This window comes from Pan paniscus, chromosome 11 (assembly GCF_029289425.2).
Source record: "Pan paniscus chromosome 11, NHGRI_mPanPan1-v2.0_pri, whole genome shotgun sequence".
In the NCBI taxonomy this organism is placed as follows: domain Eukaryota; kingdom Metazoa; phylum Chordata; class Mammalia; order Primates; family Hominidae; genus Pan; species Pan paniscus.
The window spans coordinates 8399245-8682884 of record NC_073260.2 but is presented as its reverse complement, the minus strand read 5'-3'; the positions used below and the strand labels follow the sequence as shown (position 1 = coordinate 8682884).

Genomic DNA, 283640 nt, shown 5'->3' with positions numbered 1-283640 from the left:
ATCCCAGCACTTTGGGAGGCTGAGGTGGGCGGATCACAAGGTCAGGAGATCGAGACCATCCTGGCTAACATGGTGAAACCCCATCTGTACTAAAAATACAAAAAATTAGCCGGGCGTGGTGGCGGGCGCCTGTAGTCCCAGCTACTCGGGAAGCTGAGGCAGGAGAATGGCGTGAACCCGGAAGGCGGAGCTTGCAGTGAGCCAAGATGGCGCCACTGCACTCCAGCCTGGGCGACAGAGAGACTGCGTCTCAAAAATAAATAAATAAATAATAATAAAAATAAAAATATAAAAATTAGTGGGGCGTGGTGGCAGACGCCTGTAATCTCAGCTACTCAGGAGGCTGAGGCATGAGAATTGCTTGAACCAGGGAGGCAGAGGTTGCAGTGAGCCGAGATAGTGTCACTGCACTCCAGCCTGGGTGACACAGTGAGACTCCATCTCAAAAAAAAAAAGGCTCGGCACAGTGGCTCAAGCCTGTAATCCCAGCATTTTGGGAGGCCGAGGTGGGCAGATCACGAGGCCAGGAGATCGAGACCATCCTGGCTAACATGGTGAAACCCCGTCTCTACTAAAAAATACAAAAAATTAGCCGGGTGTGGTTGCGGGTGCCTGTAGTCCCAGCTACTCGGGAGGCTGAGGCAGGAGAATGGCGTGAACCCGGGAGGCGGAGCTTGCAGTGAGCCGAGATGGCACCACTGTACTCCAGCCTGGGTGACAGAGTGAGACTCCATCTCAAAAAAAAAAAAAAAAAAAAGGTAACCGGTAAATATCACTTCCTGTGGTGTGGCAGGGGTGAGGCTGAGCCAGGAAGGTTCAGAGGAGGGTGGGAAGAGGAGGGCTTCCTGGTAGGGCAGTGCCTGGTGGCAGAAAAGATCCAGGTATCTGGCCAGTGGCTGAGGGTGCAAACCAAGCAGAGACGTGGTCGCCAGGGCAGGCCCACACTGGGACCCTCCCTGGACAGTGTCCTTTGGTGGGAAATCTGGCCCAGGAGTAGAGGGAAGCTACCCACAGGCTGCTGGGGGTAGGCTGGTAGCAAGTGCTGTGCAGAGGCAGTCAGGTGCTTCCCACCCCACTTCTCTGCTCCCCTTGGGGTGGGGCTAGGGCTTGGTGGAGATTTTTGGGTGTTCTGGAGGAGCAGAGAGTGACCGACCTTTAGTCCATGCTCCATTTTCTCCCCAGGACTCAGACCTTGAAGCTCTTTATTTCTAAGACCCCTGGGGGTGCCAGGGCCTAGTAGCTTCTCGGATGGGTTCCTTTGGTTGTCCCTGAATAACAACACCCCAGAGACTCTCCCAGAGGTGACAGCAGGGGGCCTAGCCTGGGTCCCAGCTGAGGGGGGTGGTGCTTGGAGGAGCAGGAGGTGGAGGATAAGAAAAAGCTGAGCGGTTCCTGAATTGGGTTTGAAGTGAGGTAAGACGGCCGTGGGGCAGGGTGCAGAGAGGACTGAAGGTAGCCCAGGCCCAGGACAGAGGTGGCTCCTTGACCATCTGGCTGGGCCACCACATCCTAAAATTGGCTTCCAGTGTAGCTGAACCCCACATATAACAGAATGCACCCTCCCAGATCCTCACCCCACCACCCTCTGTCACACACATCTTCACCTTCATACCCTCTTTCCCAGCCATCCTGATACAGATGTGATGGAGGGCTCCAACCCATCCCCTCACCAACCCCACACGCACACACATACCCACACATGTGAACACGAGAGACAGACCAGAAACGCCTACATCATTTTGGCAAGAGGGCTCCAGGCTGAGGCAGATGTGGGGGCCTGAGTCTCATCTCGCTGTGCAGGTCACACTGGCTAGAAGCCAAACAAAGTCAGGAAACATGAATAGACACTTAGAAATTCAGTCCGAAGGCAAGGAGGCTGAAGAATATCTTCAGGGAAGCATTAGAGTTTATAGGATTAGGAAAAATGGTCATCAACATTTGATCATGAATTTAAGTTGAAAAAAGAGGATCAGGCAGGGCATGGTGGCTCACGCCTGTAATCCCAGCATTTTCAGAGGATGAAGTGGATGAATCACCTGAGGTCAGGAGTTCAAGACCAGCCTGGCCAACATGGTGAAACCCCGTCTCTACTAAAAATACAAAAATTAGCCAGTCATGGTGGCGGGTGTCTGTAATCCCAGCTACTCCAGAGGCTGAGGCAGGAGAATTGCTTGAACCCAGGAGGCGGAGGTTGTAGTGAACTATCAGCAGCATTGCACTCCAGCCTGGGTGACAAAGTGAGACTCCGTCTCAACAACAACAACAACAACAACAACAAAAAGAGGATCAGGACACACACACACACACTATATCACATATGTGATATAGACAGATCCACCAATTTGGCTATCAGTGCTTTTACAGTTAGCAAGCCTTCTAAGAAGGGGCTGTCTGCGTGAATGACAAGGAAATAAAATGCCACCCATTTTACTTTTAAAGTGGATACATTTTTTGTGGTGGCAGATTTCTCAAACCATTTTGTCACAATGTCAGATTCCACTTACCAGATAAATTGTGTGTCTGGGTGTATGTGGCCATCCTCAAGATGAGGCCGAGGCCCAGAGCTCACGCAGCCCTTCTGGGCTAGACCGGAAGATACTGCTGTTCCCCAGGCCAATCCCTGGAAGACTTGGGAATCAATCGGCTGTTTATTCTCTGCGTGTGGGTGAGTTAGCCAAGGAGAAGGACCTCTGCTGTGATGTTTTCTTAAACTTTCTGCCACTCAGAACTGCCACTCATAGTTCATAACGGTAACCCATTACTTGCCAAAAATAGGAAGGAACATCTTTATTCAATAAGCAGAATATGCTATTGCTGCTCTAAAACTTTCCATAAATACAGAATAGCAGCCTTCTCAACAGAGACGAAGGCAATGGGGCTTTAGAGCCCAGGCGGTCAGTGGATGTTCCGCAGCAGAGCGTGCATCTGTCTGGATCCACTGATGTGGCCCCTGGGGAACCTCCTGGCTTACTCCAGTCACAGAATTTACTATAACTTCAGGTGCCTAAAATGACAGTTCTAGAAAGTGCCTAGCACATAGTAAGTGGCCACTAAATGTTGAAGGAATAAAAGGGTCTTAGCAACTTTTTTATTATTTTTTTTTTTGAGATGGAGTCTTACTCTGTCATCTAGGCTGGAGTGCAATGGTGCAATCTTGGCTCACTGCAACCCCTGCCTCCCAGATTCAAGCAATTCTCCTGCCTCCCAAGCAGCTGAGATTACAGGTGTGTGCCACCACGCCTGGCTAATTTTTGTATTTTTAGTAGATTTCCCCATGTTGGCCAGGCTGGTCTCAGACTCCTGACCTCAAGCGATCTGCCCGCCTCGGCCTCCCAGAGTGCTGGGATTACAGGCGTGAGCCACTGCACCTGGCCAGCAACTATTAAAAAATAGAATCTGCTCAGCCCTCGGGGTGCTGCTCTCTGTTACTATCCTCATTTTTATGACGGCGAAACTGAAATGTTACGGAGATTACAGGAAGTTGCTGAGCTGCGATGGGAACCTAGGCCCGTCTGAGCCCTGAGCTGGAGTGCTGAGTCACCATGCCATGTGGCCTCCCTGGCCAATATCTATTTGCTGGAACTCTATTAATTGGTGTGTCGGGACATCTGTGGTACAATGGAAATTGATGTTTGTCCAGATGACATTGAGATCCTTTTACACTGGGGTTTCAGACCCTGTGGAGAAGGGGAGGGTATTTGCAGTCTCCTGGGAGCATGTTCAGTGGCAGGATGTGAATTTACAGCAGGAGAACAAACCAAAAATTCTGTCATTTCCAATTTATAATAAAAATTCAGAAAGTGGGGCAGGACAGATCTTCTGGGCTGATAGGGCCCAGAGAAGCACGTTGATAGGGCATGTCCATTTGTCAAAAGAGACTCGGGCGCTGGTATTCCAGAGTTTTGCTGATGTGGATTTTGTGGTACAGGACTCAGTTCCTTTGGGAATTGCTTTGTTTGTTTTGTGTCCTGAGCCTATCCCTGCTCCCCAGAAAAGTGAATGACCAGCTGATCCTGCTTCTCCGAGCCCCAGCAGAGAGTCCCAGCCAGCCAGGCCAGGCCTGAGTCTCAGCAGTAAAGAGTGCTGCCGAGGGGGCCTAGAGGGCACGGTGGCTGTTCTTTGCATCCAGGCGGTCAGCTGGCGGGACCCCGGGAGCCTCTGCACAGTGATCCCAGGGTTCCAGGGAAGAAGCTGCAGGTTCCTGGGTTTCCCGGGCTTGATAGTAGAAGTTTGTTGATGGCGGGTGCCTGGGAGCAGGCAGACACCAGAAGCCTGGGCACGGGGCACAGAAGGGCTGAGAGAGACTCCCAGTTCCCAGCTTCTGGGCAGTTGGGGCTGCTGGCTTACAGCTGTCTGGAAATATGTGTCATTCTCAATTCCAGCAGCTTCTTTTTTTTTTCTTTTGGAGACAATCTTGCTCTGTCTCTGAGGCTGGAGTGCTCAGCTCACTGCAACCTCCACCTCCTGGGTTCAGGTGATTAAACAATTCTCGTGCCTCAGCTACCTGAATAGATGGGAGTACAGGCACGTGCCACCACTCACGGCTAATTTTTTTTTTTTTTTTTTTTTTTTGAGACAGAGTTTCGTTCTTGTTGCCCAGGCTGGAGTGCAATGATGCCATCTTGGCTCACTGCAACCTCTGCCTCCTGGATTCAAGCGATTCTCCTGCCTCAGCCTCCTGAGTAGCTGGGATTACAGGCATGCGCCAGCACTCCCGGCTAATTTTGTATTTTAAGTAGACACAGGGTTTCTCCATGTTGGCCAGGCTGGTCTCGAACTCCCAACCTCAGGTGATTCGCCCGCCTTGGCCTCCCAAAGTGCTGGGATTACAGGCCTGAGCCACCGAGCCTGGCTATTATTTTTTCTTTTTGTTTTTCTTTTCTTTCTTTCTTTCTTTCTTTTTTTTTTTTTTTTTTTTTGAGACAGAGTCTTGCTCTGTCTCCCAGGCTGGAGTGCAATGGCGCCATCTCAGCCTACTGCAACCTCTGCCTCCCAGGTTCAAGAGATTCTCCTGCCTCAGCCTCCCAAATAGCTGGGACTACAGGTACATGCCACCATACCCAGCTAATTTTTGTATTTTTAGTAGAGACAGGGTTTCACTATGTTAGCCAGGCTGATCTCAAACTCCTGACCTCGTTATCCGCCCACCTTGGCCCCCCAAAGTGCTGGGATTACAGGCGTGAGCCACTGCGCCCGGCCCAATTTTTGTATTTTTAGTAGAAACAGGGTTTCACCATGTTGGCCAGGCTGGTCTTGAACCCCTGGCCTCAAGTGATCTACCCACCTCGGCCTCTCAAAATGCTGGGATTACAAGTGAGAGCCACCACACCCAAACTGTAGGCTCTTCTTAACTGATTTTCTTGCTTTTAAAAGATAATGTGTGTGTGTGTGTGTGTGTGTGTGTGTGTGTGTGTGTATAGAAGTAATATGTGCTTAATATTTTTTAAAAAGTCAGAGGCATGATGTAGATGGCATCATGCTACTCTCCATGAACTGTAAGTCAGCATTTTAAAATAGTCTCGAAATGGCAAACGCTTCTGGGGAAAGACAAGCAGCAAACCAGCGACAGTGGCTGGCATCCAGAGTGGCAGAGAGTGACTGCTCATTTCATACCATGTTATATGTTTATACAATGCGGTCCATATGTCTGCATCGCTGTTTTAATTTTTAAATTCATTAGTAAAATTCATTTTAGTACATTAAAAGCGTTCTTAGTAAATAAATGACTCACCCTTATACTGCAATAGTCGCCATCAGAGTTCTTATTTTATTTATTTTTTGAGATGGAGTTTCACTTTGTTGGTCGGACAGGAGGGCAGTGGCATGATCTCAGCTCACTGCAACCTCCACCTCCCAAGTTCAGGCGATTCTCCTGCCTCAGCCTCCTGAGCAGGTGGGATTACAGGTGCCCACCACCACGCCTGGCTAATTTTTGTATTTTTGGTAGAGACGGGGTTTCACCATGTTGGCCAGGCTGGTCTCAAACTCCTAACCTCAAGTGATCTGCCCGCCTCGGCCTCCCAAAGTGCTGGGATTACAGGCATGAGCCACTGCACCCAGCCTACTGTTACTGTATTTATATTTAATAATAGTTGTTTTCAATTAAAATTAAAAGGCCGGTGTTGGCTTAGTATTTGATGACCCCCAGGCCTGGAGCCTGGAGGTGGAGTTCAGCTGGGGGCTTGGTGAGCCTCCCATCTCATCCCACATCTGTGCTGGAGGAGTTGGTTTCCCTTCTGGGGGAGATGGGGCTGGGAATTAGGGGTACCTGCATGGGGCTAGTGTCCTCGGAGCATTCGGGCCCAGCCTGTGCTCTTGCTGGACACTGAAGGCAGAACCTCAGTCACCCTGGGCTTCCACCGAACCAGCGGCCTCTGCAGCTCTGCTGGCTCAGTGAGCACTCCTGCAGGGACCTGGATGCGCCAGAAACCGCTGCCAGCTTCTCTGAGAGGTTGGCGAGCTCCAGGAAAAACAATCACTGGCGCTTCCATGTCTCGATTATGCAAAGAGCTTTATGCATATGCTCCACTGCACCCCAAACACCACTCAGTGAGGCCATGGCAATGTGAGGAAACAGGCCCCACGACGTGAGGCGACTTGCCCAAGGTCACTTGCTGAGCAGATGGGGAGCCCTAGTGGACCCCAACATGTCTGACTCCAGACTGAGCAGGAACCCCCTGTGGGGTGTGTTCAGTGGTCTGGGGGAGGGTGCTGATTGCTTTGGAAGAACCATGACATCAACGTGTCCGGTTTCATCCAAGACTGGAAACCAAGGGTCAGGACAATGTTGGAGGTGACTTACAACCAGAGTCTTAGAGTAGGGAGGAATCTCAGGGACCGTGTTCCCTCCCTGACCCCCTCATTTGAGGAACACAGAAAGGCAGAGTGACTTGCCTAAGGTCACACATGGACCTGGTGACAGAGGGCTCATCTGCACCATCTCATAGACAGACTTCCTTCACAATTAATTTATGTTAAATATTTCAATTCCATTATCTGCTTTTCTGGGAGGTTCACAAAACCTCTTCCTTCCACCCCAGTGAGGTCTGGAAAAAAAGTAGAATTTTTAAAAATGTAAAAAACAAAAAAAAAAAGCTGGGCGCGGTGGCTCACACCTGTAATCCCAGCAATTTGGGAGACCGAGGCGGGCGGATCACGAGATCGGGAGATCGAGACCATCCTGGCTAACATGGTGAAACCCCGTCTCTACTAAAAATACAAAAAATTAGCCGGGCGTGGGTGTGGTGGCAGGCGCCTGTAGTCCCAGCTACTCAGGAGGCTGAGGCAGGAGAATGGCGTGAACCCAGGAGGTGGAGCTTGCAGTGAGCCGAGATCGCGCCACTGCACTCCAGCCTGGGCGACAGCGCGAGACTCCGTCTCAAAACAAACAAACAAACAAACAAAAAAACCACGCAAATCAGAACCTCTTTCTTCTCTGCCCCTTTCCAGCAGGGGCCTCCAGCTCTGACCTGCTGGCCTCCTGGACAGTGGCCATTACTGTGAATGAGCAGAGAGGTCACCAGGGATCTTGCTGTGGTGCCAGATTCTAATCTGTCCACTTTCTTGGAGGCACCGTCTAACTTTCTGTGGCTTCTGGGACTGCACTTCATGTTTCCACATTGGCTTCTCGTCATTTACTGACCCTAAGGCTCGCCATGATGCCCCGTGAACCATGGGGGCATGTGGAAATGGACGTGGTGACTCTAGGCTGAGTCTCAGGAGGATGGCTGTCACCTAAGCCCCCTCACACCCTCCTGTTCCCACCCCTTCTCTTTCAACCTCCCCTTCTTCTTCTTTTTTTTTTTCCTTGAGACAGGGTCTTGCTCTGTCACCCAGACTGGAGTGGTCACCCAGGCTGGAGTATAGTGGTGCAATCTCAGCTTACTGCATCCTCTGCCTCCTGGGTTCAAGCAGTTCTGCCTCAGCCTCCCAAGTAGCTGGGACTACAGGCATGCGCCACCGCGCCTGGCTAATTTTTCTATTTTTTTGTAGAGACAGGGTTTTGCTATGTTGCCCAGGCTAGTCTCAAACTCCTGGCCTCAAGTAATCCACCCGCCTCGGCCTCCCAAAGTGCTAGGATTACAGGCATGAGCCACCACGCCCGACCTCCACTTTCCCTTCTTTTCAGGGGCGAGCAGAGCTTGCTGCAATGGTCTGAGGGTCTTCCAGGCTCTGACCAGAGGAAGGAAGACGTAGTGAATGCCAGAGTTCTGAGTGTGGGCTCTGCAGGCTGAACCAAGCAGACACAGAGGGGGCCCTGTCTCTGACCACAGAAGCCAACGCGGGGTCCTGGCCTGGTTTCAGACACCTCTAGATGGAATCCCATGTGATCTTTTGTGCTTCAACTAAAAAAGGACCTGCCAGGAAAACAAACCAGCTGTTGCCTGGGGGTGTCTGGGTTTCTCTGGGCACATCAGATAGTGGCCCCCAGGGGCAGGTGCCAAGGCCAGCACTTCTGGGGTCCAGGCCTTGGGAGAGTGATAGGATGTCCCTTCTCTCATACGCCCTGCCTGGCTAGGGCCTGGAGCTTTCCCACTTGGGAGGGGTAACTGGCTTCCATGAGAGGCCTGGCAGGCAGGCCCCTTGGGATGTCCCAGAGTGTGTGGCATTTATGATCAGTGCCACCCCAGAAGCAGGCCCCTTACGCCTCCCTGGATCATCACTGCAAAACCCTCTGACCAACATCCTTTGCCACAAGCCTGGGGCAGGTCCTCCCCGAGAGCATCAGAGCCCCAACATCATTTGCGGGGTTCTCTGTCATTGACCTAGGACGCGGTGAACTGGACTCTGTGTAAGGCAGTGTACCCCAATGTTTCCTGGGGTGGAGGTGTTCATCCATCCGAATGCTTCTTTTTTAGCATCTGCCGTGTGCACAGAGACACTCAGAGCCCTGTGCTTGGTTGGGAAGTACCTGTGATGTGGGATGCCTATGGGAGCTTTGGATAAGAGATGTTTCCAGAACATTATCGCCTCAGGGTATAGCCAAGTACCCTAGGGTGCCCCACAGCCCACCCTTCTTGGAAACATCTGGCTCAGCCCTGCAGCCCTGGGGGCTGGCTGACTCTAGTTCCCTGGGGTAAGAATGGAAAAGGTTTCTAGTTTTCCATCTCCCATTACTTCTGCTTGCTGTGAGGCGTCCACTCTGGTGCTGTCAGCTTGGAAGCACTCCTGTGGCTGGAGCTTGGACAGAGATGGCCTTGGCAGGGAGAGGGGGGCAGAGGGGCTCGACACCCCAGGGCCTTCCGTGTTTGTGCAGCTTCCCAGGACAGCTCAGCGGAAATGGGCCTGTGTGGCTTTCTCAGGGCTGAGACTGGGTCCAGGTCTCCTGGCTGTGGAGGGGTGCTCAGAGACCCCCAACTCTCACCTCCCAGCTGCGGCCTCCCTGACCTCCTCTTGCCTTCTTCCCTGCAGATGATCCCACCTGACCAGGAACTGCTGGTGTGGTACGGAAACTCACACAACACCTTCCTGGGGATCCCAGGTGTGCCTGGGCTAGAGGAGGACCAGAAAAAGAACAAGCATGGTAGGTGTTCCCCATGGGGCCACTGAGACACAGACCCATGGGAGGGGAGCCCAGGGAGGGGAGAGAGAGAATGAGAGAGGCAGAGAGGCTCTTGGCCTCCAGGGACCTTGGTTCAATGTCTGGCAGCATTGAGCAGATCAGACATACAGGTCCAAGGAGGCTGATGCCCCTGGAGCTGCCGCATGGGCCGGGCATGGGTGGGAGATGGTCCTCCTGCTTCCTGGCCAGAATAGACTGTCTAGGGGGTATGTGGGGGAGACCAGAGAGGCAATGAGGTGTAACAGGAGAAGAAAGGAGCTGGGCAGCAGGAGCCTGGATTGAGTTCTAGTTCTGCTGTACAGTCTTGGAAATGTCCTGTGCCTCAGTTTCCTCACCTGTAAAGGGAAGGTCCTAGGCAAGATAATCTCTAAGTTCCCTTCTGGTTCTGACAACCTGTATATTTCCTTGCCCTGTCGATGATGTCTGGTGCAGGGCCTGGCACAGAGTAGATGCTCCGTATAGGCCTGTTGAAGGAAGGCAGGACAGACTGTGCCTGTGTGTGTGTCAGGGGGACACTGCCCATCACAGCAGAGACCATTTGCTCGACAACTATTTCTTGCCAAGAATTGGGCTAAACCTTTGGCAGATATCATCCCACTGGGTCTTCATAAAACCTCTGTGTATTTTTTTTCTTTTTTCTTTTTCTTTCTTCCTTTTTTTTTTTTTTTTTTTTTTTTGAGACTGAGTTTCACTCTGTCACCCAGGCTGGAATGCAGTGGCGTGATCTTGGCTCATTGCAACCTCTGCCTCCCAGGTTCAAGCAATTCTTCTGCCTCAGCCTCCCAAATAGTTGGGATTACAGGCGTGTGCTACCATGCCCAGCTAATCTTTGCATTTGTAGTAGAGATGGGGTTTTGTTATGTTGGCCAAGCTAGTCTCAAACTCCTGACCTCAAGCGATCTGCCCACTTTGGCCTCCCAAAGTGCTGAGATTACAGGCGTAAGCCACGGCACCTGGCCTGTGAAATTTGATTATCCATATTTTTATTTTATTTAATTTATTTTTGAGACAGAGTCTCTCTCTGTCACCCAGGCTGGAGTGCAGTGGCACTATCTTGGTTCACTACAGCCTCAACCACCTGGGCTCAAACTATCCTCCCATCTCAGCCTCCCAGGTAGCTGGGACCACAGTCGTGCACCACCACACCTGGCTAATTGTTTAAATTTATTGTAGAGATGGGGTCTCGCCATGTTGCCCAGCTGGTCTGGAACTCCTGGGCTCAAATGATCCTCCTGCCTCTGCCTCCCAAAGTGCTGGGATTACAGGCATGAGGCAACGTGGTCAGTGGTCCTTATTTTTGGAGGATGAACTTGAGCTGGTGAGCTACTGTTTATTAAGTCCTTGCTCTGCAGCTGATGTTTTACAAACATTAATTTATCTAGGCCGGGCATGGTGGCTTATGCCTGTAATCCCAGTACTTTGGGAAGCAGAGACAGGAGGATCACTTGAGCCCAGGAGTTCCAGACCAGCCTGGTCAACATAGCAAGACCCCATCTCTACAAAAAATTTAAAAGTTAGCCAGGTGTGCTGGCACGAGCCTGTGGTCCTAGCTGCCTGGGAGGCTGAGGTGGGAGGATCGCTTGGACCCAGGAGGTCGAGGCTACAGTGAGCTGAGATGGCACCACTGCACTCCAGCCTGTGCGACAGAGCCAGACCCTGTTTCAAAAAAATAAAATACAATAAAATCTTTTTGGCCGGGCGCTGTGGCTGTAATCCCAGCACTTTGGGAGGCCGAGGTGGGCGGATCTCGAGGTCAAGAGATCGAGACCATCCTGGCCAACATGGTGAAACCCCGTCTCTACTAAAAATAGAAAAATTAGCTGGGCGTGGTGGTGCACACCTGCATTCCCAGCTACTAGGGAAGCTGAGGCAGGAGAACCACTTGAACCCAGGAGGCGAAGGCTGCAGTGAGCCGAGATCGCGCCACTGCACTCCAGCCTGGAGACAGAGGGAGACTCCGTCTAAAAAAAAAAAAAATATATATATATATATATATATGTTTTGTTTTTTGTTTTTTGTTTTTTTTACTGATCCTTACCATGCTAGTATTATCTCCATTTCAGGAAGGAGAAAACCGAGGCGCAGTTCCATGGTACAGAATAGGCATTCAGTAAATGTTTGTGGGATGAGTTAATGAAAGGTTTGGGGGTGGGGGTCATCACAGTTGCTCCCCTTTACAGAAGGCCTGCTCCAATCCAGGCACCTCTCAGGCACTGGCTAAGGCAGGTCGGGTGCTTAGCGCAGAGACCTTTCATAGACGTCTTTTCTCATCCTCTCGGGCAATCGTACGCCCGAAAAGGCAGTGCTAGGTTTCCGTTTTACAGATGAGAAAGCTGAGGTTTAGCTAGGCTGAGTCGCTAAGTCCCCGAGGTCTCGCATCGCGATCGGGAGTCCAACTCCTATTGGACCCCCCAGCCGGGGGGTACCCTTCGCTGTCCCTCCAGTCCGTCTGCCACCGTCCAAGCAGCACCCACCCTCAAGGACGGACGGGCCCCGGGCTGCGGGGCGCCGGTTCTAACGGGGCTGCTCTCTCCCCTTCTCCGTCTCCCTTCCCCCGCCCCGCCCCGCCCCGCGGCCAGAGGACTTCCACCCGGCGGACTCGGCGGCTGGCCCCGCGGGCCGCATGCGATGCGTCATCTGCCACCGCGGCTTCAACTCGCGCAGCAACCTGCGCTCGCACATGCGCATCCACACGCTGGACAAGCCCTTCGTGTGCCGCTTCTGCAACCGCCGCTTCAGCCAGTCGTCCACGCTGCGCAACCACGTGCGCCTGCACACGGGCGAGCGCCCCTACAAGTGCCAGGTGTGCCAGAGCGCCTACTCGCAGCTGGCCGGCCTGCGCGCCCACCAGAAGAGCGCGCGGCACCGGCCGCCCAGCACCGCGCTGCAGGCACACTCGCCCGCGCTGCCGGCCCCGCACGCGCACGCGCCCGCCCTCGCCGCCGCCGCCGCCGCTGCCGCCGCCGCCGCCGCGCACCACCTGCCGGCCATGGTGCTGTGAGCGCGCCCGCGCCCCCGCCGGGCCCCGCGCGCTCCTGGGTCCCCGGCACCCCGGCCCCGCAGCGCTACTCGCCCTCCAGCCCCAACCCCCGGCCCGGCGCCGCCACGGAGCCCCGCGCGCTGGGGTTGCGCCCCGGAGGCGGATCTCAGGCACCCCCGCCTTGGCCCGTATCGCAGATGAGGACAATGAGGGCGGCGTCCCTCACCCAGGCCACGCAGCTGGTGCGGCTGTTCGGCCGCCTCCTCTGGAAGGGGGTCCCCCTGCCTGGCCTCGCCCCCGAGTCTCCCTGCTGCTGTAGAGCCGGGCGCCCAGGCCGGCATCCCCCTCGTGGGTGGCAGGAGAGCGGACTTAGAGCCCCCGAGAGCCCCTCAGCAGAGGAAGGGGAGTCCCCTCTTCCGCCACCGAGAGTCCTGTGCTTCGGAATGAAGGGAGGGCGACCTCCTTGTCCGGGTGTGGTCGGGCGCGGGGGTTGTGGGGGCGCCATCTCCTCTTCCGGCCCCTGGGACTGGTGTCCTGAAGTGTCGGGAGTCCTTACGCAACCTTGACAGGTGCGGGCTACTGGGGTCCATCGGCAGCGGGAAGAGACCCGGAGAGACATGCATCTTCTGGGCCCTTCTCTCCTTTAGGCCAGCTTACCCCCAAACCTGGCTCCTGGGGACGGATGAGGAAGGAGCTCTTTGCAGTGCACCAGGCACGTTGAGAGTGGAGGCACAATGGAAATCCTCTGTGGGACCCCGAGCAAGACCCTGCACCTCTTTGGGCCTCAGTTTCCCCATCTGTAAAATGAAGGAGTTGGACCAATGCCCCCTCCCCTTCAGCTGTGACATCGTGCCTGGGAAGGCGAAATTTCCCCCCAGCCCCTTCCAACAGACACACTCCAGCGAGAGGAGGGCAAGACTGGAAGCGCTGCCCGAGAGGTTAAGGTGGCTTCTGTGGCCACGAAGCGCTTCCGAGCTGTGCCCAGTCCCGGGAATTCCGCCCAGTCTGCCCACACTTCCCTCGGTCCCTGCCCGTTTCCTCAAATTCGGGCCGTGCGCGCCCTCTGGTGTCGCCTCTCACACTTTGCAGTCATTTAGCAGGATTCCCGTAGGGCGTTTTGTAAAATAAACTATAATATTAATGAAAAGTATAAAATGTATAGAGTTTTCAAGAAACTGTGTTCTACTTCCAGAAGATGGTCACTTTAACCTTGTAAATATTTATCTAAAATGATATTTACAAAACTGTGATATATTATTATTTGATTGTATATGTACAACTGTAAATACATTTGTACCTCTCTTGTATTCTAAAATAAAAATTACTTGGAACATTTATCATTTAGCATCTGAATGGGTGGACACTTTTATCTGTACGAAGGAAATATAGAAAGTGTCTAGAAGCTGGAAAGGGGCGGGTAAGCGTTGTTCCACTTACTGGTGTGTACAGGAAAATTCTCTCTGTCACAACTGGGATGTCAGAGCTCAGTGAGATGGGCCACAGTGCAAAGCAACCGGAAATCTTGAAAGGGGCCGGGCAGATTTCTCCCGGTTTCCAGCTGGCTCAAACATCAGTGCCTTATTTTGTAACTTCTCCCAAATATTTACTTTTTTTTTTTTTTTCATTTTAATGGCCAACTCAAAGGAGTTCAAGCAGCCAGTGGGAATGGGCCAAAATGGCCACCAAGTGCCCTCCCAATGCCTAGACTCTCCAAATGTTCTGGGCACCCATTTCATTTCCAGACCCTCTTGAAGAAGACCAGGGAGCAGGAAGACCTCGAGTTAAAGCCAGAGGGCTTCATGGTTCCTATAGGGCCAGTCTCGCCTCTCCTCTCCAGGAAGGAGGTGCGTGCAGGGGAGTGTGAGTTCACACCTGTGCTCCAGCATACACCAGCCATGAGGGTGTCATCGTCCAACCCACTGGGTGTGTGGTTTCCTGGCATCCTGCAGATACAACTCTGCATCTTCATCCAGCACACGTGTGCACACATGTGCACCTGCAGACACTTGGGAATTTACACTTGGACACACAGCCCAGCCCCACTTGGAACTTCAGGGGTGTACCCCTAAAGACCCCCATACTTTGGGGGATTTGTTCTGGACCCTGGAAATGGAGGCACAGGCAGGGTTGGACACCTGATGAGTTCACTTGCAGGCCCCATCTGGGGTTCACTCCCTCAGGCCAGTGGGGGAAGTCACCTTTGGTTCTCCTCCCACTGGAACCTCGCTTCTCCTTTGACACCCCACCATTAGGCTCCCAATGCCTCCGTGGCCCCTGCATTCCCCCCTCCCATGCAGCCCCCATCCAGGCCTCTTGTTCCCTTGACCAAAGCCTATCTGTCCTGAGTCCCCCTCCCTTGGATGCCAAGGGGTGAAATGCAGGTGCTTTTCCTGCCCACGTGTTGAGACTACCAGGAAATAATTCTGGATTCCTGAAGTAGGGCCTCCCAGAGTCAGACCTCAGAGAGGTCAGTGAGGCCCTTGAACAAAAATCGAAATTGTTCTCTGTGGGTCATTCTGTCCTGTGAAGTCTCAGCTAACAGATCCAAGGATCCCCATCCCAGGCTCCAGAACCCACCTGGTGGTAGCTGACTGTAACTGCAGACCAAGGTGCCGCTGGTTTGCCCACAGATCTGTTTCCACAGAAGTGTGCTGCCCCGGGTGCCAGGGCCTGGGATACCAGGGTGAAAGGATGTGACTTGTGATTTGCACGCTGGAGGGAGTCATGATGCTGAAAAGCCTAACCTCTTACTTTGCTTGCATTTCCAGCAGAGGCCTAAGGCCCCTTTCCTGAGATTGCAGCCCCCTTAATCAAAGACATGCAAACACAGCCATGGCGGTTTCTGTGGGCCAGCCCTGGGCTTGGGGCTTTATTTTTATTTTTATTTTTATTTTTGAGATGGAGCTTCACTTTTGTTGCACAGGCTGAAGTGCAATGGCTCACTGCAATCTCTGCCTCCGGGTTCAAGCGATTCTCCTGCCTCAGCCTCCCAAGTAGCTGGGATTACAAGCACCCACCAGCAAGCCCAGCTAATTTTTTGTATTTTTAGTAGAGATGGGGTTTCACCATGTTGGCCAGGCTTGTCTTGAACTCATAACCTCAGGTGATCCACCCACCTTGGCCTCCCAAAGTGCTGGGATTACAGGCATGAGTCCAGCCGGGCTTAGGGCTTTAAACATATGTATTCCAGAAATCCTCCTCACAAACCCACAAGTGGATACTACCCCCCAATCTTTTCCCCCAATGCTCTTTTAATCAATGTCCACGTGAAGTACAAGAAAACAGAGGCATAGAGAGAGTAAATAATTTGCCACATCACTCATTCAGTGAGTGGCAGAGTGGGGTTCCCTTCAAGTGTCTGACCCCAGAAGCCATGCCTGTGACTATTAGGCCACATCACCTCCTGGTCAGCCCGCAGATTCAGTCCAAAAGGCTTTCTGCATCTCCCATGGGGATGCAGTGTAGCCCAGCACTGTATATTGACCTTGTATTTTTCAACCTAGCAAAACTCACTTATTCATTCCTGTACTTTTTTGTACGTTCCTTAGGACTTTCTAAGCACATGATCATGTTACCAGTGAATAAAAACACTTTTACCTGTTCCATCCTAATTGGGATGTCTTTTATTTCTTTTTCTTGCCTTATTGCATGGTCCAAGACCTCCAGTAATAGAAGATTCTAGATAGAGGCCAATGATCTGGGTCTGCAACTCCACTCTGCCATTCACTAGCTGTGTGATCTTGGGCAAGTCAATTAATATCTCTGTGCCTCAGGTTCCTCACATGTAAAGTGGAGTGATATTTAGCTCCTAAGGTTGACATGAGGATCAAATGGGATAATGTCTATACGTGAATACATACATGACTCAGTGCTTGGCACATAGTATGTGCTCAATAAATTGGAATCTTTGTTAATACAAGCATGCCTTTGGCAGGTGAGAAGGGTGGCAGATGCTCCTACCACTCACCCCACTGGGCAGCCCCCAGAGGACATCTGAGGCAGCTGTTTGCACTCCCTTCCTTCAGCCCTTTCTGATGCCCATTCTTTTTTTTTTTTTTTTTTTTTTTGACGGAGTCTTGCTCTGTCTCCTAGGCTGGAGTGCAGTGGCACGATCTCAGCTCACTGCAACCTCCGCCTGCTCAGTTCAAGCAATTCTCCTATTCTCCTGCCTCAGCCTCTCGAGTAGCTGTGACTACAGGCATGCACCACTATGCCCGGCTAATTTTTTATATTTTTAGTAGAGATAGGGTTTCACCACATTGGCCAGGCTGGTCTCGAACTCCTGACCTCCCAAAGTGCTGGGATTACAGATGTGAGCCACCGCGCTCGGCCGATGCCCACTATTCTTGAATCCCTTGAACTAGAGGAACAGACACTCTGAGTTTCCAGCTTCCCTCCTGCCTTGCAGGTGGCCTGCTGGGATGTATGTCTGTGGATGAGCAGGGGAAGTTATGGACAGTGGCAGGTTAGTCGCCAGGCATGGCTGTTTCTTCACAATATGATTGCCTTAGGATAGTCAGACTTCTTATGTGTCAGCTCAGGGCTTCAAAGGCAAGTGTTTCAAGAGAACCAGGAGGGCCGGGCGCAGTGGCTCACGCCTGTAATCTCAGCACTTTGGGAGGCCAAGGCGGGCGGATCATGAGGTCAGGAGATTGAGACCATTCTGGCTAACATGGTGAAACCCCGTCTCTACTAAAAACACAAAAAATTAGCCGGGCATGGTGGCGGGTGCCTGTAGTCCCAGCTACTCAGGAGGCTGAGGCAGGAGAATGGCATGAATCTGGGAGGTGGAGCTTGCAGTGAGCTGAGATCAGGCCACTGCAGTCCAGCCTGGGCTACAGAGTGAGACTCCGTCTCAAAAAAAAAAAAAAAAAAAAAGGAGAACCAGGAGGAAGTGGCACGGTCTATTCTGACCTAGCTTTTGAAGTCACATAGAGGCATTTCTGACATATGCTGTCCATCAAAGCAGTCAGAATCCTGTCCTGTGGCAGGAGAGGATGCACAGAACCCACTTCTTTTTTTTTTTTTTTTTTTTTTAATACGGAGTTTTGCTCTTCTTGCCCAGGCTGTGGTGCAGTGGCACAATCTCGGCTCACTGCAACCTCTGCCTCCTGGGTTCGAGCAATTCTCCTGCCTCAGCCTCCCGAGTAGCTGGGATTACAGGCGCCTGCCACCACACCCAGCTAATTTTGTGTTTTTAGTAGAGACGGGGTTTTACCATGTTGGTGAGGCTGGTCTCGAGCTCCCGACCTCAAGTGATCCACCGGCCTCAGCCTCCCAAAGTGCTGGGATTACAGGCCTGAGCCACCACTCCTGGCCAGACCCCACTTCTTGATTGAAGAAGTATGAAAATATTCAGGGACATGCTTAATATGACCACAGACATTGACACTGTTTCTAATACTTTCAGAACAAGTGATGCTTTAATGAGCATCCTTAGGCTGAAATCTGTGTGCTAGTCTCTGCTTAGAAAGTTTATGCAGTTGGCCAGGCGCAGTGGTTCACGCCTATAGTCCCAGCACTTTGGGAGGCACAGGTGGGCGGATCACTTGAGGCTGGGAGTTCAACACCAGCCTGGCCAACATGGGGAAACCCCAGCTCTACTGAAAATATAAAAATTAGCTGGGCGTGGTGGCAGGCGCCTATAATCCCACCTACTTGGGAGGCTGAGGCACAAGAATCACTTGAGCCTGGGAAGTGGAAGTTGCAGTGAGCCAAGATCGCACCATTGTACTCCAGCGAGACTCTGTCTCAAAAAAAAAAAAAAAGGTTTATGCAGTTATTTTTACCATTTTACTATTTCAATGGAACACGAGGTGAACCCAGTAGGTAGATGAGGATTGAGCCAAGAGTTTTGGGCTAGAGAGTCCCTGCTGCCTCTGTTTTCATGTTTTTCAGAATTTCCTTGCCAGTTACTTTCACCTGGAGTTCACCTGTTCCCCACCCCAACTCCTCAGGGTCCATGGTTCCCTCATTTCAAGGCTCATTCAAATGCTTCCTCTGTCAGGCAAGCTTTTCTGTCTGTCCTCCCTCTCCCTTCCCCATCTTTGAACATCTTAGCACTTTGATGACTGGGGCTTCAAATCATCCAGCTCTGTGGTCCCATAGCACATAGCTGGTGCCCAGCAAATGCCTGCTGAAAAAGTTTATTCATCAATTCAACAGAGATTTACTGAGAGATTTGTTGTTGTTGTTGTTGTTGTTTGTTTGTTTGTTTTAATGGAGTCTCACTCTGTCAACCAGGCTTGAGTGGAATGGCACAATCTCGGCTCACTGCAACCTCCACCTCCCAGGTTCAAGCAATTCTCCTGTCTCAGCCCCTTGAGTAGCTGAGATTACAGGCACCTGCCACCATGCCCGGCTAATTTTTGTATTTTTAGTAGAGATAGTGTTTCACCATGTTGGCCAGGCTGGTCTTGAACTCCTGACCTCAAGTGATCCACCCACCCAGCCTCCTACAGAGCTGGGATTACAGACGTGAGCCACTGCGCCCGGCAGAGAGCTGTTTCAAGGGTCCTGAAATCTGACATGGTATGCCAACATGGAAATCTTTGTTCTAGAAACAAGAGGCAGGGTGCGCCATGCAGAGCCGCACAGGAAAGCACCGGGTTGGTCAGGAGGCAGAGGGAAGGAGGAGTAAACATGAGCAAGAGCCTTTATTGTGGTTTCCATGGGAAGGAATGGGTGAGGCAAGGTAAGCAGGCTTAGGATTGGTTGGTTTGAATAACTGCAGTAGGTGCTGGGGTTTATATAAGGGCTTTCCCTAGCTGTCTGGTGTCTGGCCTTGGGATGATCAGGGCAGTTGGGTACTGGCCCTGAGTAAGAGAGCCTAATAAAGGAGGTGTTTGTGGGTGTGGGCTCTGGATTGGGTGGCATGCATTTGCAAGGGACCTCCTGGGTGAGTTCTTCACTATCTCCAGGAACCAGTTAACCCTGGTTGGGGCAGTCCCTCTGGGAAGAGCAAGTCCCCAAGATCTCAAAGCATCTGAGTACAGAAAAGCAAAGGCTCTGGGCGCGGTGGCTCATGCCTGTAATCCCAGCACTTTGGGAGGCCGAGGCGGGCGGATCACCAGGTCAGGAGTTCGAGAACAGCCTGGCCAACATGGTGAAACCCCGTCTCTACTAAAAATACAGAAATTAGCCAGGCGTGGTGGCAGGTGCCTATAATCCCAGCTACTCAGGAGGCTGCAGTAGGTTCAAGAGGAGAATCGCTTGAGCCCAGGAGGCAGAGGTTGCAGTGAGCAGAGACCACACTATTGCACTCCAGCCTGGGCGACAGAGCCGGATTCCATCTCAAAAAAAAAAAAGAGCAAATGCATGCTTAATACACGGCCTACTATATATCAAGCATATATACGAAATGGGCAGTGAACCAAATGGACAGTCCGGGTATTGGTGGGGCTCATATCCTGTGGGAAGACAGGCGATGAGCAGACAAGCAAATCTGTATTTTGTAAATATATTGTATTTTTTTCAACAAATATTTTATGGCTGCCCTGTGTGCCAGGCCTGGATCTAAGCATTGATATATGATGAACAGAATAGATAAAGTCCCTGTTTTCAGCACATGCATGTTCTAGTGGGGGGAGACTGCAATCAATGAACAAAAAAAAAAGAAAGAAAGAAAGAAAATTGAAGCCCAGGCATGGTGGCTCACACCTGTAATCCCAGCACTGTGGGAGGCCAAGGTGGGCAGATCACTTCAGGTCAGGAGATTGAAACAAGCCTGGCCAACATGGTGAAACCCCGTATTTCCTAAAAATACAAAAATTAGCTGGGTGTGGTGATGGGTTCCTGTAATCCCAGCTACTCCGGAGGCTGAGGCAGGAGAATCTCTTTAACCCAGGAGGCAGAGGTTGCAGTGAGCTGAGATCGCGCCATCGCACTCCAGCCTGGGCGACAAGAGCAAGTCTCTGTCTCAAAAAAAAAAGAAAAGAAAAGAAAAAGAAAAATCAGTGACAAGAAGTAAAACAGGATCAAGGGATTAAAAAAAAGGACTGGAAAGTTATTCCAGATAAGGTGATCAGGGAAGTCTTCTCTGAGGAGGTGATGTTTGAGCAAGCCATGAGTGAGGAGAAGGAGCCAGCCACACAAAAGCCTGGGAGAAGAGAATTCATGCAGAAAGAGACCAGAGTGAAGGGCCCTGGAGTGATGAGAAGCTTGGTGCTGTGGAACCGAGGGGAAGCCAGCTAGTCTTGAGGCAGGAGAATAGGGTCTGGAGGCAGGGAACGTAAGGCTGATTCACACTGACTTTCTAGAACTAAATCAAAAGGAAAACCCCAACTTTCCACGTCCAAGTAACCAAAGGACCAGAGGCTACTCCCTTTGCAATCCCGGCTTTTCTGTGTGGCAGATGAAAAACTGAAAGTACCTCTGATTGGTCCCTTCCCACCACCAGTCAGGCTGGTAGGGTGCCAAGTCTTCATTTGCATGGGAGTATAACTTTGTAACTTCACTTCAGCCTCTGATTGATAACTTTCCACAGCCAATCAGACATTTGCATAGGGTGTAACTTTTAACTTCAGCCTCTGATTGGCCACTTTCCACAACCAATCAGACTGATCACGGGCCACTCCTTCATTTACACAGGGCGTACACCAAATAACCAATGGGAAAACTTTAGAGGGTATTTAAACCCCAGAAACTTCTGTAAAGAGCCTGTTGAGTTTCTTTGCTTGAGCTGTTCTCGCCCTGTAGAGTGTACTTTCGTTTTCAATAAATCTCTGCTTTTGTTGCTTTATTCTTTCCTTGCTTTGTCTGTGTGTTTTGTCCAAGACGCCGAGAAGCTGGACACCCTCCACAGTTAACAGTCTGGCTGTAGCATAGTGAGTAACGCAGTGGGTTAGGACGAGCGTGAGGTCAGAGACAGGCAGGAGTCAAGAAGTGCTGGAAGCAGAGAAGTGATTTAATCTGTTTTTAAAGTTCTCTCTGGCTGCTGTGCGGAGATTGGATGATAGGAAGGACAAAAGTAGAATTAGGAAGACAAGCTAGGAGGTTATCTCCCTGGTAAGAGATGCCGTTGATCAGCCTGGGGCAGTGGCTGCGGAGATGCACAGATGTGTGGCATCAGTGAATCGTAGACCTTTTCCGCCATTGAAATTACATGGGGAGTTAAAACACGCACAGACTTCTGGACCTTACCTTTGCAGAGCCTCGTGAAAGGCAAATAAATCTTGGGGCCCCAAAATCACTAAGCTAAAGGGAAAAGTAAGTCAAGCTGGGAAATGCTTAGGGCAAACCTGCCTCCCGTTCTATTCAAAGTCACCCCTCTGCTCACTGAGATAAATGCATACCTGATTGCCTCCTTTGGAGACGCTAATCAGAAACTAAAAAAACAAAAAATGCAACGGTTTGTTTCTTTTTTCTTTCTTTTTTTTTTTTTTTTTTTTTTTTTTGAGACGGAGTCTCACTCTGTCGCCCAGGCTGGAGTACAGCGGCGCGATCTCGGCTCACTGCAAACTCCGCGCTCCAGGTTGAAGCCATTCTCCTGCCTCAGCCTCCCGAGTAACTGGGACTACAGGCGCCAGCCACCATACCCGGCTAATTTTTTTTTTTTTTTTTTTTTTTTTTTTTTGTATTTTTAGTAGAGACGGGGTTTCACCGTGTTAGCCAGGGTAGTCTCGATCTCCTGACCTCGTGATCCGTCCACCTCAGCCTCCCAAAGTGCTGGGATTACAGGCGTGAGCCACCGCGCCTGGCCTCAACCATTTGTTTCTTATCTACCTATCACCAGGAAGCCCCTTCCCAGCTTCGAGTTGTCCGGCCTTTCCAGACCGAACCAATATTCTTCTCACATATGTTGATTGATGCCTCATGTCTCCCCAAAATGTATAAAACCAAACTGCGCTCCGACCACCTTGGGCACAGGTTGTCAGGACCTCCTGAGCTTGTGCCACAGGCACATCCTCAATCTTGGTGAAATAAACTTTCTAAATTAACTGAGACCTGTCTCAGATATTCGGGGTTTACAGCCTCAATGCCTAAGGAATCTATACTTTTTACAAGCCCCCTGGGATGTGCTGCTCCGTCTCCGGGTACCCACTTGTCTACTGGTGGTAAAGGGGTAAGTGTAGCCGGGCTCGGTGGCTCATGCCTGTAATCCCAGCACTTTGGGAGGCCAAGGTGGGCGGATCACTTGAGTTTAGGAGTTCGAGATCAGGTTGGGCAACACGGTGAAACCCTGTCTTCACAAAACAAATACAAAAAATTAGCCGAGCCTGGTGGCATGTGCCTGTAGTCCAAGCTATTCAAGAGGCTGAGGTGGTAGGATTACCTGAGCCCAGGAGGGCGAGGCTGCAGTAAGCCATAATCGTGTCATTGTACTCCAGCCTAGGTGACAAAGACTCTGTCTCGAAAAAAATAAAAATAAAAAAGGGTGCGTGTGATGATGCAGAAAGAGGAGCACTGGGGATGGGAGAGGGGGAGTCTCTGTCGTTTTGGATTCTAGTCCCAGTTACGGGTCTGTTTGGAGGGCTCGGTTGCCCCAAGTGATCATCAGGGATAGCAATGCCTATCTCGAAGATAGGCTGAAAGTGAGGAATACATAACATAGTATTTGTAAAGCGCTCAGCAAAGGACCAGCCGAAGCACTCGGGTTATGTCTGGTAAAGGGTGCAGGCTCTGGGGTAAATCGCGTGCAGTTGGAACACACATCGGCTTTGCTGCCATCTGCTAATGTGAATTCCATTCCTTTTGGGGCCTCGATTTCCTCCTCCATAAACTGGTATCCACAATGCCAACCTTGTGAACGCTGTGAGAATGCGCGGGGTAAAGGCGACGTCTCTCCCTCCCGGGAAGAACTTGGATGGTGTCAGGCCTACACTCTCGCTCCGCCTAGGGCCGCTCGCTGGGCCTGGCTCCCCCGGCTGCCGGGCTACGCGAGCTCAAAGGACACCATCGCCCTCTTATGGCCGCGGCAGGACTGGACCGAGGGGCTGGGCTCTAGTGCCTTCCTCCAGGCACGGCAGAGGGGGAGGGTCTGGCAGCCCACTTACCCAGGGCCTCGGGGCACTAGCATTCATGTCATCGACTGCCTGGCAGGGCTGGCTTTCTTAAGTGTGGTCGTGAGACTTGCTTAAGTGGAGGAAATGCTGTCGCTTTGGAGATTTATAAAACAATTGGCTCGATGGATCTTTCTTCAGGAGGCGGACTTGGTTTACCGGTTTTACTGACCACGGCTGATGCCAATGATTTCATTTAATCGTCTTTAGAGTCCCTGTGCATGGGGGGTTACCATCCCCAATTAGTTTCTTGTGAATGCAGGGCAAGGAGAGGGAGAGGGTAGTGGGGGACGGGGAGAAGGGGCGAGGGGTACGCTCCTATTAAAACGGAGCCGCAGAAAAACCCACAGAGACATCCGTCTGTTCCCCGCTGAATCCTTAGAACAGCGCCTGGCACACAGAGAGCGCTCAACTCGCTGTGTAACTAAATGCAAGCCAAGATCTTCGCATTGTGTGTGCTCTTCCCTTCTCTACCAAATATACCTGGCTTGCAATGTATATTTGCAAGACCTGTTTTCTTAGACGATTTTTAACTTGTTTCCAAAAGAAATATTGGAGTAAATTAGCTTGTTCAAAGGAGTCCTTATGAAAGGACAGAACCAAGTGAGAAGTATCTGGAGCCCGGTTTGGGGGTATAGATGATGATGTTGAGCCAGCACCCACGGGGCGGCCGCAATGTAGAATCCTGGGGCTACTGGGAACCGTGTGGAAAGGGATCTTCTTTCTGTTCAAATAGTGTTTTCTGTAGATCCCATCTCTCCATCCTCCTGAGCTCTCTCTTAGAAAATATCGGATTTCAGCAGCTTAGAATTGGACAGAAACTCAGAGGTCCGTTTCTCAATTATCTCTAACCCTGGTAAACAATAAATGGGATGATGAGTACAAGACAGTTTTGGTAAAAAGTCACACGCCACACAACGTGAGATTTTATTATTCCACGGGTGCTCCCTTGCCAATAGTAGACATGGCAGCTCGGCTCCCTTCCCTTCGGGTTCGCCTTATTGTTGCCAATTGTAAACATGGCCTCTAGGCCGTGAGTTCTCATTGGCAGCTGCTCTGAGTCCCCGCCCTTCCCCGCCCCTCCGAACGCAGCCGGGAGTTGTGGAGTCGGATAGCGCAGCTCCCGACTGAGCTGCGCCTGCGCAACTCATTGGCGCCAAGATGGCGATGGAGATGAGGCTTCCAGTGGCTCGCAAGCCTCTTAGCGAGAGACTGGGCCGCGACACTAAGAAACATCTAGTGGTGCCGGGGGATACAATCACTACGGACACAGGATTCATGCGGTACGTGGGGACTTGGGGGAGTCGAGGCTTCAGAGAGCGGCTTCAGGGCTCTCTGCACGTGGTCCAGGCCTCGTATCCCTGTGTGTGTAACTCCCCGCGGGACTCAGGGCACTTCGTCTGAGCATCCTACACGCCTCGCTTCCGAGCCTCGTGCTTCTTGCTCCCTGCATCTTGTGTGTCCCCGTCTGCATTTGTCTCAGCTCCCTGAAACCCTCCACTCCTGACCTCCGGTGGCTGTGACTTTTGGGTCTTCTGCCTGAAGTCCAAATCTTTGATCCTTCCTTGTGGGAGACCTGGAAAGCTGGGGAGGGTTAGGCGCAGGCTCTTTTCCAGTTTTCAGCTCTCTGAGGGGACGGTGGGCGTTCTTGGCTGCCTCCTCTTCAGTTTAGAATCCGTAATTGTTCGAGCTTAGGGCAAACAGTTACATTGTGCTGCATGCACCCATTTATACACATTTTGAATCTAAGGGGTGTAGTGCAGTGTATTGTGGTTAAGAGGGAAGGCTCTTGAGTCAGACAGTTGGGGTTCCAGTCCTGCTACCATCACATCTTATTAGCGGCATTGCCTCTCCACGGTCAGTTTCCTCATCTGTAAGATAGTGATAATAACAGTATGATACGGTAATGAGGATTAAATGAGACAATTATGTAAGAAAAGAAGTAAAACCAGCCATTATATCATCATAGATAACACTAGTGTTTCAACCTTTATTATTTTATTTTTTTTACTTGTATATGTACAAGGGGCACAGCATTCATAGCATTGCCCTTTAACCTGTTAGTTTAAGGTTAGTGGATACTAGGAAATTTTTTTTTCTTTTTTGAGACGGAGTCTGTCTTAGATCAGTCGTGCGATCTTGGCTCACTGCAACCTCTGCCTCCTGGGTTCAAGTGATTCTCCTGCCTCAGCCTCCTGAGTAGCTGGGATTACAGGTGCACGCCACCATGCCCAGCTAATTTTTGGTTTTTTTCTTTTAGTAGAGACAGGGTTTCACCATGTTGGCCAGGCTGGTCTCGATCCCCTGACCTCAAGTGTGATCTGCCCGCCTCGGCCTCCCAAAGTGCTGGGATTACAGGCATGAGCCACCATGCCTGGCCCCTAGGAAATCTCAAGATTCATTCTTTCATTAATGCTTTCAACATATATTTTGTGCAGTTGGGTTATTATGGCAGAGTGAAAAATCTCTGTCCTGGTGGAGTCCTAACAGGGAGAGATAGATAATAAGCGCAATGAATAAGTTATTCAGAATGTTAGGCAATAATGCAATAGGGAAAAAAGTGGAGCAGGGTCAATGGTATGTGGGGGGAATGGTGGCAACAGGGTGGGCTGTGTTTTCAATGGCACAGTCAAGGTAGGCCTGCTGCAGAAAGTGACACCTGAGCAGACCTGAGTGAGAGGAGTGATGTCCAAGTAGCTGTCTGGAGAAGGAGCACTGAAGGCAGAGGGAGCAGCCAGCACAGAAGCCACGCTTTGCAGGGGGAGCCTGTTAGCTTTGAGGAACACATTGTTCTTGAAGGGAGAGAGGTCACTTCGAGTTACCCTCGTATCCTTTCTTTGTATCTTCGCCTTGCATCAGGGGCCATGGAACGTATATGGGAGAAGAGAAGCTCATTGCATCTGTTGCTGGCTCTGTGGAGAGAGTAAACAAGTTGATCTGTGTGAAAGCTTTGAAAACCAGGTGAGAACAAAAGGTGTGTATTCCCTTTCTTGCAGCATCAGGTTGTACAACCAGGCTTTTCCTGCCCCCTCCTTATCCCCCACCCCACCCCTGCCTGCCCTGTCATGCTGTAAGTCTGAGGTTTTGACCATGACTGTAGGTGGGGTGGTGCAGATCAGTGCAGGCTTCAGAGGTTTCCCCATGTTATGTCACCACTCCAAGCCTTGGTTACCTCCTCTGCAAACTGAGTATAATAGCATGGCCTACTTCATAGGATTTTCTCTTTTTTTTTTTTTTTCGAGATGGAGTCTTACTCTGTTGCCGAGGCTGGAGTGCAGTGGCGTGATCTCGGCTCACTACAACCTTCGCCTCCCGGGTTCAAACAATTCTCCTTCTTCAGCCTCCCGAGTAGCTGGGATTACAGGCGCCCTCCACCACGCCTGGCTAATTTTTTTTGATTTTTAGTAGAGACAGGGTTTCACCATGTTGGCCAGGCTGGTCTCGAACTGCTGACCTCTGATGATTTCCCCCCACTTGGCCTCCCAAAGTGCTGGGATTACAGGCGTGAGCCACTGTGCCTGGCCTAGGATTTTCTTTAGAATTCAGTGAGATGGTGCCTGTAAAGTATTTAGCACAGAGCCTGATACCTAGAAGCATTCAATGAAGGTTAGCCCCAGAAAGCAAGCCAGTGGGGTTGGAACAGAGTGAGTGAGGGGGAGAGAAGGGGCAGATGTAAGCAGAGAGCTGAGGTGGGCGGGCGTGGGCCTGCCTTGTAGCCAGAGTAAGCATTTTCGCTTCTACTTTGTGTAATCTGGGAAGCACTGGAAGGGGTGGAGCAGAGGAGGGACTTGATCTGGACTTAAGCTCACTCTGGCTGCTGATGGGAGATTGAAGGGGGATAGGGCAAGCTTAGGGAGGTGGATTAGGGACCATACTCATGATCTGAAGTGATGGTGGCTTCAACTAAGGTGGGAGCAGTGGAAGGTGGAGGAGTGATTGGAATCTACACAGATTTTATTTTCCGAGTGTTTTTTTAAAATCATGAAAAGGTGTTGGGTTTTGTATTCTTTGGGCTTTACTGTGCATAGGACCCCGTCAACTGTGAATAGAAATAAGTTTACTTCTTCCTTTCCAATTTGGATGCCTTTTATTTCCTGCATATGTTTTAAGGGTAGAGCCAACAGGTTTTGCTACTGGACTTGTCCTGGAGCGTGAGAGAGAGAGAGGAATCAAGGAACTCTCCGAGGTTTTTGGCCTGAGCAACTGAGGGGATGGAGTCACCGTTGACTGAGATGGGGACAACTCATCCCCTATCTCGGTTTGCTATGGAGGACTGGAGGGGGCTGCGGGAAAGCTTAGTTTTGGGCTTGATACATTTGAAAATGCCTGTTAGTCATCTAGATGGCAGAGTTGGGTAGCTAGCAGTTGAGTAGGATTTGGAATTCAGGAGAGTGGCACAGTCACAGCACAGAGTGGTGTTTTAAAGGTATTAGATTGAGTGGCCGAAAAGTGAAGAGGTCTAAGGACTTAGCCTCAGCACTGAGTACGTCTCTTTAGAATCGCGGGTAAGGAACTAGCAGAGGGGCTTGAGAGGAGCAGACAGTGAGTGAGTGGAGGAGACGTGAGCAGACTTGTGTGGTTGGCGTCCTGGCTCAGATTTCCTTTCTCTTCCTTTGGCTGGTGCAGAACTCATCCATGTGCCACAGGAAAATAGTCCATGTTTTTCATTGTCGTGTAATTGAACAAAATAGGGTTTTTTGGCTAAATGAACTACTTGGAATAGTGATATGTCTAAGGATAGTTAATGGAGACTTTATACGTGGAGGAATGTTTGAAGTTAGCAGTTTCTGAAAGTAAGTCCAGACAATATAGTTACATGAATTTGCTGAATGTGGCGCCTGTTCCAGGCTTTCACCCTGTTGAACCGACATCTCAAATGGTGTGTGGTCTTGTCAGAAAGTCTGCTCACAGATGGATGAACCCCTTGTGTTTTGTCTTTCAGATACATTGGTGAAGTAGGAGACATCGTAGTGGGACGAATCACAGAGGTAACGTCGATATCAGATTGGTGTTTACAAAGTCGAGGCAGGCTGGCGATTTCATTCATGGGACAGTCATTCCACTTGTAGTTAACATGAAAAAGGCATTCATTGCATTTGGCCATTGTGTGGCTTCTGATGTAAATATGTGGCTTGTTCGATTTCAGATTACTGGTTAATTTTTTTTTTTTTGAGATGGAGTCTCGCTCTGTCCCCCAGGCTGGAGTGCAGCGGCACGATCTTGGCTCACTGCAACCTCCACCTCCCGGGTTCAAGCGATTCTCCTGCCTCAGCCTACCAAGTAGCTGGGATTACAGGCACCCGCCACCACGCCCGGCTAATTTTTGTATTTTTAGTAGAGACGGGGTTTCATTATATTGGTCAGGCTGGTCTCAAACTCCTGACCTCAAGTGATCCACCAGCTTCGGCCTCCCAAAGTGCTGGGATTACAGGCGTGAGCCACCATGTCTGGCCTTACTGGTTATTTATGATATGACACATCAACATGGAGCATGTGTCCAGGTGTGGAACTTGGCTTATAGGTTCAACAGAAGAGGTGGAAGGTGGAGACCAACTCCAGGCTGGATTCGGTCTTGCTGCTCTCGTCCATGAACCTTCCTGGAGGAGAGCTGGTAAGGGCTACAGCTGGGGCCATGGACTAGGGCCCAGTGGGCTGGGGGGGAGCCGTGGGACCCTTTGTTCCACCAGAGGACTTTGATTTACACTGAGGTTGCCCCTTTGACTCCTGTTTGTCTGCTGTGAAGTTTGCTGCCTAGATGTGTATGTAGACTTTTCACCCTGTCCAGGTCTCCCGAAAGAGGGAGCAGTTGGCATATGGTAGGATCAGAAACATCCATGGGGTGGGATCCCAACAGAGAGTTGGGGAGAGAAGCCCTTAGACGCTGGTTGTTAACAGTTTTCCTTTCTGGACATAACAGCCTTGCATAGTGAAGATGTTCCTTGAAAAGCTGTCTTTACATTAGGTTTTTGTGAATTGAAAGGCATTTCATTCAACCACATGTGGAATGTGGTTGTTGGCATTCCAGACAACCACAGTAACTAAGCCACAGCCTTTTGTAAAATGCCATGGTTCACCTTGATCTTCAGTCCAGCGTGTATTTACAGAGAGGCTTACTGTGCCAAGCTCTGTGCCGAATGCCAAGCACGATTGAGTTCCCCAGCAGGGGATATAAGATAACTGACCTAGTCCCTGGCAGTAGAAGAATAAATAAGCTGTGGTTATACAAAAGGAGATTTCAGTGAGAGAAGCTTGTAGGAAAGACAGGCATTGGAGTTGATCCTGGAAGGATGGAGAGACTTTAAATGACTAGTTCAGGGAATCTGAGATAAAGGGAAATGTATGAGCAGAGATATATCCAAGCAGGAGTTAGTCTGGTCCTGCTGGACCACAGAGGGCTGTCCTGGAAGATGACTATGGAAATGTTGGCTAGGTGAGATTGGGAGGGGTCTGAATGTTCCTCAGAGAAGGGAGGGAAAGAGGAAGAGAAGAGGAGCTGTGGAAAAGTCTTTTGAGATGGAAAGTCGTGATTATCACTGATTCCCCTCAAGTGGCTTGGGTTACCTACTGTTGCTATAGTTCTCAGTGCTTGAATATTGTGGTTGGCCTCAAAAATCTCAAAAGGAAGTGAAAGAGAAAGAAGTGATGGAGACCTTTCTGAGGATCTGGCTTAAGTAATGTCATTTCTTTGTGTATTTCAGAGGAGAAGATCTGCAGAAGATGAGCTTGCAATGAGAGGTTTCTTACAGGAAGGGGACCTTATCAGTGTATCCTGCGCTTTGCACTCCAGCCTCTTGATGCTTTTCTGTGGGACTGGGAAATGGGCCTTCCATTGTATGTCTCTGACAGAAGAACCGTGTCATCCTTGCAGGGATCCGAGTCTTAGACCAAATGTCGGGCTCTGCTGCATCCTTTCTCAGTCTCGTTAATTCAGGCTGACTCCCCAGCTCTTGTTGGGACCTGCTGCGAAGTCATTTCTTTGGGTCTTGTAACTTACGGTGGCCTGTGCTTTAGACTAGGCTTTTGTTAATGGTGTTAACTTTTAGCGCAGGGAGTGGAGAAGGTGTTGTTCACGTCGAGATATTAATGACAGGCCGAGTGTGGTGGCTCATGCCTGTAATCCCAGCGCTTTGGAAGGCCAAGGAGGGAGGACTGCTTGAGCCTAAGAGTTCAAGACCAGCCTGGGCAACATAGCAAGACCCCCCTCTCTACAAAAAAATTAAAAAAGAATTAGCCGGGCGTGGTGGCACATGCCTGTAGTCCTAGTTACTCAGGAGGCTGGGGCCAGAGGGTTGCTTGAGCCCAGGAGCTCAAGGCTATGATCACACCACTGCATTCCAGCTTGGGTGACAGAGCAAGACTCTGTCTCTATTTTATGTTATTTTTTTAATTTTTCTTTTCTTTTTTTTTTTTTAATGACGGAGTCTTGCTCTGTTGCCCAGACTGGAGTGCAGTGGCGCGATCTCGGCTCACTGCAACGTCCGCCTCTTGGATTCAAGCAATTCTGCCTTAGCCTCCCAAATAGCTAGGATTACCGGCGTGCGTCATGCCTGGCTAATTTTTGTATTTTTAGTAGAGACAGGTTTCACCATATTGGCCAGGCTGGTCTCAAACTCCTGACCTCAGGTGATCTGCCCACCTCGGCCTCCCAAAGTGCTGGGATTACGGGCATGAGCCACCATGCCTGGCCTCTGTATTTTATTTATTTATTTTTTTATTTTTTTGAGACGGAGTTTTACTCTTGTTGCCCAGGCTGGAGTGCAATGGTGGGATCTCGGCTCACTGCAACCTCTGCCTCCCGGGTTCAAGCGATTCTCCTGCCTCAGCCTCCTGAGTAGCTGGGATCACAGGCATGCGCCACTACACCCGACTAATTTTGTATTTTTAGTAGAGACGGGGTTTCTCCATGTTGGTCAGGCTGGTCTAGAACTCCTGACCTCAGGTGATCCACCTGCCTAAGCCTCCCAAAGTGCTGGGATTTCAGGTGTGAGCCACCGCACCTGGCCTTCTGTCTGTATTTTTTAAAAAAAGATATTCATGACAACCAAGGGGAGAGGTAAGGTCACAGTGATGTCCTCTGGGTCAAAGATTGTTGAGCCTGGACCATTGGAGAGGGGAGGAAAAGATGGAGGTGTGGGGTCAAGGGGCAGAGGCTGCAGAGGACAGGACAGTGTGTGGCCAAGGCTGCTGTTTGTTCCTTCATCACCCTGGCCAGGCTGAGGTCCAGGCAGTGTTCTCTGATGGAGCTGTCTCTTTGCACACGAGGAGCCTGAAATATGGAAAAGTAAGTCGGGCTCTTGATGTTCCTGTTTGCTGACAGACTACAAGGCTATTTTTGAATCCCCATAGCTCTCTGGAATTCTGGCCTAAAGAACCCCAGTAGCTAAGCATTAATAGAGGCTGGCATCCCACAAACTGATCGTGTTCCTTAAACGTAACATCAGGAAGGTCAGGGTTCACAGGGTCATGGGTCAGTAGCCTTGTAAAGAACAAGTTTTATCCTTTTTCTCCAAGGAGACTGACTTTCACCAGAAGAGCCCCTCCAACTGTGGGCTGGGAGGCGCAGCTGCCTCTCTTCCTCCAGGGGGCGCTGCAGCTCAGCACTGGGGCTGAGGCTGTCCTGGGAACAAAGGCAGGCTGGGTCTGGTTAAACAGCCCTTAGACAAACGTCCAGTCAGGCCAGTGGATGTTATTGCTGGCAAAGCTTGCTCTGTCATCTGAGCCTCTAAATGGAATTTCACTGCTTTTCTTGTACGAGGTTGCATTATTGAAGCTATTTACTATTTTAAGGAGAGCATACTTCCTAAAACAAATTAGGATTTACTAGTCTCTTAGTTTTATCTGGGTGAACGTTTTTATTTTCTGAGTGGAACAAAAACCTCTTCCCTTAATGGAGTGGCTGCAGACAGCCACGTTGATGTACATGGAGTAGGCAGAGGACTGCTGCAGTATGCTGACTTTCACAACCCTGGGTCCTGCGGACTCTTCCTTGGCAGGACGTGGACTTGAGCTGTCCTGCCAGGACCAGACATGGATTTGCACCCAGCTCCACCCATCTCCTTACCTACCCAGAGGCACACATCTCACAGGCAAGATGAGTGTTTGGGGTTCAGGTATGAGCTAGGGTCATGGAACAACGCAGTGCTCCTGGGCCAGCAGGAGGCTCCAGCTCACTTCCTCATTGGCTTCAGCTGCTCTAATGTCTGGCACATGAGTTCTGGCTTAGAGTGCAAGGAAGACTGCAAAGGGAAATGACAGAGAAGAGTATTGAAGGTCACCTTCTGCTGGGATGTATGAATAGCCTCTGAGTCCCAAAGCGTTCTCTGCAAAAATGTGTACTATGTGTATGCATGTAGGCGACAGCAATTATAAACAGGAAGGACACCAATTTGAATATACTTAGGATGTATATTCTGTAGTCTCCTTTTCATTCATCCCACCGTTCTTGCAGTGACCTAGCTTCGTGATATATTTCTTTAGCTAGGTCAGGGGGTTTTGGTCCAGGTTTCCCCCTCCCTGGTGAAACGGCAGAAGACCCACTTTCATGATTTGCCATGTGGTGCCTCAGTGATTCTCGGTAACAACGGCTTCATCTGGATTTACCCAACACCTGAGCACAAAGAAGAGGAAGCAGGGGGCTTCATTGCAAACCTGGAGGTGAGCAAACACTGTGGCCATTGTCAGTGGGATGGAGGGGGCTCAGTCTTTGCTGTGTTTTTGTGGCCAGTGAAGTTGGTTGTTTTTAGCTATGTTACTGGTGTAGGCTGAGTCACTTTGACTTTCCATCATGGTGTGTGCATGAAGCCCATATTATCTTCTCTCTTCTAAGGAGATGAACTCAGTGAATGGTTTGGTGTTTGTTGGTGGAGGTGGCAAAGTTGCAGGGTAATAGCCGAAGAGCCAGTGAAGAAGCCATTCTTTTTCTGTTTTTTTGTTTGTTTGTTTGTTTTGTTTTGTTTTGTTTTGTTTTGAGACGGAGTCTTGCTCTGTCGCCCAGGCTGGAGTGCAGTGGTGCCATCTCGGCTCACTGCAAGCTCCGCCTCCTGGGTTCAAGTGATTCTGCCTCAGCCTCCTGAGTAGCTGGGATTACAGGTGTGCCCCACCATGCTCTGCTAATTTTTCTATTTTTAGTAGAGATGGGGTTTCACCATGTTGGTCAGGCTGGTCTTGAATTCCTGACCTTGTGATCCACCCGCCTCGGCCTCCCAAAGTGCTGGGATTACAGGCATGAGACACTGCACCCTGCCCCATTCCTTTTAATCTCCCTTGGAGTTAGCTGTTTGGTTGATTTGGAGTTCCAGGGTGATACTGTCTGAGTCATAAATGATTTATTTGTGAATTTCTGTGGCTGGTCACGTATTTTGGTCCTGTTTGTATTTCCCTTCCCTTCTCTGTGTCTCCTTATAGCCTGTCTCTCTTGCTGATCGAGAGGTGATATCCCGGCTTCGGAACTGCATCATCTCTCTGGTAACTCAGAGGATGATGCTGTATGATACCAGCATCCTGTACTGCTATGAAGCATCCCTTCCACATCAGGTACTCTCCCCAGGGCCTCTCCCTTCTTCACTGATCTGTGAGCTGCTCTGTTGTTTGTTCAGAGACAATATGCACATCTCCCCAATACTTTCCCAACATCCATCAGTATGAACTGGCCTGAAACAGCCTTAATGAGTGTCTGGTAGATCTTTCCCTAAGAAACTTGCAATATTCTCAATGCCTAGTGTCAGTCTAAGGATTTTGGGGCAGGAGGTGTCAGGTGGGACTAGTTTATGAGAGCAACCTCTGGACTACATCTTACCTCTCCCAAATTTCAGCCAGCTTTTGGATGAATGTCAGAATAATATCTTTGTTCTTGTCGACTATATCCCAGAGCATCTTGCTGATTTATTAGGCTGCTTCTAGCAGATCATATCTTGTAACGCTTAGTCTCTGAGACATGAAAGGAATACAGAAAGTTTATGTTAACGGCTTGATTTATGTTTGGATTGGCTTGGTCTGTTTATGGTTGGTTTCTTTTCTGAACAAATGCCTTTTCCCTTTTTCAGATCAAAGACATCTTAAAGCCAGAAATAATGGAGGAGATTGTGATGGAAACACGCCAGAGGCTTTTAGAACAGGAGGGATAAGGAGGTGCTCCAGAAGCACGGGACTGTGGACCTTGCAGGAGTGAAGACTGTGATGTGTGGTCCCCATATGTGGCTCAGCGAAGACTCGAGAGATCATCCCTTTGTCTGCCTTGACGGCCCTGTGACGGCCTCCAGCCCACAGGCCTGCTTTCTCCTGTCCTAACACCAAGCCTGGGTGGCAGATGAACAGTGCTTCCTTGGGTTGCCAGCTGAGTCCCGGTATTAGGGAATAGTTTCAGCTCTTTCAAAGTGCACAGTGTTACAGTCGAATGGGCTCCCATCCTGGAATAATATGGAGAATCCTTTGTCTTCCACTCACTGTCATTCACAAGGCACAGTGCCCCATGAAATTGCCCCAATAGAAAACATGGCATCCCTGACCTCCAAATGGTCTGTTTTGGCCTCCATTCCTATATCCTTTAAATGACTGAGAATGCAGCTGGTAAAGTTGGAAGAATAAAGTTAACCAAGCAGGCCAGGCGCGGTGGCTCACGCCTATAATCCCAGCACTTAGGGAGGGCAAGGCGGGCAGATCACCTGAGGTCAATAGTTCGAGACCAGCCTGGCCAACAAGGTGAAACCCCATCTCTACTAAAAATACAAAAAATTAGCCAGGTGTGGTGGTGCGCACCTGTAGTCCCAGCTATTTGGGAGGCTGAGGTGGGAGAATCACTTGAACCTGGGAGGCGGAGGTTGCAGTGAGCTGAAATCGCGTATCGCACTCCCGCCTGGGTGACAGAGCGAGACTCTGTTTCAAAGAAAAAAAAAAACAAGCAGCCTTTTGCTTGGTTGGAATCTGATTTTCTGTTGCGTGTTCCTTGTAGCCATAGATGTGATTATGTCCACACCGGGCTGCCTTAATCTGTCCTGCTTGGAGAGTGACTTGTAAGATGCTGAATTATTCATGATAATAGAGTGAATGTTCTGGGTCCATGTACTCAGATAAACATGAAGAAAATAAGCTGAGAAAAATGGAGACTGGAAAAGCAAAGCTGTTTTCGTCCTATAATTGAAGTAGTGTGGAGCATTAACTTGTGGATAATTCAGAGTTAAAAGATAAAAAGACGCCAGAGTTCTCGCTGAAGAATGTGAGAATTCCTGTGCATTGTTTTTTCTGATGACTATCTAAAAATGGTGCCCTGATGTAGGTTTGGGGGAACATTCTTAAAAACAAGGGTGCTATGTGCCTGTAATCCAGCACTTTGGGAAGCTGAGTGGGCAGATCACCTGAGGTCAGGAGTTCAAGACCAGCCCGGCCAATACAGTGAAACCTCGTCTTTACCAAAAATACAAAAATTAGCCAGGTGTGGTGGCACAAGCCTGTATGTAGTCAGCTACTCAGGAGGCTGAGGCATGAGAATCGCTTGAATTCGGGAGGCGGAGGTTGCAGTGAGCTGAGATCACACCATTGCACTTCAGCCTAGGTGACACAGTGAGACTGTCTCGAAAGAAAAAAAGGAAAAAAAAAAAGGCAGCGGGACGTGGTGGCTCATGCCTGTAATCCCAGCACTTTGGGAGGCTGAGGTGGGTGGATCACAAGGTCAGATCGAGACCATCCTGGCTAACACGGTGAAACCCCATCTCTACTAAAAATACAGAAAAAACAAACCATAGCCTGGCATGGTGGCTGGCACCTGTAGTCTCTACTACTTGGGAGGCTGAGGCAGGAAAATGACGTGAACCCGGGAGGCGGAGCTTGCAGTGAGCTGAGATCGTGCCACTGCATTCCAGCCTGGGTGACAGAGTGAGACTGTCTCAAAAAAAAAAAAAAAAAAAAAAAGGGACACTATATGCAAGTGCTGTCTTCACATATGTGGCAAACTATTTTTTGTTTGTTTGTTTTTGAGACAGAGTGTCGCTGTGTTGCTAGGCTGGAGTGCAGTGGCTCAATCTCAGCTCACTGCAACCTCCACCTCCTGGGTTCAAGCAATTCTGCCTCAGCCTCCCAAGTAGCTGGGACTATAGGCATGCGCCACCACGCCCAGCTAATTTTTGTGTTTTTAGTAGAGATCGTTTCACCATGTTGACCAGGCTGGTCTCGATCTCTTGACCTTGTGATCCACCTGCCTCGGCCTCCCAAAGTGTTTGGATTACAGGTATGAACCACTCCACCCAGCCATATTTTTTGATACTTATAGACGTCTTTTTTTGTTTGTTTTTTTGAGACGGAGTCTTGCTCTGTCACCAGGTTGGAGTGCAGTGGCGCGATCTCGGCTCACTGCAACCTCCGCCTCCTGGGTTTAAGCGATTCTCCTGCCTAAGCCTCACACAATCACGTCTCAACCTCCTGGTCTCAACCAGTTTCCAACTTCAGCCTCCTGAGTAGCTGGGACTACAGGTGCTGAGCCACCACATCCAGCTAATTGTTTTTGTTTTTTGTTTTTCGGCAGAGATGAAGTCTCACTATGTTGCCCAGGCTGGTCTTGAACTCCTGACCTCAAGCAACTCTCCTGCTCAAGCCATCTTCCCACCTTAGCCTCCCAGAGTGTTGAGATTACAGGCATGAGCCACCACACGCTGCCTATTTTTTTTTATTTTTACGAATTTTTTTGTTGTTGCCCAGGCTCAAGCGATCCACCCACCTTTGCCTCCCAAAGTGCTGGGATTATGTGTGTGAGCCACAGCTCCTCGCCTCTTTTTTTGTTTTTCCTATCCCAAGTTGTATTACTAGTTTTGGGGAGTTTGCAGACAATTGAATATTCTATAGGCTGTGTTGCAGCTTTAGATGGATCGACCTGTCATGTTTTTGAGGTTATCCAGGCTGTATATCTCTGGAGAGAAGGGAATGGCAAAGAGTGGGAGTCTGAGTCAAGTTTGGTTTTGTTTTTTTAAGAGACAAGGTCTCTGTAATCCAGGCTGCAGTACACTGGCATGATCATGGCTCACTATAGACTTGGGCTCAAGCAATCTTCCTGCCTCAGCCTCCTGAGTAGCTGGGTTTGGTTTTCCCCAGGGCTATATGTCAGCTTATTTACCCTCCTCACTTGGTGTCTCCCAGCCTGCCAGCCCATGCTGTTCATCCAGTATCTGCTGAATGGTGATTACCTATTAAGTGGAACTAATACAAAAGTCTATCTAAAAGCAATTTTTGGTGATTATTTCCTTGCAGTGGCCCACTAGAGGGCGCCATTGTTAAGTGTAATTCCAGTAGGTGGTTTTTTGTTTTTTTTTTTTAAATGGAATAAACTGAAATCTTTACATGGTACTGAATCCCTTTAGTAACTTGGGGGGTTGCTTTAACTGAATCACTTTTAATTAAGATATATGAACTTGAAGGGATTTATTCAATATTTGACAATATTAATATTACTTTTTTTTTTTTTTTTTTTTGAGACAAAGTCTCGCCCTATCCCCCAGGGTGGAGTACAGTGATGGGATGTCAGCTCACTGCAACCTCCGCCTCCCGGGTTCACGTGATACTCTTGCCTCAGCTTCCTGCATAGCTGGGACTACAGGCACCCACCACCACACCCAGCTAATTTTTTTGTTTGTTTATTTGTTTGTTTTCCTGAGACAGAGTCTCACTCTGTCACCCAGGCTGGAGTGCAGTGGCGTAATCTTGGCTCACTGCAACCTCCACCTCCCGGGTTCAAGCAATTCTCCTGCCTCAGCCTCTTGAGTAGCTGGAACTACAGGCACGTGCCACCATGCCCAGCTAATTTTTTGTATGTTTAGTAGAGACGAGGTTTCACTGTGTTAACCAGGATGGTCTCTCTCTACTGACCTCGTGATCTGCCCGCCTCAGCCTCCCAAAGTGCTGGGATTACAGGAATGAGCCACCGCGCCCAGCTGAATTTTTATATTTTTAGTAGAGATGGGGTTTCGCCATGTTGGTCAGCCTGCTCTTGAACTCTTGAACTCAGGTGATCTGCCTGCCTTGGCCTCCTGAAGTGTTGGAATTACAGGTGTGAGCCACCACACCCAGCCAAGCAATATTTATTTCCGATTGTCAGGCATTTGCCAGGCTTTGGATTCTAGTTTTTAAGCCCTTAAAAGTATCATTCAGGGCCTATGTTCTCAGGACCTCTTGAGACTGTGCCTCGGTTTTTTAAAAAAGTATCATTCTACAGTATTATACAGGCATTTTTAAAGTACAATGGATTGGCCGGGTGCGGTGGCTCACACCTGTAATCCCAGCACTGTGGGAGGCTGAGGCGGGCGGATCACCTGAGGTTGGGAGTTCGAGATCAACCTGGCTAACATGGGGAAACCCCATCTCTACTAAAGATACAAAATGAGCTGGGTGTGGTGGTGGGTGCCTGTAATCCCTCAGGAGGCTGAGGCAGGTGAATTGCTTGAACCCGGGAGGTGGAGGTTGCAATGATCCGGGATCGTGCCACTGCACTCCAGCCTGGGTGACAGAGTGAGACTGTGTCTCCAAAAAAAAAATACAGTGCATCTCTAGAAAAAAATATTAGAGTCTGGGCATTGGGCATGGGGCTCACCTAAAACAAGAAAATGGCAAAGTGGAAAACTAGGGATAAGGCTTTAGATCAGGTGCAGTTGACCTCTGCTGTGACTCCCAGGAAGCATAGTCCCAATCTTTGTGGAAAACCAAATGAGATCTAGTTTGATCCTCATGAACCCTGTCTCTACAAAACAACAACAACAAAAAAAACGTAGGTGTGGTGGCATGTGCCTGTAGTCCCAGCTACTTGGGAGGCTGAGGCCAGAGGATCACCAGAACCCAGAAAGTCGAGGCTGCAGTGAGCTGAGATTGTGCCAGTGCACTCCAGCCTGGCCAACAGAGTAAGGCCCTGTCTTCAAACAAACAAACCAAATTAAACAAAAAACCCAAAACCCTTGTAAAGTAAGCTATGACCTCCATTTACGGGTGAAGAAATGAACTCAGAATTAAAGGGACTTGATGAAGCCCCTTTGCAATTGTGAATCAATGTAGATTTAAGCTCTAGGGAGGTGTCATAATGCAGTCCTTTAGAGGATGGACTGGGCTGACTGAAAGTTTATGGACCCAGAAATTTAATTCCAGCATTGAGGCTGATCTTTTGTTTGGATTGTTATTTTGCTTATTGCCCATCCTTCCATGTAGGTTCCATGAGGACAAGGGTGGGTTTCTTCCCCCACTACTGTGTCTCAGCACCTAAAGCAGTGCTTCACGTACAGATGTTCAATAAATGCTTCTTAAGTGAATTGTTATTTATTTTTTGAGACATGGTCTCTGTCTCCCAGACTGGAGGGCAGTGGCGCAATCTCAGCTCACTGCATCCTCTGCCTCCCAGACTCAAGCAATTCTCCTGCCTCAGCCTCCCAAGTAGCTGGGATTACAGGCATATGCCATCATGCCCGGCTAATTTCTGTATTTTTAGTAGTGAGGGGTTTCACCATGTTGGCCAGGCTGGTCTCAAAACTCGTGACCTCAAGTGATCCACCTGCCTTGGCCTCCCAAAGTTCTGGGATTACAAGTGTGAGCCACCGCACCCGGCCATGAATTGTTAGTTTAAAAAAATGTGTATTAGGGGTTCTGATTTGACTGCTCAATTTTAAGCTAAACTAGAGAATAAAGAATGTGCGCGGTGGCTCACACCTGTAATGCCAGCACTTTGGGAGGCTGAGGTGGGTGGATCACGAAGTCAGGAGATCGAGACCATCCTGGCTAACACGGTGAAACCCTGTCTCTACTAAACATGCAAAAAAAATTAGCCAGGTATGGTGGCGGGCTCCTGTAGTCCCAGCTACTCCAGAGGCTGAGGCAGGAGAATGGCGTGAACCCGGGAGGCGGAGCTTGCAGCGAGCTGAGATTGCACCACTGCACTCCAGCCTGGGCGACTGAGCGAGACTCCGTCTCAAAAAAAAAAAAGAAAAAAGAAAAAAAGAAAGAATGTGGAGAAAATGACTAAAGTATTAATGGGAATAAAAAGAAAGCACAATCTCCAGAAGGAATAATTAGGATATAATCAGGATAAGATAATGGGTAAATAGGCCAAGTACAATGGCTCATGCCTGTAATACCAACACTTTGGGAGGCCAAGAGGGCGGATCACCTGAAGTCGGGAGTTTGAGACCAGCCTGGCCAACATGATGAAACCCCATCTCTACAAAAATACAGAAATTAGCCAGGTGTGTGGCATGTGCCTGTAATCCCAGCTACTTGGGAGGCAGGAGAATCGCTTCAGCCTGGGTGGTGGAGGTTGCAATGAGCAGAGATCGTGTCACTGCACTCCAGCCTGGGCAACAGAGCAAGACTGCCTCAAAATAAATAAATAAATAATAAATAATGGGTAAATAAAGGAGAACAAGGGCATTCACAGTTGAAGAATGACACTACAGATCAGAACTAAGATTGTCAGCCAGATAATTTTGTGAGAGAACAAAGCTAAACCAAATCACATCTGAATTTATAAATTCCAGTTCTAAATCTAGGCACAATTTTTCATGTTTTCCATTCCGTACCTTCCAAGTAACTAATTCCTCTTGAAACCAGTATCAAAAATAAGTGTCATCTTTCAATGCAGCAGAAATATTTCTAAAATACTTAATATAATAGCTGAATGTACAACACTCATCATGCAGCTGTTCCTCCGATATCAGTAGCAACTTGTGAAAAATCAGTGGTCTCAGATCAACAGGTTTTTGATACTGAATGGTACAGTGGGAACCATGGGTTTTGGAGCAAGGTCAGTCTGGGATGAAATTGTGACTCTGTCACATGTTGGCCAAGTGACCTTGGGTAGGTAAGTCACATCTCTGTTTCCCCATCTGTATTATGGGGAATAGTATTACATGCCTTACTGGGCTATAGTGAGGATTACATGAGATAATGCAGTTTATGGAAAGTAAACAGTGCTGGGTGCAAAGTAGGCGCTGTGATAAGTGGATCCCTCCTTAGAAATGGGATCTCGGGCCAGGAGCAGTGGCTCACGCCTGTAATCCCACCACTTTGGGAGGCCAAGGTGGGTGGATCGCTTGAGGTCAGGAGTTCAAGACCAGCCTGGCCAACATGGTGAAACCCTGTCTCTACTAAAAATACAAAAATTAGGCACGTGTGATGGTGTATGCCTGTAATCCCAGCTACTCGGGAGGCTGAGGCAGGAGAATCGCTTGAATCCGGGAGGTGAAGTTTGCAGTGAGCTGAAATCCTGTTACTGCATTGCAGCCTGGGCGACAAGAGCGAAACTCCATCTGAAAAAAAAAAAAAAAGGAAAGAAAGAAGGAAAGAGAAGGAAAGAAAGAAGGAAAGAGAAAGGAAGGAAAGAGAAAGAAAAGAAGAAAAAAGGAAAGGAAAAGGAAAAAGAAAAGGAAGGAAAGAAAGGGAGAAATGGGAAGCCTGTCAGGTGCAGCGCTCTGGGGAGACGTGGAGAGCCTATAATAGGGACCAAGGTGCTTTTTAGTCGCAGAACATGGATTATTTGTTAGGTGTGGCTTTGGCACATCTAGGTCATTGGTTCTGCAGACTTGCTAAACCCAACCATCTGGGCATTTTCTCAGCTAATATAGAGGATGTTTTCATGTGAACACGTGTTCATCTGTGAAATGTTTATAATGTTAAAGGTTCGTTCTGGGGCAAATATCTGATAGCCCTGGCAAACCCAACAAATGCCTTTTCTGTAATGAGTAAGCCTCCTAATGCCCAAAGAAACAGTTGAATTCGTTAGCAACATGTCGGATGTTTTCCCTATGTCTGTATATTTCTTCGCTAGTTTTTTTTTCTTTTTCTTTTTGAGACGGAGTTTCGCTCTTGTTGCCCAGGCTAGAGTGCAATGGTGCGATCTCGGCTCACCGCAACCTCTACCTCCCGGGTTCAAGCGAGTCTCCTGCCTCAACGTCCTGAGTAGCTGGGATTACAGGCATGTGCCACCACGCTTAGCTAATTTTGTATTTTTAGTAGAGACGGGGTTTCTCCATGTTGGTCAGGCTGGTCTCGAACTCCCGACCTCAGGTGATCCGCCCGTCTCGGCCTCCCAAAGTGCTGGGATTACCGGCGTGAGCCACCGCGCCCGGCCCGCTAGTTCTAATATTTATGCTTTTTGGAGGGTAAAGGGGTTGAAAGGCATCAGAAACCTTGGTTTCTAGGAGCGAGCCAAATTTTCTCCCTTAGAGACTGAAGGAAGTTATCCGACTCCGCTTCCAGGAAAATCCAATCCGCAATTTTTCCCTCGCTTTGGCTCTTCCAGGTCTCACTACTCGCGCCGGGGAGACGCGGTCCGGCCTTCGCTAGGCCGGCAAGAGTCTACCAGGTCCCAGGAGGGCGGGGCCGAGCCCCAGCAGTCGGGGCCCGGGCCAGGAGTCTTGGTGCGGGCGGACTCGGGCGCGTGCCGTGGGACCACAACTCCCGGCACGCACCGCGGACTGCGCCGAACACGGTTGGCTGGGAGATCCAGCCCTACTGCTCCCACCGGCCAATGGGACGGAGGAAAGAGGCCTGACCCGGATTCTCGGAGGCCAATGGCAATACAGAGGAGGCGGGTGCTTCCTCACCACTCACCTTGCGCTCAGAGAAGCCACATTTAAAAGGTCGTGCCGGGCCGGGCTTTCGCAGGCAGTGGGACCAGAGCCGGGAGGCGCGGCAGTGTCCCGGGAAAGCGGCTCTTGGGGCATCCGGGTCCCCTCGAGGCGGGCTCCGGACGTCGCCGTGGGCGGGGCCGAGGGCGGGGCCTGGCCTCGTTGTGGAGCGGCTCGTAATCCATCATGGCGGCCGCGGGGTTTGGTGTCTGTGCCTGAGCAGCGCTGGAGCCGGAGCCGGTTCCCGGGTCCTGCGGCTGAGGAGCCCCTCCGCTGTCCACGGCCCCTACCGGCGGGGGGCGGCTGGGTCCCTCGGCGGAGCTCGGGAGATGTGACTGCCTGAGGGCGGTGGTGGTGTCAGCGTCCGGGGCCGGGGGAGGGGGTGTCTCGGGCAGAGACCCCCGGGCTTGGGGCAGCTGAGGCGGCCGGGCCTCCTCTACACGGGGCCCGCCTTCCGCTGTCTGGGCCGCGAGAGTCTTTCGTCCCTTACAGCCCCGCCCCGGCTTTGGGACACTGCGGGTGGTCTGTTTCCCCCAGCTTGGGACACCCCGTTTTCTGAGGCGTGGAAGAGCGTCGCCCCGGAGTAAGCTGCCCGTGCCGCGCCCCGGCAGCTTCCCTCAGCCCCAAGCTGCCCCTTATTCCGGATCCCGGCCCCAACTTTGGCCACGGAGCCTCCCATTCAAATCCCTCCCTTGCTGTCAAGGGGTCTCCCCTTCCCCCAAGGTGGCTCCCGCGAGCCTCTAATGCCCTGACTTCTTCCAATGTCACCTACGGCCCCCTTAGTCTCAGCTCAGCCAAAAACTTTAATGCAAAGGAAAAGTCTGGATTGGTTCCACAGGCCTTTTAAAAAGCGGACTTAAAAGTTGCTGGCAATGCATTCCTTTTCGTCAGAGTCGAGGGCAAACTCGCTGAAATCTGGGTGACCCGTGTCCTTTTCCGGAGAGCAAAGCAGAGAAGCGAGAGCGGCCACTAGTTCGGCAGGAAATTTGTTGGAAGATGAAGAAGCTAAGATAGGGGGTTGGTGACTTCCACAGGAAAAGTTCTGGAGGAGTAGCCAAAGACCATCAGCGTTTCCTTTATGTGTGAGAATTGAAATGACTAGCATTATTGACCCTTTTCGGCATCCCCTGTGAATATTTCTGTTTAGGTTTTTCTTCTTGAAAAGAAATTGTTATTCAGCCCGTTTAAAAAAAATCAAGAAACTTTTGGGTAACATTGCAATTACATGAAATTGATAACTGCGAAAATAATTGGAACTCCTGCTTGCGAGTGTCAACCTAAAAAAAGTGCTTCCTTTTGTTATGGAAGATGCCTTTCTGTGATTGACTTCAATTGCTGACTTGTGGAGATGCAGCGAATGTGAAATCCCACGTATATGCCATTTCCCTCTACGCTCGCTGACCGTTCTGGAAGATCTTGAACCCTCTTCTGGAAAGGGGTACCTATTATTACTTTATGGGGCAGCAGCCTGGAAAAGTTCTTGGGGACCAAAGAAGGCCAAGCTTGCCTGCCCTGCATTTTATCAAAGGAGCAGGGAAGAAGGAATCATCGAGGCATGGGGGTCCACACTGCAATGTTTTTGTGGAACATGGTGAGTGCTTTTCAAAATTTCTGCTCATGGTTTTCCTCATGCATTCATCTTAGGCCTTCAAGGAACTTTGAACAACAGTACTTGCGACAGTTCCTTCCAGTTCCACTTAATAAATTTGTTACTGTAGTTATCTCTTAGTGGAACTTTCTTTGTATAAGAAAAAGTTACTTCGTGACTTCGGCTTTATTCAGAATCTATTTGAGTTGCTTATTTCTTGCCTGATTCCTCTGCTAATTCACTGTTGACCTTGGACAAGCCACTTTACTGTTCCAGGGCTTTAGTTTCCTGAGGGGCTGGACTTCAGTGGTTTCTTAGGATCCCTGGTTCTATGATTCTGCTCTAACCGAAGTCGTGGGCTCTTCTGACAAGCATGGATTCTTTACTGCTTTGTCTACAGAGAGCTTTTATCATATTCTCAAAGTGGTTTGTGTTCCTGAGAAAGTTAAGAATCATGGATACTGGTTGACGCTAATATCCTTGACCTTTTCCTTCGTAAGTAGGACTTGAAAATACTCACTTTGGAGCCATGTGGGAAAAATCAAGTGGGGAAGCAGCATTCCTTGTGAATTTTAGATAGACAGCTTCTGTCTTACCTTCCATAAGGAGTAATCTCTTCCTCGTTGATGAAGCTTTCATCCTGTCTTCTCCCTGTTTAGAATGATATTTGGGCCAATAAAGGTTATCTGTGACATTTTTATGAACATATTTGGCATTTGAATGCTGCCCGTACATTTTATGTTGTTCATGTCCAGTAATTCTGTGCGAAGTTAAAGCTAAGGGTCGGCTTACACTGATGTCTATAACCAGTTAATTAGGGTTACTGTTTGTACTGTTGCAGCCTGACATTTTTTGGATTGTGTCCTTTATATTAAAAAATCAGTTGAGCCCACCTATCCTATAAGCAAACGTATGAAGTGTGCCAGTGGCTTATACTTTGAAATTCATTCAGAAATACCTCAACATTGGGTGACTGCAGTCAACAAAGGCTTCTGTTGGATGAACTTGCATTTGACAGCTGAAGTTTTACTTTCTTACAGGAAAATATTCACTTCATCTAAATAAATCCGGGTGCTTGGATTTTACTTTGCCTTGAAACATTAGTTCTATTTTAGCTTTGTTTTTAGGCAGGCAAATATGGTAATGTGTTGTTATGATGGTTCCCAAATTCAGGATTTAAAAAGTGAATTATTTACATTTTAACTAGTGATGATCATGCACCTTACATAGTGAAAATTGGAACAGACTTTTTGGAGAGCTTTGGCGGAACTTACCAGAATTTGAAATGTACGTGCCAATGACCCAGTAATCCCATTCTGGGAAGCTAGTAGAGAAAGCAGTGTAGTTCCCTGTGTGTCCCTGATATCTCTTCAGGGGTTGAGAGGCTAAAACTATTTTCTTGTTAATAGAGTACCAAGGTCTTGTCTCTTTTGCTGTGTTGACGTTTGCAGTAATGGTACAAAAGTAAAGCAGGTGTCTTAGCATGAATCAGGGTTGTGGCACCTAACTATACTTGTAGTCATTGCATTCTTCATGACGTGCACTCACAGTTAAACAAACAAACTAAATATATATACACACACACACACACACACACATATATATCCACTTTTCACTGAAAAATGTCCTTTTTTTTTTTTTTTTTTTTTGAGTCAGAGTCTCCGTGTGTCACCCAGGCTGGAGTGCAGGAGTGCAGTGTCGTGATCTCGGCTCACTGTAACCTCTGCCTCCTGGGTTCAAGCGATTCTCCTGCCTCAGCCTCCCAAGTAGGTGGGACTACAGGCACGCGTCACTGACGCCCGGCTAATTTTTGTATTTTTTAGTAGAGACGGGGTTTCGCCATGTTGGCCAGGCTGGTCCTGAACTCTTGACCTCAGGTGATCCACCCACCTTGGCCTCCCAAAGTGCTGGGATTACAGGAGTGAGCCACTGCGCCTGGCTAGTTTTCACTGGAAAATACCTTGATGAAGCAGCAAAAATTATTAATTTTATTACATTTTGACCCTTGTGTATGTCTTCTTAATATTCTGTGGGTTAAAAGGGGGGGTATGCATCAAGCACTTCTGTACAGTAAAGTATAATGATTATCTCCAGGAAAAGCACTTTGGTGATTGATTGGGTTGCAAACTGAACTAGCCACTTTTTTCATGGACTGCCATTTTTACTTGAAACTATGACAAACTATGGTTATTCAGACTAAAAAGTGTATGAAGGAATCTTTCAAAGAAAACAACAGGTAGCGTTTGTTGCCAATGATGAAATTTTAGCTTTCCAGTGAAAATTAGGATTTTGGAGAATTTTTTTTTTTCCTCTTCGGGGTAGAGTTTCGCTCTTGTCGCCCGGGCTGGAGTGCGGTGGTGCAATCTCGGCTCACTGCAACCTCTGCCTCCCGGGTTCAAGCGATTCTCCTGCCTCAGCCTCCCAAGTAGCTGGGATTACAGGTGTGCACCACCATGCCTGGCTAATGGAGAATTTTTATCTGCCTCTGTGATATAGAGATTGGTGGTAATATTTACAGATGCCATATTTTAATATCTTATAATGAAATGTATTATTTGGAAGATCTACATAAATCAGTAAATCAATATTTTCTTTTTTGTTTGTTTTTGCGACAGAGTCTTGCTGTGTTGTCTAGGCTGGAGTGTAGTGGCATGATCTCGGCTCACTACAACCTCCACCTCCCAGGTTTAAGCAATTCTCGTGCCTCAGCCTCCTGAGTAGCTGGGATTACAGGCATGCACCACCACAAGTGAATAATTTTTGTATTTTTAGTAGAGATGGAGTTTCACCATGTTAGCCAGGCTGGTCTTGAACTCCTGACTTCTGATCACCTCAGAAGATGATCTGGCCACCTCAGCCTCCCAAAATGCTGGGATTACAGGTGTGAGCCACTGTGCCCAGCCAAACCATTATTTTCTAAATGATCAATGCATGATATAAAATCATGCACAGGTTAAAGATCCATTCAAAGTGCAAAATGGAGGCCAGGTGCTGTGGCTCGTGCCTGTAATCCCAGCACTTTGGGAGGCCGAGGCAGGTGGATCACCTGAGGTCGGGAGTTCGAAACCAGCTGTGCAATCTGGTGAGATCTTACCTCTACAGAAATTTAAAAAATTAGCCAAGCTCCCACTGGAGCCAAAGAATCGAGGCTGCGGTGAGCCATGAACACAGCACTGCATTCCAATTTGGGCAATAGAGGGAGACCGTGTCTCTGGGGGGTAAAAAAAAAAAAAAAGAATACAGTTCATTGGTAGAGTTTCTTAAAGGCAGCCAGCCTTTAAGAAATTCCTGGCTAGGCCGGGCACAGTGGCTCACGCCTGTAATCCCAGCACTTTGGGAGGCCGAAGTGGGCAGATCACCTGAGGTCGGGAGTTCAGGACCAGGCTGACTAACATGGAGAAACCCCGTCTCTACTAAAAGTAAAAAATTAGCCGGGCGTGGTGGCACATGCCTCTAATCCCAGCTACTCAGGAGGCTGAGGCAGGAGAATTGCTTGAACCCTGGAGCGGAGGTTGCATTGAGATGAGATCGCGCCATTGCACTCCAGCCTAGGCAACAAGAGCGAAACTCTGTCTCAAAAAAAAAAAAAAAAAAAAGAAAGAAAGATATTCCTGGCTGGGCGTGGTGGCTCACGCCTGTAATCCCAGCACTTTGGGAGGATGAGGCAGGCGGATCACTTGAGGTCAGTAGTTCCAAACTGGCCTGGCCAACGTGGTGAAACCCCGTCTGTACTAAAAATACAAAAATTAGATGGGCGTGGTGGCATGCACCTGTAATCTCAGCTACTCAGGAGGCTGAGGCAGGAGAATATCTTGAGCCCTGGGGGAAGAGGTTGCAGTGACCTGAGATCGCGCCACTGCACTTCAGCCTGGGTAACAGAATGAGACTCTGTCTCAAAAAAAAAAAAAAAAAAAAAAAGAAACTACCATTTACCATGTTTTGATGTAGCATCAAAGAACAATATCTACAGTTATCTAGAAAGTCTGTTTTGGGGGGAGAAAACAGTTATTTTCCAGTAATAAAAATATTTGTTTTTAAATGAATAATTATGTTTTTAAATTTCAGTATTCATTTCTAATGTGGTAACTATTGATGAGATAACCTACACAGACTAAGCCTCTTAGGGGCCTTCAGTTATTTTTCAAGAGTGTGACAAGGGCCTGAGATTAAAAAGTTTGAGGCCAGGCACTGTGGCTTATGCCTGTAATTTCACACTTTGGGAGGCCGAAGGCAGGTGGATTGCTTGAGCCCAGGAGTTCAAGATCAGCCTGGGCAACATAAGAAGACCCTGTCTCTACAACAAGAACAAAAGAAATTAGCCAGACGTGTTATCACACCTGTGTTCCCAGCTACTTGAGTGGCTGAGGTGGGAGGGTCACTTGAGCTCGGGAGGCCAATGCTGCAGTGAGCCATGATCACGCCACTGCACTGCAGCCTGGGTAACAGAGCAAGACCCCATCTCAAAACAAAGTTTGAGAACTGTTGCTATGGAAAGTCTATCACGAAGGCACATAGGGATGTTTGTTGCTGAAGTACTAACACTGAATGATGTCTGTGTTGTGGTGAGTAGAAAAAAAGCAATTTGAAAATCATTATTTATGGTATGGCCCCATTTTTGTAAAACAAAAATATCTGTTTATTTGTGTATGTCCAGGAAAAAAAAGTATGGAAGGATTTTACACCGAAATTTTTATCTCTAGGGACTTGCACTTTAGGTGGAATCGGAGAAAACTTTCTCTTTTTGGTTTGTGTGATGTTCCAAGTGTCTTTTTACAACAAACTTGGGTTATCTTATAATACGAAAAATTCGAAGATTTAAAAACTGAGGCCAGGCACGGTGGCTTATGCCTATAATCCCAGCACTTTGGGAGGTTGACACATGTGGATCACCTGAGGTCAGGAGTTTGAGACCAGCTTGACCAAGAAGGTAAAACCCTGTCTCTACTAAAAATACAAAAATTAGCTGGGCGTGGTGGCAGGTGCCTGTAGTCCCAGCTACTCAGGAGGCTGAGACAGGAGAGTTGCTTAGACCCGGGAGGTGGAGGTTGCAACGAACTGAGATTGCACGCCACTGCACTCCCAGCCTGGGCGACAGAGTGAGACTCCATCTCAAAATAAATAAATAAATAAAAATAAAAACTGAATTGATGACAGCCCAACCTGTCACTTTTTTCAGATCCCTTTTTATGAAAGAATTTGCTTAAGTTGTGTCTGAAGACAAACCAATTTCTTGGGACCCTGGGTATTTTTCTAAGGGAATATCATGTTATTTTGTGTTACAGATTGTTTGCGATCTTTCATAGGCTGATCTTTCTAGAGTTGGTTAATATCCATGTAGGTTAGATTGAAAAACTTGAATTCAGAAATGTACGGTGTTGGAGCAGACATGGATCTGGAAGCCAAGAATAGCATTGGTGTTGTTGTTGATGGTGAATCTGAAAGAGTGGGCAGATGGCAACTTTTTGCCAGAATCATTCAGGGTCAAAGGGCTAGTCATATTTACAAGGGAAAAGAGGAAACCATGTTATTAAATATTTCATGCACCATATGTTCCTTTCAAATTTCTGTGGCTTGACTAAGAAAATTCACTTTTGGGAGAGTTGGTACAACAATTGAAAGCACTTAGTAGTCAACTTTTTCCTTAGTGTTTCCTTCTTCCTTCAACAAACATTTATTTTATTGAGCACAGACTATGACAGGTCGTGTTGTAGTCACTGATGATATATTTGTAAACAAAACAATCCCTGCCCTCCTAGAACTTACATTCTAGTGGGAGGAGACACATCATAAATAAGCTAAGTAAATAAAATACAGATATGTTAGTGATATGTGCTGAGGAGAAGAATAACATAGAGAAGGGGACAGGGAATGGGGTAGGAGGTGTAATTTTAGTTAGGGTGGCTAGAGAGGCCTGACTGAGAGGGCGGCATTTGATTAAAGACCCGAAGGAGGAAGATGAGCAGCAGGCCCTGTTGAAATATGTGAAAGAATTTCAGGCCGAGGGAACCAGGATGCAGAAACCTGAGGCAGAGCTTGCTAGTTTCAAGGAGCAGCCTAGAGGCCACTGCACCAGAGCAAAGAGCAAAAGGAGAGATGCAGGAGGTAAAATGGAGGGTGGGAAGAGAATGGCTGAAGGAGAGGGTGGCCTTATTGGCCCATTTCAAGGATTTTGACTTTGATTCATATGATGTGGGAAGGCCTTGGAGAATTTTCCGAGGGGACTATACTATCTGATGTATGTTTCAGTATGAAATAGAATCTCTCTGGCTGCTATGATCTGAAGGAGGACAAGGGAGCAGGGATTCCACGGGGGCATTGATTGCACGGAGCCAGATAAGAGTGATGATGCTTGGACCAAAGTGGTGGCACTGGGTGGAGGGTCAGAACCGACAAGATTTGCTCTCGGATTAGATGTGGGATATGGGGGTGTGAGAGGGGCCAAGTGTGACTCTCAGGTTTTTGAACTGAATAACTGGAAGAATAGAGTTGCCTTTTATTGAAATGGAGGTCGAGGCTGCAGTGGTAAGCTGTGATTGCGCCACTGCACTCCAGCCTGGGCAACAGAGCAAGACCCTGTCTCAAGAAAAAAAAATATTTACTATCAGTTAAAACCACTTATGGTTCTCAAAACTTTATTTAAAATAATAGAAACTTGATAAATCAACACCGTAGGCTGGGCGCTGTGACTCATGCCTGTAATCCCAGCACTTTAGGAGGCCAAGGCGGGCGGATAACTTGAGGTCAGGAGTTCGAGACCACCCTGGCCAACATGGTGAAACCTCGTCTCTACTAAAAATACAAAAATTAGTCGGCATGGTGGCACACACCTATAGTCCCACCTACATGGGAGGCTGAGGCAGAGGGATCACGTGAACCTGGGAAGCAGAGGTTGCAGTGAGCCAAGATCATGCCACCGCACTCCAGCCTGGGTGACAGAGCAAGGCTCTGTCTCAAAAAAACAAAACAACCACTGTACTTCTCATTACTCTTAAAATTATACTAAGGCCAGGTGCGGTGGCTCATGCCTGTAATCCCAGCACTTTGGGAGGCCAAGGCAGATGGATCACTTGAGCCCAGGAATTCAAGACCAGCCTGGGCAACATGGCGAAACCCCATCTCTACTAACAGTACAAAAAATTAGCTGGGCGTGGTGGTACGCGCCTGTAATCCCAGCTACTGAAGAGGCTAAAGTGGGAGAATCACCTGAGCCTGGGAAGCCAAGGCTGCAGTGAGCTGTGATGGTGCTATTGCACTCCAATCTGGGTGACAGAGTGAGACCCTGTCTCAAAATAAAATAAAATAAAATTATACTAAGTATCTGTATACATTAGAAGGTGGGAGGAAGTGCAATTATTGGATCCTATAGGCATTAAAGTTAAATTTGTCAGGTTCTTTTTTTTTTTTTTTTTTGAGACAGAACCTTGCTCTGTTGCCCAGACTGGAGTGCAGTGGCACAATCTCAGCTCATTGCAACCTCCACCTCCCAAGTTCAAGCGATTATCTTTCTTGCCTCAGCCTAATTTTTTGTATTTTTAGTAGAGACGGGGTTTCACCCTGTTAGCCAGGATGGTTTTGATCTCGTGACCTCATGATCTACCTGGCTCGACCTCCCAAAGTGCTGGGATTTCAGGCGTGAGCCACCGTGCCTGGCTATCAGATTCTCAAAGAGGTTATTTGGACAGGCTGGGCGTGGTGGCTCACGCCTGTAATCCCAGCACTTTGGGAGGCTGAGGCGGGTGGATCACCTGAAGTCAGGAGTTCGAGACCAGCCTGACCAACATGGTGAAACCCCATCTCTACTAAAAATACAAAAATTAGCAGGGCATGGTGGCATGCGCCTGTAATCCCAGCTACTCAGGAGGCTGAGGCAGGAGAATCGCTTGAACCTGGGAGGCAGAGATTGCAGTGAGCCAAGATCACACCACTGCACTCCAGCCTGGGCAACAGAGCGAGACTCCATCTCAAAAAAAAAAAAAAGGTTATTTGGAAAGATTATATCCATCTACTTAATGCTAGGGATTGGATTGTGGCACGTGGACTGTGAAAATGCAAAATTGGAGGTATGTACTTTATTTTAGAGACAGGGTCTTGCTTTGTCACCCAGGCTGGAGTATAGTGGCACAGTCATAGCTCACTGCAGCCTTGAACTCCTGGGCTCCAGTGATCCTCTTGCCTTAGCCTCCCAAAGCAATGGGATCATACAGGTGAGCCGTCGCGCCTGGCCATGTATGTACATTTTTTATAAGCATTCAGTTGTTTCCAGTAGTCTAATACATTTTGTATGGCCTTCTTATTTTTCATGAACCCTTACTACCCATTTTAAGAAATTTGTAATATAGAAGAAAACAGAAGTTTCAATTGTGGGGTAAGTAAAGAAAGATGATCAAAGATGATTTGACCAAAAGAGTTTTACTTCATTTAAATGAAGCATGTTGTCAAAGAAAATGAAAGTGGGAAAAAATGTGAAATCATGTTGTATCAGTTAAGGACAGAACCGTGCTTGTGCTTCAGATCTCCAGGTGTGAACACACTGATGTGTTGTGAAGTGTGTTGCAAATAGAAGCATTTTTTGAATGGGAGGGAGAGGGATGTGTTAACATGATTTAGCTGGGAATTAAACCCATAGGAATGTGTCGGGCATATTTTCTGTGACTAGGGGGTAAAAAGATTAAAATGGCTACTGAGGATGGGCTTCAGTAAGAGGAGGTCTCCCGAAGGCCTTCTCTGCCCTGTGCCTCTGCAGTTCCCTGACTCCTTGCTGTGTTCGTCCCTGCCTTTTTGGTAGTTGTGCCCCTGATGTCACTCCCCTGTGTGTTCAGATCCTACCTGCTGGCCAGGTGCAGTGGCTCACACCTGTAATCCCAGCACTTTGGGAACCCAAGGTGGGACGGTCCTCTGAGACCAGGAGTTTGAGAGAGTGGCCTGGGCAACATAGCAACACCCTATTAGTACTAAAAATAAAAAAGTTAGCTAGGCATAGTAATGTCATGTGCTTGTCTAGCTACTTGGGAGGCTGAGGCAGAAGGATTACTTGAGTCCAGGAGTTCGAGGCTGAAGCAAACTGTGATCATATCATTGTACTCCAGCCTGTGTGATAAAGCAAGACCCTATCCTTTAAAAGTAAAAAACAAACAAACAAACAAAAAACAAACGTGCTTAACCTTTCAACACTCTCTTCCAGTCCCCCCTCCCTTCTGAAACCATATTTTACATCTCTGGTCCTCATTAAATTTTCTGTAACTTCTGCCCTTGTAACTCTTCTACAACACAAATGAATACATAATCATATACTGCCTAGTAGTATTTCCTAATAGTTTTATGTGAGTTTCATGGAAGAGAGTGTTGAAACGTAGGTAGGTTTGTTTTTTATTTTTTAACTTTTTCTTAACTTTTTTTTTTTGAGATGGAGTCTCGCTCTGTCACCCAGGCTGGAGTGCAGTGGCGCGATCTTGGCTCACTGCAAGTTCCGCCTCCTGGGTTCACGCCATTCTCCTGCCTCAGCCTCCCGAGTAGCTAGGACTACAGGCGCCCGCCACCGCACCTGGCCAATTTTTGTATTTTTAGTAGAGACCAGGTTTCACCGTCTTAGCCAGTATGGTCTCGATCTCCTGACCTCGTTATCCACCTGCCTCGGCCTTCCAAAGTGCTGGGATTACAGGCGTGAGCCACCATGCCTGGCCTTTTAAAAAAATTTTTAAGAGATAAGGTCTTGCTTTGTCGCCCAGGCTGGAGTACAATGATATGATCACTGTTCACTGCAGCCTCGAACTCCTCAAGTAAACTGTAAGCTTGTGAATGCAGGTTTCATCTCATTTTCTGTTTCCCCAGCATAATGCTGAATACATAGGCTCTCCATAAAAAAAATTCTTGATAAGAATGATATTAAATGGACTAAATGAGAAATTAAACTTTTTATTCACTTACAAGGAATGAAAGTTCTCAAATAGCTAACTTATTTTCTTATGTATCCTAGGACTTTTTATCTGGTTCTGGGGTTTCTTTCCCAATGAATATACTTATATATGTTTATTTTATTTATTTATTTTTGTATTTTTAAAAACCAGAACATTTATTGTGTGGCTAATCTTTGAAATTCTTGGCTGGGCTCGGTGGCTCATGCCTGTAATCCCAGCACTTTAGGAGGCCAAGATGGGCGGATCACTTGAGCTCAGGAGTTTGAGACCAGCCTGGCCAACATGGTGAAAACCCATCTTTACTTAAAAATTAGCCAGGCGTGGTGACGCATACCTGTAATCCCAGCTACCTGGGATTGTGCCACTGCACTCCAGCCTGGGTGACAAAGCGAAACCCTGTCTTTAAAAAAAAAAAGCAAATAAATTCTTGAGATGAACTGGGTGCTGCAACAGCTGCCCTTTTGGGTTTAGGTGTTGTTCCTTTATGGAAATCCACGCCGCTTCATTCGGCCAGTCCCTGTGGCCTTTAGTCTTTTAGCCTTGGCACACCAGTCATACTTCCTCTTGCGCTTGGCGGGGTAGCCACATTTGCCACAGGTAGACTTCGGAAGGTGACAGGCCTTAGAGCCACAGTGGCCGCACAACGTGTGCATCATATTGCAACACTTTTCAAACGATAACGTTCCCTTTGTCATCTCCCTTCTGTGTTTATTTTTTTATTGTGGTAAAATATACAGAAAAGTTACCATTTTAACCTGTTTAGGTGTATAACTCAGTGGCATTAAGTATATTCCCAGTGATGCAGTCATCACCACTATCCATTTTCAGAACTTTTTCATCATCCTAAGTGGAAACTCTGTACCCATTAAAAAATAATATCCCATTTCCCTCTTTCCCCACCTCTTGGTAACCACTTTTATGCTTTTTCTCTCTATGAATTTGCTCATTCTAGGACTTTATATAACTATAATAATACAATATTTGCCCTTTTGTGCCTGGCTTATTTCACTTAGTGTTTGTTTGTTTGTTTGTTTTTGCGACGGAGTTTCGCTCTTGTTGCCCAGGCTGGAGTGCAATGGCGCGATCTCGGCTCACTGCAACCTCTGCCTCCCAGGTTGAAGCAGTTCTTCTGCCTCACCCTCCCAAGTAGCTGGGATTACAGGCATGTGCCACCACGCCTGGCTAATTTTGTATTTTTAGTAGAGATGGGGTTTCTCCATATTGGTCAGGCTCGTCTCGAACTCCTGACCTCAGGTGATCCGCCTGCCTAGGCCTCCCAAAGTGCGGGGATTACAGGCATGAGCCACCGTGCCTGGCCTCACTTAGCATGTTTTAAAGGTGCATCTGTTGTTACGTGTATCAGAATTTTTCTTCTTTTTTAAGGCTGAATAATATCCCATTGTGTGTGTGTATATATATATATATACACACCAAATTTTGTCCATCTGTTGGTGGAACTTGTGTATGGTGTTTTTTTTTTTTGAGACAGTCTCACTCTGTCTCCCAGACTGGAGTGCAGTGGTGTGATTGCCTGAGCCCAGGAGTTCAAGCTTGCTACAACCTTGACCTCCCGGGCTCAGGCAGTCCTCCCACCTCAGCCTCTCGAGTAGCTGGGACCACAGGTGTGCACTACCACATCTGGCTAATGTTAAAAAAAAATTTATAGAGACAGAGTCTTGCTATGGTGTCTAAGCTGGTCTTGAACTCCTGGGCTCAGGTGATACTCCTGCCTCAACCTCCCAAAGTGTTAAGATTACAGGATTGAGCTCCCTTGCGCGACCTGATATTTTAATATTTTTTTAAAAAAGTGTAATATGCATACAGAAAGGGGCACAAATTGTAAATGTACAGCTTGATGAATGATCACAAATGAATACCTCCGCATTCCACTATCTTGCTCAAGAAGTAGAAAATTATGAGCACACCCCAGAAAGCCTTGTGCCCCCTTCCAGTTTCACTCCTGCCTTCCTCCTCCTCAGAGATAACTACTGTCTTACGTTTTAGCACCATCGATTAGTTTCCCTTGTTTTTGTTTTTAATATTCCCTTGTTATCCTTTTAATGTCTATAGGGTCTGTGGTGATATGCTTTTTCCATTCCTCACATTGGTAATTTGTGTTTTTTCTCTCTGTTTCTCTCTCACACACACCTTTTCAGTTAGTTTTGCTGAGGGTTTACCAATTTTAGTAATCTTTTCAAAAAAAATTTGTTAACTTTCTCAATTGTTTTCCATTTTATTGATTTCTGCTCTTTATTTTCTTTCTTTTACTTAAAAAATTTTTTTTTTTTAGAGATAGGGTCTCGCTATGTTGCCCAGGATGGTCTCAAACTCCTGGCTTCAAGCGATCCTCCTGCCTTGGCCTCCCAAAATGCTGGGATTATAGGCGTGAGCCACTGCACCCAGCCTACTTTGGGTTTAATTTGTTCTTTTTTTCTAGCTTCTTAAAGTAGAAATTTAGATCGATTCCAAACCTTTCTTATCCAACATAGGCATTTAAAGCTGTGTATTTCCTACTAAACACTGCGTTAGCTCTATCACATAAGTTTATCACATAAGTTTTCATGTGTTGTTATCAAAGTGTTTGATTTCCAAATATTTGGGAATTCTAGATATCTTGGTTTCTAATTTAATTTCATTGTGGTCAGAGAACATCTTCTGTAGAATTTCAGTCTTCTGACATTTACTGAGACTAATTTTATGGCCCAGCATATAACCTGTCTTAGTGAATGTTCCATTTGTACTTGAAAAAAGTTTTTGTTGTTGCATGTAGTTTTCTATAAATCAAGTTGTTTCATGCTTTTGTTTAAACATCTTCTATATTCTTACTTTTTATTTTGTACTTATTTCATCTATAGCTTTGCTGAGGTTTTTTTTTTTTTTTTTTTTTTTTTTTGTAGAGACAGGCTTTCACCATGTTACCCAGGCTGGTCTTGAACTCCTGAGCTCAAGCAGTCTGCCCTCCTGGGCCTCCCAAAGTGCTGGGATTACAGGTGTGAGCCACTGTGCCTGGCGGTATCTCTCTTTTTTACTGAGAGAGTGATGCTGAAGATCAACAGCTATAATGATATATTCGTTTATTTTTTCCTTTAATTCTATCACTTCTTTTAGTCTTAAAAGCATTTATTCTGCCGGGCGCGGTGGCACACGCCTGTAATCCCAGCAATTTGGGAGGCTGAGGTGGGTGGATCACAAGTTCAGGCGTTCAAGACCAGCCTGGCCAAGATGGTGAAACCCTGTCTCTTACTAAAAATACAAAAATTAGCTGGGCTTGGTGGCAGCTGCCTGTAGCTAGCTACTCGGGAGGCTGAGGCAGGATAATCCCTTGAATCCGGGGTACAGAGGTTGCAGTGAGCCGAGATCGCGCCATTGCACTCCAGCCTGGGTGACAGAGTGAGACACCGTCTCAAAAAAAAAAAAAAAAAAAAAAAGCATTTATTAGGAAACAGGAAAGACTGAACAAGAACAAGAGAACTAAGCATGTAACTCAAGAAGCCAGAGAACCAAAGTAATCCCACAGTACACAGAAGAGAATAATAAAAATAAAAACAAATTAAGAATGGAAATGATCAATAAAACCAAAAGCTAACTTTGAAAAATATTATTGATCTAGGCACACTTCTGGTAAGATTAATGAAGAAAAAGAAAAGGTAGAATATTTAGAAAAGGAACAATATTTAGAATGAAAATATAACTATAAATACACTCTCAGTTTTTGCCTCTTTTTTTGTTTGTTTGTTTTTTGGAGACAAGATCTCACTCTGTCACTCAGGCTGGAGTGCAGTTTCAATCATAGCTCACTGCAACCTCCGTCTCCCAGGCTCAAGCTGTTCTCCCACCTCAGCCTCCTGAGTAGCTGGGACTATGGGCATGCGCCACCATGTCCAGCTGATTTTTTTTTTTTTTTTTTTTTTTTTTTTTGTGGAGACGGGGTTTCATCATGTTACCCAGGCTGGTCTTGAACTCCTGAGCTCAAGCAATCTGTCCTCCTAGGCCTCCCAAAGTGCTGGGATTACAGGTGTGAGCCACTGTGCCTGGCTGGTTGTTTTTTTTTTTTTCTTTTCTTTCCTTTTTTTTTGAGACAGAGTTTTGCTCTGTCGCCCAGGCTGGAGTGCAGTGGAGTGATCTTGGCTCACTACAAGCTCCACCTCCTGGGTTCATGCCATTCTCCTGCCTCAGCCTCCTGAGTAGCTGGGACTACAGGTGCCTGCCACCACGCCCGGCTAATTTTTTTGTATTTTTTTTTTTAGAAGAGACGGAGTTTCACCGTGTTAGCCAGGATGGTCTCAATCTCCTGACCTTGTGATCCACCTGCCTCAGCCTCCCAAAGTGCTGGGATTACAGGCATGAGCCACTGCGCCCGGCCTGTTTTTTTTTTGTGTTTTTTTTTTATAGTTTGTATTTTTCTGCTGAGATTCACCATGTTTTCATTCATCAGGCCTGTCTTTTCCTCTAAATCCTAGAAGGTATTTGTAATAAAGACCGTGCCTGCTAATTTAAATATCTGAGTCATCTTGGGGTCTGTTTTTATTGATTGCTTTTTCTGTACATTATGAGTCAGATTTTCCTGCATTTTTGCATGTTAAATAATTTTGATTGTATGCCAGACGTGGGTGTTATATTGTAGGGATTCTCAATCTTGTTATCTTTCTTTAAAGAAGTTTTCATTTTGTTTTGACAAGTAGTTAGGTTACTGTAGTTACTTAAATTACTGTAAGTGACTGGTTGTTAAGTTAGTTTGACCCTGCCAGGTTTGGTTTTATGCTTTGTTAGTATGGGTTTATCCTTGGTCCAGACACCCGGCCCTTAGAATAGAGGGTACTCTTTAGACTTAATGCTTGGCCTTTTTGGGGTCAAAACAAAATAACAGAGGTGCTCAGCAAAGTCTCTCCACCCTGGATGAACTGGTACTTGAATGTCTTCCAGCACTGTGAAACCTCTGTGTCTGTGCAGTTCTCAGCCTCACAGCCACCGCTGTCTGCTAAACTTCATAGAATCTGGAAGCCATGGACCCACAGGATGCCTCCCACCTTCTTCTGCCTACCTCTGTGTTCTGTTACCCCACCCATGCCCTCATCTTCTCTCAGATTTCTTGCCCTACAAATTCTACCTGCCTGAGCATCCTCAAATCCAAGTCTTTGCTTCCTCACTTCACAGAGATGGCTGCTGTCAGTTTAGGTTCCATCTCCCTGCACTGTGTTTGGGAAGGTGCCCCAGGCAGGAAGTTGGAAGCAACATGCAACTTACCTTATGTTTTTCTCTTTCCTCAAGGGTCACAGCCTTGCCTTGCCTTGCCTGTCATCTAATGCCTGAAAACAGTCGTCTCAAATATTTTATTCAGCCGTACAGTTGTTTAGGACAAAAGGATATCTAATACCACTTTTACTGCATTATGGACAGAAGCAGAAGTTCAATTCTGCATATTCTTTTTTTTTTTTTAAGATGGAGTCTCACTCTGTCGCCCAGGCTGGAGTGCAGTGGTGTGATCTTGGCTCACTGCAACCTCCACCTCCTGGGTTCAAACGATTCTCCTGCTTCAGCCTCCTGTGTAGCTGGGACTACAGGCATGCACCACCACACCAGGCTATTTTTTTTTTTTTTTGCATTTTTAGTAGATAGGGTTTCATCATGTTGGCCAGGCTGGTCCCGAACTCCTGACCTCAAGTGATCCACCTGCCTTGGCCCCCCAAAGTGCTGGGATTACAGGCGTGAGCCACTGCACCCGGCCAGACTTTTTTTTTTTTTTTTGAGATGGAGTTCTGCTCTTGTTGCCCAGGCTGGAGTGCAATGGTGCAATCTTAGCTGACCGCTACCTCCGCCTCCTGGGTTCAAGTGATTCCCCTGCCTCAGCCTCCCGAGTAGCTGGAATTACGGACATGTGCCACCACACCCAGCTAATTTTGTGTTTTTAGTAGAGACGGGGTTTCTCTGTGTTGATCAGGCTGGTCTCGAACTCCCAGCCTCAGGTGATCCGCCCACCTCGGCCTCCCAAAGTGCTGGGATTACAGGTGTGAGCCACCGCGCCTAGCCTCCGGCCAGACTTTTAAATGTTAGCCTTGCAGGTAGTTGTGCAGTAGTATCTCCCAGCCTTAATTTGCTCTTCTTTGATGACTCATGAGGTTAAGCACCTTTTCATATGTTTACTGGCCATTTGGAATATATGTGTACCTATGTATCTCTTGCCAGTTCACCTCTTTTGTCCATTTTTCTATTTATGTTTATTCCTCATTGATTTTTAGGAGTTATTTGTATATTTTTTTCCTTTTTTTTTTCTTTGTTTGAGGCAGAGTCTTATTCTGTTGCCCAGGCTGGAGTCCAGTGGCACAGTCTCGGCTCACTCCAACCTTGACCTCCTGGGCTCAAGCGATCCTCCAACTTCATCCTCCTGAGTAGCTGGGACTATAGGTGTGTGCCACCACTTCTGGTTAATTTTGGTATTTTTTGTAGAGTTGGGGTTTTACCATGTGGCCCGGGCTGGTCTCAAACTCCTGAGCTCAAACCATCCACCCACCTCGGCCTTCCAAAGTGCTGGGATTACAGGCGTGAGCTACCGTGCCTAGCCTGTGTACTCTCAATACAGGTCCTTCGTTGAGTGTATTTATTATGACTATTTTCTTACACTTTGTGGTTCACCTTTTCACTCTTTATTTACATAATTATAGCCATTGTGCATTTTCACTCTCTCTCTCTCTTTTTTTTTTTGAGACAGAGTCTTGCTCTGTCACTCAGGCTGGATTACAGTGGTGTGATCTCGGCTCACTGCAACCTCCGCCTCCCAGGTTCAAGAGATTCTCCTGCCTCAGTCCCCCGAGTAGCTGGGATTACAGGCGCCCACCACCACGCCCAGCTAGTTTTTGTGTTTTTAATAGAGAAGGGGTTTCACCATGTTGGCCAGGCTGGTTTTGAACTCCTAACTTCAGGTGATCCGCCCACCTTGGCCTCCCAAAGTGCTGGGATTACAGACGTGAGCCACTGCGCCCGGCTGCTTTTTCACTGTCTTAATGGTGTCTTTGATAAACCTTAATTTTGACTTAGTCTAATTTAATCTTTTATGGTTAGTACTTTTTTTGTGGTCAGTGTAAGAAATCTTTGTGCCTACCCTAAGGTCACAAAGAAGTTTCACTCTCTTACATCTCATGTTTATGGTTGGCCTGGAATTGTATTTTCTGTGCAGGGGCGAAGGTTCATTTTTTCCCTCATATTGACCTAGCTGTTTAATTGAAAAGAACATCTGCTGCTGTGTAAATCAGGTATACATGTACGTGTGGATCTGCTGGGGAACTCCTTCCCGTTAATTTGTTTGTCTGTCCTTGCACCAGTATTACACTGTATTACTGTAGCTTTAAAATAAATCTTAATGCCTGGTAGAATAAGGCCTCCTGTTTTGTTCTTCAATATTGTCTTGGCTTGCTCCTTTGTATTTCCATATACATTTTAGAGTGGGTTTTATCAGCTTCCATACCCAAACAGAAATACCCTTAAGGATTTTCTTCTCTGATTGCACTAAATCTATAGGTTTCTTTGATCCTAGAAATGAATAATAGAATATAAAGAATTCTTATTGATGAAAGAAAGCTATTTCAGGAAACTTTTTTTCTGTTAATGATAAAGGCTAAATGATTCCTGTCAATTGTTTCAAATTTTCAACTTTCAAAATACCTGCTGCTTCTTTCCAATTCACCTTTCTCTATTCTTTTTTTTTTTTCCAATTGTATTTTTCTTTGACTCTCAGTACTTGTCCCTTGATAGTGGAGACCATGTTTATACATTTTCATGGATCGAACAGTATTTTTTTTTAACAGACTAGCTACTTAGTGAATACGCAGTTGAATCTACTTGTTTGGCAGGTTCAGGCATTGAACAAGTACTCAGTGCCTGTTCTGTATCAGGTACTGTGTCAGTCTGGGATAAGAGAGCCAGGAACAACATAGCCAACAAAAGGCTCTTTGTGTCTAATTTATATTCCTGAGGACCACCACTGGCCATCTGCTTGGGAGAATGGTTATGGCTTGAATAAACAGTGTGGAGTGGGTCCAGGGAACCGGCTGAGGAAACGGGACATTTACTCAACCTGATCTTTGTTAAGCAGTGGAGAGACCCCTGGTGGAGCCAGCAGTACCCTTTATCTATAATAGCTTGCTTTTCATCTTTTTTATATCAGTGGCTGCCTGTGGCCTCTCACCAAATCTGGTGGACTCATTTTCTCTGTGTATTTAGTTTTTCTCCTGGAAATGACTAACAACTGCTTAAGTCCTCATTCCTTTCTCCAGGTTTCTGGTGCTGCCATAATTTGTTCTATCCACTTGGGATACTGCTGTAGTGGGAATATTGTCCCTGTTACCATCTTCAGGTTACAAACCTTTTCCCCAGCTTGTGGTAAAATCCCAGGGGTCTGGTGGATCCCACTCATTTTAGGATGTATATGGGAAGCTAACATTATAGGCACAGTGTTTTTTTTTTTTTTTTTTCACTGTGTCCGTCTGTTCTTCAGAGGAGCAAAGGCTAGCATGACCTTTAAATCCTCCTTTAAGAGTACTGAATTTCTGCCAGGAGCGTGGCTTGTTCCTCAAGTGTCGCTAGGTGAATTGTTATTAGCGAGGAGGGATGAAATTGGGAAATCTTAAAAAGTAGAGAATTCCTTCAGATTTCATTCTTGAGAGGTAGAAAACAGGAAATAGAATTGCTAAACAGAGAAGGGGAGTGTTTTTAATAGAGATATTTGTATGAGAATAAGAGGATGGGGCCATAATCTGAGGATGCCTGTCTTGTTTGCTCTTTGACTTAGTTGGATCTTGGGTTGGTTTACTTCCTGTACAAACTGTGAGTTACTAGGGACTGAATTTACAGTAATATCTAAACTGATTGGAACCTTCACTTGAACAGAATTTAGTTTTGGCATGTTCACTTTTAAGAGAAAGAAAGAAAGGCAGCCAACCCAGTATCAAGAGTTTAGTCAAAACAAACAACTCCCAGATTTGCCTTGGTAGTGAATAGATTCAGCATGTTTGTACTTTCTACTTCTTCAGTATCATATAGTAATTTATTGTTTTATTGGTGATTTTGCAGCATCCTAGGTTGCAAAGAATATCTCTTGTGGATGTGTAAAGTTAAAAAAAATTTTTTTTTCTTGTAGCAGGGTCTCAGTGTTGCTCAGGATGGTCTTGAATTCCTGGGCTCAGGTGATTCTCCTGCCTCCGCCTCCCAGGTAGCTGTGAGTACAGGCGTGCACCACTGCGCCTGGCTGTAAAGCACTTTTTTTTTTTTTTTTTTGAGACAGGTCTCGCTCGTCGCCCAGGCTGGAGTGCAGTGGCGCAATCTCGGCTCACTGTAAGCTCCGCCACCCGGGTTCACGCCATTCTCCTGCCTCAGCCTCCCGAGTAGCTGGGACTACAGGTGCCCGCCACCACGCCCGGCCAACTTTTTGTATTTTTAGTACAGATGGGGTTTCACCATGTTAGCCAGGATGGTCTCGATCTCCTGACTTTGTGATCCGCCCGCCTCGGCCTCCCAGAGTGCTGGGGTTACAGGTGTGAGCCACTACGCCTGGCCTGTAAAGCACTTTCATATACTTTTTTGTGAGGTCTGTGGTATAGGTAGGATACGCATTATTCCTTTCTTTCAGTAGGAAAACTTGTGCTTCGGGTAGTCGTGTTTTTAGGGTTACATTGCTGATTAGTTTTAGAGCTGGGTTGAAATCAAGTGTCTCTTGACAGCTTGAGTGTTTTTCAATTGGAAACATTACTTTTTGAGGATAGACTAATGCATTTTGAAAACATTTGCATCATTGAAATGAGTGGGGTCTAGCTTTAGAATTTAATCAAATTTTTAATTTTTTCACAATTTCGTGGTATGTTTTTAATACTCTATTGAATATTCTTTTTTTTTTTTTGAGATGGAGTCTCGCTCTGTCACCCAGGCTGGAGTGCAGTGGCACGATCTCGGCTCACTGCCAGCTCTGTCTCCTGGGTTCACGCCATTCTCCTGCCTCAGCCTCCCCAGTAGCTGGGACTACAGGCACCCGCCACCATGCCTGGCTAATTTTTTTTGCATGTTTAGTAGAGACAGGGTTTCACCATGTTAGCCAGGATGGTCTTGATCTCCTGACCTCATGATCCGCCCGCCTTGGCCTCCCAAAGTGCTGGGATTACAGGCGTGAGCCACCACGCCCAGCCTGAATCTTCTTCTTTTTTTTTTTTTTTGAGACAGGGTCTCACTCCGTCACCCAGGCTGGAGTGCACTGGCATGATCTTGGCTCACTGCAATCTCTGCCTCCCGGGTTCAGGCAATTCTCCTGCCTCAGCCTCCCGAGTATCTGGGATCACAGGCGTGTGCCTCCAAGCCTGGCTAATTTTTGTATTTTTAGTAGAGACAGAGTTTAGCCATATTGGCTAGGTTGGTCTTGAATTCCTGGCCTCAAGTGATCTACCCGCCTCAGCCTCCCAAAGCGGTGCGATTACAAGTGTGAGCCACTGCGCCCAGCCTCTATTGAATATTCTTACCCTTTGGTAGTTGAGTGTTTTGGAATGGCGGTGTGTAACAAACATACCTTATGTATGCTTTTATGATTTATAATTTTATGCTGTTATGAAATTTTATAATTATAAAATTATTTATAATTTAAAAAATTTATACATTGTCCTACAAGCTTTGTGGCAGTTTTACGATTTATTTTAAAATTAAATTGAACTTTTTTTATTGTGTTTTTTTGAGATACAACCTTGCTCTGTTGCCCAGGCTGGAGTGCAGTGGCATGATCTCGGCTTACCGCAACCTCCGCCGCCTGGGTTCAAGCGATTCTCCTGCCTCAGCCTTTTGAGTAACTGGGATTACAGGCACCTGCCACCACATCTGGCTAATTTTTGTATTTTTAGTAGAGATGGGGTTTCACCATGTTGGCCGGGCTGGTCTTGAACTCCTGACCTCAGGTGATCAGCCTGCCTCAGCCTCCCAAAGTGCTGGGAATACAGGTATGAGCCACTGTGCTCGGCCTAAATTGAACACTTTTGAATAGATAATACATTTTCTAATTTAAACTACAAAGCTACAGAACAAACGTGTATTTTCAGAAGCTTGCTTGCACCTCTGCCACTCTGTCCTTTTCCTTCTCCTACTCCTCTGGAAAGCATTTTGTGTGTGTGTGTGTTTTGTTTTGTTTTTTTTTTATCCTTCCAGTGTTCTTTTTTGCAAATACAAGCAAATATATATTTATTACACAAAAGATAGCATACAGTATATACCGTTCTGCACCTTCTTTTTTGTTTTTCCCTTAATAGATCTTCAGGATCTCCCCATATTGTAATATGTATATCTTCCTTCTTTTTATGGCTGCATTGAATTCCACTGTCTTGGAAGTATCATTGGTTTTCCAACCAGTTCCCTTTCTGGACTTTTGGAGTGTTTCCAGTCTTTAGCTATGATAAACAGTGCTTCAGGGATAACCTTACAGCTGTGGGAGAGATTCCTAAAAGTCGGGGCACTGGGTTTAAGGGTACATGCGTTTGTCATTTCTATTAGTAGATGGATTCTACTTGGTAGATAGCTACCATTTCGCGTATGTCTGTGTGTATATATATGTGTATGTGTATGTGTGTGTGTATGCATGTGTGTGCATATATATATATATATATATATATATTTTTTTTTTTTTAAGACAGGGTCTGGCTCTGTTATGCAGGCTGGAGTGCAGTTGCATGACCTCGGCTCACTGCAGCTTCAGTCCTCGGGGCTCAAGTGATACTCCCGCCTCAGCCTCTCTAGTCGCTGGAACTATGCATGTATACCACTATGCCTGGCTGTTTTTTGTATTTTTTGTAGAGATGGGGTTTTGCCATGTTGCCTAGGCTGGTCTTAAACTCCTGGGCTCAAGTGCCTCCTCGGCCTTCCAGAGTGTTGGGATTATAGGCATGAGCCACCACACCTGGCCTGTATTAATATAGAGTAATAGAGATCTATATTGGTAGATATTTCCACATTTTCTTCCGTAGACATCATTCTAGTTTACAGTCCCATCGCTAGTAATACAGAGGTTGCCTTCATCCCCAAAGCCTAGCTAAGAGAGTGTATTGTCAAGCTTTGGGACTTTTTCCAATCAGATATGTAAGAAATAGTATTTTAGTATGGTTTTAAATGGTAGCTCTTCTGTGAGTGAGGTTGAACATTGTTTTTTTGTTTTGTTTTGTTTTTTGAGACGGAATTTCGCTCTTGTTGTCCAGGCTGGAGTGCAGTAGTGTGATCTCGGCCCCACCGCAACCTCCGCCTCCTGGGTTCAAGCAATTCTTCTGCCTCAGCCTCCCAAGTAGCTGGGATTACAGGCATGTGCCACCACACCTGGCTAATTTTTTATTTTTAGTAGAGACGGGGTTTCTCCATGTTGGTCAGGCTGGTCTCAAACTTCCGACCTCAGGTGATCTGCCCACCTCGGCCTCCCAAAGTGCTGGGATTACAGGCATGAGCCACTGTGCCCGGCCGGTTGAACGTTTTTAACATGTTTAGGGGAGATATATACTTATCTTTCTGTGAACCATCTCATCAGGTTCTTTGTGTGGCAGATATTTCAATAGGAAACTATGTAGGGCCTAGCTGATTGCCTATATAGAATCCAGTACCCTATCTATGCCCCTTCACTGCCCAAGCATGTCACAAGGAACTGCCCTATTCCAAGCTCCAGAGGGCCTGCTGAGTAGGTGCTTTTCAGCCCTGCTTGTATATTAGAATCTCCTCAGGAGCTTGAAAAGACTGTTTCCAGGTCTACCCCCAGGGGTTAATTTAATTGGTCTGGGGAGAGGCCTGAGTATCAGTTTTTTGTTTTGTTTTAGTTTTTTAGTAAGGAGAGACTTTATTGAAAAGGATTTTTGCAAGGAGGGGAAAATGACTGTTGAAATAGGGAGGACACTCTGATGATAAGGAGGTGTGCAGGCATTTTCTTTTTCAAAAAATGTTTTCAATTTTAAAATTTAAAAAAAAATTTATTTTATTTATGTATTTATTTTGAGGTGAAGTCTCACTCTGTCTTCCAGGCTGGAGTGCAGTGGCGTCATCTCAGCTCACTGTAACCTTCACCTCCCGAGTTTAAGTGATGCTCCTGCCTCAGCCTCCCAAGTAGCTGGGACTACAGGTGTGCACTACCACACCCAGCTAATTTTTGTATCTTTTGTAGAGATGGGGGTTTCACCATGTTGGCCAGGCTGGTCTCGAACTCCTGACCTCAGATGATCCACCCGCCTTGGCCTCCCAAAGTGCTAGGATTACAGGTGTGAGCCCCCGCACCCAGCCACCTGGGCATGTTTAAAGAACCCAGTACCTCAGGTTTAAGGAGCTTTTATGTTTGGTCCAGACTACGTTTCAGGGAAGCCACAAAGCAGAGTTTAAAGCCTGCTGAGCACCGAGCTGGTTCTTGGTGCTAACAGGGCTGAGACTAGTGAAAAAGTCATGTTGAGGCATCTGCTCAGTTCCAGTGTCTTCCTTGGCATCTGCTTGTGCCTACTGTTTGCCCCCTTTGCCTGTGTGTTAAAACAGCCTCTGTCTCAGAACAGTGTCTTTTTTTTTTTTTTTTTTTTGAGACGGAGTCTCACTCTGTTGTCTAGGCCGGAGTGCAGTGGCACAATCTCGGCTCACTGCAACCTCCACCTCCCAGGTTCAAGATATTCTCCTGTCTCAGTCTACCAAGTAGCTGGGATTACAGATATGCACTGCCACACCCAGCTAATTTTTTGCATTTTTAATAGAGATGGAGTTTCACCATATTGGTTAGGCTGGTCTCAAACTCCTGACCTCGTGATCCGCCCACCTCCACCTCCCAAAGTGCTGGGATTACAGGCATGAGCCACTGCAGTGTCCTTTCTTGAGGAATGGTGGTCTATTAGGAGAAAAACCAAAAGATAAGACCCAAGACCAAGGAAATTGTAGTCTCAGTGCAAAGATACAATCAGAACATTGCACAAGGGGGAAAGAAATGTCGTGCTAGTGTTTGTATTTTAATTGTCTTTCCTTATTTAGACCAATAGTAGTAACAGGTAACTTGGGTTGCATGCTTACTAAGTTCCAGGCAGTAGTCGAATAACTTTTAATATTTAATATTCAGAAAAATAAGGAAGAAATGAAAACTGAGAACTTACTAGCACATCCGGAGTGTTTATATTTCTTGAAAAGCTCATTACAGGTGGTTGCTGGAATGAGATAGTTTGTGTGCGTGAAGAAGAACACACAAAAATATTAAAACATGACATGAGTGATGGTAATACAGCAGGTCCCCAGATAATGGCCTTTCATTCACTATTGTTTCATTATCATGTTGATAAGGAAAAAAAATCAATTCCCTGCTGGAGCTACTGTCTATTTGGAATTTACACATTCTCCAGTGTCCTTGTGGAACTTAACTCTTGTTTACATCAATTACCTTGCTGATTGATGGACAAATCATGGAAAATTGGTTTTGTTATATGTCATTTTGCTCAAAGCCCCAGTTTCCAAGAACCTATCAATGACATTAAGTGAGAACTTACTGTAGTTATTCCCTCCCCATTCAAAACAAATTTATTGTTTAGAGGATATAAGGAGAAAACATTTTTTCCCTCAGATGTATCCTTCTGTGTGTTATGTGTCTTTTTCTTTTGAGACAGGGTCTTGCTCTGTCGCCCAGGCTGGAGTGCAGTGGTGCGATCTCAATTCACTGCAGCCCCCACCTCCCTCGTTCAAACAATTCTCCTGTCTCAGCCTCCAGAGTAGCGGGGACTACAGGCGCGTGCCACCATGCCCGGCTAATTTTTGTATTTTTTTTAGTAGAGACGTGGTTTCACTATGTTGGTCAGGCTGGTCTTGCACTCCTGACCTCAAGTGATCCACCTGCCTCAGCTTCCCAAAGTGCTGGGATTACAGGCATGAAACACTGTGCCTGGCCAGATATGTGTCTTTTTAGGCAAGCAGTGCTTATGTTGTTTGTTAGTGGTAAGCTGCCTTCGTAGCTCTGTGTTACCTTGAGTGAGACATGATGTGATGTTTAGTTCGTAGCATCCTCAGCACTGTCTTATTCACAATCATTGTCAATCTAAATGCATAGTCCTTCCTGATTTTTTTTTTTGAAGGCTTTTTAAAAAAGTTTAATTGAGATATGGTTACAATGGAGAAAAACCTTCAGGAAATATAAATGTAAAAAAAATTTTTAAGCTTTATTATTTATTATAAAAACAACGTACATTTTTGTAAATTATTCAATCAAGGAAAATTGATTCAGAAAGCCATTTGAAATTCAATCAGCATGATCAATGATACTTTAACCCCTATTCAAATGAAAATTATCCTAATTAAAAGTAGGTGCCCTAAGACCATTTTTCAGGGTGCATTTGGGTTCTATTGCTTCCACATCAGTAACTCATAATTACTGTATGGATTTTATAAGTTGATCCAACCATGGTATGACTTCTGTGGGTACTGGTAAGTCCACATCATTGCTTTGTAATAATGTATAATCATGACTGGTTGCAGTGGCTCACGCTGCAATTTCAGCACTTTGGGAGGCTGAGGTGAGAAGATTGCTTGAGCTCAGGAGTTTGAGACCAGCCTCCAACATAGGGAGACCCCAACATAGGGAGACCACATCTCTACAGAAAATAAAAAATAACAATAAAAAATGTGTAATCACAATGTTAAAGTGAATCAGAAGAGTTGCTAAGTTATGATCCTTTAATTGAATCAAAGTTTTTTGTTTAAATTGGCTTGCTGAGGAGTTTCCAGTAAATTAATAATGATTTATGTAATTAATATTATGTTAATATTAATTGTTATTTTAATCAGGTCACTGCCCTGCATGCCAACTTCCACTGAAGTGGGAATGTTTCACAGTGATTCAGTGGCCAATTAGCAATGCTCAGATTCGCCATTTGTTGAGAGATTCACACACACACAATCAATCAATTAAACATTCACAATGTGGTTATTAAAGGCTGTAATTAGGGAGACAGTGAACCACAGGGATGGCTCAGAAGGTCGGAGCACTGATGGACCCTCAAGTGGGTTGGAAGTCCCTTGGATGCTGGTAAGTGAGGAGTGGCTGTTCCTCTCCTGGAGAGCCCCTGGGCGGCAATTGTCATGCTAGGAGGAGGCCTCAGAGTTCTCATAGGCAAAGATTCCAAAGGCGCCCCAGACATCATCAGCTCCTTGCTGTGTGTATGATTCTCCAAAGGTCTGCCCAGTATCATGGTCTCAGCCAGCTCTTGGCTCCATTTTTCCATCGGTGGTGGTACTATGCCACAGCAGGTGTTATTATCTCACCACCTTATTCTATTAGACGTATGTTTATCACTTCGAAGAAAAACAATTTTACTATGATCTCAGTTGCCAGTCTAGTACACATGTGCTTATCATTCTTTGTTTGCTTTTCTTTTGAGTCAGGGTCTTGCTCTGTCACCCAGGTTGAATTGCAGTGGCACGATCATCACTCACTTCAGCCTGTAATTCCTAGGCTGAAGGGATCCTCCCACCTCGGTCTCTTGAGTAGATAGGACTACAGGTGTGCACCACCACACCCAGATTTTTTTTTTTTTTTTGTAGAGAAGGGTCTCACTACGTTGAACTCCTGGTGGCCTCAAGGGATCCTCCTACCTCGGCCTCACAAAGTATTGGAATTACAGGTGTGAGTCACTGCAGCTGGCCTTCGCTTATCACTGTGAGGAGTAAACAGCTGCACGGTGGGCTTAATGCCATCTAACATGAGTGACTCCATGTTGAGACAGTAGGACCACAAATGATTATTATATAGTGATGAATGGCCACAGGTACATAGACTAAGGAGCAACATCCCTGCTCCTGGGATATCCTTTAGTCAAAGGGCTAGAAGGGTCCTGGAGGTTTGCCACTTCGCTGTCTTGAGGTACAGAGTTCCTAGACTAAGGGACTGGCTGCATTGTTATGTGTGAGTGCTAGTCATGGTGCTACCTGGCACCCACAAATGCCACAGCAGACCCATGGTCGAGGGAGAGGAGCAGGAATACCAGTTACCATGCCGGAGTAACAGTTACCGCACTGATGCACCAGTTACCATGCCAGAGTAACAGTTAGTGCACTGATATACCAGCTGCCATGCCGGAGTAGCAGTTACCACACTGATATACCAGTTACCATGCTGGAGTAACAGTTACCACACTGATACACCAGTTACCATGCCAGAGTAACAGTTACTGCACTGGTATACCAGTTACCATGCCAGAGTAACAGTTACCACACTGATACACCAGTTACCATGCCAGAGTGACAGTTACTGCACTGATATACCAGTTACCATGCCAGAATAACAGTTACAGCACTGGTATACCAGTTACCATGCCAGAGTAACAGTTACTGCACTGGTATACCAGTTACCATGCCAGAGTAACAGTTACCGCAGTGATACACCAGTTACCATGCCGGAGTAACAGTTACCGCACTGGTATACCAGTTACCATGCCGAAGTAACAGTTACCGCACTGGTATACCAGTTACCATGCTGGAGTAACAGTTACCACACTGGTATACCAGTTACCATGCCGGAGTAACAGTTACCGCACTGGTATACCAGTTACCATGCCAGAGTGACTGATTTTGACCAGGACCTTTGGGTTGTACAGAAGGGGTGAGACCATACCTGTCCTCAAGCATTTCCAACCTAGTGTAGAGAAAAACAGGAGCAAGATAAGAACAACGTACTGAAAAGGAAATTGGATGAGGGCCTGGAAAAAGGGGTAAAGTGAGCTGGTTGGGATTGGTGAGTGCCACAGCTTCCTGCCCCTTAACAGATCAGTGCCATAGTGGCTGTGGTGTCCCTGGCCCAGACCTTCTCAGACAGGGCCTGGGTGCCCTTTACAGAGCAGTTGGGAAGAGAAGGGAACCTAGCCTTGTGACCTTTTGCTCCACAGACCTAGTCGTTGTGGTGCGAGGCTCAATCGTCAGCCCACCGAGTCATGTATGTTCTCTGGTTGCCCCTGGTTTTGGCTGAACTCAAAGGATGGCTATTTGTGAGGAGTACTGGTACTTTTTGCCACTTGTGTGTGCCCTAACTGTGGTGGATGCCATTTTGGGGATTATGCTGAGCAGTGAGTCACATGAGATGCACACGTAGCTTTTCGGTGATTAATCCAGGACAATGCCCTTACCCACATACTTCTGAGATGTACTGATGATGACTACATTTAAAGCTTTTTCTCCATTGGCTAGAAGTTGAGACCCATTGCAACAAAAGCACTTCCACCTCTCCTGAAGTGCATTGGGAAAACTGGAGGCCATTACTAGATTTACAGATGATGGGCCGTGCTTAAATAACCCATCTTAGCCAGACTCCAGGTTTCGTCACATATTCCCTACCTGTTGCTGCCATTGAGGGCTTTCTCTGTGCTAGGCACTACCAAATAATGCTTTGGTAACTTTGGTAATTTGGTAAACTTGGTAATTTGGTAAATTTGGTAATAAAGAGCCTTTATTCTAAAGTGCAAATCTAAGTTTGGGGTTCAGTAGCTGAAAACTCTCTGGTGGTTCCCATTATATAGAGTAACAGTCTTCATTTTAAAAAAGGTCATGTACCCTTATTAGAATTTTGTGAGCAAACAAATATGTGTGTATCATATGTATGTTTATATGTATATCAGATGTATGCACATTAGTATGTGCTATTAAGATACTTTATATTATATAATATATACTGTATAATACCGTATATTATAAAGCATTCATAAAATGAAAATGAAGATGAAATAAATTGCATTGTAAATATTTAAAAATTTAAAAAATGTGTTACTGGTACAAAATTTTTTTGTTTCTAAAAAATTATTATTAATGAGCAATGGGACTGAATTTGCTTCACCGTTTTTTTAAAATCTTGATTTAACATTTGTCATACAGCTATTTTAACATCTTACACTAAAGTTGATTCTTTTTTTTTGGAGACGGAGTTTCGCTCTTGTTGCCCAGGCTAGAGTGCAGTGGTGTGATATCGGCTCACTGCAACTTCCATCTCCTGGGTTCAAGCGATTCTCCTGCCTCAGCCTCCCAAGTAGCCAGGATTACAGGCTTGCGCCACCACGCCCAGCTAATTTTTGTATTGTTAGTAGAGATGGGGTTTTGCCATGTTAGCCAGGCTGGACTTAAACTCGTGACCTCAGGTGATCCACCCGTCTTGGCCTCCCAAAGTGCTGGGATTACAGGTGTGAGCCACCACGCCCAGCCTAGTTTATTCTTTTAATAGTGCTTGGGGGAGGTAGCCTCTAAGATGACCCCCAGTGATTCCCCACCTCCTGGTATTCCTGGCTCTTTTGCAAATGTCAATTCTAATTTGGTCCTAAGGTCTCTCTCTTGAGAATGGCTATAGATTCTAGTCCTGCCCAGGAAAATAAGTTAGGTTCGAATGTGTTGGTCAGGTGAGACACAGAGCAGCACAGCAAGACACATGAAATAGCAGAAGTATTTTTATTACTTACTGATCCCAGAGAGGGGAGAGAGAACCCTGGGCCAAAACCTTTATTGGGAGTCCAGGGAGTTTCCCAAGTGGGTTTCCTAGGGCAATTATGTTACCCAAGCCAGTAGTTCTAATTGATGAGTTAAAAGGGAGCAGGCACAAGCTTTGTGGGGGTCACGCTGTGATTGAGACATGGTCACTGTAGCATATTCATCTAGTACTTGTGGGGTCGGGGAACAAGAGGGGTGAGCCACATAGGCCCTACGTAGCTGTCCTGTAAAGAGGTAGGGGAGGTGGCCGTCAAGAGGCATGGTGTTAGGCAGATGTCTGGAGTGGCCACATTGAGGGATTGGAAGGGGGTGTGTTTCTATGCTCCCTTAAGGATATTTTTGGAAACAACATGCTTGCTGCATACAAATATTCAAACATTTTATCTTTAAAACAAATTTTAGTACTGGTAACATTTATTAACTTTTTTTTTTTTCTGTTCCCTAATTTGCTACCCAGCTTTTACATCAAAGCTCCTATCACAACCCTTCTTGGTTTTTTCTTTTTTTCCCTGAGATGGACTCGCTCTCTTTCGCTAGGCTGGGGTGCAGTGGCCACAATCTCAGCTCACTGCAACCTCTGCCTCCCGGGTTCAAGAGATTCTCCTGCCTCAGCCTCCCGAGTAACTGGGACTACAGGCGCATGCCACCATGCCCAGCTAATTTTTGTATTTTTAGTAGAGATGGGGTTTCACCATGTTGGCCAGGATGGTCTCGATCTCTTGACCTCATGATCCACCCGCCTCGGCCTCCCAAAGTGCTGGGATTACAGGGGTGAGCCACCATGCCTGGCCCCTTCTTGTTTTTGTAGCTTGTCACATGATGAATGCTTTTTACCCTGGGGGAGACCAAGACTTTGAGTAATAGTTTGCTTTTATAAGCCAGAATTTGTTCTACACCTAGAAGGATAAAACTGTCTTTTCTGGCCAGGCGCAGTGGCTCACGCCTGTAATCCCAGCACTTTGGGGGGCTGAGGCAGGCGGATCACGAGGTCAGGAGATCGAGACCATCCTGGCAAACGTGATGAAATGCCATCTCTACTAAAAATACAAAAAAAAAAAATTAGCCGAGCGTAGTGGTGGGCGCCTGTAGTTCCAGCTACTGGGGAGGCTGAGGCAGGAGAATGGTGTGAACCCAGGAGGCGGAGCTTGCAGTGAGCCAAGATCGCACCACTGCACTCCAGCCTGGGCGACAGAGAGAGACTCCGTCTCAAAAAAAAAAAAAAAAAAACTATCTTTTCTCTCTGGTTTCTTTGCTGTTCCTTTTCAGGAGAGAAATTACAATAGGATTGGTGGCCTAATGATGTTAAGTGCCAAAGTTTCATTCGAGGTTTTGGGGTAGAATGTTTTTCAACTGTTTGCTTTTATATGAGACAAAGTGGGCAAGGAATAAAGGTAGAGTGGTGAGAAGGGTGTTATCCCTTCCTGGGAACCTTTTTTTTTTTTTTTTTGAGGGGGGCAGAGTTTTGCTCTTGTTGCCCAGGCTGGAGGGCAATGGTGTGATCTCGGCTCACTGCAACCTCCACCTCCTGGGTTCAAGCGATTCTCCTGCTTCAGCCTCCCTAGTAGCTGGGATTACAGGCATGCACCGCCACACCTGGCTAATTTTGTATTTTTAGTAGAGACAGGATTTCTCCATGTTGGTCAAGCTAGTCTTGAACTCCCGACCTCAGGTGATCTGCCTGCCTTAGCCTCCCAAAGTGCTGGGATTACAGGCGTGAGCCACTGTGCCCAGCCCTGGGAACCTTTTAATTGTCAACTGTGTAGGTGTTCATGCTGGCCTGCATAATAGAGCGCCTGCTGTTTGATTTTCAGTTTTCTGTAGAAGGAAAAAAAAAAATCAAACCAACAATAGCAAAACTCATGATACCTCCTGGTCTCTCTCTCCCTCTCCTCTGCTTGCATATTCTGGTCTATAACAGGAAATGGAACCTCCTCGAGTGAGGGGAAAATGACCTTCACATTTAGGTTTCTCACTCTAAAGTTATTTCTTAAATATTTTAGCCTGAGTTCTTTTAATAACAGACCTCAGCTCTAGTTCTTTGAAATGCATGTGGGAAAATGTTTATCAGTGTTGAAATCTGACATTTTTTTAATCTCATGAACTCCACAATTGTCTGATTATTAAAGTCTTGCTTACTTGACTGTGACTAAAATTCTACTTTCAGAAGAGTAGAATGTACCCCTACCAAATTGAAGATCAAATAAATAAAGTGGACCTGGAAAAGTAAGGCTTGCCATTGTGTGTCAAACCAGCCCTTCCCAGCTGTGGGCTTTGTACTTACGGACTCAGAACGTGAATGGAAGTACAGACTCTGGAACATGTAGGAGCTGTTATCCCTTGCCAGTTTCATGCTTCACTGTCCATCTCCTGGCCAAATAGAGAGACAAGGGTGACATTAAAATCATGGGTTTATCTGAATTCAAATCTCAGCTGCTCACTTACTAACAGTATGACCGCAGACACCAGCAAAACGTCCCACTGCTGCTTATTTCCAAGCCTTTCCAAGGTCTTCTGGTCAGGGCAGATTCTTCTTTCTTGTTCCTAAATTTAAAGTTTCAAGAATTTAATGCCTTTTTTTTTTTAATGAATTTAATGCCTCTTGGGGGGTAGGTTTTCCTAATTTAACTTTATTTTTTTAATTTTATTTTTAAATTAGTGAACAGTAAAATTGACTTTTTCAATGTATGGTTTTATGAATTTTAATACATTTATAGATTTGTATAACTACCATCGCCACCACAGGACATAAAATATTTCCATAATCCCAATAACTTTCTTCGTGCTATTCTACTCTCCTGCCTCCTGGCAACCACTGATCTGTTCTCATCACTATTGTTTTGTCCTTTTGAGACTGTCACAGAAATGGAACCATCTAGTATGTAACCTTTTGAGACTGGCTTCTTTCACTGAGCGTAATGCCTTTGAGATCCATCTAAATGTTGCATTGACAACAGTTTGTTCCTTTTCATTGCTGAGTAGTATTCCATTGTATGAATATGGCACAGTTTGCTTATTCATTCATCTGTTGAGGATGTGTTTGGGTTGTTGCTTGGTGGGGCATTGGTGATTATGAATAGAGTTTTAAGCATTTCTGTACTGTTTTTATATGAACATAATTTTTTAATTCACTTAGCATATAGTCTTCTGTCTGCTGTAATAAGGTACCACAAAACTGGGTGGCTTAAAGCAACAGAAAATTATTCTTCCACTGTTCTGGAGGCCAGAAATCTGAAATTAGTATCACTGGGCCAAAATCAGGGGGACAGCAGGGCCTTGCTTCCTCCAGAGACTCCAGGAGAGAAACACTTCCTGGCCTCTCTGGCTTCTGGAGGCCACCTGCATTGCTTGGTTTGTGACCCCTTCTTGCATCACTCTGACCCCTTGTTCCGTTGTTTTATTTCCTGTTTTGTAATCAAGTCTCCCTCAGGCTGGGCACCCCTGAGGGAGCATGGCTCATGCCTGTAATCCCAGCACTTTGGGAGGCCAAGGAGGGCAGATTGCTTGAGCTCAGGAGTTTGAGACCAGCCTGGGCAACAAGGTGAAACCTTGTCTCTACAAAAAATATTTTTAAAATTAGCTGGGCATGGTGGCATGCACCTGTAGTCCCAGCTACATGGGAGGTTGAGGTGGGAGGATCACTTAAGCCTGGGAGGTGGAGGTTGCAGTGAGCCAAGATTGCACCACTGTGCTCCATCCTGAGCAAGAGTAAGACCCTGTCTCAAAAAACCAAAACAAAATCAAGTCTCCCTCAGTCTTCCTCTTTTTTTGTTTGCGTGGGGACAGAGTGTTGCTCTGTCGCCCAGGCTGGAGTGCAGTGGCACAACCTCGGCTCACTGCAACCTCCGCCTCCTGGGTTCAAGTGATTCTCCTGCCTCAGTCTCCCAAGTAGCTGAGATTACAAGCATGCGCCACAACACCCTAATTTTTGTATTTTTGTAGAGACATGGTTTCACCATGTTAGCCAGGCTGGTCTCGAACTCCTGACCTCAGGTAATCCGCCCACCTCAGCCTCCCAAAGTGCTGGGATTACAGGCATGAGCCACTGTACCCAGCCCCAGTCTTCCTCTTATAGGGACACTTGTGATTACGTTTATGCCCACTAGGATAACGGAGGATAATGCCCCCATCTCAAGATTGTTAATCACATCTCCAAAGACCCTTTTCTCCCATATAGGGTACATTCATAGGTTCCAGTAATTAGGACTGGCATATCTTTTGGAGGCCCATTTTTTAGCCTACTACACTTGGCTAAAGACCTAGGAATGGGTCACTAGGTCATATGGTTAGTATGTGTTTAATTTCATGAGAAATTGCCAAACTGTTTTACAGAGTGGCAGTCATTTCACGTTCCTACCAGCACCCTTCAACGCCAGAATTCCTGGTATCCTCGGCTGAACTGGCTATTGTCGGTATTTTTAATTTTAGCCATTCTAGTGAGTATCTCATCATGGTTTTGCTTTTCCCTGACAGCTAATGAGGTGGATTGAGCATCTTTTTGTGTGAAAACCTCATATCTTTTAATTTTCCTCCTATAACCTGCATAAGTATGAGGAAGAAAAGTGTGAACTGAATCATAACTAAAGGAAAGAAGAACATTGCTGTCTTAAGCAGATCATGCCTTTGTCGTTACACAGTATGGTACAATAATCCATTACACATCTCTTTGATTCATCTTGTCTGTTAAATTTCTTTATAAAATTTGTTTAGTTGGTGACACGCCTGACTCTAATATAAGAGTTGAATGTTGTATCACTTTTTTTTTCCTTTTTCTGAGACAGAGTCTCCCTCTGTCACCCAAGCTGGAGTGCAGTGGTTCCATCTTGGCTCACTGCAGTCTCCACCTCCTGGGCTCAAGTGATCCTCCCACCTCATCCTCCTCAATAGCTGGGACTACAGGCGTGAGCCACCATGCCTGGCTATTTTTTTTTTTTTTTTTTTTTTTTTTTGAGATGGAGTCTTGCTCTGTCGCCCACACTGGAGTGCAGTGGCGTGATCTTGGCTCACTGCAACTTTCGCCTCCTGGGTTCAAGCAGTTCTTCTACCTCAGCCTCCCAAGTAGCTGGGATTACAGGCGTGCGCCACTGCCGCCCAGCTAATTTTTGTATTTTTAGTGGAGATGGGGTTTCACCATGTTGGCCGGGCTGGTCTCGAACTCCTGACCTCACGTGATCCACCTGCCTTGGCTTCCCAAAGTGTTGGGATTGCAGGCGTGAGCCACTGCGCTTGGCCTCTATATAAGCTTTTAATGAATAATAAAGACTCTAAATTATGCTTATTTACTACCAAATAATCTTTTTAAATGAAAAATTTGTTATCCCTCCCAGCCCTCAGCCATGACCCGAAGTATGAAATAGGCATATCTTTTTGCTGCTATTAGGCTGTAGTTCATACTGGTTTAGTATTGCTGTTGATCACTTTTAGGGACATTTAATGATATTTTATACTAGATCTTGAGCACTAGCTATTTATTTTCTCTTGAAGCAGTGATTTATAGTAATACATTGTGCTCAGTTCTTTTTTGGTTCTTTGTCAAGTTCAACACAGTAGCTTCTGTTGATTGAGTTCTTGTAGTTATGAGGGGAAATTAATGCTGGTGACCAGTATTTGAGAGTTAAAAACCTCTGTTCAGAAAGGCAATGCAGAGTAGAATAATGAACGGATACTATAAATGACATATCTTGACACTGGGGGTTTAGTATAAATAAACAGTACTTCAATCTCTGGAAATTGTAAAGCCCGTTATTTAACCTAAAAACGTTCATGGCTCAGAAAACAGAATTACATGGCATTTCCTTGCTAACCTCCCAGAGCCTATCCCCTCCAAAGATGATAGGGCTAAAGCCTGGTCCACTAAGTTGTTGTCAGTTGTACGGGCTTTAGAGTATGTTGACTTGATCAAACATTTACTGTTTACAAATATTTGCTTCTAGCTCATATCCTGACACTTAAAGCCACGTGATCTTGTAGAAGTCACTTAGCTGATGAGGTAAAACTGAGTCTGTTTCTCCATCTGTTGAATGAGGCTGGTGATAGACTCTTTCTTTGCTCTCTCCCAGATGGGTAGGAGATCAGGATGAGCTGATGTCTGTGAAAGAACTTTGGATACTATAAAGTGCTTTAGGAATGTATGGGGTTATTATTTTATGAAATTGTTGATTCATCTTCATAATTTGAGATACAAGATCTCCATTCCATTGCTAATGCTTACGGAAGATTTTGTCACTTTCTTAAAAAATATTGCCAAGGCCGGGCACAGTGGCTCACACCTATAATCCCAGCACTTTGGGAGGCTGAGGCAGGAGGATCACTTGAGCCCAGGAGTTTGAGACCAGCCTGGGCAACATAGCAAGACTCCATCTCTACAAAAATTGAAAAAAAAATAAATTATCCAGGTGTGGTGGTGCACGCCTGTGTTCCCAGCTTCTTGGGAGGTTAAAGAGGAAAGATCACTTCAGCCCAGGAGGTTGAGGCTGCAGTGAGCCATGATTGTGCCACGGCACTCCAGCCTGGACAACAGAGACCCTGACTCAAGAAAAATAAAAATACATATATATATATATCCAAGTATAAGTATATACTTAGAGGTGGGCTGGTAAAGGCTTTTTCATTATGGATTTTTCAGTTTATTTCTTCTAAGTTTTGTCAGTTGAACAGTAGGGATAAAGAGAAGGAAAAAAAATCCCCATCATCCTTCCTTCCCTCCTTCCCTTCCTCCCTTCCTCCCTCCCTCCCTCCCTCCCTCCCTCCCTTCCTCCCTCCTTTCCTCACTCCCTTTCTTTTTTGACAGAGTCTCACTGTGTTGCCCAGGCTACAGTGCAGTGGCGTGATCTTGGCTTACTGCAACCTCCCCATCCTGGGTTCAAATGATTCTCAGGCCTTGGCCTCCTGAATTGCTGGGATTACAGACATGAGCACCTGACCTAACATGGTTCTTTTTCTTTTTTCTTTTTCTTTCTGTTTTTTTTTTTTTTTTTTTTTTGGAGACAGAGTCTCACTCTGTTGCCCAGGCTGGAGTGCAATGGCACAATCTCGGCTCACTGCAACCTCTGCCTCCTGGGTTCAAGTGATTCTTCTGCCTCAGCCTCCCGAGTAGCTGGGATTACAGGTGCTCGCCACCATGCCTGGCTAATTTTTATATTTTTATTAGAGACAGGGTTTCACCATGTTAGTCAGGCTGGTCTCGAACTCCTGATCTCAGGTGATCTGCCCTTCAGCCTCCCAAAGTGCTGGAATTCCAGGTGTGAGCCACCACGCCCGGCCTACATGGCTCTTTTTCTATTCAGCTTTTTTGGTAGGATTGAGGTAGTTGTAGAGGAGTGTTGATAGGATAGTGAAGAAATTTTAACCTTTGCTAAAAACATGCAAGACAGTGTCATAATGTTTAAGAATACATAAATGTTATCATTTTGTACATGTCCTTTTGAAACTTGTTTTTTTTATTCAGCTTTTTTTTTTTTTTTTTTGAGATGGAGTCTCACTCTGTTGCCCAGGCTGGAGTACAGTGGCGCGATCTCGGCTCACTGCAACCTCTGCCTCCCCAGTTCAAGTGATTCTCCTGCCTCAACCTCCCGAGTAGCTGGGACTACAGGCACGTGCCACGACACCCAGCTAAATTTTTGTATTTTTAGTAGAGACAGCAGCTCACCATGCTGGCCAGGCTGGTCTTGAACTCCTGACTTCAGGTGATCCACCTGCCTTGGCCTCCCAAAGTGCTGGGATTACAGGCATGAACCACCGCGCCTGGCCAAACCTACTATTTTTAATGGGAAGGGGTTTATTATAGTTATTATATAGCTAACAGTTATGGGGAGGGCTGAAAAAGCAGGTTCTTGGTTGGGCTTCATGAGTGATTCCCAGATGGAACGGCCTCATAGACCTGGGCCACTGAGGAAGCTGCAGCCTCTTCAGGAATTGGGAAGGTGTCAGCTGTAGAATCTCTGCCACAATCAAAGCCTTACTGCTCCTGGCTCCAGAGCCAGGTATGGTCAGCCAGCAAAATTGATATCCTGCACTCTGCTCCTCAACACCCATGAAGCCAGTGCCTGGACACAGGACTGCTCGTCCTGCCTCAGAAAACCAAATGCTTTCCAGCCGGGCTTGCCCACAGCAACGGCAGAAGCAACAGATGTGTGCTGGGCCTCCCATCTGCTTTCCAAATCTCATGTGATTGTATCCAACTTGCAGACCCTAAATCACATTTAAACTGTAGGTGCAGGGGAGGTGGTGATGTGTCTGTTAGATTTTCAGCCTCCGCACTATTTGAAAAGAAGGGACCCTGGAAGGAGGATGGAATGGCTATGGATTATCCATCCACCATATTCGCTCCAAATTCTTAACCTGATATGAAGATGTATGGGTATAATGTAGGGAGGCTTTGAACCCTGTAATTTTATGCACACTTGGGAATGTGCACAAGAACATTTTTCTTTCATTAGATTCTCAAAGGGGACGATGACCCGACAGAGGCTAAGCACCATTAACCAGATAAGTTAAGTGATGAAGTGCCCAGATTCTGAAGGCAGGCAGGCCTAGATGTGAATCCTGTCTCTGCTTCATAGCTGTTGTGAGATCTTGGGCATGTTATTTCATTTCTGTAACCCTTAACTTTCTCATCTTTAAGATAGGGTTCTGAGGATACTTTTATGGAGGTTTCATGGTACCAGCATCCTACTGGGAACTGTAACTCCTGCTGCCTACCAAATATCTATAATATCTTTGGCTTGGCACTCAAGGTCTTCTCTGAAGTAGCCCAAACATGCTTTCTTGCCCTACTGCAGGGTTGCTATGAGGGTGAAGTATAGAATGCCTGTATGGTAAATGCCTGGTATAGTGCCTGGCCCCAAAAAGCAACCAATAAGTAGTCTTCTCTTCCCAAAGCTAGTCACTGCATGTATGTATGTATTCATTCATTCCTCAGAAGAACATGGCCAACATGAAAATTAGGGTGTGCTGCTGCCATCTCTGTTAAGAATACCCCTTGGTGGCTGGGTGCAGTGGCTCATTTCCTGTAATCCCAGCACTTTGGGAGGCTGAGGCGGACAGATCACCGGAGGCCAGGAGTTTGAGACCAGCCATGGCCAACATATGAAACCCCGTCCCTACTAAAAATACAAAAAATAGCTGAACGTGGTGGCGAACACCTGTAATCCCAGCTACTAGGGAGGCTGAGACTGGAGAATCACTTGAACCTGCGAGGCGGAGGTTGCAGTGAGCCAAGATTGCGCCATTGCACTCCAGCCTGGGTTACAAAGCGAGACTTCGTCTCAAAAAAAAAAAAAAAAAAAAGCTGGGTGCAGTGGCTCACGCCTGTAGTCCAGCACTTTGGGAGGCTGAGGCGGGTGGATCATGAGGTCAGGAGATCAAGACCATCCTGGCTAACATGGTGAAACCCCGTCTCTACCAAAAATACAAAAAAATTAGCCGGGCGTGGTGGTGGGCACCTGTAGTCCCAGCTACTCGGGAGGCTGAGGCAGGAGAATGGCGTGAACCTGGGAGGCGGAGCTTGCAGTGAGCTGAGATCGTGCCACTGCACTCCAGCCTGGGTGACAGAGCAAGACTCTGTCTCAAAAAAAAAAAAAAGAAAAAAATATTTACTATCATGTAAAGGGGAGTTGGTCTCACCCTACACTGCTTTGGAAGGCACAATTAGGAGCTGTGGATGGAAGCCACAAAATAAGGCACATTTGGACTCAGTATGAAAAGAGCTTTCAGATAATGAGAGCAATCAAGTAGTGGGGGGGGTTTTGGAAGCCAGTGATTATTGGTCATTGGAGGTATTAAAGGAGAGGCAAGATAGGAAGATATAGATGGGGTTTGAATACTGTGCGGGGCTTCGCAGCACTCTTCCTTTTCTGAGTGCTTTTAACAAGCGGACTAGGGAATAGATAGGGCCTCTGCTCTCAGGGAGATTATTGTCTGCTCAGGGAGAGAAGATATATTCAGGTGGGAAAGGGCAAAGGGTGTTAGGAATGGCTTGGCTAGGATAGTCAGAGGAGTACGTGGAGTAAGGCAGGAAAGCATGTTTGGGCTTCCTCAAAGATGACCTTGAGTACCAAGCCAAAGATTTTGGAGATATTTGGTGGGCATTGGGCATTATACATACCCAGTAAGATATTAGCACCATGAAAGCTCCACAAAGGTGTCCTGAGCACCTAGAACAGTACTTGGCACATGGTAGATCTTCAGTAAATAGTTGTTGAAGGAATTTGTTAAAATATCAGAGCTATGATTTAAGAAAATTATTCTGTAATCTGAATTTAGGTTGGGAGTGGAAAGGAGTACCCTTAAGTAGGACGTGAGAAGAGCCTGAAGAAAGGCAGAGGACACCAGTAGGCATCTTGGATGTGGGATTGGTCAGAGGGGAGAGAGGTAAAAATGATTCCATGACTGTGAGTCTGGTGACTAGAAATGGGGGTGACATTCGTAGAGTAGGGTGGTTCCCTGTAGTTCCTCCTTGTGCAGAAGGTGAGGCTTTGCTTGTCGACCTGCTTCAGTAGTAGCATTGACAGAACAGTCTCTGTGTACTCTGTCCCCTCAGTGCTTTCTGCATATGTGTTGCTCACTCATCACTATCTGCATGTTCATGGTCTCTGGAAAGAATCAACTATAATGATCAGAATAATTGCCTGGTAGGACGTATTTCCTTTGAGTTCAGCAAGACGTGCCCCCTCACATGGTGTTCCTGTTCATTCATAAGGCTGTAATAGTGTATGAGTTAGGAGACCCTTTTGACGAATTCTCCTCTGTTTTCCATCTTGGAAAAACCAGAACTCTGTCTTCTTGAGCAAATGACGTTGCCACCGGCCCTGAAGCTCCTTTTCCTGGGTTTCTGGGGGTTGGCGGAATCCTGGCAGTCTGCCGCTCTTCCTGGCCTCCAGAGATCAGGACTGTGACCTTCCATCTGCAGACGGCAGTTCTAGCTGCGAGGTTGGTGGCCGAGGAGGATGAGGACACAGCTCAGGGCCTGTCCTTCAAGGGCTTCCGTGTGCAGCAGCAGCACTCTGTAATATCATAGATGAATTTTTGTCAAAACACAGAGAAAAGTTGATTACACTTCTCATTTATTAAAAAAATGACTTGATAGCATAGTAGATGGCCCCTTATGTAAGCCACTTAGTATTATTTCAAAGGAAGCAAGTCTGTGAGAAAAGGGGCAACCACTTTTCTCATAGAGAAGAACAGGTTTTTAAATGAAAAGATCAACAAATCCAAATGCTGTGGTATTTATACTGATTTAGAAAGGCAGTTGACTTTGGGAGGCTTTGTTTTCTCATTTCCCTTTTCTCCTTGACATTTGACAGACCTGGTTAGCAGAGAGCTTTCTCATTCTGTTTTCCTGGAGAGAGCTCTGCCTCTTGGGCTTCCTGCATTTGTATGGAAGTTTTAATTTTTTTTTTTTTTTTTGTCAAATGAAAGGTTGCCATTTCATTTGTTCAGATTTCCCACACACTGTTGCAGCAATCTTTAGATTTCAAATTGGCTAATTCAGTGGGTCACTTAATTCTTAACTTTTACAACATTTTGAGTCTAAATACAGCAAAATTGGTGCCTTTTTCAGCTATTTTTTGGCGTTGCTATATTCCAAGCCATTGAGCTCTGTTTTACTCTGACATTTTCTCTTCACTTTTGGGATTCTGCTCACTGTGTTTAAGGCAGCTCGATAGCATTTTGCCAAAAAAGAGAAGTTAGGGCTAGTGTGAGTTGAGGGGAAGGGGATGTTTCTGTTGTTGCTCCTTGCTGAGTGTCTTCAGATATCTAAAAGAAACTTGTAACACAGCGTCAGCCTGACACTGGCCTTTGCAGCATCAGCCTTGGTTGACTGTGTTCTAATAGGGATGCCTGATCTGTATCCTCTTTAACTTGGCTATAAGAAGGTTTTGGAGAATGTATGTCTGAGGGTGTTTTAAAAGAAAATGGAAACAAAGCTCCTTTTTGCCTTGAGCTCATGGTTTGGAATTTGGGCATTTGGAATCCTTCAAGCCCTCCTCCTGGGCAGAGCTGGAGTCCCCTTAGGGCACTGCCTGTCATCTTCACTACACAGCTGTGCTCCAGAGCAGGGAGCCGATGGAAAGGGGGACCCAGAACATTCCATTCTGCAGAATTCCCTTCCGGCCCTCTGTGAGAAGGCAGTTTGGGACCCTTTTAGAAGTTTGCTTTGTAAGTGAAGAACCTGAGGCCGGCTGTGTTCGTATTCTCAGAACTTGGTGAGAATGAGGTACTTTAAGATAGGCTCTAAGATCAGCAGCATCAGCCCACTCGGGAAGAGCTCCTCTGACTCCTGGAGGAGAAAGCCAGATGGGGGAAGCATTAAGTCCTATTTTCCTATTGAAAATCGAAATTGGCCAGGCACAGTGGCTCATGTCTGTAATCCCAGCCCTTTGGGAGGCCAAGGTGGGAGGATTGTTTGAGCCTAGGAGTTCAAGACCAGCCTGGGCAACGTGATGAAACCTGGTCCCTATAAAAAATACAAAAATTAGCTGGGGCATGGTAGCGCATGCTTGTAGTCCCAGCTACTAGGGAGGCTGAGGTGGGAGGACCGCTTGGGCCTGGGAAGCAGAGGTTGCAGTGAACTAAGGTTGAACCACTGCACTCCAGGCCTTTTTTTTTTTTTTTGAGACAGAGTCTTGCTCTGTCACCCAGGCTGGAGTGTAGTGGTGCGATCTCAGCTCACTGCAACCTCCGCCTCCTGGGTTCAAGTGATTCTTCTGCCTCAGCCTCCCGAGTAGCTGGGACTACAGGCACCCACGACCACGCCCGGCTAATTTTTTTTGTATTTTGTTGTAGAGATGGGGTTTCACTGTGTTAGCCAGGCTAGTCTGGATCTTCTGACCTTGTGATCCACCCGCCTCGGCCTCCCAAAGTGCTGGGATTACAGGCATGAGCCACCGCGCCCAGCCAGGCATTTTTTTAATGTGTGTCTCAAATAAAAAGAAAGAAAACCAAAATTTTACCTGAAAGACTGGAGAAAGTTGATGAAGATTTTGAGAAAGTGAAGAAGCAATGGCCCCTCCAGGGCACACCCAGGTGCTGTCCCTTCTTTTCTCCTCAGTTCTCTTAGCTATAAAATGGGGCTTATAATAATCCCTTCCTTGAAGAGATGTTGTTAATAGTACTTAGATGATTTGCTAACTTATGTCAAGCACTTACTCTGACCCAGGTATCGGACTGGGTGCTTGACGTATATTATCTCTATTGTGTTTTGCAGAGTGGCTAAGATTTTTTTTTTTCTTTTTTGAGACAGAGTCTCGCTCTGTCACCCAAGTTGGAGTGTAGTGGTGTGATCTTGGCTCACTGCAACCTCCACCTCCTGGGTTCAAGCCATTTTCCTGCCTCAGCCTCCCGAGTAGCTGGGATTACAGGCGTGCACTACCACGCCTGGCTAATTTTTGTATTTCAGTAGAGACAGGGTTTCACCATGTTGGCCAGGCTGCTCTCGGAACTCCTGACCTCCGGTGATCCACCCGCATTGGCCTCCCAAAGTGCTGGGATTACAGGCATGAGCCACCAGAGACGGAGTCTCACTCTGTCGCTCAGGCTGGAATGCAGTGGCGCAGTCTCGGCTCACTGCAACCTCCGCCTCCTGGGTTCAAGCAATTCTCCTGCCTCAGCCTCCCAAGTAGCTGAGATTACAGGCATGCGCCACCATGCCCAGCTAATTTTCATATTTTTAGTAGAGACGGGGTTTCCCCATGTTGGCCAGGCTGGTCTTGAACTCATGACCTCAAGTGATCCATCCACCTCGGCCTCCCAAAATGCTGGGATTACAGGTGTGAGCCACCGCATCTGGCCCCAATTTATTCAACTTTGGAAGCGTTGGTTGTGAGATGTGCGGTTGGGTGTTGTCATGGAGAAGAATTGGGCCCTTCCTGTTGACCAGTGCCAGCTGCAGGCATTGCAGTTTTCGGTGCATCTCATCGATTTGCTGAGCATACTTCTCAGATGTGATGGTTTCGCCAGGATTCAGAAGGCTGTAGTGGATCACACAGGCAGCAGACCACCAAGCCGTGACCATGACCTTTTTTTGGTGCTAGTTTGGCTTTGGGAAGTGCTTTGGAACCTCTTTCGGTCCGAACACTGAGCTGGTCATCGCTGTTTGTCGTATAAAATCCACTTTTCGTCGCACATCACAATCCGATCAAGAAATGGTTTGTTGTTGCGTAGAGGAAGAGAAGACGACACTTAAACATGATTTTTTTTTAATTTTTGCTCAGCTGATGTGGGACCCGCTTAACTTCCCAATTTGCTTCAAATGCCAAACGATCATAGAATGGTCAACATTGAGTTTTTCAGCAACTTCTTTTATAGTTGTAAGAGGATCATCTTCTGTGATCTCCCAACTGGTCGTTGTCAACTTCTGATGGCCGGTCATTGCACTCCTCATTTTCAAGGCTCTCATCTCCTTTGTAAAACTTCTTGAACCACCACTGCACTGTACGTTTCATTAGCAGCTCCTTGGCCAAATGCGTTGTTGATGTTGCGAGTTGTCTCCGGTGCTTTACAATCCATTTTGACCTTGAATAAGAAAATTGCTCGAATTTGCTTTTTGTCTAACATCATTTTCACAGTCTAAAGTAAACATAAACAGCAAGGAATAAGTCATTAGCAAAAAAATGTAAAGCGAGAAATGCCCATTAAAATAATGTATAACATAACCACATTTATTTAAGAATGTACTCGAATATCAAATGGCAAATTCCAACAGTGTAAAAGCTGTGATTCCTTTTGCACCAACCTCATACTAGCCAGGCATCTTTCTACTGAAACTGGCTGGAGACCATGTCTCAGTGGTGGAGCCAGTATAGGAGGCCTCACATTTCTTCCCCTAGGACACGCTGTCATTGTTTAGGTTTCTTGTTTTGTTTTTTCCTGAAACAGGGTCTCGCTCTGTTGCTCAGGCTGGAGTGCAGTGGCACAGTTACAGCTCACTGTAGCTCTAACCTCTTAGGCTCAAGTGATTGTCCCATCTCAGCCTCCCAACTACCTGGGACTACATGCTTGTGCCACACATTTAGGTAATTTAATTTTTTTTTTTTTGGAGACGGAGTCCCACTACGTTGTCCAGGCTGGCCTCTAACTCCTGGGCTTAGGCAATCCTCCCACTTCAGCCTCCTAAACTGCTGGGATTACAGGCATGAGCCACCACACCCAGCCAGTTGTTTAGTTTTAAAGATTTAACCTGATTGAAATGTGGCTAGTCCCCTTATGCTTGGGTCACAGACCAATTTGGGTTAACTTTGCCATTGCCTTGCCTGCAGATCATGGTGCTGTTGGGATGTCATTTTGCTGTACCAAGGGTAAACAGTAGCTCCCTCCTTAACATCAGTCCTTTAGTGTAGGACTTCACTATTAAGAACTGGGACACTGTTGGCCATTAGGATTCCTGTTCCTTTTGGGTTTGTAATAGAAGCTACTGTCCCCCTGATCATTACTGATTGAAACAAGAAATCTGTTGTTCCTGGATTTCTTTCAGTTGTCTTAACATAGAACCTTCCAAGTCTTACAGATGTCAAGGGTTTTTGAAAGTAGGATGTATTCTGATCTTTTTCAAGTGGCTGCATCACTGACCCTCATAAAATAACTGAAAATATTGGGAGATGACTTTTCTGCTTACAATGTTAGGAAACTAAATTCTCAGTGTACTGCTTCTCTAGTTGTTAAGGAAGAAAATTTCTCTTGTAAACTTTTTGGGAGACTAGATTTATTTCCTCCCCCACTTTTTTTTTTTTTTTGAAATGGAGTCTCGCTCTGTCACCAGGCTGGAGTGCAGTGGCGCGATCTCGGCTCATTGCAACCTCCATCTCCCAGGTTCAAGAGATTCTCCTGCCTCAGCCTCCCGAGTAGCTGGGACTACAGGCACGGGCCACAACACTCAGCTAATTTTTGCGTTATTTTTTGGTAGAGACGGGGTTTCACCATGTTGGCCAGGATGGTCTCAATCTCTTGACCTCGTGGTCAGCCCCCCCAAAGTGCTATTTCCTCCCCGGCCCCTGCTTTTTTTTTTTTTTTTTTTTGAGACGGAGTCTCGCTCTTTCGCCCAGGCTGGAGTGCAGTGGTGCCATCTCGGCTCACTGCAAGCTCCGCCTCCCGGGTTCACACCATTCTCCTGCCTCAGCCTCCCGAGTAGCTGGGACTACAGGCGCCCGCCACCATGGCTGGCTACTAATATTTTGTTTTCGGTATGTTTTTGTATTTTTAGTAGAGACAGGGTTTCACTGTGTTACCCAGGATGGTCTCGATCTCCTGACCTCGTGATCCATCCGCCTTGGCCTCCCAAAGTGCTAGGATTACAGGCGTGAGCCACTGCGCCCAGCCTATTTCCTCCCCTTTTTATGACCATTCACAGCCTTTGGCATACCATTAAAATCTCATCATTGACTTCTAGGTGGGAGAATGGCATCTCTCTTTTCTCCTCATGATAAGGACTTAGTCTGTAAATCTGCCAGTCCCTCCCTACCCTGAAGCCTCCCATGGTCTTTTCTCTCTCCCTTGTGAAGGAAAGGTCCCTCTTTTAAAGCATTATTCAGACCGGAAGGAGGACAAAATCAAGACATGCTGAAAAACCCCTATTTTAATCAACTCCCCTTTTAATTTTTTCAAAAGTCATTATTAGGCATCGAAAGCTGTTGACCTTCATCAAACAATGAGCGCAGAATTTCTTTTCCGCATCACGCGTGGTGCCACTCCAGTGCTATGGTGTGATCAGAACACCCACATTAATAGGAACATTACTTCTCTGAAGTAATTTGAATCTTCATTTAGTAAGACTAACCATTTCTTCAAATTTTGTTTTTTAGTATACAGGAAAGTTACAGGTTTTTTTTCTCTTTTATTTGACAAATGAAAGTGATTTTATATTCATCACATTACAAAATAAATAAATGCTCATTATTTAATAAGAAAATTCACATCTGGGCTCAGTGGCTCACACCTGTAATCCCAGCACTTTGGGAGGCCGAGGCGGGTGGATCACCTGAGGTCGGGAGTTCGAGACCAGCCTTACGAACGTGGGGAAACCCCCGTCTCTACTAAAAATACAAAATTAGCTGGGTGTGCTGGCGCGTGCCTGTAATCCCAGCTACTTGGGAGGCTGAGGCAGGAGAATCACTTGAACCTGGGAGGCGAAGGTTGCGGGGACCCGAGATCACGCCATTGCACTTCTGCCTGGGCAACAAGAGCGAAACTCCCAGCTCAAAAAAAAAAAAAAAAATTCACAAGTACAGAAAGAGATGCTGAAGAAGGTAACAGTCACCTAGAACCCCACCCCCAGAGATAACCACCTTGTGGTAACATGTATTTCTCTGCCGTAGCCACTCTTGTCTGAAGGAGGGTTCATAGTAGATAGGCTGTTTTTGTTCATTTGCCTTTAAATATATATATATTGTAAATATTCTTCTGTGCCATTGAATATAAAACATGGTAATTTTTAAATTTGTGTGGTGTGCATGTGTGTGCACTTTTGGGAAACTTGTTTATAGTGACTTTCAAACTGAGCATTTACAAAGAAATTAACAGTTGTTGGGTGTGTTGAATGTGCAGGGTTTTGCTGAACACTTTACAGGGGTGTCTGATCGAGTCCATCACTTCCTGTGGGCTTGTGCAATAGCCTCCTTACTGATACTCCTGCTTTCAGTCTTCCTCCTCTGCAACTTATTTTTCATATGAAAACCTGAATAATCTGGCTGGGCGTGGTGGCTCACACCTGTAATCCCAGCACTTTGGGAGGCTGAGGCAGGCAGATCACAAAGTCAGGAGATCGAGACCATCCTGGCTAACACGGTGAAACCCCTTCTCTACTAAAAATACAAAAAATTGGCCGGGTGTGGTAGCGGATGCCTGTAGTCCCAGCTACTCGGGAGGCTGAGGCAGGAGAGTGGCATGAACCCGGGAGGTGCAGCTTTCAGTGAGCCAAGATGGCGCCACTGCACTCCAGCCTGGTGACAGAGCGAGACTCCATCTCAAAAATAAAAAAGAAAAGGAAACCTGAATAATCTTTCAGGAATGCAAATGAGATCATGTTGCTCCTCTGCTTAAAACCTAATAGCTTCTCCTTCCACGTCTCAAAAAAAGCCAAGCATATAACCAAGATCTGGCCTAGGTCCCAGCATCGCTTCATGTATCGTTGGCCCATCTTTCTGTTTCTTCAGTATGACATTTGTTTCAGCCTCAGGGCCTTTGCACTTCTTTCTGGTTCCCCTGCCCTGGGACATTTGGATAATTGCTTTTTTTTTTTCATTTCAGGTTCTAGTTCAAATTGAATCCAAGTGAAGTGACCCCATAATACATGTTAATTGTGGAAAAAAATTTAAATTTAGCAAAGTAAAGAATAGAGCATGTCACTCTACCATCCACTCAACATTTTTCTGATTTTTTTTCATTTAATTAATTCCATTTGTTCATTCTCTTAACACAATGCCTACAATATGCCAGGTATATTATATTGGTGTTAGGTTGGGCTATAATATTAAAAAGGACAGTCATGGTTCTTGCCCTTGAGGTCTGTTAGATCAGGAATTCAGAAGTGGCTTAGCTGAGTGGTTCTAGCTTGTGGTCTCTCATGAGATTGTAGACAAGATTTCAGCTGGGACTGCAGAGTCATCTGAAGGCTTAACTGGGGCTGGCAGGCCTGCCTCCAAGATGGCTCACTCACAGGGCTGGCGAGCAGTGCTGGCAGTTGACAGGAGGCCACAGTTCCTTGCCACACGGACCTCTCCACATGCTTCTTGCATGTCCTCACAACATGTCAGCAGGTTTCCCCAGAGCAAGTAATCCAAGAGATCACAAGGCAGAAGTGACATGTCTTTATAATCACAGATGCTACCCTGCTGTTCTGCAGTATCCTGTTGGTTCCCCAGTCTACCCTATTCAGTGAGGGAGGGCACTCACTCAGCAAATGCGCCGGGAATCAGTGGGGGCATTTTGGAGGCTTGCCACTCGCTGCCTGTAAAATGAGCATCATAATGGCACGTGTACCGCTACCACCCCCTGCCAGCACAAGGGGAACATGAACCTAACATAATGGGGGCAGGGACCGGGCAGAAGAGGCTTCCCAGAGGAGACACTTAGGCAGAGACTGGGCCGCTGAGTGGGCGTTTGGGAGGTGAGGGTGTTCCAGGCTGAGGGGAGGTTTGTAGGAAGGTCCTGAGTGGGAAGGCACTGCCTGCAGTAGCGCATGGCCTGGAGGAGACAGCAAGGCGGGCCAGGGTCAGAGAGGCCAGGACACACACATCACTGTGTCCTTGAGGGAGATCTTTCTTCTCTAGGAATATAGCTGAGCTTACCCCAGAAACCAGGGGAGAAAATAGGAGCCGAGTTTTCTGGAGTGCGTTTCTTCTGTGAAGTGAGGTTTGTGTGTAGGAGGCATCTGTCCAGAGCTTTTCAAGTTTTATTTCATTATTGCTGGAGGGAACTAGCTCTGGTCCTGTTGGTTGGGACTGAACTGTATTGCTGACTCTTTCCCATGTTCAAAGTTCCCCCTTCCATTAGGGGGACTGTGCTTTGTGCTTCTTCTTGTAACAATATGTTTAGCTTATTTAGCAGCATCAGATTCTCCTTCTGATGTATGCATTCGATAAACCTGGACACCTGTGCAGATTTCTTTTTCGTGGTGGCACTGTGTTTTCTTTTGCTTGTTATGCGTAAGGTCAGATATGTTGTGTTTTGGGTCCCTGACACCTTGGGCTTGGATGAATAATGTCACTTAAGAGGAGGCAAGTAAAAGGCCAGGCACAGTGGCTCATGCCTGTAATCCCAGCACTTTGGGAGGCCAGGGCGGGTGGATCACGAGGTCAGGAGTTCGAGATCAGCCTGGCTAACATGGTGAAACCCTGTCTCTACTAAAAATACAAAAATTAGCTGGGCGTGGTGGCGCATGCCTGTAGTCCCAGCTAATTGGGAGGCTGAGGTGGGAGAATCACTTGAACCTGGGAGGTGGAGGTTGCAGTGAGCCAAGATTGTGCCACTGTACTCCAGTCTGGGTGACAGAGCAAGACTGTCTCAAAAAAAAAAAAAAGAGGATACAAGGGATACAAGTAGAATTTGTAGTGTGCTGATTAACCAAAGACAAGTTCCTCCACCCTTTTCTTTTTGGCCAGAGTTGATCATTTTCAGAATTCATCATTTTGTCAAGATGATTTTTTTGTTGTTAAATATGAATGATTTGCTTTCCTCTGGACTTTTAAGGCTTCCTGAAGTTACATGCAAACATTTGTGCAGTCTCATGTTTGGTTATTGGTTTTTGGGTTTGCTATTTTTGGGCGAGGAGGTCCATATCCTTCATCAGCTTCTCAAGGGGTTTTTTCAGAGGTACAAGGGGAGGCTTTGGTTTGGTTATGACAGTGCTACAGCCAGCAACCCGGGGGCCACCTGGGTGCTGCTCCCCACTTCAAAACGTGTAGCTAGCAGGATGGAAATCCTGTCTACATGGAAATCCATGTGGTGTTGGATAGGCCATGATTCATTTCCCTAAGCCTCAAATGCTTCTATTGTTTGTAGTTTTTCTCCCAGAACCTTCATGATCCATTTTTGTACATTCTTATGGCCTTACGATAAATTCCTAGAAGTGGAATTTCTACATCAAAAGAATAGAAACTTTTAAAGGTTTTTGATACATATTGCCAGTTGCCCTTCTGGAAGGTCTACTGGGTACGTCAGTGTACCTGAGTGTTAACAGTGACGGATCAGTATTCATTTCTCTTATAAGGAAGGAAATGAAAGTCATTTGGTAACGTAGAGGCACAAGTAGACCTGACAGCCTTTGTGTTTCTCTTCTGTTCTTTAGGCCCCCCAGTTCCCTTTACTGCTTTCTTCTTTATGCCACAGATTTAATGCTTGAACACATATTGAAATTTTGGAAAGTTACTGTGAATCTAATGGGGCATAATAGGCAGGTTTTCTTAATCCTGGCAATGACCAAACTAATCACTTGTCTGTGGTGGCTTGGTGGAAAAACAGTTTGTCAGCAGAATTTGGTAAAGAAACTGTCACAAGGACAGGGTGTTGGTCTCATATTTGAGTGCTTCCCTGAGGAAAGAAAAGATAAAGGGAAGAATTGGGTGAATTCATCAGACTGTATTTGGCAGATGGAGATGAAGTGGGTGCAGGTCATCGCCCACGACCTGTTTCCCAGGCTTGCAGAGAAACTGCTGCTCAGGAGCTTGTGACTGTGAGGGCCCCGGGCTGTGGCATGCGTTGGTGCGCTCTCAAGAATGCGGCCATGGCACTCACAGACACATACCAAGCAGCCTCGGCCCCCAGTGCCCCCGCCAGCCTGCTCAGGGGCATGCGGATGACTGGAGCCTGGAAGGCGGGTCTTGCTGGGCAGGACAGATGCCTTACTGTCAGGACAGATGCCTTACTGTAGGCCCAGGAAGAGATCCATGACCGCAGACAGACTTCTGCGTAGGGCCCTGAGGAAAGAGTGGTAAACATGCAGTGAAGGGCGGCCCCACCACTGGTGGCTTCTGACAGGGAGCTGGAGGGTGCAGGTACTGGATGTGTCTCATTGGGATACAAATGAGTGTGCCCCGTGGTTAGGAAGATGAGGAAGTGTAGGCACTTGCAGGGGCCTTTTCTTTTGAGTTAGTGAGTTCCCACCAAACCTGGCCTTGTCTGTTTTTGATGCCTTAGGACTTGGGGACAAGGCCACAGCCTGTGACCCCAGCATCATCTCCCCCCAGGGCCTTGCCACCCTCTAGCTTTCATCCTTGCCTCCTCCTCTGCCCTCTCTTTCTTGTCCGATACAGTAACAAGTGCCTAGAATAAATCTCACACCACCCACTGCTCTGCTGTCAGGGCTACCACCCCGGCCCCACCCTGCCTTGCCCCGGCTCTGATCTCAAAGACTTCCCAGCCTCCTGTTGCCATCTGGGTCTGTCCTCCTTCTGCTAGCAGAGAGACCCTCCCTTAGAAACTTACATCAGATCTTTTCACTACCCAGTTTCCTGTCCCTCGATGGGTACCCATCTCAGTTAGAGTAATGTTCAGCTTCTCTCCACAGCCTGCGTGGTCTGGGCCTGGTTTCCCTCTCGAATTTCCCTCCTGTCACTCCCTTTGTTTACTGCCAGTGCTTTTTCCTCTTAGGGTTCCCTGGGCCCTGCCCTTCACTCAGCTTCTGGTGCCTGGCTCTTTCAGACCCATGCAGGCCCCAGCTCACGTGGCATCTTTTCGGAAAGACCTTCCCTGATGGCCCAGGCCACAGTACCCACACCAGCATCAGCTCTTTGTCCTCTTCCCCTTTTCATTTCTTTGCAGCTCATGCCATCTGAAACTACCTCATTCAATTATTGATAGATCTGTTTGGAATTCCAGGAGTCCCTTAGCGATCCCATTCTTCTAAAGACTCACATGGCCTCAGAATGCCATGTTACAGTGGAGAGTCTGACTTCTTGTTTTCTGAGACGGAGTCTCACTCTGTTGTCCAGGCTGGAGTGCAGTGACACAATCTCTGCTCACTATAACCTCCGCCTCCTGGGTTCAAGCGATTCTTGTGCCTCAGCCTCCTGAGTAGCTGGAATTACAGGTGCCTGCCACCACGTCTGGCTAATTTTTGTATGTTTAGTAGAGATGGGGTTTCATCATGTTAGCCAGGCTGGTCTCGAACTCCTGACCTCAGGTGATCCACCCGCCTGGGCCCTCCAAAGTGCTGGGATTACAGGCAGGAGCCACTGCGCCCGGCCTGACCTCATATTTGAATACCGAGTTTTAGTTCTGGAGGAGCTGCAGGTTTTATGAAAAGGGAACACATTTGATTCCTCAGAGCAGCCACAGGCAAGCTCCCTGAAGTAAAGTGCACGTGTGCATGTGTGTGCACACTCACACACACGTACACACACATTCACAAACAGGACATCTCTTTTAAACAGAAATGGCCACCTGCATTTGAGAAAATAAAGTTTCATGCAGAAGAAAATGACATGTTAAATTCAATCATCAAGATTTAGACTGGTGGGAATTCTGCACAACAAATGACTTGGTTTAATTAACATGGAAATTGCGAGGAAAAAAAATGAAGTGGAACCTGTGGATTTAAAAATTAGGAAGTTTTAAGATTTCCATCGTAATTTTTTAAAAACAATATATTTTACTTCCAAAACCCTGCGTTTTCACATGGTAGCTATCTGCTGGAGCTGAGTAGCTGCTGCTCTCTTGAACAGCATCACCCAGATGGGAGAGCCCCCTTCCCCCCAACCCCCATACACTCCTATGTGTACAACTTCCTGAACCCTGTAAGCATTAGAGCTTGCAGCCTCCGCTTTTTCTGTTTCCTTCTTGATGGAAAGACTGGCAGCAGGATTTACTTGGTTGCTACATTTGTGAATTTGTAAAATAATTCATGCTCTGCTAGGTCTGTAACTTGGGAGGCTTGGTGTGCACGGGCATTTAGCAGCAACTCAGAGCATATGGAAGACTGTCACTGGCAAGAGCAAAGTGCCCCCAGGACAGAGCCAGTGACGACTAGCTGTGTATCCTCAGTCTGATGGCGGTGGAAGTGAGGCAGCACCAAGGAGCAGAAACAGGAAGTTTCCACTGATGACCACCCTGCCCCCAGCTAGGCTGAAAGGCCTCCCCAGAGCCCTTGCATCAGCCTGGCTTTGCACTGGTCTGGGGGATGTTGCTTGTTAGAGCCAGTGAAGAAGAACGGTAGTAAGTTACCTGATGGCCAAGGCTCTGTCTGACCCTGTCTGCTGTCGTGTTCCTGGCACAGAATAGTCTTTGTTGAAGGAACGAATTAGTGCATCCTTGCAAGCCTTGGAGGACCTGTCTATAATAGGCCCACTCTATAGGGTCTTTGTGAGAATTAAATTAAAACCTCTATGAGAAACCTAACTAGAGACAATTGGAAGTAACTTAAATATTTGTTCATTGGGAACAGCTACATAATGGTGGCTGTCATTCTGTACAACACTCTGTGGCTGTTAAAGAGCTAGAGGTAGTTTTATGTGGATTGATGTGTTCAATGTGTTCAATGGAAAAGCAAGGGTAATATAATCCCATTTATACTACAGAGAAAAATTGGGTCTGTAAATATGTTGAGAAAGGTCTGTCGATAGTGGTTATCTTTTGAGAGTGTAATGGATCGGGGTGGGTATGGCCTGGAGACTTGAGGGGGAATTTTTCACTTTTTATTTCACATACATCTGTCATTGGCACAGAAAATTAAGCAGTAAACCTAAAGAAACAGAATAGTGCTTGTTGTATAGTTAGATCAATAACTTGTAACTATTATAAAAGGTAGTTATAAAGTTAGTAAGGGCCAAAGGTCCAACTAGAGTAGGTCGGTTATAGAGCAAAACAGTTTAATCAGTTGTTGTTTAACTTTTATGGAATGCAACTTCTTTAGCTTTAATTTGGAGAGCCAAACTATGGCCCTAGTCTTTTTTTTTTTTTTTTTTTTTTGAGTTGGAGTTTCGCTCTTGTCCAGGCTGGAGTGCAATGGTGCTATCTTGGCTTACTACAGCCTCCACCTCCCGGGTTCAAGCGATTCTCCTGCCTCAGCCTGCCAGGTAGCTGGGATTACAGGTGTGCACCACCATGACTGGCTAATTTTGTATATATATTTTTTAAGTAGAAATGGGGTTTCACCGTGTTGGCCAGGCTGGTCTCAAACTCCTGACCTCAGGTGATCTACCCACCTTGGCCTCCCAAGGTGCTGGGATTACAGGTGTGAGCCACCGTCCCCGGCCCCTAGTCTTTTATTGTATTGTATTGTATTATTTTTTAGTCAGGTTTATTGAGGTATAATTTACATATCATAATATTCCCCTTCTTTATTATACAGTTCTATGGACTTTGACAAATACATACACTTGTGAAATTGCCACCACTTTTGAGATACAGAACAGTTCTATCACCCCCTAGAATTCCCTTGTGCGGCCCTTTTGTAGTCATCCTTTCTCTCTTCTCCCAGCTGCTGGCAACCCCGATCTGTTTTTTTGTCCCTGTAGTTTTGCCTTTTCCAGAATGTCATATCAATGGAATAGTACAGTCTGAAGCCTTTGAATCTGGCTTCTTTCATTCAATATAATGGGTGAGGAGTCAACCACGTTGTTGCATGTTATCCACATTTCCTCCTTTTGTGTCTCTGAGTAGTATTCTCTTGCATAGATGTACCACAGTTTGTTTATCCATTCACCAGCTGAAGGACAGTGCTCCAGGGTCCTAGAGCACAGAACTCTGGCTTTGTTGTCTTTATTTCTACCAGTTGTCTCTCTCTCTGTCTCTCTCTCTCTCTCTTTTTTTTTTTTAAACCCTAGAAGATTATTAAGATTTATAAGACTGGGTATGGTGGCTCATGCCAGTAATCCCAATGCTTTGAGAGGCCAAGGCGGGAGGATCACTTGAAGCCGGGAGTTCAAGACCAGCTTGGGCAATGTAGCAAGACCCCATCTCTACAAAAAATTGAAAAATTAGCCGGGTGTGGTGGTGCACACATGTAGTCCCAGCTACTCAAGAGGCTGAGGCAGGAGGATCACCTGAGCCCAGGAGTTTGAGGTGATAGTGAGCTATGACTGCACTACTGCACTCCAGCCTGGGCCACAGCATAAGCACTTGTCTCCAAAAATGTTTAAAAGATTTACAATATAGTCTTTTTCAGAGTCTCCATAGGAAAGGAGCGGCACGAAATGCAAATTATTTGGAGGTTTTGGAGGTTTCAAACTTTTAATTATTTGGCACATATAGTGCTTACTGTGTGCAGGCACTGTTCTAAATATTGCTTTCAAATATTTAAAAGTGCTTAGAACAGTTACAGCACATAGTAAATGCTATATATCTGCTTGTTAAATAAATAAAAATTTAAGTTTCCAAATAATTTGTATTTCACATAAAAGAGAAGAGATGTGGGACAATATAAATAGGCAGGAGACCAGGGTTGTAGACCCGGGTACTATCACATTCCCAGCCTACCCCTTAACCTAGTCCCTTGGGTGAATTACCGACTCTGGGTCTCACTTACTAACATGAAAGGAGGTTCATAATCTGAATCCTCCTGAAGTAACAGATAATATCTCAGCTCTTAATAGTTGAACTCTAAAATTTGGTCAGTATAAAAGTAATGTTATAAAATGTGTCTATATCTGTTTATTTTACACTGTATTGGGCCTGGATAATTGGTTTCTTCCTTTTTACAAGTATATAACATCCTATTGGGATCTGTATTAAAAGTGTACTAAAAACATTCACCACATGGTGGTGCTCCCTTCAAAAGCCAAACTGAAAATTGTAGGCCAGCATTATTAGGCATGGAGTTGATAGGGGCAGCTAGAGTGCCAGTGTGTGTGTGTGTGTGTGTGTGTGTGTGTGTGTGTGTATGTATGTATGTATGTATGTAGAGATGGGGCCTCACTATGTTGCCCAGGCTGGTCTTGAACTCTTGGCCTCAAGTGATCTTCCCACCTCAGCCTTCTAAGTAGAGTGCCAGTTTATATTCTACATTTGTGCTTTAAGTTTTTTTTTTAGGAAAGTAGGGTCCTGTCATTTTATTAGCTTGATAACTTATACAGATGCCAAAATATAGGAACATTTGTTCTTTCTTAGGCACTATGACATATTCATGTACATTAACTGATGTTATACTTTTTAAGTGTTCCAAATATCTTCACTCAGAAGTTTATGTGCTTGACAGGAAAAGAAAAAATACATCTGTAAGGAAAATATCATAGGTATTTATCCTTCAAAAGCTGATGTTTTTATTTATTTATTTATTTTTAACCTAATGTGTTCTTAAGTCATACTGGGATAGCAGCAGTACCCAGCCTAAGAGAAGCTGCAGTATAGTTTCCTTGGTCAAATGACTTTTTCTTTCTTTCTTTCTTTCTTTCTTTCTTTCTTTCTTTCTTTCTTTCTTTTTTTTTGAGACAGAGTCTTACTCTGTCGCCCAGGCTGGAGTGCAGTGGCAGAATCTTGGCTCACTGCAACCTCCTCCTCCTGGGCTCAAGCAATCCTCCCACCTCAGCCTCCTGAGTAGCTGGGACTACAGGCACGTGCCACCACGCCCAGCTAAGTTTTGTATTTTCAGTAGAGATGGGGTTTCGCCATGTTGAGCAGGCTGGTCTCAAACTCCTGGCCTCAGGTGAGCCACCAGCCTTGGCCTCCCAAAGTGCTGGGATTACAGGCATGAGCCACTGCGCCCAGCCAAAAGTTGGTGTTTTTTAAAAATGCTTCCTGGTAACTGCCTTAGGGAGAATAATGTTAACATTTCAGTTGTGATTCTCTTGAAGCACAGTATTTCCCTGCCTTTTAGATTTGAAATGGATACTTCTAAGCAGTTGTGACTGGCTGGATTTCAGTCATTTGCATCGGAACACTGGTCTGGTCAGCTCACCTGCATCTTTGGTAGAGAGATATCTCCCAAACATACACTCTCCCTGAAGGATTTTCATCCTTCATATGCTTATCAATTCACTTGCCAAGTATTTACTGTTTGTCCACATGAGTACAAGGCATTGAGCTTGTGCTACTGTAGACTCACAGATGGTCATGATTTTCAGGAATTGAATAGAGAAGATGAAACACTGAGACACTGGATTCAAATGCTAGACCTTACTGGGTTGACGTTAGTAATAGACATGTGAAGAATTATAGCGGTTGAGAGGAAAGAGACATCTCCTCACTAGGGTGACTGGTCAGGGAAAAAGATGGGAGTGGTTTTTGGTGGGAGAAGAGGAGGAGACGGGATCTGGGCATATGAAGAGGCCTGGGGTACTGAGGTGGAATTTCACCACACCCCAAATCTGTTGAAAAGAGGAAAGTGTACAGGCAGGAGACACAGAATCTGGCCAGAGTGAACGTCCTGAGCAAGGGCATGGGAAGAGGAAAACGCAGGGCACAGGGATTAGGTGAGGATCCAACTGAATGCTTGCCCAAGGGGCTTCACTGTCGAGGATTTTGACTGAGATGGGGGCAAACATGATAGACAAACTTTAGGGACAATTTAGCATTGTCTTCAAACACAGGTATGAGGGAGACTTTTGCTGGTGATAGGACAGATTATCCTGAAAATTGACCTGACAAAAATACTTAGACCTGATCCCTAAAATATAATAAACATCTTTTTAATGAATAGCTGAACTTGCAAGAAAAAAGGTAAATCCCCAAGGCCTATAAAATAAAAGATGAGCTGGCCGGGTGCAGCGGCTCACACCTGTAATCCCAGCACTTTGGGAGGCCAAGGCGGGTGGATCACCTGAGATCAGGAGTTCAAGACCAGCCTGACCAGCATGGAGAAACCCCATCTCTACTGAAAATACAAAATTAGCCGGGCATGGTGGCACATGCCTGTAATCCTGCTACTCGGGAGGCTGAAGCAGGAGAATCACTTGAACCTGGGAGGTGGAGGTTGCAGTGAGCCGAGATCGTGCCATTGCACTCCAGCCTGGGCAACAAGAGTGAAACTCCATCTCGAATTAAAAAAAAAAATTAAAAAAATAAATAAAAAATAAAAGATGAGCTGAAAATAAGAAAGACAAGCCAAAACTATAAACGTCTTGGCATTGTTTGCTAATTTCAGTAACCAAGATGCTTTTTTCCCCCAATGTTTTGTTTTTGTTGCTATTGTTTTGAAATAGGGTCTTGCTCTATCGTCCAGGCTGGAGTGCAGTGGTGCAATCATGGCTCACTGAAGCCTTGACCTCCTGGGCTCAAGTGATCCTCCCACCTCAGCCTCCTGAGTAACTGGGACTATAGGTGTGGGCCATCATGCCTGGCTAACTCTTTTTTTTTTTTTTCCATTTTGTAGAGATGGGGTTTTGGGGTTTTACCATGTTGCCTAGGCTGGTCTTAAACTCATGGGCTCAAGTGTCCTTCTGTTTCAGCCTCCCAAAATGCTGGGATTACAGACATGAGCCATTGTGCCCGGCTCCCCAATAGTTTTATTGAGGTATAACTGACATAAAATAAACTGCACATATATAAAGTATACAATTTGATAAATTATATGTATATGCCCACAAAACGATCACCACAATTAAGATAGTGAAAAGCCCATCATCCTCAGAAGTTTCCTTATGATTCTTTGTAATTCTTCCCTGATTTACCTCCTTCCCGGTCCAATACTTACCTGTTTTCTGTCACCATAAATTAGTTTTCATTTATATAAAATTTTAGAAAATACAGTCATATACTATGTACTCTTCTTTGCCTGACATAATTATCTTGAGATTCATCCATGTTTTTGGATCAATAATTTGTTCCTTTTTATTGCTGAGTACTATTCCATTGTGTGGATGGACCATAATTTGTTTATTCATCTGCTGATGGGCATTCGTTTCCCTTTTTGGGCTAATACAAATAAAGCTGCTAGAACACATATGAAAATATCTTTTTTACTTTTATTTTTTGCCTTTTTCCTGCAGTATGAGCAAAGCTTTGTGTGGACATTTGCTTTCTTTTCCTTTGGGTAAATAGGAGCAGGATCGCTGGTCATATGGTAGCTGTCGATGACACTTGCATCTTAAGGGCTGTTTGGGGAACTGGAGACATAATCTTGGGCCTATGAGTAGACAGGGACTTGGAATTCAGACTACCCTATAAAGCTAAGATCATTGATTGGCTACACTTTGAGCAAAATGATAGACTAGAAAGAATAAGCTGTTGGCAGAATATTTAAAAAAGAAACTTGCCAGGCATGGTGGCTCATGCCTGTAATTCTAGCACTTTGGGAGGCTGAGGTGGGCGGATTGCCTGAGCTTAGGAGTTCGTGACCAGACTGGGCAACATGGAGAAACCTCATCTGTTAAAAAAAAAAAAAAAAAAAAAAAAGCAAGCAAACAAACAAAATTAGCCAGGCATGGTGGCGTGCATCTATAGTCCCAGCTACTTGGGGGGCTGAGGCTGAAGTATCTCTTGAACCCAGGAGGTTGAAGCCGAAGCTGAGATTGCACCACTGCACTCCATCCTGGGTGACAAAGTGAGACCCTATCTCAAAAAAGAAAGAAAGAAAGGAAGTTAGAAAGTGGGGGAGGGAGGGAAGGAGGAAGTGAGGAAGGAAAGAAAGGAAAGAAAACAAAGAGAAAGAAACTTGTCTGATTTGGTCTGCACTTTGAGAGGAAACAAAAGCCTCCCGAGATAACTTTTATTCTAAGCATGCCTTCTTTTAAACTTTGTTTGAATTTACCTGGCCTCTGTAGTTTGTGAAATTCCAAGAAGAGACATTATTTTAGAGAGATACTAGGTTGCTAGAGTTCCTAGGTTACTACAGTTCCTAGTTAGCTGGCAGAAGTCAATGCATATCCTCTTGGACTATATCTATCTTTTTCTCAGTCTTAACACCAGATTCCCAAAGATAAAGCTTCTCCAAACATGATCTCACAATCCAAAACTAAGAACATGAGAAAACAAACAACCTTGCATCACAGAGCAGGAAAATGAACAGTAGAACTATAGTACTTTATAGCTTTAGATATAAAAACTGTCAGATTCAGAATATAAAATACTGGTTTAAAAACATTTAAAGAAATAAAATGTGAAATAGAAAACAAGTAAGGACTAAAATCCTATGAAGAAAAATCAAATAATTGAAAAAGAACTAAAAAAGAAATGAAAACTACGATCAGTGAAATTAAAACTTCAGTGGATGGGTTTAACAAGTTAGACACAACTGAAGAGAGATTTAGTAAACTGAGGGATAAAGCTGAAGAAATTATACAAAACGCAGCATAGAGAGACAGAAGTCTAAAATATAAGCCTATAAGGAGAGAGAAAAGAAGTCAATAGAGATAACAGATGAGAGGCAATATTTGAGGAGATATTGCTAAATAATTTCCAAGAATAGTGAAAAACAAGAATCTTTAGATTCAGGAATCAGAGCAAATCCCACGTGGAATTAAAAAAAAAAAGTCTTCTCCAAATATAAGGCCAATAGAACACCAAAGACAAAAAGAAGATCTTAAAAGCAATCAGAGAGAAACTGATTACCTCCCAAGGAACCCTATTAAACTCAAAGGAGACTTCTCTACAGCAACGATGGAAACCAGAAAGAAGACAGTGGAATAGTATCTTAAAAGCGCTGAGAGAAAAATTATTGTCAACCTAGAATTTTAAACTTAGCTAAAATATAATTTAGTAATGAGAGCATGATAATGACATTTTCAGATAAACAAAAACTGACGTCTCCAGCACGGTCTCACAAAGGAACTTTTATACTTTCAAAAAAGAGAAAATGATCCAAAAAGGAAGAATGTCTGCAATGCAAGAAAGAATAGTGAGGGAAAAGAAAAAGTGGAATGAATAGAGAATTACTCATGTGGTATCACATGGCAGCTCACTCAGGAATCATAAAGCTGGCCTTGGGATAACAGAGCTAAACTTTAGAGTCCTGAGTCCTGTTAATACTCAATCCTCTGTGAAATTCAATTAAGTGAGCTTCAAGTTAACCTAAAAAGCTGTGGTGAGGCTGGGTGCGGTGGCTTATGCCTGTAATCCCAGCACTTTGGGAGGCCGAGGCAGGCGGATCACCTGAGGTCAGGCGTTCAAGACCAGCCTGGCCAACATGGCGAAACCCCGTCTCTACTAAAGATACAAAAATTATCTGGGCGTGGTAGCTACTCGGGAGGCTGAGGCAGGAGAATCACCTGAACCTGGGAGGCGGAGGTTGCAGTGACCAGAGATCGTGCTACTGTACTCTAGCCTGGGCGACAAAGTGAGACTCCATCTCAAAAAAAAAAAGAAGCAGCTGTGGTGACTCTTTTCTTGAGGTCTTTGGGGGCTGCCTGTTGGTGGACAGGCTGGTGTGAAGTTGGTAACCCTGGAGGAGCTGGGGGGAGTTGCAGGGCTAGTGTAGACAAGCTACAGAAGCCACAAGGGAGGTGCTGCTTAGAGGGGGCTCTTTATTCTTTGTTTGGTTTTAATTTGAGACGGGTTCTTCCTATGTTGCCCAGCCTGGTCCCAAACCCCTGGGCTCAAGCGATCCTTCTGTCGCAGCCTCCCAGAGCGCTGGGGATACAGGTGTGAGCCACCGTGCCTGGCCTCTTTACTCTTATTAATTTAATGCTGGTTTTCCTAGATCTTTGTCTTTTTTTCTGGATTTTGGGAGATTTCTTTCCTTGAGTATTTTTCACTTATTTTCTATTAATTTTTTATTTTGGCAGTCATACTTTTTAACTACCACAGCTCTTATTTAAAAAATCCTTCTCCTAGTATCACATTCTTGATTTCTGGGCATATAATCTTTATGGGTCTCTCTGAGGATATGAGTTACGGTTTTTTGTAGTTTGGATTATCTCCAGTTTCCTGAATTATCTGTTTCCTTCAGGATAATCTGTTCATCTTGGTCTTTTTCTGTGATGCTCTAGGCTTTCCTCAGCAGTCTGGTAATCCTGGTTGTCCATTCATGCTTAAGAACATGGGAATGGAAGGGTTGTTGGGAGTCCTATATATGTGGATGGGGTTGTCCATTGGCTGGTTTCAGTATTGGACTAATGAGTAGAGGAATCAAGGAACCTCTCAGGGCTTTGTGTTGGGACGCTGACACACTGCATTAGTACCTTCTAGACTATGAGCAGGGGAATCGAGGAACCTCTCAGGGCTTTGTGTTGGGACGCTGACACACTGCATTAGTACTTTCTAGACTGTGAGCAGGGGAATCGAGGAACCTCTCAGGGCTTTGTGTTGGGACGCTGACTCACTGCATTAGTACTTTCTAGACTGTGAGCAGGGGAATCGAGGAACCTCTCAGGGCTTTGTGTTGGGACACTGACTCACTGCATTAATACTTTCCAAACTTTATGTTCTTCAGAGAAGACCCCTCCTTGCTGGGGGTGAGGAGGTGGAGAAGGGGGTCAGGCGTGTGCCTTGGCTGGCTGCCGCTTCATATACAGATGTATGATCCCTGGTTTTCCCCCGCCCTCTGTGTCTCACTCCCTTCCTCCACTGCACTTGCCATCTTCATATTTGGGGCTCTTCTGGGCAGATGGGCTTGATCCTCCCCTGTGAATTCCTCTGCTCTCCTTTGCCAAGCAATGCTTGCCCATCCACTTTCAGATCCCCCAGTTTGTTGAAATATCTAGTATGATGACAGCTTCTCTCTGTTCTCACCATTGTCGTGGTTTATACCTTTTTTACTCCTTGGCTGTAATTTAAAGGGGTCACAGGCAGGAGGGGGATGAGTGCATGTGCTCAGTCCACCATCTTGACCGGGAGCCCCAGAGGCATCATTTCAATTCCTGTGATATTATGGATTCCTACGGGTAGGAAAAACACAGCCCATTCAACCAAATATACTTTAACCCCTAGAGATTTAGCTTTAACTTGTTTAGAATTGTTTAAAAGTCCCTTGTATTTTGCAATTTTTTCATTTTCTCCTTGAAAGTAAAAACATTTGTGGCAAATAGGGAAGAAAAACTTTCCAGTTAATCGAGAATTAGGATAAGTGAGATTTAAATATTATCAGATACTGATAAGAACTATGGCTTTTAAAGAATGTCGTCTTAGAATCAGTTTCTAATTACTTGTGTGCAGAAGAGTCCTGCAGCTGTGAGGTGATCACAGTCTTTGGCCTAAGCCGCTGCCAGGTGAGTGAAAGCCAATCTGGAGTCACAGAGTGGCAGCGACTGCACCGGAGATGTGTGTGCCATTTGTTAAGATGATTCAAATGGTAGTTATGGCAACGAAGATCCACAGAGGGAGAAAGAAAGATACTGGAAAAGCAGCAGCACAGTTTAATAACAGTCATCGTTCATGATGGCAAGGTTGTTTACTATAAAAATTCCATCCTTCTTGCCTCTGTGCTGCCCCCCACCATTTTTTTATTTGACATTAGGGCTTGCTGATTTATGGCATAACGCAGTACATTTCACCTCTGAAACAAAGTCTGTAAAATCTTGAGATACATTAAAGTCTTTATTCCCCAACGCTAAAGACCTCATACTGTTTAGTCCTCTATACATTTAGCCCTTTATGCTTGGGGAGGGGGAGGTTATAAATTTCTAGAGGGAACTGGTTTGGCAATGGTATGTTTGATGGTGAAATGCCTTGACTAAACAAACAAGGCTGCTCCAGAAACGCACACACAGCAAACCTATATGCCATATAAGTAACGTGTTATGTGGGGAGTTACTTTAGGTTTAAAACAAATGTCATACTCTTGATGCTTTTAGGTAGCTATTATCTTGGTAAGGATAAGACAGAAATATGGTGAAGTTGCATCTGATTTTGAGGGATACTGCGGGCAAACCTGACAGCTAGCTTGGTTACTAGAGGTTTAATTAGTTACAGCTGCTCTGCCATTGTATTAATAGAGCCACTCTGCTTTCAGGCACCGTGGATGCCTTTTATAATTTGGATGTTCTTAAAAAGAGCACTGTGTGAAAGTGAGCAGCCCTGGGCTGGGCGCGGTGGCTCACGCCTGTAATCCCAGCACTTTGGGAGGCCGAGGTGGCTGGATCACGAGGTCAGAAGTTCAAGACCAGCCTGGCCAAGATGGTGAAACCCCTTCTCTACTAAAAACTACAAAAAAATACTCCGGGCGCAGTGGCAGGCACCCGTAATCCCAGCTACTCTGGAGGCTGAGGCAGGAGAATCGCTTGAACCCAGGCAGCAGAGGTTGCAGTGAGCCAAGATCACACCACTGCACTCCAGCCTGGGCGACAGAGTGAGACTCAGTCTCAAAAAAGAAATTGAACAGCCCATTTTGTGAACCACTTCAAAAAAAAGCAAACACATTTTCCTCTGGCTTTTGGCTGTTTTAGGAAGAAGCCATACGGTGAACCAGGTGATGCTGAGGTTATCTGGATCCAGGCCATGCAGATGAAGCCATATTTACCTTTGTGATATTGGGGCTGATCTTGGAGCTGTCTGGATCTGACCAGTCTCCAGATGAAAACTCTTGCAACTTTCGTTTTTGGATAGTGCTCACCTCGTATCTGTACTCATACCTGCTATTTCTAGGCGAATTGTCCCCTTTCTCCTCCCTCTTCCCTCATCTCCCTCTCTCCTCTGCCTGGCTGACACCAGGAAGGAGGAGTTTTCTTTTATTTAGATAAAAAAAAGTTGAGAGGAGGGAGCTCCAGAAATGTGGGATACTCAGCACTGGAGACATTTGGGCTGGAATTCTTGTTTCCATTCTTTTCTTACCATATGACCAAGTAAGTCCAAGAAAGTAGATTGGATTCTGAGTGGGCAGTGAAGGTGGAAATGTGGTCCTAAAGAGAACGGGCAAATTAAGAAAAGATTGTTTTAAGACGGTCAAATTGTTTTGCCTGTTGAAGAAGGTGATCAGACCCTAATGAAACTGAAAATGAGGAGAGTGTTCCCATCTCCTGCCTGGTCCTAGCGACTCTGCAAATGGGTGCCTGATTGGTCTGTTGGCTCCGAAGCCAGCCTTTGCTGGATATATTCAGCCTGTTTTGAAGTTGTGCAGAGAACCTCACTTGCGTCATTCTGAAGATGCAGTGAGTCAGCGCAGTCCCAAGAGAGCAGTAATGGCCCCAAACAGAAACTTGGAATGAAAAATAGCCATGGATTTAAAGACATAGCACATTCTTCCTATGACTTCATTTGGTAATGGTAAGATTAATTCACAGAAAACCCTTCTTGAGTGGCGTACCTTAAACACATGTAGAATGATTTTTTTCTTTGCTTTTCCCATTTAGCCTTTTGAAACAGGATACACAGTAGGGTGATTGGTTTGGGAGGGCACTGGTACAGTAATTCTCCACCTCTCACTTGCCCGTGTGGGTGCCCCATCCCCACCCTCAGGCACACACGCACTCTTAGCTGCTTTTGGACTCCTCCCGCAATGTCACAATAGTTTTCTTTGAACATTCTTGACCCTCAGTCATGTTGACATGCGTTTGGATTTTCAGTGGAGAAGAATTGCCAGAGAAGAATCTTCCTCTGATTTTAACCATTGACCATATTTATATATGCAGTTTCAGCTTGACTTTTAAATTGATAATCTTTTAATAGAATTCCAGATAACATCTTACTGTAACAAACACCAAGGGGATTATCCAAATTCCTATTTGAAAATATGTCTTTTATATTACCAGATTTGCCAGCTGCATTATTATCTATTAGTGTGTACTAAAAGTATATTATTTTGGCTTATTTTGAGATTAGATAATTCCCAGTGGAATTCTCCCCTTAACCATCTAAATCTGTATTTTTTTTTCCCCCATTTAGTTTCCCAAACAGTGAGGCTTCTGGGCAGGAAATGAGAGAAGAGGAGGAGGTAATATAGAATAATGCAGTGGCTTTCAAGCATTGTGACCCGTATGAGGAATACATATTCAGTTATGACTTAGCATTCACATATGCACACATACATATACGTATATACATCACATTCACACATATGCATATATGTACATATACAGCTGAAGAAGGTCTGTGGATTAGTGCTTTTCCTTATTGTGGAGCACAGTGAGTGATATTTTCTTTTTCTTTTTCTTTTTTTTTTGAGATAGTCTTACTCTGTTGCCCAGGCTGGATTGCAGTGGTGTGATCTCAGCTTACTGCAACCTCCACCTTCCAGGTTCAAGCAGTTCTCCTGTCTCAGCCTCCCAAGTAGCTGGGACTACAGGCGTGCGCCACCATGCCTGGCCAATTTTTTTGTATTTTTAGTAGAGACGGGGTTTTGCTATGTTGGTCAGGCTGGTCTCAAACTCCTGACCTCAAGTGATCCGCCTGCCTTGGCCTCCCAAAGTGCTGGGATTACAGGCGTGAGCCACTGTACCTGGCCGATATTTTCTATTTTATTTCATTTTGAAAAAGATAGGCTGTGACTCCTTAGTAGTGGATCTCATGACTAAGAATGGATCCTGACCCAAGTTTGAAGAGACTGGTAGGGGTAAATTTAGAGCCTGGGGCTCCAAAGTTTGTCTACCCAGTTTTAAATCCTGGCTTTCCCCTTAACTTGGGTGGGATCACACCATTAACCGTGTTACCCCTCTGAAGCTTTGGCTCCCACACCTGTGAGATGTGAATGTTGATAACACACACCCACCTCATAGGATTAATGAGAACATGCCAAGATATAATGCGCTGAAGGTCTTAGCATGCCTGCGCGGAGCCCCAGCAACTGTTAGCTGCTGCTGCTGCCGCCGTGGTGGTGACTGTCCTTACTAAGATGCTGCAGCTGGATTGGCTTCTTGGGAAGTTGTGGAATTCTGTTCCCTGAGGATGTTGGGAAGGACAGATTGTACTTACCAAGAGCATTTATTGTTGTTTTTATTTTCTTAAACATTTCCAATGAAAGTCATCAAACCTATAAAGTTGAAAGAACAATGCACCTAGATTCATCAACTCTTAACACTTGCTATCTCTCTTACATAGAAACATTTCCCTTTTACCAATCCACCTGGAAATTGGCTATATACTCACGATAGCCAAGAACAAGAACACTCTCTTACACCATCACATCATTGCCACACTTAAGGAAATCCACACTGATCCAGGAACATTATTCGATATACAGTCCATATTCAGAATCCTCCAGGTATCAGTAATATTTTAATTATGACCCATTTGGTGAATTTAAGATGGATTAGATGGCCTATGGAGTTATTCATGGAGCTGAAGACTTCTGTGAAGTAAAAAATAACCACCCAGTGTTAAGTGTAACTCTCATATGGAATATTAAATCAATTGTGTGTTTTTTTTGGCATCCTTGATGTGAACTCTGGAGACCTGATGAGATGGAGGCTGTGATTGTTTACTCTGTGTTAGCTTGGACACTTAGCTTGGCAGTAATCACAAGAGCTTTAGGGAGTGCATCCTTTGCTAGTTCATAAAGATGTATTCTGATAACGGGGGACCAAAAGGATATATCCTGAATTGCAAAGTCGAGCAGTAGATTACATTTGGATTTGAATGTAAGTGGCTGTGAATTAGAAATATTTGTTGTAATTAGAAAGTGTCTAGGTAGGAATGTAAGGTCTCCCCTCAAATTGAGAATGACAAGGCTGTCTTCTAAGGACAGAATTTAAGGTGAACACTGTGGAAGTTTGTGCATGTGTTTTTTGTTTGTTTGTTTTTTTGTTTTTTGTTTTTTTTGTGACAGAGTCTTGCTCTGTCGCCCAGGCTGGAGTGCAGTGGCGCAATCTCCACTCACTGCAACCTCTGCCTCCTGGGTTCAAGCGATTCTTCTGCCTCAGCCTCCTGAGTAGCTGGGAGACAGGCGGGCACCACCACGCCCAGCTAATTTTTGTAGTAGAGACGGGGTTTCACCATGTTGGCCAGGCTGGTCTCAAACTCCTGGCCTCAGGTGATCTGCCCACCTCAGCCTCCCAAAGTGCTGGGATTACAGGGGTGAGCCACAGCACCCAGCTTGTGCATGTGTGTTTTTAAGAAAACATACACAAGGTAAGGAAATTCAAGCAACCAAAAAAAGACACTTGATAAACAGTAAGTCCCATCTTGCTAGTTTCTTCTGAATTTCTCCAGGGCCACTTTAATTGATTCTAAAATGTACATTATTTCTCATTTTTAAAAAAATCTCTAAAATCAGGGTATATCTTAAAAGCAATATAATGCCATGGTTTAATTGGCACATGATTTAGTGATACATAAAATAAAGGCACCTCTTGCAGTGGCATCTTCGATTTGAAGAAGTATAATATTCTATGAATATACAAATTTCTGTGTTTTTTTGTCCCCCCAACCCCTGCCCTTTTAAAGACATATAGTAATACAGTGGGGTTATAGGTTTATATACTGCTACTTAGCTGTGCAGAGAAATTACAGCATTTAAAAAAATCACCAATCTGTCTTCCTCATAAGTCATCATCTAGAAATGGGGAGAAGCAAAGAGTGGTATTTTGGCCAGTTAATAAGGTCTTATATTCTTTTGGCTTAAACAGTATCTTTTGGGTAAATTCTGGATTTTTTCATATATCCTGCCGTCCCCCATTAAAAACCAGCATCTGGTCTTGGGGGATTTTGAGATTTTTGTGGAGGTGAGGGAGGCCCTGGCCTATGCTTGCTGCCTTTGCTCATCTAGTCTGGTCTGGTCTGGTCCCTGGGCCTTTTGCAGGTATCCCCTGAAGTGTGGTTGGTGGTCTTGAATTTTTTTCTTTTGTCTCCATCAGGGCCAGGGAACTGTCCTTGTTTCCTTTTGGTACATTCACCCTGCAGCAGATGTCATGGCTTCCAAGTTGAACTTCACTCTCTTTCTTACTAGTTAAGCTACAGGAGGCTTAGAGTGCTAAAACCGAGATCCTTCCCCTGCATAAGGCCATGCAACACGGCCATTTTATTCTGTAGCCATCCGTGTTGGGATGGGTGGAAGGTTGCATCTGCGAGGTGGGGTCTTCTCCTAGAGTTTCAATTAGGAAGTGGGGCAAAAGCCCCAGTGCCTTCCCTTCAACCTGACGACCAGTCTGCCCTCTCTCCACCTGTGCTAGTTATCAATTTCTTGCTTGTTATCTCCAAATCCATTCTGCTTTGCCATGTTTCGTGACATGGGAACTGGACTCTGTCAACAGTTTTCCTTTGCCTGCTGGCGAGGTGTTAGGCTTTGTCAACAGAGTGCTGGAGGGACATGGCAAGGTCATGGTGGGAGGAGGGCGTCCTTTCCCAGTGTGCTGATTTTCACTGGTGTGTGAGTATCAGTGGACTGGCGTGCAAGATGCCCAGAAACACATAGCAGCCATCATAGACAGCCCAGTGGGTGGTACCGTGCACCAGCTCCAACCACACACACCCTGCAGGGAGTTTCTCCACCACGTGGTGGGCTGCTGCCCTGGGCCAGCTCTGGATCACGCCCTCTGACAAGCATGTTTGCCACTGGCATGCTGTGTGTTCCTGTGGAGCTGTGCCCTTTCTGAAGAGTCTGAATCTCAGCTTTGGGGTTGGGGGAGGCTCTCCTAAGTTCTTAGTTCCTCCCTCTTCACTCTACCTGCCCTTTTTAAGACACATAGTAATATAGTGGGCTCTAAGTAGTAGACACTTTGTTCATTTGCTACTTCTGTACCCCTGGGTCCTCTTTTACCCTTCTGTCATTTGTTAAAAATCTCGGCCGGGCGTGGTGGCTCACACCTGTAATCCCAGCACTTCAGGAGGCCAAGGCGGGCAGATCACTTGAGGTCAGGAGTTCGAGAGCAACCTGGCCAACATGGTGAAACCCCGTCTCTACTAAAAATACAAAAATTAGCTGGGCATGGTGGTGCATGCCTGTAATCCCACCTACTCGGGAGGCTGAGGCACAAGAATCGCTTGAACCCGGGAGATGGTGGCTGCAGTGAGCTGAGATCGTGCCACTGCACTCTAGTCTGGACGACATTCTGGAACTCTGTCTCAAAACTAAAAAAAAAAAAAAAATCTCCTGTGGGACTTCAGTCTGTGGAGGTTATTGAGTGATGGCACAGAAAGGCCAATCCCAATAAAAGAAAATGGAAAATGTTTATTACTTCCATTTCCAAGAGGGGAGCATGCCACGCCACACCACACAGGCACATGGGGAAGCACCATCCACAGGGCAGAAAGGAGCTGGGGGAACGCCCAGGCCAGGGCCTTTGTTGGGCTTCTGTGGGAAAGGCCAGACAGGGCCAGGGAAACATCTGAGGATTGGCTATTTTGGATAATTCTGGGGGGCCCTGGGGCAGAGGGCCGTCCCTAGTTGTCTGGTTCCTAGCTCTGGGTGATTTAGGGTAGGAGAAATATTGGCTCTGTGTGTGAGAGTTAGATAAGGAGGTGGTTCAGAGAATGGGCTCTGGGTGGCAGGGGAGACGGAAAACAGCTTTGGCTGTGTGTGAGTTTGACCCTGTGATTAGACTAATGGATGCCAAATAGATGAATACAGAATCTCAGAAAACACAGAACACTCTCTTAGCAGTATCTACTTTTTGTTAATAATTCTTTTATTAAATTTTCCCTATTGAAATGACTGGTGTGGTTTCTGTCTCCTGACTGGTACATCACCTCTTCCTCGGAATTTGTGGGCAGGGAAGTGATGATACATGTTTGACTGCCTCCTCCTCTTTGCACCCTGATGTGAGGGAAGGGCTGGACCCTTCTACATCTTTCTGTCTGGATGAAGCTCCTCTGCTGTCATTTCCTCCTTCTTCCCTAGTGCGGCAAGCAGCTCTGTCAGCTTGTCATAGAAGGGCATTTAAGTGACTTTGCCAACACAAACAGTACTGCAATGAAGATATGCCACACTTTGCAATTAGTTATTCGCTTTAAAGTTCTGTTATGATATAGTAACTTAATAAGTGAAAAAAACATCTTGGACCAATAAGGATGGAAGAAAAGTATCGGAAAACTAGTCAGAATTAAAAGAAGGACTAAATCACGACTTTTATTTCTGTGATTTCTTTTTGTATTTTTGAAGCTCTTTTCTTAGGTCAGGGTCACCATGGCTTTTTGTTGAATTGATCTCTTTATCATTATATGCTGTTTCTCCTTATGCTCTGCAATATTCCTTGCTCTGAGTCTACTTTGTCTGATAGGCACTTCAGCTTTCTTTTGATCACGCTTGCATAATACACCTTTTCCCATCCTTTTACTTGTAGCCTGCCCATGTCATTGCCCCAGTGGGGAACTGCTGTTGCTCTTTACTTGGAGCCAGGCTCATGGTAAGAGGATGGGGACTTTCTTGGTTCTCTTAGTCTGACTCCATCTTAGGCAGGTACTGTGTGCCTGGACTTCAGGATAGGGCTTTCTTAGCATTGTGTGCTTTCACCCTCCATGCCACCTGGACTCTGCCTTCTGTGTGTGTGTGTTTGTGTGTGTGTGTGGTGTGAGCTCCTGTGTGAGAGAGAATTTCCCATGTTTCCCCCCAACCCCACCCGAAGCTGACTTTTGCATTGTATCAGTGCAGAATCCAGCAGACGATCATATTTGCTGGTACCTCACCCCCAGGAGCAGCAGATCTTTGCCTGGGTCCCGGGGACAGGGAAGATTTCTTGCCCTTCCCCCAGTGGATTACGGCTTTTGCATTAGGTCTGAGAGAGGGGCTCAGGAAGGAGGCAAGATTTTACCCGAGTCCGGTATTGAGGGGTGCTCTCTCCAGCCTCGTGCTCTGCTCCCAGTCGTCGTCATGAGCACCTGGTAGTGGCCCATGGAAAAGGGTTTGCAAGTGAGTTCAGACAGGAATTCTAGTGTTACACCAGCCCATGCTCAGCTCCATAAGAATTCATTAAAAATTGAGATGTTTTCCTGTCACCTGTTGACATGGCAGCCTCATCTTCCTCCTGTGCTCTGTGAAGGGTCACAGGGTTTGTGTGTCCCATTTCTCCTTGGAGGGATTTGTCACTGATTAGAATTCAGTTCACCTGATTGCCTTGTGGCCTCAGCTCTCTGATTAGCTCAAGAAAAGTTAGGATTTTGTTGATTATGTGGCTTTTTCTTTTTGTTGGGTTGAAAGTGATGTTCTCTTATGGCTTTCTGCATCTTAAGCAAGGGGAATAGAACTCTATTTCTTCACCTGTCCCTCAGCAGAATTATGTAAGTAAAATAAAATTTAGGTTCCTCACAGATCAGTGCAGTTTGCTAATACAAATACTGTATGTATAGTTATTCTGTTTTCCACATCCACCATTGGTTTAAGTTTGAACACCCCTGTTTTACTTTGTATTTTGAAATAATTTCAGACTTACAGAAAATTTACAAGAATAGTACAGAGAATTCCTACATGTCCTTTACTTAGTTCGAGTCATCAATTTTTAACGTATTGCTACATTACATTTGCTTTACCATTTCCCCCCTTCTATATGTGTATGGGTATAAAATTTGTTTTTCTGAATCATTTGGGAGTAGGTTACAACATTTTGTCCTTTTATCCCTTAATATTTCAAGTGTATGTTGTAAGAACAAGGATCTTCTCTTATGTAACTACAGTATAATTATTAACTTTAGGAAATTTAACTTTGATAGAATATTTTTATTTATCCTAAAATCCGTATTCCAATTTCCTCAATTCTCCCAGTAATGTCCTTTCTAGCAATTACCCCCTTGGGTGTAGGATCCAGTCCTGGATCATGGATTGCATTAATTTGTCATGATCTTTAATATCCTGTAAGCTGGAACAGTTCCTCAGTCTCTCTGCCTTGCATGACATTGGTATTTTTCAAGGACATGGAGCAGTTATTGTATAGAATGTTTTTCAATTTTGGCTGGAACATTTCAGTTTCAGTTTGTTTGATGTTTCCTTACTATTAGATTCAAGTTACACATTTCTGTTTTAGAATATTACAGAAGTAATGCTGTATCTTTTTCATGGTGTTACATCCATTTGCATACCTTGTCTTTCTGCCTGTCGTTAATGATATTAATTTTGATTATTTAGTCAAGGTACTGTCTGGTTCCTTCATTGGATAGTTGCTAGTTTTCCTCTTGCATCTATTTGCTTTTCGGTTTTTGTTTTTTCCCTTAACTTTTTCTCCCTGTGATTTCCTGAAACCTCTTGCATCTAAAAAGCAATCTGTGGGGAGACATTTTGTGACCATATAAGTAACCTGCTCCTCATGAAACATAAAATACAAGCCTTGGGTTCTCTTAGAGTGGAGAAAGGGATCAGTGATCCAAGACCGTTTCTCATAAAGCTAATACCTCAGAGAGGCTACACCATCAGAGAGAAAATGTATGGGGGAGAAGCACCTTACACAGTATCAACCAGAAAGGAATATTTCTGTCTGAGCTTTCACTTTGAGTGGAGGGCAAAGAAAAAAAATCACATGAGAACTTGTGGCTGCTGACCAGCTGCTCCCACATGGGTGTAGAAACTGGTTTTATCCTATCTGTGTGACCTCCAATAGCTGCAAGTTGGAAATCTTGATTTAGAGTGGACCTAGGTTTTTACCATCCCTGGGTGCTTGACAAAAGCAAGTTTAAGTCTTCCCTAACTCAGAGTTTCCATAGATCATTGCAGCCAATATGAACACACCAAAAAAGGACATACACACACACACACACACCCTGAAACAAGATATCATGCGCAAGAGTCAGTAGAAACAATAGTTGTTTCTGACAATTTCAGATATTGGAAATATTGAATATAGACTATAAGTTAATTTACTACCTTTGGGGAAGCAAAAGAAGGAATTGAAAATATGAGGAAAGAAAGAGATACATCAAAAACAACCAGGCAGTTTTATTTTTAAAAATCAAATATAATGTTCAGAAGTAAAAAGCATAATCATTGAGATAAAAAATTTATGGATTGGTTAAATGTTAGAATAGAAACAGCAGAAACCAGAATTAGTGAACTAGAAGATAAGTCTGAAGAAATAACACAGACTGAAGCTAATAGAAACAAAGGGATGTAAACCACGAGAGGCTCAGAGATATAGTGAGAAGGTCCAACTTATGTCTAATTGGAGGTTCAGAAGAAGATACTACAGGGAATGGCAAAGAGATAATATTGAAACAGATAATGAGTGAGAATCTTCACAATTGATGAACAACAGGCCTTTGTCTGTCATTTGTGGAAGCTAGCACAACAGTTTAAACGGAGGCCCATAGGCCATGTCTAAATATTTAAAAGTTACAAATGTGACAGACTGTGAAATAAAATATGTCTATACTCCTACCTTGACAAATATGTCTCTCTGATAATAAGAAGATGAGGTTTAAACGTAGAGTTCTTGAACTCCACAGAGCTCTATGCTGGCACATAGCAGCACAGAGTGAGCCAGACCTTCGCCTGTGGCCCCCACCCTTTTGTCTTTCTTCCCGCAGCTTTATCCATGCTGTGAGGGGCCTCATGCACACATGTGTACATACTTCAGCCTGCATATCTAAGCTGTGTTCACGCTCCTCACAAGCATGCTTGTAGGTGGCAACTCTGGCCTATGCCCGTATGCTGGTGCATTCTACTTTCTTTCATTTTTATTTTATTTATTTATTTATTTATTTAGAGACAGGGTTTCATTCTGTTGGCCAGGCTGGAGTGCAGTGGTCTGATCATAGCTCATTACAGCCTTGAACTTCTGGACTCATGCAGTCCTCCTGAGTAGCTGGGACTACATTAATTACCACACCTAGTATTTTTATTTTTATTTTTTGTAGCAACAGGGTCTCGCTGTGTTGCCCAGGCTGGGTTTGAACTCACGGCCTCAAACACTCTTTCTGTGTCAGCCTCCCAAAGTGCTGGGATTACAAGCATGAGCCACTGTGCCGGGCCAGCATTCCACTTTGATAATAGACCTGTGGAAAAGGCCCATGCAAGTCCTGAATGTGGGCATGGATTCAATTAAGTAGGGAATTCCAGGATCCTGGATACCTAGAATATGGTGATCAGACTCAGGGTGGGTGCATCTCCTTGGGCCTTCAGACCCCTTGCCCTGTGGGGAGAGGTGGAGTCTTTTAAATTATAGAATCTAGGGTAGGGGCCTCTCTTGGAACAGGTTCTAAGGGTGGTAATGAGAGACAAAAATTCTCTGGTTCAGGAAGCCCATCAAATTCCAAAGCAGCAAAGAAGGAAAGGAAAGAAATTCATGTCTAAACATATCAGTAAACCTGTGAACCTATAGAACATCAAAACCAGAAACGATTCTTAAAAATAGCAAGAGAGAAAAGACAGATTACCTACAAAGTAACAACAATTCATATGCCAGCTGGCTTTTCTATACCAAGAGTGGAACTACTGAAACAGTGTTTTCAAAGTAGGCAGTGAAAATAACTGTTGATCTAGAATTGTGTAGCCATGAAACAGCCTTTAAATAATGAGAATGAAGTGAAATAAAGACATTAGATAAATAAAAACAAAAAGAATTTACTGCTGAGAATTCATCACTGTGATGGTTAATATTAGGTGTCAACTTGATTGGGTTGAAGGATTGTTTCTGGGTGTGTGTGTGAGGGTGTTGCCAGAGGAAACTGACATTTGAGCTGGGGGACTAGGAGAGGAAGACCCACCCTCAACGTGGGTGGGCACCATCCAGTTGGTTGCCAGTGCAGCTAGAACAAAGCAGGCAGAAGAAGGTGGGATAAGCTTGCTGAGTCTCCTGGCTTCCTTCCTTCTCCCATCCTGGATGCTTCCTCCCACTCCTCCTGCCCTTCCACATAAGACTCCAGGTTCTAAGGCCTTTGGACTCTTGGACTTGTACCAGTGGCTTGCCAGGGGCTCTTGGGCTTTTGGCCACAGACTAATGGCTGCACTGTTGGCTTCCCTGGTTTTGAGGCTTTCAGACTCGGACTGAGCCACTACGAGCTCTCTTTCCCGGCTTGCAGACCTCCTGTCGTGGGACTTTGCCTTATAATCATGTGAGCCAGTTCTCCCGAATAAACTCCCTTTCATATATACATATATCCTATTAGTTCTGTCCCTTTGGAGAACGCTGACTAATACCATCACTAAAGAACATCCTCAAGAAGAAGGGAAATGACACCAAGAAGGAAGGTTTAAAATTTAAGACAACATTAAGTTGATCCAGAGAGATGCATTAACTTGCCTAAAGATCACACTTGGTTCAGAACCAAGCCTAGACTTAAACCGAGACAGGATGCAAGAAAGAAATCAAGTTAACGACAGAATTTCATTTTCACCCAGGAAGTAGACACAGGGTCCCTTGGGGCTCATTTTGGGAGAAGGCCTACATTTTTCCCAGGACACACCACCATTTACACGTCGAGTCTTACAGCCTCCAGGACTTTAAGCTTCCCACTGCTAATGTGTCATTTTTCCTTTCTCTTGCCACTGAGTTGTTTGCTCAACTAGAGGATTTTACTTTCTGCCCTTCAAGTTCACATGGTAGCTCGCATGGTAACATAAGTAAGTCTTGGCAGTGTTGCCAGGGGCAGGATGACTTTAATTTCATTCCTCCTCATCTTGATGCTTTTTTTCCCTTTCCAGTTCCCATCAGCTACTTCCCTACCCCTAGTGGTCCTATGAGTCCTTCAGTTCTCCCCCTTTCTCCATGACACACCAGGAGCCATGTCAGATGTGATTTCTGACCTGGGACCCTGAATGGCACAAGGAGAAGAAGTACGGAATTGGGGGAGGGTATAAGAGGGTTTAAGATGCGTGAAAAATGTTGAGTAGGACATTTCAAGAGATATTTGAAATAATATGGTACCTTTTGTTTACGTCACCACACTTGGCAAATTTGATCGTATGACATCTCATTTGATGTCTTTGAGATGACAGATGTTGTCCCTACTGTAGAGCTAAGATCCTCAGAGAGGTTAAATGACTTGCCTGTAATCACTAAGTTAGAAAGTGGCAGAGCCCCAGAACTACCCCATGCAGCTGCTTTCTAGTTTCTAATCAGGTGCTTTTTCACTAACACCATCTTGCCTCTACAAACTGACGGCTTACAAAATGCTACCAAAGGGTAATACTTTTTATTTTTGAGATGGATTTTCACTCTTGTCACCCAGGCTGGAGTGCAATGGCACGATCTCGGCTCACTGCAACCTCCGTCTCTGAGGTTCCAGCAATTCTATTGCCTCAGCCTCCCGAGTAGCTGGGATTACAGGTGCCCGCCACCATGCCCACCTAGTTTTTGTATTTTTAGTAGAGACGGGGTTTCATCATGTTGGCCAGACTGGTCACGAACTCCTGACCTCAGGTGATCTGCCTGCCTCAGTCTCCCAAAGTGCTGGGATTATAGGCATGAGCCACCGCGCCTGGCCAAGGGTAATACTTTTTAATCAGCCAATAAGATTCACATGGAATTTGCTTATTTTTAGTATTCCTGTCAGTATTGATGGATTTCTTTAAAAGTTTTTTCCATAGATCTATTTGCCCATCACCTCTCCAACTCCTCCAGCATCTGCCCCCTTTCTTCCGCATACATATTGTGATGTCTAACTGGGCCTCAATTATCATGAATTTTAAATTGGTGGTATCCATACTAATCAGGATTTCCTGTAATTGGAACATTCTTCACACTTTTGATATTTGCTGATTGTCCTCTCTATGCATTTTAGAAGTTTCAGACTATTTCTTCTGAGAAATAACTAGAGTCTGTGCAAGCTGTCATACATGTTGACTGCAATTTTAGTACTGAGTGTTGCTTGCTTGAAAAGAGGCAGGTAAACCAAGTTATTGAGTGCAGTTTCAAACACAAGCCACCACTGTTCCATAGATCAGGGGTCCCCAATCCCCAGGCCACAGACTGGTCATGGTCTGTGGCCTGTTAGGAACCAGGCCGTATAGCAGGAGGTGAGCAGCAGGTAAGCAATGAAGCTTCATCTGTATTTACAGCCGCTCCCCATAGTACTCATTACTGCCTGAGCTCCGCCTCCTGTCAGATCAGTGGCGGCATTAGTTTCTCATAGGAGCATGAAATCGATTGTGAACAGCACATGCGACAGATCCAGGTTGCGTGCTCCTAGTGAGAATCTAATGCCTGATGATCTCTCATTGTCTCTTATCACTCCCAGATAGGACTGTCTAGTTGCAGGAAAACAAGCTCAGGGCTCCCAGTGATTCTACATTATGGTGGGTTGTATAATTATTATATATTACAATGTAATAATAATATAAATAAAGTGCACAATAAATGTAATGCACTTGAATCATCCCAGAACCACCCCCCAGCGGCCCCACCCCCAGTCTGTGGAAAAATTGTCTTCCACAAAAGCAGTTCCTGGTGCCAAAAGGGTTGGGGACTGTTGCCATTGGATCATGACACATTACTATCTTGTTGAATTAAACGTTGCAAACTGCAACGTTTGTAACTGCCAGTAGGTCATTTTTTATTTATTTTTTTACCTGTGAGCCCACATCCATAAAGTTAGCAGACTATGTCATAGTCAAGAGACTTTGCTTTATGAACTAGCTGATTTAGTTTGCTCACAAGCTTTGAAAGAGTCTTTTTTTAAAGGCCAAGTTTAAGACACCTTAGACCATAGAAATATGTGTATTTCCTGGCCATTCGATCATTTGAAGGCCAGATTTTATCAAAACAAATGAATCACTGTTTCTCCTTCCTTCATCATTCCCTAATTGGTTTGCAAAATAAAATGATTAGTGGCTGCATTTCTCAACTGCATTGTTTTGATTACAGTCTTACTGGCTGTATTGGGTGAGACATTGGGAAATGCTTTCATAACTGGTGATCACTGTTGACGGGGTTACCTGACTTCATAAAGGCCCAGATTATGTTGCCCCGAGAAAGTCTTTGAAGCTCTTTCTTATGCTTTTGTTATTAAGTTAGGGAAAATAACTTTAAATAATGGAACGTTAGTTACAATGTAGGTTCCACTCTTCTTGAGATTTGTGTTACTTTTTAGACATGACAAAAGTGTGCATTTTAGAGTTCCTCTTACCCCAGGAACAATGGACTCACTTGGCTTTCAAAAGGGCAGAATATACTGAGTATTTCTGACTGCAGGTTTCTTCTTTCTGGTACCCTCAAAAATACACCGTAAATAGTAGATTAATCTCCCTTTTGCTGTCCGTGAGTCCCTTCCCGTTTCTTCAGCACTGCTTGATATGACTGGTATGGAGGCCTAAAGCTGGCTGGCCTAGTTAGTGTGACCCAGGTGGTTTCTTGTGAGCATCCACTTGCATGCAATTGGGCCTTTTGTCCATTGGTGAACTGCTCCTTGCCTTGAGGTCCTGTAGCTAGTTTGCCACTGAGTATTTCCTTCAAAAAACAGGAAGGATGCCCTGATATTATGAAGTGGGTGGTTTTAGAATTCCACTTCAGATGGCACTGACCTTTCCTTAATACAGCTGGTTTCACTTAATACATTTTGTTTAAACAAAGCCTGTTCCTGGAAGTGGTTCCAGAATAGTCTGTTCCTTGTAGCTGTTCCTTTGCTCTTAATTTTAAAAGTGTTTTCCCGACAGTATCATATGTGCTCGCACGACAGATTAGAAACTTCTGCTTGAAGTCATCACACTTATGAATTACGCTGTGTCCAGATATGATATATTGATGATTGTATTCAGTAGCTTGAAGGTTTAAGTGATAACTTTATTTTGCAAAACTGACCACATTCTTTTGTTGCTTAGGTGTCTCCCCTTTAAGGGATTCTGATGTCTAGCAGTCTCAATGGACAAAACAGATAAAAGAGAGAATGAGTATTTTTCACTTTGTAAACATGAACAATTCTTAACAAAAAAGCCAGAGCTGGACTAATTAAATAATCAACATGTTTTAAAGTGGGATAGACATTTCTATTTTAGGTATGATACCACAATATTTAAATTTTAGGAAAGACTGGATAGAAATATAAAATAAGATACTAGTAGTCCTGCTCTGACTTTTCTAAAACAAGTTTATATTACTTTGTTTAAAAATGTTTATGGGAGTACCTTTTAAAAATAGGGATTTATAGGCTGGGCGCGGTGGCTCATGCCTCTAATCCCAGCATTTTGGGCGGCCGAGGCTGGCGGATCACCTGAGGTCAGGAGTTCGAGGCTAAAACCCCGTCTCTACCCAAAATACAAAGTTAGCTGGGTGTGGTGGCATATGCCTGTAATCCCAGCTACTCGGGAGGCTGAGGCAGGAGAATTGCTTGAACCTGGGAGGTAGAGGTTGCAGTGAGCCAAGATAGTGCCACTGCACTCCAGCCTGGGTCACAGAGTGAGACTCCGTCTCAAAAAAATAATAATAAGATAAAAAATAGGGATTTATAAAACATATATGCAACTCATTAAGAACTTTTTGGCTGGCCACCATAGCTCATGCCTATAATCCCAGCATTTTGGGAGGCCGAGGCAAGTGGATTGCTTGAGCCCAGGAGTTCAAGACCAGCCTGGGCAACATAGCGAAACCTCATCTCTACAAAAAGCTGGGCATGGTGGTGCGTTCCTGTTATCCCAGCTACTTGGAAGGCTGAGGCACAAAAATCACTTAAATCTGAGAGGTGGAGGTTGCAGTGGGCCGAGATCAATCACACCACTGCACGCTAGCCTGATGAAGGAAGGAGAAAGAGTGATTCATTTGTTTTGATAAAATCTGGCCTTCAAATGATCGAATGGCCAGGAAATACACATATTTCTATGGTCTAAGGTGTCTTAAACTTGGCCTTTAAAAAAAGACTCTTTCAAAGCTTGTGAGCAAACTAAATCAGCTAGTTCATAAAGCAAAGTCTCTTGACTATGACATAGTCTGCCAACTTTATGGATGTGGGTTCACAGGTAAAAAAATAAATAAATAAACAAAAAACAATGTCTTTCTCTGCCTTTTGTTAAAAAAAAACAAAAAAACTTTTTTTGCCTGTAATCCCAGCTACTAGGGAGGCTGAGGCAGGAGAACCACTTGAACCCGGGAGGTAGAGGTTGCGGTGAGCTGAGATCATGCCATTGCACTCCAGCCTGGGCAACAAGAGCGAAACTTCATCTCAAAAAAAAAAAAAAAAAAAAAGGCACTTTTTCTTTGGCCAGGCACAGTGGCTCACGCCTGTAATCCCAGCATTTTGGGAGGCTGAGGCGGGTGGATCACGAGATCAGGAGTTCAAGACCAGGGTGGCCAAGATGGTGAAACCTTGTCTCTACTAAAACTACAAAAATTAGCCAGGCACGGTGGCAAGCGCCTGTAATCCCAGCTACTTGGAAGGGCGAGACGGGAGAATCGCTTGAACCCAGGCGGCAAAGGTTGCAGTGAGCCGAGATCGCGCCACTGCATTCCAGCCTGGGCGACAGAGTGAGACTCCATCTCGGAAAAAAAAAAAAAAAAAAGAACTTTGAATAAACTTCGTTGTGTCATATTCTATCGTAAGATTTATTCTTGTCTTTGGAGAACTTAGCTTATAATTAATTATACTTCAATGAATAGGATACTTTTTGTTTGTTTTTTGTTTTGAGACAAGTACTCGCTCTATTGCCCAGGCTAGAGTGCAGTAGCATGGTCTTAGCTCACTGCAACTTCTGCCTCCCAGGTTCAAGTGATTCTCGTGCCTCAGCCTCCCCAGTAGCTGGTACTAAAGGCGTGTGCCACCATGCTTAGCTAATTTTCATATTTTTAGTAGAGGCAGGGTTTTGCCATGTTGACCAGGCTTGTCTCGAACTCCTAGCCTCAAGTGATCTGCCCTCCTCAGCCTCCCAAAGTGCTGAGATTACAAGTATGAGCCACCACGCCTGGCTTCCGTATTTAAGTATTAGGTGGTGACTCCATACAAAATATTTAACAGCTTGCTGGTTAACATTTAAATCTTTGTTGCTAAGACCTTTTCTATGTTTGACAGTTATTCCAAACACGTTCCATATAGGAATAGTTTGACAAATAGAAGAACACGGGATATTCTTCTCCCATGGCTGATGTGTTGTGATTCTAGGTGCATATTTCTGTTTCCAAGAACACGGACCTGTTCTCAAGTTCAAACACTGCATCAAGAGACTGCACCCCATGTCTTTTCACTTTTTTCCCTCTCTCTTTCTCTCCCCTTTCCCTCCTTGATTTAATTTCTTCAGCAGGTCAGAATTGATACAGCTTCCAGAAGAAATAGTAGTAGTAGGCAAAAGATTAGTTTTTAATTCTTTTTCTGTCAAATACTTTTTGATTGAAATTGTTTTTATTACAAAGGTAGCATTTGCTTATTGAAAAACAAAATAAGAAAAATCTTTTTAATCACTTCACTATTAAGTTTGTTGAATATTCCCTCATAGCTTTTTCTCCTGGCTTTTTGAGTATTTGAGACACTTCTTTCCACATTGAAGTTTTGAAACATTCTACCCCACACTCATACATGAAAGTGAAGGCTCTGCCTCTCAGAGTACAGTTTAATTTACTTTGTGGACATCATTAACAAAAGGCAGAGAAAGACATTGGACCATACTAATTGTGGGACTTAGAAAAGCTATATTACTGATGGTTATTAAGTATCGCTTGCAGTGGAGTCTGTAACATATTCCTATGAAGTTAATCTAACTACTGAGATAGTGGAAGTGCAGAGGAGGCATGCTGTGAGATGGAGTGGTATTTTCCAGCATGGCTTTTCTGTTTCTTGAAAACCCTGCAGCACTTTGCCATGGTTTCTTATCTGGATGAAATAAAGCACCTGTACCTTAGTATGTCCTGCCATGCTTTTGTATGGCATACTTGGCTTTGTTCTCCAGGCCTCTTCCCACAGTAACAATGGATTCTTTAGGAATTGGAAGGGGGGGCTGGGCATGGTGGCTCACGCCTGTAATCCTGGGACTTTGGGAGGCTGAGGCGGGTGGATCACGAGGTCAGGAGTTTGAGACCAGCCTGGCCAATATGGTGAAACCCTGTCTCTACTAAAAATACAAAAAAGAATTAGCTGGGTGTGGTGGGGCATGCCTGTAGTCCCAGCTACTCGGGAGGCTGAGGCAGAAGAATTGCTTGAACCCAGGAGGCGGAGGTTGCAGTGAGCTAAGATCGTGCCACTGCACTCCAGCCTGGGTGGCAGAGACTCCGTCTCAAAAAAAAAAAAAAAAAAAGAATTGGAAGGGAATGGAGGAAGCAAGGTGGTTAAACAAAAATCATCTTTACACACACCACCCACTCTATGATGTATATGAGTTCAGAAGAGCACTTTGCTTTATCCTTAATAGAAATATCTGTAAAGCCAGGGGAGTCATAAAGCTGTAGGCTAAGTAAGGTGCCATGAGAAAAGGAGGCTTCACTTACGCCAGTATTTGGAGCAGCGTTTGGCCTCTTGGAGGTGTTTGCACCCATAGGAGATGCTCCATAGTGAGATTTAGGATAAGTGCAAGGTGAGCTTTGCTTTTGTAAAATGCATGAAGTGTGACCACGAAAGGGCCATGGGAAAGAATTATTGATGGGTTACAGGTGCATCGTTTCAGGCAGATTGACACTAGGAAAGAGCAAAGAGCAGGTAGAAGTTTGACAGTTTACTCCTTTAACGTAATCCATGTCCAATAACCCATGGAAAGTCTTCATGTACTTCTAAGGGGTAGACATACCCTAGTCTAGGTGCTAATCTAGGTTCTATCATGTGTTAGCTGTGACCCTGGGCAAATAACTTTATCCTATGGCCTCAATTTCATCTTGCAAAAAAATACGGATTAGATAATGGCACTTCCTTAAAAGGTTTGATGGGATTTCAGTGGAATATTGCATAGAAAGTGCTTGAGGCATTGTAAGTACACAGTAAGTGAAGTGTTGACCATTATTAATATCATGATGATAAAGTGTGTAACTTATTTTATAAGTACAATATAATTGAAATTTGCCAATAGTAACTCCTTGGAGACTTCCAGGGAACTCTGTCAATCAAAAAAAGCTTTGTGTAATAATGGACGCTACCTTGACAGAGTGTGTTAGTCAAGAGAAGATATTTATTTATAAATTTTGGGATATTTATACTTTTTTTTTTTTCTTTAGAGATGGAGTCTTGCTCTGTCGCCGAGGCTAGAGTGCAGTGGCGCAATCTCGGCTCACTGCAACCTCTGCCTCCCCAGTTCAAGTGATTCTCCTGCCTCAGCCTTCCAAGTAGCTAGGACTACAGGCACCTGTCACCAGGCCTGGCTAATTTTTGTATTTTTTAGGAGAGACGGGGTTTCACCATCTTGGTCAGGCTGGTCTCGAACTCCTGACCTCGTGATCCACACGCCTCAGCCTTCCAAAGTGCTGGGATTACAGACGTGAGCCACCGCACCCAACTATAAAATGTATTTTTATAGATACTTATTGAATTTTAGGATGTGGGCTGGGTGATTATTTTTTAAAGTACTTTTTTAAAAATTAAGGTATTATTTACATATAATATCCACCCATTTTTAAGTATACATTTTGGTGAATTACTGTGTGTCAATCATGTAACCTCAAACACAGCCAAGATTATAAAACAGTTCTCTACGCTGCTTTGGTGATGGATACACCAAAATCTCAGAAACCACCACTACAGAACTTATTCATGTAACCAAACACCATGTGTTCCCCAAAAACCTATTGAAAAAAAAAAAGAACCCAAAACCAAAAAACAGTTCTCTCAACATTAAAAGTTTTCCTGTGCCTTTTTCCAGTGGATTCCTTCCCTCAGCCTCTAGCCCCAGACAAACACTTATCCACTTTCTGTGTCTGTAGTTTTGTCTTTTCAAGAAATTCCTATGAATGGAACCATATAAAAGTTATATAAAAATCATAGACTTTTGTATTTGATTTCTTTTACTCTTAGCATCATTTTTTTGAGATTTACTCCTGTTGTATGTATTTACATTTCCTCTTTTTCTTGGTGAGTAATATTGCATTATATGAATATCTCACAATTTATCCATTTTACTAGTGGATAACATTAGATTGCTTCCAATTTGAGGCTATTATAGTACAGCTGCTATGAACATTTGTGTATTCACCATTGTGTGAGCATATGATTTTCCCTACCTTCTTTTCTATTTCACTTTCTTTTCCTTTTTCTTTCCTTTTTTTTTTTTTCCTTTTTTTGAGACAGTCTCTCTGTGTCGCCCAGGCTGGAGTGCAGAGGCACGATCTCGGCTCACTGCAACCTCTGCCTGCTGGGTTCAAGCAATTCTCAGCGTCAGCCTCCCAAGTAGCTGGGATTACAGGGGCCCGACACCACACCCAGCTAATTTTTGTATTTTTAGTAGAGACGGGGTTTCACCCTGTTGACCAGGCTGGTCTTGAATGCCTGGCCTCAGTGACCCACCTACCTCAGCCTCCCAAAGTGCTGGGATTATAGGCCTGAGCCACAGTGCCCGGCCCTTTTTCCTTTCTTTTTTTGAGATAGGATCTTGCTCAATCATGCAGGCTGGAGTGCAGTGGCACACTTGGCTCACTGCAACCTCCACCTCCTGGGTTCAAGCGAGTCTCCTGCCTCAGGCTCCCGAGCAGCTGGGACTACAGGTGCGTGCCACCACGCCCAGTTAATTTCTGTGTTCTTAGTAGAGACGGGGTTTCACCATGTTGGCCAGGATGGTCTCGATCTCTTGACCTCGTGATCTGCCTGCTTCAGCCTCCCAAAGTGCTGGGATGACAGGCGTGAGCCACCAAGCCCAGCTGACAATGGATTTTCTTTGTTTTCTCCTTCATCTGAAGATGTCTTCCCTTTGCCTTCATTTTTAAAGGATATTTTCTCTGGGTATAGAATTATAACCCGAGAGTATAGAGGTTGACAAGTTTTTTGGTATTGGTTTTAGTTTTGGGTTGTGTCTTTTTGTTGTTGGCTTTTGTTTTGTTTTTGCCCCTTATAGATGTTTCACTGTCTTTTGGCTCATGTGTTCCGATGAGAAGTCAGCCCTTCATTGGGTCCTTGTGCTCATCTGTTTAATACCTGTTCCCATACCTGCCCTTTCTCTCTCACTGCTTTTAAGATTTGCTCTTTATCTTTGGTTTTGGAGTATTTGACTATGAAGTGCAAGCTGCTTTGTTTCTTCTTGGTGTACATTCAGCATCTTGCATCTTCAAGTATCTGCGTATCATTAAGTTTGGGCAGTTTTTGGCTCTTGTTTCTTCTAAATTTTTTCTACCCCATTCTCCCTGTCCCTCTCCTTTTGGTATTGTAGTTACCCACTGGAACATGTGACATTATGTAGCAAGTCTCTGAGTCTGTTCATTTTTTTCCTTCAGTCTTTTTTTTTTTTTTTTTTTGAAATGGTCTCTCTCTGTTGCCCAGGCTGGATGGTACAGCGGTGTGATCACGACTCACTGCAACTTTGGCCTCCTGGGTTTAAGCCATCCTCCTGCCTCAGCCTCTTTGAGTAGCTGGGACCACAGGCACATGCCACCACGCCTGGCTAATTTTTTGATTTTTACTAGAAACAGAGTCTTGCCATGTTGCCCAGGCTAGTCTTGAACTCCTGGGCTCAAGCAATCCACCTGCCCTGGTCTCCCAAAATGCTAGGATTACAGGTGTCAGCCACTATGCCAGCCTTTTCAATTTTTTATCTCTCTTCTTCATCTTGGTTAATTTCTACTCATCTTTTTTGAAATGCACATACTGTCCTTTTCTTTGTCCATTCAGCTGAGTATATCCAGTGAATTTTTTATTTCAAAAAGTTAATTTTTTTCAGTTCTAGAATTGCCATTTAATTATTTTTTGTTGTTCCTATTTCCCCCATTGAGATTTCCTACTTCTTAGCTGAGATTTTCATTCATTGGAAACATGCCTTATACTGCTTCATTGAGATGATTATAATAGCTGCTTAAAATCTTTGTCTATTCCAGCATTTTGTTGATCTGCAGGTTAGACTGGCAGTTGAACTAATTTGTCCCACTGTCTTGCTTCTTTGTATGGTGGGTAGTTCTGGATTGTTTACTGGACTGTATGAATGTCAAATTCTGGATATTCTGGATTCTGTTACTTTTCTCTAATACTTGTTTGGTTTTATCAGGTGGTTTTCTTGGCTGGGTTTGAACACAAATGTGTTTCTCTCTGAGATCTTTAGTCTGTAGCTGAGCTGCTTTGTGTCTGTCCCATGCATGAGTGGCTCAAGGGTCAGTCAGGGATGTGATTGTATGGGGATTGGAGATCTTCCCCTGCCTTTTTCCCTTCTAGGATTACTTCAGTCTATTTATTTATTTGTTTATTTATTTAGAGACAGAAGTCTTCCTCTGTCACCCACGCTGGAGTGCCATGGCACGATCTCAGCTCACTGCAACCCCTACCTCCCGAGTTCAAGCGATTCTCCTGTCTCAGCCTCCTGAGTAGCTGGGATTACAGGCCCGCACCACCACGCCCGGCTAATTTTTGTATTCTTAGTAGAGAAGGGGTTTCACCATGTTGGCCAGGCTGGTCACGAACTCGTGAACTCATGCTCCACCCGCCTCAGCCTCCCCAAGTGCTGGGATTACAAGCGAGAGCCACTGCGCCCAGCCGGCTCTCTTTGTTATTCATAGTTTCCTGGCTTCTCTTTTCTGAGTCACCCAGCCAAAAATGCTATGACTTTTTCTATGCATGTTTCTGTCATGTCTGTGCATGACATAAATCATAATATCCTAAGACACAAAATTGTTAAAGGCAATAATTTGGAAACATACAACAATAAATAAAATGGTTATAGAGATGTAACTTTAAAGAGTTGAACATTTTGTTAAAATGATTCCTGAATATGCTGGAAAATTCAGATAGTTAACAAAATATTTTGAGGATAAAAAGGAAAGGAATCTGTTATCTGGAGGTAGAATAACTTGGCCATTTTACAGAAAGGAAACAAATTCTGATTTCACTTTTTGTATATCATCCATTTGACAATTTTCAATAAAAGGTTTGTTGAAAACGGAATACATAAGGCCGGTGTTTGGACCTTTTTCCTAATTAGAAATTGTCCATGTCTCCAAAGATTATTAACTCAGTTTATTATGAGCTAAAGAGATCTTAAAGTTGACTAAACACCTGGAAATTAAAACTTAGGCCAACACATCAAAGTCTTTATGACTTGAAGTGTTTTAAGAATTAATGAGGCAAAGCACACACCTGTGGTCCCAGCTACCCAGGAGACTGAGGCAGGAGAACTGTTTGAGCCCAGGAGTTTGAAGCTGCAGTGAGCTATGATCATGCCACTGTTCTTCAGCCCAAGAGACTGAGTGAGACCTCTTAAGAAAAAAAAAAAAAAAAGGCCGGACACAGTTGCTCACGCCTGTAATCTCAGCACTTTGGGAGGCTGAGGCAGGTGGATCACGAGATCAGGAGATCGAGACAATCCTGGCTAACACGGTGAAACCCTGTCTCTACTAAAAAAATACAAAAAAATTAGCAGGGCGTGGTGGTGGGCGCCTGTAGTACCAGCTACCTGGGAGCCTGAGGCAGAAGAACGGCGTGAACCCGGGAGGCGGAGCCTGCAGTGAGCCGAGATCACGCCAGTGGCTCACACTTGTAATCCCAGCACTTTGGGAGGCCGAGGTGGGCAGATCACCTGAGGTCAGGAGTTTGAGACAAGCCTGACCAACATGGAGAAACCCCGTCTCTACTAAAAATACAAAATTAGCGGGCGTGTGGCGCATGCCTGTAATCCCAGCTACTTAGGAGGCTGAGGCAGGAGAATCGCTTGAACCCGGGAGGTGGAGGTTGCAGTGAGCCAGGATCGCGCCATTGCACTCCAGCCTGGGCAACAAGAGCCAAACTCCGTCTCAAAAAAAAAAAAAAAAAGGAAAAAATTCATGAGACTAAATCATTTAAAAAAGATGTCTTTTATTACAATTTCTTTCAATTAAACAGTTTTATATTTTTGAAAATTTAAACAATTTGTGCAAACGAGATCCTGCTGGACCTATAAAACTAATGTAGTTAATTTAGAAGGTTTAAATCACGAGAAATTAAGCCCAAATCTTGGGTTGATTTAATTGTTGTGTTAACATTGTTTTTATATCATAATAAAATCAGAAGGATGCATAGACTTGTTTTTAAGCTAATATTAACTTCTATTTCTAGTCCAAAGAGTCGTCTATCAAAAGCCAGCTCGTATTAAGTAGGGGGACCAAGAGGGAGGTCTCTCAGTTAAACAAAGTTATTGACTTGTCTTTAAACAGGCAAGACAGAGTATCTCCTCATGAGGTTTCCTTTTAACCTTTTTGTTCTGAAGTTAATATGTCTTTTAAGTGAATAATCTTGTTTATAACAACATTTTCTTTTCTGTTTTGTTTGTTTGTTTGTTTGAGACAGAGTCTCGCACTGTCACCCAGGCTGGAGTGCAGTGGCGCGATCTCAGCTCACTACAACCTCCCCGCCTCCTGGGTTCAAGTGATTCTCCTGCCTCAGCCTCCCGAGTAGCTGGGACTACAGGCACATGCCACCACTCCCATCTAATTTGTTTTGTGTTTTTAGTAGAGACGGGGTTTCACAATATTGGTCAGGCTGGTCTCGAACTCCTGACCTCGTGATTCACCCACCTCGGCCTCCCAAAGTGCTGGGATAATAGGCATGAGCCACTGCACCCAGCTATAACAACATTTTCAAAGTGGCACATTTTAATATGAATAAACCTTCTACAATCACATGCCTAGAAAGTTTTTTTTTTTTTCTTACGGAATTTCTTGACTGTTTATTTGTACTAGATATTTCTTCAGTATATTCATAATGACAGAACAATTGTTTATGATTGATTGATCTCCAAAGTTTCCCAAGAAAAGAGAAAAAGTAGGAGGGGCAGGAAGAAAGAAGTGAGCAGAAGTTGGCTTCAGAGAGATAGGAAGGGCCAGTTCCCTTCTCTGTTTAAGGAGGGGAGAAGACTTAGATGCAGAGAAACTCATTTTGACATGCCAACTCAAACCACAGAAGCCAGAGTCAGTTCAGCTGATTTCAGTAGTAACTCAGGACCTTGACAATTCTATTAAGCCATGTCCTTTAAAAGCCAGCTCTTATTAAGTAGGGGGATGAAGGGGGAAGCCCTTCAGTTAAACAAAGTTACTGACCTGTCTTTTAGACAGGCAGGACAGAGGATCTCCTCATGAGGTTTTTTTAACCTTTTTGTTCTGAAGTTAATGTGTGTTTTAAATGAATAATCTTATTTATAACAACATTTTCAGCGTGGCAACTGCAGTTTCAGAATGGTGGAATTATACCAGTCAGAGAGAGATGCAAATGATTTAAAATAGGAAGAAAGCAGGTGTCTGGCCCAGAGGACCAGATTAAGAAGTCCCCATGAGAGTTACAATAGTTAGTGAAAATGGTGCTTCTGCAAACCTCATGTCTACAGAAGCTGGTCAAAGACCAGACGCCACCAGGTAGAATCCCAGCAAACTCTTCAACAGTAGATATCTGTCTCCATCCTTAGGAGGTAGGTCTGTGGAAGCTCACTATAATACCATTTGCTTAACAGATATACAAACATGGATCAGATATAATTTCAACCCACAAGGAGCTCACAGTCTGGCTCTTCTTTTGAGGCAAAAAGACTAAAGCTGTTGCCTTTATGGTAAGATAAATCTGCCTTGGAGTCAATCCAAGGTGATTTAATTACTGTAGGTAGTTGTACCAATAAGGCTTGTATCCCAGAGAACTCCATATTGCATTCAAGCTTGTTAGTAAGCCAGGCCAGCTCTATTTCCTGTGAGGACTTTAAAAAAAATTGCATTCACACATTTAAAAATTAGCATAAGCAGGGTGCAGTGATGTACGCCTGTAGTCCCAGCTACTTGGTAGGCAGAGGTGGGAGGATCACTTGAGCCCCAGAAGTTCAAGACCAGCCTGGACAACAAAGTGAAGTGAAGACACTGTCTCAAAAAAATTAATTATGACATAAAATGTTATATGTCTTAATTTACACAAATATAAGTATATACTTTTAAATCCCATTCTTACACACAAAAGCTAGCATACTGTGTAAAGTATTCTGGACCTACACACCTTTATTTTTTTAACCTAACAATATGTCTTGGATACATTTTCCTATTTGTCTATAGAAAGTTTCATCATTATTTTAAAAAATTTGTTTTTGGCTGGGCACAGTGGCTTACGCCTGTAATTCCAGCACTTTGGGAGGCCGCGGCAGGCGAATCACGAGGTCAGGAGTCCGAGACTAGCCTGGCCAACATGGTGAAACCCCATCTCTACTAAAAATACAAAAAATTAGCTGGGCGTAGTGGCGGGTGCCTGTAATCCCAGCTACCCGAGAGGCTGAGGCAGGAGAATCGCTTGAACCCGGGAGGCAGAGGTTGCAGTGAGCCGAGATCCCGCCACAGCACTCCAGCCAGGGCGACAGAGTGAGACTCCATCTTAAAAAAAAAAGTTTGCTTTTATTTTTCATACCTGCATGGTATTCTATTGTGTGAGTAGGCCATCATCCAGTGGTCTTCAAACTTTGCTGTGTACTCCGTAACAGAATTTGTTGTTTTGACATGCAGTCTCACTCTGTTGACCAGGCTAGAGTGCAGTGCCACAATCTCAGCTCACTGCAGCCTCCACCTCCTGGGTTCAAGAGATTCTCATGCCTCAGCCTCTTGAGTAGCTGGCGCATGCCACCATGCTTGACTAATTTTTGTATTTTTAGTAGAGACGGGATTTCACCGTGTTGGCCAGGCTGGTCTTGAACTCCTGACTTCAAGTGATCTGCCCGCCATGGCCTCCCAAAGTGCTGGGATTACAGGCTTAAGCTACCACACTTGGTCTTCTAATAGAATTTTTAAAAACTGTATTTACCCCCTTGCACATTTAAATTGACATCTAAGATTTTTATTATAAGTTTAAATAGTTGTAAAGGATGTATTTTCCATTATATTTTATACATTCCTTAATTATATATATATATATAGTTTTTTTTTTGAGATGGAGTCTCACTCTGTCACCCAGGCTGGAGTGCAATGGTGCGATCTCGGCTCACCGCAGTCACTGCCTCTAGGGTTCAAGAGATTCTCCTGCCTCAGCCTCCCGAGTAGCTGGGATCACAGGCGCCCGCCACCATGCCCGGCTAATTTTTGTATTTTTAGTAGAGATGGGGTTTCACCATGTTGGTCAGGCTGGTCTCGAACTCCTGACCTCAGGTGATCCCCCCACCTCAGCTTTTCAAAGTGTTGGGATTACAGGCGTGAGCCACTGTGCCTGCCCTCCCTTAATTATAATTTTAAAAATTTTTGCAGATGTAGATTTATATAAATTGGCAAGCCAGTTCTCTTTATCAAATTAACTGATCAAAAAAAAAAAAATTAACTGGTCAAACATAGATTTACTTTGTCAGTAAAATTTTGACTTCATTTTTTTAAATCAAATAAGCATGTTAACCTGGTATTGCTGTGACAACCTTTATCCTAATTTCTTTTCTTCTTTTTTTTTTTTTTTTTTTTTTTTTGAGATGGAGTCGTGCTCTGTCACCCAGGCTGGAGTGCAGTGGCACAATCTCGGCTCACTGCAACCTCCACCTCCCAGGTTCAAGCAATTCTTCTGCCTCAGCCTGCCGAGTAACTGGGACTACAGGCATGCACCACCACGCCTGGCTAATTTTTGTATTTTTAGTAGAGATGGGGTTTCACCGTGTTGGCCAGGCTGGTCTTGAACTCCTGACCTCAGGTGATTCGCCCACCTTGGCCTCCCAAAGTGCTGGGATTACAGGCGTGAGCCATCGCACCCAGCTTTTTTATCCCAATTTCAAGATGGGTGGGCAGGTAGGTAGGTAGGCAGGTGGGTAGATAGATAGGGCCTTCAGACTTGCCTCGCATTCATCTTTTACATAAAATAAGACAGTTTCACCTTGAACACTTCTGTGGTGAGATTGTTTAGTCTTGTAGCTCTAAACTCCAGCCATACTCTGATGACTCCCACATTTATAAATCCCAGATTTGTATACTCAACTACTTATCTAACAGGTCAAAACTGAACTCTTAAAATTCTTACATTTATGTCCACACACGATTGGCTAAGCTAATGGGGCTCAGATTTACCCTGTCACCTGAAACAACTGTAAAGCTGGAGAAAATATGTCAAACTCTGAAGTTATTAGGTCTAAGGTGATTAAGGACAGCGAATCCTGAGACCTGAGAAATACAGCCGTATGATTGCTCTGATTTAATGCTCGGAGAAAGTTTCCAGACCGCGGTGCGGGGAGAAGGAACATCAGCAGGCCCCAGCAGTCTCACCTCATTGAAGAGGTAAAATGAAAATCCAGGGCAGCTGGGGCAGCTAGAGTTCACAGGCAGAGAAACAAAGAGGCAAGAGATGCACAGAGAAGAGAACACTGGCCTGCAGATGCCCAGGGAGCCCACTCGAGTATTCGGTTGAGTACTGATCAGTGCACGCATGTGAGGAAACCCCTTAGTCCAGGGAAGGAGCCACTCAAAAGGATTAGAGAGAACCATTTACGGAGTTCACACAGGGCCAGAAATAGTTCCTGTTCCCAGTAGCAGAGTAGAACATTTCATGATTCAGGGGTATTGATTGGAGTACTAAGAAGAGTTGTATTAGTGAAGGTTCTTGAGAGAGAGAGAGTGTGTGTGTGTGTGTGTGCGCGCGCGCACGTGTGAAGAGATTTATTGTAAGGAATTGCCTCATGTGATTATGGAGGCTGATAAGTCCCAAAAATCTGCAGGGCGAGTCAGCAAGATGGAGACTTAGGAGAGCCAATGGTGTGGCTATAGTCCAAAGGCTGACAGGCTCAAGACCCAGGCAGAGCCAATGTTTCAGTTCAAGTCTAAAGGCAGGAAAAAAGTTGATGTCCCAGTTCGAAGGCAGTTAGGCTGGAAGAATTCTCTTTTACTCAGGAAAGGGTCAGATTTTTTGTTCAATTCAGGCCTTTAACAGATTGAATTGGGCTCATCACCCACATTAGGGAGGCCAAGCTGCTTTACGCATTTTGCCAGACTAACGTTTGACCAAAGATCTGAGCACGTATGGCCCAGTCAAGTTGACACATAATGTTAATCATCACAAAAGTCTTGCCTCAATAGTTGGGAAAAATTAATCCTAGAATAAACGCTATTCTGGTCTTGCTTAGCAAAGGTTAAGAGCAAGACCAAAAAGATCAAACCTTTTCCAAACAAAAGCTGAAGAATATTTTTAGGGATACAAAACCATCTAGGACCGAGTGTGGTAAAATGCACAATGTTTACCAGCCATTCCAGAATTACTAGGTATGAGCAGAAGTAGTAACATACAACCAATAACTGACCAGAAATGAGACAGATTATATAAGTAGTACATTACAGACATTAGTCATTATAATTGTATTCCATGTGTTCAATAAGCTAAAGAAAAGATTTAATATGTTAAGTAAAGACATGAAAGATGATGGCTGGGCATGGTGGCTCACGCCTGTAATGCCAGCACTTTGGGAGGCCAAGGTAGGTGGATCACCTGAGGTCAGGAGTTCAAGACCAGCCTAGCCAACATGGTGAAGCCCCATCTCTACTAAAAATACAAAAATTAGCTGGGTGTGGTAGCTTGCACCTATAATCCCAACTACACGGGAGGCTGAGGCAGGAGAATCACTTGAACCTGGGAGGCGGAGGTTGCAGTAAGCCAAGATCGTACCACTGCACTCCAACCTGGGCGAGAGAGCAAGATTCCGTCTCCACAAAAAAGAAAGATACAGAGATGAAAAATACACTGAATGAAGACTCTCAGAATAAACATTGCACAAGTAAAGATTTGTGATTTTGAATACTTAACCATAGAAACTATCCAAAATGAAGCAGAAAAAAAAAAAGAAACCCTGAAAAAAATACATGAGCACAACATCAGTAAAGTGAGGGACAACATCAAGTAGCCAAATGTGTGTGGAATTGGAGTCCCTGAAGGAAGGGAGGGCATGAGGGACCAAAAAATATATATAGAGAGAGAAAAAAAATGGCTGAAAAATTTCCAAGTGTAATGAAAGCAGTAAACACACAGATCCAAGAATTTCAAGGAACTCCAAGCACAGGAAACATGAAGAAAAACTATATACTAAGGCACATCTTAAGCAAATTGCTTAAAACCATGGTTTAAAATGGCCAAAGAAAAAGATACATTATATACTTAAGATCAGGGTGACACCAGATTTCTCATTGGAAACAATGTAAGCCAGGTTAACAGTGGAACAATACATTTAAAGCAAAGAAAGAAAACAGTTGTCTGCCTGGAATTCTTTTCTCAGTGAAAATACCTTTCAAAAATGAAGGCAAAATAAGGTCTCTTTTAGACTTTAAAAAAAAAAAGGAAGAATTTATTACCAGTAGATATGCAGTACAAGAAATATCAAACGATGTAATTAAAGCAGAAAGAGAATGATAACTGGTAGAAAACTGGAGCCACCAGGAGTCCCAGGCTGCAGTGAGCTATGATCGCACCACTGCATTCCAGCCTGGGTGACAGAGTGAGACCCACTGTCTAAATAAACAAACAAATAAAAGAAAACTGGAGCTATAAAAAGAAATGAAGACAATGCAAAGGGTAACTAAGTGGATAAATACATAAGATATTTTTTCTTTTTGTTTCAGTCTCATTAAAAGATATGTCTTAGAGGTAATTACACATTGTAGCATTTGTAACTTACATAGAAGTAAAGTTTATGACAATAGCAGCACAAAGACTGGGAGTGGGAGAACAAATATACTCTTGTAAGCTTTTTACACTACATGTGAAGTTGTATAATGTCAATTGAAGGTAGACTGTGATAAGTTAAAGATGCATATGATAAAATCTATAGTAGCAGAGTTATAGCTAATGAGCCAACAACCATAAAAAGTTGGGATATAATCCCAACACTTTGGGAGGCCGAGTTGGGTGGATCATGAGGTCAGGAGTTCGAGACGAGCCTGACCAACAGGGTGAAACTTTGTCTCTACTAAAAATACAAAAATTAGCCAGGCGTGGTGGTGGCACGTGCCCGTAATCTCAGCTACTCAGGAGGCTGAGGCAGGAGAATCACTTGAACCCAGGAGGCAGAGGTTGCAGTGAGCGGAGATAGTGCTACTGCACTGTAGTCTGAGCGACAGAGTGAGACTCCGTCTCAAAAAAAAAAAAAAAAAAAAGTTGGGATAAATATCTTTAAATAATCCAAAAGATGGCAGAAAAAAAAATAAACAGGAAAAGCAAACAGAGCAGATGGGACAAATATGAAACAAAGAGCAAGATGGTAGGTTAAAATTCATATCAATAATTAATTCACCATTAAGGGCCAGGCAGAGTGGCTCATGCCTGTAATCCCAGCATTTTGGGAGGTGGATTAGGAGGATCACTTGAAGCCAGGAGTTTGAGAGCAGCTTTGGAAGCCAAGTGAGACTCCATCTCTACAAAAAAAAAAAAAAAAAAAAAAATTAGCCAGGTGTGGTGGTGTAGTTCCACTCAGGAGGCTGCGGTGGGAGGATCACTTGAGCCCAGGAGTTTGAGGCTACAGTGAGCTCTGATCACACCACTGCACTCCAGCCTGGGTGACAGCGAGATTCCATCTTAAAAAAAAAAAAAAATCCTCATTAAAAGCAGACATTGTGAGATTGGATAAAAAAGCAAGACCTATTTATATGCTGTCTACAGTTATCCCACTTTGAATATAAAAATACAAATACGTTAAAAGCAAAAGAGTGGAAAAAGATGTTAATATGTTAACATTAATGAAAAGAAAACCTTAGTGGCATATTAAACAAACTATATTTTAAAATGAATGTCACCAAGGATAAAGGAGAATTATTTCATAATAATAAAGAGATACATTCATCAAGACATAATTCTAAATGTTTATGCATGTATTAACAGAGATTCAAAATACAAACTTTTCAAGGAGAAATAAATCTGTAATTATAGTTGAAGGTTTTAACAACTCTCTCACAAAAACTGATAGAACAAGTAGACAAAAATCAATGAGGCTATAGAAGATTTGGACAATATAATCAACTGACTTGACTTAACTGATGTTCAGTACAACATTCAACCCCTAAACAGCAGAATACACGTTCTTTTCAAGTGCATATGGAACTGTTTCCAAGACAAATCATTTTCTGGGCCATTTTAAAAGCCTCAGTAGACCCGGCGGGGTGGCTCACGCCTGTAATCCCAGCACTTTGGGAGGCCAAGGCGGGCGGATCACCTGAGGTCAGGAGTTCGAGACAAGCCTGGCCAACGTGGTGAAACCCCTTCTCTACCAAAAATACCAAAAATTAGCTGGGTGTAGTGGTGGATACCTGTAATCCCAGCTACTCGGGAGGCTGAGGCAAGAGAATCACTTGAACCCGGGAGGCAGAGGTTGCAGTGAGCCGAGATTGCGCTACTGCACTCCAGCTGGGCAACAGTGAGACTCCGTCTCGAAAAAAAAAAAAAAACAAAAGCCTCAGTGAATGTAAGCTGATTCAATTTGTAGAAAGTATGATCTCTGGCCAAGCGCGTGGCTCACGCCTGTAATCCCAGCACTTTGGGAGGCTGAGGCGGGCGGATCACGAGGTCAGGAGATCAAGACCATCCTGGCTAACATGGTGAAACCCCTTCTCTACTAAAAATACAAAAAATCAGCTGGGCATGGTGGCACTTACCTGTAGTCTCAGCTACTCAGGAGGCTGAGGCAGGAGAATCACTTGAACCCAGGAGGATGAGGTTGCAGTGAGCCGAGATGGTGCCACTGCACTCCAGCCTGGCTGAGAGAGCGAGACTCCATCTCCAAAAAAAAAAAAAAAAAAAAAGAAAGTATGATCTCTGGCCACATGGAATTAAATGAGGAATTAATAACAGAAAGGTATCTGGAAGATCTTTCAAATATTTGGAAAATAACATAATTTTAAATAAATCATGGGTCAAAGAAAAAAAATCAACAGCGAAGTAAGTAAGTATCTGGAACTGAATGAAGGTGAAAGTGCCACATAAAATTTGTGTGATGGAGCTAAAGGGAAATTTATATAGTACAGATGGTCCCTGACTTATGACATCTCAACTTATATTTTTCAATTTTATGATGGGTTTTTCAGGATGTAACCCAATTTTAAGTTGAGCATCTGTATCAGAAAAGAACAAAGGTCCCAAATCAATGACCTTGGGGTCCCACTTTTAGAAATTAGAAAAAATGAAGACTAGTGAAACCCCAATTAAGCAGAAGAAAAAGCCAGTGTGGCCAGGCAGGGAGGCCCATGCCTGTAATCCCAGCACTTTTGGGAGGCTGAGGCGGGCGGATCACAAGGTCAGGAGATTGAGATCATCCTGGCCAACATGGTGAAACCCCGTCTCTACTAACCATACAAAAATTAGCTGGGCGTGGTGGCGCTTGCCTGTGTAATCCCAGCTACTCAGGAGGCTGAGGCAGGAGGATCGCTTTAACCAGGGAGTCGGAGGTTGCAGTGAACCGAGATCGCGCCATTGCACTCCACCCTAGCGACAGAACGAGACTCCGTCTCAAAAAAAAAAAAAAAAAAAAAAGAAAGAAAGAAAAAGAAAAAGCCAGTCTGGAAATCAATGAAACAGAAAACCAGTACAGAAATCATGAAACCAAAAGCTAGTTATTTGAGAGAACAATGAAACTCATAAACCTCTACCCAGACTGATCAGGGGAAAAAAGGGAAGACAATAACTGTAATATCAGCAATGAAAGAGATGACATCACACAGATTCTAAAGATATTGAAAGTGTAATAAGTGAATATTGATCAGCAATCCAGAAGAAACAGATTCCTTGAATGACACAAACTACCAAAGTTCACTCAAGAAGTAACCATCTGCCGGGCGCAGTGGCTTACACCTGTAATCCCAGCACTTTGGGAGGCCGAGGTGGGCGGATCACGAGGTCAGGAGACCGAGACCATCCTTGCTAACACGGTGAAACCCCGTCTCCACTAAAAATACAAAAAATTCTCCGGGCGTGGTGGCGGGCGCCTGTAGTCCCAGCTACTCAGGAGGCTGAGGCAGGAGAATGGCTTGAACCCGGGAGGCGGCGCTTGCAGTGAGCCAAGATTGCGCCACTGCACTCCAGCCTGGGTGACAGAGCCAGACTCTGTCTCAAAAAAAATAAAAAAAATAATAAAGTTTAGTAAAATAAAAATTTTAGTAAAATAAAAAATTAGTAAAATACAAATAAAATTTAGTAAAAATAAAGCTGATTCTAAAATGCATGTGCAACAGAGGATCTAGAGTAGCCAAAATAAGCTCCTCTGTCTGACTTAAAGTCTTACTATAAATTAAAATAATCAGACAGGCCGGGCATGGTGGCTCACGCCTGTAATCCCAGCACTTTGGGAGGCTGAGGCAGGTGGATCACCTGACGTCGGGAGTTACAAACCAGCCTGGCCAACATGGTGAAACCCCATCTCTACTAAAAGTACAAAAATTAGTCAAGCATGATAGCACACGCCTGTAATCCCAGCTACTCAGGAGGCTGAGGCAGGAGAATCGCTTGAACCCGGGAGGCGGAGGTTGCAGTGAGCTGAGATCATGCCACTGCACTCCAGCCTAGGCGACAGAGTGAGACTCAAAATAATGAAATAAAAATAAAAAACTGAACTTCATATTTTGTCCCCAGATCTGATATAGTCACTTCGTCCTTTGTTCAGTTAAACCCAGCTTCATGTTTCTGCTTGCCCAGGCCAATAACTTTGGGATCTTCCTTGACTCTTCTTTTTCTGTCAAACCCTGTACCAGTCTTTCAGGTAACCGTAACTTCAGAATCTATCCAGGTCACCTCTGCTTGTCCAAGCCCCTGTCATCTCTCACTTGGATGATTTCATTAGCCTCTTGGCCAGGGTCCCTGCTTCTGCTGGTATTTCCTTAGTTTCTTCTCCCTACAGCAGCCAGAGCTAATCATTTTAAATGTCATATTTCTGTCTCACCTCAGCTGCAAACCTTCCAGTACCTTCCCAGCTCCTTCTAAATAAACACCAGAGGCCGGGTGCAGTGGCTTATGCCTGTAATCCCAGCACTTTGGGAGGCCAAGGTGGGCAGATCACCTGAGGTCAGGAGTTCGAGACCATCCTGGCCAACATGGTGAAACCCCCTCTCTACTAAAAATACAAAAATTAGCTGGGCGTGATGGAGGGTGCCTGTAATCCCAGCTACTTGGGAGGCTGAGGCAAGAGAATCGCCTGAACCCAGGAGGTGGAGGTTGCAGTGAGCCAAGACTGCGCCACTGCACTCCAGCCTGGGCAACAAGAGTGAGACTCCGTCTCAAAAAATATAAATAAATAAACAAACAAGCACCAGAGCCCTGGCAGTCACCTGTGAGGCTTCACCCCGTCTCCCCACCCACTATAACCTCTGACTTACCTCCTTTTACACTTCTTCTTACTGACTCTGTTCCTTCCACATTGGCCTCTTTGCTCTTGCTTGAATGATCCCCAGTCATCCTCCCTGCCCAGGGCCTTTGCACTTGCTGTTCTCTCTGCCAGGAAGGTGCTTCCTCCATAGTTCACTCTTCACCTCCTTTGGGTCTTTGCTCAGTTGTCATCTTCAGTGATGGCTCTTCTGATCACCTTATTTAATTTTTATTTTTTAATTAAAAATTTTTTTTGTAGAGATGTCTTGCTATGTTGCCCAGGCTTATCTCAAACTCCTGGACTCAAATGATCCTCCTGCCTCAGCTTCCCAAAGTGCTGGGATTACAGGTGTGAGCTACTGCACCCAGCCCCGATCACCTTATTTAAAACTGCAGCTCCCAGCCCCCAACCCCAGCATACCCATTCCTCTTTTTTTTTTTTTTTTTTTTTTTGAGACAGAATCTTGCTCTGTCTCAAATTCCCTCCAACCATGAGCCCTGAAATGAAACAAGTTATCTATTTCCAAAACACAACAGTGGGGCAGGCATAGGATAGACATTCCCATTCCAAAAGGGAGCAATAGGCAAGAAGAAAGGGGTAACTGGTCCCAAGTAAGTCCAAAACCTGAGACAGAGTCTTGCTCTATCAGCCAGGCTGGACTGCAGAGTGGTGGGATCTCAGCTCACTACAACCTCCGCCTTCCGGGTTCAAGCGATTCTCCTGCCTCAGCCTCCCAAGTAGCTGGGATTAGAGGCATGCACCACCACACCTGGCTAATTTTTGTAGTTTTAGTAGAGACAGGGTTTCACCATCTTGGCCAGGCTGGTCTCAAACTCCTGAACCTCAGGTGATTCCCCCGCCTTGGCCTCCCAAAGTGCTGGGATTACAGGCGTGAGCCACCGCCTGGTCTCCCTCATTCCTTTTGTTATCAGTCATCCCCCCCAGCCCTGGCAACTGCTGCTCACTTTCCTGACCTTAGAATTTTGCTTATTACAGAATGTCATATAAGTAGAATTATAAAGTATCTAAGCTTTTAAGTCCTAATGCATTTAAGATCTGTAAAAAGTAAAGTAGAGGTTCCTCTTCAAAGACTTTCCTCCCCATCTAATTAGGAATAAATAGTAACTTCTCTTAGAAGCAAAATTTATTCAAAGACCTGTGCTAACATTCTTAAATATCTGCTAGCCGTAATAAAGAAATCAATGTACTTTATATTCTTAGCTCTCACAATTTAGCCTAAATACTTGCCCTGGCATGCTTATACTGGTCCAAGCAAGCATTAGGTCATAGCCTGTTCCTCTTCCTTGTTTGAAGGTGTTTTTACCTTTCTCAGCACTCCACAAGTTACTTCCTCCTTCCTTTGTTCTCCTCTGCCTTTGCCTCTTTTAAAAAGTTCTAAGTTGTTAGCCAATCAGGACAAATACAGAATGTGAGGTCCTGTTCCAGCCAATGGAAACTGGACACAGCAGTAGGGTGGACGCGTCAGGTTGTAAATGACCCTGTCTCCTTTGTTCAGTGTACTCTCATGGCAAAACTGCTGGTTAGTGTACCCTTTCTGCAGAAAGTAAAAAATGGCCTTGCTGAGGAAATTAAATTTATGTTCAAGTGCTTTTTCTTCAGGGCACCAGGGAACAAGCATTTCTAACAGATCCATATGTGTCGCTGCATGTAATCAGTGGTTCATTCCTTTCTATTGCTGAGTAGTGTTCCATTGTATGGATGTACCCGTGTATTGATCCATCCATCCACTGAAGGACATTTGAGTTGTTTCCAGCTTTTTTGTGATTATGAATAAAGCCACTGTAAGCATTCACATACAGGCTTTGGTGTGGACATAAGTTTTCATTTCTCTTTGGTAAATAATTAGGAGTAGAATTTCTAGGTCGTAGGATAAGTACATGCTTAATTTAGGAGACCCTGCCACACTATTTTACAAAGTAAGGGTGCTGTTTTGCATTACTACCAGCAGTTCACACCATATGTATTCACACCAGTTGCTCCATTTGGTCTTCGTTCTGTGACTTGTCTCCATTCTCTTAACAGTATCTTTAGAACAGCAGAAGTTTTTGATTTTGATGAAATTCAGTTTATCGGACCAGGCTGGGTGGCTTATGCCTATAATCCCAGCACTTTGAGAGACCGAGGAGGGTGGATCACTTGAGGCCAGGAGATTGAGACCAGCTTGGCCAACATGGCAAAACCCTGTCTCTACTAAAAATATAAAAATTAGCCATACGTCGTGGCGCATGCCTGTAGTTCCAGCTACTCAGGAGTCTGAGGCAGGAGAATCACTTGAACCCTGGAGGAAGAGGTTGCAGTGAGCCGAGATCATACTGCTGCACTCCGGCCTGGGCAACAGAGCAAAACTCCATTTCAAAAATAAAATAAAATAAAATTTCAGTTTATCAGTGATTTCTCTTAAGGTTCATGCATTGGGTATTGTAGCTAAGAAATCTTCGCCTAACTCAAGTTTACAAAGATTCTTCTCTCTGTTTTTTTTCTAGAAGGTTTATAAGTTTTAATTTAACTTTTAGGCTTATAATTCATTTCACATTAAATGGTGTATGTGGTGCCAGGTATTGCTGGAGAGTCATCATTTTGCATAGGGGTTTCGGATGTTTTAGCACCATTTGTTCAACAGATAGCCTCTTTTCATTAAATTGCCCTTTCACCTTTGTGGAAGATCAATTCAGCATTTATGTATGGGTCACTTATATGTTTTTAATTGATTTCTAAATTCTGAAAGGAAAATGATAAAAAGGAAGATTCTTTCACTATATCTGCATTTCCAATTTCTCCCCCAAGAACACTTTCCTAACACCTGCAGGCAGAACTAAGCACTCTGGGCCCCTGTAGCTATTGTGCGTATGTTTATTATTGAGTTTTTCTGGCCTTTGCAGTTCTTTCAGTGTCTGATTCTCCCTCTCTCTCAGCTTCTTTCTCAAGACTGTGCATCCTTGGAGGTCAGAAATTGTCTCATCCGGCCGGGCGCGATGGCTCATGCCTCTAATCCCAGCACTTTGGGAGGCCGAGGCGGTTAGATCACAAGGTCAGGAGTTCGAGACCAGCCTGGCCAACATAGTGAAACCCTGTCTCTATTAAAAATACAAAAATTAGCTGAGCGTGGTGGCGCATGCCTGTAGTCCCAGCTACTCGGGAGGCTGAGGCAGGAGAATCACTTGAACCCAGGAGGCAGGGAGGTTGTAGTGAGCTGAGATCGCGCCACTGCACTCCAGCCTGGGCGACAGAGCGAGACTCCATCTCAAAAAAAAAATAAATAAATAAAAGACAAAATAAATTTTCTCATCCTTTTTTGTCATCTTCATCACAGCTGGTTCTCTAATGTTCATTGAATGAAAGGGCCATTCCTAAATCTCTGATAAGTCAAGCATTTTTAGGAGAGCTAAACCAGCCAAATGAGACCAGGAAGTGAAGAAAAATACCTTTTCTTTTTTTTTTTTTTTTTTTTTTTTTGAGTCGGAGCCTCACTGTCACCCAGGCCGGAGTGCAGTGGCACGATCTGAGCTCACTGCAACCTCCACCTCCCAGGTTCAAGCAATTCTATTGCCTCAGCCTCCCCAGTAGCTGGGACTACAGGCACACACCACCATGCCCGGCTACTTTTTTTTTTGTATTTTTAGTAGAGATGGAGTTTCACCATGCTGGCCAGGCTGGTGTCAAACTCCTGACCTCGTGATCCGCCCGCCTCAGCCTTCCAAAGTGCTGGGATTACACGCGTGAGCCACCGCGCCCAGCCGAAAAATACCTACTTTTTTTTTTTTTTTTTTAACAGCAGGAGCTGTTTCTGCTTCTACTTCGCTGTGACTTCTGTTTCTCCAGGCATTCCTGGTATGGACATTTATACCAGGTGTTTTGGTCATTGGTGGGCTCTCAGCTTCAGAGGACACCTGGCTTCTCTATACCCTATCTTTGGTGACTTCTGCTTGTTGGACTTCAGTCACTGCAGTTCACAAGTTTCAGACTCATGAAATATTTATTGTTAATTAATTCCAATATTTAATTGATTGCTTCTCTTTCTCAGCACTTTGGAAACATGTTTACTACCTAGACATTTTCCTACAGTAGATTTTTAATTCTTAACATTTTGATCTTAAAAACAATTTACCATGATACTTGGTTTCCACGAGAGATTTAACAGTTGGAACTGTACTGCCCATAAGATGCAGGTGAGGTCATGGTACGTAGTTGGGAACTCTACAAATGGCAGCCCTTCGTGCCTTTGCAAAGGCTGCAAGTTGGAAAGCTGCCATTACTTGTGAGGGCATCCAAATGCTTCCTGTGAATGGAAGATGTGTTTCTGTGCCTCACTGTCTTGACTGTGCTGGATTGCTGGCTTTCTCAGATGTCTTTATTTGAGTCAACCTGTATTCCATCTCCCCACTCCCACCCAGTCTTGATCATCTCATTTGTGTGTATACAACCTTCCCCTCACACACACCTCTTTGCAGAAGTTTCGTTGCACTGGGCGTTGGGAGGAGAGGCATCAGAGTTGGGTGGAATCATTTCAGGCTGACTCTCCAGACATGGCTCTCATTAGAAGCATCAGTAAATAAGCTGAAAACCAACAACACGTACAGCACAGTCTTTCCGTGTTTGCAGCTTGGAACTGAGCAGCCCTCACTGGGTGCATTTCTAATCCTTTGTCTCGTCATTTGTATGACATCCACTTAGAAAAAGGTGTTAAAATCATATAACATATTGCTTTTTCCCCTTTTTTATTAGCAGTTTTACTGAGGTGTAATTTATATGCCATAAAATTTACCATTTGAATGTTCAATTCAATGATTTCTACTAAATTTATAGAGTGTGCACCATAACCACAATCCAGTTTTATTTATTTATTTTTTTTTTCGAGACAGAGTCTCACTCTGTCACTCAGGCTGGAGTGCAGTGGTGCAATCTCGGCTCACTGCAGCCTCCACCTCCCGGGTTCAAGCGATTCTCCTGCCTCAGCCTCCCGAGTATCTGGGACTACAGGCACGTGCCACCATGCCCAGCTAATTTTTTTGTATTCTTAGTAGAGATAGGGTTTCATCATGTTAGCCAGGATGGTCTCGATCTCCTGACCTCATGATCCGCCAGCCTCAGCCTCCCAAAGTGCTGGGATTACAGGAGTGAGCCACCGCACCTGGCCCCACAATCCAGTTTTAGAACATTTCCAACATCCCCAAAAGATCCCTTTTGTCCCTTTGCAGCAGTCCTGCCCCCACTTCCAGCCCCAGGCGACCATTCATTTGCATTTTCTATAGATTTGTCTTTTCCGTACGTTTCATGTAAATGAAGTTTTATACAATATATGACCTTTTGTGACTGTTTTTTTTCCCAGCATGTTTTTGAGGTTTATCTGTATTATAGCACGTCTCAGTACTTTGTTCCCTTTTTATCACTGAGTATTATTCCATTGTACGGACATACATTTTTCTCTATTCACTAGTTGGTGAACATTTGGATTGTTTCCAATTTTGGTCATCATTAACAATGCTACTATATATATCCATGTATAAGTCTTTGTGTGGATATACGTTTTCATTTCTCTAGGGTAGATTTCTAGAAGTAAAATTGCTGAGTCTTTTTTTTTTTTGAGACGGAGTTTTGCTCTTGTTGCCTGGGCTGGAGTGCAATGGCATAATCTCGGCTCACTGCAACTTCCGCCTCCCTGGTTCAAGTGATTCTCCTGCCTCAGCCTCCCGGGTAGCTGGGATTACAGGCATGTGCTACCACGCCTGGCTATTTTTTTTTTTTTTTTTTTTTTTTTTGAGACGGAGTCTCGCTCTGTCACCCAGGCTGGAGTGCAGTGCGCGATCTCAGCTCACTGCAAGCTCTGCCTCCCGGGTTCATGCCATTCTCCCGCCTCAGCCTCCCAAGTACTGGGACTACAGGCACCCGCCACCACCCCCGGCTAATTTTGTTTTTGTATTTTTAGTAGAGACGAGGTTTCACTGTGTTAGCCGGGATGGTCTTGCTCTCCTGACCTCGTGATCTGCCTGCCTCGGCCTCCCAAAGTGCTGGCATTACAGGCGTGAGCCACCACACCCGGCAAATTTTGTATTTTTAGTAGAGACGAGGTTTCACCATGTTGATCAGGCTGGTCTCAAACTCCTGACCTCAGGTGATCCACCCACCTTGGCCTCCCAAAGTGTTGGGATTACAGGCGTGAGCCACCACGACTGGTCGAATTGCTGTCTTATAGTAAGTTTATGTTTAACTTTTTAAGAAACTGCCAAACTATTTCCTAAAATGACTGTACCATTTACATTCCCACCAGCAATGTGTGAGTGTTCCAGTTTTTCCATGTCCTTGCCAATAGTTGGTTTTGTCTGCCCACCTAGCCCGCCCCTGCTTTTTTTTTTTTTTTTTTTTTAAAGAGACAGGGTCTTGCTGTGTTGTTCAGGCTGGCCTCAAACTCCTGGGCTCAAGTGCTCCTCCCTAGTAGCTGGGACTATAGGCACACACCAGTGTACCAGGGGTTGTCTGTCTTTTGATTATAGCTATTGGAATGGGTGTGAAGCAGCATCTCGTGATTTTAGTTTCCATTTCTTGAATGACTAATGATACTGAACATCTTTTTATGTGCTTATTAGCCATTTGTATTTCATCTTTGGTGACCTGTCAATTCAAATCTTTTGCCTATTTTTTTTTTATTAAGTTTGTGCACTGTCTTATTATTGAGTGGTAAGAGTTCTCTGTATTGTGGGTACAAGTTCTTTTTTTTTTTTGAGACGGAGTCTCGCTCTGTCGCCCAGGGTGGCACGATCTCAGCTCACTACAACCTCTGCCTCCTGGGTTCAAGCGATTCTTCTGCCTCAGCATCCCAAGTAGCTGGGACTACAGGCTTGCACCACCACGCCCAGCTAATTTTTGAATTTTTAGTAGAGACGGGATTTCACCATCTTGGCCAGACGGGTCTCAAACTACTGACCTCGTGATCCTCCCACCTCGGCCTCCCAAAGTGCTGGGATTACAGGTGTGAGCCACCGTGCCCGGCCTTCCAAGTTCTTTATCAGGTATATGATAGCACATGTAGCTTTTTATCTTCCTTACACCAGTGCGAGTTTATAGAAAGGAAAAGGGATAGTTAATAGTAATCATAATAATGTTTAATATTTGAATGTTTTTTAGGAGCTGGACACTGGGCTGCATGTTTCACGGGGATGATTTGGGTCACTCTTCAATTTTCTAAAGGTTATAGGACTGTTTCAAACACCTCTCCTTCTATTAACAGTTTTCAATGGAGAAAGAAAACAAAAGATTGATTTGGGGAATTCTTAGGTTAATGCAAGTTAGAACTGACCTTTTAACATTATTACCATAAGGATTAAATGGCTGTTACAGACCCAAAATAGGAGCGATTCAAACAAGCGAGATGCTTCTCTCTGTAACAGGCTGACAGTCGCAGTCCTGGAGGGGCACGATGGCTCCTCAGGGTCAGACACCTCCTGTCCCTTACTCTGTAAGGCACAGCTTCTACCTCAGGATCCAAAATGCCCACGCCAGCTGCCATGGCCCCTCGCAGGCAGTGGACACCAGAAAGAGGAAAGTGGACACCAGAAGGAGGAGAGGGAGTGCGTGCCTGTTGCTTTGAAGAACCTGACCCAGAAGTCTTACACAGCACTTTTGCCCACATACCATCACTTAGTCATGTGGCAGTGCCTGGCCACAAGAGAGACTGGGAAATGGAGTCTTTATTCTGGGGTGATGTGTCCCATCTACAACTGAGGGGTTAAGGCCTAAAACTTAGGGGTTGAAGGCAGGAGAAAAAACAGATGTCGAGAGCCAGTGTTGGGATTGCAGGGTCCTGTGTGGGATTCCTGTTCATTTTCATCAAAGAAAGTCTAGTTGATATGCAATTGTTGGCCTAAGTGTTATTGAGGAGTTAATTTTACTGTTGAATTACACCAGAACATTTGTCATATGAAATAACTATAAATACGACTGATTATTGCCTAGTGTATTACAGTTCTCTCCAGAGACACACGAAACAATAGGGTCTGTCTATCGGAATAGATATCCTAAAAGTGTATCTTTTGAAGAGATTGATTATAAGGTATTGGCTCATGAGATGATGGAGCTTAAGAAGTCCCACAGTCTGCTCTCTGCCAGATGGAGACCCAGGAAAGCTGCTGGTGTAGTTTGAAGGCCTGAGAGCTGAGGGCCAGTGATGTGGATTCCAGTCTGAAGGTCTGAGAACCCAGAGGGCTGAGGGCAGGAGAAGATCCATGTCCCAGCTCAAGCAGGCAGAGGGAGGGTAAATCCAGCCTTCCTTTTTCTGTTTTTTTGTTCTAATCAGGCCCTCAACGGACTGGAGGATGCCCAGCCAAAGTGGGGAGGGCCATCTGCTTAGGCAGTTCACCAATTCAAATGCTAATCTCTTCTAGAAACACCCTCACAGACACACCTGGAAATAATGTTTAAGATCTGGGCATCCTGGGGGCCTAGTCAAGCTGACACATACATTTAACCACCACACTTAGGGAATATGAAAATAACTTAGACATTAAATTTGATTTTGGTGTTGCTGTAAAGAATACAGATCTTATGCACCAGCTCATAGGAGGGGTGGTAAACAAGGAGGACAGCTTTTACCAGGTTGCCTTTGGAAACAAAACTCTGCTTTGCTGTTTTGTTTTCAAGTGGCTGCATGGCCACTGAGCGAGCCCTTTCCTGCCATCACCACAGTGCCACTTAGTGAACAGTTTCTCCAAGGTTAACTGTAGCTGCTCTTGTTCAGTTAATAGGTAGTTCTGGATTAATATGCCACATCTGTCACTTTAAGGAAGAAAAAGAGCAGTTCCGTTTAGAGATCCCATTGCTCCTTTAAGGACAGCAGTCATTTCTAACAAGCAGAGGGAAGAAATCTTCTGGTTCCATTTGTCCTTTGTGTGTGTTGAAAACCTTGACAACAAAACAAATTGGTACTGAATGGTTTGAAGAAATAAACATTAACTCCCCTTTAGTATTTCATTTCTAGGGTTTCCAGCCTTGGTAACAATTACCAAGAACTTTGCTGTCATGGGGTACAGCTCTAGGCTGCTGACAGGATCTTCATACTGCAGGAGACTATACTTTTATAGCCAATTCCAACTGCCCCAGAGATAACTTGGATAAACACTGGCTCCTCCACTACCTCCTAATCCCTGCTGGGTTTTACACTGTGGGGAGGTTTAGACAACTTGTTTTCTTTCCCTTTTAGCCCTTCTCTCTACACTCCCCTCCAGCTGCCTTCTTCCCCCACCCCCAAATGTAACGTGATCTCCTAGGCCTGCTCTGCTGCTTTCGCAGATTCTTTTAGTCTTAGAGAAAGAGAGGAAAATATTAACCATTGGTTTACCAATTCAAAGTTAACAACATTTTAAACAAAAGGAGCTTGTCAATAACCAGGGCTTGGGCTTTTCTTTTATCAGTTCCTCCTACTTGGCTGAGTTTACCTCATCATAAATCTTATCACACAGATAATAATTTGACAGCTTTAGGGTTTTTGCAGCATTGCTATTTTCTATTGCAACAAAGCTGTAACATTGCTATTTTTGATGTATTTGTTTTATAGATATCTTAATCTTCAATATTCAGATTAAAAACAAACAAACAAGACTTAGTGATTTAAAATTATTTGTTAAAAAGGTAAAGGGACAGAGACATCTCATGAAAACATGGCAAAATCTCTTTAAGTTGAATTCAAGCACTTAGAGTTCAATAAGAATATCCCAAACCATTTTTGCTTAATAATATTTCTGTTTATAATTAAACCTTAAGGTATAGTGTTGTAACTGGATTTAAGAATTTAGAGTTTTGTTGTTTCTTCACCATCAGCGAAATTAAGATTTAAAACCTATAGTTTGCAACAAATTTTAGTTTTTCAGCCTAGTGTCCTAAAACTTGTCTGTCATGGGTACCTAGTAGGTGTCATGTCACAGGAAAGGGATCTAACAAGGGAGTTTGAAGATAGGGGTTTTCCTTGCTCTGCCACTAACTTGCTATGTGACCTAGGGCAAGTTATATAACCTATCTGTGTCACAGTTGTCTGAAATGCAATATGGGGAAAATAAATTCTTAAAGTGACAATAAAAAGATTTCTTTTCTTTTTTTTTTTTTGAGACAGAGTCAGCGCAATTTCGGCTCACTGCAACCTCCACCTCCTGGGTTCAGGCAATTCTCCTGTCTGAGCCTCCTGAGTAGCTGGGATTACAGGCACACACCACCACGCCCAGCAAATTTTTGTATATTTTGTAGAGATGGGGTTTCACCATGTTGGCCAGGCTGGTCTCAAACTCTTGAGCTCCAACGATCTACCTGCCTTGGCCTCCCAAAGTGCTGGGATTACAGGCATGAGCCACCACGCCTGGCCAAAATATATATATATATATTTTTAAGTGAAGATGTGTAAGGACTAAAGGAGCCCAAAGGAGACAGTAGGGGATAAGAAAGGCAAAGAGAGTGGTAATAGATTTAGCAGAATCAAGGATGCCAAAACCTCTTCTGAGAGAGACCTTGATTAAGAGTGAGCTGGTTTGCCTGTAAGAATCTGCGGAAAGGTCAGAAATTAGAGACATTAGTACCACAGAAAGCAGGGGATGAGGCCTGAAGCTGAAATCAAGGGGATCAATTGAGAGCCTATAAAAGGAGGGTTTAGATTCTTCAAACCCCTCCCAACCCCACATAGTCAGATGACCACCTCTCCTAACCACCTACAGGAGACCAGAGGCATTATATTGAGAAATGCCCGGCCGGGCGCGGTGGCTCACGCCTGTAATCCCAGCACTTCGGGAGGCCGAGGCGGGCAGATCACAAGGTCAGGAGATCGAGACCATCCTGGCTAATGTGGTGAAACACCATCTCTACTAAAAATACAAAAAATTAGCCGGGCGTGGTGGCGGGCGCCTGTAGTCCCAGCTACTCAGGAGGCTGAGGCAGGAGAACGGCGTGAACCCTGAAGGCGGAGCTTGCAGTGAGCCGAGATGGCGCCACTGCACTCCAGCCTGGGCAACAGAGCAAGACTCCACCTCAGAAAAAAAAAAAGAAAAGAAATGCCCCGTAGAGGCTCTGGACTCAGGAGCCTGACCCCCAGCATGGGTCCGGGTAGGCCATTGGCCGAAAATAGTGGAGTGGGCAAAGAGCAGATTTTTTAAAAGTCTGCATACTGAATAGTAAGATTCCCAGCCCTCTTCTAATACCTGCTAGCCAGGGGCCTAATAAGGAAGAGATTGAAATATTCTTTTCTAGGGGGAAAAAGTTGAATGACCCTAGAGAAAAGCCCTACAGATACCAACATTTAGGGATTCTCTTGAAAAAGCTAGTTTACCATCTCCTTTCACTGAAGCTTACCAGTGGCTGTGCCCCTTCTACGCATACAAAACTAACAGTCATCTTTTAGTTGCTCATTCATAGAGAGTGAGTGGCCCGCCAAATCTCTCTAGGCATTAGAGGAAGGTCTCTAACCTGATATTAATAGATAAAGGGTAAAATAAATAGCAGAAAACAGGAACTTGGTGGAAATAAAGACAATGCAGGCAACAGAAGAAGAGTTTAAAAGAACTATTCAGCTTGGGCACCATGACTCACGCCTGTAATCCCAACACTTTGGGAGGCTGAGGTGGACAGTTCACCTGCGGTCAGGAGTTTGAGACCAGCCTGGCCAACACAGTGAAACCCCATCTCCACTAAAAATACAAAAATTAACCGAACATGGTGGCAGGCACCTGTAATCCCAGCTATTGGGAGGCTGAGGCAGGAGAATTGCTTGAACCTGGGAGGCATAGGTTGCAGTGAGCCAAGATTGCACCACTGCATTCCAGCCTGGGTGACAGAGTGAGACTCTGTCTCAAAAATAATAAATAAATAAATAAATAAATAAAGCTATGCATTTCCCACAAATACTGCTTTAAAAAAAAGAACTATTCTTTGCTATCCTTGGAGAGAGAGATTGCAAATGTCAGAAAACAGGATGCTTTTAAAAACAATAACAATCAGAATAAGAATAAAAATGAATTATTTTTCTTTTATTTATTTATTTATTTATTTTTGATACATGGTCTCTGTCACCCAGGCTGGAGTGCAGTGGCAAGATCACAGCTCACTGCAGCCCCAACCTGCCTCAGCCCCTCAAGCAACTGGGACTACAGGCACGCACCACCACACCTGGCTAATTTTTAAATTTTTTGTAGAGAGATGGGATGGGGTCTCACTATGTTGCCCAGGCTGGTCTTGAACTCCTGGGCTCAAGTGATCCTCCTGCGTCAGCCTCCCAAAGGGCTGGGATTATAGGCATGAGCCACCACACCCAGCAAGAATGAATTGTTTAATATTAAAAACATTATAGCCCAAATTTAAAATCCAACAGAAGATGTGGGAAATTGTCTCAGAATGTATTGGGTTGGTACAAAAGTAATTGGGGCTTTTGCCATTTTAATGACAAAAACCTTGATTACTTTTACACCAACCTAATAGAACATAAAGACAAAGACATGGACTGTTGAGAGAACAATAAGAGAGAACAGGTAAGAAAATTAGAAACTCTCGGGAGGCTGAGACAGGATAATCACTTGAACCCAGGAGGCAGAAGTTGTAGTGAGCCGAGACTGTGCCATTGCACTCCTGCCTGGGCAAGCAACAAGAGTGAAACTGCGTCTCAAAAAAAAAGAAAAGAAAAGAAAATTAGAAACTCAATCCCAGGGCTTTAATATCCTTTTTGTAGGAATTCCAGAAAGAAAACAAAAAAATAATGATAATAACGAAGAAACAAATGGAGGAGAAGTTAGGAGATGTTAAATGTAAGGAAAAATTTCAGAGTTTAGTGAAGTGAGTATTTTCCAAAACAGAATGACATAAATCTCTGGATTTATGAGTGCCCAGAATAATATATGAAAGGCCATATCATTGTGAAAGTTCAGAACACCAAGAATATTAGAAGATCCTAAAAGTTTCCAAAGAGAAAAAAAGCAAGTCATTTTGAGGGGTCAGGAACCAGAATGGGATTGCATCTCTAAACAATACTTACTGGAAACTAGATAGTAGCAGATAAATAAATGCCTTCAAAATTCATTTGGGAAAATTATTTTCAACCTAGAATTCTATACCCAGACAAACTGTCAAGATAGAAGAAAGGTATTTTTTTAGACATGCACCCTCCCTCCCCACCTCTGTGAAGCTACTGGATGATGAATTCCAGCAAAATGAAGAAGTCAGTCAATAAGTAGAACTGAGCCCGGGCACGGTGGCTCACACTTGTAATCGCAGCACTTTGGGAGGCCGAGGCGGGCAGATCACGAGGTCAGGAGATCGAGACCATCCTGGTGTAACACAGTGAAACCCCATCTCTACTAAAAATACAAAAAAATTAGCAGGGCGTGGTGGCGGGCCCCTGTAGTCCGAGCTACTCGGGTGGCTGAGGCAGGAGAATGGCTTGGTGAACCCGGGAGGCGGAGCTTGCAGTGAGCGGAGATCGCGCCACTGCACTCCCGCCTGGGTGACAGAGCGAGACTACGTCTCAAAAAAAAAAAAAAAAAAAAAAAGTACAACTGAGAATATTTGAAATGTTTTAGTGATTGGAAAAAATATCACTAGATGTTTGACAGATCTTTGAAGTATTTGAGGGAAAATGGTGATAGGTATATAGAAGACTAATTAAATGAAAACAAGGCAATATCTCTAGGATAAACAAAGATGTATAATAAAGGAAACATTCATAGTATATTATTGGCTAAGCAGTGAAGAATATTTATATCATCCTAATAATGTAAACACTAACTATTGATTTATCCCCCAAATTGTGATTTTATTGTTTTGGGGGGTTATGGATGGTGATAGTATAATACTGCTGTCATAAGTTAATAGATAATGGATAAATCTAATGAATTCAGAAAGAGCAAGATGATGTTACTAGTTAAAAATCTGAAGGAGGCTGTCTCTGGGGAAACATACAGGGGAAAGGGATTGCTGTTTTTTATTACCAGATTTTTACAAGACTATTTTTAGCCTTTTTTACAAGACTTTTAGTACTGTTTGAGTTTTAACCATGTTATGTATATTACTTTGATTAAAAAGAAAAATTAATTTTAAAAAATGAGCATACTAATACCATTAATTTTCTCCTTCTAGAGAAAAATGTTTAACAGTTAGGTTTAGACTTGTTAATTATAAAAATATAGTAAAGTCTTACTGTAATGAGATTTTCTAGAAAGCGGATTTACTCTAAGGCAGTTCAGATTTGGTCCCCAGCTGAGAATTATAGCCTGGAAATACCAAGAGGACTAACAGAAAAATCAGTGTCATTTGAAGGACAGTCATCTGTGCAGCCTGTGCATGAAATCATGGGTCTGAATTAGGCCCCCATTCAAGATGCGGGGGTGTGGGGTTTGTGTTTTGCTGAAGCTGTGGCTGCAAATCTTTGCTTTAGGATGAAAGGTGGGGCTCTCTGTTACATTTGAACCTTAGTTGCTACTCCTACCTCACAGCTAGTGTTTCTTTCTCTTCATAAAATAGATTTCCTGGTCCCTTGGAAAACCTCCAGACTGCTTTCTGGAATCATTTTTCATATAGCATGTTTGTTAATTTGAGCTCTTGACTGAGTCCCAGTGAGATGTAGGCAGGAACACAGACCTGATACAGAAATAGTCCTCTTTTGGAAATAACAATAGCTACTGTTTATCGAGCACCTTCTGTGCTTTGGGCACTCTCCCTACGTGATTCCTAATCTTCATAATAATCCTGTGAGATAACTACTCTTAGGACTACCTCCCATTTTTCAGATGAGAAAATTGAGGCTCTGAGAGGTGCAGTCGTTGCCCATGGCCCCACAGTGAGTGGCAGATCTGAGACTCAGCGCTAGCCTTTGTGACACATAACTCGTGACCAGCAGGTAGTGCTACCCGATTGAAAAAATGTGAGACTTAAAGGGATGCACGTGTCCCTATACAGTGGCAAAAACTGGTATGACAGAAATGATTTTTTAAGCTATGTTATCCTTTAGTTGGACATACACTGGACCCACAGAGCTAGACGACCTGGCAGGCTCTCGCTGGACAATGTTTGCTGAATCAGAGAAAGTGGGCTTTGTTGGCATTTGCATGTGAAATAGTATGCACATACCTCAAGATCTTTGCTGTTCCCCCGCTAAAGCTACTAGCTATGCTGGAAACAGTGAAGGGGTCAGCCAGACCTGGGGTCACCTTGTCCTGGGGTCCCAAGCCAGGCCTCCTGTCAGGTTCATCTGTCTCTGTTCCACCTGCACTCACACCCAGTCTTGCTGCTGAGAGATGGAGCATCCACATCCTGAATCCTGCCTCCTTCCCTTGACACACTTCTATGGTGGGTGCCTGCCCAACTTTTTCTTAATAGGACTAAATTCCAAATTAAAAAAAAAATTCAGTCTCTCTCCTCTAATCATCCAAGAAGAGTCCTCTTTTGGTAACTTGTTCTAGAGCTATGCCTATCTTAAATTCAGAAATTGCTTTCAAATGAATTAAATTTTAGAAATATCCATTCCTGTTCGTCCTATTCCCAGTGAAAATAAGCAACTCTTCCCTCTTCCAAAACAGTGGATTTCTTTTCTTTTTTTCTTTTTTTGAAATGTAGTCTTGCTCTGCTGCCCAGGCTGGAGTGCAGTGGTGCAATCTTGGCACACTGCAACCTCCACCTCCCAGGTTCAAGCGATTCTCCTGCCTCAGCCTCTCGAGTAGCTGGGATTACAGGTGTGCGCCACCATGCCTGGCTAATTTTTGTATTTTTAGTAGAGACAAGATTTCCCCATGTTGGCCAGGCTGGTCTTTAACTCCTGACCTCAGGTGATCGCCCACCTTGGCCTCCCAAAGTGCTGGGATTACAGGCATGAGCTACTGTGCCTGGCCCCCTAACAGTGGATTTCCATCTTACATATGCATACAGATCATCTCGGAGCTTCAGATCCAGCCCATTGCACATATTCTGATTCTAGACTAGAAACCAAGACTCTGCATTTTAAGCAAGCCCCACATTATTCAAAATAGATTGTCCATGGATTATGCTTTTAGAAACATTGTTCAGATCCCATGCTTTAATGTAATTGGGGAGTTTATCCTTTCCTTCTAAATATTCTTTTTTTTTTTTTTTTTGAGATGGAGTCTCGCTCTGTTGCCCAGGCTGGAGTGTGGTGGTGCGATCACTGCTCACTGCAACCTCCATCTCCCAGGTTCAAGCAATTCTCTGCCTCAGCCTCCCGAGTAGCTGGGATTACAGATGCCCGCTACCACGCCCAGCTAATTTTTTTGTACTTTTAGTAGAGATGGGGTTTCACCATCTCAAAAAAAAAAAATCTTAAATAGCTCTAGTTCCCTGAATTATTTTCTCCTAAGACATGTTTTCCCAACAGTTAATGTTACTTATTTCATCTTCTGATCTTACTCATATTATCCACCTTTCACTTAAATTGGAAATTTTCTGCCATTTTACAAAGTTCAAGACTTTCCTACCTTCCTACCTCCTGGCTGTGTGAACTTGGACAGAATACTTCCCCCTCTCCCTCCAGTCAGTTTTCTTACTTGTGAAATGGAATTAAACTATACAAAATCATTAGGTTACTGTGAGGCTTAAGAGTGCCTGGCACATATTACATGCACATTAAAAGTGTATTTCTTCCCAAACTAATGCAACATAGCAAACAAGTTAGTTCACAGTCTTTAATTTCTTTCCTTTTCCCTTTCTTTTTAGCTAATAGCTTTTAGGTCTTAGGCTGATTAGAAGGAATCCTTCTTGGGGTGTTCTTCTGGTAAGAAGATTGAAGCTCTCCTTTATTTGCTTGTAACAGAATGCTCTTCGTATCTTGCAAGTGAGTTTCAAAAGCGTCAAAAGCTGGATATGGAAAGTATAGGCCAGGTTTGATACAGAAGTGTAGTTTGGCAGTTTTTTCAGTATCCATTGCCACTAATTCAGTATTTTGTTAGATCTGTTGATGTACGGTTTTATAACTAAAATTAAAAAGATTTGGGTACAGTTTATAAGCATTATTCATTTTAAGAGGATTTAAGAGGATAAGATCATTTTAGACTCAAGAGCAGAATATTAGTAATAATAATTAGTTTAAAAAAATAAACATATACCAATATAAAGAACAGCACAAGGCAAGCAAATATCTGGGCCTATATTAACAGACGGTATTCAAGGATATGGCTAGAATTTCCAAAATGCCTAATAATGTGTAATTCTTGGCATTAAGCCGCCAATTTGAATATGGCCCTTTAATATGAAATGCTATATAATGACAGACTTTATTATAGTCTGATCCAAGGCCCCTGAACTTTCCAAAAGGGCAACAAAACAGACAGATACTGTATTTTTTCACTAGTTGGTACTGGTGGCACCCTTTTGAATGTTATTTTTGGCATTACGTGTAGAGGTTGACAGATTCAAGACAACACTAAACATGTTAGCAGTCACCACACGCAGGCTGTCCAGCAGAATGACAGCGCCTCCCAGATCCTAGAAAGCATCCAGAGTCACTGCACCCATCCCCTGGGGGCCCTGTAGTCCTGCATCTCCAGATGATGGGAGCTGCAAACTTCCCTGATGGTGCCCTCTTGGATGCTCATGAGGCCTGATCTGGTACCACGACTCTAGCAGTAGGTCCATTCAATGGCAGTAAAAATACATGTTGTATGTTGATCAGAATTTGGCAGGACACATGTGGAAAGTTAATGACATCCTGGCCGAGAACCCCTGTGATATACACTGGTTACATCCTGTCCAACTGGAGTTTTCATGTGCTGTTATTGGCAGAGCCAAGTGAAGATCTTGTTACTTAGCCATTCCTGAGGTACTGAAGATACCCGGGTTTTTGTCATTACAGGATAGGCTAGAAAGTAGCCAGGGTCTCATAACCAAGGCTTTCTCTGAAACATATAATGACAATGCTAGTTATTTGACCAAAGATATCCAATGCTTTAATCCACTTAGAATTTATTCTTGATGTGAAGGGTCAACATCATCCACTGGTCGGGAGCCTGATCCTTGGAGCCAGGCAGACCTGGGTTGAGTCCATGTCCGCCTGTTTCCAGCTGTGGGCAAGGTGTTTGACTTCTCTGAGCATCTGTGGGGTTTGTTTGTTTGTTTTTACCTGAAGAATTGGGATAATATGTTTCCTCACAGGATCATTACGCAGATGCAGTACAGTTAATGAAGGTAACATGGCACATAGGAAGAGCTCAATACACGTCAGCTCTTACTCTTCATGGCTAGAAGATGTGGACTAACTTCCCCCTTTACAGTTTTGTGATTAACACCATTTATGAAAGAAATAAATGAAATAAATTCCTTTTCCTGTCATGAGGGGAACTTACCTGATTTTATTGAATTATTTGGTGCCATTGAGTTCCTTATTGTTTCCCTCTGACCTAGATTTCTGGGCGTGCGCCAGTAACACGATTGTGATTGTTGCTGCTTTATAACATTGTCTGTGGTCAGTCCAAACAAGAGTTTAAAATAATTGAATGAAATGGATTTTAAACAATGGTCCCCCCACCCTCACCCCGTGGCACTCGGCCAAAGGAAGAGGAAAAGTTCTCTGTTAAAGAAAATGAATCAGAGAAGAGGCTCAGACCGTGCCTCCGAAAATTCTCATTGTAGGGACTAAGTCCTCTCACTCTGAACTCACACCCGTCTGTTCGCAGCCTGACCTCATATCCTGGTCTGGATGTGCGGCCTCACCGGGGTGTCGTGCGCACGTGTGGTTGTCCTGTGGGTGCCAGCTCTGACTTCCTCCCCAGACACCCACTGCCTCAGCCTTAATCACAGGACGCGCGTTGAGTAGAAATGAGACCAGTTAGTATTGGTAACTGCAGAGGAATTTGCATTTTCACCAGCGTTCTCGGGTCAGAGGGTTTGCCTGGCACCGCGTACTGGGAAACTCGCCAAAAGCGGTGCAGGTTGGAGACGCCCCAGGCCGCGGTGGAGTTGCGCGCGGCTTCTAAAGTGGAGTGGAGCAGGCCTGCACCCTCCCCGCCGGGGCTGGGACGGCGCTTCCAGGCGGAGAAAGACCTCCGTGGGCCGCGCGCGGCCTTCCCCCTGCGAGGATCGCCATTGGCCCGGGTTGGCTTTGGAAAGCGGCGGTGGTTTTGGGCCGGGCTCGGCCTCGGGAACGCCGGGGGCCCCTGGGTGCGGACGGGCGCGGCCAGGAGGGGGTTAAGGCGCAGGCGGCGGCGGGGCGGGGGCGGGCCTGGCGGGCGCCCTCTCCGGGCCCTTTGTTAACAGGCGCGTCCCGGCCAAGCGGAGACGCGGCCGCGGCCATGGGCTGGCGCGGGCGCGCGGGGCGGCGGTGAGGGCGGCCTGGCGGGGCCGGGGGCGCCCGGGGGGGCGCGCGGGCCGAGCCGGGCCTGAGCCGGGCCCGCGGACCGAGCTAGGAGAGGGGCTCCGGCCCCCGACGTCGCTGGCGCGGGAAAATGTTGGAGATCTGCCTGAAGCTGGTGGGCTGCAAATCCAAGAAGGGGCTGTCCTCGTCCTCCAGCTGTTATCTGGAAGGTAAGCCCGGGCCGCACGGGTTGGGCTGAGTAGCCGCGCGCCCTCCCGCTGCTGATGGGCCCTTCCTAGGCCTCGCTGCCCGCGCGCTCCCGCCTGCGCCCTCCCCAGGTCTTTTCTTTTTTTTCTTTCTTCCCTCTTCTCTTCTCTTCTCTTCAGTTCTCTTATATTCTGTCTCTCTTTCTTTCTCTCTGTGTCTGTCTCTCTTCCCTTCTCTTGTCTCTCTCTTTTTCTCTTTCTCTCTCTCTCTCTTTCTCGCGATGGCCCCTAGGCGCCGCCGGCGGAGCGTGGCCCCCAGCCCCTGCGCCAGCCCCGGTAGAGCCACGCCGGATGGTGACGGCGGCGTCCGGGGCCCCACAGTGCGGGCTCCCCCGAAAAAGTTTGAGAAAGCCAACTCGCCAGGCCTTAACATCCCTGGGATCCCACGTTGTGGAATTTCCACCGTTAATTGGGACTGTGTGTTAAAAAGATCGACCCGTGTTTGTGAAAACATGCGATTTCCATTAAGCATCGTGTACACAAGGAGCACCACTCTACCATTTATGGATACAGAATTTCAAGTGATCTTTCCATCTCCCCCACCCCCATCTTATCTACAGACCACGAAGAGGTCTTAGGAATTCGCTGTCTTTTCAGGGGAGGGGAGCCCATTTAAGAAGGCGTTTCCAAGAAGTCCCCCAGAGTACTGGGGTGTCATGTTCGTTTCCTTAAGTGAAGCTCAGGGCCAGGAGGGCTTCACTTTTGCGTTCTTTCTACCTACTCTCCTTCTCTAATTACATCTGTTTTATTTTATTTTTCTTTCCTGTTGTAGTCTTTTGTTTTATAAATGGAAAAAAAGTAAATTAAGGGTTATGGGTCTTCACTTTCGTAGCTTCTAGGTGGGTATGAAATTGATCTGATTTGAGACTGGTGCTCCCAGACCATTGCCTTCAGCAGAAAGGCTATCTGTGCTTCAGAGATGGAGTGGCACTTGGACTTCTCTGTTGTTTTCAATTAAGAATATAAGAGTAAAAATGTGGCCGGGCGCGGTGGCTCAAGCCTGTAATCCCAACACTTTGGGAGGCCGAGACGGGTGGATCATTTGAGGTCAGGATTTCGAGACCAGCCTGGCCAACATGGTGAAACCCTATTTCTACTAAAAATACAAAAAATTAGCCGGGCGTGGTGGTACACGCCTGTAATCCCAGCTACTCGGGAAGCTGAGGCAGGAGAATTGCTTGAACCTGGCAGGAGGAGGTTGCAGTGAGCCAAGATCGCGCCACTGCACTCCAGCCTGGGCGACAGAGCAAGACTCGGTCTCAAAAAAAAAAAAAAAAAAAAAGAAGAGTAGAAAGAAATGTGAAGCACACTTTAGATCAAGTAGGATTTCTGCTAGAATGCCATGTTTTTCTTTTTAAAAAAGCAGGAGAAATAAACAGGCCTCATTAATTTTCTCACCTATTTTTCTTTCCTTAACCTCTGACTCTACCCTGAAGGCCTGCTTGGAGTCACATATGCAGATCACACTAGTGATGTGGGTGAAACCTGTTTGCCCTTCTTGCCACAGTTTGTGTACCTCACTCCTCTTCTGTCTCTGGGATTCCAGGGGGCTGAATGGCCCAGAGAAGGCTCATCTAGGTGGAGTGGGCTCACAGAGCCTAGCATTTGGAGGGTGGAGATTGTTTATTTGTCCCTAAAAGTTGATGTCTGAGCATTCCAAATCATCTTCAATTAATACATCGCTTATTTTTTCCAAGTTGCTCAAAATTCTGAGCACATTCTCATTTACATCTGTATCGAGTTAGTGTTAGGCATCATCATCTCCACTTTGCAGATGGGTGCCTAAGGCGGGGATGAATGGACTTTTGTAAGTGCAGAGCTGGAGCAAAGTTTAGGTCACAGCTTTGCCAAGGCATTGTTTTGTTTTCCTGGGAGTAAACCGGAGATTTAGTATGGACCTGGCTGGTTTAATTATTGTTTTGGGAAAAAAATCTAAAACTCTTATTCCAACATGTCTTGAAATGAATTATAATGTTGACTCTAAAGTCTCAAAAAAAAAAAAAGTTCTAGTACAGCAGACTGCCTTGGGTTAAGCCTTCTTCTAGGAAGGTGTCACTCTAGGAATTCTTTCTTACTGAGTTTTCTTCTTTTCGTTGTTATAGTTAATTAGAGAAAGTAAATGGAATTATCATTTTGTAGTTGGTAGACTTTAACAAGCCTCAGCGATAGTCTCTTAAAGACTGGAAGTGCTATTTGTCTTTTGGGAAAAATAGTTCCTAACATCTGGATAAGTAATCCAGGCTTTCCACTTTCACTGACAGCCTAAATCAGTCAATCAGTGTCGATCAGTCAGTCAGTGTTTATTGACGCCCACTCAGGGTCCCAGGCATTCCCTGTCAGGGAGAGAATTGAATGAGATCAAGTTTTTCATTGTTCTATCAAAGAAGCTTCCACCATAAATGTGGTTTGATGGTGCATGCTACCTGCTACTCAGCCTAGCTGTCAAAGCAACACTGGTAAACATAAAGATGGCTAGCAATTATTAAATGCTTACTATGTGCCAAATACTGTCTTATTACTCTATGTGATCTGATATAGTTATCTTTCATGATAGCACTATGATTATTTCCATTTTATAGATGAGGAAACTGAGTCACCAAAAGGTTAAGTAACTTGTCTAGGGTCACAGAGCCAGTGAGTACTGGAATTTGAACTCATGCTATCTGGCTTGGGAGAGCCCACTTTTAGCCACTGGATGCTCTACTGATTGTGACAATTTGTCTCTTTTGGAATTCACTGTGATTTTCAAAATGGTATCTCCAGAAACTCCTCCAATTAATCCCTGAAATGTAAGGGTAGTCTCTTTTTCTTTTCTAGAAACCTGATCCTGGCAAAATGATTAGCTTTAACAGTAGGATTAAATTTTTTTAAATGTATATAAAAATACTTGTATGTAAGAAGTCCTAAAAGGGTATTTAGTGAAAAGTAATTCCCTCTCCTATTCATTTTCCCCACCTAGAGGCAATCACCCTGGAGTTTTATGTGTGTCCTTCTAGAAATACTGTGTGCACATATAAGCATTTATAACATGTGAATTTTGCTCTCCAGCTTTTTGTGAATATGCATGTTTATAGCAGTATCTATTCACCAGGACCGCATTTAGCTTTGCAATATTCGGTCTACTTTGAACACTGAATTTTCTGATTATTTCTTTCCCCTGGAGACGTCAGAGAAAACATGAACACTAGCCTTTTGAATTCAGGGTTTTCTTTTCATTTTATTTTCATTTGTTCATGTGTTTGTATTTACATACATTGTGCCTGAATATTGTACATGTATGTGACAGTTGTGTACTGTAGAATCAAAAACTAATGTCTGTGAACTGAACTCTTCTTGAACTTTTTGTTGTTGTTGTTATTGTTGTTTTTGGAGATAGGGTCTTGCTCTGTCACCCAGGCTGGACTGCAGTGGCACAATCACAGCTCACTGCAGCCTTGAGCTCCTGGTCTCAAGCAACTCTCCCACCACAGCCTCCCAAGTAGCTGGGGCTGCAGGCACATGCTACCTGACTAATTAAAATTTTTTTTTTTTTTTGTAGAGACAGAGTCTCACTATTTTTACTAGTTTGCCCGGGCCAAGCCAGTGTTGAACTACTGGCCTCAAGTGATCCTCCCACCTTGGCCTCCCCAAAGTGCATCCCTACAGGCATGAGCCACTGCACTCAGCCTGAACTTTCGAAATTTATTTTAAGGGCCCACTTTTAAATGCTTCTTTTCAGCAGCTAACTTTCCAGCGGATGCTTCATGTGGTGCCAGCCATACGGATACGCTTTTAGAACTTGAGCTTTGGAGGAGCTTATGCTTGCTTTCTGCTCTCTCCTGAGGTCATCAGATACTTCCCTTGTTCAGTAACAAAGAAAGTGAGACTCTTTCTGTTACCTAATAAAAGGCCAGTCTGTCCATTTCATTTTGGGTGCTATTAACATTGTTGACCATTTACAATGTCACAGGCCCTGGCACTGAGCACATCATGTGCAGCCTCACTTAATTTTCACACCAGTGCCCTGAGGTTTCTAGAAAAGAGGGAGGGCCCCAGTTTAGGTGGCAGTACTTTTCAATTTGGAGGCAGGAGATCCCAGTTTTCCTCTGACCTCTCTGAGCTTCCGTGTTTTTACCTCTAAGACAGAGAGACCATTCTCTCTTCAGCCACCTTAGAGGATTGTTTTGAGGGTCTATAAGATGATTGAGGAAAAGCTCTGAAACTGGTAAGAGTTAAATGTATGTTTGTATTATGTTGATACGAGATTCCTCTGAGATGCTCTTTAGTCCAGGCAGGTTTATGGCTCCCACAGCGTTCCTAGGGTCTCATTCTTCTGCACAGGCAGGCAGCTCCCGAGCCAGCCAGCCTGCACCCAAATGCCACCTGTGCTCTTGGCTGGTCTTGCGCATTCACTGAGGCTCACTGTACCTTGGTGTTCCCATTTCTAAAATAAGGCCTGTAGTAATCCCTACCTCACTGAGTTGTTGAGAGCCTTCATGTAAATTGTTTAGCAGGGAGCCTGGCACAGAACAAGAGCCTAGCAGAAAAGTAAGCTGTTGTTATTTTAAGCAAATATTTAGCAGCCTAAAATGGTGGCTTTACCAGTTTCTGTAATGGTTGAAGTGATGACAGAATTCAGCCGATCCCACCCATAGTTTTTCTTGTTAATAAAGCAGTTTGTTTCTAAGTTTGTTTTGATGCGTATAATTAACACTTCCTGTCCTTGATTTTTGGCTGAAAAATGTCTTCTCTTCCTCGCACCCTCTGTTATTCCCGTAGTGAATATTTTCATTGTGGAAGAGAAATTCCCATTGGCTCATGGTTGGCATTTTATTTCTCCTGTCCAGAGACAATATTTCCACAGCCTCAAACGTGAAAACTGAAAATCTGGTGCCACTTACCACCTTGTAAAATCAAGTCATTGTAATTGTGCCAGTATAATCATTGATCTGAAATAAAAGCAGAAAAAAAATCAATGGGTAGCTTTCTTAAATACATAAGAACTAAAGATCAAATGGGATATTGGAAGACTTTAACTTTTCCTCCATAATGGTGGATCTTAATTAAACACACAGAAGAACAATTTATAAAATAAATTCATAGGTTTGTTTGTTCTTTTTTAGTGTCAATTTTTAAAACTATCTCTTTTTTAATTAAAAAAAAATAGAGATGGGTCTCACTATGTTGCCCAGGCTGGTCTCAAACTCTGGGCTCAAGCAGTCCTCCCACCTCAGCCTCCCAAAGTGCTGGGATTACAGGCATGAGCCACTGCACCCAGCCTAAAACTGTCTCAGAAGTAGACAGCATAATGAACTCCCATGTACTTATGATGTGGCTTTAACAATTATCAGCTTATAGTCAGTTTTGTTTTCTTACATAATGAAGTAACAGTTTCAAAGCCATTAGGAAGAATAGCTTGCTAATTATAATTACTTAGTTTTGATAGTGTAACTTTGTCCTCAGATGAGTAGAATCGTTACTCTGGAACAGGGGTGTCCAATCTTGGCTTCCCTGGGCCACATTGGAAGAAAAATTGTCTTGGGCCACACGTAAAACACACTAACGATAGCTGATGAGCTAAACCAACAAAACAAATCCCACAAAAATCTCATTTCCTTTTTTTTTTTTTTTTGAGACAGAGTCTCACTCTGTCGCCCAGACCGGAGTGCAGTTGCACGATCTCAGCTCACTGCAAGCTCCGCCTCCTGGGTTCACGCCATTCTCCTGCCTCAGCCTCCCGAGTAGAGGGTACTACAGGCGCCCGGGGGTTTCACCATGTTAGCCAGGATGGTCTCCATCTCCTGACCTCGTGATCCGCCCACCTCGGCCTCCCAAAGCCCTGGGATTACAGGCGTGAGCCACTGCACCTGGCCAAAAATCTCATGTTTTTAAGAAAGTTTGCAAATTTGTTAGGCCACATTCAAAGCCGTCCTGGGCCATATGCAGCCTGTGGGCCATGGGTTGAACAAGCTTGCTCTAGAAATTGGTTTTCAGGCCGGGCGTGGTGGCTGACGCCTGTAATACCAGCACTTTGGGAGGCCGAGGCAGGTGGTCCTGAGGTCAGGAGTTCGAGACCAGCCTGGCCAACATGCTGAAACCCTGTCTCTACTAAAAATATAAAAAATTAGCCGGGCGTAGTGGCGAGTGCCTGTAATCCCAGCTACTCAGGAGGCTAAGGCAGGAGAATTACTTGAACCTGGAAGGCAGAGGTTGCAGTGAGCCGAGATCTCACCATTGTACTCCAGCCTGGGCAACAAGAGCAAAAACTCCAGCTCAAAAAAAAAAGTTGGTTTTCAAATCCTTCTTTCTTTACCATGTTACACCATAAATATTTTTGTTATATTGCATGTGTTGAGTACTGGTGATAGGGAAGACAGAGAGAAATAGGTGGGAAGGAGAGAGAGAGAGAGAGAGGGAGGGAGGAAGGGGAGACAGAAGGGGGAGATCTATAGAGACAGAGACTGAGAGACAAATACAAAAAGGTTGAGACAGGAAAGGGGAAAAAAACAAGCTGGGAGGGAAGGAAGACTGAGAGAAGGGAGACAAAGAGGAATAGGATGGCCAGTGGGGCTGGGGTGGGTGGGTACAGAGAGAGAATGAGTGAGAGCAAGAGAAGCGCAGGAGACAGATGATGGACAGGCAGCTGATGTCTGGATGGGTAGCTGGAGAGAGAGGCCATCAGTAACTTCACATCTCTCTGTTTCCATTTCCTGCCCTCAAATGCCTTCATAATAGAGTCTACCTAATAAGGTTATAGGGATTCAGTGCAGATGAAGTGCTGGCACTCGGTCCGGGATCAGTAAGTATTAGCTATTATTCTATCACATTAAGTTGCATAAACTTTAACCTCATTACTCTTAAATTCTCTATAGAAACCTAGTCTTTATCTGTCTTACAAGCCCTCAAATTTAGCTAATAGCATTGTTCATTGAATACCTTAAAATTGTATTTAAAGACAGGCCATGAATAGAATTAGGCATTGCTTTTTGAAGCCAAAATACCATGAGGGTGGGGAGGGTCATGTTCATTTACCCAGATCAGCAATAAAAATACTAATGGCTAACAAGGCTTTCTGGGGAAATTGCCTGTCATTGGGTAGCCCAGTTCCTCTGGTGTCAGCTGATCCCGGAGTCCATGAAGACATGTTAAAAGAAGAGGAAATGTGAATGCTTTCAAACCAGCCACGGCTGGCAGCAGAAGGGGAGGCCTTTCAGTCTGTTGCAAATGGCCTGTGACAATAAAAATGCCTTTGTGGGTGTTAGCAGGCTGACTGTGGACAGTCTGGATCTGCGGCCACTGCAGGGATTCCTGGAACCTTTTGGGAAGGTGTCCGGCGAGCTCACTGTGGTGTCTGTTAGGAATCTGGAGCAAATCCTATTTCTTCTGAAAGCACAGAGAACTGTGTTTTTACGTTATACCTTTAGGATTTTGGCCACGGTTTATATTTCAGTCAAAACAAATCATTGTGTTCCCTAGGCTTTTATATAGGTTTTCCTGGTCAGGTTGCATTTGTTTTTCAACTTTACTATCTGTCATTATTGCTGTTCTTATTACAGGTTAACAGATTATTAAACTGCACTTTTCAGTACCTTGTTGCTAAAGACAGACAAGTGCAGGGTGTTCCACATCTGAGTTCACCCAGCAGTGCTGTGTTGTTGCGTTGCACTGAGCAGGCACAGAAGGCTCTGAGATATGAGAGACTTGGTCTCTACCCCAGAGGAGTTTACATTGTTGTGGTGGCAGAAGAGAAGGCGTGGTATAAGAGAAGACGCGGTTGTTCTGTAGTGAGCATCCCAGTGTCAGGTGCCACAGTTGGCATCCATGCAGAAATTCTCTGCATGCAGGATTCATTGAGCCCTCCCGACAGCCCAACTAGGTTGATGCCATGCTGTTGTTGCCCTGTTGTGCAGTTGAGAAACTGAGGCTCAGAAACAAATGTCTTCAAAACATGCTGGTGCTGAGGTTTGAACAAGGCCTGTCCACCCAGAGCCCATGCTTTTTGTACTGCTGGGGACATGTGAACAGATTGCTTACTGGGTGATAGATGCAGGGTGGTGATAGAGACAGACACCAGGTACCCAAATGGGTTAAAGGAGAAGCATCCTGTTGTGGGCGAGGTGATGGGGAGGAGGAAGGACCGGTTAGAGAAGGTTTATGGGAAATGGGGAGGCCAGGAAGAGCAGAAGAGGCTGGGGAAGGAACTCTGGGGAGAGTAAATGGCACTTGTCACAGTGCAGTCAGGAGAGGCAAGCAACAGGAGGCCTGGGGGATCTGAAAGGAGTTTGGGGAGGCTGGAATGGAAAGCAGGAGTAGAGGGCCAGATGCTCCCAGACTCAACCCTGAAGGGCCTGGCATGCCTGCTTCAGGAGCTCAGACTTTTACTATAGTGGTGGAAGGAATAACAACCCCAGCCATTTTTTGAGGGCCTGTGCATGCCTAGGCCCTCAAAAACATGTCCCATGTTAGCTGCAAACTGCCAGCTACCCTGCAAAGCACATCATGATCCCAGCATTGCCCCCGATGACACTGCCAGTAAGTGGTAGCTGACCATTGGGAGACAGGGCCACCTCCCAAGCCCATGCTCTGTTCTGCCTCTCGGCTGGCAGCCATCTCTAGGGGATTTGAAGCAAGAGAGTGACCTGGTCAGGTCTGCATTTGAGAAAGATGGCCCTGATAGTAGGGAGTGGAGGTGGAATGGCCAAAGGGGGACCCAGCCAAGGGCGTGGTAGAGCATGGAAAGGACAGAAGTGATGAGAGATTGAGGAGGAAAAGTGCCAAGATGCAGGGTGGGAACTGACAGAGGATGACTTCCAGCCTCAGTCCTGATATGGGCGTCAATGGCAGGTGTTCAGAATGGCCTTGAAGATAGTGGCATCTCTCTTTATGAGTGTCTTTGTACTCCATTTCCAGTAATTGGAGACTTTTTCACCATAGATTCTTGGAAGGTGACACAATTTTTTTTTTTTCTTTTTGGTTGAGGGAGGGGGACAGGGACTGTGTATCTTCAGAAAGGTTAATATTTGAGGCCAAGGCAGGCAGATCACTTGAGGTCAGGAGTTCAAGACCAGCCTGGCCAACATGGTGAAACCCCGTCTTTACTAAAGATATAAAAATTAGCTGGGCATGGTGATAGGCGCCTGTAATCCTAGCTACTCAGGAGGTTGAGGCAGGAGACTTGCTTGAACCCGGGAGGCGGAGGTTGAAGTGAGCCGAGATCGCGCCACCGCACTCCAGCCTGAATGACGAGTGAAATTCGGTTTCCCCACCAAAAAAAAAAAAAAAAAAGAAATACCTAGTTTCTACCAGAGACAGTCACAGGCACTGTACTTCTACTGTGGTTTGTTACCTGTGTTCTTAAAAAAATTAAATGCTACATTTTAGTAAGAGGTTAGTGAAATAAAGTTTTAATTTTTCCCATCAGAGGACATGGAGCCCTTGAATTCTATCCCAGACTCCCAGGGTCTTCCAGGTTAACAAGTCCTGCACTAAGGAATTGGCTCAGTAAAACCTCATCATTCTCACAGGAAGAGCCTAAAAAGGAGACTGGGATAAATTAGTGAGAAGTCCAAATTATGCAATTTTCTTTTAAAATAAATGCAGTTTTATTACTTTCCACTTGTAGCCATTATAGGCAGTAGATTAAATGAGTTTCTAGAGAAACCTCCTTTAAAAATAAAGTTATTTAATTAGTCCAAGGTTTAAATATTTCCCCTGGAATCTTTTACATGACAATGTCTTAGCCAGACAATTTTTAAGAAACAAAATTCTCCATCCTAACTCCTATCCCCATCAACAGTCCAAATCTTAACCTTTCTTTTTTTTTTTAGACAGAGTCGAGCTCTGTCGCCCAGGCTGGAGCATGGTGATGCAATCTTGGCTCACTGCAACCTCCACCTCCCGGGTTCAAGCGAATCCCCTGCCTCAGCCTCCCGAGTAGCTGGGACTGCAGATGTGTACTACCACGCCCAGCTAATTTTTGTATTTTTAGTAGAGACGTGGTTTAGTAGAGACGACTTCCCAAAGTGCTGGGATTACAGGAGTGAGCCACCACACCTGGCCAGAAACCAGGTGTTTCATATCAGGTAACAGTTGTGATTATTATTCACACCACTACTTTGAAATGACATAGTTGCCACTGGATCTTGTTATTTAATGTGCGAATAAAGAGACAGTTATTTAATGCATTAATAAGAGCTATATTACAAGTTTTTAAAAGTATTTTGAGGACTGTTTCAAAAAGTCTTTTGAGGACTGTTTTCCTTTGCAATCCTCTGTAAATGCACCATTGCATTCCAACCTGGGCAACAAGAGCAAAACTCTATCTAAAAAAAAAAAATTCATCCACAGGACAGCGCTGGCCTTCCGTCAGACTTTTGATGTTGAGTCTGTAAGTTTTCAGGAGCTGTGTTTCTCCAAGGAGCAGGGCTACTGCTGGTTCTTTACGTCTTTCCCCCACTGCCCTGCCCCTCCCTGCACCCTAGCAGCTGACACAGTGTTTTGGGGTCTGAAGATAACACAAAGGCTGTGTTCAGTTAAACATATGTCTGTGTGTGTGTGTGTGTGTGTGTGTGTTTTAACAATTCTAACTTCTCTGGGTGAAGGTGTAAATTACAAAATAAAGGACCATGTAGAAATAGATAAAATGACTTTCATCAAGCTCAAAATGTGGGAAATAATACTTTTCCTCTAAGCTCATATTTTGAAAAGTTGTGTGAGACTGTTATAAAATAACTTGAGAATAGTCTGAGCATGATCTCATCCGCTGGAACGGAGTATGAAATAAAACACGAAGCCTCCTTTTAGAAGGATCTGTTTTATAGATTTTTAAATTACAGAGATTCCTTGAACTGGAGGATAATAGTGAAGGACCCACAAAGGAAATATGAATAAAGCAGCACAAATTTAAATAATTGAATGTGAGCAAAATTAAAGGGAACGTTGTCACGTCTGACATGCTCCATCCTCCTGTCCCCCCCACACTGAACCGTCTCCAAGAACCTTCCGGAGAGCCCACAGTGTGAACAGTAATGAATGCTCCATAGCTGGCCCCCTTGCACTCTAGTGGGAACTATGATGTTGGGCACAAGTGCCAGCAGGAAGGTGGGAAGCTTCCCGGGGATGTTTTTCCTGGAGGTCAAGTCCCCCCTTGGGCTGTGAAGTAGCCGGTACTGGGGTTCATGGGCATTTCCCTTCCCTGACTGTTCGCCAGCGTCTGGCGCAGCACCAGCAGCCCCTGGAAGTCTAGGCCAGATATGCCATGTCCGAGAATCTTTTGTAAACATTTTTCATCAGTGACTCACAGCTTTGAGAAAGGATTATTTTTATATAAAACGATCTTTCAATTTTCCTTTAAAGACCCAAACCATTTTCTTAGAATACTGTCTAAACAAGTTAATCATGCACAGATCCAGTGAATTCTGTGGCCTGGTTCTTATAAAATTTCCAAATAATTTTATACTGTCCTAGACAGAGCCAGAGCTTTTTAGAGGTTTGAGGCATTTTTTAGATGTATCACCGTTCTCGGTGCTCAACTAGCTAATTAGTGATTTTTTCTGAGTTTACTTGGTGAGTGGAAACCTTTTTGTTAACATTATGACAAAATAACAATATGGTTTTAAGTGGAGTGAGAGGCACTTTTGAAGATCCAGATCTTAGATCCAGGTCTTAAATCTATTTAAAGTATGACTCAGAAAGGAGGCTGCAGAAAATGTTCACTAAAAAAATTTAAGAATAATAGCAGATGCTAAAATTTATTTCCCAAGACAATAGCCAAAAAGATCTGCTGGAAGAACAGAAGAAGGGAACTAGTTGGGGCATCTTTTTTTTTGAATGAAACCTTCAGCCTTCTTTAGGGGAATCTTACTTCCTGACAGAGGGACCGGTGGCAAGTTTGTGTCTTAAGCAAGAAAGATTTAAGTACATTCTGCAACTTTGGCCTTGTAAGCTGTGATCATTTTTAAGGTTGACGAGCATAGTTCACTATGAAATGAAGCAAGTAACTTGGCATTTATACATTGTGAGTCAATTTTGACATCAGCCTGGATTGGGAATTGACTGGAAGGTTTTGGTGTTGGACTGTGGCTATGCTTCAGTGTCTCGGTCCAGAGGCATGCATGAGCAATACTTCCCTTTGGGCTTTAGCCATTAATTTGTGGAATAGAGCAAGAACTGGAGAGGAAAGTCGAGAGACTGCCTTGGATCGCCTGACGTCCTGTTGAATCAAAAAGCAGTGGGAGGCCCTTTCCTTCCTAACAAAGGCCTCATCCTCTTGCATAACATTCCCAGCATCTGTCGACATGTTCGGGACCATCCCACTTTAACCCACACTTCAAGTGGATGGCCACCTCTGGGCGGAGATCTGCATTCTGCTTATTCCAGGTGTTTTCCAGGCCACTTCCCCGATTATGTAACTTTGATCAAATCCAGATGCGGCAGAATGTTTGATAGAAGAGGTCAAATGGCATTTGAGAAGAAAAGCATTTCTGTATTCATGACTTTGGTTTAATTTCCTGTGTGGGCCTGGTCTGCCAAAGTTGTATGCTCATGGCCACGAGGTTGACGCACCAGAGGGAGGCACTCAAGTGCCTTTTCAGGACAGCCTGAAGGAAGCCTCCCTCCCCCAGCATGCTTTTTCATGTTAAATTATCAATTATGTAAGTTTAGGGCCAGGCACGGTGGCTCCTGCCTGTAATCCCAGCACTTTGGGAGGCTGAGGTGAGTAGATCACTTGAGACCAGGAGTTCAAGACCAGCCTGGCCAACATGGCAAAACCCCGTCTCTACTGAAAATGAAAAAAAAAAAAAAAAAAAGCTTAGCCAGGCGCAGCGGCTCATGTCTGTAATCCCAGCTACTCAGGAGGCTGAGGCAGGAGAATCACGTGAACCTGGGAGCTGGAGGTTGCAGTGAGCCTAGATCGCACCACTGCACTTCAGCCTGGGCGATGGAGTGAGACTCCAACTCAAAAAAAAAAATTTTTTAGTTGGCTTCTATTAAAGCTTTTATATGTTTGTCATTGTTTTCTAGTAATAAAAACAATCCACATTTATTGTGAGAAATATACCATAATATAGAGAAGTATAAAGAAAATGTAAGGCCAGGCACGGTGGCTCACGCCTATAATCCCAACACTTTGGGAGGCTGAGGCAGGCTTATCACCTGAGGTCAGGAGTTCGAAACCAGCCTGGCCAACATGGTGAAACCCCGTCTCTACTAAAAATACAAAAAAAGTAGCCGAGTGTGGTGGCGGGCACCTGTAATCCCAGCTACTCAGGAGGCTGAGGCAGGAGAATTGCTTGAACCCAGAAGGTGAAGGTTGCAGTGAGCAGAGATCATGCCATTGCACTCCAGCCTGAGTGTCAAGAACGAGACTCCGTCTCGAGAAAAAAAAAAAAGAAAGTAAATTTAAAGCACTTAAAATCCCACCACCCTGAGTTAACTACTGTTCACAGGTTGGTGAAATTCCTCCTCGTCTTCTTTCAATTTTTTCATAATTGGGACCATGCCTATATACTGGAATGTAATATAAACACTTAATATATTATTGTGAGTATATTCTCAGACTTAAATATTTTTTTCCAAAAATATTTTGAGTGGCTTTTAAAATATATCCTATTTTATGCATGCAGCATAAACTAACTTATCCTGTGTTGATAGATATTTTGTACTTGCCCTTTTCTGTGCTGTTATTTAAAATTAGTGTATAGAAATAATTGTGTTGATCACTTAGGATAAATTCCTAGAGGTAAATCAGATATTAAATTCTTTATAGACTTCTGGTTCATATTCCAGTTGCCCTCAATTTATACACCTACTACTAGCATTGTATGAGAGTGCCCGTTTCTCTGAAATCTTACCCACACTGGCTGTCAGCGTCAAAAAGATGTATCTGCAGATTTGGCAAGGAATTTGCATTTCTTTGATTATTATCAAGCGTTCACACACTTTCCATGTTTAATGGTAATTTTTTTTTTTTTTTTTTTTGAGACGATGTCTCACTCTGTCGCCCAGGCAGAGTGCAGTGCCGCGACCTTGACTCACTGCAGCCTCCGCCTCCCAGGTTCAGGTGATTCCCCTGCCTCAACTCCTTAGCAGCTTGGATTACAGGCATGCACCACCATGCCCGGCTAATTTGTGTATTTTTAGTAGAGACGGGGTTTCACCATATTGGCCAGGTTAGTCTCAAACTCCTGACCTCAAGTGATTGCCGGCCTTGGCCTCCCGAAGTGGTGGGATTACAGGTGTGAGCCACCGCACCTGGCCTTTAATGATAATGTAAATTTTTTGTGAATTGTTTATTCATGGCTTTGCCCCATTTTTTCCGTAGTGGAGGGATTTTTCTTTTTCTTTGCCCCCCGCCATTCAGAAAAATTACCAAATATTGTAATAATGTAATTTAGGACTTACCCTTTCAGAGAAACAGTTCCTGAAGGTTGACTTCAGTTAGTAGTACAGAAGCAAGACTTGAAGCCCTTCATGGTTTATGTTCTGTTGGTTTATCCCAAAGAGATGTTTTAGAGCACATTCATTTCTGAAAGTTCTCGGTCGTGTTCCCGGAAGTTTGATCAGGTGGGTTCTTTTTTTTTTTTTAAAGATAATTTTTTTTTTTAAAGATAATTCAGAATGAGGCCCACCCCTGAGATGGTATTATTACCCAGGAAAGAATGCGTGAGGATCCTCTAAATCCATAGAGAAGGAAAACTAAAACAATTTTGTTACCATTTGTTTGGCTCAAGCATCTGGTAGATCCTTCAGTTCTTTTCAAATTAGAATTTTCCTCTCTCTTTTTCTTTTTTTTTTTTTTTTTGAGATGGAGTCTTACTCCATTTCCCAGGCTGGAGTGCAGTGGCACAATCTCGGCTCACTGCAGCCTCACCTCCCGGGTTCAAGCAATTCTCTGGCCTCAGTCTCCTGAGTAGCTGGGATTACAGGTACCCGCCACTAATTTTTGTATTTTTGCCTGGCTAATTTTTGTGTTTTTAGTAGAGATGGGGTTTCGCCATGTTGGCCAGGCTGGTCTCGAACTCCTGACCTCAGGTGATCTGCCCACCTCAGCCTCCCAAAATGCTGGGATTACAGGGGTGAGCCACCGTCCCGGGCCTCTCTTTTTAAGATAATAAAAATTATTAAACATCATAATGACATGATTTGGGATTTACTCTTTCAGAGAAACAGTTCCTGAAGGTTTACTTCAGTTAGTGATTTTTATTTTTATTATTTATTTATTTTTTGAGATGGAGTCTCACTCTGTCTGCCAGGCTAGAGTGCAGAGACGAGATCTCAGCTCACTGCAACCTCCGCCTCCCAGACTCAAGCGATTCTCCTACCTCAGCCTCCTGAGTAGCTGGGACTAGTAGCTGGAACTACAGGCGCCTGCCGCCACCATGCCCGGCTAGTTTTTTCTATTTTAGTAGTGACGGGGTTTCACTGTGTTGCCCAGGTTGGTTTTGAACTCCTGAGCTCAGGCTCAGGCAATCTGCCTGCCTCAGCCTCCCAATGTTCTAGGGTTACAGGTGTGAGCCACTGTGCCTGGCCAAGTTAGTGATTTTTAAATTGTAGTTCCTTAAATGAGTATTTTGGATTTCACTCCACAATGTTCTTCAACTGTAAGATCTACTTGAGGTGATTTGATTTGCTGGTTTGCAAGAACTCGTCTACACATTGTCTTTATCACAAAGAAATTCTGGAGCGTTTGAGCCCTGTTCAAAAAAAAAAGACAAGAAGAAACTTCAGGAACAAATAACCTATTTGACCCTGTAATGAATAATATTCACACATTTTCTAATTTAAGAGCTGTTAATTGATTTCCAACTTTTAGAATCTGTTTCAGACAAAACATGGAAGTTTAGTAACAGTTTTTTCTATTCTGTAATAATAATTGCCACAAGGTAAAAAAAAAAAATTTTTTTACAGAAGAACATATTTGAGGGTGGTCGTGGGGGCAAGAAAGCTGGAAGGACGAGTGGGATGTTAATAGCCTTGTCTTGTGAAGTAAGTCCTCAGAGACGCTGTCCTAGTTGGAAGAACAAGCAGTGAAGGTGTGTGTCTGTTACGGAGAATAGGACTCCAGTGATCTAGCTGGTACTTAGAGAGGTGGGGGTGATCACCAAAAAAACAGCTCTGCCTCTGGGAGCGGAGAGGACTGGGATAGAAAGTATTTGTCTTTCATTTTAAGCCCTTCTGTACGATTTGACTTTTTTTTTTTTTTTCTTTTTTTGAGATGGAGTCTCTCTCTGTCACCCAGGCTGGAGTACAGTGGCACGATCTTGGCTCACTGCAACCTCCGCCTCCCGGGTTCAAGCAATTCTCCTGCCTCAGCCTCCCAAGTAGCTGGGACTACAGGCACCTGCCACCATGCCCGGCTGATTTTTGTATTTGTAGTAAAGACAGGATTTCACTGTGTTGGTCAGGTTGGTCTTGAACTCCTGACCTCATGATCCACCCCTGGCCTTTTTTTTTTTTTTTTTTTTTTTTGAGACGGAGTTTCTCGTTACCCAGGCTGGAGTGCAGTGGCGCAATCTCTGCTCACTGAAACCTCCACCTCCTGGGTTCAAGCGATTCTCCTGCCTCAGCCTCCTGAGTAGCTGGGACTACAGGCGTGCGTCACCATGCCTGGCTAATTTTTGTATGTCTAATGGAGACAGGGTTTCACCATGTTGGTCGAGTTGGTCTCAAACTCCTGAACTCAGGTGATCCACACACCTTGGCCTCCCAAAGTGCTGGGATTACAGGCGTGAGCCACCATGCCCGGCTAAAGCAAGAAATTTTCGCTGCATATTTTAAGCGAAGGCAAATGCATATGTGGATAGACTGTTTTAATTTGACTAAAGTCATATTGAATCGATGAATTTTAGAAGCTCAAACTATTGGGGAACAATAATTACCACCTTGGAGTGAAAATACTTAATTTCCACAAGATTTAGTAAAGGAAGAGTTTTTTAAAAACCACCTTAATAATAATAGTATGTATAGATGTTAAGAAATGAAATAGGAATGTGTAATGTTGGAAACACAAATATTTTTGCTTCTGAGAATAAAACTAATTTTTTCTCCCAATTTTCTCTTCCTTTTTCTTTTTTCTGTCCCCCCCTTTCTCTTCCAGAAGCCCTTCAGCGGCCAGTAGCATCTGACTTTGAGCCTCAGGGTCTGAGTGAAGCCGCTCGTTGGAACTCCAAGGAAAACCTTCTCGCTGGACCCAGTGAAAATGACCCCAACCTTTTCGTTGCACTGTATGATTTTGTGGCCAGTGGAGATAACACTCTAAGCATAACTAAAGGTAAAAGGGTTGTGGGCAGCTAGTGGTGGTTGCAGGAGACAGAAATCTGGGAATTGCGGTTTGACCTGCCACCCTTTGCTCGTTAAAGGCGCAGCTTTGAAATCTGGACTGCAGGGATATCCAAAAGAACAACTGCATGTTTCTAAGGGAGTCAACTCTCCTTAGAGGAGTTCTTGTACAATAGCCCTGGGCAAAAACAGAACTTGCCCTATTTTTTATACTGAAAAGGACAGCTGGACAAAATACTGAACGCAATTTTTCCCCTAAGAAAGAGCATTATTTCCCTAAAATGTCTTATATTAGGAACAGAGCACTTGAATAAACATAATTGATTTATAAAAACTGAGGCTATACACTTACCTATCTGTTCAGTACAAACAGGAAGCTTCAAATATAAACGTGTATTCTCATACACTTATAAATGTATATCTTTATGTGGACTTGTTAAAATGAAATTGGTATTTAGGAATTTGGAGATTTTTAGTAGTTACACAAGAATCAATGAAAAAGAACAAAGCTGGTTTCCAAAGCTGATATGTCTGATTTGGTTCCTTTCTTCTCAGGTGAAAAGCTCCGGGTCTTAGGCTATAATCACAATGGGGAATGGTGTGAAGCCCAAACCAAAAATGGCCAAGGCTGGGTCCCAAGCAACTACATCACACCAGTCAACAGTCTGGAGAAACACTCCTGGTACCATGGGCCTGTGTCCCGCAATGCCGCTGAGTATCTGCTGAGCAGTGGGATCAATGGCAGCTTCTTGGTGCGTGAGAGTGAGAGCAGTCCTGGCCAGAGGTCCATCTCGCTGAGATACGAAGGGAGGGTGTACCATTACAGGATCAACACTGCTTCTGATGGCAAGGTAGGGGACCCTTGGCAGGGGGCGCTGATGGGCCCAGGGCAGGGGAACCAGAGGTCCTGCTGTCGGATTGATAAATTATTGCAAGAAAGCTCAACCAAGAAGATGTTTAAAGAATCTTTCAGGTGGGAGTCATTCCATTAGCCTTATGAAGACCCTTTATTGAGGATCCGTTCTGTGATATTACAAGTTCCTGGGACCGGTATGATTCTCTTATTGTCTTGCTAGAGTTTTGTTGTTAGCAAGTTACTTAAAATAGGAGGAATATCTGTTGGGTTTTGGACACATTTTTTACAATAAGATTCTTCCTTTAAAAAAATATTTTATAATGATAGAAATCATCCCCAATGAGAAAAATTCAAATAATAGATAAGCTTTCTTAGAGCGAAAGACCACTTTACTATCCCCTCCCCCACAGACGCCTGGCACGTGGGCTTCTTCCTGCGGATGAACACATTCATGGAGAGGTGTGTGGACATACGTGCATACACGCATGCAGTTTTCAGTGAAAACCGGGATCAAACCCACAGCTTACCAAACCCAAAGTGTGGTGTTGTAAGGGAGGTGGCCTATATGATTTTGTGGTCTTCATATAAATAATCCTTAAGAGTCCATAAAGAGAAGGGAGGAGTTAACATTGACTGAGGTATTGCTATAATACCTGCATCTTTGCATTAAAGAAAGGGAGGCATAAAGAGATCTTGCCCGATGTCAACCTAGTGAGTCACTGATGGAATAGGCTTGGATCCCACAGTTTATTCTACTGCACCAGGCTGTAGTTGAGGTACAGTGTTGATAGGTGGTCCCGATGGTGTATGTTTGTTTGTTTGTTTTTGAGATGGAGTCTTGCCCTGTCACCCAGGCTGGAGTACAGTGGTGCGATCTTGGCTCACTGCAACCTCTGCTTCCCGTGCTCAAGTGATCCTCCCACCTTAGCCTTCCGAGTAGTTGGGACCACAGGCGCACACCACCATGCCCAGCTGTTTTTTGTTTGTTTGTTTGTTTGTTTGTTTGTTTTTTGTTTGTTTTGAGATGGCGTTTTCGCTCTCATTGCCCAAGCTGGAGTGCAATGGTGCGTTCTCGGCTTACTGCAACCTCCACCTCCCGGGTTCAAGCATTTCTCCTGCCTCAGCCTCCCAGGTAGCTGGGATTACAGGCATGCACCACCACGCCCAGCTAATTTTGTATTTTTAGTAGAGACAGGGTTTCATCATGTTGGTCAGGCTGGTCTCGAACTCCTGACCTCAGGTGATCCACCTGCCTCAGCATCCCAAAGTGCTGGGATTACAGGCGTGAGCCACCACGCCTGGCCGTTTTTGTATTTCCAGTAGAGACAGGGTCTCGCCATGTTGCCCAGGCTAGTCTCAAACTATTGAGCTCAAGCAATCTGCCCTCCTCGGCCTCCCAAAATGCTGGGATTACAGGCATGAGCCACTGTGCCCAGCCTATATTTTTTTAATAGTATGTAATGCATGCATATGGTTAAAAAAAATCAAAAGAACAAAATGAATTACAGTAAAAAGTAATCGTCTCCTAATTCACTTTTCCTGCCCAGAGGCAAGCACTGGTACTAGTTCCTTCTAGAGTTACCTGGACATAGATGGATGGTATATAGATGTTTATATGGATGTTTATATTCAAAAAGGCACGCAAATGATACATGCACGCGAATGCATCATGCTTCTCCCGTGTGATAATACACCTTCGAGATTGTTTTATGGCAACAGGTTTAGAGCTGCCTCATTCTTACCAGTGACTGTGTACCGTGGATGGACTGTCACTTATTTCAGTAGTCCCCTGCTGGTTGACTTTTAGGTTGTTTCCAATCTTTATTGTAAATAATGCTGATATGAGGTGGCTTTCAAACCTTTTCAAAAATCTGGGTCTGCTGTAAGAAAAACTCATTTTACATCACCACCCAGCCCTCACAATATAACAAAAGTTTCATGAAGTCTTACCTACCCTTACTGTATGTAACGCACTCTGATAGTTTGTATTTCATTCTGTTCTATTTCATTTTTTAAAAATTCTGGTTGTAATCCACTAAATTTATTTCATAGACTGACTAGTGGCCCATGGCCTGGTTTGAAAATGCGTTGCACGTGCTTCTTTATGTGGGTGTAAGTGTGTGCAGATAAGTTGCCAGAACTGACTGAAGGTTATGTGCATCGCCAGGTCACCCTCTATAGAAATTGTACAAATTTATTCTCCCACAAACAATCCATGAAAGGGCTTGTTTCCCCTTAACCCACACCAACAGTTTATTATTAGACATGTAAAAACACCTTTGTCACTCTGACTGGTAAAGAATGGCATCTCATTATGTTGAATATGCATGTGGCATATTTTGAGTCATCTTTATGCCATTGAGTAAATTCATCTTTTTCCTACATGTTAGAAATATACCAAGTGTATATGTGTATCTAGGCCTGTTGACCTCTCTGTTCTCTTCCATTGGTCTGTCTATCCATATGCCAGTACCAAACTTGTAATTGCTATAGCTTCATACCATGTTGTGGTATCTGATAGGCTAGTCCCCACTTACCTTTTTAACTTTTTTTTTTTTTTTGGCTGTCTTCACACATTCACTTGTACCATATGAACATACATATACTTCCTTTTTAATGTTCTTATTTTTCTTCACATCCCAAAGTCTTCTGGCTGAAGTCCTATTGCCCATATCTGATGCTTTCCACCACTGCATAATTCTTTAGTACCAACACTGCAGTGTGCGTGATGGACAACAGAGCCTGTTATCCCTGTGTGACTAGACGTGGGCCTGTCAGCTTGCTTTTTGGGTTATTGTTCTTATCCCAGAGGTGGAGCTGCGTTCTTCCATTCTGAGGGATGTGCTTCAGGGCATTGGGCCCTTTGAAAGAGCCTTCAAGGGTACCTTTCAAGACCACAAGGGTACCTTTCTAGTGAATCAGAACACCAGGGTGCACCGCCCATGGGGGGTGATTTTCTGGAGCAGACAGCTTGCTTCCCATCTGTGCTATTTATCCAAGGCAAGTCATGCTGCACCGAGATAGTCACTTGAGGTTTGCACCGAACAGGATAATGGTTTCTTTTCCCTAGAGCTGTTTAATCAGCAACCTTGGAACAGATGCAGGCAGGCATGATCTAGTGTGACAGCTCATTAGCTAGGGGTTGGTCTAAAATACTGTTCAAATGGGCAAGGAAAGGCCTGCGTATGGGATACGTGATTTGCAGAATTTGAGATTCATCCAAAGAGGGAGAATCTACCTAAGATGCCTCTGTCTAAAAGCTAGAGTGTGCCAGGTGAGTTTGTTTCATTCCAGGTAGAGCACAGGGAGCTCATGTGACCAGGCAGTGTCCACCATTGGGCAACACATCACACTTCCCTTGGTGTCTTGCCACCTCCCTCCCCGCCTGGCACAGACTCTCCCATCAGCCGTTTGGGCACCTGGGGACTTCTGAGCCCACAGCGTCATCCAGCAGACCGTCTGCGGAGGTTCCTTCCTGTGAGGGCCGCACTCAAGGGGGTGTGTTGGGTGGGATCGTATCGCTGGAATGAGTGAACATTGTTAGAGGGAGCTCCCACAGCTATGCGTGTGACCGTGTGGCTCGCCGCTGAAAAATGCTGCTCACATAGCAGAACTTTGATGCAATCCTTTTTGGATTTCTAAGGGGAAATTTTAAGACTGATGGGAGGAATAGGCTGGGGTTGAATAAGTTTGGTTCTTATTTTTAAATTAGCTCATGTTTAGAAAACAACTGAATTTAGAAGATTCTTCTGTAAGGCCCCAAAGGATTTCTTTCTGCCTCCCTGCTCTTGGCTCTTATTTGTGTCTCTCCTCGTGTTCTGAGCTTTTCAGCAGCCCTTGTGGGTCATCAGCCGAGGACCACCAGCTCGGGGCCCAGAGCTGGGGACTGGGAGTTATGAGCTGGACTCTTGAAGGGGCCAATACTAAACCGAGCCGTTGCCATTTCCTAGGAGCCTTGACAGGCTCAAACATCTCTGGGTACCCGGGGATTTGACTGTCATTGTTCTGATCCTTTCCCAAAGTTGTAACCCTCTGTTGACATAGCGGAATTGAAGATTGATTTTTCTTCACCACCTTCTGCCTAAAGTTCTTAGTTCTGAATGTGTCCACACCTCATTGACTTCTATGAGATGCCCCTGTCACGTTCCTCGATTCCTTCTAGTCCTTAATAGAGTCTTTCCTTTTCTTGAAAGAAATTTGCCCAGTTGACATTTATTTTCATCCATCGTCTGCTGAAGTGACAGATCCAAGGCCCTAAGCTTCAGCAGAGTTGCAGGAAGGGACCCTTTACACAGCCTCTTAGATGTTTAAGGTTTACCCGCCCTGACAGTGGCTCAGCAGGCGTAGGCCTCCTGGTGAAAAGCCGAGCACATGGCTAACCTGCTCTGGTGGAGGGGCTTTGGACCGTTCTTGTGTACTGCGAGGCTTGCCTTCCTGCTGGTGTGTGAGCAGCTCTCGGGGGAACTTGCTTCCTGGCTGAGCAACCTGTAAACAGTATGTCTGAGGTGGGACTCCCGGGCCCAAAGCAGCCAAAGGTTGCACAAGTCTAAGCTCCGTTAGGCCTGTCAGTGTGGCTGTCAAAAGAAACACTGTTTCTTTTCTTTCTTTCTTTTTTTTTTTTTTTTTTTGAGACAGGCTGTCACCCAGGCTGGAGTACAGTGGCACAATCTCGGCTCATTGCAACCTGCGCCTCCCGGGTTCGAGCGATTCTCCTGCATCAGCCTCTCAAGTAGCTGAGACTACAGGTGCCCACCAGCATGCCCGGCTAATTTTTGTATTTTTAGTAGAGATGGGGTTTCACCATGTTGGCCAGGCTGGTTTCGAACGCCTGACCTCGTGATCTGCCCTCCTTGGCCTCCCAAAGTGCTGGGATTACAGGCGTGAGCCACTGCTCCTGGCAAAATGCTGTTTCTAAGCGTTTCTTTGACAAGTCGCATCCTTCAGGTTCATGCATGATTAGGGAGAGGCAGCAGCCCTGACTGAGCACCTGAGTGTTCATGGAACCAGGTGCATAGCATAATGACATGCCATTCATGACACTACTTTCTTCCCTGAACATGCCGTGAATTCCTGATGATTACACAGTTCCCCAACAAATGCTGCTCAAAACCTGGAACTAATCAGAAGGAAGCACCAGCCTTGACTGTTAGTGGGACACGGGGAAGATGGCTGTGAACCGAATATGCAGTGCCTTTGGGGGAGAATGGTTTTAGTATTTAGTAAGTGTCAGTATGTAAGTTTTATGTTGAAAAATGAACTAAGTCACAACAAGGTCTATAAATTTAATTAATTGAAAAGGATAAAGTTGGGCCATTCAGTGAAACCTCCTGTAACTGAAGTCTCTAACACAGTAGCCAATGGGGGAATCAAATGAGCCCAAGAAGAAATTCTGCATAAACTAGGACTTAGGGGAGCCCTTAGCATTCCACATTGGAGTGAAGGAACCCGATCCGCCAGTTGGGGAATGCTCCTTTGAGGCCCGTGTGCTTCCTGCTCCGATGGGAGAGAGGGATAATGAGACTTGCTCCCAGGTGCCCTGCCCTGGAGCCCAGCAGGCCACACGGGCTCTTTGACTCTGTACTGTGCCAGTGATTTCCAAGATGGGAGTGGTGCTCTGATTGCAGGAATGTCTTCTTGGAATGGCTTTTCTCGCTTCTCTAGAGTCCTTGGTAGGGAGCACATCATCAGCTGAGCTAACCTGAGAACAGGGGTTGGAGCACTTGCCACCGGCAGTGAAGTAATCGGACAGCTGACAGACTTTTCCAGAGGGTCGGGGATTGGGAGCTGACCCCAGGTCCCGCTCCATTTTCTTTGTGTGTAGCACTTGTGTTGGTGACCAGCACTGAAGAGAGTGCGTGGACGTCACCGTGTGGTTATGAAGCTAACGGCAGCCCTCAGCGGTGCCGACTTCCGCTCCCCGACACATTCCTGTGTGCACGTTCGTGGGTCTGAGCGTGACTCATGGTGTGTGTCCCTAGAGCAGTTCACTCAGAGGCTTCTCTTCCGTGCTCTCAAGAATAAAAGCAGGGCCGCCACATCCTGATAAGTCTTGCCATTCAGCGGTCCTGTCTTGCAGAGGGATAAGCCAGTGTCCCCAGGCCACAGTCCTTACACCTTGAGCAAGTTCCCCAGAGTGAAGCAATCTTTCTAGATAAGTTTTGCGTTTCTGAGAATTTTATTTTAGTGATATTGTTACCAAAAGATTGTAACCCCAAAATGTGTGCCTTTGGCTTGCCTGTTTTAGGAATTCACTTGTGTTATCTCCCCAAGCAAAACAAAAGAAAGAGAAACCTTCCTGTTGACGAATCCTTTTTACCTTCTTGAGAGTTGTCAATGGGACTAACTTGTATATTTCTTTGCTACCTTCTTTTAAAAACATTTTTCTTATTTACTATTACAGACCTATAGTAATGGTGCCTGACATAACCCACAGCCAAAGGCCTTGGCCTTGCTGTGTGTATTTCAGGCTTTTTCTTCCCTTTTCTTTTTTTTTAAGTAATAAGATATTACAGTTATAGCTGAAGCCTGATCCTGTTCCCTTTTCTCCCTCTCGTCCCAAGCATCACCACTGTCCCAAATCTGCTCCTTCTTCCCACATCTTTGCAGTTTGGGCAAGTCTTCTGAATGCCTAGTCATGATTTTAAGTCTTCTTTCCACCTTCAGTGATGGTTGGCTGCCCTGAGCAAGCCAGTAGATTCAGTTATGTGCCTGGAGTCCAGATGTTTTATGTGGATTTTTCATGTGGAATTGTTTTTGGTAAGGAAGTATTCCCTTGCCACACCAATGAAAAGAGAAGAAAACAGGTAGCTGGCACCCGCTGCATTGTTGCTTTCTGCCAGCCTGCTCCTTCTCCTTCCTCTCCAGCTCTGTTGTGTCCAGATGCAAACTCTACATGCAGGGTTTGACCCTAGGTCCTCACCTGCTGTAGCTCTCACACGGGGACCGAATGCTCTTGTGTCGTAAATCCTTCCTTTTGCTTCCTCGTGTTGGATGTGTTTAGTGGTTTTCATCTTCTGATCACTATTTCATTCTAGGTTTATCCCTTTTAAATTATAAATTAAATGAATTCTTCACTTTTCCTACCAGCAACTACCCACCAAGTTCTACCATGTGTTAATTTAATCAACAGTTATTTATTGAGTACTTATTACATGTTGATTTCCTGTTCTCAACATTGGAATGAAAACAGCTTAGGGTTCTGCTTTCATGAAGCTTGCATGCTCTTAGGTGGAGACAGACAGTAATTAAGCAGATAAACAGGAAATTATGAGCTAGTAGTGGGTCCATTGCTGAGAAGTAAGACAGGTGGTAGGATGACCCGTGCCGTGTGATGACTTTAGATTGGGTGGTTGGGGAAGACTTCACGGACCTTAAAACTGGCCTTGGAACGGGAAGCGAGAACTGGGCACGGAAGATGAGGGAGTGGGAGATTTCAGGCAGAGGGAGCAGCAGCAGGTACAGAGGCCCCTGAGGCCTTTTATTGTGTCTTTCTGCTTGAGCGAGTAACTTAGAGCACACGTAGAGAAAGACAGCAGAAGTGGCCTTCTAAACACTCTGTCCTGTGTGGAGAGCTGCTTATGTGAGATTTTGCTGTGCAGTGAATTAAGGCTCAGCCAAACTGGCTCACGTGAGCTCTTTGAGCTTGCCTGTCTCTGTGGGCTGAAGGCTGTTCCCTGTTTCCTTCAGCTCTACGTCTCCTCCGAGAGCCGCTTCAACACCCTGGCCGAGTTGGTTCATCATCATTCAACGGTGGCCGACGGGCTCATCACCACGCTCCATTATCCAGCCCCAAAGCGCAACAAGCCCACTGTCTACGGTGTGTCCCCCAACTACGACAAGTGGGAGATGGAACGCACGGACATCACCATGAAGCACAAGCTGGGTGGGGGCCAGTACGGGGAGGTGTACGAGGGCGTGTGGAAGAAATACAGCCTGACGGTGGCCGTGAAGACCTTGAAGGTAGGCTGGGACTGCCGGGGGTGCCCAGGGTACGTGGGGCAAGGCGTCTGCTGGCATTAGGTGATGCATCTGCCCGGAAGTCTACCTCCTGCCTGCTGTCCGAGGGCTTCATTGGCGCCACGGAATTGACTTTTCCGTCTTATATCATCCTTGTGTCTTTGTAGGAGTGGAATCATTCTCATAGTCCGAGTGTGTTTCCACGTATGGTGAGAGCTGACAAGCATGGAGGGGTTTTGGTGTAAAAAGATTAGTCATTTGGAGAGGTTTTCTCATTTTATGGCAAGGTTCTTTTAAAGCCGTGGATTTCCATGCTGTTCGTGCAGCATGGAGATCACTTCCTACCGAGAGTTAAGGAGGAAAAAAAGATCTCTGAGTTTTGAAAGAAGATTTAACCAAAATGCATTTGACTCTTCTGTGGATTTTTGTTGGCTGATTTGGAAGGCAGGTGCCCTGGGCATCCCCAGTGGGTTCCAATTCTGCAGCTGCCCAGACTCCTGCAGGCAGAGGTGGAAGTGTCCCCGCTAGAAAGGCATCCAGGAAACTCGCTTTTGACCAACTCAGATACAGTCTGGTCTTTCTTGTTAACTGGGACTTTACCCTCTCCACTAATGAATAGTGTTTGTAGTTTCCAGGCAGGTTTTTTTCTTCTTTTGAAGTTCTTTGAAACCCTTAGGACTCCAAGGGAAGGAAGTTTTCATTTTCAGCCCTTTGCATTCTTCAAAATGTGATCCAGGCTTTTCCCTGTGGCGAGGGTGTCCCCTAGTGTTGACTTACATTATTTCCACTTGTTTTAAATGAACTTTGATTACCTTGACCTGTGCACAGAAATCAAGAGAGGCAGCCCCTTTTTAGAGCTGTTAGAAAAGAACTGAAACATCCACCTCTGGGAAAAATAGAGTTTAGTTTGTGCATGTGTCTCAGAAGTCAGGTGCACACATTGAGACTGGTGCAGCCACATGCCTGCCTTTTAGGGACTTTCTAACTGACCTGAGGCCTTCACCCAAGGCATAGTGAAATGGGAAGTATGATTTCTGACTGGTATAAAGTGGCTGCTTTAGAGAAAAGATCACATTCTTTAGTCCTAGAAACCAAAGGTGGCTTCCTGATGCTCTTATTCAACACGTGCCTGTCTTTGAGGCAGGACTGGCACTGGTGTGGGGGCGTGGTTTGGGGTTACCTTAAGGACCCTGGATATTTCTCAGATAGGACTTTTTCTTTTCTTTTTTTGAGACGGAGTCTTACTCTGTTGCCTAGGCTGGAGTGCAGTGGCATGATCTCAGCTCACTGCAACCTCCGCCTCCCCAAATTGGCGATTCTCCTTCCTCAGCCTCACGAGTAGCTGGGATTACAGGCACCCGCCACCACACCCAGCTAATTTTTGTATTTTTAGTAGAGATGGGGTTTCGCTGTGTTGGCCTGGCTGGTCTCGAACTCCTGACCTCAAGTGGTCTGCCTACCTCAGCCTCCCAGAGTGCTGGGGTTATAGGCATGAGCCACCACACCCGGTCCTGGACTTTTTCTTAATTGAATAAATATTTATCAAGTTCTTCACTGCTATTTCACGGTTCCTGGGCTCAACACTGGATTAGAAAATGAATGGGACAGAGTTCTTCACCTGAGACATGGGGTGGTCCAGGTAGTAGGAGGAAGAAGGATTGCAGCGCAGCAGTCCTCGGGACACCACCAGGGGGTGAACGAAGGAGGGACGGGGGAGCTATGCAGGTGCCCCAGCTCCTTGGGGTTGCACAGGGTTGAAGACCAGACCCAAGAAATGGGGCCTTGACCAGCTCAGCAAACTGAGAAAGGCCTAGATTTCAGCACACTTTTTACCAGGATTTGTAAAATGAAGGAAGATTCCAAGCGCAAAATACACTAGATTTCAACCAGTAAAAGCTTGTCTGAAAACTTCCAAGATCAGGTTGTACAACTTGACATTTGAGGAAACGCTACTTCAGTAGATGGTGCTGTGGCATTGTTTTCTGAACAACTGAAGGAGGAGACTCCAGAGGAGGGTACCTGCTGGAGACCTGTGTGGTTTGTGGGGTGGGTTTCTTACATCACTGAATCTAAAGTGGGTGCCTTTCAGAATGTGCTTTGCTAATAATGTGTTACTCTGCTTTTAATTATACTTCTAATAATTTTTCCCAAGAGCCTAATTAACTTACGATCTCACAGTTGGTAAAGAATTACAGGATGTCATTGCGTGGATTTCTGTGGGCAGTCACCCGGAGTGGTATCTGATTAGGGAAAAGGCAGTATGTCCCTTTCTGGAAGTGTGTTAACTGAAAATACGGCACTAAGCAACTGCTAAATAAATTAGCCCTCCTTCCTCCTGGCCGTGCGCAGAAACATCCCTGCAGTATGTTGCCTATTTGTCAAATAAGATTAGTGTAAATATTGGGCATTTACCTTTGCTATAGAAGCTGAAATTGCCAGGCACGGTGGCTTACGCCTGTAATCCCAGCACTTTGGAAGGCCAAGGCTGGTGGATTGCTTGAGCCCAGGAGTTAAAGACCAGCCTGGGCAACATGGCAAAACTCTGCCTCTACAAAAAATACCAAAAAAAATTAGCCAGGCGTGGTGGTGCATGTGTATTCCTAGCTACTTGGGAGGCTGACATGGGAGGATTACCTGAGCCCGGGAGGTTGAGGCTGCAGTGAGCTGTAATCATGCCACTGCACTCCTACCTGGGCAGCAGAGTAAGACCCTGTCTCCAAAAAAAAAAAAAGCTGAAATCCTTGAGTGGATTCTAAATCATGGCAGTGGCTAACATTCAGCTTCATCGTGCCCTTGCTGTGTGCCTGGCAGAGACCTCTGTGCTTACTACATGTTGCAGCTCATTGAATCCTCACAACCTTAAGATCCTTCCAGGTTGAGCATCCCGGACCCTAAAATCCCAAATCCTAAATGCTCCCAAATCCAAAACTTTTTGAGCACCGGCATGCAGCTCAGAGGAAATGCATACTGGAACATTTCAGATTTTGGATTTTCTAATTTGGAGTGTTCATCTGGTAATATAGTGTGGATATTCCCAAATCTGCAAAGATCTGAGCTCCGAAACACTTGTAGCCCCAAGCCTTTCAGTTAAGGGACATTCACCCTGTATCAACATTTTAATGCTGAGAAAATGGAAGAGAGAGAGGTTAAGTGACTGACCTGGCATCACACAGCCAGGAGTGGCAGCATCAGGATTTGAACCGGGGCACTCAGCTCCAAAGCTCAGCTCTTCTTTTTTTAAATTGAACCCAGATTCTTATTTCTCAAATACCATAAAATACTTACATAAGCCACAGTTATGCCTTTTAAAAAAAAAATCACCTTTTCCCCCACTCTCCCATTTACTTCCTTTGCAGGTTGTGGCTACGATCTACCTTCCTCTTCAAAACCCTTGAAAAATCCTTGCAGCCTTGCCCAAGCGTCCTTCCCTCAGCTGATTTTTGGGCCTCAGTTTCCTCCCATCCAGCCTGTTTCCTATCGCTGGCTTCTCCAAGGGCAGAGCCAGAGTCCTCCTTTGCCAGCAGGGGGAGCAAGGGCCTACTTTTAACCGCAACTCCATAATGAACAAGTCAAGCAGCCTTGGGTCATATACCTTCCAGGCAGAAGGAAGACAGAAGAGAACAGGAAAAAAGCAGGACACTAGGCTGACCCCTGAAGATGGGAAGCTGGAATTACAGCAAAGGCTCATTGATTGGGAACTGCACCCTTGGATTTTGATAGTATTGGGCAGGACATAGTCTTGCTATCTGTGTTAAAGGGAGGACATGCTTAAGAAAACCAACAGTCAAGTACAAGAAGCTCTAATTTTTTTTTTTTTTTTTTTTTTTTGAGACGGAGTCTCGCTCTGTCGCCCAGGCTGGAGTGCAGTGGCGCGATCTCAGCTCACTGCAAGCTCCGCCTCCCGGGTTCACGCCATTCTCCTGCCTCAGCCTCCCGAGTAGCTGGGACTACAGGCGCCCGCTATCACGCCCGGCTAATTTTTTGTATTTTTATTAGAGACGGGGTTTCATTGTGTTAGCCAGGATGGTCTCGATCTCCTGACCTCGTGATCCGCCCGCCTCGGCCTCCCAAAGTGCTGGGATTACAGGCGTGAGCCACCGCGCCCGGCCTCTAGCTCTAATTTTTTTGAGGTGGGGGAACGGGGTCTCACTGTGTTGCCCAGCTGGCCTCAGACTCCTGGCTCAAGCAGTCCTCCCACCTCAGCCTCCTGAGTAGCAGGGATCACAGGCTTGTGCCACTGTGCCCAGCTAAGAGGCTGCAATTTTTAAATGAACTGTATTCAGAGTTTGTACACCAGTGTCTTTTTTTTCTATGAATCAGTTCTCTAAGTAATAGAATTTGGAAAAGACCGCTGGTGATCTAGCTGTGGCATTTAGATTGACTCATGAGCTAACTGACAAATGTACTACTTAAACAGTGGAAAATAATGTACAGGATATATTTTTTTGAATAGGTTGTCCCACCCTCGAGTTCTGTGTCTTTCCTGAGTCCGCATATGTGAACCTTGTTTTAACCAGGTGACAGCATCCCATAGGCACGGATCTCTGTCTTCTGTTGTCCACATCATGTGTCTTGGCAGTTGTTCCTTACTGATATACATAAGGTTGTCTTGTTTTTGTATGGATATATTTTCACATGTACCAGTGTTCAGTGGGCCTTTGTCTTATTTCCAATATTTTGCTGTTCTAAACAGCAGCACAGGGATTCCCCTCATTTGCATGTATGTGAAACTATCCTGGTGGGTCCGCTTCCAGAAACTACTGGATCAGGGACCATGTGCACTTATGGCCTTGACCATACTGCCAAAGTACCTTCCAAGGAGTTTGTGTCATCAATTTGCACTCCCCAGTGGTGGTGAGAGAGTGCCTGTTTCCTCCACCCAGCACAGTGTGTTTCGGTTTTATTTCTCCCAGGAAATGGGTGTTAGTTGGGGAGCTCCAGAAAGAAGCCGAGAAGAAGGGCAGTCGTACCCTTGGCAGTTGCACGCAGTGGCTCTCTGGCCGCACAAGGAGGGCTCGGAGCCTGCTGTTGCCAGGTTGCACTTGCTCTTGCAAGACAGGCATTCCTTGCAGTGGGTTCTCCGCTGGCCAGGGAGATGAGTTCTGGGGGCTCCTCTGCGAGGTGTTCTCTCATGGGCTTTCCCCTCGAGCTTCAAGTCCCATCTCTGGAGTGTGAATCGCCTTCCTCAGCCTAACTCTGTCCCTCCAGTGGTTTTTTTTTTTTTTTTTTTGCTTTTTGTTTTTGTTTTTGTTTTTTTGAGACAGAGTCTTACTCTGTCACCCAGGCTGGAGTATAGTGGCGTGATCTCGGCTCACTGCAAGTTCCACCTCCCGGGTTCAAGCAATTATCCTGCCTCAGCCTCCCGAGTAGCTGGGACTACAGGTGCCTGTCACCACGCCGGCTAATTTTTTGTATTTTTAGTAGAGACAGGGTTTCACCATGTTAGCCAGGATGGTCTCGATCTCCTGACTTCATGATCTGCCCTCCTCGGCCTCCCAAAGTGCTGGGATTACAGGCGTGAGCCACCACACCTGGCAGTCTCTTCAATGTATTTAGCCGTGTTGATCCTGATTCATCTGATGGGTGAAGGAATATTGGAAATAAGGATAATCCCTGTGGTGTTTCACTGTGCCTGTAACCTCTCTCACCTAGCATTTGGTTAACCAGAAACAGATGTGGAAACTGATCTATCTGTAGATAATGGCCCTGCTCAGGGAGGGGGTCCCTGCTGAGAGCGAGACATTGAAAGCCTGCTACACAGAAACTGCTGGAAGGCCAAGCCATTTCTTTTTTCTTTTTCTTTTTCTTTTTTTTTTCAGACAGAGTTTTGCCCAGTAGCTCAGGCTGGAGTGCAGTGGCATGATCTCAGTTCACTGCAACGGCCTCCCGGGTTCAGGCAATTCTTCTGCCTCAGCCTCCCGAGTAGCTGGCATTACAGACTCCTGCCACCACGCCCGGCTAATTTTTGCATTTTTAGTAGAGACGCGGTTTCACCATGTGGCCAGGCTGGTCTCGAACTCCTGGTCTCAAGTTATCTGCCTGTCTCGGCCCCCTAGAGAGGCCAAGCCATTTTTAAAAACAGTGTTCTTTTTCATGCTGTAGAATACCTGTGCTTGGGGGTGAGCAAAAAGGAGGAAACTGATTAGAAAATACCTATGAGGGCCGGGTGCAGTGGTTCATGCCTGTAATCCCAGCACTCTGGGAGGCCGAGGAGGGCGGATCACAAGGTCAGGAGATCAAGACCATCCTGGTTGACATGGTGAAACCCCGTCTCTACTAATAATACAGAAAATTAGCTGGGCGTGGTGGCGGGTGCCTGTAGTCCCAGCTACTCGGGAGGCTGAGGCAGGAGAATGGTGTGAACCTGGGAGGCGGAGCTTGCAGTGAGCCGAGATCGCGCCACTGCACTCTAGCCTGGGCGACAGAGCAAGACTCCGTCTCAAAAAAAAAAGAAAATACCTGTGAGATGTTGAGTCTGGGAGAATGTATCTGTGAGAAGACAAACAACCCTAGTATTCATTAAAGAACCAGCCTTTGTTTTCTACAAGCTATCTGTTCAGTCTACTCAGGAATAGAGATAAACTGCCTTAATAGTAATAAAAGCAAGCACCGCTGAGTGAGTGCTGGCCTCATTCCAGGAATTGCTCTTGGCACTCTGTGCACAAGGGAGATACTGACATTCTTTCTGTTGTGCAGATGAGAAAACAGGCTCAGAGAAGGTGAGTAACTTACCATGGTCACACAGCAGCAGAGCTAGGTCAGTATAATCCACAAGTCATTCTCTTAACCGCTCCGCCATACCGCCCAGAATGTTCATCTGCATCTGGGCCAGCCTCGCCAGTCCGTGCAAAGAGGCCAGTTGACCCATCTCCCTCCCTAACAAGCACAGAAGAGACCAGGCTGAAAATTCATAGCTTTCACTCAAAGTGTTCCCTTCACCCTCATTCATCCGAGTTAGTTTTATTTTACTATATAAAGAGAATCTTCTTCAGCAAAATGATAGGAATTTTTTTAATGAAAGTAAAGGAATGTCACAGAATTGCGTCAGGGATATTTCCAGTTTAACACAACTACAAATGTAGGCTGTTTTGTTGTTGTTGTTTTGGTTTTCTATTTTGAGATGAAGTCTCACTCTGTCGCCCAGGCTGAAGTGCAGTGGTGCGATCTTGGCTCACTGCAACCTCCTCCTCCCGAATTCAAGTGATTCTCCTGCCTCAGCCTCCTGAGTAGCTGGAACTACAGGCATGTGCTACCACGCCTGGCTAATTTTTGTATTTTTAGTAGAGATGGGGTTTCACCATGTTGACCAGGTTGTTCCGGAACTCAGGTGATCCACCTTGGCCTCCCAAAGTGTTGGGATTACAGGCATGAGCCACCACACTCGGCCAGCTGTGGTTAATAGTTAAAATTATAAATTGGACAAGGTCTGATTCCAGCAGGGGGAGACAAATTCACATTGATTTTTCTATAAGAAAAGGAATTATTTGTACTTTCCTCCCTTGTGTGTTTGTGTGTATGTAAGAGAGACAGATGAGAAGAGGGCTGCCTTTAAGAGCCATGTTCCTTTTGCATCTACCTGCCTCTCAAGATTATTACATGGGTCTTTTAGAAGAGGGTCAGTAGCTATAAAAGCAAATGATATTTATGAAATGATTTCATTGTATGTGGTTTATTATGTAGTCTTCAAAACAGAAGAACCCCACTTGCTTCGAAAGCTTCCTTTGAGAGCTACTTTTTAACCATATTGTGGATCAAGCAAGATTCTTAAAGCCCCAGTCCTGTACGTGAGCAGCATTGAATCCCCGGATACTGGCAGAAGTTCACTGTCCAGCCTTTGACATTAGCATGTCACCCTGGTAAATCAGAGCACTCCATGCCAAAAAACAGCATGGTCTGCTGAGCACGTTAAGGAGCAGAGAGGGCTCAGAAGAATTAAACGGCCAATGGGGTGGTTACAGAGGTGAGCTCTTTCCCCCTCGGACAGCTTGGCATGGTGACTACCGACGAGGTTTAATTGACATTAAGAGCAGCTCACCATTTTTAAAGAGCGATAAATTGTTTCCAAGTTTCAGCCTCACGGAGCCCTGAGCTAAGAGATAATGGGCTGACACATAGCCTCATTGGTCACGCTTCACTTGTAAACAGGATTGGCCAAAGCAAGAAGGCTGTAAGTAAAGGTTGGCCCGTCCTCTGGAAGCCTCCCCCACAGCAGGGTGAGGAACTGGGGCAGCCATAGCAAGCAGGACCATCAGGACACGGTGTCTCCCAAACGGGCCGGAACATACAAGGTTCTACGTTTAATAGAAAGTTGATCAAGCCTTCCTCTTTGGGGAGCCTAATTTTTAAGCCATTCACTCTCTGTTCCCCTGCAGTCTTTTCTCTCCAAACTCTGTTGAAACTTGGAGGCATCTCGCTTCCTCCTTTGGCCTTTGTAGCCAGGTTTTCACAGCAAACAGACCGTATCATTTAACACCCACCTGCTTCTTGTTCTGATAGTCAGTTCAGTAGACAGTAGCATTTTTTAAGTCAAAAAGAGGCTTAGTGATGTAGGCCAAGGTCAAGGCTCTGTGTCATGGGGCTCTCCCCAGGGCTCAGTGCCACGGCACTTCAGACTTGACCCCAGACTGAAAAGATGAGAGGACCTGTAGAAGTCACGGCCTGTCTGTCCTGGGCCCATGCTCCTATCTTTTTCTCCCCCTTGGCATTTAAGATACCATGGACTTGTTAAAATGTGACATGTACTGATGATCCTTATGAATTTGTTGGTAGGGGAGCTGCTGGTGAGGATTATTTTAGACTGTGAGTAATTGACCTGACAGACAGTGATGACTGCTTCATTAAGAGCCCACGACCACGTGCCAGAATAGTTCAGCATCCTCTGTTGCTACTGTACTTTGAGACATCATTCTTCTTTGTGATGCAATACCTCTTTCTTGTCATGAGGGTCTCTTCCCTTAAATCAGGTACATTTCAGATTCTTCAGGTGATGTTTTTTAGGCTGAGTGTGTTAGCACCCCTTGGAAACCAGGTTCCCTGGGGAAAGTGTGCCACGTTTGTGGTGTTTGCCCGTATAGCTCTCCCACACCCCCACGAGCTCCAAGAGGTGGGGAAGCACATGTGGCCTGCCTAGCAGGCACCAGAAGCAGGTTGTCGGCACATGCAAGCCAGCTTTGCCCTGTTGCCCTGGGGGAGAATTGAAAAGTTTGGCCCCAAAGGGGAAAATTCTTTCTGCCATCAAGTTGCTGGTCAGCTGTCATGGAACCTGTCTGCAACAATGTGGCTGTCACAAAACGCAGCCCAGGACGAGTATGCGCTGAAGCTCCATTTTGCATTAACCATTCAAGTACTTACCCACTGAAAAGCACTTCCTGAAATAATTTCACCTTCGTTTTTTTCCTTCTGCAGGAGGACACCATGGAGGTGGAAGAGTTCTTGAAAGAAGCTGCAGTCATGAAAGAGATCAAACACCCTAACCTGGTGCAGCTCCTTGGTGAGTAAGCCCGGGGCTCTGAAGAGAGGGTCTCGCACCGCACCCCCAGGGTGACACAGGCGCTGGGGAAGATGCACGGGCGGCTCACTGCACAAAACCTCGTTGGAACATTTGTGCTCTGCCGACGTTCAGCCGCGGGTAAAATGAGGCCTGTATGGGATGGGTGTGTGCGTGTGTGCACATATGCACATGTATGTATGAGAGGGAGAATGTGATTATTTTAAGTGGATACCTAAAAGCAGTCAAATGCAAATCTGAAATTAGTTTCTGAAACTTGGGCATTTTCCAGAGTTTTCTGACTGAAGTGATTCTGTAAGTAGACACATAACCATCAGACGTAACCATTCGGGGGTAAACTGACGGTGGTGAAGGTCATTTGAGGTGGGGCCAGGTCTGCTTCTGAATTCTGTGGCAGCCTCTCCCTGCATAAATTCAAGTTCACTGGCTTGAGAAGAAGAAAAGAGCCTGGCCATGCCCCTCCCACACGAGCACAGTCTCAGGACGCAGGTGCTTGGGACCATGTTGGAAGTTGGGCCCAGGACTGAGGAGCAGAGTCAGAATCCTTCAGAAGGCTTTTTCTTTAGACAGTTGTTTGTTCAGTCGGGAGCGGAGCCACGTGTTGAAGTCCTCGTTGTCTTGTTGGCAGGGGTCTGCACCCGGGAGCCCCCGTTCTATATCATCACTGAGTTCATGACCTACGGGAACCTCCTGGACTACCTGAGGGAGTGCAACCGGCAGGAGGTGAACGCCGTGGTGCTGCTGTACATGGCCACTCAGATCTCGTCAGCCATGGAGTACCTGGAGAAGAAAAACTTCATCCACAGGTAGGGGCCTGGCCAGGCAGCCTGCGCCATGGAGTCACAGGGCGTGGAGCCGGGCAGCCTTTTACAAAAAGCCCCAGCCTAGGAGGTCTCAGGGCGCAGCTTCTAACCTCAGTGCTGGCAACACATTGGACCTTGGAACAAAGGCAAACACTAGGCTCCTGGCAAAGCCAGCTTTGGGCATGCATCCAGGGCTAAATTCAGCCAGGCCTAGACTCTGGACCAGTGGAGCAGCTAATCCCCGGAGTAAGAAATATTTCATTTTTGAACCATTTTGGGCTAAGTGGAATATTAAATGAAGTTCATAAAAGGCGTCCTTCCTAATAATCACAGCCCCCTCTGAAAGAGAGTACTCATTGTTCCTCCGGGGCCAGCGCCCAGCAGTAATGGCCTCTTCCTGGGAGCCGCTGGCATTGCTTTTACACAAATTCATGGGAACAACCAGTACACGGCTTTTGTTTTTTAGTGTGTGTGTTTTTTTTTCCTGCTTTCTCTTTATTATCTTTTCATTCTCCACTTAACTTGCTGTCCTCTGGTTCAGGGATGTTTCCACAATTGTCAGAATTGTGTATGTGGAGGTCTAAATTAAGTGTCTTTGCTGTTTTAAACCCTGAAGTGTTTTGACCTTCAAATGTGCCACAATTATCTTGGTCTTCAGATTCTTTGCTGGTGGAAATGGCTTCCCAGCAAAGCGACGGCCTGTGCAGGACAGAGCCTGATGGGCTTTGCTGGCGTCTTTTATACGAGATGTTCTCCACACCACCACTGTGACCTTTCCTACCCAATTAGCTCAAGTGTGAAACCTCTACATGAGATTTCATAGCAAGGAATAAGGGTAGCATGTGTGAAATGCTGGCGGCTCCTTGTAAGACAGATTTTCTATGCTCCACGAGAGCCTGATCCGGATACTCCTGGCTTTCAGGAAAGTGAACCCTCTGATGCTGCAAATTGAGATTGCTTGACTTCTGGTTTGCCTGGCACGGCCGGGTCCCTTCCTTCTTCATTCAAGCGAACTTAAAATGCTTTACCAAAATCCTCTTAGGCACAACTCTTCTGTATTTAATTTCACTCTTGTTGCTGACGATCAGGCTATCTCATGCAGCCATCACCTCAAGCTGCTGCCCCCTCTCATTCCGCTCTTCCCGTTTGCCTTGTGATTTCATGGTTAATGTTCATGAACCAAAGATTAGACTCCTACCTCCCTGGGAGAATCAGGAAGTGAGAGGAAGCAGATTATACAGGAGAGAGTTTTTTAGGATACATTTGGGTACACCTCAGGAAGAAAGAGGGAAGTAGGAAACACAGTTTGGGAAAAGAATGCCATGGGCTTTGTTTTATTTTGTCTCATCAAGTCTGAATAGGACAAGTGGAGATGCACTCTGATAGAAGTTTCTTGCAATCAAGGACTGGGCTCAGTGTTTGTCTCTGTGCCTGGCATAGAGTAGCAATAACTGCACTTACTATTCTTGACACATCAATCAAAGCACTTAGCATATTAATTAATTACACTCACAGCAACCCTAAGAGGTGGGTGCCATTATTATCGTCTTCATTTTACGGATGAGGTAACTGAGTCCCAGGGTAATTAATTTGCTCCAGGTCATGAGGCCAGGGAGCCCGCTCCCAGCACCAGCCTCTCCCCATGTTGGGATCTCAGGGTGTGTTTGCTGAGAGGCTGGCACTGTGTTAATTGCCGTGGGCATTAATACAAACTTCCAGGGCATTGGACTCAATCTTTCCATTGTCAGCATTGCACCTTTGCTCAGCAGTGGTGGATTTGTGAAGTGGAAGGTTGGCCAGGAGCTCTCATGGGTGAACATTTTCCTTTCTTAGAGATCTTGCTGCCCGAAACTGCCTGGTAGGGGAGAACCACTTGGTGAAGGTAGCTGATTTTGGCCTGAGCAGGTTGATGACAGGGGACACCTACACAGCCCATGCTGGAGCCAAGTTCCCCATCAAATGGACTGCACCCGAGAGCCTGGCCTACAACAAGTTCTCCATCAAGTCCGACGTCTGGGGTAAGGGCTGCTGCTGCACTGAAGTGGTCCTTCCTGACTACAGGAGGGTTTTTTTCTGCCTCTTTCTTGCTCTTCCCTTTCTTTTCTTCCTTTCTTTTTGTTTTTTTGAGACGGAGTCTCACTCTGTCACCCAGGCTCTGGAGTGCAGTGGTGCAATCTTGGCTCATTGCAGCCTCTCCCTCCCGGGTTCAAGCGATTCTCCTGTCTCAGCATCTTGAGTAGCTGGGATTATAGGCACCCGCCACCACACCCAGCTAATTTTTGGTATTTTTAGTAGAGACGGGGTTTCACCATGTTGGCCAGGCTGGTCTAGAACTCCTGACCTGCCTGCCTTGGCCTCCCAAAGTGCTGGGATTACAGGTGTGAGCCACCGTGCACAGCCACCCTTTTTTTTTTTTTTTTTAACTGTGTATTTGGCCTGAGGTCCAAATATGGTGCACAGTGTATCTGCTGATCTGTCTGTTAAGTCTCCTCTATAAGCCCCCTCTCCATGTCTTTATTTCCCTTGCTGTTTATTGAAGAAACCATCCTTAGAGTTTCTTATGTTCTGGGTTTTGCTCATTGTCTCCCATGGTGTGATTTAATATGTTCCTCTGACTTCAGTATTCCTAGTAATGGGTGGCTGGATCTGGAACGGCCTCATCACATTCAGGTTTAACTGTTTCTCTTTTAGTAAGAGTGGATCAGGGGAGATGGTGTGCCCTTCCATCAGTAGATACAAAATGCTTCATTTATTTCCTTCCTTCCTTTCCTCCCCTCTCCCTCCCCTCCCCCTCCCCTCCTCTCTTCTCCTTCTCCTTCCGACGGAGTTTCGCTCTTGTTGCCCAGGCTGGAGTGCAGTGGCACGATCTTGGCTCATTGCAACCTCTGCCTTCTGGTTTCAAGCGATTCTCCTGCCTCAGCCTCCTGAGTAGCTGGGATTATAGGCGCATGCCACCACCCCCAGCTAATTTTTGTATTTTTAGTAGAGGCGGGGTTTTACCATGTTGGCCAGGATGGTCTCCAACTCCTGACTTCGTGATCCACCCACCTCGGCCTCCCAAAGTGCTGGGATTACAGGCGTGAGCCACCACGCCTGGCCCCAAAATGCTTGATTTGCTATCGTTTTTTTGTGGGGTTTTTTTTTTTTTTTTGAGTAATTTTTAGCAGTTACTGATATACAGTGCCTAGATCCAATAGTTTGCTAGGTATTGCCAGATAGGAATTCTCTAATTCTGTCATTCCTATTAAGTTATTAGTGGAAACTTGTATGAGGAGAAACAGTTCCTCATCTGTGTGGTTACTCAGTGGTACAGTTCGTGTAGGAAGAGCAGGATCAATTCTTGCTTCTTTGTTTTTATTTACCAGTTTTTAAAATAACAAATTAGTTTTTTTTTTTTTTTTTTTTTGGAGCCAGAGTCTTGCTTTTTCTGGGGTACAAAGTACAGGCTGGAGTTCAGTAGCATGATCTCGGCTCACTGCAACCTCCGCCTACCAGATTCAAGCAATTCTTCTGCCTCAGCCTCCCAAGTAGCTGAGATTACAGGTGCCTGCCACCACGCCTGGCTAAATTTTTTTGTATTTTTAGTAAAGATGGGGTTTCACCATGTTGCCCAGGCTGGCCTTGAACTTCTGAGCTCAGGCAGTCCACCTGCCTTGGCCTCCCAAAGTGCTGGGATTACAGGCATGAGCCACCATGCCCTACCACAAGTTGGTTTTTTTTTTTTTTTTGAGACAGTCTCACTCTGTCGCCCAGGCTGGAGTGCAGTGGCATGATCTCAGCTCACTGCAAGCTCCGCCTTCCGGGTTCACGTCATTCTCCTGCCTCAGCCTCCCGAGTAGCTGAGACTATAGGCGCCCGCCGCCACACTCGGCCAATTTTTTTTCTATTTTTGTAGAGATGGAGTTTCACTGCGTTAGCCAGGATGGTCTCGATCTCCTGACTTCGTGATCCGCCCACCTCGGCCTCCCAAAGTGCACAGTTAGTTTCTTAATACCCTTCAGTGGTGGCCAATTAGGTTTTTGCTGTCATTGGTGGTGTTATGAACTCTCAGATTTATATATATCTGATATGTTTCAGTCCACTGCGGTTATTTTCCCTGTTGATATTCAGATTGTCTCATCTTTGGCCAGTGGGAACTTCACATTAGCTCCTAGTCATTCTGACATTAACTTTGTAGTTTTCCATGACGTCCGCGCCCTCAAATGACAAGCTATTGCAGGTTCATTCTGTGCCCCAGGCCTGAATCACCCATTTCTCTAAGGAATCTTATCCTTTAATGGGAAATGGAATTTTAAGCCAATAATCTCAGATTTCAAAACTTTCAAAGATTTCGTAAGATTTTTATGAAATGTTTAGAGTTAGAAGGGGCTTTGGAGATAGTCTTGTGCACCCAGAAAGCAGTGGTGGCCGGTTAGGCGCAGAGCTGGTTGGTCACAGAGCTAAGAGTTAACATGGCCAGCTGACTTCCGGCGCCCGGTTCCTTCTACCACATATCCCAGCAAGATGGTCACATTACCTAAAAGACCCCACAGGGTCTGAAACTCATCATCTGCCCTCCTCCAGCATGTTTGTGGGGTAAGTTTACTGAGTCTTGTTCTGTCCTGGTCTCCTTTTTTTTTTTTTTTAATTTTTGAGACGGGGTCTTGCTCTGTCGCCCAGGCTGGCGTGCAGTGGAACAATATCAGCTCACTACAACCTCCGTCTCCTGGGTTCAAGCAATTCTCCTGCCTCAGCCTCCAAAGTAGCCAGGACTACTGGCGTACACCACCACACCTGGCTAAATTTTTTTTTTTTTTTTTTGAGATGGAGTCTCGCTCTGTCACCCAGCCTGGAGTGCAGTGGCGCGATCTTGATCTTGGCTCACTGCAAGCTCCGCCTCCTGGGTTCACACCATTCTCCTGCCTCAGCCTCCCGAGTAGCTGGGACTATAGGCATCCACCACCACGCCCGGCTAATTTTTTTGTATTTTTAGTAGAGACAGGGTTTCACCATGTTAGCCAGGATGGTCTCAATCTCCTGACCTCGTGATCCGCCTGCCTCAGCCTCGCAAAGTGCTGGGATTACAGGTGTGAGCCACCGCGCCCGGCCCCTAATTTTTGTATTTTTAGTAGATGGGGTTTCGCCATGTTGGCCAGGGTGGTCTTGAATTCCTGACCTCAAATAATCCTCCCACTTCAGTCTCCCAAAGTGCTGGGATTACAGGCGTGAGCCACCGCACCCAGCCTTGTCCTGGTCTTCTGATGATAAAGAGCCTGGTAAAATGTCAGAGCCTGGGCTGCTGCTGGGGCCATCCCTTCTGAGGTCTCCTGCAGAGGTAACTGATTTTAAATGTAGTGTAGTGAAATGCTACACATCTTGAACAGCCTTTCTCTTTCGGTTTTCTTTCAGCATTTGGAGTATTGCTTTGGGAAATTGCTACCTATGGCATGTCCCCTTACCCGGGAATTGACCTGTCCCAGGTGTATGAGCTGCTAGAGAAGGACTACCGCATGGAGCGCCCAGAAGGCTGCCCAGAGAAGGTCTATGAACTCATGCGAGCATGTAAGCCTTCCTCAGCCTGTTCTCACGAGTATATGTGGGCATTCCAGGAAATTCAACTGTGCAGGAGTGTGTACACAAAGTTGAAAGTTTTTCCATGAGCTCTCTCCATTCCAGTTCTTCAGAAGCAGAATGTAGCCATTTGATACCTATTGACCTTTCTTTACAGATAAATAGTATGTGCGTGACTTGTCTTTTAAAGCAAAAATGGTATTGATAGATACCAAACCTGGGTGTATTCCTAAATACAGATTCCTGGGCCCTGCCTTCACAGACATTCTGCTATAGTAGCTAAGCTCACGAGGTGATTTTTTTTTTTTTTTTTGAGACAGAGTTTCGCTCTTGTCGCCCAGGCTAGAGTACAATGGCACAATGTTGGCTCACTTCAACCTCCACCTCCCTGGTTCAAGCGATTCTCCTGCCTCAGCCTCCCAAGTAGCTGGGATTACAGGCATGCACCACCACTCCCGGCTAATTTTGTATTTTTAGTAGAGATGGGGTTTCTCCATGTTAGTCAGGCTGGTCTCCAACTCCCGACCTCAGGTGATCTGCCCGCCTCGGCCTCCCAAAGTGCTGGGATTACAGGCGTGAGCCACCATGCCCAGCTGCGAGGTGATTTTTATCCAGTCGTTTTATACTAATTACATATATGTTATCTGTACTATGCACACACAGGATGTTTTCATATATCTTATAAGGTATTTATATGGCCATTTCTTACACTGTTTTCCCACACGTCTTTCCACGTCCATATATTCAGATCTCTCCCTCTCCCTACCTCTTATTTATATATAGCTGCCCAGTACTCCATTAAATGATTTCACTCATTCATCCGGTCCTCTTTTGATGTGCATTTGGTTGTTTTACACATTTGTTTGGTTTTTGCCCTTATAAACAAAGCAGAAACAAATATTCATGTACACGAATCTCTGGGCACTTTGGCTGGTATTTCTAAAAGTTGAACCGTTGGTTCCAAGAACTGTGTGGGTTTTAAATTTTGATACATTTTACCAAACTGTTAAAAAAGGTTGTGCCATTGTATGCTCCAGTCAGACGCATATGGGAGTGACTGTTCATGGTCCCCAGTACTAGGCTTTGTCAGTCTGTTTAGTCCTCACGTTAGTCTCATTTTCATGAGAATTTCTTTACTTCAGACTTTGCTAACCGTGAAGAAAGAACAAGATAGAAGGTGAGCTGTTTGGCTTAGTAATTTTCTACACCTACTAGAGCGGGGCTGGGAAAAATATATTTGTAAATGCAGTTCTTGCTGTCACTGTCTCTCTGGGGTTTTACAATCCATATTCCTGCCAGCATCTAACATCTTTTCAAATTCTTAATGTCTATAACAGGACATGATGACATTCATCATTTTAACTTGTTGCAGCAAAAGATGGTTAGCAGGATTGGAATGTTGCTTTCATTGTAGACTTTTCCTTGAGAACTGCTAGCCCCGTATTGCTAGCCAGATCTCATGGATGATCTGACTTGGGTTTCATCTGTCCAGGTTGGCAGTGGAATCCCTCTGACCGGCCCTCCTTTGCTGAAATCCACCAAGCCTTTGAAACAATGTTCCAGGAATCCAGTATCTCAGACGGTAAAGTACCCATCCCGGGGTACCTGCAGTGGGGTGAAAGGGCAGCCATGTGGGACTGCAGCCTGGGTCATTCGGTTCACTTCCTGGTGAAAGTTCACAGACCAGCCTGTCCTGAGACCAGAAAGCTGGGCAGAGGTGTGGAGTGTTGTGCTTTCTTGTCTGCTGTAGCCCTGCAGAGTTCTAAGAAATGCTAAGGGCTGTTTCTCCGGCATCCACGTGCCTTTTCTTTAGTTGTATGCAGATGAGCACTGTTACCTTACAAAGAAAGAGAACCACCACACCAAGCCAACACCAGTACTGATGGCTGCTGGATTTTTGTTTCTGTCCCTGTATGATTCTTAGAAGTGGAAAAGGAGCTGGGGAAACAAGGCGTCCGTGGGGCTGTGAGTACCTTGCTGCAGGCCCCAGAGCTGCCCACCAAGACAAGGACCTCCAGGAGAGCTGCAGAGCACAGAGACACCACTGACGTGCCTGAGATGCCTCACTCCAAGGGCCAGGGAGAGAGCGGTAAGTCCCCCCTTCCCCCAACCCCGCTGCTCTTCCCCTCCCTGCCAGAGGCTACATTCAGGCCATCATAGGCCAACGGGAAGCTGTGAATGGAGCCCGCACAGAAGGGCAGCCATGGCCTTTGTCAATGGTTCAGCTTCGGAAGGAGGAAGGTTCTCCTCTCCCCACCTGCCTCCTATCCCCTCCCTCTGAGAGTCCCCGAGGAGCATAGGCTCCAGCAGTGAGTTCAGTCCTGTAGGCAGAGGTGCTTCTGAAGCCCGCCAAGGAGCTAGCCCATCTCCCACCTATTACCCGCGGCATCTGTGGTTGCTGTCTCAGAGCAGATTCAACAATAGTAAGCACCAGGCTGTGTGACAAGCAGCTCACGGTGAAGGCACTGATGTGAGAAGCTCGCTGCAGCCAGGTGGAACCAGGACACGCACGTGGACAGAACCCGTGTCCTGGTGGTCTCTGGGAAGAGCATCTTTCTGGTGCCATTGCCTAGGCGAGCAAGGGAGTTGGGATCAGCTCAGGAGGGGGTCTCAAGACACTAGCAAAAATAATAATTGCCAACATTTATGTAGTGTGCCTACTACAGGCCAGGCTCTGTTCTATGTTCATGGTTGACCCCCAGAACCAGCAGTCCAGGTTCTGCTGCAGACCAGCTGAACAAAAGCATTGAGGGGTGTATTAGTCTGTTTTCATGCTGCTAATAAAGGTATACCCAAGACTGGGTAATTTATAAAGGAAAGAGGTTTCACCGACTCACAGTTCCACATGGCTGGGGAGGCCTCACAATCATGGCTGAAGGTGAGTGAGGAGCAAGGTCACATCTTACTTGGCGGCAGGCAAGAGAGCTTGTGCAGGGGAAGTCCGCTTTATAAAACCATCAGATCTCGTGAGACTTATTCACTACCACGAGAATGTGGGAGAAACCTCCCCATGATTCATTGATCTCCACCTGACCCCACCCTTGACACGTGGGGCTTATTACAATTCAAGGTGACATTTGGGTGGGGACTCAGCCAACCCATATTGGAGGTGGGGGGTAGGCCAAGCATCTGGGTTCGTAGAGGATCCTGGGGATGGCAATGGTGGACTCCATTCTAATGGACTGCAGACTGGGTACATGTGAAGGGACTGGACAAAGCCCTACTTCTTGAAGATTTATGGTGGGATGTTTACTGACAGCAGAATCTATAAACCTGAGTTTTCTTTATCACGTACTCTCATTAGTAAAAACAAAAAAAACAGAACATGCAGCCCATATATATGGTATATAAAGTACGTATGTCCACTACTGTAGGAGTAGAGTGTGTATGTTATGTACCAAAACGCACATTTAAAAGGCTTGCATGCTAAATAAGTCCAAATTTGCAATACTTCCCGCCCCGCTGGGTCATCTCACTCACCTACTTGGAGGTTATGGCGTATAGATTCTCCAGAATCTTCCACTCTTCCTCCTCTTATCGGTTTTCCTGATTTCAGGTGGCTGAGCAGTAGGGAGGAGAGGCCTCTGTGGGAACGCTGTGCTTATTAAGAACCCAGTGATCAGCAGTCATGTTCATTTACGCCCGTCAGTTTCATCTGAGGGGTATTTTGATAGTGATCTCTTGGTGAGCCGAGGGTGTCAATTAACTACTCAGTGCTGAAACTGAGTGGTGCATAATTCATTGCAATTTCACTCTCCTGGCCTCCTTCCACTAGATTAAAGGCTTTGGTGTTCCCTGATTCAGATGTCCCACGTGCTGCCTTGGGTTCTGATAAATGCATACTGGTACCTCTGTTGAGTTACAGGTGCCAACAGAAAACCTCTTCTTGCAAGCTGACCTCTGAGGGAGAATTCTGTTACTCACTAGCAGGAGCTTGGCAACACCAAAAAGATTTCCTTTTTTTTTTTTGAGACGGAGTCTCACTCTGTTGCCAGGCTGGAGTGCAATGGCATGATCCCGGCTCACTGCAACCTCCACCTCCTGGGTTCAGGGGATTCTCCTGCCTTATCCTCCTGAGTAGCTGGGACTACAGGCGTGTGCCACCACACCCAGCTAATTTTTGCATTTTTTAGCAGAGACGGGGTTTCACCATGTTGGCCAGGATGGTCTCGATCTCTTGACCTCATGATCCGCCCACCTCAGCCTCCCAAAGTGCTGGGATGACAGGCTTGAGCCACCGCGCCTGGCTACCAGAAAGATTTCTTATGAGCTATGATTTATATTTAAAGAGTGCCCATTAAAAAACTGTTGGCCGGGCGTGGTGGCTCACACCTGTAATCCCAGCACTTTAGGAGGCCGAGGTCAGCGAATCACAAGGTCAGGCTCCCGTGGCACAAGCTGGGGGCTGCCCCCACCCCATGCTCCCCAGAGGAGCACCCAAGCGTCTGGGCTCAGACAGGCCTGGATCTGATAACCGGCTCTGATGCCACCATCCCTGAGGCCAGGCAAGTCCCAGCCGGGCTACAGCACTGTTGTGAGAATGCAGATGAGGTTGTAAAGGTGAAGCACGTATCAGGCTTCTCTCAATAAAGCCATCATTGCTGTTAGGATTGTCATTAGGAAAGGCTTTGGGCCGGGTGCAGTGGCTCATGCCTGTAATCCCAGCACTTTGGGAGGCCAAGGCGGGTGGATCACCTGAGGTCAGGAGTTTGAGACCAGCCTAACCAACATGGTGAAACCCCGTCTCTACTAAAAATACAAAATTAGCCAGGCGTGGTAGCGGGTGCCTATAGTCCTAGCTACTTGGGAGGCTGAGGCAAGAGAACCATTTGAACCTGGGAGGCGGAGGTTGCAGTGAGCTGAGATTGTGCCACTGCACTCCAGCGTAGGCAACAAGCGAGACTCCAACTCAAAAAAAAAAAAAAAAAAAAAAAAAAAAACCACACACACGCTTTGGTCTCTTTCCCTGAAGATGGGAACAAAAAGCTGGATGGCCCTGGCCTCTTCATCCCTGCACTGGTTTACTTTAAGGCAGCAGCCCCCCCACCCACCCACATCACTCTCTAGTGAGTATAAAAACGATGACAAGGCCAAGCAAAGGGTCAAAACCTGTGGCTCTCCTGCCAGCCAGCTAGCCGAGAGGCCTATGAGGCGCTCTGGGAATAAGGGGCTGTGTCCCACAGTGGGGAAGGGACAATGGGCCATTATGCACAGGAGATAAGAAGGGGATGACCTTTGGCAATTTTTTTGTTTGTTTGTTTGTTTTGAGATGGAGTCTCACTCTGTCTCCTGGGCTGGAGTGCAGCAGTGGCACTCTGCCTCCCGGGTTCAAGCGATTCTCCTCTGTCAGCCTCTAGAGTTGTCTGGAGTTGTCAGCTCTTCCCCTTGCGTTTCAGATCCTCTGGACCATGAGCCTGCCGTGTCTCCATTGCTCCCTCGAAAAGAGCGAGGTCCCCCGGAGGGCGGCCTGAATGAAGATGAGCGCCTTCTCCCCAAAGACAAAAAGACCAACTTGTTCAGCGCCTTGATCAAGAAGAAGAAGAAGACAGCCCCAACCCCTCCCAAACGCAGCAGCTCCTTCCGGGAGATGGACGGCCAGCCGGAGCGCAGAGGGGCCGGCGAGGAAGAGGGCCGAGACATCAGCAACGGGGCGCTGGCTTTCACCCCCTTGGACACAGCTGACCCAGCCAAGTCCCCAAAGCCCAGCAATGGGGCTGGGGTCCCCAATGGAGCCCTCCGGGAGTCCGGGGGCTCAGGCTTCCGGTCTCCCCACCTGTGGAAGAAGTCCAGCACGCTGACCAGCAGCCGCCTAGCCACCGGCGAGGAGGAGGGCGGTGGCAGCTCCAGCAAGCGCTTCCTGCGCTCCTGCTCCGCCTCCTGCGTTCCCCATGGGGCCAAGGACACGGAGTGGAGGTCAGTCACGCTGCCTCGGGACTTGCAGTCCACGGGAAGACAGTTTGACTCGTCCACATTTGGAGGGCACAAAAGTGAGAAGCCGGCTCTGCCTCGGAAGAGGGCAGGGGAGAACAGGTCTGACCAGGTGACCCGAGGCACAGTAACGCCCCCTCCCAGGCTGGTGAAAAAGAATGAGGAAGCTGCTGATGAGGTCTTCAAAGACATCATGGAGTCCAGCCCGGGCTCCAGCCCGCCCAACCTGACTCCAAAACCCCTCCGGCGGCAGGTCACCGTGGCCCCTGCCTCGGGCCTCCCCCACAAGGAAGAAGCTGGAAAGGGCAGTGCCTTAGGGACCCCTGCTGCAGCTGAGCCAGTGACCCCCACCAGCAAAGCAAGCTCAGGTGCACCAGGGGGCACCAGCAAGGGCCCCGCCGAGGAGTCCAGAGTGAGGAGGCACAAGCACTCCTCTGAGTCGCCAGGGAGGGACAAGGGGAAATTGTCCAGGCTCAAACCTGCCCCGCCGCCCCCACCAGCAGCCTCTGCAGGGAAGGCTGGAGGAAAGCCCTCGCAGAGCCCGAGCCAGGAGGCGGCCGGGGAGGCAGTCCTGGGCGCAAAGACAAAAGCCACGAGTCTGGTTGATGCTGTGAACAGTGACGCTGCCAAGCCCAGCCAGCCGGGAGAGGGCCTCAAAAAGCCCGTGCTCCCGGCCACTCCAAAGCCACAGTCCGCCAAGCCGTCGGGGACCCCCATCAGCCCAGCCCCCGTTCCCTCCACGTTGCCATCAGCATCCTCGGCCCTGGCAGGGGACCAGCCGTCTTCCACCGCCTTCATCCCTCTCATATCAACCCGAGTGTCTCTTCGGAAAACCCGCCAGCCTCCAGAGCGGATCGCCAGTGGCGCCATCACCAAGGGCGTGGTCCTGGACAGCACCGAGGCGCTGTGCCTCGCCATCTCTAGGAACTCCGAGCAGATGGCCAGCCACAGCGCAGTGCTGGAGGCCGGCAAAAACCTCTACACATTCTGCGTGAGCTACGTGGATTCCATCCAGCAAATGAGGAACAAGTTTGCCTTCCGAGAGGCCATCAACAAACTGGAGAATAATCTCCGGGAGCTTCAGATCTGCCCGGCGACAGCAGGCAGTGGTCCGGCGGCCACTCAGGACTTCAGCAAGCTCCTCAGTTCGGTGAAGGAAATCAGTGACATAGTGCAGAGGTAGCAGCAGTCAGGGGTCAGGTGTCAGGCCCGTCGGAGCTGCCTGCAGCACATGCGGGCTCGCCCATACCCGTGACAGTGGCTGACAAGGGACTAGTGAGTCAGCACCTTGGCCCAGGAGCTCTGCGCCAGGCAGAGCTGAGGGCCCTGTGGAGTCCAGCTCTACTACCTACGTTTGCACCGCCTGCCCTCCCGCACCTTCCTCCTCCCCGCTCCGTCTCTGTCCTCGAGTTTTATCTGTGGAGTTCCTGCTCCGTGGACTGCAGTCGGCATGCCAGGACCCGCCAGCCCTGCTCCCACCTAGTGCCCCAGACTGAGCTCTCCAGGCCAGGTGGGAACGGCTGATGTGGACTGTCTTTTTCATTTTTTTCTCTCTGGAGCCCCTCCTCCCCTGGCTGGGCCTTCTTCCACTTCTCCAAGAATGGAAGCCTGAACTGAGGCCTTGTGCGTCAGGCCCTCTGCCTGCACTCCCTGGCCTTGCCCGTCCTGTGCTGAAGACATGTTTCAAGAACCACATTTCGGGAAGGGCATGCACGGGCATGCACACGGCTGGTCACTCTGCCCTCTGCTGCTGCCCGGGGTGGGGTGCACTCACCATTTCCTCACGTGCAGGACAGCTCTTGATTTGGGTGGAAAACAGGGTGCTAAAGCCAACCAGCCTTTGGGTCCTGGGCAGGTGGGAGCTGAAAAGGATCGAGGCATGGGGCATGTCCTTTCCATCTGTCCACATCCCCAGAGCCCAGCTCTTGCTCTCTTGTGACGTGCACTGTGAATCCTGGCAAGAAAGCTTGAGTCTCAAGGGTGGCAGGTCACTGTCACTGCCGACATCCCTCCCCCAGCAGAATGGAGGCAGGGGACAAGGGAGGCAGTGGCTAGTGGGGTGAACAGCTGGTGCCAAATAGCCCCAGACTGGGCCCAGGCAGGTCTGCGAGGGCCCAGAGTGAACCTTCCTTTCACACATCTGGGTGCCCTGAAAGGGCCCTTCCCCTCCCCCGCTCCTCTAAGACAAAGTAGATTCTTACAAGGCCCTTTCCTTTGGAACAAGACAGCCTTCACTTTTCTGAGTTCTTGAAGCATTTCAAAGCCCTGCCTCTGTGTAGCCGCCCTGAGAGAGAATAGAGCTGCCACTGGGCACCTGCGCACAGGTGGGAGGAAAGGGCCTGGCCAGTCCTGGTCCTGGCTGCACTCTTGAACTGGGCGAATGTCTTATTTAATTACCGTGAGTGACATAGCCTCATGTTCTGTGGGGGTCGTCAGGGAGGGTTAGGAAAACCACAAACGGAGCCCCTGAAAGCCTCGCGTATTTCACAGAGCACGCCTGCCATCTTCTCCCCGAGGCTGCCCCAGGCCGGAGCCCAGGTACAGGGGCTGTGACTCTGGGCAGGGACCCGGGGTCTCCTGGACCTTGACAGAGCAGCTAACTCCGAGAGCAGTGGGCAGGTGGCCGCCCCTGAGGCTTCACGCCGGGAGAAGCCACCTTCCCGCCCCCTCATACCGCCTCGTGCCAGCAGCCTTGCACAGGCCCTAGCTTTACGCTCATCACCTAAACTTGTACTTTATTTTTCTGATAGAAATGGTTTCCTCTGGATCGTTTTATGCGGTTCTTACAGCACATCACCTCTTTGCCCCCGACGGCTGTGACGCAGCCGGAGGGAGGCACTAGTCACCGACAGCGGCCTTGAAGACAGAGCAAAGCGCCCACCCAGGTCCCCCGACTGCCTGTCTCCATGAGGTACTGGTCCCTTCCTTTTGTTAACGTGATGTGCCACTATATTTTACACGTATCTCTTGGTATGCATCTTTTATAGACGCTCTTTTCTAAGTGGCGTGTGCATAGCGTCCTGCCCTGCTCCCTCGGGGCCTGTGGTGGCTCCCCCTCTGCTTCTCGGGGTCCAGTGCATTTTGTTTCTGTATATGATTCTCTGTGTTTTTTTTGAATCCAAATCTGTCCTCTGTAGTATTTTTTAAATAAATCAGTGTTTACATTAGAATCCTTGGCAGATTGCTTCGGCCTGTGATCCTGCCCTGTTGTTCTGAGCCTGTGCGGTGGCGGGGCCGGGATGTAGTGGGTTCTGGTTTCCCAACGGGGCTGGGGCCCGGCATCAGGTCTTACAGAGCAGAACGGTGGCAGGTTGCCCCCAGCTGCCCAGGGCCTCTGCGGCCTGGGTGCCCACAGCCATCTTTCAGGCACTTGCCCTGCTATGCTCGGACCCTTTCTGTACCCTTGGCGCTTACCTGCTGGCAGCCTGGCCCCACCGGCATCACTGGGAGTGGGCTGTGCCACCATACAAGCCACATCTGACTGGCGGTATCAGGCTGTCGCAGCGACGTGGAAGCGGGGTGAGGAGGTCACGTCCCGTGCTTCTTGCTGGCTGAGGGCAAATCCCTCCCCACGTGCGCCTGTTCTCTCTCCACCTTTCCGCCCTAAGCCCCCAGGTGCCCTTACTCACTCATGTTCCTTGAGCCAGGTGTCTTAGGTCTTTGTGTGGATGAGGAGGAGCGGAGGTGTGAGGTGTGCTGGCCTTCAGGGCCTGGGAAGGCCATCCCAGACTGAGCCCCACCGCCCTTTCCCAGCTCAGTCCCCACCGAGCTGACAGCTTGGAAAGGGGCGGTTGGGAAGTGAGTAGCACCCTCTGATAATGATACTGATCAGGCCAGCAGGTTTGTCAGGGGTGCACATCCTGCTCAGCAGAGCATATGAAGATCACAGCTTGGTGAAGCTCCACTCAAGAGACCTGGAGCGAGACTGCTGTGTGGTGGGTGACAGGTGGAACTCCAGCCGGGCCGGGGCTGGTGGAGCCCACTGCGAGCAGTGCCAGGCACCAGATTCTCCCCCTCTCATTTCACAGGGACAAAACCAGGCTGGGGCCCCCAATTTCCTTGCCGGTTGAACCATAGCTGGCCACCAGATCCACCAACCCTGGGGCTTCTCTTGTCCTTTGAATGGCTGCTTCTCCCAGGTCTGAATGAAGACATAGGACAACTCTGGTGACAGCCACAGCTGGTGGCCGCTTCCTCGTGTCAGATGTGGACGGTCACCCCGCCCTCCCAGCGCTAAGCGCTGAGACTGCGTGTCCAGAGTCGGCTCCTGCACGTGAGGCCAATTGGTCACACTGGGCCAGTGTGGAGGAAGACGCCTCTCATCTCCCAAATGGGGATCTTTCATGGGTGTCACCTGAGCTTATAGAGCTTAGTTTAGTCTAGCCATTCCAAGACAGTGGTTTCTTAACCTTTTCTAGGTCACAAAACCTCCTGAGAACCTAATGAAAACTGGATCCCAGCCCCAGAAAAATGCACCTGTGTGCACACACCCAGCAGTTTCCAGGTCATTTCGAGTCCTGCCTTCGAGGTCCATTGTTATTATTTACAAAACACCAGCCTAAGGTATTAGACATTTTCTTAAAAGGCCAGGCAAGGTGGCTCATGCCTGTAATCCCAATACTTTGGGAGGCTGAGGTGGGTGGATTGCTTGAGGCCGGGAGTTCAAGACCAGCCTGGGCAACATAGACCCCATCTCTACAAAAAATACAAAAACAAGCCGGGTATGGTGGCACCTGTAGTCCAGCTACTCAGGAAGCTGAGGTGGGAGGATTGCTTGAGCCCAGGAGGTGGAGGTTGCAGCGAGCTATGATCGTGCCACTGGATTCCAGCTCCAGAGTGAGACCCTGTCTCAAAAAAAAATTTTTTTTTCTTTTTTCTTTTTGAGACAGAGTTTCGCTCTTGTCTCCCAGGCTGGAGTGCAACGGCACAATCTCCACTCACTGCAACCTCTGCCTCCTGGGTTCAAGCGATTCTCCTGCCTCAGCCTCCCGAGTAGCTGGGACTAGAGGTGCACACCACCAGACCCGGCTAATTTTTGTATTTTTAGTAGGGACGGAGTTTCACCATGTTGGTCAGGATGGTCTCGATCTCTTGACCTCATGATCCGCCCACCTTGGACTCCCAAAGTGCTGGGATTACAGGCATGAGCCAGCGCGCCCGGCCCACCACTTTTTTTTTTTTTTTTTAAGACGAGTCTCACACTGTCGCCCAGTCTGTAGTGCAGTGGTGCCATCTCGGCTCACTGCAAGGTCCGCCTCCCAGGTTCATACCATTCTCCTGCCTCAGCCTCCCAAGTAGCTGGGACTACAGGTGCCCGACACCACTCCCGGCTAATTTTTTGTATTTTTAGTAGAGACGGGGTTTCACCATATTAGCCAGGATGGTCTCTATCTCCTGACCTCGAGATCCACCCACCTCAGCCTCCCAAAGTGCTGGGATTACAGGCATGAGCCATCGCACCCGGCCAAGCCCACCACTTTTTTTAATGAGAGAGTTTTTGTTACTGTCCTCCTCTGACAGGTAAGGAAGCTGAGAGGCTCAGAGATGTCAAGCAGCTCGGCCAAGGTCACACAACATGTACCAGCTGGTGCCTACCACGGCAGCCTAATTAGTAGACAGTGCAGACAGCCCCAACAGGACCAGGAGAGAACTGTGCCCAGGGCCGGATTTCTCCCTCCACAGTAGAAGAGAAGCAGCCAAGTATTACAGCCAGCCCAGCTCCTTGGGCCGCAGAGATCATTTCAGGAGGCCTTTCTAAACGGAGTGCCCTGGGGAAGCAAACTCTAAACGTCCTCGTAGGAGAAGACATTAGGTGAGACCAGGCTGACCACAGTGTCCCTGTCAGCACTGCCCTCGTCCCTGGGGGTCACCTAATGTCTTGCTCCCCTGCCCCCACACTCCAGTTGATATCACTGCTGTAATCAGGGAAATCTCTGAGCTCTTTTTCTGGGAGGGCATTTCCGAGGGGCCAAGGAGCTGCGGATTGGAGGAGCACCAGCAGCACAGGGCAGGCCCCTGCTCCCTACCCAGAAGCTGGAAAGTACCACGTCAGGTTTGGGGTCTTCAGTGAAATCTGTCAAGCAGCGTCTTTGGCACTGGGGCAAAGTTAGGACGAGGTGGCTTCCCTCTTGATTACTACAGCAGCTGTCTATGGCTGACTGTCCCCAGGAGCCTGTTTTGTTTGGGGTTTTTTCTTAAATATTTTTATTAGTATTTCAAACATACAGGAAAAGACAAATGTTTTCCATTCATCTTGATAGCTAAAATACCTTTAGATCTACACACCAAGATGAAGACCGCCTTGTGTCTTGGATAAATGTAACGAGCAGATGCTGGCAGCTCGCAGGTGCTCTGGGCTGGAGGAGTTAGAACTGCCGGGCCAGGTGGAGTGAGCCAGCACCACTCAGGGGAGCTTCATCTCTCTGATTCCAAAATAAATGTTTTCTGGAGTCTCACCTTCACCCTCCTGGAGAGGGGTAATCTTATCTGTGGAGGAGAGAGCAAGGGCTGAGGGGGCGCTGGGGTGGCATGAGAGGCCCAAAGACCTTGACAGACATGGTGGGCTTGGCCGCGGGGCACGGGGTTAAAGAGGAGGCTTAGCCAAGCCCAGCGGGAGTTGATTTGACAGCAGTGCCCTTAGCAGCTTGATTGTTCGGATTTTCAGGGCTACTGAGCTCAAGTGTACAAGCAAACTGGAAAGAATAGCTTTGTTGGGTTTTTTAAAGTGATAAACGCATAATGACAGCATATCCACTGCTTTGAAGGCATCCCCCGCCCCCGTGTTCTTTATCTCAGGTTTTTCCATCAAGGTTAATCTAATCCTGCTAAATTAACAACCAGCCAGTGCATCCCCAAAGAGCCTGTGGAATGTGCAGGGTGGCTCAGCCTCGGTGTTCTCTAAAGTACTGGCTGTGGGTGGCTCCTTGCTCACTTGCAGAAGTTGGCAAGTGACGAGTGGCCAGGGGACCGTGCGTCAGGGCGTCCCTCTGCCCTCAGCCTGCTGTGTTTCACCCGGTCTCTGGTGAGCACATCTCTGGCTGCTTTGCGTGAATGAGCCAAGGGAGGGATAGATCTAGCTTACTGCCTCCCCCTCCCTTAAGCCAAGCAGAACGGGGTGCGTGTGCACACCTGTGGTGAACGAATCTGTCCGTTCACCCTGTGCCAGGGCCGTCCTTACAGCAAGGACCCCGGGATGTGTCCGTCCCCATCAGTGTCATGTTAGCAAGCAGTGACAACATCCCTTTGCAGGAGGCATCCTGAACCACTCTGTCCTCAGACAGTGGCAGAGCCCAAGAGAACAATGTGCCCCACCCCCCCACCAGCCTCAGGAATCATTGTCTTGTCCCCGTCACAGCAGCCCTAAAACTCAGGGCACATGCGCCAAGCCTGGGGGGCTAGTTTCTGTGTGGGAAGCGATGGGGAAGCGGTGAGGAGCTCCTGGGGAAGGCGGCAGCTTTCATACCGGGTGATGTTCTGACTCTGGTGTTCTCTCCCATCTCAGCACCCATTCTGCTCCCCAGTCAGGTTGGTTCTTTGTGGCTCAGATCTGTCACCCCTTAATGAAGTGGCTTTCTGGCTGCCAAGGATTGAGAGCTGCTACTGAGGAGTGTAAGTCACTAATAGCATGGAAAACACTGTGAAATACTCCAAGGTGCCAAGCTGGGCCCAGCCCAGTGTGGTTCTAAAAGGCTAATAAAAATCCACCAATTAATTGTGACAGCTCAATGGGAAATTATTCAATTGTGAACAGGGGCAAGCTGCAGCTCGAAAGGAGGAGGGGAGGGGTTGCCATAGTAACATCAACGTAAGTTCTCATCTCAGCAGCGGAAGCCAGCCCGGGAGTGAGCAGCATCCGACCGCCGCCTCTGACACGGGATGGGATGCAGGAGACACCAAAGGCGCGTTTGAAACGGATGCTTTGCCTGGCCCCGGGCCTGCAGCCACTCCCGGCTGAGCGTGGGCTCTCCCCGGGGCAGAGAAGTTGTTTTCCGAATGTTCCTTGCTCTTAGGAAACCTGGGAAGGAGCAGCCGAGTGGAAGTGAAAAGCACATGTGCTGTGTTCCTCCGCCCCTTTGACCGACTGCCGGTTACAGGGATCTAGAGGAGGGGTGTTTGGGTCCAGTCAACAGGAGCTCCATCTCCCGAAAGGCAAGGCACCCAGAACTCAGACAGTGGGGGAGGCCAGCATTCCAGTATGGTTTTGCAGTTGTCACAACTTTTATTTGAAAAGATACACACGACATATTCCGATTTTGAACATGTGAAATGCAACCTTGCTATAGCAAAAACGGATTCCTTCCCAACGCATCTCCCAGAAGACTCCTGGCCGGGCTAACACTGGGCCGCGGAGAAGGGCTGCGGTCAGAGGGGCAGTCAAACCACAGCAGGGGCTTCTTGCCAGGGGGATCTTGTGCTCATGGCATGGAGAAGGGGATCGGGTTCTTTTTTCCCATTTTTAACTTTCAGAACCATCCTCTGTACCCAGTGGAATGCACTCATTTGCACTCTGATGTCAGCCGCAGTCGTCCCTATAGAGACTGTCACAACTTTGATTACCCAACTGTAAGCACTCAGCCCGCTGCCTCGCTCTGCTATTCACACTCATGGCCCAGCCACAGCCTCAGCTCCGTGCCCCTGGGGCCAGGGGGCTGCTCGGAGTCAAAGCCCCAGGGGAAGAGAGAGGCTGGGACGACCGAGGCTCCAAGACAGCCTCCTTTTTGACACTGCCTAGTTTTTCGCTTCAGCAAAGTTGGAAATCAAAAGTAAGCACACACCTAACCTGTCCTACCGTGGATCGTTCATTGTAACCAAGCCTACATCATCTGGGTGTCGTGGTCTTTGAGACTGGGGGAGAAGGCAGGAGTGAAGACAATGGGGGTGAGTCCAAGAAGCAAATCCTTCCAAGGCGTCCTGGCCCTTCACCGCCGACCGAAGCGGAAGCTGAAGCCACCTTTCTTCCTGCTGTAGCCATTGAGCTCCTCAGCCAGGTTCCCTAACGGGCCGCTGGTCTTCTCCCCCGCAGCAGGGAGGAAGCCGGTGGCCTCAGTGCCTTCGTCCTGCCTCCCGAAGCGGAATCTGCAGCCAGCATGCTCTCTGCCCGATGTCTGCAGCCCCCTGGCTATGACAAGCAGGGCCTGTGGTTGTGAAGCTCTCAGCCACCGAGAGGAACCCCACACGGAGTGGGGTCGGGGCCCCGTGGCCAGGTCGGCCCAGCGTTCTCCGGCTCCGAGGCCACCCATGGCGTCTGTGGGCTCTCTTCTGTCCAGTAGAGGAAAGCAGGCGCCCAGCGGCAGGAAGAGGAAGTAGATCAGGGGGTAAGGCCTTACCATCTGACCCAGAGGAAAGAGAGGCAGAGTGACAGGCTGCACACGTGGCCAAGCGCAACTCACCAAAATGTTTCCCCGGGACAGGCTGGCAGCATAGATGTGAGCAGGGGGCTCAGCTGAGCCCGGCTTCCGAGCAGTGCTGGGACTAGGCCACTGTTTTATTAGCAGGATCAGGAGATGATTGTGCCAATTAGGCCGGTTCTTCTCCTGCAGTCCCCACGATCTGCCTGCCTGGGCAGCTTAGCACTGTAAATCCACCGCTGCTGGCTGGCAGAGCAGTGCCCAGGCGGCCCCGGGAGAGTCAGCAAATGTATGCTCATTTTTCTCTTATTATAAAATGGCCATATCATTGCAGAGCCATGGGGTGGAAAGTTAAAACCATCAATCTCCCTTAGTGTTCAACTTGATAATAAATGGGTCTAGCTATGCTGTTTAGCTGGGACATCCTGCTAATGTCTCTTTCACGTGGGAACAAGTTGCTCCTGAAAGCCAGAAACAGATTGGATGGTCCTGGCCTAATTCGGACACCCACCTGGGAAGGAGTGTGTGGACGCCGCTGGGGCCTGGGCACCGTAGGTCTGCCAGGCTCTGAGCTAAGAGCTCACACATGTGATTGTACTTCATCTTCATAGTACTCCTACTTGGTAGGTCTGGCCAGTCCCACTTTTTCAGGCAAGAAAACTGTCAGAAAAACTGAGATTGTGCCCAGGCCACACAGCCAGGAAGTGGAGGCTCTGAATTCATGATTCTAATGGCCAGACGGCTTCTTCAAGAAGCATACATATCTGCTAGGTCCTCCCAACCCTCCTGTTTCACAGGGGTGGTGTCGGTCTCAAACAGCTGAGGTGACTTGCCCCAGATCTCATGGCCTTATCAGTGCCAGAGCTAGAGTTCAATCCCAGGTCTAACTGGGCTTGACTCAGGAAGGCGTGCCCTAACTCCCTTCTCTGTACTCCACATGGCACTCGGGGGATCTGAAACCCAGCCTCCTGGAATGAACCTGCCTTGGTAACACTTGCTCCCTTGTCTGGCAAAGAAAACCTTTTTGACGATGACCGCGGGGGAGCTGGAGCTGGCTTGTCCTCTGCGGAGTCAAACTGAGGCTAGAATAGAGAGCACCAGCCCTGGAGAAGACAGTACAGGAGTCCCCAGAGCCCTTTCCAGAAATGGCTCCTTCGAACACATTTCAAAGAAGCGAGCTCAGCCAGGAAGCTTTTAAAAAAATAATAAATGCAACCCCACTTTCTACCCAAATCCAGTTCTTCTAAGCTCTCGTGCCCCAGGGATGGAGTGACCTCCCTCACATGCTGCCAGGAAAACCTTTCCATCAGGGCGCAGGCAGAGTGGAGGCTTCCGCGAGGTGACTTTCTGCAGCGGCCCAGCCCATTCCCTCCTCCTCATAGGAAGCACTTTGCTGACTGCGATGTGGACCAGGGACCGTTGCATCCTGGTGGATAAATGCACCCGGGAGTGGCCTCTGGGTGTCTGGAAAGGAGACACCCTGACACAGAGCAGGCCCTGGAGTGGCCCTTCACCCCTTTTAGGGGTTCATGCACCCCTTCAAGAATCTGGTAGAAAGTGGGGATGCTCATCACTGGACAGGCAGCCCCAGCGCGAGTCAGGGCTTCAGGCCCCACAGCCAGGAAGGGACAGGAAAAGCACGGGTGAGGCTGGGTCCCAGCCCTGGCAGGGCAGCCGTGACCAATCTGTGCTGCTCTGGGCTGTTGGCAGGGGAGGCACTGGTGTCCCCTCTCCGGGCCCTCCCTCCCTGTGCTTCTGTGTGCCCTCTGACTGCCCATGCCTGGCTCCTGCCTGGGCAGGGCCTGAGCTGGGGTTCCTGCTGGGGACAGGGCAGCTGTGCTCACCGTGTGGCTGGGACTGCTCCCAGGAAGGCTGGCTGGTGGATCGCTGGGCTCCGGGGCTGGGCTCCGGGGCTGGGCTGGGCAGAGCTGCCCTGGGTCCTCGTCCAGGAGGCATGGCCCCTGGGCTCTCCTTGCTTTATATGGTCCGCAGTGCACTTGCTGCTCTGCCGACTGCCTGCTGCGCATTCCTGACCCTGGGATTCCATTGGGGACGCTGTTGTTGAAGAGGGGCAGTGCTGCCTGCGTTGATAAAAAGAACCTAACGCAGGATGTAGTCTGATGAGAGGGCAGGCGGGCTGCCCTTTGGAGGAGAGCGGACAGCATCATTAACTGCAAATTGCGGGCACAGACCCTCGAGTCCCTTGGCGGGGGTTCCAAGCCCACCCTTCACCCTAAGGGTCCTGCCTTTGTTGGGTTGGCAACTCATGCTCCGGAGAGGACATGGGGTGGGTGGACATCTACCCGACACCTACTGCCCAGCTAGCAGGATGGCTCTCATGGGCAGGAAAGCCACAGACACCCATGAGGCCCGTGTTTCACAGGCACGGGGCTGCGCGGCTAAGCCAGGTGCACCTCCCCGGCAGGTGCAGCCCTCAGCGGCCTGTTACCCAGGAACCAACCAAGGGGGCACGGCAGATGCCCAGGACAGCAGTGGAGCATTTGCCTGTGGCCCCCAGCCCCTCCCACCGCATACCCTGGGTGGCCCCCCACTGTCACCGAGGGTCACCTCTGGGAGGCCAGCAGGAGGACCCAGCCTCTGCTCCTTGCCCGGCAGAGATTCTCCCTCCACTGAGAGCAGGCAGGGGGGTGATGAGGCGGCCCCACCCCACCACTGTTGGGAACTGAGCACAGAGGGCCTCCCCCATTCCAGGGGCCCTCACCCAGCCTACCTACCCCTGCATCCGGGGTGCTGGGGGGTCAGAAGTCATGGGAATAGAGAGCCTGTGGACACTTCCCCAGAGACCTGAGGAAGGCACTGGAATCTCGATCCCCCACTTCGGGGCTGAGCGCCCAGGTTCAGGCGGAGGGTCTGCGGATTGAAGCCGATGACTGAGCTTTGCTGGCCAGAACCAGCTTCCATCCCCCAGGCCAGGGCTGCCTCCGATGGCCTGAGGTGCCCCTGTCCTGTGTGTGCGTGTGTGTGTATGCCCCCACATGAGTATGTGCACACATGTGTACACGTGTGTGTGCTCGTGAGACGGGAGGTGTGGTGTCCTTCTGTCTCCCTGGTTAGTGCTGGTTGATTCTGACAGCGGGCGCCAGTTATCCATGGGGTGCCACCCAGGGTGGGTCCCTACCGTGCTATGAGCCTGGACCGGATGCCTGCCCTCTGGGTGCCTCAGTGCTCTCGTGGTGTAAAGTGAGGTTCAAGTTTCCAAGCTGTGCTTTGCAGAATTCCTCAGGAATGGCCATGGAAGTTGGGGAAGGCAACATGGGGTCCAATCCCGCAGGCATCCCTCTGTCCCACAGGCACCCCACTCCCCTACAGGCTACCCCTCTGCCCTACAGGCACCCCTTTGCCCCACACGCACCCCTCTGCCCCACAGACACTCCTCTGCCCTACAGGCACCCCTCTGCCCCGCAGGCACCCCTGTGACCCACATGCACCCCTGTGCCCCGCAGGCACCCCCTGTGCCCCGCACGCACCCCTGTGCCCCGCACGCGCCCCTGTGCCCCGCACGCGCCCCTGTGCCCCTCAGGCCAAGCCCCACTTTGCTGTGTTTGACATGTTGGGCTCCCAGAAAAGGTTCTGCTTTGAAACCACCAGGGCCCAGAGTCCTTTTTCGGGACTGAGGTCTGTGGCTCTGAGAGGTGGTCACAGAACGTCCTGCATGTGAGGGACTGGTCTGGGATGGGAGCAATATTGGGGTGAGGATGAGGGGTCCCCACGTGGCCCACATGTTCCCCAGCCTCAGGTCCCCGCCTGCCCCCTTCAGACCGGGGTGCCTGGAGCCCAGTCAGGCGTTGAATTTGGCGCCAAACCTGCTGACTCCAGGGACTTGCCTGGTCCCCTCCACCCCTGGAACTCCTGGACGGAAAACTTGCTTTCAGATGCCCTTCCTGGGCCCCTGGAAGCATCTGGGTTCCCCCACCTCTTGAGCAATTGGGGGTGACAACTGTGCCACTGTTCGCCACCAGCAGCCGAGATAGGCAGGGTCTGGGCTGCCTGGATGCACAGGGTGGCCGGGGCTAGATCAGTCCAAGAGTGGCAGTACCCATCGGGGCGGCTTCCAGCACTGGAGGCTTTTTCTGCTGTCGGGTAAATGCAGGGAGGCGAGGCGTGAGGGTGGTGGGGCTGGTGGTGCAGGAAGCCGCTCTGGGGGTGGAGTCCGTGGACCACCCTCGAAGCCCGTGGGGTTCCCTGGGAAGCTGTCCTGACATAGGTCCAGGCCAGGTGCCCGCATGGCCAAGCTGACTGGCAGCCCCTGCCTGGGATTCTCAAAGTGAGGAGGCTGGGACTGGAGTGGCAACGCCTGGATGTGCTAAGCCCAGGCCCCGGCCTCGCAGACCCCTCCCTCCCAGCCCCCTTTAACCACTTGTCACTCTCGAACTGGGTTCCACACCCGGCACAGCCACAGCCAGCCTCCACCTCACTGAGCTTCAGATCCTCCGCCTGGCTGGGCATGACAGCAGTGCCCGTGTGGTGGGGTGGGGTTGTCGGGGTGGCATGGTGCCCGCTTAGACGGTGTTCACTGCTGCTGCTAGGGAGGGCGCAGGGTGGTGGCCCCCATCTAAGCCCGGGTCCCCTGGGCTGTTGGCAACTGCCGCTCCGGTTCTGCTGGCCGAACCCCTCCTGCCCTGGGAAGCCGCTTCCCATGCTGTTGGGCACCGTTTCTCGCAGAAATGCATGAGCCCTTGTCTGAGGACCTCTGTGACTGAGTCCTTGAACCTTTCCAGGAGCTGCCTCAGGCTGGTCTGGTGGTTGCAGGAGAAGGGTTGAGTTGGGCACACCTGCACCTGGCATGGGTGTGGCACGTGGGGAGGCAGGTGGCCATGGTCTGTGACTTCCGTGGCCTGGCTCAGGAGTCCCATCCCCAGGCGTCTCCACCTCTGCCCCTCCCACCTCTGCTCTTCCCACCTCTGCCTCCAAACTCTGCCCCCTCCCTCTTCTACCTGCCCACCTCTGTCCCCCCACCTCTGCCCCCCCACCTCTGCCCCCCCACCTCTGCCCCTCCCTCCTCTGCCCCCACCTCTGCCCCTCCCTCCTCTGCCCCCCACCTCTGTCCCCCCACCTCTGCCCTTCCCTCCTCTGCCCCCCAAACCTCTGCCCCTTCCTCCTCTGCTCCTCCCTCCTCTGCCCCCACCTCTACCCCCAACTCTGGCCTCCCACTCTGCCCCCCCACCTCTGCCTCCCCACCTCTGCCCCTCCCTCCTCTGCCCCCCACCTCTGTCCCCCCACCTCTGCCCTTCCCTCCTCTGCCCCCCAAACCTCTGCCCCTTCCTCCTCTGCTCCTCCCTCCTCTGCCCCCACCTCTACCCCCAACTCTGGCCTCCCACCTCTGCCCCCCCACCTCTGCCCCCCCACCTCTGCCCCCCACCTGTCCCTCCACCTCTGCCCCTCCCTCCTCTGCCCCCCACCTCTGTCCCCCCACCTCTGCCCTTCCCTCCTCTGCCCCCCAAACCTCTGCCCCTTCCTCCTCTGCTCCTCCCTCCTCTGCCCCCACCTCTACCCCCAACTCTGGCCTCCCACCTCTGCCCCCCCACCTCTGCCCCTCCCTCCTCTGCCCCCCACCTCTGTCCCCCCACCTCTGCCCTTCCCTCCTCTGCCCCCCTACCTCTGCCCTCCCTCCTCTGGCACCCCCACCTCTGCCCCCCACCTCTGCCCCTCCCTCCTCTGCCCCCCACCTCTGTCCCCCCACCTCTGCCCTTCCCTCCTCTGCCCCCCAAACCTCTGCCCCTTCCTCCTCTGCCCCTCCCTCCTCTGCCCCCACCTCTACCCCCCACTTCTGCCCCCCTACCTCTGCCCTCCCTCCTCTGGCACCCCCACCTCTGCCCCCTCAAGCTGTCAGAGCAGTGGGCATTGTGCTGGCTGAGTGAAAGTCCATGGTGGAGGGAAGAGTGGGATTCGTCTTCTGTGAACCCGGACTTGGAAACCTCCAGCCGCACAGGGGGGTGTGAGACTCCCCAGCTGCCTGCCCCCGACAGGTGCCAGACGGAGGCCGAGCACAGGGCAAGGCCACTGCCGCTCTTTCTACTGGCCCCGTGCGGCACCTCCCACACAGGCACTCGATAAATACTGGATTTTATTAAATAAACTCCAGGGATTGTTTTATCCGTAAGCCTCAAATTGATGTTATGAATAAATAGCCATGGGGGACTGTTCATTCAATAAAGTGTCTCAGTTCCTTGGAACTCTAGCCCCAGCCACAGCAGGGACCCACAGGATAGTTCATCACCCCGGGGACCCGGGAGGGATGCACCGATGCAGCAGGTTCCGGGTTCATCCTCCAGAGCCCAGACCCCAGGAGGACCGACCCCACTGGGCACAGCTTGTGCAGGAGGCAGGCCCTGCGTCCGCCTGACCAGGCCCAGGCCATCTTTGCAAAGCCCAGGACTGGCCCAGTCAGAGGGTCTTGAGCAGCCCCGGTGGGTCCAGAGCTATCTGGGAAATGCCTTTTGGCTGCTCTAATGAACATGGTGGCTGGGTGCAGTGGCTCATGCCTGCAATCCCAGCAATTTGGGAGGCAGAGGCGGGAGGGTGGCTTGAACCCAGGAGTTCAAAACCAGCCTGGGCAACATAGCTAAGACCCCGTCTCTACAAAAAGTAGAAAAAAAAAATTGCTGGGTGTGGTAGTGCGCACGTGTAGTCTCAGCTACTCAGGAGGCTAAGGTGGGAGGATCGCTTGAGCCCAGGAGTTCGCCGCAGTGGGCAGTGATGGTGCCACTGCTCTCCAGCCTGGGTGACAGAACAAGACCGTCTCTAAAAATAAATGATGAGAGGAGTTCAGGGGAGACAGAGCGAGAGGCAGTCCTGGAACACGTGGGTATCTGATCCACTCAAGCTCTGACATGAGGCGTGGAGTCGGGCTGGAGGCAGAGACCAGAGCTGGGTCACCACGAGACTTTATTATAAAGACAGAACGCACAGACACCAAGTGCTGACAGCCTCGCCCAGCGACGCTCCCATACCAGGCTTCCTCCACCAGTCGCTGTGCTGGCCCTCTGAGCTCCCTCTGCAGCCCTGGCCAGCGCTGTGTGGCCCGAGTCAGACACACCTGTCAGTGCATGAGGGGCCAACGTGGCCAGCCTTGAGCCAGAGCTCCCGACACTCCCTACAAATCCCACCGAGGCCTGACCTCAGCCCTCTGGGTTTGCCAAGTCCTGCCGGCTGCTTGGGCCACACAATTTGGGGACATCCTTGTCTCTGAAAGCAGATGAAGAAATGGAGGCCCTGGGGAAGCCCGGTCCGCTGAGGCCAAAGCTTAGTGTCCTGTCTCCTTGTTCTGGGTTCTGTGTGTCCCCTGCTGGGTCCTCCTGCCGGTGCATTGCTCCTGAAGTCACAGGATGGGTCTGCCGCTGGCCACAGGCGTTCTTTATGTCCCGTCCCCCCATCTCACACAAACGGTACCTCTCCTCTTCCTTCCCCTCCCTGGAGCCAGCGTCCTCATGGTTTGAGATGGTTCAACAATCCTCCAAATCTCTGCCTGCTCAGACACGCCCCTGGGTGACAGGGCCTCCAGAGACCCTGGCTCCCAGCTTCCACGGCTCTGGCCCCAGCCAAGCCAGCCAGAGGCCTGTGTGGATGAGGACAGGTGGCAGGAAGGGTAAGGGGCACCAGAAGGAGGTGGGCACTGGCGATACAGCTTTTGTCCCAAAGACATTATAAAACCAATTTACACGCAGCTGCAGGGGAAAGCCGTTTGAGAACGGCTCACAGCTCTGTTCCTTTGCTGTTCTCCAGCTGAATGTGCTGAGGCCACCAGCATGGAAACCAAGGTTCCTTCCATCCTCTGGACCCTGGTGCTCAGGCAGTCAGCTGGGTGGCCTTTGGTGTAACTCTCTGAGATGTGTGCGAAGTTTAGGGGAAAGGAGGAAGGCCACTGGCTGAGCCACAAAACCTACCTGTGCACGTGGAGAAGCAACGGCGCAGGTGCGCTGCCTCCAGGTCCCAGTGTGGCGATGCAGAGACCCCTCCCACTCAGCTTACTCCCCTCAAGTGAAGCAGCAGGAGGAGGCTCAGTCAGGTGGCATTGTGGGATGGAGGGCTGCAGGCATCCACCCTCAAATTGGGCCCCGGGGGACGGTTTGGGGCCCGTGGGTCCCAGGCGACCCTGTGCACATGCTAGCCCTTGGCCTGGTCACTCAGCCCACAGGTCTCGAGCTGTCCCTCGCCCAGGGCTCTCCCAGCATCCCCATCCTCCTGTCTCAGATGACAGCCATTTGCACTGGTATCAGACTGTAGGCTCTGCAGGGCTAGGGTGAGAGGGTGTGGCCCGGAGCAGGTGCGCAGGGACAGTTTTTCCCCAGTGCCAGCCTTTGAAGGTGCCCCTGGGGAGGGTGGGGCCAGTGCGCTGGCCTGGGCCCTCCCCACCATGTCAAGCTCTGTGCCCATTCAGCCGGTGCTTGGTAGGGCCATGTGCCCTCTCCTGCTCTGGGACGGGGCCGGTGCTCTAGAGCAGTAACAGGGCTCTAGAAGGGACAGGCATCTCCAGTGCAGCCAGCCACTGAGGACAGATGCTGCCGGGACCTGGACCACAGGCTCACAGGCCACCTGCACCTGCCCCCGGCCCCTCGCCAGGCCCCAGCCATGGTGCATCTGTTCCGCAGCTAAGCCCTGGCACGAGGGCCCTGGTGCCTCCTGCTGCACCCACACATCTGTGAGTCCATTAACTTCACACTCACCAGGAGTTAGTTTGATGACACATCAGAAAGTGCTGGCACTTTCTAAGCAGTCGCTGGCGCAGTCACTGGCATGGGGAGGCTGGTAGCTCCCGCCTGGGGCCTGTCGGTGGGGGGGCTCCTGGGATGAGAACTCAGGTCCCACCCAGCCCCTGCAATGTGACAGGGTGCTCTGGGAACCCAGATGGTCTGGGTGGGCTCCCTTGGCTTCTAGATGGTGGGAAGAGGAGCCAAGAAGGGATTTCCCTTTGAATCTCACGTGGTCATTTTGCCCACATCTTGCCCCTTGTGGCCCCGCACCTGGCCTGCTCCATCCACCACCCCGGCCACACTAGGCTGCCACTGCCTGATTCTTGGCTGTATCTGTGTCCAGCTGAGGACCGAGAGGGCAGGGACCAGGTCCTGTCCAGCCTGGGCCCACGGCAGAAGGAAGCGCTGCAGACATCTGCGCATGTGGATGACCTGGTGGCACTGGGACAGACAGCCAGGTCACACGGCCTCTTCCACCAACCCCCTAGTGGTGCCAAGTCAAATTTATTGTTTTTTAAGCACAAACTTCGGTGGGAGGGGAAGGGAGAACAGAACCCCACACCCCTTAGGCACCTGCCATCGGGTGTCCTTTGGAGGAAGCCACCTCCCCTCCTGCCCGAGGAGAGGCTGCTAGGCAGCTCCCCAAGGCTGACTCCAGCCCTTTTGGAGGCCCCCCATCAGCAGGCCTTGGAAAAACCGCCCTGCATCTGGGCCTGACGTCACGCACCTGGGTCCAGGGCTGCTGAGCAGACAGCTGAGGACCCGGCTCCAGCCCTGCCCTTGTGGCTGCTGGTCTTGGGAGCCTGCGGGTCTCACCTCTGCGTGTGTGCACACAAGGAGTGGGGATGACAGCGTGCTAGGTGTTGGGAGGATTCAACAAGAAAGCGTCCAGGTGGTGCCTGGTCTGGTGCCCCAGTCCCCCCGACCCCATTTGCCCAGTGAGGTGGTCCCTGTCCCTTGACCACTCGCCGGGCCGGGCCTGGCCTGGGTCCAGGTGGCCACGGTCAATGGCAAGGGTTGGCCTCCTCGTGGAGACAGCCACCTCAGGGAGGGGGTCACCACCCCCAAGGCCCTCCTGGGAGGCCTCAGGACCCTGGAGTCCCTGGGAAATTGGTGGTGGGGGTTGTACAAGCCTCATCCCAGCCCTGCCTAGGCCCCAGCCCAGAAAACCAAGAGCTTCCCATTAGCACAGTCCAGCCCCACGGTACAGGGCCCCACCCACCTTCCAGAAGCAGGAGAAATGGGATGGCAGCCCTGGCTGCCCCAGGTAGGAGGACAGCCGCGAGCTGGGTGAGGGATGGGTTGGGCCTCATTTGAGACAGAGAGCAGGTGGGCACAGCAGGTAAGAGGACTGCAGACCCCAGGCCTGCCGGGGCACAGGGTGGGTGGCCTCCAGGGAACTGGTCTCAGCCTTGGAGCGTGGGTCCCCAAAGGCAGCAGCGCCCCATCCTGGCCTCAGGACATGGTAGGATGGGGCCACCCAGCCCACAGCCAGGCTGAGGCCCTTGGGGGAGAGGTGGGTTCTCTGGGCACCAGGGAAACAGGGTTGGCATTGGGAGGGCTGGAGGATACTGGCCTCAGACCTGACCTCAGAGAGACCTGACGTTCCCCACGATCTGCTAGGAGGACTCCAGGGGTGCTGTCTGCCCCCTGCTCTCTGTCCCCATAATGCCGGGTGTTTGGCCAGGCAGGGCAGAGGGTGCCTGGGGCAGACTCCACCATCCTGGCCGGGGGACGGCAAACAGCACCGGAGACACAGTGGGGGCAGGCAGGAGTTGGGGTCGTCAAGTTTGCCAGCCCCCATCAGCAGAGGCAAGAGATCAGTGAGCTGCCAAATGGAGGGGGTGGGGACGGCGAGAAGGTGATGTGTGACTTCACCGGCCCAGGGATCTTCGTGTCAGGGATGGCCCGGCCCCTCCCTACTGGAGAGTGGGTCCGCCAGGCACAGGTGGGTGGAGAACATTCACGAAGGAGTGAGGTGGGGTCGGGGATGGGGCGATGGGGACCAGCAGGGCCAAGGGCAAGGTGCGCCGGTCTAGCGGTCCTCCCGGACCGGCCGGATCTTCATCTCAGAGAACTTGAGTGAGTACTGCCAGCCGGTCCAGGAGGACCACTCCACGCCGTCGGCATAGGAGGCGTGCGCACCGCGCAGGTACTGCCCGTTGAGGTTGGACGTGTGGCAGTTGCGGTACCACCAGGCACCGCGGTAGAAGGCGGCGCAATTGTTCTCTGAATGGTCGCTGTCACGGTCCTTGGTGGTGAACCTCATGCCGCTGTGCTTCAGGAGGGAGTCGCCTGCGCAGGGGTGCACACAGGTGTGGGCCCGGGGGGCACGGGTACGCCCACTGGTGTTGCATGTGTGAGCAGACACCGAGACACTGCACGTGCACCTGGACTTGAGTGCATACACGTACGCACGTGCTCTCACACATACACACTGGTGTGCACATGTGCAAGCGCACCTGCCCCTCCACACCCGGGTGTGTCCATGCAGCTCACACGCACGCAGTCCCTCCTCGGGCGTGCCTGGGGCTGCCCCTGGGTCTAGGCGGTCTCTATCCCTCCCCCGGCCTTTCCACATTCCCTCTCCTGCCTCCCCCTCCTCGGCCTGAGAGGGGAAACCCAGCCCAGGGGGGTCCGGCCACCACACTTTAGAGACCCAGCGGACCCGAACCCCGGGTCTCCTGATGCCTGGCTCTGGGCTCAGTTTCTTCATCTGCAAAACGGGAAAACAGTCCAGGCTCTGCTGGCTTCGCCTTGCGGGGGTGAGGACCAAGCAGGACTTGGAGGAGGAGGCAAGCAGCCTTGACCCTGACCCCAGAGGGCCGAAGGGCATCATCACCACTATTACGAAAACACGAACAGAAGATTCGCGGAAGCTCATCTTTTATGACATGCAACTGAATCAACTGATGAAGACAAGGACTGAGGGATCCTTGGTAAGGAAGAAAATTTTCCCTTTTCTGTCTTGTTTACTCTTCCAATTTGAAAAATTTATTACTTAAAAAAAATTTAGATTGGTTTCAGGCCTCTGTGATGTGGGGTTGGTAGTTTATCAATATTTGTTATTTTTCAAAAACCTGATTACTTTCAAAGGGGGAAAAATACATTAGCCTTGATCATTTTGGGGGGCAGGACCTCCTCCGTCCTCCATCCTCCCAGGCCGCCCCCCTTCCCCATCCCTGCCACAGCTGGAGCCTCACCTGCAGTGCCAGAATAGTCAGCCACGGTGAGCGGGTACCCGTCTTCCTCAGGGTCCACGGAGAACAAGCCCACGCCGAAGCTCCCGTAGCGGGCATAGGCCGTGCCATTCTCAAAGTCCTCCAGGTCCACGTGCAGCTCGTAGGCAGCCTGTGTGGTCAGGGCGTGGATCCTCTTGAGCCCTGAAGTTGGGGGGAACATGGTGGGAGAAGCTGAGGGGCGTAGGAAGCGACTCCCCAGGGAGAAATGATAAATGACAGCTGAGCTCATGCAGTTGGGGACAGAAAGGGACAACCACCAAGTGCGTGCAATCAGCCCTGGGCTACTTCCTTCTTCCTGCAGGCCTGTGTTGGGCAAGCCACTGAGGACCGACAGTTTTCATGTTTGGTTTTCTCTGTTCCCTTTAAGTGGAGCTGTGATGCTTTTCAAACGTTGGGGCTCTGAGCTGGTGGGAAGACTGCAGGAGGCGGGACGAGGTGGGGGTGACAGCACCCTTACCCAGACTCCAGCCAGAGCCAGACAGACAGGATCCGTGTTCGCATTTTCCTATACCTGGCCTCTGGGCCTTTGCACATGCTGTTCCCTCTGCCAGGATGCTTGTCCCTACTCCTCCTCACTTGGTTACCTTCTGTTCATTTCTGGAAGGCTGCCTGACCTCCTGTCGGCGTTGAGGACCTCCTCTGCCAACACATGTGCCCCTGTGGGTGTTTATCTTTCAGGGTCCCGGCCGCCTATCTTGTCAGTTTCCCCACCAGTGCGGAATTCCCGTGACAGTGGCATGTCCGACCTAGCCACTGCTGACCCCAGTGCCTGGGGTGGGGCCTGGCACAATGGTGCTTACCCAGCGCTGGCTTAGTGGATGGGAGGGAGTTGGCGGCGCCCTCACCCCTCTAGGCCGGCTCTGTGCCCCCATCCTACTCTCTCCCTCCTGCTGTCCCCGCCCCACCTCAACTCTGCCCTGCCCATCTCCGGGGTCTCATGCCAGGCCTCCCCTACCATACACACACGTGCTCAGACTCCCAAGATGCTTCACTGCTGGTGTGGTTACTCTTGATTAAGAGGGCATTTAATGAAATGTTTCACAAGTTAGTAGCAGCGAGTGGTATTCTATCCGCTTCTCCCTCCTGCCTGCCTCTCCCCGGCTCCGCACCTCCCGGGGTCAGTGTGTGCCGGCTGGAGGCTGTGCGGATCCTCCCCCATCCCGCCCGGACAAGAAGCCTTTAGTCCCAGTCACCAGGTCCAGGGACCAGGAGCAGCCACTGTGGGAGGAGTCACAGCAAAGCTGACCGCACGACCCACGTTCCTCCCCAAGGACCTGCCAGGGCATGGGCTTTGACAGCCTAGGGTCTCACCCAGGGTCCCCACCTCCCTGACTCTCCTGCTGCTGAGTCTCAGGGCAGCCGCTCTCCCTCTCTGGGCCCCAGCTCGGCTAGCGCAGGGCTGATGTGAGGGGCCAGGAGAGCGTCATACACAAAAGGGCAGGTGGGAGGTAATCATGACAACAGCCGCCACCTGGACGGCACTCGCGAGGGCCCAGCACCGTTCTCAGCCCTTCGTGCAGATAAGCGAATCCAGTGGAATTAGAGTGAGTCTAATTTAATTACAGAATCCCTGGGCGGCTCTTCTGGCAGGGCTGGCCCACTGCACACATTATCCAGGTGCTGACTGCTGCTTCCCAAGGCCCCGGGGAAGGAGTGCCTATTACTCCCTATTTTATAGGGGAGGAAAATGAGGCCCAGGGAGGTTAAGGAGCTGGCCCAGGTCACGCGGCTGCTGAGTGGCATTGCTGGGATTTGAACCCAGGCAGAAGGGCCCCGAATCCCTGCTGCTGTTCAGACCTTACGCAGAACAAATCAGACGATGCAGGAATAGGGAGAGAGGGAGACCGGCCCCCCGGGGATGCTGGAAGATTCCTTTTCCCACCACTAATTGGCCATTGGGGCCCAAAAGCCACCATTAGCCACTCCTGTGGGTTGAGTGACAATTCATGAGCGGTGTCCCGGGGGCTGCTAGGCAGGATGCCCGAGGGAGGGGTGGGTGGGGACCTGGGGCCTGGGTCCTCTCCGTCCTTCCTCCAGTCCACGCCACCTCCTCCCTCCCTCGCCTCCCTGCCCTTGCTCTTTGGCTTTCTCCAGCTCTCCCAGCTTTTCCCTGGCCTTCCAGGACCGCTCCCAGCCACGTTAGCTATTCTTCCCAGATTCCCTGGGCCCCTGATCCAACTCCTTCACCAGCTCCCAGCTCAATCGCCGAGAGCAAGAAAGAGGGCTGATGGCTTGAAACAGACAGGAAACCACTAAGACCCTAAACTTCACATGTCCACCCCAGTGGACTTCCAGCTGGACTGAAGCTGTCAACCTAAAACAACACTCGAAAAACAGAAGAAAAGCCTGGGCGCGGTGGCTCACGCCTGTAATTCTAGCACTTTGGGAGGCCGAGACGGGCAGATCACGAGGTCAGGAGTTTGAGACCAGCCTGGCTAACACGGTGAAACCCTGTCTCTACTAAAAATACAAAAATTAGCCGGGCGTGGTGGAGGGCGCCTGTAATCCCAGCTACTTGGGAGGCTGAGGTAGGAGAATCGCTTGAACCTGGGAGGTGGAGGTTGCAGTGAGCTGAGATCATGCCACTGTACTCCAGCCTGAACTACAGAGTGAGACTCCGTCTCAAAAAAAAAAGAAAGAAAGAAAAGAAAAAAAGAAAGAAAAACAGAAGAAAAAATAGAGGAGACTTAAAAAAAAAATAAAACTACAAAGGGAAGGAAAGGAAAGCAGGGGCTAAAACCCAGAAAAGATACGAAGAAACGGGTGGCAGAACTGAGTGCATAAACATCTTAAATTTCTAGGAAATAAATAATAACATGACCCCACAAAAGAAACAGAAAAAGCTGAAAGACAAATGGCCAGAAGTTAATACCCATCATGTGTTGGACAAATGATCGGTAACCTTAATATATAAAGAGCTTCCATGACTCAATAGGAAAAGACAAAGCACTCATTGAGAGGGGATGGGGAGGGTGGTGCGGCAGAGGAGGGACCCGCGCTGTTGACATTCCTGTCAGGGCTCGTCTGCAGGATGCTGGAATCAGGACCTGCTTAAATGCTTCCTCCCGCATCATCTGCAGCTGCTGATAGATTTCAATTAAGATACCATGATCACGGGCATCACCGCTGCTCCAGGGGGTGGGTGGTGGCGAGGGCATGCCTTGGCCCTGCCGCCTTGTCCTTATCTTTACCCCCAGCTTGGGGAGCCTGAGGCAGGGTCTCCCCATCTCCCCTCCTTTCACCCACGAGGTTCGGGGATGAGGCGAGCTGGGTTGGGCGCCAGTGTGTAGACCCTGCTGGGGCTCCCCCAACCCCAACACACGCAGGCTTGTGACAAGGGACCTCCCTTTCCTAAGCCTCAACTTCCTCATCTCTAAAAGGAGGGGACGACAGCAGGGCCCCCAACTAGGTGGGTGTGAGGCTTTGGGGATGATGCATGGGAAGCGTGTAGCTGGGTGCTGAGTGGGTTGGGGGTCAGCACGGGGTGTGGGCATGAAGTCCACACGGGGTGTGACCTTCCCTGTTGTCGGCACATCCTGGGTACCAGGGCACGGCAGGTCAGAGAGGGCCCTGCTCTCATGGGCCCCGGTGAGGAGGGGGCATGGGTGGCAGATCTTGCCCAGGGGTCTCCATGCACACAGAGGGGCGGCCCCGCCTCGCCACCCAACCCTGCCTTTGGGGCCCTCGACCCCCCGTCTTCCAGGGGTGTCACTGAACATCCTTACAGGCCTGGAGCCCTCCTGACCCCGGCTGGTGCCCAGCCTCTCAGGTGGTGCTTCCTGCCAGGCACGTAGGCCCACCCTCTCCTTCCCACCCAAGCCTCCCTACCAGCTCTGACCCCGCTCGCTCGCAGGGGAGTTCCTCAGATGTCCACACCCTTCTCACCCTCTCCCTCCACCACCAGCTCTGCCCCACACTGGGGAACTCCCGGGATGTCCTCACCCTTCTCACCCTCTCCCTCCCTCCCACCCAAGGCGCCCCCTCCGCCGCCCCTCGCCCCCAACCCCCGCAGCTTGTGGAACTCCCTGGATGTCCGCACGCACCCGGGGGGCTTAAGTGCAGGAGGACACTGTGGGGCATTCGAGGCCGCCCAGATGACACTCGGGGCACACGTCCCCCAGCACCTGTGCGTTTCATGTATATTCAAAACCTGCAAGGGATTGACTGCTCCCGGGGGTACAGGGTTTCCTTCTGGAGTGAAGAAAAGGTTCTGGACCCACTGGCGATGGTTGTAATATTCTGAATATACTAAAAACCACGGGGTCATACGCTTCCACATGGGGAATTTTGTTGTATGTAAATTATATCTCAAGAACAACCAGAAAAATCCACCTCATTTCAAGCCATAGCCACTTCCCAAATATATATAGGTAGATAGGACCTCAAAGTTGTGATTCTTTTAGGATGTTTTGTTAAGATAAATGTTTTGTTTAGATAAATGAAGTTTTGTTTAGAATATTTTGTTTAGATAGTGAAATGTTTAAAAAAAAAGAAATGTTAAGGACTTTCAAAAATTTTAAAATACTGAGTGAATTTAAACATAGGTAATGATATTGACAGAACCTTCTGAGCTCCTACTTTGTGCCAGGCAGGGACTGTGTCCCAGTGGCAGGAAGGCGTGCGGTTGCCTCCAGGCCCAAACAGGAGCCCTGGCTGGTGAGAGGTGACAGCGTGCTGGCAGTCCTCACAGCCCTCCCTCGCTCTCGGCGCCTCCTCTGCGTGGGCTCCCACTTTGGCGGCACTTGAGGAGCCCTTCAGCCCACCGCTGCGCTGTGGGAGCCCCTTTCTGGGCTGGCCAAGGCCGGAGCCCACTCCCTCGGCTTGCAGGGAGGGGTGGAGGGAGAGGCGCCAGCGGGAACCGGGGCTGCGTGCGGCGCTTGCGGGCCAGGTGGAGTTCCGGGTGGGCGTGGGCTTGGCGGGCCCCACACTCAGAGCAGCCGACCAGCCCTGCTGGCCCCGGGCAATGAGGGACTTAGCACCCGGGCCAGCGGCTGTGGAGGGTGTACTGGGTCCCCCAGCAGTGCCAGCCCACCGGCGCTGCACTCGATTTCTCACCGGGCCTTAGCTGCCTTCCCGCGGGCCAGGGCTCGGGACCTGCAGCCCGCCATGCCTGAGCCTCCCACCCGCTCCATGGGCTCCTGTGCGGCCGGAGCCTCCCTGACGAGCGCCACCCCCTGCTCCACAGCGCCCCGTCCCATCGAGCACCCAAGGGCTGAGGAGTGCAGGCACACGGCGTGGGACTGGCAGGCAGCTCCACCTGCAGCCCCAGTGCGGGATCCACTGGGTGAAGTCAGCTGGGCTCCTGAGTCTGGTGGGTAGGTGGAGAGTCTTTATGTCTAGCTCAGGGATTGTAAATACACCAATCGGCACTCTGTATCTAGCTCAAGGTTTGTAAACACACCAATCAGCACCCTGTGTCTAGCTCAGGGTTTGTGAGTGCACCAATTGACACTCTGTATCTAGCTGCTCTGATGGGGCTTTGGAGAACCTTTATGTCTAGCTCAGGGATTGTAAACACACCAATCAGCACCCTGTGTCTAGCTCAGGGTTTGTGAGTGCACCAATCAACACACTGTATCTAGCTGCTCTGGTGGGGCCTTGGAGAACCTTTGTGTCCATACTCTGTATCTAACTAATCTGATGGGGAGGTGGAGAACCTTTGTGGCTAGCTCAGGGATTGTAAACGCACCAATCAGCCCCCTGTCAAAACAGACCACTGGGCTCTACCAATCAGCAGGATGTGGGTGGGGCCACATAAGAGAATAAAAGCAGGCTGCCCCAGCCAGCAGCGGCAACCCGCTCAGGTTCCCTCCCGCACTGTGGAGGTTTAGTTCTTTCGCTCTTTGGGTCCACGCTGCTTTTATGAGCTGCAACACTCACCGTGAAGGTCTGCAGCTTCACTCCTGAGCTAGCTAGACCACGAACCCACCAAAAGGAAGAAACTCCGAACATATCCGAACATCAGAAGAAAAAAACTCCAGACGCGCTACCTTAAGAGCTATAACACTCACCGCGAGGGTCCGTGGCTTCATTCTTGAAATCAGTGAGACCAAGAACCTACCAATTCTGGACCCACTCAGCACCACTAGCCACTCTTGGGAGGTCCATGCCTGGTGTTCCTGGCACCCTTGGGCAGGGTGGTGCCGGGTCCTCCTCTGTCCTCCTGCTGCCTGGGATGCTGCTGACCACCTGCCCAAGCTGGCTTGATTCAGGACAGCCGGCAGGAATTGGCCTCCAAGGGTATGTGGGACCCTCAGCCTTTATGAGCACTGGGAGCCCACCCACGCCGACACTTCCATTGGCAATGTCTGGCCTCATTCCTTCTGAATGCCTGTCACCTTCATGCATGACACCTGTGAGCTGGCTCAGGTATGCCGAGGCCAGGGAAACCCAGCCCAAACCCATTCAGGGAGCAGCTGGGACCCAACTGTGTCCGGAAGGCAGGGGTGGAGGCCCACTTGGGCCGGGTGGTGGGTGGGGTGCTCACCTAGCCAGTGCTCCCCGGTGAGCCTGCCAAAGCCGTCTCGGTACGCGTCCCAGCCCCGGAAGAAGTTCACGGAGCCATCCTCCCGGCGCTGAAACACCTGCAAAGGGAAGATGGGGATGGGGCGTTGGCACCGACCATCCCAGGACTCACAGCCCACCTGGGCCCACCCCGCCCAGAGACTCCCCTCACCCTGCTCCTAACCTGCCCTCTCGGGAGGGCAGGGGCCTGGTTGCCCACTTCCCGCAACAGCCCCTGGCCAGGGGCCTGGAAAACAGCAGAGGTTCCAAAGCCTCATGGTGGCTCGAGGTGGGATTGACCAAATGCCCACAGGCCCCCAAGATGGCTCCTCAGAGAGGAATTCCAGGCCGGGCATGGTGGCTCATGCCCGGAATCCCAGCAAGGAAGGCTGAGCCCAGGAGTTCGAGACAACATAGTGAGACCCCATCTCTACAAAAAATTTAAAAATTAGCTAGGTGTGATGGTGGATGCCTGTAATCCTAGCTACTTGAGAGGCTGAAGCAGGAGGATCCCTTGAGCCCAGGAGGTTAAAGCTGCAGTGAGCTATGATCGTGCCACTGTACTCCAGCCTGGGCTCTCTCAAAAGTGGGGTGGGCCGGGCACGGTGACTCCCGCCTGTAATCCCAGAACTTTGGGAGGCCGAGGTGGGTGGATCACCTGAGGTCAGGAGTTCGAGACCAGCCTGGTCAACGTGGTGAAACCCTGTCTCTACTGAAAATATAAAAATTAGCCAGGCTTGGTGGCATGCACCTGTAATCCCAGCTACTGGGGAGGCTGAGGCGGGAGAATTGCTTGATCCCGGGAGGCGCAGGTTGCAGTGAGCCGAGATCATGCCACTACACTCCAGCCTGGGTGACAGAGCAAAACTCTGTCTGAAAAAAAAAAGGGAATCTCGGTGGGGTGGAGGAAAGCCGGCTTTGGGGGCATCTCCAGCACTTTGCTCTGGGCCTTGGTTTCCCCAATGGTCAAATAAAGGGGGGGCAGGGTCTTAATATCTTTTTCCAGGTCAAAACTGACCAAGTCTATCCTCCAGTTTTTAAGAACCAAGAGCACCCCCCACGCACCCCAGGCTTGGCCTCCAGAGCCCTGTCCCTCAATAAGCTCCCCTTCCCCAAAACAAGCCTGGGCAGGGGTCGGGGTGCTGGGAAACCGGAGTCCAGGCGATGGCTCAGGGGAGGACAAGGAGCCCACAGTCAGCGGGGTGTGACTTGGGTACCAACGAGCACCCGGGCTGCCTCTGTTCTTCATTTTAATAACATTCTTGATTTGGGAGTCAGGAATCCCATCGGTTAAATTGCTTTGAAATAAGTACCACGCTGGTCTGGGCCAGAGCTGCCTGGAGTATTTACAGGATCCGCTGACAATCCGTCCCGGCTGGCCTCCCCAGCCCTCCCAGCCCTCTTTCTGTTTAACAAGCCTTTCCCTGCTTTATTCTCCGAGGCAGCTCCCGCGGCCCGGCCGGCCTCCATCTGTGTCAGAGTCTGATGTGTTAGAGATCTGGCTGCGGCACCGGCGAGCTGCCAGTTTCATTACTAAGCAGCCTGATTTCAGTCGCTCGGAACTGCCCGGATGCCCGGTCTGACCCGAGGCGTCTGCCGCGTGAGCGTTTGCCGATGCTCTGAGCCCTGCTCTGAGCCCTCGGGGACGTGTCCGTCACGGCGTTTGGGCAGCTCTGACGTCAGGGAGCTGGAGGGAGATGACACCTCCTTTTTCGTGCTTTGCTACCTCAAACCTGGCCCAGCTCTGAAATCTGAAAGTCCTCAGGAGTGACCGGCTCGGGGTGGAAGGAAATTCGATCAGGCTCAGGGAGATCTGAGGAGCGGTGGAGAGCCGTATTGATGGCCGCATATTGGGACCCTGAGCACGCACCTTTTCAAAGGCCTAATCCTAGCAGAAGCTCAGGCACTCCCCTGAGAAGGCAGCGGGCAGTAGGAGCCTGTTTCCGCAGGAGGAGGGGAGCTAGAGGGACCGGCAGGCCCGAAGCCCCCTGGGATGCCTGGCTGGCATTGGCCGTTGGCTGGGCCTCTGCCCTGGGGACTGGGGACCTGGGCATGCTCAGTGGTGAAGGAGTTCCATAAAGGAGTTCCTGAAGGCAGGGGAGCCCAGTGGTTGTGGATCTGGGTTCCAGGGCCCCAGCTTTGCCTTAGAGAGCCCTGGCAAGTCCCCACACCTCTCCGGGCCCCAGCACCCACGTCTGTAAAGCAGAGATCACAGCCACGCCTTCCTCCCAGGCTATGACCATCCACCGAGAATAAGCTCAGGCCTGGCACATAGTAGGTGTTCAGCAAGTGCCAGCTGGATGGCTAGCCACAGCACTGAGGCCCAGGCCTGGGCGAGGGCTCCTGCCTCCTCTGCTCCTCTCCCGGACTCTGGCCTCCACCCTCCCCCAGCCCTCCCGAGGGGTCTGTCCCAGCCTCTCATTCACACAGATGTTCCACCGAGCACCTCCTGCCAGGCACCAGCTGCAAAAGCCAAGTCAGTGGGTACGAGGTCACGGTTCTGCCCTTGGGGACCTTAGGGCAAAGGAACAGAGGAGACACCCGTGCTCAGGAGACCCCAACCGTGCAAGAGGCAGGACAGACTTGGGGGCTGGGGAGAGAGCAGGTCTGCCCAGCAGGGTGGCCCTGGAGGAGGGGCGGGGTCCTGGGCCCTGTGTCAGCCTGCTGGGCGGGGCAGAAAATGCAGGGAAGTAGGCCACAGTGCGGGTAGTGGGGAGACCCCAGCAGCCAGTGGGCGTGCCCAACCAGGGGCGGGTGAGCTGATGTACAGGTGCCCAGCTGTGCCTCTTCCAAAAGGTTCAGAGGAACCATCCAGAATGAGAGCAAGAAGCCCCGGTAGCCCAGACCACAGCCTCCGAGAGGATCCCCCAGGCTCTGCCTCCAGCGCTCACTCCCACCACTGGGACGCCTGGAACCAATGCTGCCATTTACGTAACTCGCCAGACCCCAGCCCTGCCCTGACTCTTCAGGATGTGGCAAGAGGGGCTGTTCCTGCCCCTGCGTCCCAGCTGATGGGATGATGGGCAGTCGAGACTCAGCTCGGGGGCTGCGTGCTCTCTGCGTGCCCATGTCCCTCCCCAAACCCTTTCCCCGAGCCCAGGCACCCCACCCTTACAGGGCCGAAGCTCGGACACTGGCCAGCGGCCAGGCGGCCGTGAGCAGCAAAAAGGGGGGGCCGACTACATCTTGTGCCCTCAGTCCCACGACAGTCTGGACCTACCCTTGCCACCAGCACCCGAAGGCTAATGTCCTGACACCATGTCCACACTCACGCTTGGTGGCAGGTCCACTGACCAGGATGGCTGTAGCCTTGAGTGTGCCCCTCTACCCAGGCTTCTGGTGCCAAGAGCTGGTCCCTGCACCCACAGTCCTCGGCCCCCTCTTTCCCACTGCCCTCTCAGTCTGGGTGCCAGTTACAGTGACCCCACCATCCCCCAGGGCTCCTCCTTGGTGCCGATCAATTGGGGTGAGCACACCTGGCCCCCTGCCTTTGCCTCTGCCCAAGGAAGGACACTGAAACCACACATGGCCGGCACTCCTGTCCATGTAGCCCGAATCAACGCCCACTTAGAAACTGCAGCAATTGGCCAGGAGCGGTGGCTCACGCCTGTAACCCCAGCACTTTGGGAGGCCGAGGCAGGCAGATCACCTGAGGTCAGGAGTTCGAGACCAGCCTGGCCAACACGGTGAAACCCCGTCTCTACTAAAAATACAAAAATTAGCCGGGCATAGTGGCAGGTGCCTGTAGTCCCAGCTACTTGGGAGGCTGAGGCAGGATAATCACTTGAACCCAGGAGGCGTGGTTGCAGTGAGCCGAGATCGCGCCACTGCACTCCAACCTGAGTGATAAGAGCGAGACTCTGTCTCAAAAAAATAAAAAAATAAACTGCAGCAACTGTCGGCCAACGTGGGCACTTTTAACGTGTGCAGTGACGGATTGCGGACCTGCTCTTAAGGCGCCAAGACACATCTGTGGTCTGGCCTTGAAGAAGTGACCTGCAGACTGACCATGTCCCAGAGAGATGCAGCCGACGTCACCACACAGGCACACGCATCCAGACTCCAGACTTAGCTTAATGCAGAAGGACGTGCATAGATATTTTCTTTCTTTTTTTTTTTTTTTTTTGACACAGTGTTACTCTGTCGCCCGGGCAGTGCAGTGGCACGATCTCAGCTCATTGCAACCTCTGCCTCCCAGGTTCAAGCAATTATCTGCCTCAGCCTCCTGAGTAGCTGGGATTACAGGCACCTGCCACCACGCCCGGCTAAGTTTTTTGTATTTTTAGTAGAGACGGGGTTTCACGATCTTGGCCAGGATAGTCTTGAACGCCTGACCTTGTGATCCACCCACCTTGGCCTCCCAAAGTGCTGGGATTATAGGCGTGAGCCACCGCGCCCAGCCTTAGTGCACTGATATTTTCTATCATGTTCTATTCCACTCTATTTGATTGAAAAAATAACGTTGATCAAACCCATTCAGTTGATTTTGCCAGTGGCCCACGGAGTATGCCCGCAGTTTGGGAACCACTGACAGCCTTTGCCGAGGGCTGTCCTGATTTCTTGCTTCACACCCCAAGTGACTGCCTGTGCCGGGCCCTGTGCTAGGATCTCGGGCTTGGAAACCCTGCCCCGACCTCGAGCCAATGACAGCCCAACGTGGCCTGACTAGTGCAAGTGCCGAGCACAGCCCAGATCATCAGGTGGGTTCTCCCAGCTTCCCCTGCGTGGGGGAATGTTTAGTCTGACTCTGAGCCCAGGATAAACTGCAGCTGTGGCTTTGTATTTCTGGCAAACAGCTTCAGCGACACTGGACCTTGGTAACACCAGATGCCTGGATGTGGCCAAGCACAGAGGGCTTTAATTACACAGCGAGGACCAGTGGGATGGGAGGACAGAGGGAGGAAGTAAGGAAAGGATCCAGGCGTCCACTCCCCCTTCTTTCTGCCCCACCCACCAAACGTGAATCCCCACTGGGCAAAAAGGGGTGGGGAGTCTGGGCGCGGTGGCCCATGCCTGTAATCCCAGCACTTTGGGTGGCTGAGGCAGCCACATCACTTGAGGTCAGGAGTTCGAGACCAGTCTGGCTAATATGGTGAAACCCCATCTCTACTAAAAATACAAAAATTAGCTGGGCGTGGTGGCATGCGCCTGTAATCCCAGCTACTCGGGAGGCTGAGGCAGGAGAATCGCTTGAACCTGGGAGGCAGAGGTTGCAGTGAGCCGAGATCGCACCACTGCACTCCAGCCTGGGCAACAGAGGGAGACCTCGTCTTAAAACAAAACAAAACAAAACAAAATGGAGGCGGGGAGCAAAAGGTAGGGAAACAAAAATTACTGATTCATTTTCAGACCAAAATATGAATTGGTCCAGCTTCGGGGGGCATCTCTCTTGGGTCCCGGCTGGAAAACGATTGAGTAGAAACACTCGCCGTAGCCGCGGCCTCTTGGGTAGATGCCACGAGTGGGAAGACAGACAGAGAGTGTTTTCTTGGTGCGGATTCTCAGAAGCCCGCCGCCCGGCGCATCTTGGAAGTGCCGCTTAGAGGGGCTCTGCCAAGGGAGAGCTGGGCCCACATGGTCCTGCAGATGGTGCTGGGTGGGTTCAAAGGAAGGAGTGACGGCTCTGGACGTGGAGGAAGGAGTGACGGCTCTGGACGCGGAGGAAGGAAGACAGCAGCAGCCACCGACGGCCCTGTGTTGTCAGATGGGGCCTGGGGACCGAGGGAGGCGGAGATGCCTCTGGGCCGCTGCAGCCTCACACTCCACACGTTGCATCCTGCCCAGGGCTGCCTCTGCAAACAGACCCTGACCAACCAGCTGCTGCTTTGCCACTGTGCCCAGAACATGCAGCTAGCGTCCTGAGCACTGAGCTGGGCTCTGCGGTCACCCTAGCATCCGGCCAGTGCCTTAGAGGATGACCACGGCCTTCCCCGCCACAGCCCTGGAGGGACGACTGGTGCTCCCATTAGGCAGATGAGAAGACTGAGGCTTGGAGGAGTGGGCAACCCGGGTGCGCAGGGCTGAGATGGCCAGAGGAGTGGGGATGAGAGTGCACGCTCAGTCCCCGGGAGCTCCCTGGGCTGGCACCCAGGAGACCTGAGTTCTACCCAGACTCCAGCCAACAGGATACGTGGCTTCTCCCCTGCAAAACAAGGGCTCCTGCACAGCACCCCGTGTGTGCTCGGGGCTCACAGGGATGACCTTGGCCCTCAAAGCTCACAGCCCCATGAGAGACGACGCACAAGCCAGCAGCCATAGGGCAGAGCAGCTCCCACCCTGGCACATTCCTCCAAACCCCAGGCTTCAGTTTCCTCATCTGTAAAGCTAGGATTATAAAAGCCTCAACCCACAAAGTTTTGATGAGAATTAAATGTGCTGGTGCACAGCATTCAACAGAGCTTGCTGGGAACCCTGAGAAGGAGTGAGTCCCTCTGCTGGGGCAGTTGGAGGTGGTTATCTGGGAGGGCTCCCTGGAGGAGGACATGCCTGGCTGAATGGCACATTGAGCAGAGCCTTGCCAGCTGGGCAGATGAGCTGAAACCCAAGGAATGGGGGGTGGGTGGGTCCAAACCCTATGAGACTGGGAGAGAGGGTCTCCGATGCCTTAGAACGGCCCCCTGGAAGCAGCAACTGCGGTTTTTCCTAGACTGTGATGAAACTGCTGCAGAAACCAGTTACAGACAGGACTGTGTTGGTTGTGGAGCTGTGGCCTCTCCCAGCCTCCCGGGCTTTCTGATCAGGTGATTCTGGGAGGGGGGCAGAGGGGTCCTGGCAGAGGAGGATGCGTGTTTTTAAAGAACAAAGAACTTGGATGTGTGAGCTACGGCAGCCCTTCAAAGGCAGCCCTGGGGCGGCTCTGCGGCATTCCCAGGAGTCTGGCTTTCCCTTAACTCCTTTCTGGACACCTCTGGGCAGTGCCCCCAGGGAGGCCTCTGGGCTCAGTCAGGAACAAGGCAGAGCTGAGTTCAAATCCTGACTGCCTCTCACAGGCCACTTGACCTCGGACAGGTTGCAGAACCTTTCTGAGTCTGTTTCTCTCTGCATAAGCCCGCGCAGGGCCGGTGGGGAAGAGGCAATCAAGTCAATGTGTAAACGGACGGCGCACAGTAGGCCTAACCAACATCACCACCCTCCCTGCAGAGCCAGCTGCTGAGCCCAGAAGGAAATCGGACCCACTCCTTGTTTTTGACTGAAAATGGTACCCCCAGGCTTGGCGCCCTGCCGTCATTCCCAGGCTTGGCAGTCGGCGCCTGCCGGCTCTTGGCACAGCACTGCCAAGCTGCTGTTTCTCGGGTGCTGAGCCACGGCGGGCGCGGGGCTGGGCCCTGCACGTGCATTGTCCTGTTTCTGTTCAAAGTTTGAAAAACCCAAACTGCTCCCCACGGAGGCACGCTTTCTTTGCATGATGAACGAAGGAAATGTGAGGGTGTTGTCCCCGGTCACCGGTCACCTCGCCATTATGAATGTGTGTGTGCTCTGAGGACCATTCCCCAGGCAGGGTGTGGGCCAGGCAGTAGCGTGGGGATACTGTGGCCCACCAATGTCACAGCAGATCCCCTGCCACCACTGCCTCTGGGACAAGGAGGGCCGGCCGCAGCTGCAGCCCAAGTAGGAAGGAGCTAACATCTCATCTGTTGGACCCCGAGGTCCTGCTGCTCAGCCTCCCCGGCACAGGGGTCCAGGCTGGCACCTGGGGAGGCCCCAGGAGCTCTTCATCCCTCCCCGAGCCTGAGCCTGCTGTTGGGCTCCTCTGATGTTCTCCATGTGAGGGCAGGATTTTCCTCCCGGCCTAAAGAGCTCAGGTGGGGGGATGTGGGGGCTCCTTTCCAGGGGAGCCAATTACAGGCAGATGTGAACTGGCTGACCTCGCACACAGGAAGCACCTGGCGGAGAACAGGGCTGCAAAGAACAGGGTTTGGGCCACTTGGCACCGTGGTGTTGGGGGACGTTGGCTGTGCCTGGGAGCGGAGCAGGTAGGTATACGGTCCTATCATGGCCACTCCAAGTCCCTGCTGAAGGACATGTTGATCTGGACCTCACGTGTGTGACCCCAGCCAGTGACTATGCAATGTTGAGGGCTTGGCAGTCAGGCCTGGGGGGCAGCACTGCCCCCGGCAGATTGCAGTGGGGACAAGACTGTGCGGCAGGGCAGGGAGGCTGGGTGGGGGCGGGGAGCCCAGGCGCTGAGGCTGAGCAGGGGCCCTCCTTCCGCCCACCTGCAGGTACTGGGCACAGCCAGCCCGTTCCCCAGGCCCTGAAAGGCAGGCAAGAGGGCCGCCCCACTGGACAGATGAGCAAGGGGCCCTCCAAGAAGGGACGTGACCCTGGCATCTCACACAGCCAGGGGCGCTAGGGGTGGGGGCTGTGGGCTGGCAATGGCTGGCTTCATCCCACTCGGCACCTTCTGAATAAGGACATCTGGCCTTTCTTTTTACCACTCCGCCTCCCTTTGATTATAAGATGCTACAAGGCAGAGCCAGATCCTGTGTTCACAGGGAACCCCCAGGGCTCAGCACTGACTCCCTCCCAGCCCCGCTCCCCGCTCACTCCTCACAGATGAGCAGCCTGTGAAGGGTTCTGACTTGTCCCCATCTGCAGAGCGGCTCTATATGGTACCCATTTTACAGATGAGAAAAGCGAGACTTAACAGGGGTAAAGCTACACAGCCAAAGGGTGCCAACAGCCATCATCTGGCAAGCATTTAGAGAGTGCCGAGGGTGTGCAGGTGCGGTGCCCACCCTGAGCTAACATGGCCACAGGAGGGTGTGGTCCCTGCCCCTGGGACTCCTGACACGGAAGGGCAGGACCTGTGATGGGGGTGATGATGGGGCCTGAGGACCACCTGCCGCCTCCCCTGCCTTGTCCTGGACCCAAACCTCCTTAAACCAGATAGGCCAGTAGCACCAAGCCACCGTGGCCCCCAAACAAGCCATACCGTCTCCCTGCCCCTCACTCCTCCCACCCCCTACACTGGAACAGGGGTCTGTCCTCTGGGCCCTGGGGCTCCCCATCCCTGGCACAAGTCGGCTTCCTTGTCCTTCTGTCCACCAGGCTGGGAGCCCGCTGAGCTGTCTCGTCGCTGCTGACCTCCCTGGCCCCGGCTTGCTTTAGGCATTCAAGGTTTGAACACGAGAATGAGCGTGTGCCACTGTGGGAGGCCTGGAGGCTGCTGGGTGACCTCGGGCACATCCCTGGCCTTCTCTGAGGCTGCCCTGCCTGCCTCCAGGGATTGAAGGGCGCTGGCGTGATGCCGGGGGTGGGGGGCAGGGGTGTATGAACTGTAAAGTGGCCCTGGGGACAGGCTGCTGAGTTGCACCCTTGCCCACACAGGTCCCTCCGGGAAGCAGGCTCTGGTGAGACTGTCCAGCCCCAGGGTCTCGGGGCACAGTTCCAGGTGCCCTGTCCTCCAGGAAGGATCAGGTGGCATTGGCGCTCAAGGCCTGGCAGTTCGGACAGGGAGTCTAATGAGGATGGATGGTATCCAGGGCCGGAGAGGCGGCAGCCAGCTCCTTCCCAAACAAAAACTGAGTTTCTGACAGATTCCGTGTGGCGGGGGGTGATCCTGACAGATGTCGAGAGGTTCCTGGGAAAAGATGGCTTCTGATGGAGGCCCAAATGGATATTAATGCTCACTGGCCAGGCAAGCACTTCTCAGATGAGAATGGCCTCTCTCCCAGGGCCCCCGGAACCGGGTGTCTGAGCGCCAGGGCTGGCGGGGATTTCCTCATCGACTCCCCTCTAATCGCCCCTGAAGCTGAGGCTGTCGGAATGACCCGCCTCCCAGCCCAAATCCTGATTGACTTCCCGGGAGATTGGCTTCACGTCCACCAGAGTGGAAGACGCATGGCCCGCTCCGGCGTCCTGATCTTTCATTAAGCCTGTCCTGACCCTGAACTCTGATTTCTGGGTTCGGCTGGTGCCTCCTCACTGTTCCGCCCGCCAAGGGGTTCCCAGAAGCAAATGCCATAACTCAGACGTTCTTGGCGTTAGGAAAACAAAAGAGCTTTTATCCCCCAGACGCAGCTCCAGTACATTTTTAAAAGCTCTCCTCTGGAGCTTGAAGACAGGTTTAGAGATGTGTCTGTCTTTGGGGTCTTGTGGGGATTCTCATCTGCGCACGCTGGCTCCTAACATAGCAGGCTCTGCCTTGCTGGCGGACTCGTCCCTCCACTGGCCGCCTGTGCGGGCCTCCCCGCGTCCTGCCTCTGCTGGGGACCGCTGACCCCTTTCAAAACTGACCCAGGCTGCCTGCACCCCTGCCTCCCCCAAAAACTCCCCGCCAAGAGGCTTCCCTCTCTCCTGTTTCTCGGTCACTTGTTTTGTCTGATGTTAAGCCCTTCCCCCAGATGTTTGTGGGCCTGGACATCAATACACCAAAAATAGTCAGCACCAAGATCCCAGGCGAGATGCGTCCCACACTCAGTGGCAGCAGCCCTGGGGCGGTGGGGTTCTCACCGGCCCACCCCCGGGCCTGGTCTGGGGTGTCTGTTCCTGGCTAAGCAGGCCTGACTGGCATCGCCAGCCTCCCAGTCTCTCTCCAGCACACTTCTTCTCAGCTGAGCCCCCCACTTTCTTGTGCTTGCAGTTAAGAGGTCTAAGGATGTAGGTGGGCACCCCCGTTTCACAGCTGAGGAAACGGGGGCTCAGAGACCCGAGGTAAGTTGCCCCAGGTCACACAGCAGGACTCAGAGCCATGCCTGGGGCAGCCTATGGATGACAGGGCCAGAGCGTGGAACCTCCAGGCTCCCCGCCTCTCTGACATCTGCTGTCGGGGTCCCATCGTAGACCTGTGGACTGAACGGTCGAAACACCTCCTCCCCGTCCCTCTCCCCACTGCCCAAGGATGCACACCGCCAAGTCACCTCTCCTCAAGCACAGTCCCATCCCGCCTTCCTCTCTTCAACACCCCCAGTAGCTCCCGACTGTGTGTCCCAACCCTGCAGCCTGGGGCTGGAACGCTCCAGCCTCATCTCATCACGCACCACAAATCCCTCGGGCCCTGCTCCTCAGATGTTCCCTGGTAGCCGCGTTAGGTTGCCCCCCTCCTGGAATACCTTCTCCTTCCTGCCCGCACTCAGAAATCCTCCCTGCTTTAATGGCTCATGAGAAATGCCCCCTTCTCCAGGAAGCTTTACCCGCCCCTCTGCTACAGTGACTTCTTCCGACCCCAATGCCCCCTGGCGTGTAAATTCCTCGGGAGGACTGGGACAGGGGCTTCCCCATCTCTGTGCTTCCCCGGAACCCAGTATACAGTAGGTGCTCAAAAATGTCTGTCCAACTGAAATGAAATGTGAAGCTGAGAAGCCTTAAAGAGCCAGTCCTCCTGGTCTTCAAAGCAGGGTCTGCCCCATTCTCCCAGCACCTTGTGTGGTCCCGCCCCTGCCCTGTGACTGGCAGTTGGGACATCTCGCTCCTGTTTCCCACCCAGGCAGGAACCAGGAGGTGCAGGAATCAGACAGCACTTGTCGGCCCATAGCCGTGGGGGGTCTCTGCTCCTCCAGCCACACTCCTCCTTTCTCTTCTGCACACGCGCCGTGTATTGGGTAGTTCAAAAAGCCAGGCACCCGCACACATCAGCCCTGGAACCCACGTTAGCAACAGGTTCCTGCTGCCATGTGTTGTCCTAGGCCCAAACCCCAACTTGCCTAGAACCCGCCCCACCCCCTGCTGGAAGAGCCACAGCTGGGGATCTCAGGGAGCCCAAGGTGGCTCCTGCCTAATGTCCGCTCCAGAGTGGGTACCCCAGGGTCAGCTCACAGAGTCCCCTGTTCCCCTCTTCTGTAGGGGTGGGGTCAGGCCAGGCAGAAGGGCACCAGGGCAGGGCCAGTCCACAGATCCATGGTGGAGGGCTGGGCAGGAAGCTGCTCGGAATGCCCGGGTTCAGGTACACAGCCTCACGGTCCCCGGTGCCTGCCCTGCCGCCCGCCCAGCCTGGGACACTCACCGTCCAGCCGCCGCCGTCCGTGCGCATGTCACAGTACACCTGGAAGCCGGCCGGGTAGTGGGTGGGAAAGACAGAGTAGACGCCATCGTCCTGCTGTCCGCTTAGGAGGACGTCCAGACAGTCTCGGGGCCGGGAGCCTGAGGCAGGCAAGGCCGTCAGGGTGGCTGCGGCCCCAGCGCGTTCCTGCCCAGCCCCCTGGCCAAACTGTCTGTCCATCGATAACGCATGTGGGGTCCCATGGGGTTGAGAGAGCACTGGCCTTGGAGTCCGACCTTGGCTCTGCCACTCCCTGCTGTGGCTGGGTGAGAGAATCACCCTCTCTGGGACTTACTTTCCTCATCTGGAGAATGGACCGAGAGGGCTTCAGCGCAGGCCACATGGAAGTAGGGTCGGGCCCTGGAGTCTCATGGCTGGGGAACCCTCACCCCAACTTCCCCGCTCCCCAGAGCTGGGACCCGAGGCACCGGAGGAAGGCAGCCCCTGCCCCACTCACCAGTGGCACAGCCCCGGGGCCGGGTTCCCCGGGCAGGCGCTCTCTGAAGGTCGGCCTTGTTGCGGGGCCGGCCCAGCCCCCGGTCCCTCTGCAGGGCATCCAGGATGTCGCTGACGGAGTTCACCAGGTGAGCCATGTGGCCCTGGCTCTCAGAGAGAAGCTGCGGAGCACAGGGGGTGAGCCGAGGGGGCAGGGGCTCTGTTGGGGGTGGGGTGGCGCACATAGCAGGTCACTGGCCAGAGTGGGCCCTCTCCTGAGGCAGAGGTGGGCTTCTGGCTCAAGGCCCCGCCCTGCCCTGCCCCTTGGGTCCCTGTCCAGGGTGGTCTGAGGGGCCAGCCAGGCTATGATGGAGCCTGTGCTCTGGGGCCTCGAGGGCTGGGAGGGCCGGGGAGCAGGCGGGAGGGGAAGGAAGCTCCAGCAGGCACCTGCCACCCCTGCTGCCCCAGGCTGCGTTCTTCGGCCATCTCTTCGGCCCAGGGAAGAGTAAACTGGAGGAGGCCGTGCCAGGCGGGGAGAGAGCGCCCCGCGTTGGGCAAATCCAGCTTGAGCCCAACACGTCCACTTGCCGGTTATATGACTAGGGGTGAATGTCCTCACCACGCCTCGTCTCCCCTGGCCTGGCCAAACTGCTATGGGGACCAGTGACAACACATGGGAGGTGCCCAGCACAGCGGCAAGGACCGGCCGGGTACTCAGCACACCAAGTTCCCACAGCACCTTCCAGGCTACCAGACATCCCCACCGCTGCCTCTTCCGATCCCAAGCAAGGCTGCTGAGGTAGGAGTGACTGATCTGCACTTGACAGAGGGGTGCCCTGAGGCACAGCCCCCCAGGCTTCTGGACCAACAAGGCTCCCCCGTCCCACCCCCACTCCCCATGCAAACATCACTCTGAGTTTCTGGGGCTCTCCGATGTCCATGACCTCACTGGGTCCCCCACCGCGCTGCAAAGAGGGAGGACTTAAGGTTGTCATCTCTTGTGACAAATGGAGAAACTGAGGCCCCAAAAGAGCGATCCCTGAGAGTGAAGGATGGCACTGGGGGCAGGGACCAGGACTCAGGCCACTTCCCTAGGGTGGGCTGGCAGGAAAGGGGCCCGGGGCTGTGTTCTTGTGTAGGAGACCAGGGTCAGGGTGGGGACGGGGCGGTGGTTTGGACCCAGGTTCTGGTGTTGACTGTCTGTGTTTTGACTCCAGTCCCTCCCCCGTTCACTAGCTGCGTGACCCCGGAACAGTGTCCGAATCTCTCCATGTCTCCATTTCCTTGTAACCCAGGATAATGAGCCCTGTTTCTCTGAGCGGGGGGATTCAGGAGAGCCTGGGCTAGGGAGCTCAGCCGTTGTTCTCCATCCTTCACCCGCGCCCCTCCCTCCAACACAGCCCTGGGGTTGGAGCTTGGCAAGCGCAATGCTGTCCCCCAGCGCCTCTGCCTGTGTTGAGTGCCTGAAGGGTCTGAGGTCTCTTGCCCCCACCCTGGGCTTCAGGAGGCTGCAGGACCACGTGGAGGGTGAGGGGGTAGTGGGCAAGCTATAGCTGGCCAGCCAGTGAGCATGGAGCCGGCTGGGTCTTTATACACCTAACATGTCACTTGCCAGATAATAGCCCATTCGTGGAAGGAAAATAGAAATATACAGTGCCAGCAGTTTACAAAATATGATTCCCGGCTCGTCCAGAGGCAGGGGCCCTGCAAAGCTTTTAGTCTCCCTGTCAGTTTCCCCTCTGCTGAGCAGGCGATTCAGTGAGGGCTGAGGCCAGGGGAGACAGGAGCAGAGATGGGCAGGCAGAGCGTTTGGGTTTCACGGCAGCATCCTGTAGACGAGCTCCATTGGGCACGCCCCACAGAGGGACACAGGCAGCACACCCCAACCGGGGCGGGAGGGAAGACGGTAGGTGGGGGCCGCCCTGCGATGTGTGTGCGGCAAAGATCACTTGGTTAAGTCACACCGGTACTGCCCATTTATCTGAGTCAACACGGCCACAACGCACTAAAAAAAACTCAGGCACGGCCTCCTCCCTCTTGCTAACGGGCAGGGAAGACCTCTGTTTAAACCAGCAGATGATTAAAGCTGAAAATGTACATATAAACATGCCCCGAATTAATGGGGAAGTGAGTCCCTGCTTGCCGAGCCACAGAGGCGCATCAGGGGAGGGCTGGACAGCGCTTAGAGGTAGTGGTGTCAGAGCTGCTGTCCCCGGCACTGCTTAGCTGTGTGAGCGAGCTTGCACAGGCACCTGCCACTCAGAGCCTCAGTCTGCCTCTCCATAAAATGGGATAACAAGGCCGGGTGTGGTGACTCACACCTGTAATCCTAGCACTTTGGGAGGCCAAGTTGGGTGGATCACCTAAGGTCAAGAGTTTGAGACCAGCCTGGCCAACATGGTGAAACTCTGTGTCTACTAAAAATACAAAAAAATTAGCTGGGCGTGGTGGTGTGTGCCTGTAGTCCCAGCTACTCAGGAGGCTGAGGCAGGAGAATTGCTTGAACCTGGGAGGCGGAGGTTGCAGTGAGCCGAGATTGAACCACTGCACTCCAGCTGGGTGACAGAGCGAGACAACCGTGTCTCAAAAAATAAATAAATGAATTAAAATAAAATAAAATGGGATAACAAATGTACCAACCTCCTGGCATTATGGGGCTGCAAAGTGCCTATTAACGCAGAGCCCAGCACATGGTATAGGCCTATCACTCCTACCAGAAAAGGGATTTTCGGCCCAACACAGTAATCTTAGCACGTGGGGAGGCCGAGGTGGGTGGATTGCTTGAGGCCAGGAGTTTGAGACCAGCCTGAGCACCATAGCAAGACCTCTCTACAAAAAAATTTTAATTAAAAAAATTAGCTAGACATGGTGGTGCACACTTGTAGTGCCTGCTACTTAGAAGGCTGAGGTGGGAGGATTGTCTGAGCCCAGGAGGTGGAGGTTGCAGTAAGCCCTGATCGTGCCACTGCTCTCTAGCATGGGTGACGGAGTAAGACCGTCTCAAAAAAAAGAGAAAAAAAAAAAAAGAAAAAAGAAAAGGGAGTTTTCAATAGTGGCATGGTGGCTCCCTATAGGTTTAAATTTCAGCCCACAAACAATTTCTACTATAATAATAAGGAGACGTTGATGGTGCAGACCATGAGTATCCCCCACGTGACAGAGCCAGCCAAGCCCTGTAGCCAGGCGCTCCGATATCCCCTCAGCATAGATTGTGTTATGCACATCTCACGGGTGACAAGACCCAGCCCAGAGAGGGGAAGCAACCTGCCCGGCATCCCAGCTCTGCGGACTCAAACCCTCAGGGCAGAATGGCTCAGCTCAGCCGTGACCAGCAGGCCTCAGGGACTACACATGAGAATCAACCCCGGCTGGGGGGCTGCAGGGGGTTGGGGATGAGGCCCAGGAACTTGCCTTTTCCTTTTTTTGAGACAGAGTCTCGCTCTGTTGCTCAGGCTGGAGTGCAGTGGCGTGATCTCGGCTCACTGCAACCTCTGCCTTCCGGGTTTGAGCAATTTTCCTGCCTCAGCCTCCTGAGTAGCTGGGATTACAGGCGCCCGCCTGGCTAATTTTTGTATTTTTAGTCGAGACAGGGTTTCACCATGTTGGCCAGGCTGGTTTTGAACTCCTGACCTCAAGTGATCTGCCCACCTCAGCTTCCCAAAGTGCTGGGATTACGGCATGAGCCACTGCACCTGGCCAGGAAGCTGCCTTTTAACAAGCACCTCTGGCGATTCCAACCCAGGGTGCCTGCAGGCACAGCTTTGAGAAACCCACATCTGTGCTGATCAGCTGAGGGTCTGGGAAGCTTGGAAGGGAGGAGTTAGGAGCACGGCTCGCTGCCTCTGAATGAAACATAAAGACACATTGTCTCTTGAATCATCCAGTCTGTGGGGAATGAGTCAAATCAAACATTTTTGGGGAAGTAAATATGTCAGGTGAGCTGGCACTCCTGGGCCCAGAAAGGCTGTTAGTCTTGTGGGAACACTCTGTACCTCTGCGCAGGCTATTGGGAGGGCAGGACTCTGGGGTCCCTCCTTCTAAATCCCCCACCCCAGCTCTAAGGGTGGGCCTTCATGAACTGGGCCTGAGCTGACCAGGGGCTGAGCGATTTGGAGTGAGGTGGGGGTCCCAGGTCAGCCAGAAAGTCAGGAGGTCCCCCCAGCCCCCAGCCCTGCTGATGAGGCCTGGGGAAGTTGCACATGGAGGGGCAGCTGGAAGGCGGTCTAAACATCCCTCTACCCCGGGAGGGGGAAGCCACCTTCCCATCAGTCACCCAGACAGGGTGATGAGGACTGTAATTTCTCCAGCTGCTGCCTTCAAAGGGAGGGAAAGGGCCCATTGCTCATGAGCAGCTGAGTGACCAAATGCCTGGATCTCTCAGTGGCTGCTGGGGGCGGTGGGGTGGAAGGGGCTTGGGCGCCCGTGGGGGCAGGGGCTTGGCTCCTAGCCTCCAGGGATCTGAGTCACTGGGAGAACGTGGCACAGGGCCAGGGGCTGGGCAGGGCTCCAGCAGGGGCTGGATTCCAGGTCTGACCTGGCCACGGCACCCAGGAAAAATCACCACCCATTTCTAGGCCACCATTTTCTGTCTTGGAAAATGGTGGAGGCAGATGAGATGATCCCAAATCCCTCATCTTATGAGGGAGGAACTTCTTGTGGGTGGTGCTTCCAGCATGGTCTCAGAGCCGAAGCTGGAAAGCCTTCACCCAGACCCACCTGGAGCTGGCTGGAGCCTGGCTTGGCTGGGGGCAGGGGTGGGGAGGGTGGAGGTGGTTTGGGACAGGCTAGGGGTCTGGCTGGGCTGCCTGGACTGGTCTCTCTGTCCCTGGGAAGCTGTGGGTATTGCATGGTGTGAACTGGGAGGGGGTATGGAGAGATGGGGTGCGGCTCTGAGGGGGTAGCACTGATCAGCCACATGCCCTTCAGCAAGTCGCATCCCTTCTCTGAGCCTCGATTTGCTCCTGATGGGGGAATGCCCTGCCTCACCTGTACCCTGGAGCACTGGGGAAGCCCCAAGCCCTGGATTTACTGAGTGCCAAGTGCTGTGGGGTGCTGTACAGTTTCCCGGGTCACCGGGAAAGAAACAGGATTTGAATCCTGGCTCCCAGTAGCTGTGTGGCCCTGGATGAGTGACTGCGCCTCCCTGAGCTTCATGGGCTTGTCTGTAGATGGGAACAGCAGTAGCCCCTTGTCTAGGGCCTTGGGGATTAAGTGAGGCCATGGACATCAGGCGCCTGGCACATGGCAGCACCAGCACCAACCCCTCGCCTCCAGCAAGACCCCAAGATGCAGACCCCAGCCCTACCTGGATGAGGCGGCCCTGCTCACTCTGCAGGGCGCTGAGGCCCTGGCCCAGCGTGCCATGCCCCTTCCGCAGCCCCATGCACTCCGTCTGCAGCTCTGAGGCTCGGGCCAGCAGCCGGGGCAGCTGGTCGGCCAGCGTGTCCAGCAGCTCCTGCTCCTGGTCGCCCACCAGCCGTGGCTGGGCCTGGTGCTCGGTCAGCGCCTGTAGCACCGAGGCCTGGGCGCTCTCCAGGCGTGCGAAGCTGTCAGTGAGGTCGGGGCAGCGCGGGTCAATGAGGATGCTGAGGTGCGAGCTGTCCGCCCTTTCCACAGTGACCAGGGCGCTGTTGGCGCTGGCAGCCCCAGTGCTGACGACAGGTGGGGGCGCCGTGCCCGGCGCGTGGGCGTGGTTCAGGAAGAGCACGGCACCGGTGACAGCTACGGCCAGCAGCACAGCCAGGGCCAGCAGCACGGTGCACAGCACGTAGCCGCAGCTCGGCCGCTGCAGGCCCGCCCGGGACGCACAGACACAGACAGACAGACAGACGGGAGAGAGAAGGGGCCAGCATTAGAGGCATACCTGGGGTCAGAGGACCCCCTTCTTGGGGGGCTGGGCAAGGGCGTGGCACAGAGACTGAGATGAGACAGGCACTGAGAGACAGTCCAAGGGGAGACAGAGAGACAGGGACAGCCACAGATGCAGTGAGAGGGACACAGTGAGTGCCTCAGGGAGAAAGTGGAGAGAGACAGAGCCCCAGAGGGGAGGTGGAGACATAGGGAGAGACAGGGAGACGCGGGGAGATGCAGGGAGACGCGGGGAGACGCGAGGAGATGCAGGGAGATGCAGGGAGACATGGGGAGATGCGGGGAGACGTGGGGAAACATGGGGAGATGCGGGGAGACGCAGGGAGACGCGGGGAGATGCAGGGAGACGGAGACAGAGAGGATGGGAAATAGAAACCAAGGCAGAAAGACACAAAGACACAAGCAGAATGCCAAGCCTTCCCTCTCGCTGCCCCTGCCACCCACCTCCCCCCATGCCCTGCACAGTGACAGCCCAGGGACCCACGGTCACCTGTGTGTGTGGCCGTGTGGCCCCCGTGGAGCCCACACCACCCAGTAAGGGCTGGAGGTAGAGATCCCACCTCTGCAGCCAGACGGGACAGGGCTCAGGCCTCTAAGCTGCATTTCCCACAGTGTGACCTTGGGCCAGGGGCCTCACCTCTCTGAGCCTCAGTTTCCTCGCCTGTAAAACAGAGCAATATAGAGACACCCACCTCTCTATATACTGGTCAGAGAGAGCTGTGATGCAACAGCAGCGATGCTATAGATGGTCTCGTGCTGTCTCTGGGAACGAGTGCCCTGGGGTAGCGGGCACCCATCACGGAAGGTCCCTTCCAACTGCAGCAGCCACATCCCGTGTTCTGTCCTGCTGTTCTCCAGTCCCCAGGGCACACGGGGGCTCCTAGGCACCTCCTCCCCGCACCCTACCCCATCCTCTCTCCTTCCTCTACCTCTTCACAGAGCAGGCCCCTGGCAGAGCAAACGCCAACCCGCTGGGCCAGGTAGCCCTAAGGCCACCCTGGAGAAGAGGCCTGCTGCCCTCCAAGGAGGAGGGGGGCCGAGGCAACAGGTGGCTGTCACTCCAGAACAAGCCATATCTCAAAACCAGGAACGGGACCCGGCGAGGTAGCTCACGCCTGTAAGCCCAGCACTTGGGAGGCCGAGGCGGGCAGATCACAAGGTCAGGAGATCGAGACCATCCTGGCCAACAAGGTGAAACCCCATCTCTACTAAAAATATAAAAATTAGCTGGGCATGGTGGCACATGCCTGTAAATCCCAGCTACTCGGGAGGCTGAGGCACGAGAATTCCTTGAACTTGGGAGGCGGAGGTTACCGTGAGCCAAGACCATGACACTGAACTCTAGCCTGGAGACAGAGCTAGACTCCATCTCAAAAAAAAAAAAAAAAAAAAAAAACGGAAACGAAGGGCAGGCGCGATAAAAAACTGTGTTGGCCAGAAGCCAGGGCCAAGGAACAGCTTGTGGTGAACGGAGGTGCCAGAGCGTGGCCGCACACACTCTCGGAGGCCCAGATTCACTGGGCAGACTCGCTCATGGCCCCTGAGCATTACACACAAGGGAAAACTGAGGCCCAGAGAGGGCAAGGGGCTCTCCCAGAATCACACTGCAAATAAAAGCAGAACTGGGATTAGGCCCCGAGCCTCCTGCCTTCCTCTCTGGGCCAGGCCCCTCCTATGATTGAATTTCCTCAACTCTCAGACACATTTTCCCCACCTTTTCAACTTTCCGAATTTGACACTTGTCTTAAAATGACTTCGTATATTAAAGCACTTGGAGCCGTGCCTGGCACGTTGTGCTGGCACAGTAAATATTAGTGGCTTTCATTATCCCATGATCAATGTGCACACAGCATCTGGAGGACATTTTTTTCCACCCAAAGTGTTATTTCTGTGTGTCGTCAATGCTGGGACGCATGTTCTCTTTTTTTCACGTTTTAGCATCTCCAACATGGGGGGACATCTTACAATCGTAATTGACAGCTTGCTTGCTTTCTTAGTGATACATTGAACAGAGACAGATGCCTCTTACATCATTGTGTCTTACTACCTAGAAGATGAGGCAGAGGAAAGAATCATTTTTGTAAATTCAAATTCCACAAGGACCTGCCGGATGACCTACTTGGCACCCGAAGAGGACGGGGTGGAGGGGACATGCGCCTGGACATGCAGACCCCCGGGAAAGAGATCTGCTTTGTTGTCAGGATGCGGAAGAGAGTTTCTTGGCCTGTCCCTATTGTCATGCGGCTGCCAGGACTCAGTGCTCCACGCCTGCCCAGTTCTCTTGGGGGCCGCGTCCATTCCGGGCTCCACGCATCAAGACAATTTACTCCAGCCAGACCCAAATGCACAGTTCCCCTCCACCAGCTCTGCACAAACTGCTCCCTTGGCCAGCCAGAAGCATCTGCTTCCCCTCCTCCTTTTCCACTGGCCTAATGTATTCTCTTCTTTCAGGGCTCAGCTAGCTGTCACTTCCTCCAGGAAGCCTTCCTTGACTGTTTCTACTCCACTCCCCCCAGCTTGGAGGGGCTCCTCCTCTGTGCTCCCCCCGTGAGGGTGCTTACAAGACAGATTGTTGTGGCCTTTGACTTCTTTTACTCACTCATTCATTCAACTGCCTCTGTGCCAGGGCCGCTAACTGGGCCGTTCTATGATTTCCTTCCCTGCCTAAAGTATGGCTGGGTTTGATATACAAAGCTCTGTGTCAGCAGCCAAGTCCCTGTCATGCACTCTTCTGGAGCCCGTCGGGAGACACCTTGCCCCGAGCAGCTCAGGGCTGCATCATCAGACTGTGTAGCATTAAGGTCCCCTGGCGGGCGAGGCTGGGGCTGGCGTGGCAGAGAGGTCATCCGTCTCCCCTCTGCAACTCCCACACCCCTGCCCTATCTTGCACCCTCCTCCCACCCAAGCCCCTCCCTGGTGGGAAGGCAGAGGGCACCGAAATGGGGAGGGGCTCGAGGAAGCCGCAGGGGGTCCCCTAGAGGCAGGGGGACAGCGGAGCTTGGAGATGAAACAGGGCACTCAGCAGAGGAGAATTAGTCTTCAGAGATCACCTTAAAGATGAAGTACTGTTCGCTTTTATGGGCTGCCGTTTACGTGCCTTGCGAAGAAATCTGCCCGAGATAATAAGGGGGGCTCTGGGCGCTGAGCAGCCCAACTGGTATGCCTGAGGCTGGAGCTGATTCATCCGTCCTGGTGTGGCTGAGCTGGGTGCACTCCCTGGGGGCTGCGGAATGGGGAGGATGCACACAGAGCCCCCAGCTCCCAAGACAGGGCATCTCGGGCAAGTGAGCAGGAGAGAGACCGGGGCCTGAGCCGGGAGCCCTGGGTTCAAAGCCCACTTCTGCCACTGACCACTCGCATGAGCTTCCAGCTGGAGGGACCCAGCTTGGTTCCTCGAGTGACCCCCAGTGCCCACCCAGGGTTCACGGCTGCCTACGAAGCCTTGGCCAAAAGGAGGATAAAGCTCATGCCATCAGGGCGGCAGGCAGCCCCCGGTGGTGTCTCAGTTACAGGGTGACCTCTGTCCAGGCTACCTTCTCTGAGGCCCCAGCCTTGGGGGTTCTGGGGAAGCGGCGGGCGGGCGGGGGGGGGGTGCTCAGGAGGAAGGGATTTGATGCCAAGGCGCTCTGCTAAGCTGGCACACCTCCCTTCCTCCTCACTTCCTAAGAGAGCTGGCTGGCAGGAGTCCCCTGGGGAGACTGGGACCACACTCCACAGATGAAAGGAGGAAGAAGAAAGTTTCCCTCCGGGGAAGGCCAGGCCAGGTTAGACCCAGGTGAGCGCCCCTCCTGCCGCCCACCCCCATCTCCTAAGGGCACCCAGCCCAACGCAGGCAGCTGTTCTGCATGACAAAAACACATCCTGGGGCTTTGCACTGGGAAATGGAAAGCTGAAGGTGGCGGGGTCCTGTGGGCTCTGGATCCAGCAGAGGCTTGCACAGAGCCTGGGCGGGGGGCTTGTGGGCTCTGTGGGTTGAGGGGACTGGGCCCTGCCTCAGGCCAGAGCCTCGGGGGAATTCCTCCTGTCTCCCCAGGAGCCCACTCTGCTCCCGGCTGGCACATGGCTGGGCACATGGCTCCCAGTAAGGGCTGAACTCTGAGCCCTGGCCCTGGCAGAGGGAGGGTCCCAGAGACTCCCCTGGGGGTGAAGGGTTGGTGGCTCTGCTCACCATTCTGGGGTCCCAAAGACTTAGGAAGGGGGTCTGCAGGCTTGTTCTGTGAGATCTGAGCGGGAACCGCCATCCCGCTGGGGACCCTTCAGCAGAACCCTGCCGAGGGCCATCTGGCGTCTCAGGCCACAGGGAGGGGCGCAGGAGGGGCTGAAGGTGTCCAAGGGGACAAGAGCTCCCCACAGAGCTCCCGGCCTCTGCCCCTCCGGGAGGTTCCAAGCCCCCCAGCTGTCTCACTTCCTGGGAGCATTTGCTCTGAACCACGGAGGGGGCTTCTCCAGATGTTTCCTATAAGGGTCTTGCCCACCCTCCCCACGACATACAGCTCTGGCCTCCCAGAGGGCCCACCGGGGCCTCAAGCCCACTGAGGCCCAAACCAGCGTCTCTCCACCCCAAACCTGAGCCCTCCTATTTTTCACTCGGGGATGGCACCAACCCTACCTGTTGCCCCCGCAAAGCTGGCACCTCCTCAGGTCTCCCTCCCTCACCCAACATCTGGACAGTCACCTGCTCCTGTCCATTCTAGCTCCTCAGCCACACCACTCCCCAGCTAAACAGTGAGCTCAGAAGGAGGGGCTTGGGAAACCCCGAGCCTAGCACAGTGACCTCAAGCCAAACCCCAGGGAACAAGAAGAAAGAGGCACGGCTCTTCTAGCACCCATGATGGTTTGCAACTGTCCCAACCTGTGAGTTTGTTCCCCCCGTGAGACTCTAAGCTCCCTGAGGCACAGACTGTATCCACCAGACTATACCTCCTAGCATTAGGTAGGGCCTCCCTAAATAGTCACGGAGTAAATTTAATGCAGCAGGGATTTAGGTTAGACATCAGGAAGAACTTCCCAAAGAGATTTTCTTTCTTCCTTTCTGAAATGTTCTTAGAAATTTTGAAAGCATCAAGAGATCTTGCCTGGGATGGGTTGGAAGTTGACCTCCCTGTAGGGTGGCTTGGAGACAGCTCAGAAACAAGCCCCTCTGACCAGAGGAAACGGTTGCAGAGTGACTTCCTGCCCCAAGCTCCAAGACCAGAAGAATCATGTCTATTTCTAGATCCTTTCATCTGACAAACTCCAAACTCCTGGCAAATACCGTTTCACCCTGCCCCAAGGGCGTGAGAGGCTCCTCCTTCTGTAGGGAGAGGGAGGATGCGTTAACAAAGTCCAAATCGGCAACTTGTCCAAGGTCGCCCGACAAAGAGTAGCTGAGGCTGGATAGGGCTGGGACAGATGGGGCCCAAGGCGTTCCCCAGAAATGGCTGCACTTGGACAAAGGTCCTTCAGGACCTCCGGACCTGGGCTATACCCACTCACAGTGGGTGATTTCAGTACCCTGAGAACCACACAGCCTGGACACTGCAGTCCCAACTGGGGCTGAGTGGGCTGAACCAAGAAAGGGCGGCCAGCCACCCCTTAGGCACTTGTCTGCTGTCCAAGAAGACCCAGGTTTGAGTCCCAGCTCCAGCTCTTAGTCTCAGTTTCCTCATCTGTCAAATGGGTTCATCACTCCTGCCACCAAGCTCCTAGGGTGGCTGTGACTAAGAAATGAGTCTTAGTCATGGCCTGTGACCTACTGGTGCTTGGAGTGCGGCGTCAGCATTATGCTCCCAGAGGAAAATCCCCGTTAAAGAACCTCGGCCAGGCCCCGCTTGTAGGAACCAGATGTTCAGATGGCGTTTCCTGGGGGGCAGAGAGGAGACCGGGACACAGCCAGCCTGTGGAAGGGACAGGCTGCTGCGAGAGGCATCCTCCTCATGAGTACACAGTGCTTTACAGTTTGCAAAACACACCAGTATTTCACGTGGCCCCCATAACAGCCCTTGTGAAATGAGGAGGAAGCGAAGATTGCTGTTCCCACTTTACAGATGGTGAAGCCCAGGCCCAGAGAGGAGGAGTAACTTACCCAGGGCCACACAGCATGTCAGTGGGTGAGACGAACCTGGCCACAAGGGAGGAGAGAAGGCTGGCCCAGGAGAGGGCAGGCCCAAGGGAACCAGGGCAAGCAGTGTTCTCTCTTTCTTCTGACAGTGGCCACAGGAAAGGCCTTGCCTCTTGTCTGAAGCTTCAAACAAGCCCAGAGCTGGCACAGGGAACAGCCTGTCTACATGCTGGGTCACCAAACGGGTGGGGAGGGGAAGCGGGTGCTTGCTATTGGCCCAGGCTCTTGGAGCAACAGCCCTCGAGCTTCCTCCAATGCCAAGGGGCAGACAGCTGGGCTGTGTGGGGGCTGAAAGCTGTGCCCCCAGGGAGCAGCAGAGGAAGGCGGGGCCCGGCCTGGAGGCCTTGAAGCCACATTTCAAACACATTCCCCAGAAGGCACCTCCCCTTGAGACAGACCAGTGCCTGCTGGCTGTCTCCTGAGGCTCTTCCTGGCCGAAGCGTCATGCAGTGCCATTCAGCAAACACTCTCAATGCCTGACCTGAGCTGCCTGGAAAGAATGGAGCTTGGGCCCAGGGAGAGATGCAGAGATGGGCTCCAGAGGAGGGTGTGTCCAAAGGGATCTCCTGATGCAGGAGGGGCCCAGGACAAGGCAGCTTAGTGGCACAGGCTAAACACTACTAGAACTTAGAGACATAGCCACAGGGCATCAGGAAGTCTTCCTGGAGGAGGTGGCAGCATTTGAGCTTGATTTTGAGTATATGTAGGGTGTCCCTGAGTGAAGGTGTGTGTGTGTGTGTGTGTGTGTGTGTTTGTGTAAGGCTGGGGAAGCAAACAAGATGACACAGAAAAGATCTGGAAATGGGGCGGCGTGGTGTGGGGCCCAGGGTTGGCAAATAACAAACAGTCACTGCCTGTAAGGGACCAATGGGAAGGCACAGTATGCCAGGTTAGGGATGGCCTTGGAGGACAGGTCTAGAAGTTAAGACAGTTCTTGCTAAGGGGGAGAAGTCAGATCTCAGCAGGAGGGGACTTGTTATTTTGGGGTGGCTTAGGTGCAGACCTGACCTAAAAGAGGGGCGCGACCACCCCTGAGAAGCAGTGGGATAGGTGTGTGGTTAGACCAGAGTTTGAATCCCCACTCTCTTGCCAACGTGCTGTGTGACTTGGGCATGTTCCCAACCTCTCTGATCCCTGGTCTGTGATGTGGGAACGCACTGGCCCCCAGCCTGCTTGGAGAAGTGAGGTAGTGCCGATGAATGGGAAGGGGCTTTGCAAACCGCAGAGGGCTGGGCCCTTGTGCCACGGCAGTGTCACACCAGGAAGAATGAGCAGGTTGCAGCTCCTGAGAGGAAGGGACCACCAAGGGCTGCCCGTGCCGCCCCCTCCTGCAGCTGCAAGCACGAACTGTTCCTTCCCCAATGACATCTGTCTGGGAGAAATTTAAAATTTAAAATGGGCAGCCCTATTCTCTCCTCTCCTTGGTGAGCGAGCGGCCTCCTGGTTTTCGCCTGCCTGCCCCAGTCCCTTGGCAGCCCAGCCTGGGGCAGCCCTGGGGCTCTCCTCCGCCTCGGCTTCGGGACTCCAGCCCCCTTGCTGGCCAGCCCAGGTGTTCTGCCCTCACCCGCTTCCACCGCACAGCCCTGGGCACCCTCCAAGCCCCACCTCCACTGCCCCTGAAGAGGCAGCAGGAAGGGAGGAATGAGTCAGCCCTGGAGCACACAGACAAGGGTTCAAATCCCGACAGAGCTGCGTGGCCTCAGGCAGGAGCCAACCATCTCTGAGCCCTGCTTTCCTTGTCTTAAAGTCAGAAAATCACAATACCCAGCGTTCCTGCAGGAGATGAATCTTTATTGATCCCCTACTGTATGCAGGGCCCTGGCTAAAGGGAAGGATGCAGAGGAGATTCAGGGGGTCAGGTTCAGGACCAGGTGCCTGGCACAGGGTAGCGCCCAGAGTGGAGATTCTGTGGGTAGTTAAGATGCCCATTGTAGAGGTGAGGAAACGGAGACTCAGCAACGGGGCTGATTTGTCTGTGGACACACAGCGAACTGTAAGTCCCCGCCTCCCTCTGCACCCGCGTGCACCAGGGGGCTGCTGGGGGTGCGGGGACGCGGGAGACCCGGCCCGCACCGCGCGTGGCTCCTGCAGGGGTGCCGCCCCCACCGAACCTCGAGTTCAAGCCTCGGCTGGGGGAGGAGGAGAGGAGGGTCCCCATCCCGGCCCGGGCCTCCGGAGCCTCGAAGGGGTGCGCCCTAAACTCCAGCCCCCGCATTGGGTGCTCGCCCCGCCGGCCCGAGCGGCCACCGCCTGGCCAGCCGCCCAGGCCCCGTGTCCCAGCGCCCGAGCGTACCTGCGGCTTGTCGCGCGGCCGGTCCTCAAGTTGGGCAGCGCCGCCCATGGTCTTCCACCGGTCGTTGACCATCTTCCGGCAGGACTGGCGGGGGCGCCGGGCGAGGCGCGCCGCTGCGGAGCGCAAAGGCGACGGGGTGGGCGCGGGCGCGGGCGCGGGGCGCGCTCTGTCCGCCGGGTCCCCACCTCTGTGCCCCGCGCCGGGGCGGCCCGGGAGCGGGCGGGCGTGTGAGGATGAGCGCGCCGCTGTGTGCGGGCGGGAGCAGGAGCGGGAGCGCGAAAGCCGCCAGCCCAACGCCCGCCGCTCGCGCTGCGCGCCGTCCCCGCTCCCGGCTCCCGCGCCTCCCCGGCGCGCTCCTCTCCCTCCTCCCTCGTCCCTCCTCCCTCCTTCTCAATCTCCGCATCTTTTCTGGTCTCGGACTCTCTTTGCTTTTTATTGCTCCCCTCGGCCTCCCCCGACACACTCACACACACGCGCGCGCTCACACCCGCGGACTTGGATACTAAACTCCGCCTCCGAAAAGACCTAGGGAAAGGAGGCCGAACTGGCCCCCAGATACCGCGGCCGGCCGGAGGGCAGCAAACAGCCGCGGGCGGCCCGGCTCCTGCTGGCTCCCGGAGGGGCCTGAGAGCCCCCCCCGGCGGCGCCTCTGCACAAACTTCCTCCCGGACCGGACTCACACAACTCACCATGCGCGGGGCGGGCCCCGAGGGCGCCCCCGCCGGCCGGTTCGGCGTCTCCGGGGAGTGGCGCGGCGCTCCTCCCGGCTCCCTCCCGGCTCAGGACGCAGGGCTCGCCCCAAGACCCAGGCTGCGCCGGGGGCAGTTTCGGTGGGGTGGGCCCCCTGCGGGCCCCCGAGGTGTGGGTCCAGGTCCCGGGGCAAGTGCGCCCAGCTGTGGGGTCTCCAGTCCCCGGGGACCTCCCTGCGCCGGACCCCGACGCGTGAGCCTGGTCCGGTGGGCGTCCCAGTCCGCGTCCGCAGACCCGTGCCCTCGCGCCCGCGGTCGGAGAGCCCACACGACGCCCCCCTGCCCGGGCGGCCCGTGGGCGAAATGGGGGTCCCCACCACTGCCACAGCCGCCGGCGCTGTGGTCGCGAGTACCAGCCGCTCCGCGCTCGGCCGCCCTCCCGGCCGATCGCCCGCGCTCCCCGGCGCGCCCCGCGTCGTCCCAGCCCCCGCCTTCTCCTCCGCCGGGAGGGGATTTGTGCCAGGAGGGGGCTTCTTAGTTGCCCCTTCCCACCAGCAGCACTTTTAAAAGCATTTAATCCGCCCGGAGCGGCCTTCGGAGGTAATTGACAAAGTCCTTAATCTGCGCGGCGAACGAGCTGCTATTGTGGCTTCTGACCGGGAGGCGCCCACACTGCCCGACGCCGCGCTCCCCTCCCGCTGCCCCGCCGAGCCCGCCGGCCGCCCCTCCTCCGCCCCTTTCTGCGTCCCCATCTTTTTCTGCTCCCCCAGCTCCAGACAGACCCCCGTTCCCCGCCCCCGCTTCTCCCCAAAGCTGTTTTCCGGCTCCCGGGGCGCCTTGGCCGCCGCGCTGTTCCCTGGCACCGTCTCCGTCTCTCCCCCACTGGCTGCCAGTCTGTCGCCCCATCTTCGTCCCTCTCCCGATCCCTCTACGCGTCCGGCACTGGCGGGGCAGACTGGTTGGGGGTGGGGGCCGCGTCCAGCCTGGGCTGGGGCACTCCCTGGACCCCGGAGCGGGGGACCCTGTGGCCCGGTGCCATCCGAGGAGACTGCCACCCGCAAGGCGCTGGGTTCACAAACCACCAGCTGTTTGTCCCCAGCCGCCTTTTCCTTCCAGGACGACCGCTGGCCTCACCTACGGCCCGATCCCGGCTTCCCGGACTGAGGCTGCCCGGGAGTTGGAGAGGATCCCACAGCAATGGCTGGGAGTCAGGAGACCCAGGTTCCAATTCTGGCCTCTGGCTCTTTCTGGCCCCTCGGCCTTTCCTATGAATTAAGAGGGTCAGCAGGTGATCTAGAGGGCCCTCAGACTTGGGAAGAAGGATGTGATGGAGGGCACAGGGCCCTGGCTGTGTGGCTGAGGGCAAGCAACATACCTCTCCGAGCCTCAGTTTCCCCATGTAAGCCAAAGGGTTAACTGCACACTTTTCAGAAGGGCTCTGCCACAGTGCATCACAGCACCTGAGCAGGGCAAGGCTCAGATGTTCCTGCTGTGACCTTGGGCAGATTCCACGTCATCCCCAAGCCTCAGTTTCCTCGTAAACAAGGACTTGCCTATTGGTGGGGAGTGGCGAGGTTTGCAGGCCCTTGTGCAGTTACAGGCACAAAGCGGGCAGGTGGCGGAAATGCAAGGCTCTGACTCCACAGTTTGGCGAGAGGATGTAAACTCCAGACGCATTTGTGCACAGATAAAAGATCACCCTGGGGGGTGGAGCGGGGGTGGGGGGCTGAACTGAGAACCCAAGGGAGGGGTGCTAAGGACCAACGGTGGAGGTCTTGGAGATGTGCTCAGAGCAGTCAGGGAGGCATCCTGGGATGGAGGGGTGTGAGCCCGCCCCCAAGGCCCATGAAGGCAGCATCCAGAAGTCTGGGTGCTGAAGGAAAGGCATTTCCAATGGCGGGGCCGCAGAAGGGAAGGCAGAGCTCGGGGAGTGACCCGGGCGTACCTGGGCAGGTGCAAACCGGAGGACCGGAGGACGCTCTGGAGGATCGCCTCCCGGGCCTGCAGAAGCGCGGTTGGACAGGTGAGCGGGGGCCACCTAGCGGCTCCTGCTGGGAGTGTTGGAGGAGGTTGGAGGTTGAATCATCTCACCTGCTCAACCACAGGTTCAGCCTGCGGGAGTGCCTTACGTGTGTGTCTTCGGGAGCGGGCCTCACTCTGTCACCCCCTCTGTGCTGACGCCTCTGCTCAACACCCCAGGAGAAGGGTCAGCCGTGATGCAGGACTGGCATGAGCCTGCAGGCGTCTGCTCAGCGCTTTACACACTGCACTCAGCAGACACACTTAGGACATCGTTCTGGAAGAAGGGAGGGCCGCCCCCATTCACTGGAGCCTCCGAATTGGTGGAGAGGAATAAAATGGAAGTGGATCCCAGAAGCCAGTGCTGACCCACAGCCAAGATCTGTGCAAGAGAAAGGGCAGCTGACCTCACAGAGCAGACAGGCCCTCCACCCTCGGATTTCCCTTTGACAAGGCTGATGACCACAGAGCACTGGGGGCGAGCTTGGCTGTACTCAGCAGGTGGGACAGGACAGAATCAGGGCTTTCCAGCCAGCCCAAGACTGAGCATTCCTTGTCAGGGACGAGCCAGCACCTCAGGGTGCCGGAACACAGGACCGGGAGGCTGCATGGGATTAGACTCGAGGTTGCCTGGTAACTTGTTCACTCTGCGCATCCCCTCACCTTCCTCTCTCTGGCTCACCAATTCTGCCTGTTCCTACTTTGCCTTTCCAAGGCCACCTGGATATGATGGCCCCACCAATGGGCAACTCCTATCTAGGACTGAACCAGGCATATCAATCATAAGTGGCAGATGGCCAAAGACAGCTGTCCTTGGTCAGGTACCAACCCATCAGACCTTGGTCAGGTCGAATGTGGGAGCATGGCTGCTGGGGCCCTAATGCAGGACCCCTCCCTTAGCAGGGAGTGGGTGCAGGGCAGGCAGTATGGCAACATGGGAGGGGTGGAAAGAAGAGTCCATGGGGAGACAAGGAAGAGCAGCAAGGGACATAGGGGGACAACATTCAGGGTGCCAGCCGTGACCAACAGCCAGCCACCTGTTGGCAGCACCCTCACGCTCAGCGCTGTGCTGGGCACCTCATATCCTCCCAGCCCCCTAATAAGTGAGTACTATTGTCCCCACTTTGTGGATGAGGAAACTGATTCAGAAAGGTAAATTACATGACCTGGGTAATTGTGTAATTAATAAGATGATACGATCAATATGGGGCCAGGCACAGTGGCTCACACCTGTAACTCCAGCACTTTGGGAGACCGAGGCGGGTAGATCATCTGAGATCAGGAGTTCGAGACCAGCTTGGCCAACATGGTGATACCCCATCTCTACTAAAAATACAAAATTAACAGGTGTGGTGGTGCACTCCTGTAATCCCAGCTACTCCGGAGGCTGAGGCAGGAGAATCGCTTAGAACCTGGGAGGCAGATGTTGCAGTGAGCCGAGATCGTGCCACTGCACTCCAGCCTTGGCGACAGAGTGAGACTGTCTCAAAAAAAAAATCAATATGGAATTACCATTTACCAAACATTTCCATGTGCTGGATACAGCAATACCATTAACAATACCATCTTATTTCAAGTAATCCTCACCCAAGACCTGTAAGTGTTATTAATAGCCTCATTTTCTAGATGAGGCAACAGAAGCTCAGAGAGGTTAAGTAACTCAATCAAGACCACACAGCCATTGGTGGGGCAGAATTTTTTTTTTTTTAACACGGAGTCTCGATCTGTCGCCAGGCTGGAGTGCAGTGACGCAATCTCGGCTCACTGGCTCACTGCAACCTCTTGGGTTCAAGCGATTCTCCTGCCTCAGCCGCCCGAGTAGCTAGGACTACTGGCACACGCCACTACGCCCAGCTAATTTTTGTATTTTTAGTAGAGACAGGGTTTCACCATGTTGGCCAGGATGGTCTCGATCTCTTGACCTTATGAATTGCCCACCTCAGCCTCCCAAAGTGCTGGGATTATAGGCATGAGCCACTGCGCCTGGCCGGTGGGGCAGAATTTGAACCCTAGTGTGTGCACTTCCAGAGACTATCTCTCTTTCTTCAATACCTCGGTGCCTCTTGGTCTGCCAGAGCTGGGCCTGAGCCACCCGGTGAGCGTGCTGAGCCAGCATGCAGCAGGGCTTAGCGGACGTGGGCAGAATAGCCAATGTGCCAGTCTCTCGGGGCCTGGGGGACTGGCTGGCCAGAAGGTCGGGACCTCTGGTCCCCATCCACTCAGCCTCTGCCCTGCACTGCCAAGGGCACTCAGCTCTCGCCATAAAGCTGTTTCAACTTAACTCTGACAGTCACATTTATCATTAAAAATAAATGTATCTTGGCTTCTGTGGCATGGAAAGCTACTGTGCAGTGATTCAATGGGCTTGTCACCCCTCACGGTTAGGCACGGGGAGCGGAACGACTGGATGGTCTCCAACGCCAGCTCCTCATTTTCTGCGGCTGGAGCCAGAAATGTACAGCGGGCTGACATTTAATTTAGAATCCAACATACCTTGACATAAACCCATAATACAAAGGCGGGGGTGGGGGTGGGGGCTGCCAAGCATGGTCGGGGGTTGGGGGGGAGCCCAAGTGACAGGGCGAATTTCTTTCTTTCTTTCTTTTCATTTTGCTTTGTCAACATTGAGTGGTGATGACAGACGAGAGGCCGTGATCAAAGGCGAGAATTAGCACGGAGAGAATGTGTGTGTGTGTGTGTGTGTGTGCAGCCTGTGTGTCAATTCATGGGTGCATGGGTGGTGGGTCTGTGCCCTGAGCCCACTGGGATGCTGTGTGTGGCATCTTGCGATGTGTCCGAGGCTGGGCTGTCAAGACTGAGGCTAGAACCCCGGAGCAGGACAACGTGGTCACTCCGGGTGAGGACAGCACCTGCCAGTTCTGTCTTTGTGTCCCTAGCACTTACCGAAGGTCTTCTAACACAGTCAGTGCTCAATAAATGCAGAGCAGGAAGGAGAAACGTGATTTTAAAAGCTGGATGCAGAGTTCCTCTTAGGGAGAAAACTGGCTTTTTTTTTTCTTTTCTTTTTTCAGCAGAACATCCTGATGGACTATTTAGGTGTGAAAAGCAGAGGCTCAGGGGCTGACCTGGGAGGAGAAGCTGCAGGAAACCCAGCAAGAAATGCCCAGGTGGAGGGGTGGAGGGCTGGAGGGGTGGAAGAGTGGAGGGGTGGAGGGGTGGAAGGGTGGAGGGATGGAGGGGTGGAAGGGTGGAGGGGTGGAGGGGTGGAAGGGTGGAGGGGTGGAAGGGTGGAGGGGTGGAGGGGTGGAGGGGTGGAGGGCTGGAAGGGTGGAGGGGTGGAAGGGTGGAAGGGTGGAGGGGTGGAGGGGTGGAAGGGTGGAGGGGTGGAAGGGTGGAGGGATGGAGGGTGGAGGGGTGGAGGGGTGGAAGGCTGGAGGGGTGGAGGGGTGGAGGGGTCGAAGGGTGGAAGGGTGGAGGGGTGGAGGGGTGGAGGGGTGGAAGGGTGGAGGGGTGGAGGGGTGGAAGGGTGGAGGGGTAGAAGGGCGGAGGGGTGGAGGGGTGGAGGGGTGGAGGGGTGGAAGGGTGGAGGGGTGGAGGGGTAGAAGGGCGGAGGGGTGGAAGGGTGGAGGGGTGGAGGGGTGGAAGGGTGGAGGGGTGGAGGGGTGGAAGGGTGGAGGGGTGGAGGGGTGGAAGGGTGGAGGGGTGGAGGGGTGGAGGGGTGGAAGGGCGGAGGGGTGGAGGGGTGGAAGGGTGGAGGGGTGGAGGGGTGGAGGGGAGAGAGCATGAAGTCGGGGGCAGAGTCCCCAGGCAGTTGGGATTCCGGGGAGGGACTACAGTGCTGGGAACCACAGCACTGATGCAATACACACCAGGGGATGTTTGCTCTTGCATGGAAAGTGATTTTCAGTGTCATGCTGCAGAATCCCATCCGTTATCCTTCAGTCCTTGGTATAAAGTTCTGCCCTGCTCAGTAGTCTTGTGTTGGTGATGGTTTGGGGAAATGAAAAGAGTGGGCCCTGCCCCACACCAAAGTCCAGGAAGGGAAGTAGGAGCTGTCCAGCACAGGTGGGGAGGGGAGAAGAGGGGTCCTATCGGGACCCAGAATTCAGACCGAGCAGGAAATCCAACCAGGGGTTGAGGAGGAATTACCTGAGCTTGTATCACTTCAACCTGCATTTTAGAGACACATTCTAATCTCACAGATGCAGAATTTGGGGATCCCTGGACAGCTAACACTTGGAGTGCAAATGTTTCTTGTTGAATGAGAGGAACTGGGTGTAGTAAATGAAATTCTTGCATGGAAGTCTGAATACAACCGGTGGCCGCATCCCGACCAACAGACAAGAGGCCAAACTTTCAAAAATGCTGTGTCTTCTTCTTATCCTTCTTTTAGAGTCTGTCTACCAGAATTCCACCATCTGAAGTCCCCGGGGTGCAAATCCTGTTTGCTGTTAATTCTTCCAGCTCTCACGTATGGTGGCTTGTTGTGTCACGTGTTTTGCAATTTTGCATTGCGCGTTCCATCTTTGTCAGAGCTTTATCCGTGGGAATCGGTGTGTCTAGGCTGGGAGTCCGTCTCTCCCTGGGGGGTGAGCTTATACTTCCACGAGGCACCAGAAGACACTCCAAACCCAAGACTGCTTGAAGTTTAGTTCCCATCTTGCATGTAGAATAAATTCAGATCCAAAATATTCATGAGAACAGGCCTGTGGTTATTAATTTATGGGGGAAGTTTTTTCCTTGTCATCTTCCTAGTTTCCTTGTCATCTTCCTTTTTCTCCTGCAGAGAGAATTCTCCTACTCTGTCAGTTCACTGAGGGTGTGGCCCTGGCTTTATGTTGGGTCTGACTCCCTGCCTCCTTGGGGCCTAAGGCCTGTGTCCTGGGCCATGACACGCAAGGACATGGTGCCCATAACTGGTGATGCCCTCGGCCTCCATGGCTTCAGCCCCAGCTGCTCTGGGTTTCACGCTGCTCTTTGTTTCCTATTTGGCTGTACCTTGAAAAGGATCCAAGTTATTGTATCCAAGTTTTTGTTTGGGTGTCTGGTCTGCCATATTGTTGGAAGCAAAAGTCTCTTCTTCTCGAATGCCTACTTTTATTTTCTTTCTTAAAGTTTAAAGTCAAATTTACATATATTAAAATGGACACATCTTAAGGGTAACATTGGGGAGTTTTGACTACCATGCCATTCAAGACACAAAATGTGGCCAGGCGTGGTGACTCACACCTGGAATCCCAGCACTTTGGGAAGCCCGGGCGAGAGGATTGCTTGAGCTCAGGAGTTTGAGACCAGCCTGGGCAACATGGTGAGAATCCGTCTGTACAAGAAACAGAAAAAATTAGCTGGGAGTGGTGGCGTGTGCCTGTGGTTCCAGCTATTGGGAAGACTGGTCCCTTGAGCCCAGGAGCTCGAGGCTGCAGCGAGCCATGATCATGCCACTGCCCTGCCCTCCAGCCTGGATGACAGAGAAAGAGCCTGCCTAAAAAAAAAAAAAAAAAAAAAAAAAAATGGCCGGGTGCGGTGGCTCACGCCTGTAATCCCAGCACTTTGGGAGGCCGAGGTGAGTGGATCACAAGGTCAGGAGTTCAAGACCAGCTTGACCAATATGGTGAAACCCCGTCTCTACTTCTACTAAAAATACAAAAATTAGCCAGGCGCTGTGGCAGGTGCCTGTAATCCCAGCTACTCAGGAGGCTGAGGCATGGAGAATTGCTTGAACCTGGGCGGCAGAGGTTGCAGTGAGCCGAGATCATGCCATTGCACTCCAGCCTGGATGACAGAGTGAGACTCTGTCTCAAAAGAAAAAAGAATATTTCTGTCACCCTAGAAAGTTCCTGTGCCCCTTTCCAGTAGCTTCCCCTGCAATCACTGTTCTGATTTCTATCTGCTTATTTTTGCCTTTTCTTACTTTATGTAAATGGAGCCCTGTGGGGCATATTCTTTTGGGTCTGGCTTCCTTCGCTCCTTCGCTCCCCAGGTGAGCAGTGGGTGCACCCATGTTGTGTGCATGTTGGCAGCTCACTCCTTTTTATTGCCCGTGTATTTCATCATATGGTTCTGCCACAATCTGCTTAACCATTTTCCTGTTGGTGGGCATTTGGCCTGCTTCCAGTTGGAGCTGTTGAGAACAGTGTTGCTGTGGACATTTGTACACGTGTCCCTGCTGCACATACGTATACACTCTTTGGGCACATACCTAGGAATGGAATTGCTGAGTCATAGGGTGGGACTGTGTTTAACATTATCAGAAACTACAAAATTGCTTTATGATGTGGCTGTCCTATTTGACACCCCCGCTGGCAGCACTTGGGGTTCCAGGTGCCCGGTTTATCTTCCAGCATCCCTTTGAGTGTCACAGTGAGAGACGGTGGCTGTGGTGTGTTTGCCGGGTGCCCTTGTCACTCATTCGCTCAGTTCATTCATTCAGTCAGTCAGTCATTCCACAAACATCCACCCAGCACCTCCCCTGCAGCCCCACCCACCCTGCCTTGTCCTAATTCAGTCTGGGCTCTTGGGATGGGGGGCCGCCTGTCCCTGGGTGCAGCTCCTCCCTGGTAGGTATCCCCGCTTGGCACCACTCCTGCCAGAGGGTGCGTCTTAAAGCCGTGGTGGGGAGGGAAGGGCAGCTCAGCTGTCATCTGTGCCTCCGAGGATGTTGGCGTCTGAGTCAAACCTCAGAAACCTGCCAGTGGTATGCAAGGGCTGCCAATCACAATTCTGTTTCCCAGTCACCCCTCCCACCTGCACAGCTGCAAGTACCCAGCACCCTCTAACATCAGCGACCAAACAGCCGTGCCCTTATAAAAAAATGGCCAAATTGCTTTCCGACATGGTCGTACTGCTTGACGCTCCTACTGGCAGAATACATTCAAACCCCGAAATCTTCATGGGAACTCGCCACTGGTTATTAATTTGCAGGAGAAATCTTCGCCTGTCATCTTCCTTTCCCCCAGGTAGAATTTCTCCCCGTCTGCCCATTCCCTGAGGGCATGGCCCTGGCTTTATGTTGGCTTCCTATAGCCCAAGGCTTTGGGGTTGGGGTTCTGGGTGCCTCACATCTCATACTCTGGGTCCCGCTTCGACGCCCCTGCCTGGAGAAGGAGGTGAAGCTGCATAGAGAGAACCTCGGTTAGAGCCCCACCTGTATTGCTCCTTGGTGGGAAGACCCCCGCCTGAGCCTCGGGGGGATTCACAGGGCCTGGTGTTCCTGAGCGGTGCCCCCAACGGAACCCAGGTTTCCTTGCAGACCTACCCGAAAGCTCCCCCGACCACCCATGTGCCCAGGGAGACTCTCATTCTCTCGCCTCTTCCCCCACCTCCCACATCCCATCCACCAGCATGTTCTTTCAACAAATATTTATTGAGCACTACCATGTGTAGTTTAATTCTAACGAACAAATAAGACACATTCAATGGTGATAAGAAAACAAACAGGGTGCTGTCATACACAATGGCTGGGGAGGAGGCTGTGAGGAGGTGGCATTTGAAGGACCACACGGGAGGTGCTGGAGGTGCTGAGGGAGTGGCAGGCGCAAAAGCCCTGGTCAGGAACAAGGCTGGTGTGTGTTAAGATGTGAAAAGAGGCCTTGTGTTTGGAGCAGTGAAAGGTGGGAGGAGCAATGAGACTGGAGAGAGAATGAGCGATGGAAGGTGCACACCGGTGATGAGTTTGGATATCACGTGGTTGCAATAGAAAACCACTGGAAGGGCTGGGCGCGGTGGCTCAGCACTGTGAGAAGCCGACGGGGGTGGATCACCTGAGGTCAGGAATTCGAGATCAGCCTGATCAGAATGGTGAAACCCCGTCTCTACTAAAAATACAAAAATTAGCCAGGCGTAGTAGCAGGCACCTGTAATCCCAGCTACTTGGGAGGCTGAGACAGGAGAATTGCTTGAACCAGGGAGGTGGAGGTTGCAGTGAGCTGAGATGGCACCATTGCACTCCAGCCTGGGCAATGGAGCGAGACTCCATCTAAAAAAAAAAAGAAAAAAACCACTGGAAGATTGCAGGTGGGGAGGAAGGGGCATGCCATGAGCTGATGGACATTTTTGCAAGCTCATTCTAGCTGCTGTGTCGAGGATGGGCTCTGAGGGGCTCTGGGTTGGTGGGGACGAGTGAGGAAGTCAGGCCAGCTGTCCTGGCAGGAGATGAAGGCAGTTCGGACTGGGGCATTGGCAGTGGATTCAGTGAGACGTGGACAGACATGGGACAAGTTTTGGAGATGGCGCCGGGAGGCCTGACTGATGGAGTAGATGAGGAGTAAGGTAGCAGGACGGAGCCGAGAGCCGGGGCCCACGACGAAAGTGGGTGGTGGTGCCACTCACTGAGATAGGGAGACCTGGAGGAGAAACGGGCTGTGATCAGGAGTTTTGTTCTGGCTGTGTTAAGTTTGAGCTGCCTATCAGACCTCCAGGAAGGGCATGGAGTGGGCGTCAAATATACAAGTCCAGAGTCCAGAGAGATCCAGGCTGGAGTCATCAACTCTGAGTCATCAACACCTGCAATTGCTTGAGGTGGGTGATGGCTCTGGAGAGACATTGACTCTTGAAGGGGCTGCAGGTGGGCGATGGGCTGCAGATGGGCGATGGGCTGCAGGTGGGTGATGGGCTGCAGGTAGGCGATGGGTTCTAGGGAGTCATTGACTCTAGAAGGGGCTGCAGGTGGGCGATGAGCTGCAGGTGGGTGATGGGCTACAGGTGGGTGATGGGCTCTGGGGAGTCATTGACTCTAGAAGAGGCTGCAGGTGTGCCATGGGTTCTAGGGAGTCATTGACTCTAGAAGGGGCTGCAGGTGGGCAATGAGCTGCAGGTGGGCGATGGGCTGCAGGTGGGTGATGGGCTGCAGGTAGGCGATGGGTTCTAGGGAGTCATTGACTCTAGAAGGGGCTGCAGGTGGGCGATGAGCTGCAGGTGGGTGATGGGCTACAGGTGGGTGATGGGCTCTGGGGAGTCATTGACTCTAGAAGAGGCTGCAGGTGTGCTATGGGTTCTAGGGCGTCATTGACTCTAGAAGGGGCTGCAGGTGAGTGATGGCTCTCTGGGTGATGGAACCCTTGCTCCTAAGTCCTCCCTCACTGTTAGAGAATTACACGGCCACACGCTTTGCCTGGTGCCTCCACTGTGTCTCCTACCCCATCGACCTTGGACTTGGCTGTGTGACTTACCTTGGCCTTAAGAGGCACACTCTGTAGTTCCCTCATGGCCATGAGAACATTTCCTGGGAAGCCACTGGTCCCAGAAGGCTGATAGACGTTTGGCACAGGCCTGAACCTGGCAGAGCTATAAGCCAGGAAAATAAATGCTGTTTCTGTAAGCCACTGAATATTGGGAGTGGTTGTTACACAGCATAGCACAGACAAAGCTGACTGATACACAAGCAAAAGCAAGGTCCTGTCTTCCCTCCCAGGGCAGTGACAGGAGGAAATAAGATTGTGCACCCCAGGGCTTGGCCAGCACACAGCAGGTGTTCAGCAAACATTCGTTTTACTACCATGCAGTTCACTGTGGACCTAAAGCAGAGACACTCCCTAAGTGTTTTCCTCATGGTAGCCCCTGCCACATGCCATCTGTATTTCTTTTAAATTTCACATTTGTGTTCCAGTTATAAAAATCACCTATTATCACTCTGCCCAGAGATAAGCCTGGTTACTATTTTGGGGTGCTTCCTTCTAGTCTGTTTTCTTTTCTTCTTCTTTCTTTTCTTTCTTTTTTTTTTTTCTTTTTGAGACAGGGTCTCGCTCTGTTGCCCAGGCTGTAGTGCAGTGCATGGCTCACTGCAGCCTCTACCTCCTGGGCTCAAGTGATCCTCTGATCCTCCTGCCTCAGCCTCCTAAGTAGCAAGGACTACAGGTGCACACCAGCTAATTTATTTCATTTTTTGTAGAGACAGGGTTTTGCTACGTTGCCAGGCTGGTCTGGGCAACTCCTGGGCTCAAGATATCCTTGCACCTCGGCCTCCCAAAGTGCTGGGATTATAGTGTGAGCCACTTCACCCAGCTTCTGTTTTCTTAGTAATTGCCAGAGACTCATAAATATTGGGCCAGCAGCAGCAACTTCTTGGGAATCTATTTGTCTGTACTGATGTGCAACATGGACAGGGAGAAGGATCTTCATGATGTTTCTGTGGCAGGCACTTAGGGTTGGGATGGGAAAACAACAGCAGCGTTTATTCAACATTCACCGTGTACCAGTGCAGCTCGCAGCATTGGATCTCCATCCCGTGGCCATTCAGTGCTCAACCTTCCGGAAGGTGCCAAGACCTGCAATTGCACCTTCTCCCCACAAGGGCAGCCCTCAGCCAATGGCAGATGGAGGTTGGAAGAGTCAGAAGATAAATACCCCAGCTCCCTCGCCCTTTGGGAGGGCATGTTCTACATGTTTCCCAGAGTTCCCTTGGTGTCTCCAGCCCCAGTGCCCAGTGCTGCAACTAACACACAGCACACACAGTTACAGATGCCTTCCTCTCCCTGTCTCCCCCTCCACTCCCCTTCCAGTGCTTCCTGGGTCACCTCCAAAGAAGCCACTGCTATTTACATCTCTGCTTTGGCAAAAGCCACCATAAGGCAACCGGGTGCTGTGTGTGTGGGCTTGATGTGTCCCTCCCATTTTCTCTCACAACTGTTCAGCAAATCCTCCTTTAACCTCTGTTCTTGCAGCACCTACTGCTGCTACGTGACAATGACCGAGGTAGGGGTGAGTGTCAGTGCCCCACTGACTCTGTCTTGCCCAGACTGAGGTTATATGATAGATCCCACATGATTGTGAGAATTTCCCTCACGTTCTTCAAAATCCAAAAACTCAAGCCAGGCATGGTGGCTTACACCTGTAATCCCAACACTTTGGGAGGCCGAGGCAGGAGGATTGCTTGAGCCCAAGAGTTCAAGACCAGCCTGGGCAACATAATGAGATCCTGTCTCTACAAAAAAATTAAAAAATAAGCCAGGCATGCTGGTGCATGGCTGTAGTCTCAGCTACTTGGGAGGCTAGGAGGATCCCTTGAGTCCAGGAATTCAAGGTGGTAGTGAGCTATGATTGTACCACTGCACCCCAAAACAAAACAGAAAAAAACAAATTTAAAAATTCAAGCTGGGCAAGGTGGCTCACACCTGTAATCTAACACTTTGGGAAGCCGAGGTAGGAGCATCGCTTGAGTCCAGGAGCTTGAGACCAACCTGGGCAACATAACAAGATCCCGTTTCTACAAAAAATTAAAAAAAAAAATTAGCCAGGTGTAGTTGTGCGTGCCTGTGGCCCCAGCTACTCAGGAGGCTGAGGTGGGAGGATCACTTGAGCCCAGAAGGTCGAGGCTGCAGTAAGCCATGATCATGCCACTGCACTGTCTCAAAAAATAAAAATTAAAAAATCATAAATAAATAAATAAATGAAACTCCCAAACTCACTTTTAAACATAAGCCTATTTGACAGTGATATTAGTTAATATGTAGAGAGGATGTTCTTTGTACCAGCAGCTGAGCTGGGTATGCAACATGTGCCAACTCATCCAATCCTGACAGTGACTCTTTATCTCCATACACAGGTGAGGAAACTGAGCACGGAGTGGCCACAAGGCTGAAGACAAAGATCTATACCCAGGTCATCTAACTCCAGAGGGGGTGGGGGAGGCACATGGTGTTTGTAAACCTCCCTTATTTCTGAACACTTATTTCTATTTTCTAGTTGTTGTAAACAGTGCATAGTGAACAGCCTTGCCCTCAATTGCAGTTTGCCTGGCTAATTACTTCCTTAGGGTAGATTCCCAGGAAGAGAATTACAGGGTCAGAGAGCGGGACTGTCTTTAAGACTCTCCATCCCCGTTGCCCAGCTCTGGCCTTGCTTTCCAGTCTCCCATCTTCTTTCCCACACTGTCTTAAGTCAATAGGAAGCGTACAGCCTTGGCCTCCCTCCACCCTGCCCACATCTGCCTGTCTGTACCCCTGAGGACGTGGGGGTGACCTCCATCCAAGCACCCTAGGTCCTGTTCTGTGTCCCAGCAGGGAGAGTCTTCATGTGGGGGTTGCAGGTGCCCCTGGCACACTGTAGGGGCTTGGTTGTGATTGAAGGAATGAATCAATGAATGAACGAGATTCCTGGCCTGCTTGGCTCCACTTTCCATTGCAAAGTGACCACCTGTGAAGCAGCCTTCTCACTCTAGAGTCCAGAGGGCAGCCCTGGAGCTGAGAGGGTGGCTCCTCACTGCAGGTGTCAGAAGCGGGGAAGGGACGCAGACCCCAACCGCTCAGTCTGTACCCAAAGCCTATTTGATCCTGATTAAAACTTCTCTTGCTGAAACAAGTGCTCCAGCCAGGATACCTTTGCTTAAGCCAGGCTCCCTGCCTGGAAGCCTCCCAGCTTGAATTTTCTAGTCTGAACAAGAAGGAGAACAAAAATACTGTGTTGGATATCCATTGCTGCATAACAAATTACCCCAAAATGGAGCAGCTCAAAACATGCAAGGCTTGGGAATTCAGGAGCAACTTAGTTGGGTGGGTCCTGTTTAGGGCCCCTCAATAAGTTGCAGTCATTATGTCGGCTGGGGCTGCATCATCTGATGCCTTGACTGGGGCTGGAGGATCTACTTCCAAGATGGCACCGTCACATGGCTGTTTGGCTGGTGGCCTCGATTTCCTGCCCCCTGGACTTCACCATAGGGTGGCTTGAGTGTCCTCACAACATGGCAACTTTGTTTTTTTTTTTTTTTTGAGCTGGAGTCTTGCTCTGTCACCCAGGCTGGAGTGCAGTGGCGCAATCTCGGCTCACTGCGAGCTCTGCCTCGTGGGTTCACACCATTCTCCTGCCTCAGCTTCCCGAGTAGCTGGGACTACAGGCGCCCGTCACCACGCCAGGCTAATTTTTTGCATTTTTAATAGAGACGGGGTTTCACCGCGTTAGCCAGGATGGTCTTGATCTCCTGACCTCGTGATCCGCCCACCTCAGCCTGCCAAAGTGCTGGGATTACAGGTATGAGCCACCGCGCCTTGCCAGCAACTTGGTTTTAAGGACACTTAGCTTCACAGATTGCCAACCAGAGCAGGCGATCCAAGAGAGAGAGCAAGGTGGAAGCCACAATCTTTATAACCTACTCTCAAAAGTCACACTCCATCATTTCCACCACATTCTGTTGATTAGAAGTGAGTCCCTACATACCATCCACACTCAAGAGCAGGGGAACGAGGCTTGTCCTAAGAGAGGAGTGGGTAGTTTTTTGTTTGTTTGTTTGTTTGAAACTGAGTCTCACTCTGTCATCCAGGTTGGAGTGCAGTGGTGCTATCTCAGCTCACTGCAGCCTCCACCCCTGGATTGAATCGATTCTCCTGCCTCAGCCTCCTGAGTAGCTGGGATTACAGGAGTGCACCACCACGCCCGGCTAATGTTTGTATTTTTAGTAGAGACAGGGTTTCACCACATTGGCCAGGCTGGTCTCAAACTCCTGACCTCAAGTGATCTGCCTGCCTTGGCCTCCCAAAGTGCTGGGATTATAGGTGTGAGCCACCACACCCAGCCAGAGTGGGTAGTTTTTAAAACCACCACAATTGCCTGCCAGGGGCACAAAGAGGACTCATGGGGATGGGTCTGATAAGTGCTGAGCCCAGTGCTGGGCACCTGCAGGCACTCAGTAGGTGGTGGACACTTGTTTTATTATGATTATCCAGCACCTAGCACCCAGTCTACCCCAAATAGCACCATCAGCATATCTTCCTGAATCCTGCCTCCCTCATTTCAGCCTTTGCTCTCAGGCAGCCAGGGGGGTCCCCATTTTCAACAAGAAAAAGCCCAAACCCTTTTGCTTGGCAGTCAACCCCACCCCATCCAAACCAATCCCTCCTTTCTCTGCTGAATGTTTCCCCTGTGCCAGCCACTTCCTTCCCACCACCACACCCTTAGCCAGGCTATCACCCATCAAGAATCCTGCCCCATCTTGAGCCTCTGCCTTCATTTGAAGCCTATCAGCCCCTGTGCCTCAGTATTTTCCTTCAGCTCTAGATTCTTGCAGTGCTCTAGCCATTTACAAAGCCATCAAATTCCAGGCCTCTTCTGTCACTTACCGGTTCACCTCTGTCATCTTGTCTCCTGCCCAAGACTGCATCTCCTCTTGTCCCTTCTCTGAGAGGCCTGTGGTTGAGCACAGGGATGAATGAGAAAGAAACCCAGCCTGTCCTCAAGAAGTTGACAATGTGTCCCTCAAAGACTGGGCTCGTTGCTGCTACCTCTGGGAGTCCCAATGTGGAGGAGAGCTCTCAGTGGGTGTGCAGAAAATCTTGTCAGAAGTTACTGTCCCTGGGCAGGGCTAATACCACCAGTATCACCATTATCATCATCACCACTATTGTCATCATCACCACCATCACCATCATTACCACCATCATCACCATCAATATCGACACCATCCTCATCATCATCATCACCACCATCATCAGCAGCAGCAGCAGCAGCACCACCACTATTACCATCATTATCCCTACCATCTTCATCACCACCATCACCATCACCATCATCACCACCATCATCACCATCATCATCATCAGCACCACCACCATTACCGTCATTATCCCTACCATCCTCATCACTACCATCACCATCATCATCACCATCATTACCATCACCATCATCATCACCACCATCATCACCATCATCATCATCACCACCATCATCACCATCATCATCA

General features: G+C 48.5%; 6 protein-coding genes and 1 pseudogene across 10 annotated transcripts in view; 4 read left to right on the top strand and 3 right to left on the bottom strand.

The window, feature by feature from the left end:
- Positions 1-15883, top strand: part of PRDM12 (PR/SET domain 12) — a 20550-nt gene extending 4667 nt beyond the window's left edge. The window contains exons 4-5 of the mRNA XM_034929299.2: positions 9412-9523; positions 12142-15883. Of these exons, the coding sequence (XP_034785190.1) occupies positions 9412-9523; positions 12142-12563 (534 nt within the window). The 3' untranslated portion in view covers positions 12564-15883. The remainder of the gene's footprint in view (positions 1-9411; positions 9524-12141) is intronic.
- An 8733-nt stretch (positions 15884-24616) lies between these two features.
- EXOSC2 (exosome component 2) lies at positions 24617-37868 on the top strand. Of its 2 annotated transcripts, XM_003822375.6 has the most exons (9): positions 24617-24825; positions 26402-26503; positions 28485-28530; positions 29064-29153; positions 30241-30306; positions 31755-31823; positions 33020-33196; positions 33947-34075; positions 34585-37868. In XM_003822375.6, the coding sequence occupies exons 1-9, from the start codon at positions 24704-24706 to the stop codon at positions 34663-34665; spliced, it is 882 nt and encodes a 293-aa protein (XP_003822423.1). In that variant the 5' UTR covers positions 24617-24703; the 3' UTR covers positions 34666-37868. The 2 variants fall into 2 exon arrangements, with proteins under 2 accessions (XP_003822423.1, XP_003822424.1); XM_003822376.6 differs by lacking the exon at positions 31755-31823 and having other exon boundaries at positions 24670-24825; positions 33029-33196.
- A 5418-nt stretch (positions 37869-43286) lies between these two features.
- ABL1 (ABL proto-oncogene 1, non-receptor tyrosine kinase) lies at positions 43287-214996 on the top strand. 3 transcript variants are annotated; one of them, XM_063594138.1, is made up of 12 exons: positions 171816-171946; positions 172091-172095; positions 181044-181217; positions 181781-182076; positions 189768-190040; positions 199443-199527; positions 200174-200351; positions 202182-202366; positions 205737-205889; positions 207391-207480; positions 207823-207987; positions 211295-214996. In XM_063594138.1, the coding sequence occupies exons 1-12, from the start codon at positions 171831-171833 to the stop codon at positions 213007-213009; spliced, it is 3435 nt and encodes a 1144-aa protein (XP_063450208.1). In that variant the 5' UTR covers positions 171816-171830; the 3' UTR covers positions 213010-214996. The 3 variants fall into 3 exon arrangements, with proteins under 3 accessions (XP_003822425.2, XP_003822426.2, XP_063450208.1); XM_003822377.6 differs by lacking the exons at positions 171816-171946; positions 172091-172095 and adding an exon at positions 43287-44716; XM_003822378.4 differs by lacking the exons at positions 171816-171946; positions 172091-172095 and adding an exon at positions 163655-163930.
- On the top strand, positions 43887-43985 carry LOC129398729 (uncharacterized). Its single transcript, XM_055117573.1, has one exon. It carries the CDS (start codon positions 43887-43889, stop codon positions 43983-43985), a length of 99 nt encoding a protein of 32 aa, XP_054973548.1.
- On the bottom strand, positions 54716-77323 carry LOC134728556 (large ribosomal subunit protein eL37-like; annotated as a pseudogene).
- Positions 214997-215787: 791 nt separating the features above from the next.
- On the bottom strand, positions 215788-222517 carry QRFP (pyroglutamylated RFamide peptide). Its single transcript, XM_063594139.1, has one exon. It carries the CDS (start codon positions 221153-221155, stop codon positions 220745-220747), a length of 411 nt encoding a protein of 136 aa, XP_063450209.1. The 5' UTR covers positions 221156-222517; the 3' UTR covers positions 215788-220744.
- A 5536-nt stretch (positions 222518-228053) lies between these two features.
- Positions 228054-267112, bottom strand: FIBCD1 (fibrinogen C domain containing 1). Of its 2 annotated transcripts, none has more exons than XM_034929303.2 (8): positions 266996-267112; positions 266307-266419; positions 257351-257830; positions 252068-252227; positions 251575-251711; positions 239614-239710; positions 233088-233267; positions 228054-232179 (listed from the first exon to the last, which is right to left on the bottom strand). In XM_034929303.2, exons 2-8 carry the CDS (start codon positions 266376-266378, stop codon positions 231920-231922), a joined length of 1386 nt encoding a protein of 461 aa, XP_034785194.2. In that variant the 5' UTR covers positions 266379-266419; positions 266996-267112; the 3' UTR covers positions 228054-231919. The 2 variants fall into 2 exon arrangements, with proteins under 2 accessions (XP_034785194.2, XP_057154607.1); XM_057298624.1 differs by having other exon boundaries at positions 266774-267020.
- Positions 267113-283640: the final 16528 nt, after the last annotated feature.

Excerpts from the sequence above, each read along its gene's own strand:
- EXOSC2 (XM_003822375.6), top strand. The coding sequence starts at position 24,704 with ATGGCGATGGAGATGAGGCTTCCAGTGGCTCGCAAGCCTCTTAGCGAG. Across the intron at positions 29,154-30,240 it reads ACCTTCCTGGAGGAGAGCTG|AGGAGAAGATCTGCAGAAGA; the intron begins GTAAGGGCTACA and ends TGTGTATTTCAG. Across the intron at positions 30,307-31,754 it reads AGGAAGGGGACCTTATCAGT|GCTGAGGTCCAGGCAGTGTT; the intron begins GTATCCTGCGCT and ends CACCCTGGCCAG.
- LOC129398729 (XM_055117573.1), top strand. The coding sequence starts at position 43,887 with ATGTCACCTACGGCCCCCTTAGTCTCAGCTCAGCCAAAAACTTTAATG.
- ABL1 (XM_003822377.6), top strand. The coding sequence starts at position 44,581 with ATGGGGCAGCAGCCTGGAAAAGTTCTTGGGGACCAAAGAAGGCCAAGC. Across the intron at positions 200,352-202,181 it reads AAGAAAAACTTCATCCACAG|AGATCTTGCTGCCCGAAACT; the intron begins GTAGGGGCCTGG and ends TTCCTTTCTTAG. Across the intron at positions 207,988-211,294 it reads CAAGGGCCAGGGAGAGAGCG|ATCCTCTGGACCATGAGCCT; the intron begins GTAAGTCCCCCC and ends CTTGCGTTTCAG.
- QRFP (XM_063594139.1), bottom strand. The coding sequence starts at position 221,155 with ATGGTAAGGCCTTACCCCCTGATCTACTTCCTCTTCCTGCCGCTGGGC.
- FIBCD1 (XM_034929303.2), bottom strand. The coding sequence starts at position 266,378 with ATGGTCAACGACCGGTGGAAGACCATGGGCGGCGCTGCCCAACTTGAG. Across the intron at positions 252,228-257,350 it reads AGCAGGGCCGCCTCATCCAG|CTTCTCTCTGAGAGCCAGGG; the intron begins GTAGGGCTGGGG and ends TGTGCTCCGCAG. Across the intron at positions 232,180-233,087 it reads TGACTATTCTGGCACTGCAG|GCGACTCCCTCCTGAAGCAC; the intron begins GTGAGGCTCCAG and ends ACCCCTGCGCAG.